The sequence below is a fragment of the Anastrepha obliqua genome, chromosome 2 (assembly GCF_027943255.1).
Source record: "Anastrepha obliqua isolate idAnaObli1 chromosome 2, idAnaObli1_1.0, whole genome shotgun sequence".
NCBI lineage: Eukaryota > Metazoa > Arthropoda > Insecta > Diptera > Tephritidae > Anastrepha > Anastrepha obliqua.
This window is the reverse complement of record NC_072893.1, coordinates 88886271-89134843: the sequence shown is the minus strand read 5'-3', so window position 1 is coordinate 89134843 and position 248573 is coordinate 88886271. Positions and strand designations below refer to the sequence as shown.

General features: G+C 36.1%; 2 protein-coding genes and 1 long non-coding RNA gene across 23 annotated transcripts; 1 reads left to right on the top strand and 2 right to left on the bottom strand.

The window, feature by feature from the left end:
• Nucleotides 1–32297: 32297 nt before the first annotated feature.
• LOC129239612 (protein retinal degeneration B) lies at nucleotides 32298–96722 on the bottom strand. 15 transcript variants are annotated; one of them, XM_054875254.1, is made up of 17 exons: nucleotides 96139–96722; nucleotides 50376–50662; nucleotides 50129–50273; nucleotides 49813–50004; nucleotides 49308–49730; nucleotides 48971–49236; nucleotides 45680–45709; nucleotides 45465–45540; nucleotides 45114–45404; nucleotides 44386–45042; nucleotides 44158–44325; nucleotides 43952–44089; nucleotides 43647–43795; nucleotides 41492–42310; nucleotides 41223–41395; nucleotides 36205–37047; nucleotides 32298–33386 (listed from the first exon to the last, which is right to left on the bottom strand). In XM_054875254.1, exons 2-16 carry the CDS (start codon nucleotides 50451–50453, stop codon nucleotides 36975–36977), a joined length of 3678 nt encoding a protein of 1225 aa, XP_054731229.1. In that variant the 5' UTR covers nucleotides 50454–50662; nucleotides 96139–96722; the 3' UTR covers nucleotides 32298–33386; nucleotides 36205–36974. The 15 variants fall into 15 exon arrangements, with proteins under 15 accessions (XP_054731229.1, XP_054731224.1, XP_054731227.1 ...); XM_054875249.1 differs by lacking the exon at nucleotides 45680–45709 and adding an exon at nucleotides 37636–38544; XM_054875252.1 differs by lacking the exon at nucleotides 45680–45709 and adding an exon at nucleotides 37636–38544 and having other exon boundaries at nucleotides 36205–36366.
• On the top strand, nucleotides 81415–100369 carry LOC129239614 (uncharacterized). Its single transcript, XR_008581866.1, has 2 exons — nucleotides 81415–81510; nucleotides 99204–100369. It is a non-coding gene; the product is annotated as an uncharacterized LOC129239614 (long non-coding RNA).
• A 1037-nt stretch (nucleotides 100370–101406) lies between these two features.
• Nucleotides 101407–233140, bottom strand: LOC129236788 (integrin alpha-PS2). 7 transcript variants are annotated; one of them, XM_054871015.1, is made up of 14 exons: nucleotides 233068–233140; nucleotides 209346–209802; nucleotides 167615–167739; nucleotides 152364–152461; nucleotides 137084–137210; nucleotides 123402–123463; nucleotides 120957–121005; nucleotides 114405–114479; nucleotides 107713–108101; nucleotides 106762–107645; nucleotides 106421–106664; nucleotides 106192–106361; nucleotides 104097–106119; nucleotides 101407–102752 (listed from the first exon to the last, which is right to left on the bottom strand). In XM_054871015.1, the coding sequence occupies exons 2-14, from the start codon at nucleotides 209639–209641 to the stop codon at nucleotides 102663–102665; spliced, it is 4632 nt and encodes a 1543-aa protein (XP_054726990.1). In that variant the 5' UTR covers nucleotides 209642–209802; nucleotides 233068–233140; the 3' UTR covers nucleotides 101407–102662. The 7 variants fall into 7 exon arrangements, with proteins under 7 accessions (XP_054726990.1, XP_054726993.1, XP_054726991.1 ...); XM_054871018.1 differs by having other exon boundaries at nucleotides 209346–209797; nucleotides 233068–233136; XM_054871016.1 differs by having other exon boundaries at nucleotides 233001–233133.
• Nucleotides 233141–248573: the final 15433 nt, after the last annotated feature.

Genomic DNA, 248573 nt, shown 5'->3' with positions numbered 1-248573 from the left:
CATGTTGATCGGTGCGCCAATTCCCAGTTAATAGCTTTAACTCGCCTTTTTAGCTCTGAATTTAGTGATCCGTATACCCTGAAGCTCTTGTATACGTCCCTAGTTCGATCCAAGCTTGAATTTGCTATTTTCATTTCGAGACCTTATTTTGATTGTCACATCATCTTCCTCCGATCTCTGAATTTTATGGACGCAATCCCATCGTATAGCGCCAGATGCAAGCTAATCAACTTGAAAGCATTAAACTCTGGGAGAACTACTCTCATTCTCTCTCATTTGTCTTTGGTATTTTAAGTAATAATTGATTGCCATTTTCTTCTGGGATGCATATATAATATTTTCACATTTCTCAACGCTGTCTTCGGAGTAATGAACTCTTTTTCTTGACAAGTTAGAAGTAGTTATGCTAAAAATGATCCAATTTATAGAACCTTAAGCCATTTGATTTCGTCTAAGTCTAAGTCGAATTTTATAATATTCTTAAAGAAATTTTACAACTAATTTGAATTAGATTTATTCAATGCGTAGAAGGAGAAGTTCTAAATTATGGAAACATAATTTTAGTGTTACATTACTAGTAACTACAAGCAGAAGGAACGGACAGCAATTTAATCTTATCTATATATATGTTCATATATCTAATTGGCGCTTACACTCTTTTAGGACGTTTGGCTGAGTTCCTCTTCCTATTTGTGGTGTGCGTGTTAATGTTGTTCCACAAATAGAAGGTACTACACTTTTAAGCCGACTCCGGACAGCAGATGTGTGGAGCTTTTTCAAGGCAAAAATGCAATTGGAGGTTTGCCAGCGCCTGCCGAAAGGCGACCGCTGTTAGAAACAACTTTTTCTATCAATTGGTGTTTTGTGTCCGCGGTTTCGAACCTGCACACATCCAACCTTAACAATATTTATGACTCTGTGGGTATATCACTTTCACCAAATTTAAATAATCTTGCTTCATTTAAAACAGAGATATAACGTTTTTTTATTTTTTTTTACATTTCTGTTTTATGGTAGGAACGCATTGTTATCGACCGATTTTGCCCAGTTTTAACATAAATTTACTTTGTTTTAAGCTAAGTGTGTTTGCAGAGTTTCGTAAATATATCTAGACTTTTTCTCGAGTTAGACCAAGTTGGGCGAGTGCTATTAAATCTTTATCCAAATAAAACACATTTGCCCAAAAGAGAGCGGAGCACAAATTCTCTAAAACTTCACGAAAGTACGCTATTTCTTACTTCAATATCAAATAAGTATTTATTTGGATTTGCAGGCATTTTTTCAAGCAACATAACTTCAGTTTGGATGCTCAAAATAACCCATCGTTTAACCCTTAGGCGCTTTACAGAACTCGTACTACTCATAGACGTAGTAACATTTTCATTAGTAACATTTATCACGCACGTGGCCAGGACAGCAGCCCTTGAGAAAATACACATAGATGACTATTATAGAGTATGGATCAAAATGGACCTACCTGGATGTTATTAATCCTCTATCTTCAAATGGCAGTATCAAGGATGTTAGATTAGCAAAAATCGAACAAAATTATGAGACTAACTTCAGGTGCCACGTTATCGGGGACTCAACAGTAGAATTATGCTTGCTTATTTCCCGCGTAATTTTATGCTCGTCCAAACAGTCGTTGTTCAGACGGCAGCGAAGCAGCATCAGTAATGTGTGCGTTGATTTTTCGTATATCACCAACATAATCTCAGATTTTGCCGGACTCTGTCGAAAACAAACCGCTATCATGACCCCGATTACACCAGCCAATCAACTGATTCCTTCAAAGTCGCTGAGAGCCGGTTAACGGTATGTTGCTCACATTTCTTTGTACATCGTGTGGCAGTATGAGTGACTTTAATTCCTATGCAGACTACCAAATACTTCCTGCTATGATTGTTTGACTATAAGAATGACATGTTTTGCATGTATTTCAAATGAGTTACATATGTATGTATACAAGTGTTGTTTCCAGTGATTAAATAGCAATATCCATATTATAGTATACCTGCGAAGTTTTACCAGTTAAATCAAATTTGTATGTATACCTAAGCAGATGATAAGCTATAAAGCACATGATATAATAGCACGGGTGAAATACCTTTCAGCTTTCATGCATTAAAGCCTACATACCAACAGCGCAGATACTAGAGTCTGCACATATAAAATAGTCGAGAGTAAATAGTTGGCCTCCTTTCAAATCGTATAAATTATCTATATACATTAGGGTATCCCTTACATGACAAAAAAACATTTTTTTTTTCTAATTTCGAAATGTATACCCTCTACATTTTTTACTAATGCTATAAAATGCTCAAATATAGAATTTAATCTTTCTAGCATAATTGCAACGAGTGCCAACCGAGCTTCAAAGTTTTGTAAATATCATGTTTTGTCCTGATATTTCGGTATGCTATAAAATCACTATTAATGCAATAAATAAATTCATTGCGGATTTGCTAATAGGGAAATCATAGCTACTCAGACCAAGCGCATAACGAATGTAAACCGAGTCTCTAATGCTTAACTGGCATCGATCTAAAGCTGCAACTAGTGTTATAAGATTCTTTCTACCTTTCCTCTTCTTCCAGTGTCGCGGTCTAAATCTTTCTTTTTTTCCGCCAATTTTTGTCTTCACCACCTCAGCATCTAGGGCGACTTGGCTTTCTCTGTTTCATTAAAAGTAATTTATCTTCCTCTATTTTCATTCGCTCAAACGCATCAGCATGTGCAATACCAAACCAATTATCAAGATCAATTTTGAAATTGTTCTCACGGCTCTTCAACATAACCTGAGTTTTCTCACAATTTGTTTGTAACTCTCTCCAATCATATTATAAATCAACAAGTTTCTTTACGCGGTTGGGAAATGTCCTTGTTGGAATTCTTGCTTTTTCCCAACATATGATGCACTCACTCCCTGATCTCAAGATTTGCACTTTCACTAACAATCGGTTTAACCTGACGAATATTGTAAAATATGTATGACTGAGAGAACTTGTTCGTTAGATGGTGATTCTGCACCATTTATTTGATAGCTAGACAATCCGATAAGGAAAATATTTTGTTTGTCACTCCGTTATGCCACCAACATGTTTACGCACTAAAGAAGGGAGTACTAATAATCTTAAAAATCACGTATGAAATGACAAATAAACACAGCGCAGTACTCATGCAACTAGACACGTTTTAATCGCACGTCGGCACGGGTTATCGTTTATAAATCGAGCGAACATTTTTTTCAGGATAATATACGGTTATTACGAAACTTTCAAGAAAGTATGCGTAAAAAAATATTGAACTTGAAATTTAAGGAACACCTTAATATACCTACATACATACAGACGACTTTAGTAAACTTTTGAAGTTGGTTTTTGCATTAATATTTTGAATAGTGCAGGTGCTTGTTGTATAGGGTTATTCAATAGGTGCGCTTCAACTTTTTTCCAATAGGGAGGGCGAACGACGCAATATTTTTTATTTTTCGCTTGTCATTTGTAAACTTCATTAGTGTACATTTCATCATGGAACGCTACACACTTGAGCAACGATTGCAAATCGTGCAAATTTTTTATGAAAATAATCGTTCTGTTGCTGCTACTTTAAGAGCATTACGGCCATTTTACGGTCCATTTAACAAGCCATCCCGTTCGACGATCGACCATTTGAAGCGACGTCGATTCGTAAATTGGGCTGAAGATCAACTCGAAAATGATCCAGATTTTTTCCAAAAAATCATCTTCAGTGATGAAGCTCACTTTTGGCTCAATGGCTTTGTCAACAAGCAAAATATGCATTACTGGGCAGAAAGCAATCCACACGTGATTCATGAGGCACCGTTGCATCCCGAAAAAATCAGTGTTTGGTGCGGTTTACATGCCGGCGGCGTAATTGGCCCATATTTTTTCGTTGACGAGAACGATCGCCACGTTACTGTGAATGGAAATCGATACCGCGACGTGATAAACGATTATTTTTGGCCGCAATTGAATGGTATGGACTTAGACGACATGTGGTTTCAACAGGACGGGGCCACAAGCCACACAGCACACGCTACAATTGATTTGTTGAAGAGTAAGTTCGATGAGCGCATTATTTCCAGAAATGGGCCGGTCGAATGGCCGCCGCGCTCGTGTGATTTGACGCCTCTAGACTATTTTCTTTGGGGTTATGTGAAGTCATTGGTCTACAGTAACAAGCCGGCGACGATTTGTGAGCTCAGAGCCAATATTGAACGCGAAATTGCTGGAATTTCGGCCGATTTATGCAAAAGAGTGGTCGAAAATTGGGTTCAACGATTGGACTTCGTAAAACGTACACGCGGTGGTCATGCAAAAGAAATCGAATTTCATTCTTAAATGTATATGTTTAAACTCGACAATAAAAAAAAAATTAGTTAAAAAAGTCAAACCGTTTGTGTTTTATTCAAAAAAGTTCAAAAGTTGAAGCGCTCTTACTGAAATACCCTATATATGTGCATATGTATGCATATTAATAATAATATTGAGGATATAAGTTTATTTTAGTAGATGCACGGAAGCAGAGAACGTTTACAATAGAGAAGGTGGAATGCCTGCACTAAAACTAATAATATTAAAGACCTATTGGACTTCATTTAAAATAATTTGTTTTTAGTACGGCAAATGTCGGTAGAGAATTTTAGGAGGGACATTTGAAGAGTCGTGGAACACTAAAAACTACTAATTGTCCGTGTTAAATCTTTTTTATTTTTCGACATAGTCTTCTTTTAGGCTTATACACTTCGTCCAGCAATGTTCTAGCTAGTTGATCCCTTCCGAATAATAGGATTTGCCCAAGTCTGAAAAATAGCCATTCGTTTCTGCAATAACTGCAATTAATGAAATATTTTTCCTGACAGCCATTTCTTTAAATTGGAGAACAAATAGCAGTCCCATGGATCCGAGGTGGCGAAGTGTGGGGAATAGGGGAGATGTAAAACGAGTTTCCATTAATTTTGCGACCACAACTGCTGAGGTGTGAGCCGATGCGTTGTCGTAATGAAAAAGGAAAATCACTCGACACAAACGAATGCCAAACACAAAGAAATATACCGATTTGGCTGAAACTTGGCGTGGGTTCTTCCAAGAGATGCTATTAATTAAACATAACCTCGATATGCGCTTGTACTGTCATCTCTCTAACCTTGCACGCACTTTCAAAAGACCCTCGTAGTACAGTAATTTCACCTTTGCTGCAAGTCATGCCGCTTAAATGCCATAAAAACTCACGAAACTGGCTCAGAAGCAAGAAAATGGGGGTGGCACACAAACATAACTAGCTGAACTCTAAAGTAAAAGGAGCTCAGAAAAACATACCTCAAGATAGACATATAATCACTCAGAGTTTATTTGATACAGATACGATTTTTTTGTAAAGTGTTCTACATTTCCTAATATTTCGCGAAAATGGAAATACAGAGTATGCATAAATCTTATTTATTTTGCTTTATTTCATTTCTCAACATAATATATTATAATATGCAAAAAGGTTTCCACTCATTTCATTGTAATGCAGAAGACAAAATACACACAGAGAATTCACGCCGCAGCTTAAATGATGCAGTTAAAAAGGAGCAACTACTTTTTTTAAATTTTTAAAATTTTAAGGTCTTTAATACTTTTTAGGGTATCCTTTATTATCAGAAACAACTTGAAGTCTACATGGAATGGCGTACAGCAATTTTTTGTGTGTATTCTGGACTAATTTGGTTCCACTCTTCAAGTATCGCTTTTTTAAGGGATGTCATATTTGTTGTGGATGTCATATTTTCTTATGCAAGTATGTGTCCTCAAAACCGACCACAAGTTTTCGATGACTTTCAAATCCGGTGATTGTGTAGGAGTTTCAACAATGTGGAGACATTTACATATTATATTATATTAACCATGTTGGTATTATTTGTGAATTATGCTTAAGGTCGTTATCTTGATAAAAGCGACATTCATCTTCAACACTTTGCAAAAAAATCGTATCTGTATCATATCAGTTGTGATTTTTTTTCGAATTGAGCAATTCGTAAACTCCCAATAGAGTTTATTTGACCGAGCGTTCATAAGAGAATTTGAGTCATCGATTTGCCACCAGGAGGCAGCACTCGCCACAGGTTATGGTTTGGTCTGCTGTAACCGCAGATTGGCGTGGTTTTCATCGAGTCTGGCGTCAAGGTAAATGCGAAATATTATCGGGGAAGTATTTTGGAGGTTGCTTTGAAGCCATGCGAAGAAAAACATTTCGGTGGCAGATCATGGACATTTCAACAGGACTCAGCACCGTCTCACAAAGCTCGAGTAAACCAAGGCTAAAAAACAACATTCCGAACATCATAACGTCCACATAATTGCTCTAAAATTCTCCAGACGCGAATCCGTTGGATTATTCTCTTGGGCCATTTTGGAGAGCAAAGGGCGAACTAAAAGATTCACCAGTCTCGAGGCGCTGAAAAAAGCCATTGTCCGCGAATGGGCCAAAATACCTGCAAGTCACAATCGGGTAGCGTGCGATTCGGCCATAGTCAAGGCAAAATGTGGTCATATCGACAAAAAGAAACTTGATTCTTAATTTTGTATTATTTTCACACATTTTATACTCTGAATTGAATAAAAGTAATTTTCCAAACTAAATTTATGGCCTTTTCAATTGGTTACACTTCGAGTGCCGGAACTGTAATTGAAGAAGGGGCCGGTATCACCAAGTGTCTTGTGTTATGAGATTAAACTGGTCACTACGACATGATCGACTTTTAAATATTACCGTACTAACATAATTGAACCAATGTCAAATTTTTTTTCGAATATGCTCAGGTGCTGCTTTTTAAGCGAAAGCATCTTGGTATTATCCACGTTTGAGTGAATGCAACAGCAACTTGCAGTAAAGCTTCTAGGTGAATTTCCAACAATAGCGGATGACCCGACGTAATTGTTTAGCTTCGTTTTTTAATTTTCTCTATACAAACAACCTTTTTTCTTTTTATAGTCTACTTTATTATCTCATTTGTTTACATTAAACTAACCCAACTTTTATTTTTTGCATACAAAAGCTGATTATTTTAACATTATCTTCCTTTTCTATTCTCTATTTGGGAGATATACCTAATTTGCAATTACGACACTGCACAGTTGCGCTCATTTTTAACTGCAATATGCGCAAGCTTGTATTCTTTCATTCTTGAATTTTATTAAAGATTTATATCAGTTACTTAAATTTGAATTCATAACTTCGAGTTTACAACAAAAGGTAAATTATTATACAAGGTACAGAACAGAAATTTGGCGCCCATCTCGATCTGCCAATGTGGAGAGAATTCAGAACGTGTGACCACCGTTAACCAGTGCTCAGCGATTTTGAAGAAATCAATTGATTTGTTGACGTAACAGAGGATGTGACAGCGGATTGCTTACGCTTATTGTGTTGGCGAAATAAACGAAATAATCAAATTACTTCTTTGCAGTCTGAAGAACCACTGATTGGAAGAGTCTGTGAATACGGGTGGAATGTGGAGCACAATTCTGCTACCAAATCTTCTATGACGTGTTAATTTTGTTTCGGAAGGCCAAACCTTGTAATCTCTTATCTATTATTATTTTGGTATCACCAATTGCACCAGTGTGACGTAACACACGAAGCAATTCTGTCAAATTTACATATAGCAATTTATTCTGTTAAGCGTGCAACTTTTACCTCTTACATTCTTATTCACATCTTCGTTATTCTGCACCATCTGTTCTATCTTTCATAAAATTATCCCCTCGAATATGGTCCCTATGCATAGGCAAAACACATAGGCCAGCCAAAGCATATTTTTATTTGGATACCATTTAGTAACACTACGTTTAAATTTAAATTTAAATTAGCTAAATTTATTTATATCTTGTTTATTGGTGTAATTAATTATCAAACTGCTTAATCTTTAGTTAAATACTACACAGTAATAGCTAAGGTTTTGTCCTACTTGGAAATAAATACAGCGCACGCGCATTTCTTTCCCGGAGTTTAAATATGTATTTTCGTACAGTGAACTCTGTATAAAACGAACTTGTGAGGCAGCATCATACTTACCCGTAGATTAGATTATATTCGACTTGTGGGGGGTTGGACAAGTTCAAGCACTCAGTCAGGAAGACCATTGTGCTATAGCCGGAGCGATTACAGTGGAAGCAATAGAGATACAGAATATATATTATATGTATGGATAGACTGAAAAATTGGTTTGAGGTCACTCTTCGGAGAATCTTTTGAATACACTGATGAAAAGAAAATAATATTATTTTGCAGAAATACATATACTACTGTGGGCAAAAAGTAAGGTGAATTTGGTTGTAAAATGAAAAATCTTTATTTATTCTTGTAAATCAATTTCATCCCCTTCAAAATAATCCCCTCTCGATGAGATACACTAATGCCAACGATTTTTCCAATCCCCGAAACATGCCAAATAGTCCATTTCCGGTATAGCCATCAGCACCTTCTTCGATTCAGCTTTTATCTCCTCAATCGACTCGAAACGCGTTCCCCGGAGTGGTCTCTTGAGTTTTGGGAATAGCCAGAAGTCACACGGAGCCAAATCAGGCAAATACGGTGGTTGCGGAACGATATGCGTGGAATTTTTGGCGAAATGGTCACGAAGAACGAGTGCAGTGTGAGACGGTGCATTATCGTGATGCAAAAACCAAGAGTTGTTGGCCCATAATTCTGGTCTTTTTAGACGAATTGCTTTACGTAAACGACGTATAACGCTCAAATAATATTCCTTATTAACAGTTTGGCCAGGTGGAAGGAATTCATAGTGCACCACACCACGAAAATCGAAATCATCATGACCTTTATTTTTGAACGACTTTGACGTGCTCTTTTCGGTCTGGCCTCGCCTTTAGCACGATATTCGCTTGATTGGTCGGTTGTTTCAGGGTCGTAAGCATAAATCCAAGTCTCATCTCCCGTAATGATGCATTTGAGCTTGTCCTGATAGTCTGAAAGCATTGTTTCACACACATCAACGCGACGACTTTTTTCCCAAGAAATTAAGAGTTTTCGGTACCAAACGAGATCTGATTTTTTCTAGGCCCAAATGGTCTTTCAAAATGGTTTTCACAGATCCTTCTGATATTCCGATCATATCAGTAAGGTCTTTAACAGTCAACCGACGATTTTTGAGCACTAACTCCTTCACTTTATTGACGTGTTGGTCATATGTTGACGTCGATGGTCGTCCGGAGCGCTCCAAGTCATCAACACGTTCTCGACCCTCTTTGAAGTCTTTGTACCACTTATAAACATTTTTCTGCGACATGGTCGAATCACCAAATGCCTTCTGCAACATGCTAAACGTTTCCGCAGCCGAGATTTCATTCCGCAAACAAAATTTGATGGCACTTCTCTGCTCAATCAAATCAGTCATTGTAAAAATCGAAAAATGCACTCTTGGTCGTTTGGTAAACACAAGCGTAAATATATTACTGATAATGACATTCACATGAAAGTTGGTCCAGGTGTTATTAACAGTGCTGCCAACTCACGAAAAAAATAATTACAGCGAAATTTTAATCCCGTGAAGTTTGACAAATAAATTCACCCTACTTTTTGCCCACAGTAGTATAGTATACTCAAATATTTTTATATGTAAGTGCTGTATATATCTTGGGGTTGCCTTGTCAAAATGAGAGTTTTTGTATTGTTGAAACTACGGCACACTATTTTGCGATTTCGTAACTGCTAACTACCTCGTAGCTATTTGAATGTATTGCACATCATAAATTTATATTTCTCTTTTAAGCATTTAGTCTCGTCTTTACCGGGTGAACTGTTTTTAATTTAGCTATATACTCTGAATTCTGCATGATTGCTTCCAATGATCGTCATTAAGTTGATACCGTCTATACTGACTCCCCTAAAACTTTTGACAAAGTAAGTTATTCCATTTTATTATACAAATTTTCATTCAACATTTTTTCTTAGCTCTCTTCTTGTAAGTACGTAGCGCTTTTCGATAACACTTCGTCCCTTCCTTTTTAAGATCGGTCATTAAATCAATCGTCATTTCTGAATTTTGAGCACCTAAGTCTTTCAGATGATGATGTCGACAATGTTATCTTGAGCTCAAAACTTTCCTCAAAGACTGATGTTGATGGGCTCTCTGTCATTTTTCCAGAGAAATACCCGGCAGTTATTTATTCTCCAAAAATAATCTTAAATAAGTGAATATTTTCTGGAATGTCCATCGATGACTGGGAATACAAGTATATTCCCAATTTCTAAAAGCACTATCATTCGGCGGCCGCCGTAGCCGAATGGGTTGGTGCGTGACTGCCATTCGGAATTCACAGAGAGAACGTCGGTTCGAATCTCGGTGAAAGATCAAAATTAAGAAAAAGTTTTTTCTAATAGCGGTCGCCCCTCGGCAGGCAATGGCAAACCTCCGAGTGTATTTCTGCCATGAAAAAGCTCCCCAAAAATATCTGCCGTTCGGAGTCGGCTTGAAACTGTAGGTCCCTCCATTTGTAAAACAACATCAAGACCCATGCCACAAAGAAGAGGAGGTGTAAGCGCCAATTATATATATAAGTTTATTAGTTTGGGGAAAATAAATCCATTTGCGACATTATCGACATTTTCTTTAACATCAAACATGCCTGAAAGGAGTCGAAGAAACCAAAGTTGTACGTAATTAGCTGTTATAGTATTATCACCATAAACACCATGTCCTATCTCAGCGGTTGGCATGCATAGTTAGTATTATTCAGTAGCATGAGTTACGTAACCAAGAATAACTGGACAATTTTTTAGCGTGAAGCTTTTGGGTCGAACGAATCTCGTCATAATTCCATAATGTAAATAAAACGACGGGTTTTTGTACTACTTGTATTAATAATTACACTACATTTAATACTGCGGGTTCCATACTACTCATGCCTACTTCAAAATTGGTCACGTAGAAGTGAAGGGTGCTTCTGAGTAATATAAAAATCCTTGAACTCCGCATTCTCTATAATCCAGCTCAAAACTCTAAGTTGCTTTAATTGTGTCATATAATTATTATAATTATGTTTCATGTAAATAAAAAAGTAAAAATAAACTTTATTTAAGGTGAGTTATATACTCAAAGTCGTGGTCCCAAATTTTCTACAACAAAAGGTATGCTATAAAAAATAAATTTAAAAACAAAAAAATGTTTAGCAATAAAACTTGAGATAATCGAATTTTTTAAAATTACACAATGGCATACCTCAAGGTTCCCCACTTTCAGTAATTTTGTTCATCATAGCTTTCAATGAAATTACTTCCTTAATTACCCCACTCCCATCTATTAGTCATTTTGTTTACGCTGATGATCTGGTAATTTTCTCTGACCTAAACGATCTTTCCCAGATAAAAACTCATTTTCTAAAGATTTCAAGTCAGATCTCTGAATGGTCTAAATCATCAGGAGCTAGCATTGCTTTGGACAAGTGCGCAACATTCCACATCTGCCGTAAACATGAGTGTATCTTCCCTTCCCTTTCCATTTCTAACACTATCAACTATCACTTTGATCAATAAAATGCTAAATACAAATAAGAAAAAAGAATTTATTGTACTAACTACTTAACTACACTAATAAACCCACAATAGTCTCCTCATAATGCTGCATTAACAAAATATTTTATATAGAAATTTTGCAATGAAGTGTTAAACTTTTCGACAATAGGGCTGGCATGTTGCTAAAAGCCAAACCGATATAAGGTAAACCCCATTTTACTTAATCCATTTCAAGTTAGAGTTGAATATACGCAGCGCTTGAAGTAGTCACGCTAATGTGTTAGATTGGGGAATAAGTTCGTAGCGTTTTTGCCAAAGACTTTTATTTAAGCAAAAAACAATAATTATATCAATAAAGTAATCAATTATATATTCACCGTTGCTGTTTATAACCTCTTCCCACCGCTCGCCTGAGATGCTGAGAAGCAATTCGAAGGCGGCTTTCTTTGTTTTTTTGTTGAGCTTGTGAGGCACCCAAGCTCAAAATTTTTCGGTAAACCCCATTGAATGGAGGTGATGGAGAATCGCTTTATGATCGCAGTTCATTTTTCCGCCAATTCACGACCGGTTTGGCGTTCGTTCTCCTTCAAAAGTGATTTGAGACGTTCTTCATCGAATTCAGAAGGCCTTCTGCTGTGGGACTTGTCATCGACGTCAAAGTCGCCTTTTTTAACTTTGCAAACTATTTCCGTGCTATAGACTTCCCTATGACACCTTCTTCATACACGCCGCAAATGTTCCGGGCTGCTTCGGCAGCTTTTTGACCTGTCGGTAGTGTCGATTTTTGCCTCCTTGGTATTCCATTTATAAGGCTAAAAACTAATAAAAAATTAAATAACTCTAATATAAAATCAACATAGTTTTGTACAGCAGAAACAGTTGTATCGAATGAATGCTTACCCTTTTGCCAAACTGCAAACAAATTGTTGTCAAATAGAAGTAAATATAAAAACGCTATGAACAAAGCGTTGCAAATTTCAAATGCATGATTAACATAAATAATCTAGTATGCACATAAATACAAGGTGGCACAAAATTAATCACCCTATTGGACGATTTATAATTTTTGCCAATGGCGTCGTAAGTCAGTCATATTTGACACTTGTTATTAAGACAGCTGTAGTATACAAGCAAACAAGTAATGGAGCCGTAAAGATCAAAATAAAGTCTTCAAAATTACTATTTTTTATTTAGTAAAAAAAAGGTCAGCCACACTATGTGCGCATAATTTGAAGTGAAGCTTCTTAATTTCTGGATTAAATTTAAATATTTTAATGAGGATTGAAATTATTTCTTATAAAATTACATACAATAATAGTAGATATTATTATTCATTTATTTCTGAAATTTGTACATTAGTCGGTGCTTCAATAGCCTGTACATTTTATATTGATGGTGTAATAGCAGCAGTGGATACAATCGGTTTGTGGTAACTGAAATAGGATATACGAGTATATGTTCTTGACTCGATTGTGTCGCTATAGCGAGAAGATACGGCATCTATCATTGTTCCTGATTTTGTTGTTGAAATATAGCGATCATTACTCATTTGTAAATTCAGTTGATGCTCTAAAAATTCTATTAATTTCATGGAAGTGTCTGATGCAAAATTTACATTGAAATCTCCAGTTAATATGAGAGGTTTCAGATCGTCGCGTTGAGGAAGAAGTTTACCACCATCACGAGTGTATCTTAATAACAAAGCATGTAAAAATGCGATAATGTCGTTGATATGTGAATTCGGAGTTATGTAGACACCCACAATTACTATGTTTTGTCCATTTATCGCACGGCACACAGAAATACAAATATCACCGACAGCTTCTGCTATAGCTGCATTTGATGTTTAATGTACAGCGGTAAATCGTAAGTGTGGTGTGAGGACATTCACGGTATCATTGTTGTGGTTTTTGTTGTTGTTGTTGTTGTTGTTGTTGAGGTGGTTGAGCATTTCTGAGCTGAATATGCTCCTAATTAGTTACCAGCACCGTTTTACTACCACTGTCTCGTGTGATGATGATGATGTTTTTTTTTTTTTTTTCCAAGTCAAATCCATTTAGTGAGGTCCAAGTATAGCAGCAAATCCTTTATCTCGATGTCTGAGATCTCCTTAATTTGCTGTAGGAAAGGCTTACCGAAGGATCGGAGTCGTGCCCTGGCTAGTCCCGGACATTCACATAAATAGTGGAAAAGACTTTCCTTCGCCCCTTCCGCTTGACAGCTTCTACAGATAGCATTGAATGGTAGATTGAGTCTAGCTGCATGATCTCCTACTTTCCAATGTCCTGTAAGGGTTGCAGTGATGCGTGAAATGTTTGGCCGAGAACATCCTAGCAGGTCATTCGTCCTTTGGATTTTGTATGACGGCCATGTGTTTTTTGTTGTAATACATGTAGGTATTTGCTTCCATCTTCTTTCGGCTAAAGCATGATAGTGTGAAGCAATGGATGCTTATAGTGTGTTCAGTGGGGTGGAGACTGCCACCGCCTCTGCTATGTCTAGTGTCGAGCCCTTTCTTGCTAGCTCATCCGCTATCTCATTGCCCCGTATGTTCCTATGACCGGGAACCCATATCAGGGTAATTTCAAGCCAATGGCTGAGCAGTTTCAGCTCCTCTCTACACTGTAGGACCAGTTTGGATGAAATGTAGTTGGAGTCTAAGGCCTTAATAGCTGCTTGACTGTCTGAGAAGATAGCTATTCTTGCACCAACTTCTTTGTAGAGTTCTAGGGATTTGCATGCTTCTTTGATCGCTTAGAGTTCTGCCTGGAACACGGTGGCATAATCAGGAAGACGAATTGATTGAGATAGGTTGAGTGGCTCCGAATGGAAGCCAGCTCCCACACCACAGTTCTCACCACGGTATAAATTTCGATGTCGTATCTTCCAATCACCTCTCCTTTGCTCCACTCGGCTCTCGTACCGTAAAGCCTTTCTTGAAGTTTAGGTCGGAGATTGTGTAGTCTGATCCGTTTTTGAGCAGCGGGGCTCCCTGTAGGAGGATCTTACTGTGACCGTACGACCTTGTTGTCCAGCTTCCTATGTCTCTGAGTCTCACCGCGCTGCAAGTAGCTATTGTTTTAATGTGTAAATCTAATGGCAATAGATGTGTTAGTACATTGAGCGCTTCAGTAGGACTGGTGCTAAGCGCTCCTGTTGTTAAGATGCACGCTGTTCTTTGTATCTTGTTCAGCTTAGTTTTGTTGTATTTCCTTTTTGTTGCAGGCCACCAAACCAGTGCCGCATATGTTAGTATTGGCCTTACAATGGCTGTGTAGGACCAGTTGGATAATTTTGGTTGGAGACCCCATTTTTTTCCCAACATTCTCTTACATGTGTAAAGTGCTATATTTGCTTTCTTTACCCTGTACTCTACGTTGGACTTCCAGCTGAGTTTGGGGTCCAGGATAACCCCTAGGTATTTGGCCTGTTTGGTTAGCGTGAGGCTGACGCCGTTTAGTTTTGGGAGATTAAAGTTTGGTACCTTGGTTTTCTTGGTGAATAGCATCAGTTCAGTTTTTCTCGGGTTTACACTTAAACCACAGTCCGTGGCCCAATTGCTGAGTAATACCAGAGCTCCTTCCATAATCTCACTGATTGTGGTTGGAAACATTCCTGAAACCATAAGCACTATGTCGTCCGCGTACGCCACCACTTTAATTCCCTTTCGGTTAAATTTGGTGAGGATGTTGTTGGCGACTAGTAACCACAGCAGAGGGGATAAGACCCCTCCCTGAGGGGTTCCCCTGTTGATAGAGCGTTTTATCGTGCTGCTGCCTACCTCACCGATGATTATTCTAACTTTGAGCATGTTCTCTATCCATTCGTTGAGACCTATGTCTATGCCTAACATGTTAAGAGCCTCAATTATGGATCTTGTGGTGACATTGTTGAAGGCCCTCTCTATGTCGAGAAAAGCGACTAGTGAGTATTGCTTGTATTCTATGCTCCTCTCAATCGCACTTACAACCTCATGAAGAGCTGTCTCTGTGGACTTTCCTTTGAGATAGGCATGTTGAGATGGTGAGATCGTTGAGTCTGTAATCTTTTCCCTGAGATGTACATCCAACAATCGCTCGAGAGTTTTGAGGATGAAGGAGGATAGGCTGATAGGTCTGAAATCTTTCGCTGTATCATGACCGCGTCTACCAGCTTTAGGGATAAAGATTACCTTAACCCTCCTCCAACTTTTTGGTATGTGCCCCAGCATAAGGCTTTTCCTGAAAAAGACCTCCAGCCAGGGAATCGTCGTTTCTCGAGTGTTCCACAGCATGGCTGGGAATATCCCGTCTGCGCCGGCTGCCTTATATGGTTCAAAGTTTTTTATCTACCATTGTTGTGGTAGATAGCAACTCCTCCGGTTCGAACATTACTTCTTTTACACCGGATGATGCAGTTAAAATTCGGTAAACTGATTTCCTCGTCTTCACGCAACCAAGTCTCATGAAAAACTACCACATTGCATTTTTCCATAACTGGATTCAATACGTCAGTAGCATGAGCAAGTAGACTTTGACAATTAAAAGAGTATAGTATATCAACAATCTTTCTCTTTGTTGTATAAATTGAAACATTTGTTGATCAAGAGTTTCCAAACAATTCATCGACAGTCTTAGAAAAACTGCTTGCAATGTTGTCAATGTTATTGATGGCCTCCGGCCATGGTAGAATTTCAAATTATCATTGTGTGTAATTATAAACAATCCATGAATGGAAGTAACACGTGATAGTGCGACATACACTAGCGATTGTGACTGCTTTTTATCGTACATATTCATAAACTATTTCAGAATATGTACCGACCTGAGATTTGGGTATGGTACTGACACATGCACAAACTACAGGAAAATGCCGTAAGCTTATAGGTACATTTCGTGACGGTTTTTCGTAACGCTAGCTCGTGTGTCTCGGCCTTGAAATTATACTCTGACGCGCGTGAAGAAGTTTCAATTAAAAAAGTTGTTCAAAAACAAAATTGATTTTTAATTTTGCGCCAACTTGTATATATAATATTACATAAGGTATGAAATTTTTTAGATGGCTTTAGTAAGTATACATAAAAAAAAAAAAAAGTAAGTATACATAGTGCTGCAAAAAAAAGGTTGATGGTTGATGAAGCCAGTTGTACGTTACAGCATTCCTAAAATATAGATAAACAACTAAGGAAGGTCCGAACCGAACTTTACATACCCGCGGACATTTTAATAAAACGTAAATTGGGATGGCTGTTAATTTTCAACCAAACAACGGAAATTTAGTCTTCACATAAATAAAAGTGGGCAAGGCTTTATTCGTTCTGAATGAGTTGGGGAACAAGGCGAGGGGGTTCAATAAGTACGCGTGTTAGAAATGAAGATACCATTTTTTCAAAATTGTTTGTTTATTTTTCAGCATAGTCCCTTTTAGAAAGATATACTTCTCTCAACGCTCCGGCCATGTAAGATTTGCCGAACTCTCCAAAATACGCCTTACAGCGAACGCTTCAAAACGCCAAGATAGAAAATTGCATCAACGGTTTAGCCCATTGGCATGAACTCCTTGTGTATATTTCCCTTGAAATCGTAAAACAAATGAGCATCGACTTTATTTTTGACTTCTCCAAACGCGATTTTTTGGGTGGTGGCTCGTCTGGGGTCTTCCATTCGGCACTTTGTCGCTTAGTTTCAGGTTCATGATGGAAACACCACGTTTCATTACCAGTTACAATGTGGTAAAGAAAGTTCTCGTCGGCGGTACTCTTTAATGAGATCTTTCGAATGTTGAATTCTGGCAATTTTTGGTCCTCAGTTAACTTGTGCGGAATGAAACGTGCACAAACCTTTTGTAAGCCCAAATGATCAGTTAAAATGCGATTAATCGATGTTTTGGAGATATTCAACTCCGATTCCATGAATTTTATCGATGATTTCGTTTCATTTTTGATAAATTTACGAACAATTTCGATGGAGTTTTCGGTGTTTATTGATTTTGGGCCCGTATGTTCATTGTCATTTATGTTCTCACAACCATCTCTGAAAACGTGTAGATCACTCATGAACTCTGGCACGAGATAGACAATCATTGCCGTAAACTTTTTTCATCAATTCAAATGTTTCGGTAAATGTTTTACCGATTTTAAAACCAAATTTGATATTAGCTCTTTGTTCGAAACTCGTTTTTGTACTGATGTCACACACATATAGTACTGGTACATTAGACGTAATAACTTCGTTTCCACTGAAGCGAATGTCACTAAACTTCCACTGGAAGTCAGCTAGGGATGTAACTTCCAACGCGCTAGCTCATTAAAAAGATGGCGCCATCAAAAACATTTTTATGACGCCCGCCTTGTTGATTTGGGACTTTCTTTGTAGACAGCTGCAGACTCGTAACAGATAAGAAAGAGGGCGTGTACAGGCCAAAAAAATTCTATTCACCCAAAACAATTGTTTTTGTATCTAGCAAAAACGTTATTTGAAATCAAAATTTATTTTAATTAATTTTGCCTCACCTTACTCTCCGAAATTTTTTACCGCAAAGTTCAAAGAACTTCCGCAAGCTATTTTTCAGTTGCTTACTTTTCTTGCCGTGTCTGAAGCCACCTTTATTCCAAAACCATATAATAAAAGTACTGATTCAGTTTATTTTGATTTATTGTATTTTTTTACCACAAATATCCGTTTACAATGTAAATTTTACATACACAATAGTTAACAAAAAGACAAACATTGTTTCCAAGTAATACAATTTCAGTTTTTAATAATAAGCGTTTAATTCTAATTACAAACGTACAATACCCAATGCTGGTTGATTGGTTTTCAAACCGAAAGTAGTTCGGGCAGCAATGCCACAAATTCGAAATAGGTGTACGAGTACATATAGTAAATTAACTAACAGCTCAACACTTTTAAAATTTTAACATTGAACCGTTTCATTTATGTAACTATGCTCATACAAATATCGCACACTGCGTTTTTATTAAATATTATTAGATTTATTTTTCTCTTCTGTTCTTTGAATGCTTCCACCTTTATTTATATACATATCTTTATGTATGTATGTATGTGTTTTATATATATTTTCATTTGTTTCACCTTTCTTCTTATTTTAAAATATTCACCTGAACCTCTGTTTTTCTTGCAAAGAGTATATTTTCATGAAAATATATATGTATGTATGTATGTGGTATGTCTGTAGGCTATGCATATGAATATAATTTTCGCACCTACACTACCATTCATGGTTGTTTGGATTGTTGTAAGTGTATTTTGTATGTATGTAAATATTCACTTGTATAATTTTTGTAGATGTTCAACAGTTTTTTTTTTGTTTTTGTTTTTTTGTAATCATAACAATTTGTTGTAGCTTGGCTTTTATTTTATTTGTATATTTAGTTTTGTTCAAACTTTAATTTTTTATTTTAAAAATTTTTGCAACATCAAATCAAGCCTATTGAGAGAAACTGTAAGCTGCTCTTGGCTCAATAGCTGCAAACAACAACAATTCAAAGTGCCTTACAAAATATTATATCAATTAGGTTAGGTATTGATTTTGCTCATTGAAAGTTGTGAATGCAATTACATTAGGGCGGGTCAATTTGAGCTTAAAAACAATCGGCTTAGTTTCGGCGACTGAATTATTGTACTGATAATTTGAAACAAAAAATTCGTGGAAAGCCTAGCTCTAAAATGGACTTCGAGCCTTCCTGATCATCAACAATTTTTGTAGAAAATAAATATAGGCAGCTGGTAGAACAAATTGATTTTTTGTTGCTTATTTTGTTCAAAACCGTTTGCTAGAGAGCATAAAATTGTAAAGTTTACTCAATTTGTCTATTTTTAAAGTCATAAAACCGATCTTCCAAAACTTAGATATAAAATTATTTATTGCATTTGTTTTATTTCAAATTAATAAAAAAAGATTATATAGGAAACATAAAAGTATTTGATAATAAAAAAATTTAGCAGGAAAGGTTCAATAAGGAAATGAGTTTATATTTATAATTCATTATATTTTTCATTATATACCCTGCGACAAAAAAAAAAATTTCGAAAATTTTCGAAAACTTTCGAAAAATGTTTGAAAAATATTTCGAAAAATTTTCGAAAAATATTTTTGCTCAGACTAAATCAATTAGAAAAAACTGCGTACTCTGAATTTTGGAATGAGCCTTGCAATCTGGACCTTATTTTTCATAGGTTCAACTACTATGTATGTACGTAGTTAAGATTTTTCTATTCGAAGAAAGAGATTTGTATTTTTTATTTTTCTATTTCATTCGAAAGAAGATTTAGAAGACTTGGGCGATTTAGAAGACTTAGCTGATTTTAGTTATATGTATTATTATCATTCCATACTCCTTTAGGAGCTTTCTAAATATTTCAATTTCTAGACATTGTCTAATCTTGTGTATAGTCCTTTGCTAAGTTATCAATGGTCTACCTCTTCTTCTCGTTCCTTGCGGGTTCCAAGGCATGCTTTGTTTCCTCATAAGACTTTCGCAGAGTATGCCCTATCCATCCATATTTTATTTTCTTTATTTCACTATTGAAGCTATTTTGGTGTGTAATTCTTCAGAGCTCCTCGTTTGTTATAACTTTTGGCCACCATATCTTACGCAGACACCTGTTTATAAACGCTTGCAGCCTTGCGTTCGTTGTCGAAGTTACCTAGCAAATTTCGGATCCGCACAGCAGCACAGACTTAACTAAGATTTAAAAATTTTAGCTTTTGTGTTGAAGCGCCATATATTTCGAACTCCCATGTATATAAAGTGTTGATAAATTTTAAGGAATGTCGCGCGTGAAGGTAAAATATAAGGAAAATTTAAATTTTTCTAATTTCTTACATTTTGAATACCGTTTTCAAGGTACTATTTTTTTACCAGAGTGTATAAACGCGAATAAACTACTTTTAATTATATTTCCAACTGATTTCCTATTTTCACTAAAATACATTGAAACTCGGAGAAGGTATGATATACCCTTTTTCTTCAACATGAGTGCGTATCAGACTAAAATGTACCACAAAAATATTTGTAATAAGATTCTACTATAAGTCACTAAAGACTAAAATTCAACTTAGCGTTAGAAAAGAGTCAAAACGGAATATCTGTTGAAGGGACAATTTCCTTAGAGACTGAACAGGTCATCTATTGGGGAATTATGCGGTTAAAATCTTTCCCAAAAATGCTCCCTTTTTTTTTAAATAGAGCACTTATTCAGTAGCTAAACTGCGAGGTTCACATGGTTTCCATTGCCCATTGGCAGAAGCGCGTTGCTTTTTGTGTTGTAGAGTGTAATTAAACAATTCGAAATACTATTAAAGATAATATTACATTAGTTGTTATGTCTTCTATATTTAAATGAACTGCCATTTCGTCATTTTATGATGCATAGGAAAATCGAAAACAAGTGGGCCATGGACCTCAACTGGCACCTTAGCCCCATAGGTGGTTTCATGTGAGAAAGTGCAGGTTGTAGCTGATGTTACGCTCTCTAGCAGAGGTTTTGGAGTAAAACAAATATCAAAAATTAATTGATTGATTAATTGAAAGAAGATTTAACAAAAATTTTTTCCGATAACAAAAAAAAAAGGACCAAAATTTTCTTTAAAAAACAAATTAACAAAGTTTTCTTAAAACAAAAACAAAAAAACCAATTATTTTACAAAATTTAACAAAAAAACAAAATTGTTTAGGGGTTAATAACTAAAATTAAAAATAAGGAGACTTGAAATCCATTTTGGCGGTACGATTCCATGGACTTTTTTGTTCGGAATTGCCAGTAGAATATTTCATTCGCCGAAACAAAGTAGAGAAAACATTTGTCACGCCCTAATACACTTGCATGTACGTATGAATATTAGAGCGGGCCTATTTTGTATATATGGCGTAAAATTTTTTGATACAATGTTCTAAAAAAAGTGCTTAAAAACCAATATTGTTAAAAGTTCGATTTCAAGCACGCGGTTTTACTTACTTAAGTACTTTTGAAAAGTCACGAACAAGTGGAAAAAACAGTTTAAAGTGACTGAATTAGAACAAAAAGATTAATTTGTTCATATTTTTTCATTCAGTTAAAGAGATGTAAAAGAAGCATTCAGCTACAGAGTAATAAATGCTTTCAGCCTACTCACGATTTCTGTTTTTTGCTCTTCCCGTATTGTGAATTTCGATCGAAAATCTACTTACGAATGTATGGAATTTTCTTATTGAAAGCATTTGTTTTTCTCACGAGATGCACGTTTATTTATACCTACTTTTAACCATAATTCTGGCGTAAGTTTTTCACATTGCCTAGTGTTTTTTTCAGGAGGATGAGTAGAAAAAATATGCACAAACTATTTCACGCGTAAAACTTATGATTGGGTTGCTTGTAAATTCGTGCTCGTTATCATCTTTAGAAAATAGACTCGTCTATAGAAAATTCGTCTATGGAGAATTAAATACGAGTATGTAATTCCAGCAGAATTTTTATAAAAAGTCAATGCTTTTATCTAAGAATCTATTTGTTGTCAATGTTTGATTATGCCGCTTTGAATTGGTTTGCAAAAATGTTTTCTCTTTTTTTTTTTTTTGGATACAATTTTTGTGTTTGATAAAAAATCACGGCAAATCTATACAAGGTGGTATTGTTTGCCAGCTGATTGGCGTTTTAAAGTAGGAGTGTTGGTATCTTCCTCAGATTTTTTCCTCCAGATAATAGCGAAAAAATTTGGCAATTATTCACCCACAATGTACAGAATGCAGGGGTGCGGGTCAAGGCGAATTGAATACAGAAGATGACGTCTTCCCAGAACCAATAATTTATTTTTCGCGATTTTGGCAAGTGTGATGTCAGGCACCATAATAGTACAAAAGAAATAAACAAAAAAAAAAAACAAAAGGAGGAGAAATTACATGTTTCTGAAAATTGAATGAGTGTTCAGTTCACAATTAAGTAGCTCCCCTTCCTCGTGTTTAGACATTCTCGTAGCTTGGCGTTACAGCAAATTCGGAAGATGCAAACCGTTATTCTATCATTCGTGATTGCGGCCAATATTAGACCATTAAGCGGCACTCAACTGATTTGCTGACGTAACCAGCAAACTGAGTAAAAACGTAAGTAAGTAAAAACTGAGATTGTGTTGGTGATACACGAAAAAAATCCACGCACCCAATCCTGCCATCTGAACAAAAACTGTTTGTACAAGTGCGTGAATACGTGTGACATGTACGAGCTGCATTCTGCCGCCAAGTCCCCGATGTTGTGGTAGCCGAAGTTACTCTCACAGCAAAGTTGTGATTATCAAACCTGGTAATCTATCATCCTTGCCACCTTGTATAGATTCGCTTAAAAAAACATATTTCAGCAAAATAATCCGAATGTTCTGTGGCTTTCTGGTTTTCACAATACCTGCAGAAAATCCTTTCGAAGCAGGTTTAAAACCAAGTAAAAAGTGAGTAAATTACATATTTGAAAAATGATTACATGCCCTGATTTCTGGATTTACGATTTTGCAAAATACTCTACCGCGAAATTGTCATTTTCATCAAAATTTCTTTTGTGAGGGTATTTTACTACAAAGTTCTGTAGATTTATTTTCTGTTAAAATATTTTTTTGAATGCAAATTGATACATTCTCGTAGTGCATGCAATGGTTGGGCACAGCATTCTTGGTTCATACAATTCCTTCACATTTGTGTTACTAATTAATAGTGCCGATTTTGTGTGGATAAAAAGTTACTGAGTTGACTTTTTAAAACCCACAGTTTTAAGAGTCTTAGCCTACTTTCAGATGGAGTAGCAATACTCTGAATGTTGTTTTCTTTCATTTTCACTTGAATACTTAAAATACTTTTTTAGCGCAAAGCTCATTTAGTTTTACTAGAGTATGGAAGCTATTTAAAAGTATTTATTTTCCATTTAGCGCTTTTGAGATTATTTTTTGCATCTACATATGTATTTTTATACTGAATCGTTATTTTTCTTCATGACCTTCATGAAGAAATGAAATGACCAGTTTCCATGCTAAGCGTAAGAGTATAAATTATCTTCTTTATTCAGATATTCAAGAGCGGGTAAAATTTGTGGAGAAAATTGTGACAGGGTTACGCAGGCCCGACGAGGGGGGGGGGGGGGGGGGGGGGTGGGAGGTGATCGGGTACTTTTTACCCCGGGCCCGGAGTTCTCAGAGGGGCCCGGACTCGAGATTATACGTATTTAAATGAATTAGACATTATTGGAAAGGGCCCGCATTTGCATTTTTCCCCCCGGGGCCCGGATATGCTCTCTACGGCCCTGGGGTTACGAATAAGTTCTCGATATATGTACATAATTTTATAATCGATACTCTGAAAAGAAAAAAAAAATGTCTGTGGTATCGGAAACTCCACCCTCACCATAATATAGAGTTATATACATATGTTAACATATCAAATAAATAAGAATTATATCTATTAAAAAAATTATATATGTACATTAGGGTACTGCCTAAAACAGTTTCGGCTTTCCCGCCAGAATATTTAAAATACTCATTACTTAAAATAAATCAGCTAAATCTTAGCCGAACTAGACTTCTAAGGTATCTTTAGAGAAGGGTTTTCGCGCTCTTTTTCTTTAAACTTATAATCCAAAAACGATCATAAATAGCATTAAGCATTCCGTTATGTTGATTCCGTTAATGCAATTTTTTAAGAGACAGATTTTTATGCAGAATTTTTAAGCTTAAATTTAAAAAATAAATCGAAGCTGATTTGTTTGGAAAACATATTTTTAAAGACTACTTAGTTTTTATAAAAGATTCGGTTTTCGGAAGAAAGCGTAAACTGTCAAATCAGTCATAACTCACATAAATGTTAATATTTTTTCGAAATATTTTGGCATAAGTCTTAAGTTGTAATGAGTCTTAATAGTTCGGATGGAAACACAGTACCGATTTTTTTGTTTTGTATGGAGAGTTATGCACTCTAGTGTACATATATCGTAAGATTTATAGACTGGCTACTTCCTTAATTTCCACGCCATGTACCTATTTTTTCATAAACCTTTTATAATTTTTTTAACATATTATTATTGTAAATATATTAACAAAAAAAAAAAAAAATCACGTGAAAAAGAAATAACTTTCATACAAATCTGCCTTTGCGGTTCAATATCTAAAAAATACCGCACAAAAAAATTAGCCACATGAAAAATATATTTTTGTTTGAAGCACCTAACTCGTGCCAACTCAATACAGTCATAAAATAAATATATTTTAAATAAACTATGAAAAACAAATACATATGCACGCGCTCACACATTTATTAAGGCAGCGATCAAAACAGAACAATATAATATTTTCTCTGTTCCACAGTAACGGAGGGCGGAAACAAAACCTTAGTTACGAGAATGTTAGCCGACGAGAACTTTAAATAGACGGTTGGTTTTGGGCTCGATTGGTTGACGTCTTAAAGACAGCTTTTTTTTTTGGAGTCGACTAGTTGTCAATCAAATATTAAACAATTTTTATATAGTAGTTACACTGTACCCCACTTCTCTGCTTGCTAGAGCATGCCGCTGTTCTCCAAGCAAAAAATGTTAAGTGAAAGAAACAAGAATTTAGCGATGATCAAACGACTTTACTAACTTCCGTTTATTCGGAAGCACCATTAGCCTCTTTCTCTTACTTTCAACTCTCTTGTTCAAACACCAAACACATCGGGCAACTGCGTTGCTTGCAAGTATTTTCATTTTCAGTATACAGCAAACTATAACACTGAGAAAAAGGAGAACACAAAGTGTGTTGGCCGAGCACGAGCGTCTCGGTTCCTCGCAATAATGATAGAAACAAGATTGCGTACATCAGAGAGTGCGTGACGCTTTTTAATTCAAAGCTACCGAAACTGTTAGTGAACAAAAATGTATTATTAAAAAAAAAAAGATTAAATATGGTCACTCTGAGAAGATTTTAGTACTAATGAAAATTTGTTGATTCTTATAAAATTTTATAGTTTGAAAGTGGAAATTTTATTTTTTGCTCCTTTTAAGGTAATGCAAGAATATTAAATTTTCTTTCTCAGCTCTTCTTAACATTGAAAACGTTTTTACACATTTTAAAAAGCGTTTGAATTCACTGAACGCGAATGAAAACCATAGAGGTGTAATCGTTTCTTCCGGTCCTCAATCCTTAGTGGCATCGGGAGGTGTATTCATAGTAAGGTTTGACTGTTGGAAGAGAAGATCACCGCAATCGCGGGCAATGTGACCAGATGTAAAGTAATGTAAAAGTAAAACTAAATAAAACTGAGTGAATTATTGAACTAATTTTTAAAAATTTATATTTTACAAAATTCTTAACATTACTTTTAATTAGAACAGACTAGAAAAATGTCATGAAGAAAGAACTAAACCTCCGCGGCCAAATAACAAAAAAATGATAAATCAAGTTACGAAAATGGTAATATTGCCATACTGGTGCTAATATGACGCCATTCATTGTCAAATTCACTTAGAACAAAGTAATGATAGCGCGATAGGCGCCATCTCATTACTCTTTCCATCATGGAACTTCAGTCAGCAATCTATCACTAAAAATGGAAGGAGGTTCAATACTACAGCTTCAGAGCGAATCTTCAAAGGACGTTTGCAATGCTCTCTAGTCTCTCAGCTGCATTCAACTCTTATTCCGGCTTGAGAGAAACACTATGGACTTTCAAATGGAGGTGTTCACCATAACTATGTAACAGTTACAGAGAGGGTGAACGAGAAGTAAAGAGTTTTATTGTTGGTGCTGTCCCAATGCAGGCTGTGCTTGCTTGGCTTCGATAACTGCCAAAAATGAATAGAACAATTCTAAATTACATGAAATGAGAAATTATTACTTCCCCTTTTTGCTGAATTTTCTAATATAAAATATACCATCAATACACCATTGAAAATACATATAATAAAATTCTGACGCACAAAAAAAATATACGCTTTTGGAGTTTGTATCATAAAAGTTTAATGAATGCAAAATTTGGGAAAAATTTTATGAAATAAAGAGTAAAGTTTTACTATTTATTGCAGCGGTTACTGCAAATTCTTCTTTAAAAAGAGGTCAAGGCAAAGGTCTCGAAAATCTGTTAAAAAGGAAGCCCGTCTATTAAAAGGTAAGATATTTAGAAAAAATCAAATATAATACGCGGTATTATTTTGTTCACACTCAAGTTAGCGTTAAACAATTTTTCAACTGTCAAAGGATTGCGCTAACAAGCAACAACATGCAGTAAAAGCCCACGAACTTTTTTAGGCCTATTTTTCAAAATATTTCCAGCCTTTTAGGTTTGTCGCATCATAAAATATGATAATATTTTTGAAATATTCTTTATGCAAAAGATATATATATGTAGGTATGTACATATGTAAGTATTCGTGAATAAATCTTTCCGAATTTTTTTTCAGAAAGTGGTAAAATATTTATGCAGAAATCCTTTAGAATTTTCGTCAATCGCGCATATTTCACGCAGACTCGAACCTACGTACTTCCGAATGATAGTCGCGCACCAATCCATTCGGCATACGTCTACGATACTCTTAAAAATATTCTCGGGAAAATTGGTTTGCAGTAAATCAATTAAAACCTATCTTTAGGTAGGTGACATATTCAAGGAGAAACATATTCAAATTGCCGAATTTGATCTGAAAAGCTGACAAACTAACAAAGATAGACTTGGTAAAAATATTCGCTATACGTCAGTTAACTGTGCGGAGTACTTTAGCTGTGCACAAGGCGCTTAGTAGCTTTCTATTGCCACAAAAACATTCCTATGGGCTAAAATATTTCTTCAGCCCTAAAATTTACTTACTATAGTCACAATTACGCTGCTGTTTTGTTTAGGCTAATATGAAAAATTACGATTAGAATGACTTAAATGTTGATGACATATTCAAACAAGTTCTCTCCGCAGAAGTAATCAAGAGCAAAAATAGAATAGGAATCAATTCATACAGATACTCAGGACTCCAGCAAATACACTTAATCAATTTGGGATAACTTTTTTTTTACTAGCCTATCCCAACCAAGACACAGGCTGTGTTTCTTCTCGGTCCAAATCTGAGTGGGTATCATTGGTTTTTGGAGCTTTTTCATAAAGGAAAAACACATGTTGATTTGAGATGTTTTTAAAGCGGCGACTAACTGATGTGTCACTCTGAAGTGTTCTTGTATGAAAGCCCGCCACAAACGGGAATTTTTTCACCTTCTTAACTGAAAAACTAAGTTATCGGTTATTGAAAGAAAACTATGACAACGGTTGGGTTTCTAACGCGCAACTGTGGTGCCACTTGTGAGTGGTTACTTAGTGGCTACCTGGTAACGCATTCTTTTTAGTTTCTGATTAAATCGGTGGCAGATGCAGGCATATTTCATATATATATAAGTGCAAATATGTACATTAGGGTGGGTAAATTTTTATGGAATAAGAAGTTTATGTATTTATTATTTTTTTTTTATATATTTTTTTTATTTATTCATTTATGACATTGTTCCTGACGTATTCGGATTCTACATGAAATTCTAAGAAAAAAAAAAAATCAATTAGCGCATAGTTCTAAAGTCAATTTCAAGCCACCCAAATGTTAAAAGATGATATCTTTAATTAATATGAAAATTGAGAAGCAGGTATGGCAAAGAAGAAAGAAAGAAACAAAAAAGCATTTAAAACTAAATATAATAAAAATATTTTATTTTTTATATAATTATATAGTATAATTATAAAAAATAAAATACGTTGTTAATTGTAAAAAAATATGATTATAAAGAAAAATATTATAAAATAAATTTTTTAAATATTGCAAAATTTAATTGACTTAAGTTTTTTTTCAAATTTGGTTTGATCTAAAGAATTATAGTTTGATTTACATCTAAAAGAATTATAGCAATCACTTTTCCTATTATAATATTAAAAAATTGCATTTAATTTGCTTTGTAGCGCCAGCAAAATTTAGAAATTGTGGGTCTATAAACTTTAGCTCGACCTTAGATATATGCTCAAGTGACCTTGTTATTCTTAATTTGAATGTAGAATTTGAATCTGATAGGAACGATGTCGAAAAAATTGGCCCGACCTTATGTACACCCAACGACAAAAAAGTTTTTACTCAATCTCTTTAAATCGGTTTCGCGAAGCATCATAATTGTGACAAGACATGTTAAATCATTATGGAAATATACTGTCCGGTATATATTGTTAATATGGTTAACAAATTTATTCAGTTAAAAAAAAAGTTTAAAATATAAAAATTTCAATACGAATTGCGCAATCATCAGACATTGCAGATTAATCCAAAAGTCTGTGGCCCTCTCGACCAAATGCGCAATGATGCCACCTTTCCAAAATAATGCGACTGAAAGAAAAATATCTCGTATTATATTATATAAGTAGGAATTCGTTATCTCGCTCTGAAACCAAATCATAAAAAAATGAAGAAATTGGCAGTCATAAACGTAAAACGAACGCGATTTGAAAGAAGCCTCTAACGCAATGAGATGGAAACTATTTAAAGTGCTTTTATATCTATAACGAAATGGCAGAGCGAGGAGATAAAACATCAACAACAGAAATTTAGCATCCGAAGTGAAATGGTCTTGAAAGAAATACACCTAAATTAAAGACATCTGCCACGAAACCAATGCATGCAAAAAATCAGCCTATTATAGTGTCAGCAGCTAATTGAAAAGCAGGTGCTTGGGAAAAGGCCATCTTCTCAGCTGAATCTAAATTGAATTTGTTTTGCTCGCATGGCCCACTGCGTGTGAGGCGGAAAGACGGTAAACGATACAGTCCTAGAAAGACTCTCAACACTATTAAGCACTCGGCACTTGACAAATGTCATTATTCTGTATTACAAAATTCTGTGAATTGCAAAAAAATTCTGCTTTTTAAAATTCTGCTTTTTTCAAAATTCTGCATGTTTAATGCGAAAAATTCTGCTTTATTCAAGTTTTGTGATTTTCGTCATACAAGAAGATAGTCAAAGTTCTCATCTCCAGGTAATATTTGATTGCAAACATATGTACATACCAATGTATAACTGTTATCAACTATAATTAATGTAGGTATGTACATATGTACGAGGGGATTCTGCTGTTTCCGTGGCGCCGCAATCTTATGGCGGATTCTTATAGAACTCGACAAAAGAAAACGAAATGAAGGAGTAAAATTTTTTGATATCTCGCTTAGTTTTCGAGATATTGAATAAAAAAAAGGCTGGAAGGCCTCAATGGTTTTAATACGGAAAGGAGTTCTACGTAAAAATACTTTGGATTGCGTAGCCGGAGTTGGACTGATGAGGGTTATTTTTTTGAAGCGCGGCCGAAGGCCGCCCCCGCGAAAAGGAGTTCTACGCAAAAATACGGTGGATTCTATCGAAACTGAAGAAACAATTATTATTATTATTCTTTATTTAATATCTCGAATAATAATAAAAAATAATAATAATAATAAATTAAATAATTACATTACCTCTTTAACATTGTTAACATTATATTTTAATACAGAATTTTGTAATACAGAATTTTGAAAGCAGAATTTTAGAAAGCAGAATTTTAAAAAAGCAGAATTTTAAAAAGCAGGCTTTTAAAAAGCAGAATTTTGTTTTTAGAATTTTGTACATACAGAATTTCGACACCAACCCATCGAATAATTTTCGTGATGTTTTCTGTAAATGTCGTAACGTACATTGGCATACTTATTGATGGTGTGTGGTGCCTACGGTAGAGGAGATTCTCGCAGATTGCGATTATGCCACATTTTAGAACGATTCGGTCCTTACAATCGATCCAGGATTGTGAATATTTTTTAGAACTCTGGCAATTTTAATTATCTTAATTAAAAATGCTTTTTATTTTATATCTTCTAAGTTCAAAATCACAGGAAACCTTGCGCATAAAATATCTTTCTTAGCACAAAAGAGCTTAGACCTGTAAAATTGTGGTGTTGGGCTGCGCTTCTTCTTTGCGGTGTTATTTCTCAAGTGGAGGGACCTAAAATTTTACGCTGCCTTCGAACGGCAGATCTATTTGTATGAGGAGCTTTTTTTGACAGAAATACAATAAATAGGAGGTTTGTCTTTGCCTGTCGAAGTATGATCGCAATTAGAAGGTCTATTCTATCATTTCGTGTTCCATGCCCACACTGGGCTTCTAACCCAGGTACTAGCGGGCGCGTTATAGATAATAATAATGGCCTACAACATCAAAGGCTCTAAAAGATGCTATTCTGGTGGTGTGGTAAAATCAGGTTGGCCAAGCAAAATTAACAAAATTAAACGAGTCAATGCTCAAACGAATAGGAGCTCTTATAAAAGCCAAAGGAAGCGGCGGGCTCTGTTGAGTTTTATTTGACTTTAACATGAATTTAATTTTACCTGTTTTTTAATTTTCAATATCATATACATATAATAAATATATAAGTAATAATTAATAAGATATAAACATTTTCATTAAAAGAAAACGAGTATTTAATACTAAATCTTGATGTAAGTTGTAATACGGCTTTTCATAATTTCTTTAGTCTTTTTGTTTAGTCATTTCAATAAAAATAAATAATTCAATATAAAGTGAAGAAATTACTTCAAATTTAACATTTTAATACTAAACTTTCATAAACATTCATAACACATAATATAAAATGTTTCTTATAATTTGATATTTTGACTGTACAACTTGACATGTTCCTATAATTCAAGAGTAAACTTTTTTTGTCGTTGGCTGTGTGTATGGAACGTTTCTTCGTTATTTCTATTCAACAGCGATGCTTTCACATTCTCACACACATTGGCAATGCCCTGCACCCCGCTCGATTTTTCAGTGCAAAGCTGCACTTAGTGGTGCCATAATCGTAGCCACAGCAATCAGCTGTTCTGATCAAACATATTGGCATCACTGTAAATGGTTATAGATGCCGCACCATAGCGCCATAGCCGTAACCGTAGCAGTATGCATTTATTGTATTTTGAGTTTTCGCCGTAAGCGTAAGCAGCTGTGAAATACTTGACATTTGTTCTGATAACTGCGTTAAAAATTTAAATATTAGAAATGAACGATGAAAAATTAATTGACTTAGCGGAAAATTATCCGTATTTTTATTACAAAATGCAAATGTTGTCATTAATTCTACTTCAATATCAGCTATTTATGGTTAACGCATGGCTAATCGACACAGGCTGTAATGTTGCGGCTATGGTTTTATAACTACACTACCACTAATAGCGGCATAATGCATAGCAGTACTGGTTCGCTTGCATCCCGTGCATCACAATGCAAGTGGAAGAGCAAAATCACCACATTGCCATATTGAGCGCGTACATAGAGGGAAGGCAGTCACAAAACTAAAGAAGATTTTTTTATGCTGTGAAATTCTGAGCGCAACAAAAATGACCGGACGATGAAGTAATCTATCAAAAGAGGTGAGCTATGAAGAAAATGCTGCTTCTGTATTCTCCGCTTCTTAACTTTCATTTCATTGCCTTCTATTTTGAGTATTTTATCTATGAGAAATACTTTTGAAATTTCAATTGCTGCATGGAGCATTTCGATAACCCCGGCAATTGTCCAATAACTGTAAATGCATCATTCAATAGTTGCGCATTATAAACCCAATCAATAATACATACATATATACTTTAGTAAGTAAATACCATATATGGATCTTTACCGCAGAACTGCTTTGTAAATAGTTTGTTAGTGAAAATTATTTTCTTCTATATAGTCTACTTTTAGGCAGCTTAAAAATTCACCTGAGAACTAATATCATAACAATAGAAATCACTAAATTTTGTTCGTTAAAATGACCAAGCATGATTTATTTTTTTCACTTGACTAACACTTATTGCTAAAAATCTACGCACAACAAATTTTTCTAAACTCTTTTGTTTTAACATACACATAAATGCAAAATGCTTCTCGAACGTTATCACGATGAAAGAGAGATCTAATATTTAGTAGTATTAATATTTACTGTCCATAAAGTATTTATGTTTTTTTGAAAATTTAATTGCATTTGTATTTCTTTATACGTTTGCTTAAAAAAGCGTCATTGTTTTACAATTTTAGCAAAATAGCCATTTTTTTTTAATTTTTTACCTACATATGAGCTGCTGGTAGTTTTCAGAAAAATTGAAGTTTCCAAACACATTTTAAGCATTTCAAAATTTTTACATTACATTTGTGTTGATGCTTTACTTAAATTATTTATAATAAATTGTTTTTGTGGAACAGATTTTGTTGTAAAATTAGGTTTTAATCGCTTTTAGATTGTTTATGCTTTTGATTTTATTTAGCTTAGTTTGCTTCACAGTTTTAGATATTTAGATTTATTTATTTAATTTGTTCGATATTCCAATTATATAATTATATATGTATGTAAGTATGTATGTAGTTAGATAGCTTGAGTAACTCTGTTTATTCTCTAGTAAATACAATTTGAACTTTGTTCTTTGTCATATGCTTTAGATGTATGTATGTATGAGTGTATATATATATATTACAAGAAGGTATGCATGTGTTTTGGTTTTAGAACAATATTCTACATACATACATGTGTATATATAAATATGTTTTGTATGTATGTATGTATGTATGTTTGCATTCACACACGTAGTAATTTTTAGTTAATTTATTTTTAAAATTTATATCTTTCATTTCTCAAAAATACTTTCTGAAGCATTATAGCTGTATATAGATATTTTTTTTGTTTTTGCTTTGTTCTTTCTGTTTTAATTTTTGTTCACATTTTCTTAAATCCATTTAACACATATTTATTATTTAGGTAGATTGAAACACCATCATACAACAGGAGGAAACAGTCTTTCTAGCCAGGTACCTATAAGATGCAAATACAAAGTAGTCTTTCAATGCATTTTCTGAAATAAAATAATTTTTGTTTTCTGTTATTGAAAATGATTTTTTGGTTTTTTGTTTTTGAAAATAGACTTAAAAAAATTACGTCTTCTGAAACTTAATTATAGTTTTATGTGCTAATTGCACGACGGAGGAGTAAAATGTTGCAATTATCGTCAATGCAGTTAACTTCAAAAATCGCAAGTTTTCCTATAAGAATATTTGAAATCCGAGTATGCTTTTACACCTGCGTACATAAATTGCGTTAAATAACTAAAGTGAAGGGATATATTGGCAAGTTTTGGCAATTCAGTTGTTTTTACTTATATTTCAAAAAAAAAATTATGAAAATATAGTTTATTTTCCTACAAACGCCACACATATCCAAGTTTTAAACTAAGCGCAAATTAAAAAAAAAAAATAGGAACACTTTCATCAAAATTTCATACTTTTCAATCAGAACTTTTAGTACGAAGCTAAATAGAGGGTTTGATTGAAATGTAATGAGCCAAGCGATTAACTGGTGGGGGAAAATGATCGTTGGACCTTCCCCTTCCACTAGAAACTGGTTCCAGTTCGCTGGCAACAGCGGTGCAGTCAACATCGCTCCGCGCGTGAAAGCTGTTTTAAAAGTGTGTTAGGATTTTGCAGTGGCGAAAATGCAGCGATCGTTGGAGCAACGTTACTCGATCAAATTTTGCGTAAAGCTAAACAAGACGAGTACCGAAACCATTGGGCTACTCAAGGAGGCTTACGGGGACCAATCTCAGTCCAGTGCCCAGGTAAAACGGTGGCACAAGTCGTTCAAGGAAGGCCGGGGGGACGACATTACGACAATGCGTCGGCGCACATCGCCTTCCTCTGCACCTCTGCATTGGCCAAGATGGGGGTTCCGGTACTTCCCCACTCTCCCTACAGCCTAGACCTTTCCCCTCCGGACTTCTTCTTGTTCCCGCGCCTGAAAAGAAAGCTGAAGGGGAGGCATTTCGACTCCATCGAGGCGATCCAAAAAACTGTGACAGCCGAAATGAAAAGCAGAGCCCTCTCTTGAGGCACGAAAAAAGGCTCTATCAATTATTCATCCTCCCGATCTTACTGTATGGCGCTGAGTTCTGGACATTGACGAACCCCGATATTGCGTGAATGATGCATACCGAATGACATGGAGCTACGAGCTCTACCAGACGTCAACGTAGTAAAGCGCATTAAAATTCAGCAGCTGCGCTGGCTAGGTCACGTTGAGCGAATGGACAACAACTCTCCGGCAAAGAAGGCGCTCTTTTCGAAATCTACTGGTGGAACTCACAAAATGTACTGATGGAACTTGCCAAGATCGACCATCGGTTGTAGTTGTCAGCTTAGGAACGAACGAAACCCTACATGTATTTGATTTTAATGATATATTTCGTTATAGCCCTAATGGACTCAGAAGATTGTCGTTGCCTATCCATAATCGATTGCTATTAGAACAAACTTTTTCCAGGTTTTAGAATTTTTATATTCACTAGTTCTGGCTCATATCTTTGGACCGATATATCACTTGACTATCTATAATATATATATAGATATATATATATATTTCCTGATTGGTGTAGAAGACTTGCTCTTTAAGTTTACACTACCGTACTGAATTTTACAAACAGTGTTCAAAAGTTTTTCGGTTTCAATTTCCCTTCAGCACAATGACAGTTTTGTATGCAAACACAAGTTTAGTGGTAATGAATTTTTAAAAATGGAACCTTAGGTAGCTACGAGAAAATGGGAAAACTGAGTATAGCGGAAGTGTGAAATTTAACAGAACTCACTCAAGAAATCGGTTTAAAAAGGCTTCTGAAATTTGTTTTTTAGTTCTTAAAGAATAAGGCTTTTTTATCGATTTTAAAAGAAATCTTCATCGACGAATTTCAATTTTTCCTATGAGAAATTTAGCATACAAATTTGCCACACCAATTTTAATAATAATAAACTGCAATATAAAGAGCAGCAGTGTTCGTAGAATCGAAGATTATCGTTTAGGGTTAGTTGTTGTTTTTCTAGTAACACAAATATTCTCCATACATTTTCAGAGAATGCTGCTGAAATGACAGTCCTTGGCCGGAGAAAAAACTGACTCATTGCGGTAGAACCGACTATTATGGGAACTTTCTACTTTGGGGTTTGTCTATATTATTACATAACCTCTATTAGCCGATGCTCTTGCCATATTGTACATAAGTAATCTATCTATCTAACGACGCGTTTGGCTTCTTTACTAACATTAATGACTACCTTTCAGTAGAGTTAGTACTTCGATTTCTATCCACTACAAATTAGTTTGGAGTAAAACTACTATCAGTACTAGTAAGCAAACTAACCCATTTGGTGCAGTGTGGCAGTAAATTGCGTATCGCTATATTACGCTTAAAAAATTAAGTAACAATCCGAGTATAAACAACAGGTGGCGCAAAATTAATCACCCTATCGGAAGATTTACAATTTTTGCAAAAGGCGTCACATGTTAATCATATCTGACACTTTTGAGCTGGACAGCTGCTGTATATAAACAGACAAGCAATGGAGCGCGTAAAGATCAAAATAAAGGTTTCCATCATTTAAAATTATGATTTTTTTATTTAGTAAAAAAGTGAGCTTCAAGCTCCAAATAAAGAATTGCTTCACTCAAAATCACTTGTTTTTTATTTAATAAAAAACTGAGCTGCAAGGTCCAATTAAAGATTTGGGGTTTATTTAGTAAGAAATTTACTCAGGAACAAAATTGGATGATTAATTTTGCGCCACCTTGTATATATCTGCAACATATTTTATATAATTTTTTTTTCGCTTAGTAGGTATGATACTTACCACGTGACACTTTAGGCGTGATTTGCGTAAATATTATTTGCATTCGTTTCTCTTTAGTTCTAATGCAGCACTAACTAGTCGCAAATGAATCGGTTAGTACATACATACGTATATGGAACGCTGCTTTGCCGCTTCATCCTAATTAAACTCTAACTTCTGCCACTAAGTAAATGTTTTTATTTTTATTTCTTCGTAAATACTATATGCAGTATATGAGTAGATAGTTATGCTGCAGTTTTTGGAGATTTATTATTTGTGGTTTCTGTTTTATTTTTGAACCGCTGGTTTTCAACAAATATTCAGCGCGTTCTAAGTGATCACTAAGCATAATGCTGGAGCGCGCTGACTACATGCAAGTACATAACTAAGCTCTTTAAGGGATGTGGAAGTTATGAGTTTCATAATGTCTAAGCTAAATGCCGCTTAAGCGTTGTGGACAAATGTGACGGATGGGCGGACAAAGGAGGCGTCGGCGATGAGCGTGCAACTGCAAGAGGCTACGGACGAGCGCATTGTTGACATTTTACTTTTCTTTATTTATTTTTTGTTTTAGTTAGCTGCCAGAATTGTTGGACGTTATGTGATATAAACTATTTTATTTTCAATTACGTACTGATTTTCAAGTAGCTTTGTTCATCTTTGTTTCATTTATGTATTAGCTTTGTTCATCTCTGTTCAAATGTTGCAGTGAATTTCCAAGCTGCATTCCAAAGCTATGATTTTCTTGTCGAAATCCTTTGCTATTCTCAGTGCTGTGTTTCCTTTTTGATTTAGTGAAGACTTAAATAGGTTTTGCGCTTCAGGTAGCCACTGCGAACGGGCGAAGATAGTCCAGTTTCGTTGCTGTTGTTGTTATTTAATTTTGATTGTTGTGGCGTTGTTGGATAGTTGTTACACATAAACAGAGAGAGACATAGTGGATTTGGTGTGATGATGGATGCAGGAGAGATAGCAGTTACATATTTGCATATGCAGAGTGATGTTTAGGAAGATAGTACACAAACAAAAAACAAAAACACAAAATTGATGAGTATAAAAGCTAATTGATGAAATTCATGTAAATTTATTGCTAGACGTTTGTAATTGCACAAAAATATGTAAATGTATGTTAAATGCCAATCAGAAAGAATAAAAGTGACCAGATTGACAAAAATATTTTCCTATTACACAACACTTATTAATTTCACTAATTTGAGGTTGCAAATTCGTATGATGATTTGTGTTTTTTGTGTTGATAATTTCAATTTCTTTGATTTCAGGTTTATTCTATGCATTTAATTTTTTAAATATTTTTTTATACATATTTTAGAAATATTTTTAGCTTAAATCATGATATTATTTAATTGGTTACTTAAAATTTTTGTTTAATTGTTTTTTTTATGAACTGAAAAATTGTCAGCTTTAGAAGCGTAAATATGTGCTAAACTTTACCATTTTATTGTTTGATTTATTAGCTTGTTTGTTGTTGTTGCTTTGATTGTTTTTTTGCGTTTTTTGGTTGCGATTCGCAAACATGTTGTTGGTGGATACGAGACAAAGGTGTGACATTCGCAATTTACATTAAAGCATCCGGTTGCTCATGCAGCCTAAATACACAAGAAATGGCACAAAATATGGTTGGTGGGGGTGGTAGTGGTGTACATGTTGATGGGCATGGCAAGATATGAAGTGTGGGAAATAATTTTTTTTTTATAAAAATAACGGCATATTTTCGATTATTTGTGAAAAAAAAATTGTTACAAAAAATTAGAATCGTAATTAATGGAGATAACGGTGTTGGTGATGGGCATTGGATGTCGGTTGGTGGTTGTGGTTGTGGAAGCGTTTTCAGTGTCCATATAAAGACGTTTAAATCAGGTAAACGTAAATCAATGGCAAGAAATGAAATACAAAGAGAAACAATATAAAAGGAAAAATATCATAAATTCAAATTCCATAACATTTTTTCACTTGCATTGGTTAGTTATTAGTACGTACATATGTACATATATGTATACATGAATAAATATGTACATCCATAAATAAGGCTAAAGCTAAGTGTTATTGTACAATAGCTACTAAGATGTGTATGTGTGTGTGTATTTTCGCCAAATATGTGACTGCATACATTTATTCGTACAAAAAACAACAATCTATGTATGTGTGTGTAATATAATTTGAAATAAACCAATTAAATAAATTCGCTGCAATTCGCTTACTTAGTGGCTAAATATGTGCATATGTTAATGTATTCACATAAACGGCTCTCTGCTACATACATACATATGCATGTATAGGCATGTTAGTAGGTAAACATTTATGTATTAGTTTCATTCGTCTAGGGTTTTTTCATATGCGTTGCTGTTTAAATACAAAAAAATTAAAAAAAGGAAACGAATAAAATTTTAATTTTATATAAATTTTTCACAGATAAAAAATAAACATAAAAATCATCAACTAATGAATTTTTTGTGAATGTTTCAATAACATAAAAATGCACAAAGAACGCAAACAAAAACACAACGCAATTCAACAAACAGACACACAATACATTTACATGTTTACATACATACCTATGCACATATACACGTACTTAGAGAGAAAAGTGATGCGACGTGTATTGTTTTGGGCATGATCACAAAGAAAATTCTGTTTTGGCCTGCTCAACATTTCAATATAGAAAATATCGAAACATATGTACTCGTACATCAATTAATTGCCATTCAACAGGGCGTATGAGCAAAATGTGCGATCAGTTCATAATACTAAATAATTTTCAATTCAACACTTTCACCTTTTATCGCTAACCTTTCGTTCATCATTGAAATGGTTAAAAAAAGTTTTAAGTTATCTGCGAAGAGCGAGAAATTTTAAAAGTAAAACCATTTGCTTTTATCATTGATAAAAATGGCAAAAGGAAATGGCCCTGAGATGTGCCCTTGGCGGATATCTGAAGTAGCAACAAAGTGGTTTGACAAAACTATGGCTTAAGCCATTGCAGAAAGGTGGAGTGAAAGCCCAAGCAAGCTAACTTCTGTACTAGAGTCTCGTGCAACACTTTGTCAAATACCTTAGGAAAGTCAGTGTAAATACATTCAACTTTGAGTCCTTTGGAAAACGATGGCATACAGAATTTAATAAAAACAACAAGATTAGTAGGTGTAGAGCGGCCAGTTACAAAACCATGTTGGTTTAGGTTGATATATTTCATAAAATACAAGGGTTTTCCACAAAAACTTTGTTTTTCGATACAATATAAAACAAAGAATTTACATGAAAATTATAAAAAGAATTTCTAAGTCATTTTTTGGCAAAATGGCGGGTCTATTTCGTTAGTCGCTGGTTTTGAGTTTTAAAGCTGCAATCGGTTCAATTGGCTCCGTATAGATGCTATCTTTGACATAGTCCTACAAAAATATAATCCAGTGATGTTAAATCACATGATCGGGCTGGTCAATTAACAGCTGAATTTCGTGAAATTATGTCATCAGAGATTTGGTTAGTCAAAATTCATTGTTTCGATGGCTGTGTGGAACCGTCTTGTTGAAACCACTTGTCAGTAGTAGGTCAAAATTCAGTTGTTAACATCTTTTGATAGCGTAATCTATTGACCGTAACCATATTTACAATCGGTCAGTTGCCCAGTGAATAGAATATTACACTGGCTGACTGTCAGAACTTCAGTTCGAAGTATGAAATCTCAACTGAGCGAGACTGCAAAATTATTTTTGATTTTTCTCATTATTTCATTGAATATTAAATTTTTTCTACGAAATTTTCTTTTAATTTATACATTCGAGCTACTTAGTACACGAACCAGCGTCTGACAACTTTGAATTGTCGGGCTTAGCCAAACGAAATTAACCGTTCCGAAAGAATTCTTGTATTTCGGGGCATTTCATTAGGCGTATCTGAAGGACAATTGAGAAATTCTGTTATATAAAACATATTGTGGAAGAAAATAAGTGGCGTAAAACAATGCCAGAGAAGAAGAACTTGTAAGTGTTGGAGAACTGATAGCCTTAACGTTGCAAATTAATGCCAGTGGAGCAAGAGACGAACTTTTGGTTGTTATTGTAACAACATAAAAACTCCAAATAAATGTTCGTTCCGATAACTTCGAAGTAATAATCGTGAGAAGCACTTCACTTGGAAAAGAAAAGCCAACAAAACCGATCCGCCAAGGCTGTAACAACGTATTGCGCTATAAATGTTTTCGAGTCTTCCATTAATTAAATAAATAATTACAACAAATTTTGTCAATTGATTGATGTTAATAAATAAATCCATAAAAAATTTCATTAAAATATAGCCTTGTCATTGTAACACTTTACTCATTTCTCAAATTTACTAACTACATCCGTCAAAAACTCTTAATGGGATTTTATAACGCTTTCAATTTTGTCATAGTAGTATGTCTATTGGATTCTAGAGCATTTATCTCCAACACACTCTTTTGGGAAAAATTTTCCAATGGATCGTTAAACTTTAAACGCATCTATTTATCTTCAGTTACTCAAAGGAGCGTATGAACCCCAAGTAATCCAAAAGCCGACAGTATAGCGCAATGGTAAACGGAGGCATTAAAAATGATAGTGAACGTGAATTACACTCATAAAATCTTCTCTCAAAAGTATTTCAAAAAAGTGTATTCCTATCACCCGCAGCCATGGGATGGTCAGCAACAGCGATAAGTCTTTTGAAAGTTTCACCGATCCTCTTTTATTTCCTTTGTAAATTAGCAAAGCCATTTTTAAGCGATAAAATGTGAAAACGTTGTTTGTACATACAAACAAAAAATTGTTAGTTTTCAAGGAAAATAGGCATATCCAAAACGACTCATTTCATTGTGATCACCCAAAACGAAAACTAAAAACAACAACATAAATATTACTAACTAAAGCCTCTCTAATCCAAGTCTGCTGATATGTTCACAAATATAAAATATTTTACAACCATTATAATATAAATACGAGTATTCACTAGGACAGTACGACATTTAGATAAAGAACAACTCCACATACTACACAGCCACATACCTTCTGCGCCGAGGATTCGACGCTTGTCCGGGTAAATTGAAGCAGCCGCGCGGTATAACCATGCGTGCATTACCCTTAGCGGGACGTGAGCCACCTACCACCTGCAGACCAGCTAGATGGGCCGCGTAACCATCGCTCAGCACCGTGGCATTTGATTGTAATTTTTTGCTAACCTAAATGATACGATAAAAACAAAAATCGAAGTAAAATGGAAAATATAAAATGGATCACCACCAAATACTCAACTCGTTTCACTTCTATGTACTTACCTTGCCCACAATAAATATCTGTTCCGGTCGCAAACCAACATTCGCATACACAGTTATATCTTTGCTGCTACCATAAGCAGCCACAATTGAGATTCCATGATTCTGCACTAAATTATTCAAGTAAGCCGTCTTGTGCCCGAGTGGATCAGTAAGTAATCCATCGGCGAATGAGATTAGCCCGTGCGGAAAGTTGTGCTGGCTCAACCAGGACACCACACGTTGCTGTTGCATATCCGGCCGTCCGGTGATATAGATCAGCAAGTAGCCCAACTCCTGCCAATGGCGACAGACATCTACAGCTCCGGCGCGTACTTTTGGATCCCGCCCCGTCACCGACATAGACGCCGTAAAGGAACCATCTATACTAAAGACTACACATTCAGTCATCGGCGGTACTATGGCTACATAGCAGTCGACCGATGTATGATCACCACGCACAATCATTTTAACAGGATAGATACCATAACCCAGGGATACTTGCTCTGGGATATTATATGAGATGCGACCATTCTTATCGGTCAGTTCGGTGGCAAGGAAGGTCCATTCGCCGGCTGGCGGATCTTTCATTAAATGTATATCAACCTTTTCGCCATGTAAAGTGATCATGTCTAAAGGGCCGTACATGAAACGAGCGTTGAGACGCTGTTCCCGTCCCTCCAACACAATAACATCGTTGGCGCGATGATTGGCAGCTACATTTTTCAGTTTTACCGAAGTGCGCTTTTTCATCCATTTCTCACGCGGCTGACTTGGATGGAAGGTGACCGTTTCTTTGTCATCGGCTGAGCCGACAAATGGAATGCCATCGAATTTGCCAATCTGAAAGAAATAAATCATACATTTGCTAGTTCTTGAATGAATGGATGAGCTAAACCAGTTGTTAAAATGTTTTTCGTGGGCGTAATTCATTCACAGTTCTCAATTGGGTTATGAAATGTGTAATACGCGTGATAGTGGTTTTTGAACAATAGCAAAATACCACTTGGCTATCCGTCAGTCTTAATGATCAGAGGGGGTACCGATATCCCTTAAACATGCAGAGCTTTCTAGACCGTTCTGAATACAAACTAAACTGTCCATGGAAATCGATGAAATTTGTTCATAAATAAGAGATCAACCCATATATTTTTGAAAGGTTCATATGCAAATGGAGGGATTCAATTCTTTTATGTCGCCTGCAAACGGCAAAGTTCGTTTTTAGGAAGCTTTTTTATGACTGAAATGCACTCAAAGATTTGTCATTGTTTACTGAGGTTCGTCCGTCATTAAAAAAAATATGTTTTTGATTTTTTGGTCTAAAAGTTAACTGAGAATTGGTTTTTTAGCTATACTTAAACGAACTTACGTACAAATTAACGAAGCGCGCTTTTATTTAAGCAGATAAAAAAGCGAGAACAATTAATGTGGAACAGATTATTTACTGCGAAAGTATTTTATATGGGCCTCCGTTTTATGAAGTTAGAAAACTTATTGGAGTCGAAAAAATAATTACGGAGTTAACGGAGAAAGGAATCAATTTATTTAAAAAGAAGCGGTTGCCGAATTATTGTATACTCGTATTGCTTATTCGCTAGATAAGCAGGCAGAAATGACCACAAGCTCTTCTTTTATGCAATGTGAGAAATGTATGGCGATTTCAATTAACAATTAATCCCGTTCGATAAAAATATATCTTAATTTTACTTAGGGAATTATAGTAAATTGAAAACTTTGAAGTTGTGTCTCTCGACGGTCTCGTTTTTTGCATTATCAAATGCAAACAGTAAATATTGGAATGCCATTAATGGATGCTAGAGTTAAGGTTATCAAACTTGATTTTTCATTCCTTCAGTCAAATACTGAAAAAATGTTTGGTCCTACGTACGACTTGATTAGATATGTAAAAATATGACACAATTTTTAGGAACAGGAATAGAAGATGAGAACAGTTAAAGGGAACCCAAAATTTATTACAAAAACATTTTATATCGATCCCCATTTTAAAGTTAAAAAATAGACTGGCATTGAAAAACGAACTTCGAAGCAAAGTTGATCAGAAACTAGGATGGGAACAGTTTAAACAACAGTTTTCCTATCCTCGGGTAGAAAAAGGTAGTGAAATGACATTGTGCAACAAATAACTTGATAAATTTCAAAAGGAGCACTCAACACTTACCTGTCGCAAAACAAATGCAATTACATCTGCGCTCTCCCAGTAACTGGCATGGAATAGATGTGGCAAGGCGTGAGCTGGAAAATTACTCAAGCCCTCAGGACAATACAAGGCATAATCTAAACGTTTTGTGCCCCACCATTTCATTTGTACTAAAAAGAATAATAAAAACGGCGTGCAATTAATATCAGCGTTGTGTGACTGCGTGCAAGCTTAAAAATATTCTATACATAGCCAGTAACATTTTGGTTGGTGCTACTTTTTGGGTTTAAACGGTTTTGAAGTTTCTAATTTTGCTAGCAACTTACGTGAGTGGATTGTACTTAGCGATACATTTTCAATTAAGCCTGAAATAGTACTTTGCATTGAGGCATCCGATAGACGTCTACCACCCAGAATATTGTTAGCATCACTAAAGTGTTGTGGATTTGATTGGATGACTTCCACTGCAGAAAAGAAGTTTAGAAGAAATTTACAAAATTAATCCCCAACATCATCACATCTTAAATCTTACAAAGGTGATATGGCTGCCCATTGCCCAATGGATACTTGGCATATCGCGGCACATTTACCGGTGACAGCATGGAAAACCTGGCGCTGAGCAATGGCTCCAGACGGGAAGCAATTGGATCGGTAGGATGGAATAAATTATACACCTGATTACAGTTTGGGCGAGCCAGCGCTATGCAAAAATCGATACTTTCAGTGAGAATACTTCATTAGTTAGTTCTTGGTCACTTACCTGCCTTGGCATCGTGCAGCTTACGTGATGCCAATACAATGGAAAGCGGTGAACCGAACATGAAGAAGTCACCCACTTCAAAGTCCAACTTATTACCACGTGAATCACTCGATGATGAGCGCCGACGACGCGGGGAAGGTGCTACCAATAGCCGCTTGGCATCCAAATCCGAATCATTGAAACGTTCATCATCGTCCGTGCGCGACGAGCGACTGCCACCACCATCCATACCATTGCTACGACACAACGCCTCATAGGCCAACAGCGAACCCATAGAATCACCCAGCATTACCACCTGACCGGCGAAACCGTGACCCTCTTCGGTTTTGAGAAATTCATGGTAGACAATATTTGCTGCAGTCACTGTCTTATTAACGGTATCCTGAAACTCTGGTGAGGCAACCGATAGCAGCGGTATTGCGCCAATCGGTACATCAGCAATATTTGGTATATCCGCAGCCGATGGCGACGCATCGAACGAGTATGGACTGAGACTAGAGAGTATGCCCAGTGCGTCGGTACAAATGGAGGGGCATGGTACCATTTTAATTGTGACATGACTCAACAGACTGGGGTAGTGCTGACGCATAACACCCTCAAAGGCGCCACGAAATGTGGTAATGTCTGACTTCTTAGCGGTCAGCTCGCTAGTGGCGTCTACAAATCAAAATTAAATAAGTACAGGATTAAGTGTATTAATTTTCATGCTTGTGCTTGTGCTTGTTTACCTAAAACGCTGCCCGCATGTACTACAAGTATAAGTATGGTGGTGGGACAGGATGGCGTGCTTGGCGAGCCAGGCGGCGACGTATCATGGCTGCGATCTATGCTGGCTGAAGAGCGCAGTTGTCGCTTAGTGCCACGCTCGGATGCGACACGCATTAGGAAGTCTTGATTGAAAATACTGTCTTCTTGACTGTCTTTGTAGGCGGCACCACTGCCCGGTGGCGGACTATCGTCGCCCTCGCCGAGCAACTCAAGTGAACTCCATTTAGCGAGGGAGTTGGTCTCATTAGTATCTGAAAAGAATGTTATAAGAGAGGGTGTGAAACAAAAGAGAAACCAATACCAATACATACCAACGCAATCGAAAAATTCTTCGTCGGAGTTGGATTTAGTGTCCACTTCGAGACGCTCCATGCGCCAATTTGCAACCTGAAAGTGGAATTTCTTAGTGTTTTTGCTGCGAGTTTTTTTATTTGGCTTAGGAGAGGAGATTTCTATACATAATCCAAAATAAAGCCAACAAACTAAATACATATATACATACATTTATATGGTATACAAAACTTACGTTTTTATGATGAACATTCTTAGCATGCGGCTTTAAGTAGATTTTGGTTTTTGTGAAATATTAAATAAAACAATTAAAATAAGTAACAGTAAGATAGATAAATACAAAGTTTGAATTTAATAAAGAAAAGGTACCTAAATATCTTGAAAGCGATCAATTAAGAAAGGCTACATTTGCCTATTTTGTTCGACAAATCCGGTATATTACTTTTTTATATGCTGGTATAGTTGTGTATCATGTGCGAGAAACATCAACACAAATAAATTCATAGAAATGCTTAGGATTTATCCTTGCCGTTATCATTTAACCCCCCTTGCAGAAACTTTGTCGACCTTTCAGAGCAGGAGATGTTGAGCACTTTCTCTGTAAATGTCCGGATTTGGCAGCTAGACGATTAAGGTCACTGGGTGCTCCAGGGGTAGTGCACCAACCTAAATCCCATCAATCTTCTCCCTAACAGCTCTGGCTGGCTGTAGATATCTTCTTGTTGGAGGTATCTTAATCCTATCAAAACGGCGCTTTAGTGTTACTTGGGGAGTGTCAGAGTGGTACTTCAACCATTTTCCCTACCTACCTATCCTTGAAAAGGTTTATAATTTTAAAAAATCTTGAGTCTGCGAACAAGCAAACTATGTTGTCATTGAAAATGATTTTGCATGCTATTAGACCATAAAATTAAAAGGACAAAAAAATTGAACTTGCTTTTTTTTAATAGGAAAGGCGTTCCAATATTTTTTCCGTAACAGTTGGCGTAATTTTAACCGGCGGGACTTGAGTCGTCAAAAATTTTATACTGAACACATAGACTTTGCCTATTAGTCTTTCCAAGTCAGAGTTCTGTTGAAAATATTTCCTAGGTTTCTTGCAGTATCCACAAATTTTATAACGGAATTGATCAGCTTCACTTAACTAAATTTATTTTTGTAAATAACGCTGTGCTGCGATTTAAATGGATTTAAGAGCAACCCATTATGGTTTGAATCTCCGTGCATGAAACAGCAATTGACAGAAAAAGTTTTTTTCTAATAGCGGACGCCCTTCGGCAGCCAATGGCAAATATCCAATTGTATTTCTGCTTTGAAAAAGCTGCTAATAAAAAACCGTTCGTCGTTCGGAGTCGGCTTAAACTTCCTTCATTAGTGGAACAACATCAAGACGGAGGAAAAGCTCGCGCAAAATATTTATTTCATTATCGGAGGCCTACCAATTAACGTTTTCTAAGTCGGTATTGAGGTATTAATACATTTATTGGCAGACACAAAAGGACAACTATATATATATATATTATAATTGGCGCGTACACCCTTTTTGGGTGTTTGGCCGAGCTCCTCCTCCTATTTGTGGTGTGCGTCTTGATGTTGTTCCACATATGGAGGGACCTGCAGTTTCAAGCCGACTCCGAACGGCAAATATTATTATGAGGAGCTTTTTCATGGCAGAAATACTTTCGAAGATTTGCCATTGCCTGCCGAGGGCCGGCCGCTATTTGAAAAATGTTTTTCTTAATTTTGGTGTTTCACCGAGATTCGAACCGACGTTCTCACCAACCCATTCGGCTACGGCGGCAACCCATTCGGACAACTAGCATTCTAAAAATTTAACCATGGAGAGGGAACACAATGAGGTATAGGCAAAAAACTGGATTAGATGTGACTGGCGCATACTGCTTACGTACAATCATTGAGGTATGGTTTTATTAAACTCAATGCTGGCACTGAAAAGTAGACTAATTTTTTAAGTTTTTAGCCAAGTAATCCGTGCTCAACAGTGCCGAAAACATTGGAATAGTCCAGAAGTGTTAGAGAGGTTACAAGGTTTGTTGTCAGTATTAAGTCTGATATCATCTGAAACCTTAATAAGCGCCGTAGCGAAAGACTTTATCTGAGAATGCATTATCCATTGGAGCGCTTTTGTCTGGAAAGGTAATATAATGATAGGTCTATATTCTACATTAGAATTTCTTAACTGGATTCAACTCAGCAACCTTAGAACAGTTGGAAAAGATTGACGTGATCAATATGGTAAAGCATAAGTAACCTTCATTACTAGGAAACTTGGACAGAATGAAAACATGGCTGCACAAAATCGACTGGGGGTATCACATAATAACTTTTGTCGAAGCTGTCGAGATAGTAAAGAGGAGGAAACCGTGTGCACCTCTTGTGTGCTTGCATTGCTCTATACAGAAAAAGGCTTTCTACGCTCTGATTCACCTTTCGTAACGGCATTCTAGAAATCTTACAAATAGAGTTGCCGAAGTTAAGAAAGATGAACATTTTCAATGTGTCATTTATATAAAAAATGCCCAAGAGAGTGTTGCTAGTTTGAGTTATATGATAAACTCGATTCAATGACTTTCGTCCTCTAACTTTAACCGCATGAAATGACAGCTGCGATTATCTGGCATAAACAATATACAGTAATATACTAACAAGCGTGATAAGTTCTGGCGTGAGTTTGGGACCTCAAGTAAGCAAAAGTTCTTCGATACCACTTTAAAAGGAATGACGTGGACTGGGGCGGCTTAAGATTACACTCAAGTTACCTCACTTGACATAATCGAACGCATTCGCTTCTTCAGCGGTTGAATCTCTATACTAAGACAGAATGCTGACTATGTATGGAGGGATGATGAGACATCTTATTTGAATTCTCATTCTTGGTTGAGCTTAGATGAAATATCTTTTAAGAAAAATGTTGCCGATCTGACGATTAGGACTGATACTTTCAAAGATCTCTTAGCCTTTGATGAGTTGTCTGCTATGAATGCAAGCCTTCGGATGCAAAAAATATTCCAGCTGTGCAGTCTTCCTTTAGTACTCAATTTTTTTCAATTTAACAGACCTTTTCCGCACTTTGACTATGATACCATCGATGCCAACAATCCCAAGTAAGCCCCTTATATATCTGCTACAGCTTAAACAAATTGGGAATCTCTCAAAAATTAAAAGATATTTTTTTAAGAAAATACTTAACAAACAACTTAGACAAATTTTCAAACTACATCTCGCAATCTTACACATTTCTGATATTACGTCTGTCTATAATTTTCCGTATTTGCGATTTCATCGCATTGCCGTTCCGAAAACTTAATGCCTTCGAGTGTCGTCGTTATTAACGACTTTCAAGATATTCCAAGGATCTTTCTGACAATTAAAGCATACAACAAAGATTCAGCCACATAAAAACATATATGAACATTCACATTTATAAAAATCTTATAAGTTTCCAACACCAAAACGAAGAAACCAAAAAGAGAAATGATTAATTTGTCAATAAATTTCAACAAACCTGCAAATCGAAGCTATGCGCCGATCCAACTGGTGAGTGCAGTGCACCTTTCGAGCCGAATTTCGACTTAGTCAGTTGAATGCTCTGCGAACGTGAACGTGCACTCACTTCCTGTGCCGCTTCCTCCTCTTCATCCTCATCTGAAGTGCCCTCAGTGCTTGGCGGCTCTTGGGTTACAATCGGTGGCGGCGCACCACCAGACTTCCGACGTTCACTGCCTGTACTGCTAGTAATGGGTCTACCGTGCAAGTCTGCCACGCTGTCTGCTAAAAGCAAATGTGAGCAATGCCCAAATAGTTTTTAAAATCGTATTTTTGTATATATCTGTGCAACACACCATCTTCCGCATCACTCTCGCTTTCTTCGCCACCGCCCATCTTCTTCGCCAACGCAAGCTGCGTTTGACGCTCAATCTCACGTATATCTTCAATTGTCAAACCGTACCACTCATCTTGCCATGCCCATGCCTGTCGATGTGCACGCAACATAGTTTTCCGCAATGCTACATCGTGTATGAACTTCTCGAGCTTGGTTTGCATACCCCAGTAACGGAATTCGACACGACAGATTTTGTATGCGCACATAAGCGACATATTTCGTGCAGTCGGTTGCTTCTTGCCTTTCACCTCGCGCCAATACTCTTCCAGCCATTCATCAACCAATGGTCCGCGACCAGTTTTCTCAGATACAAATAGTTTAGGATCCTCTTCCCTCACATAATCACCGCCATAGAGTTGATCTTTGACGATATCAATGACATCTACATGTAAAGGATAAGAGCAAAAAGGGAATGTGGAATGGTAGTGAAGGATGCAAATATATAAAGATTTACGGTGACTCACCCACAATGCGATTTCTCAGATCGCTGCCGCTCAACTTGAATACATTGTCCTGATAACCGTTATCTGGGAAGTAATAAGTTTCAATATCGAGTGAGAATTTCTCCACAAAGGGGCAGGTGTAGCGCGTGCGTGTGTATGGATAAGCGTTCCACGCCTCCTCCTCCACCGTCAAAGCGCTCTTTGGCAATAAACCTGAGTGACAACAATAATTTAATAATTAAGAATGCAAACAACAACAGCAGTAAGTATTCATTAGCAACGCTCATTAAATTTAATTGAGTAGATACTTAGTTCGCTTAATTGCCATTTAACTCACTTTTTATCCAACCGGGCAAATGGCTGCCAACATGATAGATTTTCTTTGTATACTGGCCATTCCCTCCGGGCCCGTCTTTGTAGGGTTCATTAATGATAATTTCCACACCACTGCCCTCGCCATGACTTTCTTCGCGACTCTTTTTCTGCACAAAGAGAGGGAGAAAAAAAGCAATTTGATGAAATGATTTGTATTTACTTTGCTTTGATTGCAACGCCACTGTTGGTGGCCATAAGGCGCCACTTACCGCTATCATATACAGCTGAGCGATGCGATACTCCTCGACCGTGAGCGGTAAGGGTATACGGTATTCTTTTATCAACATTTTGCTGCGCTGCAAATGCTCGTTGTGTTTCAAGGGATGAGCTCATATAACGGGAAATATTCTAGTTCAGTTACATTGACTAAATTAATTTCTTTGTTGCTATGGTTGCATTTTATTGCCAATGCAACTTAATTGAAAAATTTTTATTGCATGTCTGTACGCCTGAATGTAGGCTCATATTTAATTTTCAAATCAGCTGAAGTAGAATTCTGTGAATGACAAGCAATTTATACTATTCGTTAGTTGGATTTAAAACTTATGTCTTTATAAACTAAATTAGATACGAGTTTGAGTTTACTTATACATACATACATACACTGCATTAAAACACCAAAGTACTAGGATTCAGAGCAAAGTTTTGACTACTTATTTAAAAAAAAAATTTTTCTTATAGCTCAAAGTTTCAAATTTGTACAAAATATAAAAAAATTTAACACATTTTCAGCAAACATTTCAAAATTTTTAATAACAACCTCTATAAAATTATGGACAAGCAGTTTTATAGAGAATTAAATTCTGATATACAAAAATTCTGATAATACCTATAACAGAATGGATGTGTGAAGTGGCTTAAAAATTTGTGAGTTTTTTTGCCGCGGTATTGTGTTATTTCTACATATAAAAATAATTTCGAGCATTCGTTTCAGAATATCTGTACATAAAAATCAACGAAAGTTTTGATCGAACTGAGTATATTGTTGTTGTGACGTAGATGCGTAAAAAGTGTTTTTCCACCTTTTATTGATAGCAAAAGGGTTTCCCCATTTAATGTGCGTATTTTGGCCTTTGAACCACGAAATCTGGCTCGCATAAAAACTGACTGATGAAAACTGCAGTCATATAAAGAAGAGAATTAATATCTAGGTAAGTGGATCATCTGGGACTGAGCGTACTAAGAGCCTAGCCCACTTATAACCCACGCATTTGACGGTGGTTATGTGAGCCTATACCGGCTGAATGTTCACTCGTTTCCTTCGCAAGTGCTCCGTTATGTCTTGAGCCCCAAATAAAAAAAAAACTTCGTTATGCTTACCAACATAATTAAGTCGTAATTAGTGATTTGCATTGTCGAACCCCTTTTTTTTGAGCTTGAAATAGGGAGACTCTCAGCTCCTCGCTTGTAAAACGTAGATTGATTGTACTAGTGAATCAAGAAAAAAGCCAAATGTCGCAAGGAAAGATCTCTTCTGATTAACCATTTGGTAAGCGAATTTTTCACTTTATTAATTGAAAGTCGATCCCACCCATAGGTGGCATAGAATTATAGAATTGTAGATTCGTACATGCACTGCTAAAGTTTAGTGGACTTATGCTCAACTAAATATTTCCTAAACACTTTGTATCGTAAGAAATCTGAACTATGCTTCCTTTCAGTATGCTGTCCCGCACAAGCTTATCCTTATATATAGTAAGGAGAACAAGATTAATGGTTGGATTAGCGAATAGGCCATTCTCACTTCGCACAGTGTCAATCACTTAGTAAATGTTTGCGCTTTTCATCCATTAAGAACAACAAGGAGAAAATCAATTACTAGGCAATGGAGTACTAAAAGAAGAAAACACTCGATCCTAAGCACTCGGCCTGAAGCCAAATCCGGTTGACAAGTGAGCGATTTCATATAAAGTAAACCAAGTATTATGAACACGGTCTTAAATTTTTCTGAATTTTGAGTTATTTGCAAGCTAGAGTTTAAAGTTAAGCAAGCTTAAAGTTTAAAAATTTTGAGATTTATTTAATGTTGAAAATTTTTATACGCAGTTTTTTAAAGGCAAATATCTTGAGCCTTTTTTAACATTTTTACAATTCTTTTTAGTTTTTTAGGTTAAAATATAATTTTTAAAATACATTTTGTATGCAATTCATTTTCATTTATATTTCATAACATTGATCAAAAAAAATTTTTTTGTCATGTTTGAAAAGCCATCCAATCAGATGTTTTCTTATTGATTTTCATTAATAGCTGAGACTATGCTAAGTTGGCGCTCAAATTTTTATAATGGGATTCTCATAACTTTTCGATTTGTTTAGCCGAAACCAGAGATTACACAAATCAAAGGTTCCCCAAGCACCGCTCATCCATTTCCGGTATGAAGAAATCAGTTATCACGGTCCTGCAGCGTTCATTCGTAACAGTGACTGTTTTGCGATGGCGTCAAAAAAAAAAAAAAGAATACGGCCCAATCAGTTCCGCGAAAACGCCGCACAGCACAGTGGCTTTGAGTGAATGGAATATCCCTTCGTGCATTCCTCGCAGATTTTCAGTAGCCCACAAATGAAGCTTTTGCTTATTGACGTAACCTCTTAAGTGGAAATGCGCCTCGACGCTCATGATGATTTTCGACACGGAATCGTCCTCTTCGTTGTTGAGATTGAAGATGGCTCGACAGTAATTCACATACGACTGACGGTAATAATACGCTCACACATAAGTAGATTATCTATATACTTTTTCGTGCTTAACTCCCAATCCGTAATTAAAAAGCGAGATTACCCATACAAAATTTCTCTCCCGAAATCTGAGGTTATAAAAAATTCCTGCATTATTACCATACTTTTTCACATACAACCATGTGTTTTCTGTGATAATTATTTTTACGAATGTAAAGAGAAACGTCAAAGTAAAAACTAAATAAAATAGATGCCGGCAAAGAAAACAGGCTTGTAGACATAATTCTAATAAAATTATTGTTAGGTATTATTAACTATGCATTAATATATTATAAAAGAAAAAAGTGTGTGTCCATAAACGCTTTGTCCTCTTATTACTTATTATAAAATGTAATATTGAATTTCGAATGCGTATTGCTGCTATATTTTTTGAAACCTCAGTAAACGTCGTTTACGGATTTCCTCCAACTGTTTCCTACTAGTAGCGCAACTATTGCGCAACTAAATGTGCTATTCCTTCTCTTTGTCTTTTCTTTATATCGGTAATAATAATTAAACCAAACAAAAACTCCAAAATATTCCACCAATGCAATTTCTATGAAGAAAACCCTTTCAAAGCAGTGTGAGCAGTTGATTGTCAATTTTGGAGGTAATCTGATATATGTGAACGGGTGGAATAATTTTGAGGATTTATTGCTAGTTACTGCATATGTGAACGTCCTTTAAGCAGGCATTAACTGATACACAGTTTGCATTTTGTACGGGAACATGAGAAAGTCTTTCAGCAAAATTTGTTCGATGATGTCCAATTGCGTGTCACTAATTAAATCAATAATTATTGTAAAAAAAAAGACCTTTATTAAAACGGAGTAAATTGTTCGAATTTGATGACAATGGTATACAAATTCCCTCAACCTAGGTATGTGAAATTCAAAATTGTTTGCATTTCAGATGATGAAAAGGGTTCGAGTATTTAAGTTTCTCCTAAAGATGATACACAAAATCATCGATGGAAGTTGAAACTTGACTTAACAAAGAGTTTAAAAAAACTGACATATTATTCAATACCCTAAAGTAATTAGCCGCACTATATATGGATGCGTGGCATCACAGCATCACACACAACTATGCGGGCTGGTAGAAATCTGGATTGCCATTGGCATTTAGCAGTCATTAGTGCTGAGTCAGTCGAGCTATCAAACTTAAATAAATAAAATATGGTGCCTCTGTGCCCAACAAAATATCGGCAACTACATAATAAACAACCCGTATCTCTAGTCTACCTCACATTCTCCACTCTTTACCACCGGACACCATCTAATCGAGGTAAAGAAATATTATGAGAAAATATTCTCAATTTTAAGGCACAGGAAAGCCTTTTAATATTATTCCTTATTTAACAAAATTTAAAAAATTGGCAATAAAAAATTAATTTACTGTTGAATATTTGTTGCATATTTTTTTAGAATTACTTAATGCTCAGTAGTTTGTTAAATGTGTGTACTTAGATGAAATATTGCTTTCAGTTAAAAGCCGAAATGTGCTGCCAAAATTTTTTGGCAACTCACATCACTAATCACTGGAAAGCACAAAAAAAAACAAATATAACAAAAAAACGCATATAAAAAAATATAAACAATACTAGTACAACAATGTCGCTAATGTGCCGTAACTAATAATGCTTTGCAAGCAATGAAGCAAATAATTCATACATAAACCCAAGCGTGTATACATACTCATGTATACGAAATGCAGGTAAATAAAATTTTAATTGGGGGAATTGATGGTTTTCCCAGATACCTGAAAGATATACATGCATACATATGTACGTGTCCATAAACACCGATTCGGGAAAAAATCAGAAAAACACGTTCAAATGGTGTGTTATTTGAAATACTTAAATATATAAGCGTCTACGGTTGTGTTTTGCACTTTCTTCATTTTTGTTTACTCTGCTGCTTTTGATTGCAAAAACTATGCAATCTACAAGTTGTAAAAAAATTTTATAACATACAATTTAAAAGCTTATATTTTTTATGGGTTCACTTGAAAATTGCTCGATTAAAAAATTAAAAAAAAATGTACACATCTTATATATAAAATAAAGTCAACTTTTTGTGTGTGTTCGCTAACCGGCCGTGTCTTTACACCGAATTAAACCAAACTTACACACTTTGTTAAGTGGATATTGAAGATGGTTTACCTATAGTTTGGATGCCTATTGGTGGATAGGGCTCGAGATATAGGTCAAAACGTGGACCCGGGTAACCTTCGGATGTGTATGTACTATATTTGTATCAAACGGAAGCTGTTGGTGAATGCTTTAGTTCAGAGTATTTTTCATGCCGCTCCGTGACTAGGGTCTCGAGATAGAGACCAAAACGTGGACCCTAGAATGTGTTTGTACAATATGGATATCAAATTGAAGCTGTTAGTACAGAGTATTTTTCATGCCGCTCCGTGACTGGGGTCTCGAGACATAGGTCAAAACGTGGACCCGGGTAACGTTTGGTTGTGTATGTACAATATGGATATCAAATGAAAGCTGTTCATAAGTGCTTTAATATGGGGTAATTTTCATACCTACCTTCCTTTCTGGTAGAATTTTCGGGCGGAATAAAAGTCAGTAGACAAAAAATAAAATTGAACTTAGTCAATCGGCTTATATCAATAAAGTCTTGGAAAAATTTGGCATGAATGGTTGTAATCCAGTTAATACTCCACTTTCAAGTAAATTGGACTATGAAAGTTTAAATTCAGGTGAAATATATAAAGTTGGAATTTGTTGGAATACAAAGAAACAAAACTCGATTGCGGCATCGTCGACTGAAGCTGAGCACACTAAAATAGAATAGATATGGTTTAGAACAGAAAAGATATGGTTTTCATATTATTTATTTCTTTATTCTTTACTCAAGCGCTTTGGCATAAACAATATTTTTTGTTTTTCTATTTGTTTTTGAGTAAATATAAAATATAAATTGAAAATCAGGAAAAAAGAAGATTGTTTTTAAATTTCAAATCAACGCAAATGAATAACTAAGAAACAATCGTCTTTTTTCCTGATCATCCATGAATTTTTCGTGTGCCCAGCGAAGCGGGCCGGGTTTGCTAGTATTAGATAAATTTACATTCATATAGTTTGCGGCACTTAAAAAATCCGAATACCGCTACTAAAAAATTATTGCATTCTTTGGTAGCCAAATCTGCGTGGGTTTGCATGTACGCTTGCGTCACTTATGTATAATTATGTGCTTTGCAATCCACATAAATATACTCGAGGGTAGTATTAGCATAATTAATTAATTAGATTAGCTGGTAAACAATATACTTTTACATTATTATTAAATCGCATGCCACAGACCACAACCGCTACTGACGAAGATACCACAAAAAATCATACGCAATACAATAAACGAGGAATGTGTAAATGTATGTATATATAATATTATATATACCTAGCGATATTCGTTTTCCAAAGTATCGAAAAGTTGGGTATATTTTATGACTTCCACCCAAATATTTTGGTTCAACACGTCTTTTGTAGCCTCTCAATGTCTTGTTTTTCATTCATAATTTGTAGCAAAATCTTTTTTTTTTTCGAATAATATCTGTGAATTGTAAGATTTTTATAAAAATCTGCCGACATTTTGAAATAACCAGAATTTTAGTGATTTTTATATTTATACCAAATTGTGTAACTCGGTTGGAAGAAATGCAATGAAAAAATACCAACCCCTTTCTCTAAGAATTAAAATGCCTAATAAGGTGCCTGTACAAACACCCTGTAGTGAAACCTAAGTCACTTGTTTGAAAAGACTGGTTAACTACAACCTTGGACTGGTTACTGAACTGAATTCTGAGTCGGCAGAAAAGAAGCAGATCGCCTTACTAATACGAAGCTTTAAGATATGAAGAATATAGGCCTCTTCTCTTCGCCAAGCATTAGCAAGTGGCGAATGGGTGAAGCAACTGCCACAAATGAACATATGTCGGCAGCGCGAGAAGAGAACTGCCTTATATTACGTGTGTTGGTAAGGCAGAGCCGCCTAATGAGCTATAGCCATACTCGCTAGCGGCGAATCTTACTCGATAACTTTGTTGTTGCTTTCGCATGCAAAGTTTTCGTCAAGTTAATCGAGCATAGAGATAGCGAGCGGGGAAATGGTGAATAGAAGAGGCCTGATATTACCCGCAATATCTTAACAATATTCACAAATGACTGGTAATCCCATCAAACAAAGTAAAGGTTCCATATAAAAAAAAACGCTAAACAAATTACAAAGAAATATTCACTATTCAGCTCTCCAGAAATGTCCTTGCTATTCTACTACTTTTTTCCCACAAGAATTCCAAACAGATTTTAATGGGATAGTTAAGGATCAGGGCCAGTGGCTAGTGGCCTACTGGCTCTAGGCTAAATAATAGGGTTGGCAGCGGCATCAGTGCTGTAGCTGAACCAAAGATTATGCCTACCTGACTACTGCAGTCTTTTTTAGACTGAGTTCATAGCTTTAAACTGAGTTGATAGTTATAAAAGAGACTATATTGAGGGTAAGGAACTCGTCCGGGGTAACAAAATCAGAAATAATCGATAAATTGCTTGAGAGAAAATGCCAATATTACATCGAAATGTTTTAAGAAAATGGTCAGATCCAGAAGAGTGGACTACATATTCATAATCTACAATCTGAAGTTAAGATGCGCCTTGGGGGGGTTTTTTTTGGATCAATACCCCTATTGCCTGTAATCATCTCTCTAAAAATACCTTATTTGGCATGAATTAAAAGCTCTTCCGATATAATTCACATAACTTCATTGTTATGTTTACATCCACTTATCAGTGATATGAATTACAAAAGGCTGTGCTGCCAAACTAACGATGAAAACCAAAATGAACAGAACGAATCATAAATTGAACTAGACACATATAAAGATCTCATCATTGTAGTTGCACTTGGATACGGAATTTTTATCTGTATTCCGATTATTGATCAGCTTATTGAAACATAGCTATTGAGACGACACATGATAAAAAATATAGCGCAAAATTATTGAACAACGTCTTAGAAGCAACAATCTTATGTTACAATGTTCCCACAATACTTGATTGGTTCTACATTTCCGGTACCACCCGGATATATGTTCAGCAAAGAACTAGCATTTCAGTAGCAATCTCTAAAAAAATATATAGAGATAATTTGCTGCATGCCTCAAGGGTTCATTGAATTAACCGATGACAGTTCACTTTTGCAAATCTCAAACGATCCTATGCACCTATAATATACAAAAGTTTTTCTAATGAGATATTTGCCATTTCGACACAGCATTTCTCTGCTCGCTAAAGAATTCCGCTGCTCGCCAAGTAGAAAATTTATATGTGGAAGCAACGACAATTTAGCGATGCCCGAGCCATTTTCTTTATAGCCGTTTACCAAATAAACTATGAGCACAAGTAGGGATATTTTTTTTTATTTAAGTGTGTTGCTTTGAAAAGCAATGGAACTACATAACAGAGTGACTAACATGTAGTGAGGAGCACGACACTTTATAATTGGGCACCTTCAACCTATTTCACATACTTTCAGGCGGAACGCTTTGAAAAGCAATAGCAATAACAGTTTATCAAAATGAAAGCAGTGCTGCCAAATCATATGCAACGTTACATTCAAGGGACATGTTTTGTTTAAGCCGGTACTCGCTAGGTGTTGGTGAATCGAAAGCAGCCACTATTAACGGGTGGCGCTATAATTTTATAAATTTCGTAAAAGAAGAGCAGGCGGTAATATTTGTATACTTAACTTAAAACGTCCTTTTTCTATTATAACACTCTTTTAGCAAACGTGGGAAATACCATATGTTAGAAACTACTTATTTTACGCTTAAGTATTTTATTTTTATCTTGCTCATGCGGCGTTACCTTGCTTGAACTTTCGTAATTTTTCACGTTTGTGTAAATGTAACTTGATCAATTCATTGCGATTCCATATACCTCCTTTTCTAAATCCATACAAAATATCTATAAAACAAATAAAATTAAAATTTTCTATGACGTTGTCACGTTAAACTATCGTCAGTTAACCGACTTTACAGACAACCTATTTTTTTTTTTTAATTAGCCAGTTTCGGTCTAGCTGTGCTGGATACAACTGCATAGGAAAATATAAATGTATTGAGTAAGATACACAGATTAGTAGAAAAACAATTGAATAGAAGCGTTTGAGTTGCGAAAAGTCAATATGATTGAGCAAACTTAATTTCAGAGGTTTGTTTAAATTTTTTTGCTTTATACCACTTTTTTCGTATTTTCATTCACATTTTATATTAACCTCACCTAACTTTTCAGTGCTCTTGGAATATCATTTTAATCTGCATAATAATGTGTAATAAACAATTTAAAGCTAGCACAAAATGAGCCAATCGCCATAAAAGTGGAACACTGAAACCATTTGCTGACGAGTGATGCCGTTGCAAAATTGGCTCGTTTAACGTTAGCCTGAGGGCAGTCCGATTTACTGCAGGGTATGCACGAGTATATTAAAAACATTGCTGTGTGGAACGGAAAACTTAGTGTAAAGTAGAAAAATAGCAAAGACGGAAGCGTATAAATGAGCGGTGACTTCCCCCAGTCGCATTATACGCGACGTCATTTATTTGTTTACAAAGCCACACATGTATGTTTATATTTAACTATGTCAGGCTTAGTATAGACTTAAGAGCAAACATATAGAGCATATGTACACATGTATGTGTGTAATCTGCAGCTATTTCAAATTTCTTCATGCACCTGTCTTTTAAATGACTGTGTGCTCGCACACACACAGTATTTCCATGTAGAGATGTATGCACGTTTTGCGCATTTGTTTCAAATTCAGTGTCATATTTCCGAGAAGGACCACTTCAGCACAAAGCTTATTCATTTAAGCACGTTCTTTGAACATCAAGCACATTATAGCACAATTACTTAACCCAGTTGAGGAACATACGAACAAGTAAGAAAAAGATGGAATCTTAACTTACTAAACTTTCGCTACTGCCAAGCCATTGAATACCTTCCCCGAGTTATAGGACTTTGATCAATGCTATTAAAAAGTGTATTTTTTAAATAGGACTTGAAATCTTGTGCTAGTGTAACTATGAGCATGCATAGCTAATCTATGTACAATAGTTCCGGTATGACACTGCGTATAAGTATTTTCTACTAGCGTTGCATGGGTTTTTCGAATGAGGTGAAACCTTATGTGAAGTCATTGTAGAAAATACATACCTGGGATCAAATATTTCAACACATTACGTTTTGGAAATAAAATAGGGCAAAGTATGTTTGTATTTTGTGAATAAATGTACAGCTACTCGATAACGTACCACAAACTTCGTTATGACCACAAATTGAATTATCAATCTTCTTTGCTCTTTATTAAAATTAAATATGTTTAAAACATTGTTTAAGTTAAGCTATTCACTTAAGCTATTAGTTTTGAAAAAAAAAGGAAGTTTTCAGAAAAGGTTATATAATTTATTGTACTAAGTTGAAATATTTTGAAATGATGGTGATTGGGGTCACTATCTTCACCTGGTTTATAAGCACGAATGAGTGCATATATCATTGCGCCTCTCCGAGGCCCATGACGTCGGTATAGAAAATAAACAACAAGTGAAAACTGCTCAACACAAACACTTTTAGTCCTTCTATTTGCTTGCAATAGTGGCAGTGGCATTCTGATTTGTTTACAACATTGTAATAAATTAATTAAATAAATGTTTCACCCTTAAAACATTGTCGGCCATCTGCTCGAGCTTAAGTTAAATGGCTTATCTCAGAACTCTAACTACATCCTTGCCACGGTTTTTATATTATCCTGCTCTCACAATTTAGCACCCGGCACTTAATTTTTATTAATTTTAATTTAAATGAATTAATGAATGAAAATGAGGCTTGCGCATCAAACTCACCGTCCTTTGTGTCCTCTACGCATCACAGTACCTTATCCAAATCCGGTTCTCTTAATCAACTTAAGATAGGGCTGGTTCGGGCTGAGCGTATGTGCCTTTCTTCCGATCGTTTTCGGCTGATATATCTAATCCTTAATCACGCTATATCATCACATTCGAGAAAAAAGTGTGTTGGAGCTATTTATATAATGCTATTCACTATTATTTACTATTAAAAATCACAATATTCACTTAGACATTCACAGAATATTTACAAACAAGTAACTTGTAAACAAAGGTTTGTTTATATTCTCTCACTCAAGTCTCATTTTTTTTTAATTGTTTAATTAATATTATTTTATTTTTTCCTTATTTTTTAATTTCTTTTTTTTTTTTGTTTATAATTTTTTATATATTTTTATTAATTTACTCGCTTTTTTATTATATTTATTTTATTTTTTTATGTTAATTTTTTTATTTTTGTTAATTTTATTTTTTGTATTTGTATTTTTTTTTTTTAATTTTGTTAATTTTAACTTCATGTTTGCTTTTATATTAATTTTATTTATATATTTTTGATAATTATTTAGTTGGTTTATTTTATATTTTTCTTAATTCTCTCAATTTATTTTTTAATTTCTTTCGATTTTTATGTTTTTTGAATACCTGCTTTAATTATTTTTATTATATATAGATTTTTTTATTATATTTATTTTATTTTTTTATATTAACTTTTTTTATTTATTTATTTTTTTTACTTTTGTTAAATTTGGCTTATTGTTGTTTGGTTGGTTGGTTGGTTTAAGGGTGACCCCGCATCGGAGTACCACATAGACCGCAAGTTGGGTCCGTTGTGTTGCCCTAGAGCTCATTATGTTATATGATTTCCCCACCTAACCGAGATTTTTATTGTAGATTTTGGTCAAAGATATTAATTCGTTTCGAGAATTTGATGAGAGATTCGATTTTCAGGTTCAAGAGTACTGAAAGATTGTCAATTGTTGGAGAGCCTAGAAGAGCGAGTCGACTTCTGGCTAGACCGGGACAACTGCACAGCAAATGCCTGCTCGATACTTCCTCACCTTCGTCCCCGCAGTATCTGCACAGGTCGTTTTGAGGAACCCCGAGCTCACGTGCGTGAGTGCCTAAAAGGCAGTGGTCGGTGATAAGAGATATTATATGCCTTAGTTCGTGTTTCGAAAGACTTATAAGGGTTTTTGTCTGTTTCAGATTATCGGATGGCCAGATTTGTCTGGTCGTAACGCAAGTAATTTCCAATCGCCACCTCCGATCAGCAATGCTGTGAAATTCTCGATCAATGAGCATTTTACATGTTGAAAGCGGAATGTGAATTGTGGGTAAATTACTAACATTTGATTGCGCAGCTCCAGCTCTTGCGAGCTCATCAGCTTTACAGCTACCTTCGAATCCACTGTGACCCGGTATCCAGATAACTTGGACAGAATTCTGAACACTTATCTCGTAAAGAGATCAGAGACAGCATCGAACCACATCTGAGTGGGTGTAAGAGGAGCTGAGTGCTCGAACGGCCGCTTGACTGTCGGTGAAAAAGCGGATATCCCCTAGTGATATTATATTTTCTAAGAGAGTTTTCGTAGCATACCAGATAGCGCATACTTCCGCTTGGAATACACTACAGTAGTCGGGTAATCTAAATGATAGATTGATGTGAGGGGAATTGGAAAGGATTCCAAATCCCACTTTGCCGTCTTGTTTTGAACCATCTGTATGTATAATCAGAGAGCCATCGATTTCGGTAAGATTTGTCTTCCATTCTTCCCTAGTTGGGAGTGAACAGGAGAATAACAAGGGTGGTGATGGAAGACTTACATGATAGTCTATGTCGGAAACAAGTGAAGCAACGTATTTAGAGCCTTAGTAGGTGTTGTACTTAAGCATCCTATTATCAAGAGGCAGGCTGTTCTTTGAACTCGATCAATTGTGGCTACTCTACACCGTTTTTCGAGTGCTGTCCACCATACAACCACACCGTAGAAGAGTATCGGTTTGATGATCGAGGTATATATCTAATAAATGATCCGAGGTGAAAACCCCCAGGTTTTTCCTATAGCTTTCTTACAAGTATAAAGAGCTATGAAAGCTTTTTTACATCTGTTTTCGATGTTCAATTTCCAACTCAACTTCCTATCTAGAATAACTTCTAGATATTTAGCTGAATCAGATAGAAGTAATGATTCCCCTTTTAAACTTATTGTTTGCAGTGGAGGAGATTGTTGGTTCCCATTGAAAAGAACAAGATCTGTCTTTGCTGGATTCGCATGTAGTCCGCATTCGGTGCACCATTTTGACAGAATATTGATTGAGCGTTGCATGAGCTCAGTGAGGGTATTCAGGTGTTTGCCTGACACGCAGAGAGCAATATCATCTGCATAGGCTACAACCTTGCAGCCTGCTTTTTCGAGATTTCGAAGCAAACTGTTTACAGCGAGATTCCAGAGAAGGGGTGAAAGTACTCCGCCTTGAGGATTGCCTCATGCGGCTTAACCCAAGCTCTGAAGTGATTATTCTATTTTGGAGCATTTGTTCGATCATCTTTCGGATAGAGTAATTAATACCCAATTTGGCAATTTCAGACAAAATAGCGTTGGGTTCAATATTATTAAAAGTACCTTCTATGTCCATAAATGCGACAAGAGAGTACTCCTTATTGTGAAGGGAAGTTTCCACTGTTTGCACCAGTGAATGAAGTGCCGTTTCAGTCGATTTCCCTTTAGTGTAGGCATATTGTGTCTCAGAGATCAACTTAGTATCAAGTTGGGTTTTGATTTGCTCATCTAAGACTTTTTCAAAAGCCTTTAAGCAAAAAGAGGTTAGGCTAATGGGCCTGAAATCGTTTGGTTTGCAGTGTGAAGGCTTCCCCGGTTTCGGAATGAATACTACCTTCGATTTCTTCCAAATTGTCGGAAGGTAAGAGAGATTTAAACACTTACTAAAGGTCCTTGTTAACCAAGGCAGTAGAATTTCCATTCCTTCTTGAAGTTCTGCTGGAATGATGTTGTCAGGACCTGGTGATTTAAATTTTTTAAAACTTAGTATTGCTGTAGATATGCTATTAGAGCTGATTAGATCTGATCTATTCCCATAATTACTCTGAAGAGTGTTGGGAAGTGCAGGTAAGTTGGCAACACAGCCTGGAAAGTGAGATTCTAGAAGTATTCTAAGAGTGTGGTCAGTTGAAGTAGTCCAAGTTCCATCTTGAGTCATGATAAAACTGGGAGAGACTGGGTTTGATGCAAGAATCTTGCGTAGTCTGCTTACTTCTGAAGTGTTCTCTAATTCTTGAGTGTATGATCGCCAAGATGTGCGTTTTGCACTTCTGACAGCTTTCTTAAAGTCTTTGAGACATTGTCGATATTCTTCCCATTCGTCTGTTATTTTAGATTGGTTAAAGAGTTTCCGAGTTCGATTGCGAAGTTCTGAGATTTCTGGAGTCCACCAAAAAGGTTTATGCTTACCTCCTGTTTTTGTCAGGGGGCAAGATTGTCGTGCTGCGCTTTGACACGTCTTTGTTATCATGTTGACAGCGTTTTCGATATCGTTTTTATTTACCATTTCAAACTGCCTGATATCAGGAAGTCCATTGGCAAGATGTTCTTTATATTTGATCCAATTCATACGTTTTTTGTTAAGGTACTTCATGGGTTTTGCCGTTTCGGCTTTTAAAGTGAATGTAATATAATGGCGGTCGGAAAAAGAGTGCTGTTTATCAACGCTCCAGTCCAGCACCAGTTATGTCATGATTCGCTAGCAAGAGTAATATCGAGTACCTCTCTTCTAGACGAGTTAAGAAACGTAGTGACATCACCTCTATTACATATATCAAGCTTATTCGCTGGAATATAATCAAAGAGTTGCTCACCTCGTGTGTTGTTGTTTGTACTGCCCCAAACAATATTATGTGCATTAGTGTCTGCTCCAATAATGATGCGTTTCTGGTTCAGATGCGCCGTATTGACGAGCCTTCTCACTGCTTCAGGAGGAGGCGCCTCCTCTGCGTCGTAAGGCAGGGCCGTGGACAGCTTCAACCTCTATGGCAGTGGTGTCAGCATTGCTAAAGGGAAGAAGAAAAGCATTAATATGTTTTCGAATGAGAATACAAGAGCGCGATTTAACGTTAGCCTCACCTTGAAACAAGGTGTAGCGCCTATCTTTCAGGCCGCATATCTTGTCGTTTGATATCCAAGGTTCTTGGATGAGAATGATGTATTCTCTGAGGCCAGAGGGACGAAGAATGAGGGCTGCTGAGGCAGCCTTAGAGTAGTGCAGATTAATCTGCAGCACTTTTAGACGAACATTCAATGACTGTGGCGTTCGCGTCATCAGCGCTATCTAAAAGTCTATCCTCGTCCTCGAGTTGAATTAAAAAAGGGTCCACAAGTTCGCTGTTCGATTCCGAGTCGGACTCAATCGTCGAAGCTTGTGAGAGAGGCTTATCGACATCCATCTCGAGGGCCGCCGTACTCTCTTCGCTGGGTGCGAGGAGATTTTTTCGGCTGATAGGTCCAGATGGTAGTGGTGTTGAACCCGAAAGCCACAATCCCCTTGCAGTCGTCCAGTGCTTTAACGCTTTCCTGGTCCAGGAGCAGCGTGACATGTCTGAAGTTTCCTGAAGGCTCTTCCACCTTAACTACCCTCCAGTTTTTGGTGGGTAGGTTCGGGTTTCCGATTTTCAGTAGCTGCAGAATGGTTTCCGGATCGGATGGCTCTAGAGGTATTCTTGCTCTGCCGCGTGGTTTGTTTGGTATTTCGCTCTTATTGACGAGCTGGAGATTCGCCCCGGGCCATACCTCGCCAAGTCGGTCGAGGGCCTTGCCGTACAGGCTGACAGAGCGGTGATCCGAGCACGCGATCAACTTGACCCTTGCCTGGAACCATCCCGCGTCAGAGCAGAAAGGAGGGGGTCCTGGGTTCTGCTTCAGAACGTCCAGGTAGCCCAACTGAAGTTTTCTCTCCACAATCTTCCAGTTTGATGGAGAGATGGAACCGTCAGGTTGGCTCTTATCCACCACCGCCATGACCAGACTCTCTCTGGCAACTTCGCAGAACTTGCGTAATTTGACCTCAGAGGAAGTTTTATGCTTCTTGGGGTCGTTGGAACTGGGAGGATCCTCTGAAGACCGCTGCCGCTTAGCTGCACTCGGTTTTGCTTTGGACGCCTCATACTTCCGAAGGAGTTCCCGGGCCCAATCGAGAGTTGAATTTTGTTGGTCCGACAGCTCCTCCTCAGGGGTTTTGCCGAGCTTTTCCATAAGGAAAGTGGCGCGTCTTCGATCTCTATATCGACGGAGATGAGGAGGGACAGGTTTTTTGGAAACTTCTGTCCGAGTTGTTTCCCCAGTTTCTGGCAAAACAGCTTTGGTGATTGATTGATTCTCCGTAGCCGAGCCGGCTTTGGGGGAAGTAGAAGCCACAAGAGAATGCGGTGGTGTCTCTTTGATGGTTTTGCTCTTAATGAGCACTTTCGCCACCGAAGGGGTGGTTTTTGACCCCGCCATGAGTTTGGTGGAGCGAAGAGGGCTTCCGCGTCGGGAAGGAATTTGTTGTTTTTGTTGTGTTGTTTGTTTTTTGTTTGTTGTTTTATTCATTATTTTGCGGTGCGGTCACTCAGCTGACGAGTCAGCAGTCGTAACCTGAGGATATTAGTAGGGAAATAATGGGGTTCGCCACGCCAGAGCCCTATGCCGTGGTAAGTCGAATTGAAACTGGGGTGCGACAGGTGCCCCAGAGTCCGCATACTAGCGACTTAGCTCACCCTAAGCCATGCATCCCTCGGCGTGTGCTGTTCCACCTTGGATTGGTAGCCTTTGATATAAGGAAGTGGCCTTCTCCCCGTGAGTCCATGTTTATTCCATTCGTATTAGCAGAGACATGACCTACTAATACGAGTGGCTTCTCGCCATCCACCGAAGTGGATATGGGTCACTGCCAGCAATTATGGCAGTTACGGCACGCGTGCAGTAACACTGCACAGCATGTTGTTCCCCCTACCATAGTTGTTGGTTGACGAGAACTAGGCTGGTTCGCGAGTAGGCTTTTACCAAAGCTATGACCTACTTAACCACAGAAGATAACTGTGGCGTACCCTATCCACCACCTGGGACGCGCCGCAATAGGTGCCCAACCAAAGGGTTTTTTTTTATTTAATAAAAAGTTATTTAACAATAAAATTAGATTAATTGGAGTAATTTTGTAGCACCTTGTATATCGAAGGTAATAGTAAGGGCGCATGAACGAAATCAAAATAAAATAGGTATACACTTTAAAGCGGTAGTCTCACAATTTAACAGCTACATTTTGTATAAGCACCCAGGCAAATTTGCATACATTTAAAATCCGAAAACTCCTTGCCAAAACTAGTATGAATTTATCGATTTTACAGCACACATCAGAAGTTTAAACTTATATTCACATATGCACGTACATATGTAAATACTTCATACGTTATAATGTTATGTATAATTGCACACTTATACAAATACGCCTGCAGTTGTTAGACACACATCAGGAGCATCAAAATTACTTTTTTTTTGTGAATATGTAAATTAGAACGTACCCAGCTATTGACTATGAATACCTATGCCAAAGCTTTTGAGGTATGACTATAATCCACTTACGTACCTACTTGCATACACACACACATGCCTACCATATTTCAAATGTGCGTGTATTACTTGGCACTATCCGATTTAGTTTGACATGTGACACACGCAATTGCATAAGCACAGCCTGAAATATGACGGTGGCATGTGGAAAATAGTGGCGTGCATGAGTTTGAGAGGCAAGTGGTTGTATGTAGTTGCTGCTTTCTGGCATGCAAGTATGTCAAATATATTTCAAATGCTAACCACAAAAACCAAATAGTGTTCTTTTATTTACATATATCGACGTTAGGGGCAAACCAGCTAAGGGTTGTTTGTTGTGTGTTTTTTGAAAGTTTGTGTGTTTCCTGCCTGCCAGTAGCTTTGAATTTCTATCTCTGCTGGTAAGTGCATACATGCATCTTAGTGGAAATCAATATTTAATGAGGTCGCAAGACCATAAACAAATTAAATGCAATAAGTGACTAAAAAGGTAACAGATTGCTTAAATATATACGTATGTGGTAGTGTGTCGCATGGCGATATGTATGTATGTATGCGTGCATGCATGTATGCATGTGCTTGTTTGAGTGCCCGTAGCGCTTATTTTTGTATGCAAGTGAGGTGCTAACATACACATACACAAATCCCAACATTAAACGAGCGCCTGCAGACAATTTTGCTCACTTCGCCAGAAAGGCCGGGCTGGGCTGGGCTGGGCTGTGTTGAGCTGTGCTTTTCTATCTTATAATAATAAGCGCATACGGGCGTGAAAGTGACAATGTGACATTCTTTAGTCTAGTTGCATCCATTCTTTAATATTTAAGCATGTGTGTCTGAATGTGTGTGTGTTCGTTTTACATATAATATAAGCGCTTATGAACATAAGTATCAACTAAACAATGCAGCTGCCACCAGGCTTGTCAAATTGTAATATTTGCGAGTATAAATGTGCATACCAGTTAATGGCTCTTATTGTATGTGCTTAAGGCATTAGGGTGGCGCACCTTAGTAGAGATCAAAACTGAATTTCTCTAGTTAGCAAAATGCTAGTGATTGTACTAAAAGGATGTGCTGTATGTGCCTGTAAGGTGTATACTTATGAAATGAGACTTTTTTCAATTTCCAACGTTTATTAACAAAAACTGGTTACAACTTTAATCTTCAAAATAATAGCCATCGCTAGCGACACATTTTTACCATCTCTCAGGCGATTTGTGGATGCCGCGCCAAAAAAATATGCCGTATTTGGCCGCAAACCAATAATCCAGCCATTTTTTGGCTTCTTCGTGAGAATTGAAGCGCTGCTCGGAAAGTGCGTAGCCCATCGATGCAAACAAATGATAATCGGAAGATGCTAAGTCTGGTGAGTAAGCCGCATGCACCAGCGGTTCCCAATCGTACGTCTCCACCAATTCCCGGGTCGCTCTTGTTCGATGTGGCGGTGCATTGTCATCAAGAAAAATTAGTTTGTTACGCCGATCGGCATATTCTGGGCGTTTTCGGTGTATAGCGCTGTTCAAATAGGCCAATTGTCGTTGGTAGCGTGCACCGTCAACTGTTTCACCTGGTTTTAATACCTCGTACCAAATCATACCACGCTGATCCCAGAAAACACACAGCATTGCCTTACGGCCGAAGCGATTTGGTTTGGCCGTTGTTTTTGGCTTGTGGCCGGGCGGACCATACGATCGTTTACGCTTGGGATTGGAGAAATACACCCATTTTTCATCACCCGTAACGAATCGATGCAAAAAATACTTCCTTTTGAACCGCGAGAGCACCATTGCACAAATGGGTTTTCGATGTCCGCAAATCGTAGTTCAATATTTTTAAGAGCGACAAAAATGCATTGTTGTATGAAAAGTAACAAACATCGAACTGAATATTGTTGACAGGTGACAGACGAAAAAACGTGACGTTTGGGAAGGTTTAAAAATACTCCTAGCGACATCTATGGACTTGAAAGTCTCACTTCATAGGTATATACCGTATATGTACATTCACCGATTCTTTCGATGAGCCGAAATTTTATTCCAAGTGTATGTGACTTCGAAGTTCTCCGATTAATTGGATTGAACATATTTCATACTTAAATATATAATATTATAAATATTATAAATATAATCTTTGCGTACCAGGAATAGCCGACAATGAAACCGCCCATGCTTCGACTAACTAATCAAATCTTGCTACTCAGCCGCACACTAAGAAATTGAATTGAATTGATCGGCTCATTTCTTAAAAAACATAACAATTCACCCACGAGACCAAATCTTTCCAACACCGATCTCTATCGACAGCACTGTATAACACTCCTCAAAATGAGGAGACCAAAGCTTTGTATAGTGATATTCGAAACTGAAGGTAGGTCAATAGGAAGATTTTTTTAGAAACACAAACGCAATAAATATTCTAAAAATATATGCTGTATGGAGTCATAAGAAAAATCTATTTTTAAGTTAATTAACATGATTTTTCCAAAAAAAGTAAGTTATCTTCGTCTGATAAACAGGAATCCAAATTTATATTGAGATTTATCGAAAAAATTCCAAGCGCCAATGATCGGTTGTAACCCAAACTACGAAACGTTTGATAGATTGAGAAGATATCTTATCAGTCTCCGGCTCACCTTTGGTCAGAGAAGCTCTGTAGCCTTTCATGTCAGTGCTTCTGAGCGATCTTGAAGCTGATACCACCAAGATCATCAGGTTCACAATGGAGAGAGAAGCTTAGACGTATATCGTCATAGCGAGATATTGGGATATGACCGAGCGTAAGCCTATGGTCTGCTATTTTGCTAAGCGATTGCACAAATTTACACTATAAAACATTTATTGAAATTTATTTAAGAAAATTGTCGACCTTTAAGAACAACATATCGCAAAATTCGTCACATTTTTGACGGAAATAATCATCCGAGTGCATCGAAAATTCAAAGGTTGATGAAAAGATTTTACAAAACTGATTCTGTCGAGAATAGAAAAATGAATGCCATACCAAAATCTGGACATTCTGTAGCACAAGGTATTGCTAAACAACCTTCAATATCGATATCTCGACGTTCTCAACAATCAGACATTTACGAATGGACTGTGTGATGAGTTTTTTCGTGCTCATGATGGGCATTTAAATTACATACGTATGCCATTTTTCACATATAATTGCTAAGAGTCGTATTTTGAAAAGAAATAGTGAAACCTGAAAGAATCTAAATTTTTACATGCGTTATTTTAAAACAACATCTAGGTGCGTCTTTTGAAAGACCTTTATTTATCCCCATACACTACTAAATACACAATCTCCATTTCCTTCGATAACACTGTACGACAAAACCAAAGTTTTTCCAAAATAACAAGGTTTCGTCAATGGATTGGAATGTTACGTTGCAAGTTTACGCATGAGTTTTTTTAGGGGGTCAAAGTGTCCGCCGTTTGCACGGTAAATCGGCATAGGAAGCTACGCGAACCTTACATTTAAGATATGTTATCCAATATGTTCAACAGTTCTATGGAAAAGAACAGTGAGCTTTTTTATGGAACATTTAACCCTCTAGTAAATGTGGTCCTTGTTATCTCTTTATCTCTTATTTCTAGCGAAGTCGTCTGCAAGACGCCAAATTGTTCTAGTACACTTAGACATAGGTTTTGTAAATTCTCCCCGGAGTGAGTTCTACTACCTACTTCCTTGTTTAATTTAGTACCCTCTGTAGAGATACTCGTAGCAGTACACCCTTTTCTAAGTGGTATTCAGAATTTCCGCATTCTGGAATCCAAGGTCTAAAATCGCTCTGCATTAAATGTAGTTGCCAAACTGAAAAAAAAAAATTAATAGATGTGTGATTGTTCAATAAAACGTGAATAATATTTACCGAAGCACTGAAGGCCCTAGTAGCCAGTGTGATAATTAAGCTGGAGCTATATTGTATAGGGGATATAAATATTAATAATAATATTTACTAGAGAAATTGTATGACCTAATTGCTCAGTCTGACCAAATTAGCTATTAGCGAAGCTCTAATAACTACACCGCGTTACACACATTCTGTCTTATGAACCAAATATACTTTTTCGGAAAGGGGATACAAAATAAAAATACACGTGTATCGGCGATTTTCATGTACACGTCACAATTTTTTTTGTTTGTATTTTATAACTTTAAACGAGCAATTCTTGTATGCATATCTGTATAGCCACACGATCTCAGGATTAGCTTAACGGATTTGAATGAAATTGGGCACACAGATAGTGTATCATATTTCTAGACTTTTCACCTAGGTGTTGCCACTGACAATGCTTCACAGGGTTGCCACCTGTTCGAAATTAAAAAAAAAATTGCATGAGATATGCCGATGTGGGTATCACTCCGCATTACAATAGAGATATAAAACCCCGAATTATATTAAATTTAAAAATTGTTACATTAAAAATTTTAATGCTTTTAAAGAAACTTAAGGCTTTTATTTTAGCGTTTGTAAGCATTTGTGTCAGTATCGCGACAAATAGACCAACAGTATTCGCCAAGCATATGCGTAATGTCTTGTCCTTTAAAGCGTTTTTCAATAGCCGCGATGTCCTGATGGAACCTTTCGCCATGTTCATCGCTACAAGCTCCTAAATCACCAGGGAAACAATTTAAATGATTGTGAAAAAAATGGATCTTTAGCGACATTAATATGCCCATTTCGCCATATGCCGAAATCATTTCTGCAACAATATTTTTATAATTGTCAGCTCGTTTGTTGCCAAGAAACTGCTCAATAACGGCAACTGTGCCTTTCCATGCACGTGGTTCGATAGCATTCAATTTTGATGAAAAACTTGAAACTTGCAACTATTTTTTTTATCTGCGGACCACTGAAAACACCTTAAATTATACACATCATTAAAAAAATAAAATTACTAAAAGCCTTCGTAAAAAAAATGCCTCCATGAATCTTTGCGCCGCTCAGTTTTGGAAAAATATTGCGCAAACTTGCAATCGCCTCGCCCTCACGATCCAGTTTTTTAACAAAATTTGATACGACACCGAGCTTAATGTGTAGTGATGGCAAAACGATTTGAGATGGCTGCACTAATGGTAGATTTTCTATACTTTCTACGCCTATTTTGTGGCATGTTCGCGGCTTCCACTTAAATTCAATGTAATGCTGATCTCTTTTGCGACCTTCCCATGTACACAAAAGGCACTGATGGGTTGGAAATCCACGCTTAACACCCATGATTACAATTAATTTTACATAATAAAAACATTTCCACGAGTCTGCCTGCAGAAATTCAGCGCGATTGGATCACGGAAAAAGGGTTAAAAATTGATCCAAAGTTTTTAACACAGGCGGACTACGAGCTATATATTATATTTTATACATAAAAAAAAATTCTGACGTGTACATGAAAATCGCCGATACACGTTTATTTTTATTTTTTCTCCCCTTTCCGAAAAAGTATATTTGGTTCATAGGACAGAAAAAAAGTTCGTTTTTGTAACGCAGTGCTATCAATCAGTTGATTATCGATAAATTCTATAAAACGCTCCAATCATGTAATCTGTACATATCTGTAGTGACAGATTTTGATAAGCGAGTGATTCGCTAGAAAGGACAGAAATTAGAGATCAGTAGCGAACTTTCTTGGTATTTTATGACGACTGCAGATTTTCAGAGCTCAATATACCCTAGGTTCCGTTAAATTTCCTGCGAAACGATGTAGTGGACAAGGTGCATGTGATAATATATTTCTATTACAGAGGATGAAGACAAAAAGATGTTGAAGGGGATAAAAAAAAGTTGTTAAACTGGAAAAGGTGAGACGAGTAAAAAATGGCAGGTACCGCGGCGCAACCATAAGCACCACACCCAGTATTTGGCGACATATCTCTTCAGCTGATCGAAGTGTCAATGTTTGGTCCTCAAATTGTGTTTGCATGCAGACAACTAAAATTTCGATATCCATCGTTTCTTGGTGCATTAGTTTGAGTTTTAAACAGCCGTCGGATGTTTATGATTAAACGGGTGCTAAATTGTTGTTAATGTTGTAGCAGTTTATCAAGCCCTACTTAGTGCGGGGAAACCACCAGTCGTCATCATCAGTCTCATCAAACCGTTGGCCCCAGAAACATGCTATTTTGACGGAGTTGGACTAGAGAGCATTTGAATTATGGTTACTCTCATGCGGGATACCTTCATATGCTGGATGAAGCCATGGCAGCTAGTGCTTCTCTACTTTTTGTTATCATTTTAGTTCTAATAAGTTGTAACTGGGTCAAAGTAGCTAAAGTCCCACCAGGCAGCTGAAGTTCTTCGTCTATAACAGGTGCTGGTTGGACTTCGATGACGACATTCGGGGAGCGGCAGTTCATGAAGATGTGGAAGGGCTCCCGGCGAATGTCGTTAATGGCTTGTCTGTATGTATCATCGGCTTTTAAATGACTGGTTGTCCACATCCTCCCAGATTGTAAATAGGGTCGCCGTGGATTTAATGATTGAAAGTTGAAGTTGTAGAGTTTGGTGTAAAGTATAAAGAGACGTTCATCTTTGAACACAAGCGATGGATATCATTGCTGCCTGGTGTTTGGTACTATATTGTTTTGGAGTCCTACTTTATCTTTTGGTGGTAGTTGAATTCCTTCTTCTAGATCAATTTCAGCTCCTTTCTGGTGTTTAAATTGCTAAACTGCGCTCACTTGCTCATCACTTCCCGCCGTTGGCTCCCTTGGATTGCACAGAAATATTTATCCACCGAACTGTTCGCCAGGACTCTTTCCTTTTTCAACACTGTCCCCCCTTCAAGTGTAACATTAACATGTGAGCTTATTGGCATAGCAGCGGGTAACGGAAGTAGAAGACCTAAAATTTCCTGAAGGTTAAGTGCACACTACAAAGATGGGTAAGCTTAGTATGCCTGTGCTTTTGTACTTTGCTCGCTGTGACGTTGATAGAATGCTCATAAAAATTTTCATTCACTTGCGATACGCTAGATTGTATTTTATACTTTACATTTTCATTTTCACATTGTTGCCATTTAAGTTGATATTTGCATAATTCCAACTTGTCCTGCATTTTTTTTCATTTTCTAATACCCTAAGGCCTTTTTTACGGTAATCACGCAAAACTTTTGGATATCACTTGCAATGCTTGCTTGCCCAAATTCCGTGGTTTGTAACCGCATAGCACTGAGCAAACAAACAAAACCCTAAGGCTCTTGACTATACTATGTAAGTATGTGTGTATATGTGCCACCTGTGTAACCACTTAACGCTTTCAAATACACCCCCGTTAGTATTTCGTTGTACGCCTTCAATCGCCCGCACCTGGCTTTGTGCCCACGAAGGTGGCGGTAGCGCCTATTTCTGGCTACGCTGGAGGGGTTTTCAATACACGCAGCAACTAAAAATAAAATTGTCGCCGCACAAATGCTTATGGGACTTTGGGGAATGTTATAAAGATGACAAGCATAAAGCGGTGCTCGACATGCGTTCGCTTATCGAATGTGCGGGCAGTAAATCGCAAGTTTGGTATTAAATACCAATAAAAACACAATACCGCTCGTGACAAATGATAGCAAATCAACCAGTTTTGGCTATTTGTATTTTATTTATATATATTTTTTAATGTTAATTTTTTTTATAAAAGTACATATCGCTCACTGTCTAATAAAAACCACACAAATTCAAATTTCGAACTTAATGCAAAAATAAGAAAAATCCATAACATTTTCTCACAATTCCACCCGTTTTATTTAGAATTTCGAGATAGGTTTTTGGTACGCAGTTTTATATTTTTTTAAATTTTAGTGCAATAAAGTGCAAATTTCAAGTTGCTAAAAATTTCGGTTGATTTTTTATAATTTTTTTTTTCATGATGAAGTTGCGCATTTTCTTCACATAACGACATTTTTTTATATGATGGAAAATGCTCAAAAAATTTTCAGAAATTAAGGTGACTTTTTGGTAACCTCAAACTTACGTTTTATTGTACTACAAGTAAATAGACTATAAAACTGTAAAATTTTAAAATTTTTATGTTAAAATTTTTAAAAATATCAAATATGGTTAATTATTAAAGATTTGAAAAAATATTAAATATTGTTAATTATTAAAAATTTGAAAAATATTTAAAAATATTAAATATTATTAATTAACAAAATTTTTTAAAAATTATTAAATTTTTGTACAACTTAAATTCGAATTCTTTACAAAATTTATATCCTTGATTTATGACAGTTTTGTTATATGATGAACTATATTTTTAAAAAATAATTGACAAAAAAAAATTTGATGTGAAAAATATTGCGAATATTGTAAAAAGATACTGACTTATTTAGGTGAACATAAGTATACATACATACATACACATATACGAGTGTGATTTTCAAAAGCGTATGTCAACACTTTGGATTTCTAGATCTTTTATGACAATTAATAAAAAATCAATTGAATGGAGAACCCCTCCCATGGGAAGCTGGTTAAAAATAGGAATGTAATATAAAAACACAGGAAAAAAGAAACGAATTTAAAGAAGATCTACCATCAACAGAATTCCATTCAAATGCCAAAATTTCTGTTCAAAAGCAGTTTTATCTCAAGCCACACACCTCTCTCTGCTACATTCATTCCTTCTCCTACACAAAACTTGCGTTTTAACTACGTCTTTAAATTCCTCGCTGCTTCTACTGGCGCTGCTGGTGTTGTTGTTCCCCTTATGCGTGGGCGCAAAATCCTTCCTTACGTATGCTGCAAAAATGTGAAGGACATTTTGCATATTCACTCTCAGTTTGTTATTGACAATTTATTCACATTTCTCTTTATTTGATAATTTCATTGCATTTTTATCTTTTTTTTTTGTTTTTTTGCTATTTATTATTTTTCTCACACTTATTTTGTTTTTTTTTTCACACTTTTGATTATTTTCGCACTGCGCCTATAAACACAAAATATTCGCAGAATATACAAGTGAGAATATAGGTACGCACTATTTCTTACTTATTATTTCGTTTATTTAGCTATTGACAGCCGATTTCTGTTTTTTGTTAATTTTTATCATTCACTACGGCACAAAACTTTTGTATCTCTTGCAATTCCCAAAGTGGCACAAATGACCCAAAGCCCCAAAGTGTTGTCTAACAGCTTGGCATTTTGGTGGATTCGAATATGCAGGCCCACACACCCATACACACACACACGCACACGCACACTGGCAACACACGAACGCACCTCGATAGCAAGCGCTCCACTGGCAACTAAATACTCAACAACTTCTGCTGTTGAAAAGTCCATCGACTGGATTGCGACCGATTCTGCTGGCAACTGCTTGCTTTTGGCTGAGTGTTGTTTGCTTTTAATCTTTTCGGCATTGGCTGTAGAAGCTTTTCTCAGCAAACATAAAGGGATGCCAATGGCTGAGGAATTCTTGTTGACAAAGGGAACTTTTCCGTAGAAGAATCATATGTGGGGGAAAATCTGACTTACAAGTTAAATACTTCAAGTTTTTTAAATTAAATTAAATTAAATTAAATGTTTATAATTTATACTTGATTAACTAATTACATTGCCCGTGTGTTGGAAGAATGTCATAACTCAAAAAATCAAAGAATTACTATGCCTCCCTAAGTACAAGTTGATACAAATTTCCATCTAATGAGTTACTGTCATGCATTTTTTACACAGCAATAAAGAAGACCTGGTAGGTATTTCTGCATACGTATTTGTTCATTTTTTATTATGACAATCTTGCTGGCAAAAACAATGCTCTTCAAAAGCGAGCGCTAAACAAATTTTCCCAATTATTTCCCAACTCTCAAATCTTGTACGCGACGTCAATGAGAAAACCTCGTGCATTAAGTAAGCATTCGCCTTAATTCATCAGCCTTTACCGCTGTATGTTGGCCTAGCTGATGGTAAGTCTTTACTATGATTTAACTTCGAAGATTAGTGGCGGCAACACTTGGTCGGGGAAAACCCGAGACATTTCAGTAACGAAGAACTGGATGTCCAAAAATAGTCACGAAATTTTCATCGCCTTTTCAGAATTGAACAATCATTTATGAAAATAGGTATGTAAGAAAGATTTCATGTCGAGTGATTCAAGTATTTTAAACATTGCCTTAGATTTTTCTGATGATTGATTTATTCGTATAATAAGAAGTAAACTGAAAAAATATTGAGCATAAAATTAATAATTTTGAGATTTGTTCACTGTTAGTAAGCATCGAATTTTTTAAAGTTAAATATCTTTGTTGGAATATTTAAACGAAAATTTCATATTTATTATCTGTATTGTATTGTATTTTTTTTTTTATTTGAGCCATTTTCGAAAATGCACGTCTCAATTTTTTTTTTTTTCATTAGCAGCAAGAAACCAATGCAAAATACCGTGTGGCTGGTTACTAATAACTTTAGAGCCACTTTTTATGCTTCACTGGAATAGTATTTTGCATTTAAATATACCTCGAAAAGTTAACAAAATATAAAAAATATGAGAGCGACATTTTGTTCATTTGCGAGAATGGTGTTTTTGTAGCCATTTTTATTTTTACAGAAAATCTCTCTTGTTCAATCTAGGCAAATCGTTTGTTGAAATTTTGAACAAGAATCTTGTTTTCCAAAAAAAAAAAACAAAAAAATGTTTAAATTTTTTATTCTATGAGAGAAGAGCAAACGCATATCCAGCCGATTTTTTGAAAAAAAGGCACAATCACGCCTCCAGACCACATAGCACCCCAAACAGTGTTGCACGTTGCATTCAAAGACTTCTCAGCTTTCGCTCTTGGATTTCTAGAAGCCCGACTGCGGCAATTTAACATGTTGACGCATCCAGACAAATGGAAAGGCTACGTCTGAAAAAATGATTTTTTCACAAAAAATCAGCGGGTTGTGGTTAAATGAATTGAACGAATGTGCAGCGAAGTCAATAATCGCTCAACTTAAGTTTTTGTACCGGTTACACCTTGTTAAGCTTCAAAGTCAAATCCTTGCGCAAAAGTCCTCATGTGGTTCTTGTGGGTATCTCCAGTTGCTTTGAACCTTGGAAATCATTAACTAATTCTAATTTTTGTGGTACAAATGTACCGGCCAGTGCCCTAAAGGATTAAAAGACTGACACCTGGACGATTGCGTTTGAAATCGATTTTGGCGCATTTTATGACCATCCTTGATATATGTAACACATTCCGAGGTTGTTTAACTATATTTATTCTAACTCATGTAACTTCCTTACAATGAGCAAAATTTTTATTAACATACCAGTTGGCAACCCTGCTAATGGCCGCGTCATTTGCGCAGGAGCAAACAATTTGCAATGAGAGTACATTTTTCCTGTATATATAAACGTCTGTTTCAAAGCTTTTGCAAGCTGTGCCAACTCTCTAACGCCATGAATATTTTGTATTTCCCCACTCACTGCTGTTTTTATTTTCTTTTTTTTTCACTTTTCATTTACTGATAGTAAACATAATTGGCGACTACGTCATTGATTGCCGTTTCAAAAGTTTGCATTTAAATACTTAACAACTTTGGCGAGTATTGAGCACAGCTATGACGTCACAGCACAGCGTCCTTTGCCTTTATCAGTGACGTCATTACAATTGCGGACGATAGCGAGCGTACTTTGTTGGCTTCGTCGTGTGCTGCTCGCCCTGCCTGGTACAGATGATGCTGAAGCACTGATAATCACTTCTAGCGTGTAAATGTATCAAAAGAAAGCGAGTGACAAGAAAATGGACAAAAGGGATTCAGTTGAAGCATTTTTACTCATTTGGCCGTGAGAAAAAGTCAACAGAATCTACGACAATTTGCGCCTTCAGTTGTTGAGAGCGAGCGGGGAAACGATAATAATGCAGAAAGAGGCAGGATGAAACGTCAACTGTTACCTAAATGAGCGGGCGACCTACGTAGATGTTATTTTAGTAATCATTTATTTTTTCCGCGCCTGGAATAACGCAATTAGGTGTTGCAAAGGCATGTGGTGAAAGCAATTCTGCAATTACAGCGCGAGTAAATATTAAGATTAAATGTTTATTGCAGTTCTCTTTATTTGAAAGCTTCGAAGAAATTGAAAAAATAACGGGATATTTTATTGCAATTTTTATATACGAAAAGTCTGCAAAAGTTGGTGCTGCCTTTATCTGAAAAACAAAAATGCAAATAACTGATGATTCTGCAGTTGCTATAAATATTTATAACGGCATTAGGGTTGTCAACTTTTGCAGCAGATTTGGAATCAATCCACGCTCAATGCAAGTAAATATTCAACCGCTCCCAAATGATGCTACCGGAGCTAACAACTTTTTTGTATAACTAAAATTTTCCTTATATTCCAAAACTATATGAAAACTTTTATTTTGCTTTCACTTTCTTGCTAAATTTTTGAAGTAAAGCATTTAAAATTGAATGCTAATGTAAGCGCATAATAACACTGCCCAACAGTGGTTACTCGACACGAAAAAACGCTAATGATTATAAAAGTTAATGTCTCCCAGACCAACTTTGTTTACGCCAGTGCTGGCCCAGAGTGACGTATTTTCTTTCATGGGTGGTTAAAGTTGTCACATTTTAGCCGAGAATGCAATTAATTTATCGAAATTTTCATGCATAAAACGTCTTCAAATTAAATTTCTATCCTTTAAATTGTAGAATAGAATTTAATGAGGAATTTGTTTTAGTAGATTTTAACCTTCTAACTTCTGTTTAAATAGGCATTTTTAAGCCGCTCACATAACACCTAATAAAAGATTATTAAAAAGAGCTGTTGGAGGGTTAATATATTTCACAATAATTTTAGCAGATATTTTTACGGGTCGCGTGGGCTGAGATAAGTGCGTACCAAAGCTTAGTTCAAGCTAATGTTTACACACTTGGAACGTATTTTTATATGCTTTTATAAAAATATTAATTAGCTTTGATAAATCGGTTTTCTATAAATATCTCAACTAAAATGCCATCTTCCATTTTTTCAATACATTCATATAAATAAAGATAAAATATAAATAGAGACCTTCCATCAAAATGATTTTTCAGAGTATCTTTTTAAGTACTTTATAAATATTCGTAATATCTCGATCACAGCGCCGCCTAGCAGATCCAAACTCTTAGACCCACCCAGCTGTACTCAAAGCAACTCACTTAAATTTCATCGTAATCGACAGAAAGGTTTAGGAGTTTATAAATAACAAAATAAATCCACAAACTTTTATTTTGATCATTATTGATTTTCCGCTAATTTTTATAAGTATATAAGACCAGCAAATACCGGCCACGCGCTCATCTGCTGTTAGGGTAAGGTATTTTTTCGAACGCCCTAAGATATACTATATATAAGTATTTTTTGTTTTTGCACTTCAGTAAACATGAATAAATCTTTTGAAACTAGACAGCAAGCGAAAAACACGAGTTTTCGAGGTTTAATCCATAAACTTGTAATGATTGCTTTTATATTTTGTTTATTGTTATAGAGAAAACAAGACGAGCAGGAAACTACCCGTGGCGCTTCATTTCAAATGCCGTTTTGATGGCGATCATCATTAAGAATTTTCGCTTCGATAAATTTGGGCAACATTTTTTTATATCAAATCTATTTCCTTTACATAAACGAGGTGGACTTATGTTGGGGAGAAGAACTATGTATTTACATGTGTATCATATAAGCGCACAAATTTTGAGTGGTATTCCTCGTAATTCTAAGGAATTCAAAAATTCGACAGGATAGTTAATATAAAAATTTCATGATCAGTCATAGCAGTATCCACCGAATTGTACATATTTATTAGGGATGCCAATTTTAATATATATTTTAAATCCCGCGATTTTAAGCAAATAATTACTTTGTACTAGTGATGTCAATTTCAATGTCTTTTTAAGTCCCGAAAATTTCGAGATTTTACTCAAGCAATCGAGTGGTGCTTATTTGTTGAGGATGACTATTTGAATGTCCTTTTTTGAGTCCTGAAAATAATTACAAATCGAAAAAATTATACATCTCTTGCATTTATGTATGTTTTTATGTATATATTTACAGTACGTTTTGCAGGTTTTGGAGTACAAAGTTTGGCTATTCGAAAAAAATCAGGCACATCGTGAGCTTTGGATATACGAAAGTTGTGTGTAAAAAGGAAATTAATAAAAGGTACCTAAAAGAAATCTCGTTACTGAAGGCGGATTATGATCATGATTAAATATTAAAAAATATTATTTTATATTTTATACATTCTGAATAAGAATCAAATCGGGCTGTAAATAAAATTTTTGCAAATCTGGGACTCTGGCACCACCTAGCGGGCTCAAACAAACTTTTCATATCATAACTTGGGTCAACTATAAAATGCACCAAAATATGTATCACCAAACCCGATCAGTGATTTTGGAGCCCATACGAAACACACAAATACACAAACATAGAAACGTACATCCCCTTTTATACATATATAAAAGCAGATTATTATTGGCGCGTGCATCCTTTAATAGGTACTTGACCGTTTTTTTCCTCCAAGTTGTGGTGTGCGTACAGGGAAGGGCTGCAGTTTAACGCCAGCACCGTGCAGCTGATAGTTCGTAGCCATTGCGACGCAGCAATACACTCGGTGCTTTACCATTGCCTGCTACGAACCGATTGGCATTAGAATAAATAAAACTTTAGAATAAACAAAACTATATATCCGAGGGAATTTTTTTAAGAGCTTTAGAACTTAAAATTTTAATGCCAAGCAGAAATATTGTTGGAATGATTTTTTTTTAAATAAAATTAATAAATAAATATATAACATAAATAAATAAAAATTAATTTTATAATCTGGTTGAGAATTGCATGGCATTTACTATATATAGTAATCTTCATTTCAAAAATGTTTGCTAGACCTGCTCCGTTTATAAGAGTCATCACTTGTTTTACGTTTCAAGGACCAACAGTAATCAGCAAGCATGTTGATGGAGTTCTTCCCTTGAAAACGTTTTTCGATGACTCCTATCTCCTGGTGAAATCTTTCACCCTGTTCATCGCTCATCTGGCCCAGGTTTTCCGGGAAAAAATTCAAATGTGAGTGCAGAAAGTATATCTTGATGGACATATTGCATTCCATTTTTTCGTACGCACTCAAAAACTCTTTGACGACTTCAACATAATCAGAGCTCTTTTTATTTCCAAGGAACTTCTCAGACAATGATTTAAAACTTTCCCATGCCCATCTTTCCACTGCACTGAGCTTACTCGTAAATTTCTCATCTCCCATGAGTTTTCGAATCTGAGGATCCCTAAAATTGTGATGACTCTTATAAACGGAGCAGGTCTAGCAAACATTTTTGAAATGAAGATTAGTTTTTCCCGACATCTTTTAAAATTTTAAACCTGTACTGTTTCGTACTGATGATGTGTTTATACTGACACTTGCTATAAAATTAGTAAAAAAAATAAAATCTTAAAACTCGCACAACTCGCACAACTCTATGAATTTTAATTCAATTACAGTCAAATATAGCTCATTCGACGCAGAATTAAATTCACTTTAACAGTAGTCTACTAAAAAACATCCTCAATATCGGATAATATCGCAAAAATTATGTCAAAGTTGAAAAAATAGAGAAAAAATAAAAAAATTCCGAATACTTCCGTCTACAGTGTCGTCAGTTGTCATTTCAGAAAAAATGTCAACACACTGTCAAAAAGGCTTGTTTTTGTTCTTTCGAAATAAAAAAACAAATTCGAAATCGAATGGAAATTGGCGAAGTTTGGAGGGATTGTTCACATCAACCTACTGAAAAACGGTTTTATGGCCATAAAATGAGATTTTGGGGGTGTATTGGAAATTTCTCCTATACCATTTTTTTTTAGTTTTTCTATAGCCACAAATCGTGCTAGGTCTCCATAAAAGTATATTTAATTTTTTTTTTTGTCACACCGTGTCATTTTACTTTTTCTCGATATGTCCACCTTTTGCCTTGACTATGGCCTTGAGATGGTCTAGAAACTAATCACAAGCGGCCCGAATGTGACTTCCAGGCATTTTAGCACACTCCCGAACAATGGCTTTTTTTAGCGTCTCGAGACTGGTGAATCTTTGAGTTCGGACCTTGCTCACCAAAACGACGCAAAGAGAATAATCCATCGCTCTCGCGTCTGATGACTTTGAGAGCCATTGTGTGGACGTTATGAAGTTCAGAACGCTGTTTTTCGGCCATTCTTGGTTCACTCGAGCTTTGTGAGACGGTGCCGAGTACTGTTGAAACGTCCATGGTCTGCCACCGAAATGTTTGTCTGCCCACGGCTACTTTCCCGATAATATTTCGCATTTACCTTGACGCCAAGCTTGATGAAAACGGCCGCCCATGGCGGGTGCTGCCTCCTGGTGGCCAATCGATGACTCAAATTCTCGTATGAACGGTCGGACAAATAAATCCTATCGTTTTGGGAGTTTACGAATTGCTCAATTTGAAAAAGTCTGACTTGTTACTGCTTTGGTGTGAGATCATGCGTCTTTTGGATTTTGTAAGGCTTGACTTTGAGATCATTTTTCAGTATGTGGCGGATGCTACGGTCAGATATTTTCAATTCTCTCGTCATTTGATTGGCACTTCGTCGGGGATTTCGCTCAAGTCGCTTCTTAATTTTTTGAACCATGTCACGTGACGTTGCAGTCTTTTGATTACCACCTCCATGACTTTTTGCGATGCTACCAATATCGTTGTAACGAGTAATGGTGCGATAAACAAAAACTTTATTTACTTTAAGGTGCTCGAGCTCACGAACAATCGCTGGTTGTGATTTTCCAGCAAAATATACGTTTGAAATCCATTACTGGTTTTCTTTTTTCGCGTTTACTCGGCAAAATGCTTTCGGGCGCTTGTAAATAATACTCTGGACTGTCATTTAGCTAACTAAAAGACAGTACGAGCGGTCTGAAGTTGGTTACACTTCGAGTGCCGAACCCTGTAATCTGATGTTTCAAGCCGTCGCTGAGTTTCGAATCAGTTCCCTCCGGGTGATAATCCCGCATCAGCCACGGCGGCAGCCAAGTAAACTTAGTAGCTATTTATTTGTACGGCCTCTTCGTCTTCGCATTTATCACTGGAGTCGCCACTAAATAGTACAAGTAATTGTTCGCACTCTATCTGAAGTGTACCCTCAGCTTCTGTTGCCCGATTTTTATATCTGAATTTTCCGTTGCAGTTGTCATAAATAAATCCCGGGTAAAATTCCTACCAGCTTTTCAAGCATTTCACACTCATATTTTTCTATTTATCTTTTTTCTAAAATATAAAAACTTTTTACAAATGAATCATCGGCACTAAAAAATAACGACCAAAGTACGTCAAATAAAAAACAAAAACATTTAAATATAATCTCTACTTATCAGTAAATTACTTTAAATCAGTCAATTATTATTAGATTGCAGTCAATGTTCCATTTTAGTTTGGAATTGACGCAGGGTAGAACGTACATATGTATGTATGTACAATTAAGATTAAACATGTGAGTTCAATTCAATGATCAGAAAATTTTATGTTTTTTGTTTTCTTGCAATTGTAAGGCCATCTATTTATTATCTTGAAAATTTCAAAACATTTCAACCTACTGAAATGCTTGTCTGTCTACGCGTTCACTGCAATTCCTTTGAATTTCACTGCAAACAATCACAATCGATTTAATGCAACAGGAAATATAGATATGCATATATATACATACGTTCATATAGACATACATACAAATAGACTTTTTCATTTTCCGCAGCAGTATAAATGGCGCCAATATGAAAAGGCAACGGAAAAAGGGCATAAAAAGTATGAAATAGAAAATCGTTTCACAGTTTTATTCAACGTGCAAAGTGCAAACGTACTCTATTTACTGTTAAATGTTTGTTTTTATTTCACCTCTGACATTTGAAGTGCGCATGTTTTTTTTTTTTTCAAAGCAAGAACAATGCCTGTCTGGATTCAATGCGATTTCAACGAGAGATATCAGATCAGTATGTTGAGGCAAAATGAAGTGTGGAAAACAATTTTTTAAAGATACACAATTTCAATAAATTAATAATATATCTGACTCCAATTCACCACATAAGATATGTATGTGCATACATACGTATATCGAGGTGGTCGACAAATAGTTTAAGTATTAAATATTTATTACGACCACCCCAGAATTCTGCTTTATTGGAAATCAGTTTTTTTTTTTTGGAAATCAGTTGATATTAAATTGCCGCAGTGCATAAATGGACAACTTTGGAGGTTTGGAATAGCAATTATGAAACAACTTTAAGGGCTAAGATAATAAATATTTATGTACTAAGTCTTTTGTTCGATCTCGCTAGTAAAGTGTGATTTTTTAAGAGCTATAGGAAAGTTTTTCAAAAAAGCACGTAAAATTCAAAAAAATGCATGAAATTTTTATCCATATATTTTTTATGTCCATATAATTTAATGCTTGAAGATTATTTCATGCAAATGTTGACCGCGATTGCGCTTCAAATGATCCATCCGCTTAGTCCAATTTTGGCATAAACTTTCCAATGTTTCGGCCGGTATATCACATATAAATGCTTTAATGTTGTCTTCCAATGCGTTATTTGAAGCAGGCTTGTCTTAATAGACATGAGCTTTAAGATAGCCCCACAAAAAATAATCTAAAGGCGTTATATCGCACGATCTGGGCGGCCAATTGACAGGTCCCGAACGTGAAATAAAATTTTCACCGAACTCGCCTCTCAACAAGTCCATTATTACGCGTGCTGTGTGGCATGTGGCACCGTCTTGCTGAAACCAGCTGAAGCCACATATCGTCCACATCCATATCTTCCAATTCGAGCCATAAAAAGTTCGTTATCATCTCACGATAGCGAACACTATTCACAGTAACTGCCTGACCGGCCTCATTTTGGAAAAAATACGGCCCAATGATACCGCCGGCCTATAAACCGCACCAAACAGTCACTCTTTGTGGGTGCATTGGTTTTTCGGCAATCAATCACTCTTAGATTATCATTCGCCCAAATGCGGCAATTCTGCTTATTGACGAATGCACTGAGGTGAAAATGTGGCTCATTACTGGAATGGAAGAAGCGCGCGATAAATTTTCTTAACAGAAGACGGATTTTTATAATAAAATTCAATGATTTGCAAGCGTTGTTCGTTTGTAAGACGATTCACGGTTAAATTATAGACCAAACTGAAGATGTTTGACAGTGACACAAAACGCAGAACGTGCGTCAGCTGTTTACACCAACTGTTTAAAAAGATAATAGCTAAAAAATCACCCGTTATATGTATAAGTACATGCACACATGTTCAAAGTATTAAGTCCACGACACATTCCGACTGTAAACAATCACAAACTATTAACTGTCACCTAAGATAGTTTGCTCTCTTTCTCGGCTCATACAACCGCAACTAGGCCCGGGAGGGTGGGATACGGTACACTAGACAGCCTTAGTTTACTGGGGCGGCAGTCTTTGGTCGGGAAAAACCCGATTCATTCCGGTAACGTAGAATCGGCTGCCATGAGAATGACAACTAAGTCCTTAAATCGCTAGCCCGTAGTACTTCGAGCAAAGAGAAGGAAATGTTGCTCACGACATTTAGCCCTCTGCGGTCGCATTAAATTTGGACATGGGTGTCGTACTGGTCGGAATTAATTTGCATTCAAAGAACCGTGATAGGTAGCTTGTAAGATTATGTAGGATTAACAAGATTTATTAATTCTATAAATAAATAAAGTACAAAACTAGTATTTTTCCTAGCTGTGGTGGCTGAGAGTAGACATACGACAAGAAATGTAAAAAAGGCATATGACCGCAAAGGGTTAAACCATTTGACCCACCGGTTCAGATTATGCAGGGCCCATTTGGTCGCCTGACACTAGTGATACGCAAAGGAAGACGCTCCAAAACAATCACGTGATATTTCCTCGATAACATCTCCATAGTTCCTTAAATAGAATAAGCTCAGCAAGCAATTCTCTCTTGGCTGCTAGCGCAAGAACTACACCTGCATGCGCTTACTTGAGGCTGATCCACCTCTCAGAGCCTTCAGGGGGCATCTCTTCAACTACATTTAATAGTATATAGACAGGCCTTAAACCACATTTATTGCAAATCTCTTACCAACTTATTAACTTCGGAGCCCAACCACCATCCATAGCAAACGAAGTTATTCAGCTGTCTCACATGCCTTCACATAACACCCAACTTCTTTTTGAACCCACCCAGTCGAAACGGAATGTTTCTTGGGATTACCGTTAAATGATATAGGCAATGACTACTGGTGACTACCCCGTACCAGCAGGAATTGATGAATTGCTACAACAACAACAACAACATACACAGATACAATAGATCAACTCAGGTCGCAGTGCGTAATGGCCTTTTCGTAATACATACATACATACATATTACGAAGGCCCAAATTTTTATATTTCTTCTCCAAGCTTTAGCAGCCAGCTCATTCTAGGAGTACATGTACTAAATTGCAACGCAGAGATTAAACTGCGTCTTGCTGTTTATTTAAAAAATTCAACGGAAAGTCGCTTATGGGAACAAGTGATTCTCTAGACTTAATGTTGCTTAATTGAAAAGAAAAGCTACCTCTATACAGACAAAAACCACTCGTTATAAAACCTTACAAATAAGCTTCGTCAACATCAGATTAGGCGGCCTTTGAGATGTTTAATTTGGAGGTTATCATTACATAACACATGGCCGGAAAAGTCCCGGGCCTAACAGAGAAAACACGTTTCTTTTGTAGAACGATTTATCTTTTGCCCCAAAATAGGCCTCAGTTTGAGCGATAACCTCTTCATTCAAACGAAAATTTCTACCGGTAGATATATGAGCAATTTGAAGTTCAATTCATGTAATTTTGCCATGATTTTGATTGTCTTGTGACACGGTACGTCGTCTTGATGAATAAAACAGTGAGCAAACGCGGCGCCCACTTAGAACAGAACTTTCTCTTAGTCAAATGTTCATGCAATATAAAGTCAACACGTTCTTTTGATATCTTTATGACGGCAGACGCAACTTTACTTTTTGAGCATTTCCAACGATTTTGTGCACTTTTTTGATGTTTTCTGGTGTTACCGCTTCATTTGGGTGTCCACTGCGTTGTGCATCATTGGTGTCTCTACGACCTCGCTTGAAGTCAGCATACCATCATTTTATTGTTGTTTCTGATGGAGCAGAGTCCCCATAACACTTTTCAAGCCATTGCTTCGCTTGAACGGTATTAATACACACAATTCTTTTTGATCCATTGTTTTGGAAATAACAAAGGTAGCGTCACTATAGCACAATAACTCACGAACTACTGAATAGAATATCATCAGCATTTTAATAGCTGTCTTTCTAAGGTTAATACTAACTGAAAAGAGGTGAATGCAATAAAATTAGTGCCAAATATGTGTTAGCCCCGGGGCTTTTCAGCCCGTGTGTTATTTGTTTATTTTGCACTGAAACAGAGGTTCTAAAAGTATATATATTAACTGGCACAGGTTTTTCAAGTTCTAGCGAATACGGTGTAGTCACAGGTCGTCATCGTCCATCTCATCTAATGGTAAGCCCAAAAATGATGCTGTTTCGCCGGGGTGGGTCCAAAGAGAGTGGGTGCAATATATTGGGCAACATTTGGTTTTAGTGCCTGAATGGCATATTTGAATATGACTAAATGAATATTTAGAGACTGAAAGTTGACAAATTACTTAAACCCTCTCCTTGAGACAAATTTATAATTGGTTATAGGTACTAGCTCACTATCTTGATATCGGTTGAGACAATACATTTTTTAATTAAAATAAGTTATTATAAATATTTTTTATATGTATTACGAGTAAACTTGGACTTAATTCATTTTATTGTTTTTTGATACGAGCATAATTTCAGAAAAAAAATTCATTAATGCAAATCTCTGAAACAGAATATACAAACATTATTACCATTTAGTGAACTATGAACCTCTATTAATCAAGCGCACATATTTTTTATTCATATTAAACAATAATATTTATTGTATTATACTTCGATGATTTTTTTTCTGTTATTGAGGCGATGATCTAACCATAGACTATGCCCACAAGTTCCGTTGAAAAAAGATAGTTTCCTGTGTCGATGTCCAGGGCTGTAGTAAAGTGACTCAAGCAACTGAGGTTACTAGAGAGTGACCGAACTTCGAACTCGGTTTCGCTCGTGTTCGGCTACAAAAGTTCAGTTGGGTTTAATTTTGGCTGCGGCAGAAAAAAAGCAGAGTTTTGGCTTACCATATCTTTACACTTTTTTTGGTGTGATAGCTCACATTTTTTGTTGAAAATATTGCTTTTAAGTAGAAGGGGCCTCGTAGACAACAAGGTGGTTAGTGCGTCCATTCCGCACTACCAATTGGTACCATAAATGCCTTAAGCATTTTTGGTGCGCTGATCAACGCATTTGATCCGCTGTGCTTTTAAGCACCTTACCCCACGGTGCAGCTACCTACGGGCCGACGTCGGCAGGTACCGATGTACGTTTTTCACACAAAACATTGTTTTAGCAACCAACATCAACAACAACATTCTCTTTCCCACAACAATCGGTTCGACGTTACCGGAACGACCTGGATTTATGTGCGGCCAATGGCTGCCACTCTAGTAACTTTTCCCTTACATGTATGAAGAATGTTTATGCTGCTACAACAACAAAAACAACAATAACAATAGCATTCGTGATATATAGCTTCAAATGCTCCAAAAACTAGTCAACAATTGATGAAACAGACGCGCCTCAAATGGTCTCTGAGGCCATACGCCGGAAATCAGTTTTCGATCACTAATTTTATAAAACTCTCACTTGTGTTTTTAATTAAATTTATAAGCCCATATTTTTTAACAGACTCTACAATTGTACGAGCATGCAAACAAAGCAGACAGAGGTTCAGGGAACATATTTATTGAGGTCGATCAAAGATCAAAATATTTACTCGTTTAGCGCAATCAACTGCTAATCATCGCTGCTTGATAAATCCATAGTAGTAGATTTGTGTGTAGCCAACGCTGGCCAAAGGGGATAGACGTAGGAGTACAGTAGCCAGTCACTTATGGGAACTAATGCCTTTTCATGGATTATAATCCATGAATAATTATTCATACGCTGGAGATTTAACAATAAACAAACAAAACAACTAAACATGAAATGCTGGGTGATTTAGGTGATTTAGTTTATTTATATTAAACTACAGCATTTCCCGAACACAGCACATTATCAAACAATTTGTTTTTTTTTTTTGTTTTTAATAAAAAACGGCGAAACTTCAGCAGCGCATACAGTAATGATGGGCGTCGCTTGCACTTAATTTTCACTCCCTGTGCAGACGATGTTTACATCTTCCTTGGGTTCAACTCTTAATACTACAATTTTGTATGACATAAAATCATACATTGAAATCTGCCATGAACTACGAGTTCGGAGGAGAAAGAAAAAAGTAAATTTGTGACCGTGACGACACGCTTTTAACGCCAAGGCTGTCGTTGTGAAATGTTATTCAGTGCAACTGAATTTTGAAAAAATTTGAAAAATTGTTTGAAAAAGAAATAAATATGATTTTCATGATAGAAAGTGATTTACAAACAGAACGGGTCTATTTTTTAATGCGGAACATGTAAAAGAAATATGGATTGTAAACGCAGAGGAGGCCTTCTCCTTCTTTCTCTCTGCTACCACCAGCTGGTACCGCATCGAATACTTTCAAAACCGGAACGTTTGTATCCATTCGGACGACATGACCTATCCAGCAGGGTCGCTGAATCTTTATTCGCTATGTCTATGTCGTCGTAAAACTCATATAGCTCATCGTTCCATCGCCTGCGATATTCGTCGTTGCCAACGTGCAAAGGTCCAAAAATCTTACGCAGAATCTTTCTCTCGAACACTCCAAGCGTCGCTTCATCGGATGTTGTCATTGTATACGCCTCTGCGCCATACGTTACGACGGGCATGATGGGAGCCTTGTAGAGTGTTAGCTTTGCTCGAGAGAGGACTTTACTACTCAATTGCCTACTTAGTCCAAAGTAGCACTTGTTGGCAAGATAGATTCTACGTTACATTTCAAGTCTGACATTGTTATCGAACGAAGTTTTTTACAACCTTACAAATTATAACTGTCAACAGTGACGTTGATGCCGATACGCGAGTGCGCCTCGTTTTGTCCTCGTCCATCACCAGGCCCATTCGCTTTGCTTCTTTATATACTTTGAAAAGGGTAGAACTAACAGTGTGGTTATTAAGACCGACGACCTCAATATCTTATAAAAAATTAGGCCTGAGCGATTAAGTTCTGCGGCTCGCACGATCCTCTCCAATATCAGCTTAAAGAAGTCACACGACTGCGAATCACCCTGTCTGAGACCTCGTTTGGGGTGTTGAGCAACGTCATCTTGCATAGCCGTATTAGTTTTGTGGGGATACCAAATTCAGACAACGCGGCATACAGGTAACTCCTTTTCGTACTGTCGAATGCAGTTTTGAAGTCGACGAAAATATGGTGTGCGCCGATTCTCCTTTTCCAAGACATAGCGTATTGTGAATATCTGGTCGACGGTGGACTTTCCAGGTCTAAAGCCATACTGATAAGGTCCAATCAGTTGGTTGATGGTGGGCTTCAATAACCTTTGGTTCACTAACCTTTGAGATGGCGCTGGAAAAATAATTTACATTCAGTCATGAAGAAAACGTAAACTTTAAAGAAATCTGAGTTTCGTTTCGTATATAAGTATTCCACATATTTGTCGAGATTTTTGCAAGGGAAAAATTGTTGCGTAAAAGTGGTATGGTGTACTCAAAGAAAGAGCGAGCGCATTTTGGACGAATGGCAAGCTGTGTTCACATTTCTTACGGTAAATGGCGAGTGCTATCGAGCTATGCTGGCTGGTTGGATTTGGTTCCAAGAAGACTTACCACACAACGCGATTAGCAATTGATTTATAAGACTGATCGAATAAGCCAGGTGACTCGTAACCGCGTTAGACTTACATTTGCCGGATATCATATTTAAAAAAATAAATACCTTGAAATTATCTACCAGATGGCAATAAAAAAAAATCATTCCAATATTATTTCTGTTTTGTGTTATCTTTGTAAAAAAACACCCTTTACATACATCAGTTGATATTACGTTTAAAATTTTATAACTAATTAAGTCAATTTGAGTTCAAATGGTAGTTTTCAAATAAATTTCTCGTTCGTTGCCGTAGTTTCGTAATTGAAAATTTTTATTGAACGGATTGCTGAGAAAACAAAAGTCAGTGAGCACTTTTAAGTGAGGAACAATTTATCGTCACGGCCCTAAATTTTAAAGAAGCCTAAAGGAAGCAACGCAATGACTACCCTATACAATTATGTCCGTGAAATATTAAACAACCATCCCTATAGGCCGAGTGAAGTAGTTCTAGATTTATATTATATATATTTTCAAGAATGGAAAATGAGCTGCTAGAAAAAAATTGCCGGTGATAATCAAATGAAGTCGGCAATTTCCGCCTTTTTCCGCCTATTTGAAGGTTTTTTTATAATACTTTTTTTATTTAATTTATAATTAAAATTTGTGGGCGATAGGTGTATAATCAATGCATTGGGATTGATGGAGAACATATTAAATTGGAAAAATAAAATAATATTTAATTTTTTTCTAAGAACTCTTTTATTTCTGCGCGTAATTCAGCTATAAGAGCTACAGATTGCTACAGAGGGCTACTTGAGTTTTCTGTATAATGTCGTGTCCCTTTCATATTTGCGTAAGGGAATAATAATTTTGTTTTGTTGTTTTAAATTGATTTAATAATAATGTTCAGATAACAGATGGAAGCTCTTGTACAAAGTTTGCTTATGATATCTTTATTCGCCTGTATGGATGTTCATATATTTGAGTATTGAGTGTGTTCATAATCGAGCGATTACTATGCTTACATTCCTACATAGGCAGGCAGACTTTAAGTTACATACATATGTATTTGTGTGAAAACTGTGAGCATTTAGAAAAATATTTTGATAGATCCCGTAAGCTTCTACTTATAAAGGGTATTCTGATTTCTAACAAATTCAATTTTTTTTTATAAAAAGTAAAGTTGCGATGTTTGTATATATAATGAGCTAAATATCTGACTAAACAAAATTAATTTATTGCGGTATAAAACATTTATTACATATTAAAAAAAAATTCTACCTTTACGCCTAATTATTGCATTGTAACCGAATTGTTTAAGTTTCGTGTAGTTCGTGTGAAGATCACGGTTGCACTATAAAGATAACCTTGCGCCAGTCGCGAATTTAACAGTGTAGGTGAGTTTAAAAAGTATTTGTAGGTGTGTATGTACGGATTTACGTATATACATATATATATATATAGGCATTTAGCAAGACAACAGCACACATAATTTACGATATGCTCTTCAGCTCCACTGTTGCTCCACTTTACTTCATACATATGAAGATGCAGGCGAAGAAGTAAAAATTGTAGAGAGCGCAAATGAGAGAGCGCCCATAAAGCCGCTTGTCAAATGTTTGTGCGCCACATGCAAGCTGGATAGCGCTTGCAAAGGGAATGCCTCTCATTTTACATGCGAGAGATGCATGTAGCGATTTTAATTCAAATGCGCGGCAGGTAACCAGACGACATCAAAACAAATAAAACACAAATATTTTTATATTTATCATCCAAACAAATAAAGCACAAATATTTTTATACATATTTATGATTAAAAATGAATGTCGAATACCTGCATACATATTTATATACATATGTATGATATTGTACATATATAAAAATAATAGGAGAATATGTTAATAAACTCTTTGTTCCCTGATTTATTCATTTCACATTTTATCAATCTCTTGTTTATATTCAGAATTTATATAAGGCGAATCAATTTTTTTTTCGTTTATGTCTATTATTTACTCCATATAAATGCATATACGTATGCAAATAACGAGAATTGCTTGAGTTATGGCTCGCAGTTAAGCTTTTTCTTCTTTAGCATTTTTTGTTTAGAATTTTGTGTTTTGCTATCGCCCAGTTTACGGCAACTTAGGTTCATTCCGCTTTGAACTCTTCCAAACCTTATTACTCATATATACATTAAATTGGTCTGTAAATCATCAACGGTCATAAAGAAATTTGCACTTGATAAGAAAGGGTAAGAAAATACGTTCTCGTTATTTCTTTCACGCAAACAAAAGATTAATGTTGTTAGCTCTTAAAACACATATTTAATTGCTCTTGTATATGAAGACAAAAATTCCAGAATGCATTTGAGCTGTAATTATTATGCCCTGAAAGTGAGATATTTTTAGTTATCGATTTCTGGAGATATGAAAAGTGGTTGGCTATCAAACGCGTCAAATATTAGAAAGCAAATATAAAGTATTGTATTTCATGGCATGAGAAAAATATACAAAGTTTATACATACATATGTATGTATGTATATATTAGGATGAATCGGTAAGAGTGAGCTTCTTGTGCTCATTAGGCACCACTTTTGATTCAAAACACTTATTGGAAAGTATTATGGAGGCTCTCCACCATCGACTGAAATTATCAATCACAGGTTTACATTTCGTATGGGGTCGTAGTGCGGACGTATTAGCTCAAATAACCCCGACATTCTGGTCGCCCGACCGTAGCGACTTCACCAGAAAAGTTCGATAAAATCGACAATATGATATTGGGCGATTGACGAATGAAGTTGTAGGTATTTGAAGAGATTCAGAGCTTTTCAAGCAAATCAGTGGGTTCAGTTTTCCATAAGTATTATATTTGGAATCAAAATGCTATTAGCAAGATTAGTGCCACGTTTGAATACAATTGACAATAATGGGAGATTAAAACCATCCGAAGTACTTTGCGCTATAAAAAAGTGTACATTGCTTTGACCGCTAAGTAAGAAAAGCCCCGGGCCTAACAAAGAAAACACGTTTTTTGTTGAAATTTAGCTTTATTTATCAACGTAATTTCCATCAAGAACAACACAATCATTCCCTCTAACATTTCAATACTGATTTTGTAGAACGATGTATCTTTTGCCTCAAAAAAGGCCTCAGTTTGAGCGATAGCCTCTTCATTCGAGCGAAATTTCTTACAGGCAAACATTTTCAAATATGGCGAATACGTATGTGGGAGCAATTTGTAGTTCAATTCATGTATAAGTAGTTTTGCAATATTTCCGTAGAGGGAAATAATGTATTTAGGTGTATAATCTATGTTATATTATAGATGAAATGCTCTAAAGTTTTATTCTGCCTTCTAACACCTCATTACTTTTATGGACGGCTACCTCGCCCCAATAAAAACGAATACTATTACTACTATACCAAAATATTGTTTTATATTGTTATACTAGTTTGCTGAATATTTTCAAACTTGAATGCAATATGTACATAGTTTGAGGGTAAAGCAAGAAATTTTTCGATGAGTTTAAACTTTTAATAATTCCTAGACGGAACCTTTTTTATGTCATCTTTGATATTTATAGTCAACAACGCGTTAAAATTGTTTAAACATATTATGAAAATGCTTGATCTCATCCACAATCCTATAGTTTACAAAAATAAATGGCATCTGGTCATCTTAGTCTCAGGTGAAACACGCTCAACACAACAAACATCTGCAAAACACCTAACACGATTGCGAGTTAACGGAGTGTAAATTGTATTAAACTTTTCACAACTTTTTGCACACTTTTTTCTTTTAAAAAATTCATTTAAAAAATAGCATATCTTTGTTAAAATAAAAAACATAAAGTTTATCACTTACGAAGTAGTACAACGTTACCGCTACACAAGCGAATAATCGATTTACAACAGCTAGATGACAGCAACAGATACACAGCCACAGACATAGCAGCTGCTACTGCTTTTCCTATTATCTTCGTGTGCCCAGGCAATTTCACAGTGGCAGACAGATAGCAATGTGTTAGAAAAACTTTCAGCACCACAAATTTCCACTTAATCAAACCATTTAATAGACAAATTCACTAAATTGAATGCATCAAATGCGTTAGACCAACCACTTGGTGAGGTTTTCACAGCACTCACACGGCGATGGTAAGAAAAGCGAAAAATTTGTAAACAATTTTATTGAATAACACGGGCATTGTACAGGCATTCTCACATAATTAGATTTAAGCGCTGCATTTGTTTTTTCTGTTGCTAGAAAACTTTATGTAACATACGATTACATAAACCACAAGTCACAAAACAATTTAAATAACTAATTTACTACTTGTACATACATATACATGTATGTATTAGCATTTTTCCTGCGCTCCCCTTTTTGCAATATTGTAGTCGCGCACTTGAAAGCGTTGTGCTTTCTCAAATATCAACCGCCCCTGGCAAGGTTCGTACGCAAACTGATGGTTGTTGGTAAGCTCCAGTGGAGCACATTCAGCTGACACGTTTGTGGAGAGTGGCTGCTAATCTGCCCAAGTACGGCCCGCTTGGGTGTGTGGAACGCATTTGGCCATGTGGATACTAAATGGAAATATGCAATCTATTTGGTCACTTCTCTAAACAATGAGCTGGGAGAGAAGAGGTTAAAAAGAGAGAATGCGTGAAAGCGGAAAGTGGCGGGCTGAAATTGGTGTTTAGCAAGTTGCAAGATGCGAAGTGTTTATCAACAAACGTTTCTGACAAGAATGTTGTTTTTTATAACAACTACAACAACGGTTTACTGCATTTTCGCAATTAAACAATTTTCTGGGTTAAGAAATTTTTTTAGGTGCCGATGGATAGGAATGGAAAAGTCAAAATTTGTTCCAAATTGGAGATAGGCGAGTTTTTTTAAATCAAATTTAATTAATTTTTTATCAATCTATATATATAAATGTGAAAATCTGTCCCTATGTTCGCTTATAACTCGAGAATGGCTGAACGGATTTATCTTATCTTGGTCTTGAATTATTCGTGGAGGTCTTGGGAAGGTTCTAAAGGTGAGAAAAATTCGAATAATTGCCGGGAAAATGGTCAAAACGTGGACCCGGGTAACCTTTGGTTGTGTATGTACAATATGGGTATCAAATGAAAGCTGTTGATAAGTGCTTTGATACGGGGTAATTTTCATACCTATTGATGACTAGGGTCTCGAAATATATGCCAAAACGTGGACCCGTCGTGTCTTTAAACCGAATTAAACCAAACTTACACACATTGTTAAGGAGGTATTGAAGATGGTTTCCGTATAGTTTGGATACCTATTGGTAGATACGGTCTCGAGATATAGGTCAAAACGTGGACCCGGGTAACCTGGGGATGTGTATGTACAATATGGGTATCAAATGGAAGCTGTTGGTGAATGCTTTAGTTCAGAGTATTTCCATCCGCTCCGTGACTAGGGTCTCGAGATAGAGACCAAAACGTGGACCCTAGAATATGTTTGTACAATATGGATATCAAATGGAAGCTGTTGATAAGTGCTTTGATACGGGGTAATTTTCATACCTATTGATGACTAGGGTCTCGAAATATATGCCAAAACGTGGACCCGTCGTGTCTTTAAACCGAATTAAACCAAACTTACACACATTGTTAAGGAGGTATTGAAGATGGTTTCCGTATAGTTGGGATACCTATTGGTAGATACCGTCTCGAGATATAGGTCAAAACGTGGACCCGGGTAACCTGGGGATGTGTATGTACAATATGGGTATAAAATGGAAGCTGTTGGTGAATGCTTTAGTTCAGAGTATTTTTCATGCCGCTCCGTGACTAGGGTCTCGAGATAGAGACCAAAACGTGGAGCCTAGAATGTGTATGTACAATATGGGTATCAAATGGAAGCTGTTGATGAATGCTTTAGTTCAGAGTATTTTTCATGCCGCTCCGTGACTAGGGTCTCGAGATAGAGACCAAAACGTGGGGCCTAGAATGTGTATGTACAATATGGGTATCAAATGGAAGCTGTTGGTGAATGCTTTAGTTCAGAGTATTTTTCATGCCGCTCCGTGACTAGGGTCTCGAGATAGAGACCAAAACGTGGAGCCTAGAATGTGTATGTACAATATGGATATCAAATGGAAGCTGTTGGTGAATGCTTTAGTTCAGAGTATTTTTCATGCCGCTCCATGACTAGGGTCTCGAGATAGAGACCAAAACGTGGAGCCTAGAATGTGTATGTACAATATGGGTATCAAATGGAAGCTGTTGGTGAATGCTTTAGTTCTGAGTATTTTTCATGCCGCTCCGTGACTGGGATCTCGAGATATAGGTCAAAACGTGGACCCGGGTAACCTTTGGTTGTGTATGTACAATATTGGCATCAAATGAAGACGTTCTAATACCGAGAATTCCAATGATTCCACCTGAATTGCCATTTGAATTCAAGCGTTTGCAACTACCCATTCGCTTAACATTTGCAATAACTATCAATAAATCACAAGGGCGAACTTTAGAAATATGCGGGATGAATTTAGAAGAACCAGTATTCACCCATGGTCAACTAAACGTTGGCTGTTCACGTGTTGGGAAGCCAACAGCATTATATATATTATTTACTCAAAAACAAATAGAAAAACAAAAAATATTGTGTATGCCAAAGCGCTGGAATAAAGAATAAAGAAATAAATAATATGAAAACCATATCTTTTCTGTTCTAAACCATATCTATTCTATTTTAATGTGCCCAGCGAAGCGGGCGGGGTTTGCTAGTTTCAAAATAAAACAAAGTGTAGTGCCTATTGTAGCATTAATTGTAGCTCTTAAAGATGTTTCGAAGCATTATTTACAAGCCACGATTGCTTATTTATGCTGCATCGTGCAGATCTGTAGCAGTAATTATTTGCGATATGTTATTTTTTTCAGACATTTTAATTTCTATTACAGGCTTTGGAGAATTTAGTCATGGGGCGATACTCAGTTGACCAATGCATAAAAGTGAGCCAATGGTCGTTCTGCAAGAATGGCATTTATCATGTGCATTTTCACCTAAACGGATACGCTAACAAAGCCAAACTGCCGCACTCCTTCAAAAAACAGCTGTGCACCCAGGACGAGGCACTGAAGGAGTCATCGGAAAGTACTTCTTCGAAATTGATACCGTTAACGCTATTTCGGTGATATGACAACAAACTTTTGAGGACCTGAATTAGAATAAAACGATTCCACTTGATATACAGCAAATGAAGCAATGACTCTCTTGCGAACAAAGGGCCCGAAACAACGGAAACAAATGGCCGGCGAAATCTTGCGGCTTGTCACCGCTGGACTTCTTTCTCTGGGACTATTTCAAAAGTATAGTCAATGCCAATGAAGCCCGAGGCGATTCCAGAGCTAAAGAACGAATGAATAATATGCGAGGGTCGTTTGAAAAATCCTAACTAAAAACTACTTAATTTTGTCGGGTATACCTTTTTTTATTTTTCCTTACAGTTCCCTTTTAGGCTTATACACTTCGTCCAACGCTGTTCTAGTATGTTGACCCCTTCCGAATAATAGGATTTGTCCAAGTCTACAAAATAGCCATTCGTTTCTGCAATCACCTCTTCGTTTGAATAAAAAATTTTCCCCTCCAACCAATTCTTCAAATTGGGGAACAAATAGTAGTCCGAGTAATCCGAAGGAGCTAAATCTAAAGAATAGGGGGGATATGAAACGAGTTGGAATTCTAGTTTCATTAATTTTTCGACCACAACGTTGAGACGTGAGCCGGTGCATTGTCGTGATTGAAAAGGAAAATCCATCGACTTCCTCGATTCAAACGAATGACAAACACAAAGAAATGGAACACTTGGTGTGTGTTCTTCCAAGAGATACTACTAACTAATTATAACCTCGATACGTGCCAGTAGTGTCAACTTTGCACGCACTTTTCAAACAACCCTCGTATTTCGCAGCGCAATTTAAAAGGAGGAAGAAAATTAAGTTAAGTTAAGATTTATTGTTTTTATAGAAAACTTAAGCTCAACTGAAACCAAGCTTGGTCAGATGTCGGTTAGTTTTTAGAGTTTAGTTGAAATACAAAACGAAATCAGTTCTATGAGGCAAACTAATTGGCAAAATACAAGTTAATATTTCAAACCTTGCCACTGAAAATGGGCAGCTCCAAAGAAATATTTTAACTATAAGAGGATTTTTAATAATTTTTTTTCAGTATTTGTAAATTATAACGAGGTATATTCGCCCTTTTTACGATTGTTTTTTTTTTTTTTTTGTGAACAATGTGCCACTAATTTATTTAGGAACAAACACTGGCCTTGCTTGGTCGTAATACAAAATTGCCAGAAACAAAGCTAGCACCATTGCAAGACAAGCGAAGTGGTTTTACTGTAATTCCAACTTAATTCAAAGGATTTATGGCGCAACCTGAAAAGCCTCAATATTTAAAGTCACAACAGACTTCTAACTGGGAACTTCTCATAGCAAATTGACACAAAAAGAAAACGTTCAATTTAATGGGGCAACTGAAACAGAAGCTTCAAAATCCGCTATGAGCGCCAAGTCTAATGTTATTGAAGAAGATGGGATATCCACGTGATGTCATTTATTCTAAGTACACTCGCACAACTTTGAGTTTCCCAGTGAAGTGGAAAAAGGCTGTGGTTTTACCTGTCACCAAAAAGAAATATCGCCACCGAACGTTATGATTATCGGCCTATTAGCATTTCGCCCAGCTTTTGAAAAGTAGGTGAGTCCTTGATGACAGCGCGTAAATAAACGGCGTCGCGGGCATTTAACAGTTTTCAATAAATCACATTTTCTCATTTCGGATACTTACTTATTTACTATAAGTGACACCATTTAACTGCACAAAGAAAAATATGTTTCTTTTATTACACAAAAATAGTTTTATTGGTTTAACTTTAACATTTAATCTTTTTTTATGTAAAATAAACTCACACTGTATTTTTATTACACTTAAAATTAAAATATCTGCAATTGATAAGTACAGTTAATAAATTAATAAAGCCAGCCTGTTTAGTGCTGAGAGTTAAATAAACATAAAAAGTGTAAGCAAAAATATTTTATTTTTTATAAAAAATTTAATTTTTTTATATAACCATGCAAACCATAAAATTAAATTAAACTGTTAAAATCGCTCATTTTTTTATTGCATTAAATATGAGAGTTTTAATCTACATTTCATTATGTAAGGTAAATGTATTTCTTCTCACTAACGGTAAATAGTTTAAGCAAGAGATTCGGTAGATCTTATAAGAGAAAGCAGATTTTTTGCTTATATTCCTAACAATTTAATTTCCTTCGAATTATTTATTATTGTATTTTTAAAACAAAGGCAGTGCTTTAAATTGAAGCCAAATAACAGTATATTTATACAGCTTTCCTTTGTATTTACACATAGCGAAAAGGGTTAGTTCACATAAAAATTAAATTACTTTGTTAATATACTTTTTCTCTTCAAGTTCGTATTCCTATCGTATTTTCGATTCTGATCATTTATTTATTATTACTATTATTTTTTTCTAGTTGTAGTGCAATTGAGTTAAACTTACTTTTTAACATTATTATACAAGCACACGCACACGCACACATACAGGCACTCACATACGCGCAAATGTACACATTCACAACTTAATATTTATTGTTGTTTTTGTTTTCTTGATATTTAACATTAGTAAAATTAATATTAGCACTTTTCGCTTTCATAACGGCATTAAATAGTTATTTTTGTTTAATAAATTCTTTTTATCATATACAAGGCAACATTAGAGTGTTTCGATATTACTTATTTAATTTAACAGGCTTTGTTTTTTTAATTAGTAATATGTATATATTATTTACAGTTTATTAAAAGCTTCGATAAAAATGTTAAAAGCACATTTTTGTCGTTACTGCGCTCTCTTCTCCTCAATTCGAAATCCATTTGGTCTACTTTTTCTCAGCTTGAAGAGAGCGCAACAGTGAATTTCGTGACTAGCAAAGATAGTAAATTATTTATAAAATATTTTATAATTAATTGTAAAAAATTAAAAAGAAGACGCTGTTACACTTTGTTTTTTTTTTTTAATATTTATGTAGAAACTTATTACTTTAGAAGCCAAATATTTTACTCCATTTTGCTTCGTTTTGGTTAGTTACTGCACATGATGAGTAGATCGCAGCTGCAGAAATATGTCATTACATCGTTCAAGCACCATCGATTTCGTCGTAAAGTACTCGTTTCGCGATTATTAGCGGCAGTGAGCCAGCCTACGTTTACGCTTACAACAAAAAGTAATCTCAATACAAAGCCTGCCTTGAAAAGTCTACAAGAATCAGAATGATATGTACGAGTATGCGTTGAGATTTGGTGGGGATTCGCGGCTGAGAGACCACAGATAGTGCTCACAGGTGCTCGTCGCCATGGTAGCCATTTCGCAATGGCTGTCGCTCCATAGAGTGATCGCGTGGACGATTGCGATTAAAGAAGCCACACTGCAAAATATTTGGAGAAAGAGAAAAAACCCATTAGTGGTGAAGAAGACGAATTAAATGGAGTGAATTGAAAAATGTGAGGTTATAATTAATAATAGGAATAAAGCGAATGAAATCAAAGAAAAGCAAGTTGAATAAAATGAAATTAAATTAAATAAAAATAAATTTCAAAACTGTTGTAAGCAAATGGTATGCAATGAAATGAAATTAAGTGTAACATTTGAGATGAAAGTTAAAAATGGAATAAAGAGAAATGAATGAAACAAAAAGTAATTTAATTTAAATAAACTTGAATTAAATTATATCAAGTGAAATAAATCAGCAAAAATAAGACAATTTAGTGCATAATATTACAAAAACCACATAGTATAAGTAGACATAACATATATTAACATAACAAAACATAGCATAACATGAAAAAGCATAACATAACTTAACAAAACAAAATAAAAATAAAATTCAAAAATGTCTAAAACAAATGGTATGCAATTAAATGAAATTAAGTGTAACATTTGAGACGAAAGGCAAAAATTGAATAAATTAAATGAAATCAAACAAAAATAAGTTAAATTAAATTGAACTAAATTAAGTAATGTAAAGTAATCAATAACAATAACAAAACATAACAAAATACAACATAACATAACAGGACATAAAACAACATAGCATAACATAACAACACATACTATAACAAAATACAACATAACATAAGTTCACATAACATAACAGGACATAAAACAACATAGCATAACATAACATAACAAAGCATAATAAAACAGAATTAGTAAAATAAAAATAAATTTCAAAAATGTCTAAAGCAAATGAAATTAAGTGTACCATTTGAGATGAAAGTTAAAAATGGCATAAAGCGAATTGAATGGAGCAAAAAATAATTTGAATTAAATTATATTAAGTGAAAACAATAATAAGACAATTGATTGCATACTATAACAAAATACAACATAATAGAAGTTCCCATAACATAACATAGCACAACAGGACATAAAACAACATAACATAACATAAAATAGAATTAGAAACATAAAAATAAAATTTAAAAATGAGTATCACAAAAGGTATGCAGTAAAATGAAATTAAGTGCAACATTTGAAATGTGAAGTAATAATGGAAAGCGAAAAAAATTGAATTAAATTAAATAATTCATAACTAATAACATTACTAGAATATTAACAAAATACGACATAAGAAAACATAACAGACGGCCACGCAATATAACAAAAATAAATTAATTTAATTAAAATAAAACTCAATAAATAATTAAGAAACAAATGCTAGTGCACTTAATTATTTCCATCAGAAAAACATCGTCAGCACGCCACCCACCTTATATAGCAAATAAACCAGCAATAGCAGAATGAGTGCACCTGCACACGCCGCCAGCACCACCACCCACAGTGGTACCACATCTGGTACTGGAATTGGCTCTGGCACCGCTTTGTAGAAAATTTCATGTGTTTTTATGATGGGTACTTTTGGTTCGCCAATATATGGCAGTCGTGTCACATTCGATGCTGCCATAGTAGATACATTTAGCGGCAAATTACCGGCCAATTTCTCCATTGTCTTAGCCACCGTACGCATGCGTATGGCCACCCAAACACCATCGTCCTTGGCAAGATTCTTTGCTACACAACGCAACGTCTGGCATTTTGCCGCCTTGCAAGGGGAAACCCAATCGATTTGGGTCAACTCCTCAGCTTCGGCATTTTCGCCTTCGCGTAGCTGAGAGCTCGATGAGAATGAAGAATGTGATGATGAGGAAGATGATGACGATGCCTTATGACCAGCTTGCTGCTGGCCACCTTCCTCTTTATAGTAGCTATTAGCGCTGCTGGAGGATGATTGATGGTAGGTGCGGCCATCTTTCTGAGCCTGCGATAATTGTTCACTTCCTCGGAAAGACTGTTGTTGTACACCTTGCTGCTGAATACCATCCTCATCGTAGTAGTCTTCATTTTCCATGCCGTAATAGGGTTTATTGCCAGCCGGCGAACGCACGCGACGTGTGTAGGATTGCTGATAGCCATAGGAAGCGCCGGTATTGCCGCCATATTGTCCATCATGTTGACGCAATTCGTTATCTACGTTATCACGGTTGATAGTGCCCAAATCCAGCATACCTGCCTGGAAGCCCTGTCCGCCTGAAGCAGCTTTGTCAAAATTACTACCACCAACTACACCACCAAAGTTATCGTAATTGTTGTTGGTATTGTAGTTGGATGATGATGCAATTGAACCGCGACGTGCATCGTATGGTTGATACGACTTTTGTTGGTATTGTTGTTGTTGCTGTTGTTGGTGCTGCTGCTGCTGCTGCTGCTGCTCATGGGGACGATAGGCACCACCCGAAGAGCCAATGTAATTCGAGTACATGGGTGGCTGTTGTTGAGCACTACCACCAGCACCAGCCATTTGTATGTGTCCACGCGTGCTCTGCACACCTTCATAGTTGCCATGTCCGCCATCACGAGCGAAACTGCCGGATTGTTGATAATTGGCCGAGTGTTGGCGTTGGTTTTGATTCAATGGTTGCGAGTAATATTGTCCGGCTTGATCCAGATCAGTTGAGTATTCTGTGCTGCTCTCTACAACATGTGGACGACCGCTGGCATCGTAGCTAGTCGTGGTATTCTTGGTACGTACTATGACCATAGGTCCACGACCACCAGCACCACTACTACCAGCACCACTGCCACCAGAGGATGATGATGATGAGGAAGACCAGTGGTAGTTGCCACCTGTACCAGTGCCAACACCACCGCTACCACCAAAGTTAGCTTGTGAGCTCGATACAGCTGCTTCGTGTGCACGTTGAATATGTGTGGCCGACGCATCGCCAGGCCCTTCCTGCTCATCCTCCTTCTCTAGACGTCTCTTCTCTTCGAGTGTCAATTCTTTGGTGCCACGCCCTATGGTCACAGCTGTACCAGCAGCGCTACTGCCATCAGACTTTTCCACACCACTGTAAGTTACTGAGCCACTACCGCTGCTGCTACTGATACTACTGGCGCTTTCGGTGGTGAAAATCACCCCACGTTCTCTAAGATACGATTTGTACATCAAATTGTTATCTAATTTCAATCTGAGCGGATTGACTGCGAGATGTGGATCGCAAACAATATTGCCGTGCGTCTCTGGTTGGTTGAGAACATACATCAACAAATCACCGCCCACGGTCTCATTGGGGTAATGTATGAGAATGACAGCCTCTTCAATATATGAAGGTCCGTTGTTCCGTATATTATACAGATGAACCACCTGTGGACCCAAATCTTCTTCTTTTGTAGCATTTTCTACAGCTAAGTAATCGGAGGCTTTGTACAACTGGAAGTCTGGTAGAGAAGCGCTGAAGAGGAAGAGTGGCGAGAGTGTAAAGTTAATATAATACAAATTGAAAAACTCTTGTATATTGACTTACCCTTCAATAGCCAAATCGGTCTCTACCCATATGTCGACATTCTTGATTACCACATTATCTCGACGGTTGCCATCAATCTCAGAATTAGTGGAGTTGGCTTCCATATAGAAGTGGTAGCTCGGTGACATGCCGAGTCGCTGCGACGGCAACATGATCACATTGAACTTCGCCTGCAAGAGGGAATGTTTTATTTACCAGAGTATTGAGAATAAATCGCCACTTAACTCACAAATTTCTGTCCCGGTAGCGGGTTTCCAAGATCGCATTTCAGAGTATAGTTGTTCGCTTCCGATGGCGCAGAACATGTAATGGGGGTATCAACTTTTTCGACCAGGTTTTCAATTTTAATAAAGTCCAAATCTTTTGGCATCTCCATGTAAAAAGCTGATTCGAAAGCATCTTCATTACGATTCGTCACGGTCACCTCAACGACCAATGGCTTGCGTGAGCCATGCAAATACTTGTCGACAGTGCTGTCGAGGATAAATAAAGCAAGAATTATTGGAAATACGAAAACATAATTACGCATGAGACCACTGCTGCGCTCTAGTGCACTACTCGCATACTTACACAATGTCAAGTTGTAGATCGGGTATACAGATGTTATCAAGCCCACAATTCTTTTGTATATTGATGGCGTCGCGCAAAATGATCTCACGATTCTGATCAATAACCGGTTCGAGTGTGTCACGCTTACGTCTAATCACCGGTGCCATGCGTTGTCTGCTACGCAAATCGTAACGCATTTCCACCTCCAGTGGTGTTAGCTTATCTTGCAGATTGTCTAGCAGATATACTGTTTCATTACGGCAATAAGTTTTGCCATATTGTAAACTGATCGAAAGATTGCGTATATTTTTGCCTTCATCGAGCAGGAAGAACATGCGTGGCTTCTTTGGTTTTTTCGCATCCAATACCCAGGACACATCAAATTCCAAGCTGCCCGGCAAATATTCGCCGGTATAGCTCCAACAGGTCATAATTTCGGTACATGCAACACGTTTGCCATCACGCACCGTCTGACATTTGCGATCATCCAAACTGATCAGCTTCGATTGATTCACAAATGAGGTCATGGCATTCACTGCTGCAACGGGACGTGACTTGAAGATGAACACTTGATCGGATGCATAAGCGCCTACAGCTAAGTCGGGATATGTATTGCCATCCATGTCGAGACCCCCAGAGAGCGCAAAGCCGAAAGTGCGTGGATATGGTGCACCCTCAACAATATCTTCAGCTTTGATGATCTGTGATGGCTTCAGCAGCGGACCAGCAGGCGAACCATGAAAGATGTAAACAATACCACGACCATCGGGACCATCGTAGGGCGCACCCACCGCAAAATCACCATAACCATCACGATTGATATCACCGAGTGTGGTGAGAGCCAAGCCGAAACGTCCCTTAGTATTGTAGCCTTCACGGATATGCTCGATTGGCCAACGCTCACCCTACAGACAACAAAATAAATATTTTATGAGATTGCGGAAATGCGCCAATTTTTCTTATACTTCTTACGCTTTCCTTCTGCAGCAGTATATACACACGACCCACGTCGTACTTGCCCTCCACATTGCCCGGTTCGCTGAACATTGGCGCGCCAATGATCAAATCATCCAAACCATTACCATCCACATCGCATGTGGCTAACGCATAGCCGAAATATTCGCCTATCTGATGGCCAGTGAAATTGAAAATATTTGTCATATTCCAGTGATTGACCACGATTTTGCCGAGTAAGCCGGCACCGCGTGGCATGCCAATGGCAATATCTTCGACACGATCACCATCGAAATCGCCCGTGATCATTGAGTAGCCCAAATAGGAGTCATCATCCTGTGAGCTACTCTCGGCAGTTGAGTAGACTTGATTTTCCGGGCGCGTGACATCATATGAATAAGTCTGACCTGTTGAGGGTTTGATTAGAAAAAAAACAAGAATTTTTTTAGTCATTTGGATTTAGAGATTTTTGAAATAGTGGTATGGCTTATGTACATTTTTTCTTATTGTATTATTTTTTGTTTCTAAGTTTTCAAGGCGGTTAGTAGAAGCGTTCAATTGCAGATGAAGTTGGTAGAATTGAATATTCAAGTATGTATGTATGTTGTGTTTAGATGCATGCCACTTTGGTTAGTTGAACGAGAGCCAAAGTTGATTGGAAGTTAGAAGAATGTATATGGTCACAAGCAATAAGCGCCTAAGGCGAAACCATGAAAGCAAATATTTAATAAAAATGAGGTTCTATCTGTAAAACACTTTGTTAAGTCGACTTAAGCGGTTATTGCTTTTCACCACATATACGTGAGTTACAGTCACCAACTAGTTTGATGTACTTAGACATTACTATTATATTAAGTAAAACGAAATATTGTATGATATATAATACTATATGTACTAGGTTTTATGAAAATTAAAAATAAACATTTTTGATGTTCTGATGTTCGTAAAAATAATTAGTACTAATACCTTCTGCATATTATGAATAAGTGATTTGATTTGGCAAATATTAGTTAGTGGTCCAGCTACACTAAACAATTTAATAGGACTATGAATAAGTTCGTGCGGTTTTTTTTCGAAATTTGAAACTTTATTGACGTAAAATGGTTACAAATTTAATATTCAAAGTATTGTCCATCGCTTACTACTACTTTTTCCCATCTTTCTGGCAATTCACGGATTCCCTTTGTGAAAAATTCGGTCGGTTTTGCCGCAATCCACGAATCGATCCATTTTTTGACTTCATCGTAATTACGGAAGTGCTGGTCATCCAGGCCATGTTGCATCGATCGGAAGAGATAGTAATCGGATGGCGCAAGGTCTGGACTATACGGCGGGTGGGGTAGGACATCCCATTTGAGCGTTTCTAAGTATGTTTTCACCACTTGTGCAACATGTGGCCGAGCATTGTCATGTTGCAAAATAACTTTGTCGTGTCTATCGGCGTATTGCGGCCGTTTTTCTCGCAGTGCTCGGCTCAAACGCATCAATTGTCGTCGGTAGACATCCCCCGTAATCGTTTCATTCGGTTTCAGTAGCTCATAATACACAACACCCAGCTGGTCCCACCAGATACACAGCATAACCTTCAGGCCATGAATATTCTGCGCCGACGTCGATGTTGAAGCATGGCCAGGGTATCCATACGTTGCCCGACGTTTTGGATTGTCGTAATGGACCCACTTTTCATCGCCAGTCACAATTCGATGCAAAAAACTCTTTCTTTTGTGCCGTTGAAGCAGTTGTTCGCATGCCATAAAACGGTGTTCAACGTCTCTTGGCTTCAATTCATACGGCACCCAATGGCCTACCTTTCGGATCATTCCCATGGCTTTTAAACGTTTGGAAATGGTTGATTGATCAACTCCCAAAGTTTTTGCAACCTCTTCTTGCGTTTGAGCCGGATCTTGATCGAGCAATTCCTCCAATTCGGTATCCATGAACTTTGGCGGCGCACCCTCGCGTTCTTCGTCTTCCAAGCCAAAATCACCACTTTAAAAGCGTGCAAACCACTTCTGGCACATTCGCTCAGCTAGAGCATGCTCACCATAAACTTCCACCAAGATACGATGACTTTCGGCTGCTTTTTTCTTCATATTAAAATAATGAAGAAGAATTCCCCGCAAAAACACATTATTTGGCACGAAATTCGACATTTTCAAGTGTGGTAAAAATATTGTTGTTTACGCTTCAAATAAAAAACTTATACTGACGTTTGTGCCTTACGACAGTAGCTCTCCAATGAATGTTTGGAAATGTGGATCGATGGAATAATAATCAAGTTACGCCATCTGTTGTAAAACCGCACGAACTTATTCATAGTCCTATTACTTTAAGCTAATATTGTCCTTATATATAAAAAGATTGCAATTAAAAGACTTTCGCAGAAGAAACGAGTAAAAAAGTTTTTTTAGCCATAAAAACTGCTGAAAATTTTTCTGAAATTCTGAATTTAAATAAACATCTGAGTCTAATTGAAAAACTTCTGCACCGATTTCCATTGCGTTCGTTTCAGGATGATTCCTGAATCCCCCGATTGAGTTGTATCACTCCAGTGAGTGACTTTCGAATGCCAGGTAGATGGTGGTCGAAAAGTTTTTAAATTTTCTTCGTCGTTTCTCTTCGAAGAATTAGTTGATCAAATTTTGAATTCACGATTTTTCGCTGAATGCTTCCTACTTCAGAGTATCAATTTTGTATGCAAACTATTCTGCAAATTATTACGAAAACTAGTAAGTATACCAATTAAACGATACAATTTAAATGAAAGTAGTAGCCCATGGACGAATTGCGGACTCAAAAAAAAGTTTCATAAGAAGGAAAAAATTTACAAAATGCGGACTAAAACAAAAAATTTAAACTTTCTTATTCATTATATTTCGTTCTCGACAAGGTCCTCTCTATTCCTGCTAAAATTTTTTATTATTCTTCTTAAATTACTTTTCACGACGCTTGGCCTTAAATGCTGCATAAAACTAATGCACGGCATTTTTTGTACGAAGAAAATGCGAAACATAGTCAGAGAAAAAAAAAATAGCACAAATCAACGAAAAGTTTGAACGACTTCAAACTTGAACTTTATTATACTAAAATTTAATGGGTATTAAAACTGATTGCCCAAATAAAAAAAAAGTGGAAATTTTGATGAAAATTTGTCGAAGTTTTGTATATATTGAAGAAAATTTGAAACTTGGATTACTAAGGCCTTTGTTATAGAATGAATTAAAATTTCTTAAAAGAATAATTCACATTAGAAAATAAAGAAGTAAGTAGTCAAAACTTATCAATATGTGGTGCCCTTATAATGATTTCGGGGGCTGTAGTATTGAGACTATGGATCCTTGCGTAGGCAGCTGGAACCCAGAAAAAGTTGACTTGAATATAACAGCAGTGGAAGCAAGTTATTCTGATAAATTTAAAAGAAAAGTTGAAAGTTGTTAAGCCGCATGGAAGGCTGTAAACTTCGATTGGCATATTATCACCTTCAATATATATACATACTTCATTGCTAGCCCTGCCACTTTCTTAGGAAAATCCTTTGCGATTAAGCTACATTTATACTACGAGGGCGGGTCAATAAGTCCGTGACTTTTTGTATTTCTGACCTCTTTACTGAAAAAAAAATTACTGCTCCTGTCAACAGGCATCTGTCAGTTGACTCCTGTCAAAATTTGAACGTGGTGCGTCAGTTAGTTTGTGTTTAAGTGGGTTTCTAAGGGTGAAACGGCTTAATAAGCACACAAAATACAGTTTTTTCCATTTTCTCCTCAAATTACTAAGTAGTGTGATTAAGGTAGCTGTAAAACACAAACTAAACTGACGCAGCTCGTTCAAATTTTGACAGGAGTCAACTGACAGATGCCTGTTGACAGGAGCAGTAAAGAGGTCAGAAATACAAAAAGTCACGGACTTGTTGGCCCGCCCTCGTATACAAGCCCTGGTAAAGTAAACCGAACAATGAGGATGTGGAGTTGGAGTCAATTCACAAAACTGGTTCTAGGAAAAAACTTTAATTTTAAAGAATTGTGAAATAAAGTGTATTTAAAAAAATAATATTAAACTCCGGCTGATGCTTTCAAGTGCAATAGCTCATGCCACCTCTTGTGGCTAATTAACTGTCACGATCATTAACAAAAGGACTAACTTTAGGTCCTTCAGTACCTACAACCAATTTTATGTGACCAAAATGCAGCACGAGACGCGTTTGGAAAGATTGGAAAGTCAGCTATTACAGAAGAATATTTGACTGCAAACTTAAGAGGCAAACAAAACATCTCCATCTAAATGTATTAATAGAAAGATTTTAACTCAAGATTGAATATGACTTCTGAAAAAGTCGGCAGGAATGAAAAAGAACTAGAAACCTTGAGACACTTGTTCTATGAAAGCCCCACAATCTAGGGTTAGTGTATGCTTTTAACTTATCGCGTCCACAGCAGCCTAGCCGAACTTAACCCTCTTTATATTGAGAGAAATATTTCTCTGTTGTATAAGCTCGAAGTTCAGGCTTTGAGTAGAAATGGCTATAAAGTAATAAAACCATCTGTCTCAGCCTTAATGGAATTAAATGTAGACTACTCGATGAGAGATGACCAGAGCAATTAATATTTGTTCAAGGCCTATCTGGGTGGTTTGATGGTGATGATGATTAATTGCGATCACGTCGATTACTAGACGATAGGGCCTGGGTTGTTTAGAAAACTTAAATAAACTACTTTGGCCATAAGAGCTAAACTAGTCGTAATCCAGAAAATTGAGTTTTACTGAAAAAAATTATATTCTTTCTCGGAGAAAATAATATTTATGATTGAACTGATCACAGGGTTGCTTTCTAAGTCATTCTGTCTGGCAGAAGTCAACATTAATATTTTTTCTCATATACCAAGGCCTTTTTTTAAAACCTAGTAAAAAACAGTGTAATTTTCATTCCAGCGTTATATCGATCTCGCTTTTCCCCATCAAAAAAGCGATACTATCTGCTCTAAATAAATGATTGACGATGCCATACTTGAAGGTTTCTATTAAACTGATGCATTTTTTTTTTAACTGCTTATTTTTAGATCTCGACGCTTAAAAAACTCCTATCTCTCTTGACCCACCGTCGAAACAAAATTGATCAGTACGTCATCAGTACGTACTGCTCTGTTCATTCCACTTGGAGGAGAGGAGGGTAGGCGTTGTGTTAATAATAACCTGCACTTGTCGCTTGAAATAACACCTGTCAGTATGGTTTTTTTTACGAAGAAATACCCAAGAACTTCTGAACTCTGCGGGAAGTTCTAACAATGACGCTGCTCTTTGTGGAGTTACAAATCAGCATTAACTCATACTCTAAAATCTTTATTGTAAATTTTTGAGGTATCTAACTCCATGCATGAGCCCTCCACAGTAACATAACTAAGAACCCGATTATTTCCTAGTATAATATTTACCCAAAGAACTCAAAGCTTCTTATTTCGGACTGCGGTTCTACCAGAGTTCGATTGAGTGGTGCTTGATTCGCTTCAAATCGATTCTAAATTTATTTTTACTTTAGTGAGGATCTACAAGGTGCCACAAAATTAATCATCCACTTTTGTTTTTGGATAGCTTTTTTACTAAATAAAAAAATGATTTTGAGGGATGGAAGTCTTTATTTTGGCCTGCGTGCGCTCCATTGGTTGTCTGTTTGTCTACTGCAGCTGTCTAGTTCACAAGTGTTAAATACTATTTGATTGACGTACGACGCCGTTTGCAAAAATTATAAACCTGCCGATGGGATGATTAATTTTGCGCCACTTTGTATTAAAAGCCTAGATCTAATCAATTGCATTGTTGGGTGGATAGCCAAAAGTAATGAAACCGTAATAAATACCCAGCCATTTATTTGAGCCTTTTTTAAAACGCAAATATACGGGAAGAAATTTCATATAAATAAATTAAATTTACGTATGGTATGTTTTTCAAAAATGAGAATGCGTCTGTGCAATGCGATGATTATGGTCCAATATGTCATGAGAACGTTTTCCATACCATGAACCGTTGCAAAAATGTTCTGTAAGCTTTCACCTATCGTGCGAAACTGAAACACTGATTTGTACACAAAAGTTCTGCCAACTCTTAAACTACAAACACCAAATTCCAAACTAAATAAAGTAATAAATTTTTGAAACATTTTTTGTTTTTATTTTTTTTTTTTCTTTAGTTTATGTAGAAGCACTTAAACCGAAAATTATGACTAAGTAATAAATTTAGAATTTTGAGTTAGTATCGAAACCGACAACCAACAACAATATGGAGCCACAGAACCCTTGCGTTCAAATTACTAAATACATATGTATGCATGTATGTATGTATGTATGTATGTAGGTAGTAAATGATTACACGGCAGACGAAAAGACAATTACAGCAGCAGCGGCAACAACAAAGAAGCAGTGCGCGACATTCCACAGCGATTTTATTGCAAATTACAAAAGCCCATTTACATATTTACTTGTACCGCATTTATACAAGATTTTGTAAGTTTATATGTAGGTATGTTTGAATGTATGGTAAGTTCATTTTAAGTATTATCCAAAACAAAGCAACAAAAGTTTAAAAGAAGCAAATGCCATTTAATTAACCAAATATTATTTGTGAATAGAATGTTTTTTCGCTTGTAATTTATTTTAGTGTTTTTATTACGATTGTTTTTTAAATTGGTTTTGAATTTTTACGATTTTTAATTTCTTTACCTCCGGTGCCGAAGGGCTGATAAAAAGGCGGCTTATATGGGAAGGTTGCATCTGGTGATATTGAGTAGGCTTGTCCTGTTTTTGGAATGATTTTTTTGTTATGTTTTTATTTGTTTTATAATTTTTGTTGGGGCCGCCAAAACAGAATTCGACGAGTTTGATTAGTTTTCAAAATAATTGGTCGCATTTGGGGTTGTTTTAATATTTTAATTAATTATTTTTATTTGAATGGTTTTTATTTAGTTGGTTCATTAAGTTGATTGGTTGATTGAGTATAGCACAACAACAAAACAACAACAATTCGCAACAGAATGACAGTATGAAGTTATAGTTTTATATAAATAATTTTTGTTTATATATTTTTTTTTGTTTTTGATTATTTGATTTTTGAAGAAAAAGTGCAGAACCGAGCAGTAAACGAGAAGAAAAACAAATAACAGCAATAAAATAAATTAATAAATACTGTAAAAATATGACAAAAAGTACACTTAGGAACAACTTATTTAGTAGAAAATATTTGCAAGAATAAACGGCGTGGCAGGACTTGAGAGCAGGGTGTAATAATATCTGAGTGACCTGCTTTTCTTTTTTTTTTTAATTCTTTTTAAACCTGTAACTGCGCCATCGTACTTTGCAAATATTTGTATAGGGTGGACCATAGACTGGTTTGTTTTTTAACATTTTATACATAAGAGATGGTAAGTATTCTGTTTAATTGTGTAATAAGGCGTGGTTCAATAGAGACTTAATAATTTTGTATTTAAATATTAACATTTCTCTAAATTTTTTTAGCGGCTTACAACGTCAAAACGTCACTCTAGGCTTCCTTGTTTACCATGTCGAAATTTACGACTGCGCACAGTTTGGTAATTATTAAAATCTACTATCGTAACTTTGATGCACTGGGCGTGTTCGATACTTCGAGCTAACATAATCCAGTTGAAGTATAAAATATTGCAGTTTTACTGCAAATTAAGCTAAATCAATTGATTCCACGACTTTACAAGTAGGTCATGGGAAACACGAAGTCCAAATTGAGACGAATTTTACGAAAGGTCTTGGCCATCACTCTTAAATTGCAAATTAAGCCAAAACAGCTCAATTTAGCATTTCAAGTACTAAAACTTCTTTAAAGACTTTAACTTAATTTAAATGTAGGCCATCCTGCCAGACCAATATGCCTCACATTTCAATGGGGCAATTGCGCGAAAATAACATTGTTTAAACGTATAAATTGTTTCTGGACTATTGGCATACCATTTATTTGTAAAAGCCCCCCGGAAGAAAAGATACAACGATCTTAAGCCACAGCTCTGAGAAGGCCACCTTAAATCATGGTACGCCATCTTACTCAAACCAAAGAACGTCCAAGTTCTTATTTTGAATTTTCACACATGAAAATTGGACAATTATGGCCACAAAATAAGGGGCAATAACGCTACCATTCGAAATTCAGACCAAACTGTCACTCTATGTAAAATCACTGGCTTCTCGACAATCACGTGCGAGTTTTTCGTTACACTTGGCGCGTAGCACTTTTGGCAAAATTGCCAAATTTTGTTTAAATTATTCTAAACTGGTAACCTTTGTTTATAGATTTTGGCATTCTAGCGACCAAAAGAAAAAATAAAACACATTGCTCTTATTGTTTTTGTCCTACTTCTACGACCTATTCAATATGCTTTGATAGCAATCCTTGCCAAAAAATGTGAACATTTGAAAAATATATTTTTCATAACAATTCTTGAGAATTATGTGAAAAAAATCTTTTTCAAACTTTCCTAGCCACTTTAGTTTTTGAATTTTTTTTTTTTCAAATTTTTGTTCTTCTTTTGATGGCGACAACGGCCTTTATTGCAATTTTTTTTAAGCATAAATCCGATGAAAATCTTCTAGACGAAAAGTAAGAAAGAATTTTACATTTTTGGGAAAGGATTATGAAAATAAAATATTATGAAATTCTCTTATTCTTCTTTCATATGATATCACATGCCCTTATCATAAGTTTTTATAGAATTAGGATAATTTTTATGCTGGGTGCTAATCGAAATTTAAAAAAAAAACTGTGTTATAAAAATAAATCAGCCGATGGCCCACCCTTCAATGGCTTATATTCGAAGTAAATATTAATAAAATAATTAAAGTTAATACAATAAGTCTAAGGGCCGTTTTCTCAATTGAACTCTAACTTTACAGGCGACATTTTTTGTGCCATTTAAACGCATTTTCGGTTTTTCAAGCGCTTATTAAACTTTTCTTGATTATTTAAAGGATTATTCAAAATTTTGTAGCTAAGCTCCTTTCTTTCTTTCTTTTAGAGCAAACCACTGTTAGTCCATTTGAGTTCTAATTGGATTTTTAAAATAAATTACTCTTGCGTTGCCGTTGTTTCGAAATTTAATCATTTTATTTGACTGGTTGATGAGAAAACGAAAAAGATCAAAGAGAACTTTAAACTAAGCAGCAATTTATCGTATCGGTTAGAAAGGCATAACCTATTGGTAAGGTGAGAAAACGACCCTTACATTATAATTTTTAACACCGAGAATATATTTAAGAAGTGATTAGTGAGAAAAAAGTAAAAAAAATATTTAAAAAGATTATGTACAAATTCTATTATAACTTGAATATTATCAACAATATTATTTGTTTTTATACCTATCGTAATACTAGAGACTTTTAATACATATCTGTGGACTTTTAACAAAACTATTAAAATTGACTTGGTAATATTTGGGTATTTTTTACATTTAAACTTTGAACAATGATGAGAGCTGTATCTTTATAATACATCTTAAAATAATTAACTAACAAATTTGCAATTTTTCTTATAAAACCTTCAATGATTGTTGTTTTAGCAAAAGTCCATAAATTTGTGCTACTATGTAAGCCAGTGCTTAGGTAAACTGATTAGAAATAAGCCTAGCTTATTGCTGCTTAAGATAGTTTTTATAACACCCAATCTTAAATAACCACTTATTTACACAAAAATTTTTTTAGCTTATGAAATAGTAACAAAATATTCTAAAGCTTTTTTCAGTGTTTTCAATCAACTGTTCGATTACGATTTTTGTATAAAGCTTGACAAGCGCTTTCCGTACGTGCCTCACTAAAATTTCAATTAAAAAAGTGTAAGCAACTCCTTTAAGCTTTTTTCAGTTCCACTCTTTCGAGCTTGGTTGATTATTGCCAAAGAGGAGATTGTACATTCAATTAGTTAGTTTCAGGTTTTAATTGATAATTCATCGTTCTAGTTGAACAGAACTCATTTTTCTAATTATTCTTCATGGGCGCTCACACAGCTTATTGTTCCAAGGTTTGCGACATTTGTCATTGTCGTCACGCGAACGTCCTTAAATCTTTTTTAGGAGATTTCTATCAAAGCCTCCAAGGTTCGTTAGTTAGCATTTTTTAGCAAGAGAGATTCGCCATTGGCTTTCAACGCTGGCTAATTAGTATCAGCGCGATATTGGAATTCTTGATTTCTTCCACTAGTTTCACAGGCGACTTTATTAACATATCTGAGACTCAGTGCTTTTTGTAAAAGCCAGTTTTATTTATATATATTTTTTCTTGATTCCGCCATCGAAGTTTAGGAGAAGGATAGTAAAGTAATGTAAATACGCTCTTAGAATTCCCAGGTACATAGGTTCAATAGAGATTGCAAGACAAAATTTTGCCAACATTCTCTGATTTTGTTCAAGTTAATATTAATTCCTTTTACTTTAGCTTTCCACAGCTGAACGCTTTTCCGATATCCAGTGATTCAAAAAGTCATTTACGTTTGTTAATTGATTGCAAGACCTCGTCTACTTCTGGATCTCAATTATTTTATCCAATTTCATATGACCCATTAACTTCACTTCACATTCGTTCAAATGCCTCCTCATAATGAATAACGATATATTATGACACTGACTTAAACAGTTGAACAGATAATGGCAAGGTATAACTATGAATTATCGTCTGGTGAAGCCAATCTCAGTTCAGTTCCAAATTCTTGTGTCTTGCGCGGAGCTAATAAGGCACTAATAAGACACGTTAGCTCACTGGCTTTTCCTCTCGAAAACGGAGTTTAAGTTACCATAGCCAACGTTTGACATCAACGGCAACAATTTAATGCACACAAAACGCACATTTTTCTTAGCAACTGAGCGGCCGCCGCAGCCGAATGGGTCGGTGCGTGACTACCATTCTGAAGTGCACGGTAGATTCGAATCTCCCAGCATCAAACACCAAATGATCGAAAACGTTTTTTCGAACAGCGTTCGTCCCTTGGCAGGCAATGGTAAGCCTCTGAGTGGGTTTCTGCCAAAAATAGGAAGAGGCGCGCTCGGTCAAACACCCAATAAAGGGTGTGTGCTAAGAGTCATTTTTGATCTACGGTATAATGGTCATTGTTTTTCCAAAGCTTTTGCTTCGTTTTTAGGTGTTTGTTTTTGCTGCTCGTATTTTACAGAAGCTTTTCAGATCTGATTTCCATACTTTGCAAGTTTTATTTTGTGATTTCGAAAGCTTGATTTATTACCGTTATCTATAGTAACTTGTATAACCGCTTTAAAACTTGCGCTAGTTTTACTAAGCTGATTCTGGTGCTTTTGCTTGCAACAGTTGATATCAGTGCTTTCATTCAACTTTTACGTGAAGTTTGTTGATGATTCTCAGCACTCACTTTAATGCTTTCGCTGTAGATTATTTTATTATAGTCAGATTATTTTATTATAGTTCCCAAATGTTGTTTATAGGTTTTTTTAGATTATTAACTGCTGATTCAGTGCTTCCAGTGATATTTGAAATGATTTCCTTTATGGTTTCGAAAGCTTTTTGTCGGTGATTTCACCGAAGTTAATTTAACTTTAAAAGACGGTTAATAATCGAGAACAATAGATTACCAGGTTTAGCCTTCTGAAGCAAAATAGTGAGAGTGAGTTCGACTGCCACGTCATTGGAGATTCGACAGCAGAATTGCTCATTTAACACGTAAAACACCGTTTTCCTTCATAATCGCTCAGCTTCGGTGAAAGATCTGATGTTGCTCACCCCTCTGTATCTTCAACATCGTTTAATGATGATCAAAAAGCTCTCAATTTTTTTTCAAAGCTGCTCTAAACAATCGGATGCACATATCTTAGTATTTCGTTGATAATTTTCACATTGATAGTTCCATAATTTGAAATACGTATAGTGCAATTTCGACAAGTTTAAGTCGATTTTCAGTAGAACCTTCAACGAATGCACCATTATGTTGTCTCCACATGAAGATGCCTCTTTTTCGGAGTTTTTACAACCACTGTTCCAAAACCCTTTCATCTTAAAATTGCTATGTCCGTTAAAATATTCAAAAACAACTCCTTCAACGGCTTTACAAGCACACTCAAGCATTGCATTGGGATATCTTACGAAAAAAAAAAAAACACACAAATAAAACGATTTATTTCCGCTTTAAGTATAGCATCTGGGTATCTTTTTTTCATCTTTTTTTTTACCATTCGAATAGCACCAAACAGATTTCTTGCTGTGTACCCCAAATATACTTACACCTAAATATGTACGAGTATGTTCATCTATGCTTATATTAGGCGATATTTTGTTCCTGTTGTGGCACGACAATATGACAAAGATAAAAACACCAACAACAATAAATGCGCATGCATTACTAATACAGCAGGATCACGATAATCGCGTTTTATGCCACAAATTATGCTTCAACGTGATACTGCATATAACATATTCGTACACATACATACAAATATGGCCAGAAAAAAATAATACCAAAATAAAAAAAGTATTTTTTTACTTCTCAACGGACGCATGCGTTCTTAGATCCGTTGGCTACATCTAGGCATACAAATACATAGATTCATACATTTACAGCGTTACGTAGAAATGTACGTATGTTTGTATATACACAGGCCATACCTGGTTGCGTTTAGTTCTCACAAGCATTCGCAATAAATACTTAAAATTATTCCCTACTGCACAAAATATGTGAAGAAGTAACAACTACTAATAAACATTTGAAGGTAAGACTAAGATTTAAAAAAAAATTGTTTATTAATATTTAAATAGCCCGCTATTCTACTTATAATACCTACATATGTATATGTTTGTATGCATGTGTGTTTACTAAATATGAATTTAAATTATATTTGTCAGTTGTAGTATTGTGTGGGTCGGCTTGGAGTTGTATTTAGATGTAATTTTGTTGGAGTTGGGTTTTTATGGTAAATATTTAGCAAATTCAAAATTAAACTTTCTAAATATTTTAAAGCTGAACTGCTCTTTAATTGGTAGTTTTTAACATACTAGCAAATATTTTTATTACATATGATAAGATATAATTAATTTAAAAATATTTGTGTGGGGAAATATTGAGCATTCCACATTAAGTTAAATTTTGCGCAGAGGACACTCAACGCTTAACAACAATGAAAAAGGGATATAATTTACTTTAGATTCATACATTAAGAATAATCATTAATTCAAATTTACTACTTGAAATCTTTCACGTAAATAAAATATATTGTCGAGCATTATTAACAAATTTCTTACCTTGCCAATACCAGCTGCCTGGAGCACCGATATATAAACGTTCACCGCGCTGAAATGAAAAATGACTTAATTATTATGGAGACTTAATTATCTCGTAAACTAGAGACCGAGTGAACTTCGACTTCCGCCCCATGGGTAGGTAAGTAGGTTAAATGGCAAGAGTATATACATATATATATATATATAATTGGCGCGTACTCCCTTTTTGGGTGTTTGGCCGAGCTCCTCCTCCTATTTGTAGTGTGCGTCTTGATGTTTTCAAGCCGACTCCGAACGGCAAATATTTTTGATGAGGAGCTTTTTCATAGCAGGAATACACTCGGAGGTTTGCCTGCCGAGGGGCGACCGCTATTAGAAAAAACTTTTTCTTCATTTCGGCCTTTCACCGCGATTTGAACCTACGTTCTCTCTCTGAATTCCGAATGGTAGTCACGCACCAACCCATTCGCTACGACGGCCGCCTATACTTCACAGGATCATTTCTGTAGTCAGTCTTCACTTGCTTTCAATACAAATGGCAAGAGTACCATCATTTAAAATAGAAGTAGAGTGTCGTTTTGATACCATAATGTAGACCACTACCTGCGAGAAATTTCAAAAACTTAAAGGAAAAGAAACCATCTACAACCATCTAGTGATGTTGATGTAGTGGAGGAGAGAAAAAGGGTCTGGGCTGGAGAGCTGCCTCAGGCTATCCCCGAAAGGTACCCAAAGGAACCTAAAGCGCCTAGCTACCAGACCCCGACATTTGCAAAAAAATTTTCAACTTGCCACCTATATCTATAAAGTGTTGAAGCAAGTACATCCTGATGCCGGTATTTCATCCAAGGCCATGAGCATTATGAATACTTTTGTGAATTACATCTTTGAACGTATCGCTGCGGAAGTGTCGCATCACCAGTCGCGAAATTCAAACTGCTGTACGTTTACTTTTGCCCGGTGAATTGGCCAAACATGCCGTCAGTCAAGGTACTAAAGCTGTGACCAAATATACCAGTTCCAAATAATTTTTCCAACTGAACTAATGGTATATAAATATATTAACAAAACATGAGTTCCGATCACCCAGTGACCGGTGACTACCGCTATGAGTTTGTTATTGAGTGGAGTGGGATCCCCAGCACTTTAAACGCCATGCTTCTGTCGTACTGAGGCCAAAGTGTTTTTGAGACAACACACGATAAGATACAACTCCATCTGTCTCGCGCTTTTTTAAGAAAGAAATTGTGCAGTTTTTCTTTAGCAACGGCCAAAGAGAAATGTCTGAGATGGGGATAACTGAAACCGGTTATGTCGACCCTTTCTCTGCAATCTGTAAACAATTCGATTTTCCTCAATGTTCTTAAGCCCTGGAACCCAGATAAGATAAATGTTTCTTGCACATTCAAGACGTTTACGGCAGTTTAAACGAGTGAAATATTAGTTGATCTAGAGAAAACCCCTGCCCATCTTGGATCGCTAAGTGAAAACAGAGGTGCGTATGTCCGTGCAGACTCTTCCCTCCTTCCAACCTGCTTAGAAAGATAGACCTAGCACAAGCTTCAAACCCCTATAGGATATTGCCTCCAGATGCGAATTTCCTTCAACCTAATAGCGCTCTGAGCGGCAATTGATTGAACTTGAAGATCAACAGGAAGTAAGTACCCCAGTGATGCCGATGTATGCAGTTTTCCGCACTCTCTCTAGTTTAGTAGTGTTATAACCCTTTCGAAGAGATACCCACCAAACTAGGCATGCACATGTCAAAATTGACAGAGCCGCAAGCTCTACATCCAGGAACATAGATTTACAGAAGTAGAAAGCTATAATGGCCTTCTTAACTCTATTTTCGATGTGCAGCGTCCAAGTATTACACAAAGATACCTGACTTCCGACTAGAGCGTAAGAATCTGGTTGTTTAATCTAGGAATTCTAAAAGGTGGAGTTTGTATTTTCTGGTGAATAGCATCAACTCCGTTTTGTCAGATTTGAGTGCAGCCATTACTCTTTCCAAAATTTCAGCCATCCCCGTTTAAACGAGTTAGAACTTCGTCAATAACTACTAGCCAAACAAGAGACGAGAGGATACCACCCTGGGGTTTACGCCTATGTACGAATCTAGTGAATCTGCGCCTTCTATGTCTTTAAAGGCCGCCAAAGTGAATTGTTTCCTTTCTAGAAATTTATCCACAGTCCCTACTACTTCATGCAAGGCTGTTTGCAATTAATATTTAATTTAATTAATTTTAGAAAGAGACATATAATTATATATAGGGATCATGAGGTTTGCATCCTTTAAAGTTTTCAATTCCAGCTTATTTTGCGATAATTAGAAAAATTTCATGATAGACGGTAACCGACTCGAACATTTCCCGCTTGCTCAATTTTGCCCAATTTTTTTCTGCAGTTAGCAGTTAGAACGTTATTTATTTGAAAGTAAAAACGTATTAAAGATTAAATACTTACAGAGCTTGCTGCCGCACTAAAGCCAGCCTGGCAAGAGCCTTGCCGATGATAGCCCCAGTTATCTGAAATGAGTAGAAGGGAAATTTGTTGTTAGTACATGCGGAAATTTATTTTCAGTTTAAAGATTCAAATATAAATAAAATGTAATATAGACACGCATTAGCTAAATCTTAATCTACTAGATCTGAGTTGCGCCAGAATCAAATAACTGTCCCTTACGACATCAACTGCCGATATCTCATCCGGAATTCTATTGCATTCTCGCACATACCCATGCATGCCTGCAAATATGGTGGAAATCACGAAAATATTTTTCATGAACCAAAAGCCAACGAATTGCATAAAAGAGTTGCTGAGATGCCTAATAACCAAATAAGGATAATTATTCCTTGCGGAATTGAATGCTGACAAGCTGACAGGCAGCAAGCAGCAGGCAGCAGAAAGGCGAGCAGCAAAGCTAGAACCAATAAAATGCTTTTTCACAGGTACTTATGCGCATATACGTAGGCATGCAGACATGCATACAAACGTGCGTGAATACGTATGCAACCAATCGTTTTAGGTGGAGGCGTTCGAGGTGAAGGTGAATGCAGCGATTACGATTGCAAAGGTTTTGCAACACCTAAACACAATTGCAGCAGCATTGCATGCGCAGCAACGGAACGGTAACAATCGCTACAGTAACAACAATGACAGCCAACAAAAGGCAAAAAGTCAATAACAACAATAGCGGAATTGGCAACAGCAGCATTTGTGGCAGGCAGTGGCAATGATCGTGCGTCACTTTTTATTTGCTCCATTTGCCTTGGTTCTTGTTATTGTTGCACGCGCTGTTTAGCAGTCAGAATATTTGCTGGTTTGTACTCATACTCGCCATTGTGTGCTATTGTACATTGTGCCACACCGCGTGCGCGCCTGTGCGAAAGATCAAATTAAACGATAACAATTTGTCGCCGAAGTGTTTCAATTTAAACGTTGCGAAGCTAAGGTATGGCGTGCCTCAAAGCAGCGTCCAATGGTGTATTGTGCGCACATACTCGTATGGTGGAAAAAAAAAATCACAACGCTTTTTTTTGCTAGCGTGCCAAGGAGTGCCTCTTTAAGGAGCAAACCTACTATGCGCCCCTTCCCCTCTACTCCTTTGCTCCTCACTTGGTTGGCTTTCCTTTGCCTTGACTTTGTTTGTTCTGCCGCTTTGGTTGTTTGTGGCTACTGATGACTTTAGCGTTATTATTGTTTTTGTTGCCTGGTGCTTCTGTACGACTCGCATTGTGAACATGGCCGGCGACAAACGTCGCGGTTGAATGTTTGTGCACGTGGTACATGGTGTGGACTGTGGTAACCTGGACGCGAAGGCATTCTTTCTCCTGTTCTGTGTAATGTTCACTTTAAATGCGAGAGTGTTCGCACACACACGCACTGCTTAAGCTATTATTTTAGCTGCGGTTGGTTCTTTATTATTTTGCTTTTGCTGCAACGCATCTAACTTTCCACCATTCAAGAAGGTAATTCAAGTAATTCTCATAATAAAATCGCCCCCGTGTAGAATTTCAATTAGCTTTGTCGAGCATTTCGTTTCATTTGCTTGTTTTTTTCTTGGTTCAACATTTTAAGTTTCAGTGTTGTTGTCGCAGTTGTTTAGTTGTTGTCACTGTACTATAATTTGTAATTTGTTGCTGTTGCAGTTGTTGTTGTTTGTGATTTTTTGTGTAGGCTTTTTCTTGGCTTTAAAAATTCTTTGTAACTATTAGTATGGCATTTGGTGCGTTAAGTTGGTATTTATTGCCCTGAGAAACGTCGGAATGTATACTAAGTCCAATGTTGGTCGAACTCAGATGATGTGATGCATCCTCCACACAGCTGATGTTGGTGATTGGCCACTTTTGGTGCGTGTAATTGATGTGGAGTACAGTGAAAGTAATTTTGCGTAATTTTTTAAATCAATTCGCTCCACAACAATAAGTAAACCATCTTCCTTTGATTCATCTAGGGAAGCAAACCTTATTTCAGGCGGAGGTTTTTATAAAAGAAATTTTTGATCTTCAATGACAGCATAAAATTACAAGGCCAGTGTTCATATATTGTCAAATGTGCGAGCTGCTTTAGAGATCTCAGAGTCATAAAAAGCATAAATGAAACTTTTTGGCGGCTGCAAATCTCATCTGAAACGATGGGAATCCCATAATATATTAACATTTTGATGGGTCCCGGGGCATGAGGGGCTTGAAAACAATGAGTGGGCTAACGGTCTCGCAAAACTTTGAACTCAACGACGTCTACGTGGTTTAGAGCCTCTCTGCGGAATGTTCAGGGGTTATTTTGCAGAGCTATAAGGTAGGGGAGAGAGAAACTTCAAAAACTGGGAAAAGGCAAACAAAGAAGTGCATGCCTCCAGCATAGGTGCTCACTGAGCGACTTCTAGAACTTAACTAGACATACTCGTCATACGGTAGTGTGCCGCAGTTTATGATATAATCAGTGTTAGATATGGCTTGCGGACAACAGATTTTGTGGTTTCAAGTCAATCTTGTGAGAAATCTAGAAAACATACTTTTCACACCAATAGTTGGGGAAATACATAAAAGAACTAAAAGTGACTGCAGGCCTTTCATACCAGATTCTTTCGAAAAATGTCGTGGCTTAAAGTCAATATATTGGCAATATTTTCTGTGCGGTAATTTTCTTTGTTGTCCGGATGAAAATGCAATCCGATCTGCTTTAAAATATAAACTGATTAAGCAACTACTAGAGTCGTCCGCCTTCCCTTCAAATACTGAGTCAAATTGGGCTCTTAATGTTTAAATGTTGGCTTGAGATGCTTGCTCTCGGGCACAGTAGCTACAAATGAACGTTCGCGACATGACACTCGCTCATTGTCCGTTGAAAAGGAGGAAAGGTGCAACTAGTTACAAAAAACATGCACTCCTCTTCATCAGAAAAATACTTGAGTGATGTGCAACATTTTTTTCACAATTTTTTTTTTAATTTTAAACTATACATACGCGATGGCTTTATCGTATAAAATATGGAGTATACGAAACTTCCGCAACATTAGTTTTTAAACATATTAAAATTTTTGTAATATTTTTTTTCAAATTTTTTGTTATAATTTCATAAATAAATTCGATGAGTAACGTTCACGGATTAAAAAACTTAAGAAAAAAAACGGAAAAATGTATTAGTCCAAGTCGCCACATTTTGCATGATACTAAAAAATAAAAAATACACATATACATATTTACATATTCATACATGTAAAAATTTATACTCTCCAGTTTCACTACTTTTATTCAAAATATGGCTCTTAACGGTTTTATGTGAAAAATTATTTCATTTAAATATCCACCAAGAGCACGTGGACATATAAAATCCGCCAAAGAGTAGATTCATGAATGCGTAATTATTGAGAACGTCAAGATATCAGCAACACCTTGCGCTACAGCAGCAATATTCTCAACAGAACGTCCAGTTTTTGGTCAGTCAGTCCTTTTTCTATCCCCGAAAGAACCAATTTCTTCAGATTTTTTCGTCAACCTTTGAATTGTCCACTCTTTCGGATGATTTTTTTCAGCAAAAAATCACTTAATATCCGATATGTTGCTCTTAAGGAAAGACCATTTTCAAAATCAGTTGCAATAATTTTAACGCGTTGTTCTGTCGTGTAAAATTTGATATCTGTCTACTATACAAATATCACCGATGTCATAAAAAAGGCTCCGTATAGGAATTATTCACTACCGACATCTATAAATCACTTTGGAAAGACCCTTTATTACATACATATAATAAAAATTTTAATTTGGAGAAGTGCGTCTTATCCCATATGTTATAATATATATAAAAAAAAAATTAAAAAAAAAACAGAAAAAGATACACACACAGTGACAGATGGCAGTATGTCATTCTCTAAAATGTCGATGTTTTGCCCAGAAGCCAACAACTGGCAGTATCACCCCGAGATGCATATCACCTTACTTGACTTTCACCAATATTAGGTAATAAGAACTTACTCAAAATATTAAAAACAATATTAAATTGTGAGAAATATTTCTAAAATTAATGTATAAATGTGTGTTATAAAATATTAATTTGTTATTTGATTCATTAAACACGGCGACCATCAGAGTTGTCTTTTAGTAACTCTCTATTTTAAACAAAATTTTCAGGATTTCATTCAAAGCAGAAAAGAACTCTCAGAGTCAAATTAGCACTTGATACAGGAATAAACCTGGTTTTGAACAAGCCTGTACACACTTTTTTCCGGTGTATTGCAACAAAAATGTGTAATGTAGTTTGAATTGACTTCTTATTGCCGTTGTAGTGATTTTAAAGTAACTGCGTTCAATTCTAAACAATTATCTTATATACGTATGTGTGCATATGCAAATCTGGTGCAAAAATGAGTCAAAATAAAATGAAAATTAAAGAAGACTAAACGAAATTTTTTCGTTTGTTTAATTAAAAAAAGTTTTTCGTTTTATTAAATTATTAGCCATTAACCCTAATCCCATATCGATAGGTCGTTCGTGACCGGCCAATTCGTTGAAAAATCATGAATTTTTTATGAAACTACTGCACGGTGCATATTTCATACCATTCGTTATGATAAGATATTGTTTAAATAAAAAGTGTTGCAAAGTAGAAATAAGTGCCGGACGCGAGCGACCCATCGACATAGGAGTGACAAATGAAACGACATGGGACTAGGGTTAAGAATTATTATCACACTAAGAAATTTTGTATTTTTTGCAATATCATTTAGCTTGCATAGCATTTGGCCATTGAATCATGCAATTTGAATATATACTCTAGTGACATAGTTTACCATTCCTCTTGCACTCCTTCCCAAAGTTGATTTAGTCCATGATTAGGCCCAACTAATTCCAATTGGATTTCAGTTCATGACTGCAAATTATTCAATTATTTTTGCAATTTTCTAGGGCCCACTACCATGTTGAAATATGACTTCGCGAAGGTACTCGCCAATTTTTTTATTAACGAGGGTTTACCAATAATACTTCTTCCGCATTAGCCCATCTATTTTAATAAATTGGACTACTTCGTTCTGGATAATATAGGGTGGGCCATGTAAATTTGCTTTTTGAATCGGCCATAAAAAAACTAATCAATATTTTTTCAAACTTTTTTTTTTATTTTGAAGATTGAACATTGTCATTTATGTATGAAAAATAATATCGTTCAAATGACTGCCACGACTGGCATTACAGTAGGCCATTCGATCAACCCAATTTTTAAGCACATTTTCGATTGTTTGGGCGCCAATTTCATGAATGGCAACTTCGATTTCGTGTTTTAAGGCATCAATCGTCTCTGGATGGTTTACATGGCATTTGTCCTTAACGGCTCCCTACAAAAAATAGTCCAACGGGCTTAAATCACAGCTCTGAGGCGGCCAATTGATATCGGAATTTTGGCTGATTATTCGGTTTTCGAAAACGGTAGTCAAAAGTTCGAGTGTGACTTTGGCAGTGTGACAAGTTGCACCGTCCTGTTGAAACCAAATGTCGTCCATGTCATCCTCTTCAATTTTTGAAAACAAAAACTCGTTGCGCATGTCACGGTAACGCTCGCCATTTACTGTAACCGCGGAAGAAGAAGAAGACTCACCACTTTGGAAATAGGTTTTCAATATTTCCCAATTTTGTTCAAGCGTATGGCGTACCATTTCGTAAATGTCAAACTTTTAAGTAAATTATGAACACATTTGACATGTCATTTGTGTTATCATTCTCAAAAAAAGGTGGTTCAAAAAGCAAACGCTATATGGCCCACCCTGTATACCTAAAATAGTTAATTCTAGTATATCGGTGAGGTCCAGGGGGCCCGAAAAAGGTTTTGTTGTGTAGTAGGTAATTTTAGTGGTTTTTGTTTGTTTGTGGTAAATAAATGGTTAATTAACAACTAAAATTATTCACTGTAGGTTGGGATAGGTTGCCTAAAGATATTACCATATTATCTAAATGCCAGAAACAAAACTTGATTTGCGTAAAAATATTACAAAAAATTGCAACTTTCCGTATTCCAACCGCAAGTCGACTGAGCATCGTACTTTTTCAAAAATTAATGCCGTTCTCTTGGATAATTTTGGTGCAAATTTGGATTTCTCTTCCTCACAAAAGTTTTCAACTGAAGGATATATCTTCTTTAGTTTTATATTCAAATTAATATCATTGAGTGAGTTTAAGTATTTAAAACTATTTTGTGAAAGTTTAATTATTTGAAACTTTAATGACCTTTAAAAAATTAAATTGATGAGAAAAGCAAAATGCAGCATTACTATATGAAATCTACAGTTTCACGTGCTTATCAAATTTTTTTTGTATTACTTTTACTGTCACTGTGTATTAACGTAAATCGTTGCGTGACTGAAAACCATTTCCGAAACCATTTCCATTAAGGACTGTTCAAGAACTGGAAAACTCGTCGGCTCAAGTGTATTTTGTGGAAGGGGGATTACTTCAAACGAAAGGGAAAGATTCAAGGGAGTACATAAATAAAAAAAAAAATTATAAACAAAATTACCTTTTTATTTAATTACACTAGTGGATAGACAAAAGATTTAAAAATATCACTGCATCTAAAAAGTAATTAAACTATTAAACTCAACTCATATTTCAATTAAGTCGCGTTCGGACCTATGATAAACCACAAAATAAAGTGCAAATTAATTTGCGTTTAACCAGTAAAAGCCGCACACTTAACCAGTCAGAAATTGACTGCAAAAAAGGAAGTCACAATCATAAGCCGCTCAAAAGAAAATTAAATATTGTATATTTTGTATATTGATACCATTGCAGGCCCTCACCCTCACGAAATTACATGAATTATTGTGTAGCGCCAGAAATGTAAACATATTAACGAAATACTTGCATACACATACATATATACATTTTACTTGCACACTCTCAAGCAACAAACTGAATGAACCACAGGGAATCCCTTCAAATTTCATATGGAATATCGACAGCAAACGGAAGACAAAAAATATGTAATCAAATACTTTGTAAGTGTCAAATATCGAAATTCTAAAAATACACAAATCGACGTGTTAAAGCTAAGTGTAGAGGCGCTGCTACCGAAATACCCAAATCACAGAAGTGATTAAGTGTGTGTGGATAGGTTTAACCCTACAAGTGCCGTCGGAAGTTGTGAAGTTGATAGAAGCATTTACATACTTGGGTAGATATCAGATATGCACATGTGTTTCTAGCACTTCGTTAACGTAGAATATTCTCAAGAAACTAGCCAACGCATATACATATAATGTTACAGAGTCGTGCGTGTAACGGAAATAACGAAATTTGTTAAATATTTTATCTTAGATTAGAGACAGCAACATTGCTTTTGTCAGTTGTCAGACATATGAGCCGTGAGTAAGTAACGCGTCTAGTTACCAATTTAAAAATAGATTGAAGCATGGATGTGCGCATAAATCATACAAAAATATGTGTATATGAAGGTGCACGCGCAGCCTAGGTAAGACTGGCACTTTTATGAGTAAAGTTCAATATACTTGTACTTTTTCATCGAAAAGTAACTCAATAGATCAACCTAACAGAGAAATCCTCCAATTTTTGTTTTATGTTATTTCGGCGCTCCTTTTACAGACAATTCGAATCTCTTCTAATTAGTACAATGCATGAAATTTTAAGATATGTAAAATTGCGCGTGACCGTCCTCCGGTAGATCTCGGGTTTAAAGTCTTCCCGAGGCATGACACATCAGAGTATGTGAGTGTTTATCAGAAGTGCTTCGAGGATAGGAAGAAGCATGGCACAAATGTATCTGAGGGGGCTTACTTGGAAGCGATCAAAATAGATATTGATAAATAAATAAAAAAAATTTTTTTCGAAAATTAAAAAGTCCCCTTTTTGAACACACTTCGCATAAAAAACTGTCTCTAATAGCGGTCAACTCTCTTTTTGCCATGAAAAATCTTTTCATAAAAACTATTAACAGTACGAAATCGGCATAGACAGTAGATTCCTCTTTTGGCCATTTGTAAGTACCAACAGGTACGAATAATACGAAAGATTGTTGTTTCTGCATGTATACAAATCTACATGTATGTATACACATACATATATAAAACAAAAGAAAATTTATTCGAAAGAACATCACTCAAAAACTACTGCCACAATTTTTATATTTTCAACCGTTGGAACTATTGGTCGCAGATAGTTTGTGTGTAACTTATTTTTACATAGTGTTGCCACTTGTTTCTATTTTATTAAAAAAAAAAAGTGATTTATTAAAAACTAGCTGTACTCGGCGCGCGTTGCTACGCCAACAACTAAAATAAATTTAAGAAAAATAAATTTAAAGAAAAATCAGTACACAAATATTCAGTTCATTCTAAACCATTTTATTGATTTTGTTTATTTCGAAAAAATAGGTTGAACGGGGCAGAAGTTGTTAATCTGCAGCGCCACCTGGTGGCGAGTGGCAGCAATGATTGGTGCGCGACCACCATTCGAAAGTGCGTTGGCTCAAATCTTCGTGCATGAAACTTCAAAATGACAGAAAACGTTTTTTCTAATAGCGGTCGCCCCTCGGCAGGCAATGGCAAACCTCCGAGTGTATTTCTGCCATGTAAAAGCTCCTAATGAAAAACCATTTGCCGTTCGCAATCGGCTTGAAACTGTTAGTCCCTCGATTTGTACATCAAGATGTACACCAGAAATAGGAAGAGGAGCTAGGCCAAACACCCAAAAAGGGTGTAAGCGCCAATTATATAGACAAGGCAATTATGTATATCAAGACAAATATTTTCTCGAAAATCTATTTCAAAAGCAATTTTTAAAGAGTTGCCACCTGAATTTTAATTCAAAAATACAAACTCATTACGAATTTCACTTGAATAGGAAGATATAGGAAACAAATGAAGGAATTAAAAATAAATTATTTTTATTTAGTGTTGCCACATGTTTTTTGCAAAATAGCCACTTAAGATACATTTAATTTGAAAACTAATATATGGATGTCGGATAAAGGATATTTAAAAAGCGCTTTAACAAAATATTCTTTAGCCGATGTTGCCATCTTTAGAAATTGGGAAATTCATTAAAAAAAGATGTATCTGTGTATTTCAATTCAAAATACATACAAACATGCATACATCAATTTAAGAAAAAGCTTAGTTTTATTCCAACAATATTTTTAAACAGTGTTGCCATCTGATTTTAAAGAAAATATTTAAATGAAAAACAAAAATTAATAACAGATTAGGACATATCAAATAAAATGTGTTCGAAAGAATGAACCAAGTTTTAAATGAAATTGTTTCTGTATAGCGTTGCCACTTAGCTCTTAATGGTAAATAGCAGTTCTAGACAAATTGAGTTCAAGGATGTGGCTATCGCACAAATTATTATTGAGAACGTTTTATTTAAAAAGGATTTTTAATGGCGTTGCCACATATTTTTTTAATTAAAAAAGTATTCAGATTGCCTTATAATATAAAGCATGTGCAACTACTTTTTTAAGCTGCTTAAATGAAAGCCACTACCGATTTGAAAAATAATAATAATAAAAAATAATATTTTTGAAGCAACTATGTATTTTCAAAAAATACTATTTTGAGTGGCTGTGGTGAAGGAGAGTCTGCTTTGATGTTCTGAATTCCAACTATCCCAACAAATTACCAATTAAAATTCAAACGACTTCAATTTCCGATAAATTTTTCAACGTTTCTGTGTTTTCCAATAAGAAATACTAAGGACAAACCTGGAAAAAAAACAAGTTTTGATCTGCGTACTATTGGTGGTATTTCTACCACCATCAATATACATACATACGTTGGTTATTCTCGAGTAAGTAGCTCAAATGATTTATACATTTGGGCTACCTATAATAATATTAACTAAAATGTTGTGCACAGAGAAGCACTAAATACATTTGGATTTATAGTTACAAAATTTGGAATAAAAAACTGTCAACTCAAAACCGAAATGGTTTACCTTTCTATTCCAAAAATTTAATGGTGGTAAGTGTAAATATTATATAAATGTAAATTATTATCCAGAAAACTAATTTGAACTCCAAGAAAATTGGTGTTGGCTATCCACCATCGTTAAGGATTTAAGACTGCCAAGTATTTCCCTACACAAATGCTTTTACGGAGATGTATACGATGCTTGTAGAGGAGATGTATACGGAATGCAAATCCGAACTTAAATTCGAATGTATACACCTTCAAGCAGGCTTAGTAGTAGTTGATTATGCAACCGAGGAAGGTGCCAACTGGTTGCGTGAAAAGGCGTCAAAACTGTCCGGCTGCAAAGATCCAGAGTTAGGCAGATGTGACAAGGACAATATACCAGATGTGCACCTGATGAATGTGTACCTACCACGAGCAATTGACATTGAAACAAAGAGGTTTCTTTAGCTCATCATCACCCAGAACAGGCAATTGCGTACACACCTATGTGGAGTACTCTCCAGCAAGAAGCTGAAAACTGGAAAACTATTCACAATAGGCATCGACGACCAGTAAATAAAAGCAATCAAGAGAGCAACTGAGATTCAGCACGATTCCCGTCCACTTGCACAAAGGACGCAGTAATAGAGAAGCTGTGACTGAAGTGATATCGGGGGTAAAAGCATACGCAGAAGTTGCGGATAGCTCAGCTAAAGTAACAGGTGGCATTGGAGCCGACGTCAATACTGCGATCGAAGTACCAGATGGCGCATAGGCAAAGATAGTTAAAGAAGCGGCTGAAAGCGGCAGGAGGACATTCGTGACTTTGAAAGTGAGCTCGTTGCCAAACCTGATACATAAGCGGGGTAAATACCCGCGTCAACATATTTTTTTTTTTAATTTATTAAATAGAAATTGGGAACAGAGAAATACTCATAATAATGTATATAGATTTTTGGCGTGTCTGTAAATATCTCCCTAGCTTAAAATGTTGCAGCACATAAATAGCTTTCCAACCACATTTTGCAATTTTGTATATTTGAAGAAGCCCATAAAATTGTATGCAAATTGCTTCGTCGCGGTTTGACCTCAAGACTGGTGGAAACTTTAGAATAAATATGTCTTTTTTACACTTTTTCATTCATACGAAAACCAAAAGCCATGCTCAATGTGAAGTGCCATAACAAATGTAGAAAGCATTTTAAATACATTCGACTTTAATGGTTTTATTCTTAAATTCAGTACAAACACGTGCACTTATATGTCGTTCAAAATATTTGTAGCAATGACAGCCGTAGTATAAATGTAAAATTAGCGAACGATGTACCTATTTTTGCACGAACACCGCTATGGAGTTGTCAAACGTTTGCCCAGAAACTCCTTCACTGATACACAATTAAAGCGGCGACTATCGACTCGAGGAAACAATGCTGAACTCATTTGTCTGAGCACAGGGCTCTTAACGGAGACCAACTTGGGGTTCCCACATGGACAAAACTATGAACAAGTAAAACCACACGGGGCGGAAAACTTTTTGGGAGAGCAAATATTCGGAATAAAAGTTGGCAGATTTCGTGATTGAAAACTATACAAAACACTGGCATACTTTGGCTAAATGAAGTGTACAGCTTAACATGTCTCTCGGGCACGGAATCGATGCGAGCTGAGCCATCTGCACATCTTTCTAGAAATAGCAGTTGCCACCAGGTAACTCAACTACGAGTGCCTTACAACGAATGTCTAAAGGTATTCTGAGATGCGATAATAGGTCCCCGATAAAGTTTTTTGATAATAGAAATACCATGAACTGCTTTGGTAGAGGTGACTTATGTTTGCTCAATGGTTACGGCATTTCTATAGTGACTGGATGTCGTCTACTAGAACGAATAAAAATATTTTAGGAATGCGCGGTCCCTGCTACGGCTAAGGTTGATATTTTTTATGTACTAGCGACTATCAGAACTATTGGCCTTCGTTAAGGAGTTTGAAAGGCTATTGGACACGTACAAGCAAACAGACACGGAAGCAAACGACTTTGCAGATGGATGTATCTTATATTACCCTATTATTCTTCATTTATGAAAATGCAAGCACTCGTGCACTGTACCCGGTGGTCTAGAAATTTCAAAAAATCGTTTTTTTTCGATATTTCGAAAGCATAGTATCTTAAAAATATACCGTGAAATTTTCATGCGGAAATTCTCGATATTATATTGTAGTTTCTACAGCCCATTAACTAGGTAGAGAGCGGTCCGCGGGCTCCTGTACCTCAAACTTTAAACTCATTTATCTCTAAACAACTTTTTTGGCCTGGTGTTGTCAAAAAACACTATTCAACCGAATCGTCTGAAATTTTAATATGTTGTTCACACCATCAAGGGCTATCGTCCGTACTACAACCATATTATTATTTCAGCTATTTCGATTTTTTTGGATTAAAAAACTGAAATAAACCGAGTTTTATAGTGTCGAATTCAAAAACGCGTCATTTTGTAAATTTTTTTTTATTCTAGTACATAAGGACAGTCATACTAATTAACAGTTTTTTTGATTTTTGTGTTTCAGATAAATAGAAGAGCCATAATGGATAACACCGTCTAGGTCCAATTTCTAGGGAAAGTCCACTTTAGCGCCATTTTTTAAATTATTAAAATTAAAAAAAAAAAGTTCTTTTTTGTATGAAAAAGTAGTTAAATAAAAAGACTGAAAGATTTAAATATCGTTTTTCATTTTTTTATTGTAAAAAATAATTTCTGAAAATACCCCAAATTTTCGAGCTCTAGACCACCGAGACCCCCTAATACCTAAAAAAAAGTCAAGGAGTATGATAAATCTAGAGAAAGAGAAATACCACACCTCCACGTTAACTCCTCTTCGAACTGCCCTAATTCTTTTAAAATCCTATGAAATTTGTCGAGAGATGAGAATGTAGCTGATCCATTCTCAGTACATCTGACCCTTCGCTTTCTCAGTATTATAAAAGGTGGACATAATACACATACTCGTACGGCGAGATAGATGCGGTGATGCTTATTGTAGCCATATAATCGTATTGGATCCACGGGTTGTAACTCGAGATCAATCCAACAAGCAATCGTCGTAGCTAATTCCTCTTGGGTTTGATAAAAAATTTCACTCTGTATGGCTTAAAAAACCCTCAGCTGTGCCTTTTGTACTTGAGGCTCCTGATTCACTTAACTGCTTTTGTAATACCTAGATTGGTAATTGACTCAGGTATCATTAACTACATATCCACAATTCACAATGAACGTCATAGTGTCAGAACCCCTTAAACCCACATAAATTCAAGTTTGTTTCTCTTCGTGACAGAATTTAGCGTCAGCTTATGTTACTACAGCAGTTTTAAGGAGGTACGCTGACAAACTGACAAGAAAACTGGTAATTACGAAAAATTCTCCGTATGGAACCAACCTGCCAAATTGCTTGGTAATTTAGGGCAAAATCTCTTTTTACTCTCAGCACAAAGTCATTCATATACTCAACACCACACTGCTTACTGGTTATTGCTTGATTATCCTCCAAGCAACCAGATTGGGCATTTCTATAAAAGTTTCCACGATGTGAAGGACTTCACAACAACTTCTCTGCCACATTCAGAATTACCAGAAAGGAATTCTTCTACTGCTTAAGCAGTCATGCAGCTTAAATTAAATTAAATAATCTATCTGAAGCTCGAAATAATTTTAATCAAATATTTACATAGACATGTACATATACTCACTTGTGCGACAGGGCGAGACTTCATTGAAATGCGTAAAATTCCTTGATGTAAAGCACGTACCGACTGGGTCATAACGCAATGATTTATTTGGTGTCATTGTGTGGAAGACATAGCGTGGAGCACAGGCCTGCATGAAGAATAAAATCAAAAGTTAAGCATCGTTCATACGAAAATAAAGCAAAAAACAAATATCCATGAGAATATTAAATTTTATTTCCATACATAAATTGTCATTGTAATAATTTAAATAAAATGTGAAAATATTAGTTAGAATGCGCAAAGTGCCAGAGGACAGTTTCGTTGAGCCAAGAACATTGACGTCAACGTATGTGGGTATTATTCAATGCGATGCCTGGAAGCTATTCAATGCAATTTTTCAACTTTTCCAAGATCTGCTATGAGTATTTGATTTTTCTTTGTCATAGATTCCTACTAAATCTTCACTCGGCACTCGGCAACGGGCTTGCTGCGTGTGTGCACAAAATTGTTTGCGTGTTTGTTTATGTGCATATCGGGCGAATGCAATTACTTTTACAAATTTATACAATACTTATACCAAATGCAGTTGAAATGCACAAACGCTTCAGCTACGCATCCGCGCCTTATATGGGCCAAACGAAAAATGATCGAAAATAAAAAGAAAGCAGACAAACAGATTTGAACAAAAGGCCTACAGAAAAGCTTAAGCACTTATGTGTGCACACATGCGCGCACTACTGCATGAATAACGGTAGGGGGCGCTGACGGGCAGAAGGGGTACCTATGCGCCCCAGCAGTCGCGCGCTTGGACGAACTTTGAGCAGCACACGTGAGAAGCGTTTTGCGGTTTTATTGTTTACCACTCACTTTGCACCGACGAGGCGGTCTGCTGTTGTCTCTTGGCTACGTACATATTTAGGTATTACCTTGGCAGTTGGCAGTCTGGTCTGTCCACTGCATTTTGTTGTACCCTGCTTTGTTGTATTCGTGTAGCACTTTTTACCGAATTTTAAGCACTTCATGTCTGAAAATATTTGGCAAAGCTCTTTCTTGTTTGCCTCCCTGCAAACTTAACACTGCCTTGAAGCTGACAGTCTGGACTTATTTTTTTGCTCTTCTTGTTGTTTGTACGGTGAAGTACTGGTGTGCATTGCCGTCATGTTAAGCGCACATTGAATGCATTAAAGCGCAAGCAACAATTTCTTACCAAAAAAAAAACAATAACAGAAATAGAACAGTCTGCTGAAAAGACGTTGATCGGTGAACAATAGTGTTGATGGGCGTACAGTGTGTCGGTGTTTGAAGTATGGGTAACAGAAGGTTGATTAAATCTAAAGTTTGCCAATTTTTCCTTGATTTATGAAAATTAGCTTGGAATAGTTTTCGCTATTTTAGGAAATGCTGACTGCAGGAGTATACAAATTTTTCCAGCACAATCCTTTCTCAGTGGATAATAAACTTATAAAGGGCTAAATATTTTGACCATTGTCGTAAATTTTTCTGAAAATTGGTTCATTTATAGGCTTGAGTATAATAAGAAATAAACTGGTAAAATTAAAAAAAATATAATTTTGAGATTTATTCAATACTAGCTTGAACCCGCGGCCCCGCTCGCGTAGGAGTAGTTTCGAGGGATTTAGGATGTGTAGGTATATAAAAGAATTACAAACAATAATTTCATAGAAAATAGTTTTTTATTAATACCCAAAATATTACAATATCCGGCATCCGTTGCTATGCCTCGTTGAATAAAATCAAAACAACCAAAATTATTTTTATTAATTTTCTATCTTAAACCGTTTTTGAACTTTGCATTTGGGTCATAGTTGAACAGCTTATGCGGATTATGAAGTCTAGAGTGTGCTATAAATAGTGGGAAATAGGAAAAACTAAGATTTTTTAGATTAAATTTAAGCAAATATTCGATTATTAGTGACGAATGAGAGTGGTGGCGCGGCCTGAGAGGTGTGGGAAGGGAGTTCCATCATAAAAACATGCCTTGGGTGAAAATATGAATGTATAAAAATGTTTACGTCACTTGGTGTTGTCGTTTCGTAGTGATGTGTGGACAACGTACAGATATTCACCTTTATAGTATAGATTGAAAATTTTGGTATATATTTTAAGAAAGTGAAATATCTTTGTTATTATATTTACACGATTTAAAAAATTAAGAACAAATTAAGATTTTTGAAATTTTATACTTTATTACAATATATAAAAGTTAATACATAAATATGATGAAATACTTTTTAAATAAATTAAGATTTTTAGATTAAGGCACGTCTTCTGAGGTTTTTTATCTTATTTTTTCATTAATATCCGAGACTATACTCAATAGTACTAGAAAGTCTCATAGTAGAATTCCCACAGCTTTTAGAGTTATATTCAAAAAAAACAGTGAACCAATTTAATTTTATTTTAAAATTTTAGCAGTTTACTTCTTCTTATTTTATATATACCCACGCCTACAAATAAACAAATTTTCAGAAAATTGCATGGCAATGTTCTAAATACTTGGATGGCTTAGCATGGAATCGCTCTATATTAAAGCTCTTGCACTCGATCACTAAGTAATGAAGATTTTCGTTAGTTATGGACTTGTACCTAATGTACACTAATGCCCGAATTCTGTAAGCAGTCTCAAGTCACTAAATGAGACTTTTCGTGGTGAAATTTGATTTTGAGACTAGTTGCAATTCAGTAAGCAATCTCACGTCATTAGTCTCAAAAAAAGTCACTAATTAGTGATCTACTTCTGAGCACAACGAAAAATATGGAAGAGGAATTAATTATTTTATATACAATATATTGCAAAAAAAGCGCGAAAATGAAGCGAAGTAATATGTTTTGGGTAAAAATTTCTTAAGAACATGAATAATTGTGTATTTATTGACGTTTTAGAAATAGGCGTAGACGGATTCCGGCAAGTTTACGCAGCACGGAAGACCCATTCTTTCTGGAAGAAGACGTTTTCAGGAGGTTTTTTAGATTCTCGAAATCCTTCTGCTGGGAACTTATTCAAGATCTCAAACCACTTGACAACTTTGAGCGGAATTCCCAACTCGTTCATTTCAACGGAATGTATATAGAGATGCAATTCAACATTTATCGATTATTAATTTTGTTTGTCTCAATTGAATTGTTGATAAACCGATTCAGGTAAAAGGTTTATAAAACAGAAATTAAAAACGTTATTTTGTATGAGCTTAGTAATATTCATATTCTTTATGTTTTTGATGAAGAATTTCGCTTGATAAATGAGTTTAAAAAATTGCATTACATATGGAATCGATAAGTGAATTTTTGCTCAATTTTTGACTATCTCTAGCCGATACGTGCCCTCAGCTGACTGTCTCTATTTATTTTCACCATGATATTTGGTGAAATTCTTGTGACTTTCCCTTACTGAATAGCAAAATCGTCTCAAGTCACAAAAAGAGTCACTAATTTATAATCTCAATTTTAGTGACTTGAGATGAGATTCGCTTACATTGGTGAATTCAAAAAAAATTAAATTTACGTGTTGCAAATTCCATAGAAGGAAGAAATGTATGTTCTTAGTCCGATGTAATTTATAAAAGACTAAAAAGTCTAACAGATACATCCTCATTTCTTAAATAAATAAATAAAAAATTGAAGATATTTTCAATGCTGCTGCGATAAGTTTTCATACACACCTCCATTTTTTTTTTTTTTTTTGGTTTTGGTTTTACTTAGAATTTCCAATTTTTAATAATAAAAAGTAGGTTTCTCGCATTTGTCAGACATTTTGCTAATTCGTTGTAATAATTTCGATTTTTGTTACATTTCTAAGCGGATCCCAAAGAAAAGATTACACGTTTTATTACAAAAATTAGTGGATTACTTTTCTTGTAATTTTAAAGTTATCTCATCACTTTAAACCGATATTTATTAAGCCACAGGTTAACTCACACACTTGAGTTAAAGTTTAATTCAGGTTAACTCGCCACTATGTAAACGGCCCTAAGTGTTAAATCTAGTAACGAAATATTAAGTTAATTTTAATTTTTGGAGCTTTCCATGTGTCCCCTCAATTCAAAACACTGTGCCACCATTGCCGGCTACTCTCAAATATGTTTTTTATTGTAGATCACTAAGCTATGAGAATAAGTTGTTTGCAGGACACCACATATCTGCGCTTCTAAAGATCAGAATTATAAAAAGATATAAGAAATAAAGAAAACACAGGCACAAAAGATAGGTAAAGTTATTTGCGCTTTGCTAAAACCTTTTCTTCTTTTCAGCATCTTTTTTTATGTCCACGAAGCTTAAGTCATATTGACCATTTGTGGCATGAAAAGGTTAAGACAGCAGGGCAGATATGTATGTATATATGTATTTAAATGCCGCACTTAAATGTAGTGTATTATATTTACGTGATTACATACAGACATACAGCTGCGGTAAAAAATATAACACCAACAAAGTGCTAACTATTTTGCTTATACAAATTTTGCTATTTAACAATTCTTCAAAATTTTACGGATACTATTAATATTACACAAGTATTTCGTAATATATGAGTTCGGACGAAATGGATCTTTATATACCTCCTGTACGTTTTAACTTCAAATGACACGTATTTGTGCAGTTCAAGTCAAATGCAATGTGTGTACCAAATTTGGTAGAGTTCTCTCAAATTTTTCCAGGAATAGTGTTGTTCGATGCCGATATATCATACACTCGATATCTGAACTCGTTAAAAGTATGGAAAACATGTATTGATGATATGAAAGTATCGAGGAGAAGTACTTGATATTTATTTGTGTCGAACTCAGTCTAAAATTCACACATAGATATTTTTTGTCCATTTTTACACGCCAGACCTCGGTGGTGCTCTCAGAAGTCGTAAGTCATCGCCATATCCTATTTCGACTCATTACTGCTTGAATCTGCTAATCTTTCGGGTTGCTTTAGCATAGACAATGGAGTTCCTGATTTAAATAGGATCCAAAGTCATAGCTATAGCAAAAGTACTACGGAACTCTGTTTGGCCAAATCGTTTTTCTAGCTCCGATGCACAAGTGCTCAGCACTTCAACAAAGTATCGAGTATTTACTCGTAGTTACTCATATCGAAAGAATACTAACCATGAATTTCTAAGAAAAGTTTGGCTTCCTTGATGGTATGTTTGGTAAATTGTTCTGCTGCACCACTCTTAGCGACGGCACTTCCTGATTTACTTATTGAAGTGTTTTGCTTTCCAATATAGTTAAAACGTATAGAGGAAAGGCGTGCACACAAACGTACCTAAAATTCCTTGCTTAGTTAGTCTTTTGAGTGTACTTACAATAGTATTTTCTACGAGCATAGCACGAACATGACCGTAGAGCTATTTCTATTATCTCCACTGTATATGTGCAGTTGGCGGTTGTCAGCTAGCTATTGTTAGCAGACCAGCAAAAAAAGAACACCTACTACTCGGCCTCAAGTAAGTAAAAAAAAAGCTCAGTACTAAAGATGAAAACTTACGAGTTCATAACAATGTGGACAGCGGCGCAACCGCAAAGGAGCATGAACGCCAGCAAGCATCTAAAATGTGCGCATGTACGCGGCAAGCAGCAAGCGTGGCCGTCAGCCAGTCCCCAGAAAAGGCAACGCGAGTCGAGTTGAAGATATATTATACCGATTTGACCAATGGATTAAATAGGTATGTATTCGAGAGATAAAGTAAAACCTTCAAAGCAAATAAAACAATAAAATAGTAATAATAACTGAAGAGACAATCGCAATAAAAATCAGCATAATTCGACGGTGATGTTTGCGATTGTGTTGTTGGGAGATTACTTCTTCCTTCGTTTGCATTTATTTATGAATTTTATTTTATTCCTTTATTCATTTTGCGAACGATTAAATATGAAACGTCAACAGTGGGAATCGTGATTTTTTGACTATTCAATGGAACAATGCACAATATTGAGTGGATTAAAAATAGATTGTTGTTAAATAACATACATATATGTACGAGTATGTATACACATTGTTGCAAAGGTACTTTATGGTATCGTTTGGATCCTACGTATCAGTTTAGGGCATGTGTACCTTTGGGATCAAGGTCCGAGCACACACTCGCTTTGATTGACTTTGATTTTCTATATCGAGGGGACTATTGCTGAAGATGTTTGTGTTGTGATAGATTTGTGAGTAAAATTGCGATAGGGCACACACAGTTATGAAAGTGAGATATATTAAACAACGTACATGATCGTCTCGTCTGGGCCATGATCGTCGCCTCGAATCTCACCATGTTTGAATTTTGGTATCAGTCGCGCCTCACCCTTATACGCCAATCAAATATAAACCGATATTTTTTATGAGGAGCTTTTTCATGGCGGAAATGCACTCGGAGGTTTGCCATTGTCTGCCGAAAGCTGCAACAAGAGCTGCCAAAGTAAGCGGCATGTTAAGTAAGCTCATGGCAAACCTTGGAGGTCCGACACAGAACAGGCGAAAACTTTTAATGCTCACGACGAACTCGATTCTTTTATAAGGATTCGAAATATGGGCAGATTCGCTAAGGGTACAATGCTGGCGGAAAACTCTGCAATCTGTGCAACGCACCTGCGCTCTCAGAGTGGGTTCGTCATACAGAACAGTATCTGAAGCAGCGGTTTTAGTTATCACCGGAACCATCCCTATAGATATTCTAGCACAAGAGCGCAAGGAGGTGGGAGGCAACAACCACAGGAATTCCAGTTCCACGCTTCTCCGATATTAGAGTTCAAACGCTCACACTTTGGCAGGCAAGATGGAACTCTGAATGGTACGGTAGATGGACCCGATCTAAAAAAGTGGGTAGAAAGAAAGCTCGGCGAGGTTAACGATTACCTCACATAGTTTTTGTCCGGAAATGGATCCTTTCGCAAGTATTTGTGGCGAATGGGAAAAGTGAGCCTACCAAACTGCATATGATGATGCGGAGCACACCTTCTTTAAATGCGAGAGGTGGAACATAGAGAGAACAGGTCTGCAACGAACTATATAAATGATGATAGACGAAGAAAAATGGAAGGCTGTCGCAAATTTCGTGGAGGATATTATCCGAAAAAAGAAGCGTGAAATGGAAAGTTGTGCTGAAGAGCATTGATCATAGGTTTCTCAAAACAGGCGACTCTGGACGTAGGGTGAGTAAGTAAGTGCCCTTCTTAGGACGCCGTCTTGGCCCTCTAGCTCGAAGCAATGCGGAAGCAGTCCCGGGGTGGAGGAAAAAATCGAAAAGAAGAGGAGGGATATTTTTAATGGAATCACCACAAACTATATGGTGCGAAGGCATTTTTAACCCAACCTCACCGCCCAAAAAAAATATTGCCTGCCGAGGGGCGACCGCTATTAGAAATAACTTTTTCTTTATTTTGTTCTTCCACCGAGATTCGAACCTACGTTCTCTCGGAATTCCGAATGGTAGTCATGCACCAACTCATTCGGCTATGGCGGCTGCCTCTATTTTCATACTTATTACATAATAAAGGCATATATTTGCCTTGTAAGTAGTAAAAATAAATGTCTACCCTCCTCTCTAGAACATCTGCTGAATTATTAAAATGAAAAGAAATTATATTATATGGGTAAGTCGCCTAGATGGATACTATGGATGGATACTAATTTTGTCAATAGATCTTAATTTTTCGCTTTTAAACTGGAATATTTCGATAATGTCAAGTGTTGGTGCTATTCCGAGGTCAGAATCGACTCTAGCATGTCAAGTACATTGGAAAGTGTAACCTGGTTTTTATTTCAAAATTTGTGTCGGCATGTGTAATCGAAGGTATAGAGTATTAAACAATCCATCATCAAAAAGTTGACAAATCTCTCGCTAGTTATAGGATGGTATAGGATGGTTGCCAATTACAATTCTGTTCTTAGTCCTTCTAGTGATGTCTGACGCCATCTGACATTTCCATTGGCAAATGTGACATATTTTACCATAAAAAACATTCAGAACATTTCAATGTGTGATCCGTATTATTATTGTTTGCAGTAGCTTTAAAAACTCATCTCGCCTAAAAACTGGAAGTAAAACGTAAACATTTTTGTGTGAATACCGCGATTAACTTAAATACTTATACGGCGAGAAAGCACCATAAAAAATGATACAATTAATCTTCTCGTAGCCGCTCTGCGCTCACTGACGAAAAGTGACACTGACAGTGTGTCGCGTTCCTCGCAATTTAAAAAGCGCCCTTGAAATGCGATTGGGCAAAGTGCTTCGAAAATTCGTTCAAATGAATGAAAAAGCGTACTGATCATCTTGGAGAATATTTTGAAAAACAACAAACCCGTTTTAACCACCAATGTTCATTTTTCCTTTGTTAGAGATATATGTAAATAGCAACCTTCGTAAATAATTATATTGCCTTGATTAGGATAAAGCAACGGACCACTTTTCGTTAACGTTTCGCAATTCATCACCAATTTGGCGACAGAGCGTTAATGTTGCATATTTTTAGAAGTAATTGTTACTAAAGGGTGATTTTTTAGCTATTATCTTTTTAAACAGTTGGTTTTTTGTTTTGTTTTACTGTCAAACATCTTCAGTTTGGTCTATAATTTAACCGTGAATCGTCTTACAAACGAACAACGCTTGCAAATCATTGAATTTTATTATAAAAATGCGTGTTCTGTTAAGAAAGTTTATCGCGCACTTCTTCCATTTTATGGTCAGTTTAATCGATCGACTGAAGCGGCTGTTCGAGCTATTGTGACTAAATTCAGAACCAAATTTACATTATTGGACATCAAACCACCAACACGCTTACGTAGAGTGCGAACTCAAGAAAATATCGCAGCTGTATCGGCCAGTGTTAATGATGACCATCAGTTATCGATTCGTCGCCGTTCGCAGCAATTGGGCCTCTGTTACTCAAAAACGCGGAAAATTAGAATTTTTGGTGAATGGGCTCTAGGAAAGTTGGCCGAAGATCCACTTTTTTATCGAAAATTGTGTTCAGCGACGAAGCTCATTTTTGGATCAATGGGTACGTAAATAAGCAGAATTGTCGATTTGGGAGTGAAGATCAGCCAGAAGAATTGCAAGAGCTACCAATGTATCCAGAAAAAGTCACATTTTGGTGCGGTTTATGGGCTGGAGGTATCATTGGACCGTACTTCTTCAAAGATGCTGCGAATCGTAACGTAACTGTGAATGGTGAGCGCTACTGTGAAATGATATCCAACTTTTTTTTGCCCAAAATGCAAGAGCTTGACTTGCATGACATGTGGTTTCAGCAAGACGGTGCCACATGTCACACAGCACGCGTAATAATGGACTTGTTGAGAGGTGAGTTCGGTGAACATTTTATTTCACGTTCGGGACCTGTCAATTGGCCACCCAGATCGTGCGATATAACGCCTTTAGATTATTTTTTGTGGGGCTATGTTAAAGCTCATGTCTATTCAGACAAGCCTGCTTCAATTAACGCATTGGAAAGAGTATGCCAAAATTGGACTAAACGGATGGACCATTTGAAGTGCAGTCGCGGTCAACATTTGCATGAAATAATCTTCAAACATTAAACTATATGGACTGTACTATCGATTTAAATAAAAATTTCATACATTTTTCTGAATTTTACGTGTGTTTTTTTTTTTAAACTTTCCTATAGCTCCTAAAAAATCACCCCTTTTCAAATAAATTTATAATAATATTAATTCTACTCTTTTACTGCCTACAGCTGCTTTTTATACTTTTATACTATACACATTTACATCAACAGCCTTTCATGATAACCTATTTAGACTATCATAGATTTTCAATTTATGTATGTAATGGAAAACTTCTAATTTTAAATGTTCTAATTAATAGGAACAGTCTTTGAAATTCATTTAAATTCAATTTAAATGCCACATATACCAAAGACCCGTTTAGCTTTAATCACATACTTGCGCATTCAGTTACTATGAGCCTGACCTAAATAGTGCATCCACATTGACTTTCGAGTCATAAAGTTAAAATGGTGACCCTGCTGCAAAAATGTTGCAACAAAACTGCGAAACTGACCTAGAGTCATCAAATGACTAAATGAACAAATATTATGAGGCATGGATGGAGCTCCTGCACTTACCAAACGTACGTATGCCCCACATACCCCAACGTAAGGTATGCACGAGTGTACTGAAGTTAGTGCCAACCATAAACTTCAACAAAATTGAATCGATTTCGCGCTGTCAATAAATTTTTGAAGGCCACATATCGCGGAACACTCCCTTCTGCAGCGTGGACACATTCACAGCCACAGGCAATGGACAGACATCGTCGGGGTAGCATTAAAAGCGCGCAATGCGGCAGGTCATCATCACCTGACACAGCAAGTCGCTTGCTTCCTCATAGCGTGAGTCGGAAACATGAACACGCGCGGCAAATTCTTACCGCATCATGCAAGAAGGGACGCACAGGGTGGCTATCTTATAAAAATGCCACTAAAATCAAAGTTAATTGGTGATTACACGGAGAATGAATTAAACTGGAGAATTTAATAGTTACCCATACACTCACATTGCGCACTCAACGCGCCCATTTCAAAGAGGTCAATTCACTACAAGGCGCCAATAAATTTTTGACTCACACATAAATAAGCTCGCCGTTGATGGCTATACCTACAATTAAAAAGCGTTTAAGCTTTAATGCCAGGGATTGGGTAGAAAGAAAAATGTTGAATGTGTGAGAAGTTAAGAAATCAAGAAATCAATGCGGCAATTGGCGCACCTTAATCTGACGCGAGTCATCTACTAAACGTCAATTGTGTGCCTTAATTTGTGGCTTTTCCACCCGAGGCCACCACTAAGATTACGGTAAGACAAACAAACAAAGACAACAAATACAACAATAAAAGTCACTATTAAAATAAAAGAAGCAATGAAAACGGTAACAAATACATGCATGTGGAAAATTGAAAAATTTGAAATGCAAACGCATGGAGCTGAATTGAAAATCTGAAATCGTATATCGGTAAATTTAGAGCGCAGCCAATGTGGCCATTGTGGCAAATGTGGTAAGTGAGCGTTGATTAGGTAAGTCTTGTTGTGGCAGTTGAAAAACACAGAAAGGATTTTAAAAAGCACATAGAACTGAAACCGCGATTGAGTTGGGATATGCTTGTATCTATGTATATAAGTAGTACAGGTGGGTCTGTCCATATACAAGGTGAAGCAAAATTAGGCTTTCAATTTTCTTTTTGAATAACTTTTACTAAACCAAAAAACATAAAAGGTTTTGAGGGATGGGAATTTTATTTTGATCTTCACGCGCTCTATTGCTTATCTCTTTGCCCACAGCTGTTTAGTTTACAAGTTATAATCGTTAAAATTATATTTTGGAAAGAATGTTTTACAACAACGTGGGAGAATAGGAAAAACTACACTCTTTAAGAAAGTCTTGCTTCAAAGCTCAACAGATTTGTGTGTCGCTCTATGAGCTTCAAGTGACTTTAGCACTTCGAATTTCATTATGAACTATCTTCATCTTTGAGCCAAAGGAAAACATGGCAGTTTTAGAAGAGAACCGTAATATGGTTTGTAATGAAATTCATTTAAATACTGGAAGACTCGATTTGTATTTACGGCCCATCCATTTAGTTTTAAATAGATACAGCTAGAAGTTGGATGAAATAAGGAATAATAAAAATATTCTAAAGATATGACGTGCCTTTTCTTTTGTGCGTAACTTTCATTCAGCCGCGAAACACAGACTAAAAAAGTTGATTCCAATATTAGTCTCTCCTCTGCGATCTTCACATCACTGTCATAGAAAAAATCGCCGTTCTTTTAATTTTTTTATCTCGCGTATAGTAAAAGCTCAGTCAGACTGAATTTAACCTAACTTTCAGGTTAACTCAACTTTATTAATAATCAAATTAAAAAAAATGTATACAAAAATTTCGTTTTAGGAAATATTACCTTGAAAATCCGTTATTTTTGCGTAACATTTTTGCGCAGATGGTGTAAACTGTTTATGGTCGATCTTTAGCTCCTGGGTGATACTATATATATATATAATTGGCGCGTACACCCTTTTTGGGTGTTTGGCCGAGCTCCTCCTCGTATTTGTGGTGTGCGTCTTGATGTTGTTCCACAAAGGGAGGGACCTACAGTTTCAAGCCGACTCCGAACGACAGATATTTTTATGAGGAGCTTTTTCATGGCAGAAATACACTCGGAGGTTTGCCATTGCCTGCCGAGGGGCGAGCGCTATTAGAAAAATGTTTTCCTTAATTTTGGTGTTTCACCGAGATTCGAACCGACGTTCTCTCTGTGAATTGCGAATGGTAGTCAGGCACCAACCCATTCGGCTACGGTGGCCTGGGCGATACTACGTCTACTAAAATACCGGCCAACATCGATTTTTTCTGTAATTTTATCGACATTTTCTTTAATACCAAAAATGCGGAATCAACGAAACCAAAATTGGGCGTAATTCCTTGTATGTTATCTGTTACAGTATCGGCACCACAATCACCATTCACAATTTCAGCGGTCCGACTTGAATTTTCGCCTTTATCAAAGAAAACCTGTGAAATATACCGAATTTAGAGCTGGATGCCCCACAATGGTTCAATAAACTAAAAGCAATGAGAGGATCGTGCGAACAGTTAATTTTTTTATTTATTTATAAGCCGCTCAAAATATGTAAGAAGGCATATTTTTCCCTTGAACAGAATGGCATCTACGAAAATAAATGTGAAAAAAGTAAAACAAATTTAAATTATTTTATTTTATTTAGGTTTTTTTTATATAAAAACATATAATATTTAATATATAATTTATTTTATTTTTATTTAATTTTTTTGATTATTTTTAGTTTTTGTTCATTCAGTTTTAATTAATTTTATGAATAATATTTATTTTACTTCTGTTTTTTGTTTTGATTTCTGCTTTGGCAAAAAAACAAAAAAATAAATGTGCAGTGTGCTAGAATTATGAGTTATCATATTTTATTTACTTACATTTCTTGTTTTAATTTATTTCATTTTGTTTTACTTTAGTTTATTTTAATTCATTTTTTTAAGTTTTTTTTTTTTTGATAATTTATAATTTATTTATTTTTTGTTCATTTTATTTTATTTACAATAGTTTTATTTAATTTTATGAATTCTTTATATTTTATTTTATTTAATTTTTTTTTTTTGCTTTGTTTTGTCTTCTGCTTTTGCAAAAAACATAATGAAAAAATATGCAGTGTGCTGGAAAATTATTGGATATTTTACGTTTTGAATTATGAGTTATTTTATTTCATTTCCTTTGTTTTAATTTATTACATTTTAATTTACTTTATTTCAATTGCATTTATTTTACTCAATTTTTTTTTTATATAATTCATAATTTATTTTTTTACTATTTTTATTTAGTTTTATCTAACTTTATGAGTTTTATCCATTTTATTTGATTTTATTTTATTTTTGGTTTTGTAGTGACTTCCGCTTTGACAAAAAAATAATGAAGTATGCAGTGTGCTAAGAAATTATTGGGTTCAGTTGAATTATGAATTACTTTATTTTATTTCTTTGGTTTTAATTTATTTCATTTTATTTTACTTAATAATTCATAATTTATTTATCTTTACTTTTATTTTTTTACCATTTTTAGTTTATTTTATTTAGTTTTTTTTCATTTTGTGTATTTAATTGACAGAAAAATAGAATTATGAAAAATGTTGTATACTAGAATTATGAGCTATTTTGTTTTGTTTAATATTATTTTTTAGCTTTATTTAATTTTGTGAGTTTTATCAACTTTATTTGACAGAAAAATAGAATTATGAAATAGGCTGTATGCTAGAATGATGAACTATATTTTTTTATTTAATATTATTTTTTTTAATTTTATGAATTTTATCTATTTTATTTCATTTTAATATATTTTTTGTTTTGTTTTGACTTCTGTTTTAACCAAATAATGAAGTATTAGTGTGCTAGAATTATCAGCTATTTTATTCTATTCAAATTTCGCTTTTAATTTACTTAATTTTATCTCACTTTATTTTATTTTAATTACCTTTTTTCATAATTTATAATTAATTTTTTATTTTATTTTATTTTATTATTTCCATATCATAATAATTCATTTTACTTTACTTTACTTTATTTCATTTTTTTTTTGCTTACTTTGATACACGTATGCCTTATTGAATTTTTTTCCTTTCGAAGTTTTTGAAAATTAAATTTTCTCACGAAGATTTCAGAAAGCATTCTTCTGAAATCCTTTTACTATATGGAACTTTTTCTCCCTGTACACATTTTTTCCAGTTTTAAAACTCACTTTTCATTCTGACACTAGCCCACCTACGGGATTTTTACTAATACTACATGTAAACAAACATTAAACGAAATCTAAAGGTATGTAAATATGCATATCATGTCGGCCGCCCGCGCTAAGTGGCTTCCGCGATCTACTCTCGCTCGCATACTCATATATGTATGCACTCATACACACATACACATATACGTTGATTCGTGCATGTTATTCGCCCACCCACTTGCCACAGGTTGATTGGCTTTACGTCGTGGCGCCCACTTGTTCCCGTTCAATGGCCAACTGCTTAGGACTTGACGTGATTTTCATGTTTCACTTTAATATTTTACGTTTAAGCTGTCGCCAAAACCAACATCACAACGATTTTTTTGTTTATTGACAGCGATGATAATGGCCAACATCTACGCTAGCAGCAAGCAAATGCACACACGTACCTACACGCATACATGCATACATAAGCAGTAAATGAACACATTAGCACACACGTCACACAGCGTCCACAAATTATCGAAACTAGTTCAGTAGTTTGATGTTGGGCAGTTATTCGGCGTTCACGAACGCAGATTATACACACATGGGTATATGTATAAGTACGTATGTATGTGTGTATGTTCAAATACCAGTACGATATGTAATATATATGTAGATATTAAATGGCTTTGGTATGACTAATCTTTACCAACCTAATACAACTGTCAGCGCTTTTGTCTGCCACGAATCGCTTACACTGCTGCCCGTTTTGAGCCCAGGCGTTTTAGCCTCTTTCCTATTAAAACTTAAATTGCAATCATGAAACGTAAAGCGAAATAAAGCAAATAATGTCGTTAAAATTCGACTTTATTTGTCAATGCCGTAAACCCAATTTTCGCTCGCGTACAAGGTTTTTCTTTCGGCTTACAAATTAGCAAACGAGTTGTGTGTTTCCGTTGATGTTTTAGTTGGCTTTATATTTGACATTTTCGCGCTTTGCACTTTCTTTTTAAATATTATAAATTTTGTATTTTATTATTATATACGTCTAACTTTTACTCACCACAATCAAGTCGTTGTCACGACTGGTGGACACTGTAGCACCGAGCCACTGGTACGACTTTCGTTCGATAACGTCGCCATAGGTGTTCCGATGATTTCCTGTAAGATATGCAAATAGGATTAGAGATAAAATTTAACATTTTTTCTTAATTACACTTTAAATTACATTGAAAGCGCAAGCGCAATTAAGCTTCAAATCACAAATGTATGTATACAATTCAAAATATGTTTGTATGTGAAAAATAAATACATTTTTGTGAATTGCAAATGGATTATTTACAAATGCATTTTGGAAGTGAAAATTGACTGCAAATAAATTTGTTGTAGATTTTTTTTTGTGTTTTTACTACTAAGCGTGTTTGTGTGCGTATTCTTTTATGTACAATTATATGGATTTGATGGGCATTGAGTAGCCCGAGGTATCACTTATACAGGTTTTTGTACAAAAGGCTCTCGAAATTGTTAATTTTTTTTTTTTGTTATTGTCATTCTCCAAGTAAACATCTTTGTGCAACTTAAGCATTATGGACTTTAGCTCAAACTGAGCAAATTTTTTTAGCAAAAGATGAGTTTTGAATGCAAGATTTGAATAAAAGTTGCCTGAATTCGCTCTTCAAACATTTCTCTAAGTAAATTCGCACTCAGTCTTTGAGATTAAGCGCTTCTTCCAGTTGATGTCTATGGCAATTCTCAGTCCAGCTGAATAAAATCTAACCTAAGAAGAAGCCTTCGATAGTAAGTAACTATGGTGAATTACCGCAGCCAATGGCTCAATACCAAGAATGCTATTGAGTGCCCTATTAGTCTCTATAACCAAACAATACCAATTCGAAAGCAGCTATCGAGGATAGCAGAATCCTGAACAAGCTAGCTTTTCAATGTGCCTCAAAGGTGTAATGACACAATCCTCAAAAGTGCGCTGCGGATAAAGTCACGAGGAAAGCGCAAAAACATCATTTATATTGAAATACAATTTTCAGTCTAAAACCCGTATTGAGACATACCCTCTTATGAGCGAAACATAATGAAGAAGAATTGTACAATATCGAGAATGTCTTGTGAGAAGTATGACCGAAAGACGTTCCTGAATTCGTTGAAGAGTTTAAATTGGGCATGAATGACTGTTATCCACTTGAAAAACTCAGTCTCTTATCAAGAAAACATTTGTTCCTGGTTTCAGGTTTTGATCCAAGATTCATTCAATGAAGCGGCTAAAACAGTTTATCTTTGCTTTCGACATTTGCGATAGGGAATTTACGTTGTCAGTTACAATTGCATCGAGCGAACGATCATTTTTTACTTTAGGAAGATTCAAAATCTATCCACGCAATAGGACTGAAGAAGAGCGATTGAAAGGACTGGCGTTATTCAATACTCATATAGATTGAGGAATTTAGCAGTGGTAAAGTATTGGCTATTCTAGCAAAGAAAAAAGGAGAATGCACATGATACTCTAAATACATACGGTTTGTTAAAGGCGTGTCATTTTGCTTGTGTAAATGTACATTAAAAACAATTTCACTACAAATTAAAAATATTTGCACACACGTAGATTTCAAGTAATTCAAAATTTCCATAACCTATAAATCCAAGTTTCAAGCTTAAAACCAATTTTCATCAAAACTTCAAACTTTTTAATCAGAATTTTTCGTTCAGTTTATAGCCCATTGTACTGTGGTAAGAAAAATGGAAGCTTGAAGTAGCTCACAAATTGCTTCGATTTTTAACATTTTTTTTTTTTTTGCTGGCGGTCTTGTGCATTTTCTCCATATAACAATTCCTGCACATTTTTTTTTTGTGAATTTTGTTAATATAATTGTTTAGTCTTGAAACCTGGATTTTGTACACATGGGTTTGGTAGAGGAGTATGAACAATATTTTTGTAAAAAATTATTAAAATAAATATTTGTACCCAGAGTCAGTAATGTGTAACCCAAAGACAGCCTTTAATGAAATGAAGTCAAAATCATATTTTCACGGCGAAAATTGGCAATAATCGTCAACAAGTTGCTGTGTTTTAGTTAATCAACGCGCTGAATGTACTTTATGTCGGCCTTAAGCTGCAATTAGTGGTGCCGCAACCATAACGCCATAGCCATAACCATAACCATAGGCTCAACATTACAGCATGTCATGCAATAATTGTAAACAGCTGATATTGACGTAGAATTAATGACAATATTTGCAGTTTTTCATAAAAACACGGATAATTTACCACTAAGTCATTTAATTTTTCGTCGTACATTTCTAATATTCAAATTTTGATCGCAAATATCAAAACAAATGTGAAGTATTCCACATCTACTTACAGTTACGGGGAAAACCCAAAACCCAACAGATACGTACGGCTACGGTTATGCCTTGGCTATTCCCTGAATTGTAATTTTAGAACGCACAGCATCAAAAGCTTGTCCGAGCTAAATTTCTTGCTATTGTAGCTAAAAGTTCATAACTTTCACATTTGTGTTTACATTTTTTATTTGGATTCGAGTTCTGAAAAATTTTCCCATTTGGTTATGTAGTGTGTGTTTAAAAAATATGCAGAAGAAGTGAATTAGGGAAACTGCAAATATTTGAAAATAATACTGAATATATAGATTTTTAATAGAGTAACCATGGATCCAGGATTCGAATTTTTTTCGGACCCGAAAATTCGGCATTTTTATTTGCCTAAAATCCGCAAATTTTCGGGATTTGTAATTTCCTATAAAGCATATGAAATGGAAGAATTTCCTTATATAGCAAAAAAGGCAGCATTGACCAACTTTTTAGTAAATTCAAATATGTCTGAACGTTTTTACTTCACTTTGCTTTTTAATATAAAAAATCATACATACGAATGTATGCAAAAAGTTACACTGACTTTCTTAACCTTTTTTAACATGGCTAATGTTAATACTTTCCGCTTATTCCGCTGAAATTGTGCGACTTTAAGAATTTTTTTTAATTTTTTAATTTTGTTCATCAATCTTTTTCCGATGCACCTTAAATTACTATATCAGATATGTACTCGCCAAGTATCATTAAATGCGTACACATTTAACTATTGCCTTTCGTTTCCTTTTTTAATGAAATAAATTTAATTTAAAACAAAAAAGAGTACTTAAAACCCATTTATTTATTATATGGTAGCAGGTTTTTCAAATGGCATATATGAAATTTCTTCGAATTAATTTGGTGCAAAATAATGAATATCTAAATTTCAGAATTAATCCTGATAATAATGTAATCCTGAAAATCTCGAGATCATACAAATCGAAAAAGTGTACGTCTCTAATGTGTATACAAAGCTTCTTGTGTACAAATGTAAAAATTAAATGCTTTTCAACAGAAAAATTTTGAATTTCAATAAATATTTGCAAATAAGTGTATAAAATTTGTGAGTGCAAAAGTGCAAATAAATTTGTATAATTACTTGTATAGTGCAAAACACCGAAAAAAGCAACACACAGTCGCTAGACACTTATGTGCATACACAGGTATCTCCACTAGCATTACCTTTCAAGCGTATGAAGCATTTACTTAATCCCTCTATTTTATTTTTAATCGTATATTTCGTAGACAGGAAGGAAGAGAAAAATTTATCAGCAGTCATTAAAGGCAATAAAATCAGCGGAACTCAAAACAAAAGCAAAAACCAATACGAGTAAAGTTTTGCACACTTCGTTCAAAGACTTTTTTACATTTGCTGCACAGCGTTTGCGCATTTCCTTTCCGATTCGGCGACATCACGCAAAATTGACACAATCAAAAAGTGGTTGCGAATAAAGCAGTAGCTGGTGCGACTGTCAGTTTCGTCACCACTGTTCCTCTTCTTTGAGTTTTTTTTCACAGATTTTGCAATGCAAACGGCAAACGGCGATCGACGCGTGCGATTAACTATGCAATGCACGTAGTTTGCGTCACTGTCAACATGGTGTGTACACCTAATGCTCAGCCACTCAGCCATCGAATCAGTCACTCAGGTACTGTGAGCTATTTGGGTACCGGCAGCGTCTGTCCGCCAACGACCGCTTGGCGGCAATGCGACGGCAGTTTGACGTTAACGCATGCGCTCGCCCATTCATCAACCGCTGCGCCGCCCAACCTTGGCTGTGCAAAGGAGGAAGGCGCAGTTCTTGCATTAGCGCAAGTATATAAATTTATGTTTCTATATTTATAAGTTACTGTAAATATTTATGCATACACATACACTTGTGTATGTGTGATCTTTTTTTTTTGTTGCACGTAAGTGCTGACATTGAACGGCAATATATTGCACATTAAGCACTTAAGAAAAACAAAAACAACTACAAACGACCAAGTACGCGTAGCTGATGATACAGATGCAACTGAAAGTGAATTAGCGCACAACACTTAGTGCCATTGCATCAGCTACTTAAGTCAAAAGCCTCAAGCCGCCGCCCCACCAAACAAAAGGCCAACGACTATTCGACCGCATCAGCTGATGTGCACTCAAGAATTTCATTAACACTTCGTCAGCTTACTCGCTATCCAGGAGGCAAGCAAAAGTCAGCAATCCGCCAACCAACCAGCCAGTTAGACAGAGCATCCGCCGGGAAAAATGTGCACATCTGTCGTGCTATGCTCCGCGCCGTCTGTCTCCCACTTTGCTTGACTCGCGGCACCAGGCACTGCACTTGAAGACAGTTTGCTGGCTGGCAGTCTGTTGGTTAGGTTAGGGGAGCAGGGGTGGCCCATCGTGTGTGAATTGCATGTGCAGTTGAGTGCAGCTAATAAACATGAATTTGCATTTTTATGGCGCTTTTAGTTGTATGGCGGATTGGCTTGCTGCCTTGCGCCGATTACGCGCTGATTGCGGTACAAAGTTATAGTAATGAACCGCAAGCGAAAAAATAGGAAAGGAAGAGGCACATACAAAGCATAAAGAAAATTCTAAAATCCGCAACAATAAAAAACGGGTAATAATAAAAGAAAAAAGGGAAAAGTTACAACTGCTTGCCGATCGTTTGTAGTCGCGCTGAAAAATGTGTAATCTGCAGATGAATGGACTGCACGCGATTCGATGGATGTTAACGAAGCAAATGAGCACTGTAAATACGCGGCATAGTTACAGGCGGCCGCAGTCAAATTTGCATGCGCACGCTGCACAGTGAAGCATCTTACTCATTCGTAGCAATCAATTTGATAACTTTTCTCTGAAGCATAATATGAAATGTCTCGATCGAGCGGGTCCGTAATTAAAGAGATATTTCTAGAACCTCCTTACAGCCGTCAATCAGATTCCATTCGCTATTCCAAACAGTTGTATCTACGTATAATAGAGATTACCCTTCTGGCTCTACTTCTGTCCGTATCGTCTTTTTCGTAGCGAAATATCTTTAACGTAGAATAATTATTTGGGTTAATTTTAAACTCTCGCTTCACTTACCCTGAGCGATTCCATGTCAAGTGATCTAAGTATTTTGGACATTGCCGTAATTTTTCTGAAAGTTGGTTTAACTATAAACTTGAATATAATAAACTTTTCAAAAAAAATATTGATTTTAAAATTTATTCATTGAGATTTATTCAAGCCAATTTTTTTCATTTTTTTTCTCCAGTTCTTTTTGACATTTAAAAAAAAATTTTAGGATAAAGAAGAACTTAATTTTTTTCTGGTTAAAAATTTTTGGGATTTTTTTATTGTAATTTTAGAAAAAAACACCAGGCCTACAAATAAATCAATTTTCAGAAAAATGTTCATACGTCAATGATTGTTTGTATTTTTTTATTCTAGGTTCTTTATTACCCTAAAACCATTTTCTAAGAGGGCAAATGTACCTATACACATATTTATCTAAACCCCTGAGCAGTGCCGCAAAATCCCAAAGTGTAATTACAGTGATGCTCATTAAGGCGATTAAGGAACGTCTTGACACTTTAGTGAACTCAAATTGTGTTAAATCGTCTATTATTAACTAAGGCTTGAAAGTGTGAAAAAGAAGAGTTCCCAGTCTTAAATGAGAAATAAAAGAACCCCATTGGAATTGGTTTTTGAAGCCTAGGTTTTCCAGTTCAATGCTGGACGATTTAATATAACTGAAAATTGATGCTCGCCTTCTCTTATCCGGCTCCTTAGTACCTTAATTACTATTTGCAGAGCTCAAAAAGGTGAATATATCGATCTGCAGTGAGGCTATTTATTTTAGTAGGAATAGGTGAATCTTATTTATTAGATTACAATGATAGATTACAAGATTGCGACATCCGTGAAAGTGTTTCCGGTTGCAACATAACAATTGAATAAACAGGAAAGAAAACGGAGTTGTAGGGAATACTCGCAGTCATACAATAACAAAACAAACGAATATAAGGATTATATTATTGCATTAGCAATTCAGCAAAAGATTACACCTAGCATATATATTAGGGTGGGTCGATGTAAAAATCGCTCATTGCTCTGTGAAAATCGTATTCTAGGGATCAAAATAAGAATTCTGATGTCCCCCAATTTGGGTCGAACGAAAAATCCCACTTTGAGCCATTTAGAGTTCTCCAATCGAGTCCAAATGTATGACCGACCACCACTAACTTTGGACGGCCGATCCACCCATGCCAGTGGCACACCCCCTGGAACTCCCCTGGGGGGTTCCCCATACAATCATTTCAAAATATCACCATTTTTGGCCTTTACATGAGAAAAGAAACTAAAAAGTTCGACCCAAATTGGGGGACATCAGAATTCGTTTTAGAGATATGGTTCCTTCGGCAAAGTTTCTTATTTTGATCCCTAGAATATGATTTTCACAGAGCAATGGGCGATTTTTTTGCCTCCCCACAAAAGACACTAAAAGTTCGACCCAAATTGGGGGGTATCAGATTTCGTTTTAGAGGTATGGTTCCTTCGGCAAAGTTTCTTATTTTGATCCCTAGAATATGATTTTCACAGAGCAATGGGCGATTTTTTTGCCTCCCCACAAATCGACCCGGCCTAATATATATATTAAAAAATATGTTTACTACGAATTTTTTATGTCTTGAAGAAACAAGTGCTTGTACTGGAATCAATGTTCCAAATTCGAGATGAATAATGTGACATTGAAATGAGCCACATTGGAATCGATAATCTTGTCTTGCGCCTATCACTACTCAATATCCATATTTAGATAGTCCCTGACTTTTGAGTCCACTTAATTCCACCTCAAAACTTCTACCACTGTACGCATCACATTGCCTCAATGAATGTCGATTTCCCAGACCGCAATGCTGTGATTCGCAGCGCATCGACACGTCTTCTGATCGCACGTTCCAACCCAGCCAAGCTTCCGTCTGTATGTTTGTCCGTCCGCACGAATACAAAGTGTTGAAATTAAATTCTATTTTGCTCGTTAAGCTGGCATTGTAGGGGCAATGGTTCGGCTCTGTTTGCTGCACTTCAACAGACAGCCATAACTCCCATAGTAAAATCAACGCAACAAAACCAAGTCTGCAAACACCGAGAACGTATCGGCGTGCCGTGGACGTGTATCGACAAGATGTTCTGCATAAATTTTCTACGCACTTTATGCGAAAACTATGCAAATGCGTGCACACGCTCCGCTCCGTCTTGTTACTATGGGTTTTTAATGTTGTTTTTTTCGATTTTTTTTTTTTTTGTTTAATTTTTTATTTTTCTTGTGGCGGCACCCGCTTCTCTGAATGGCGGTGCACATGCAGCCAACCAGCAATTGCTGCATTGCCACAAAGCGTATAATTTTATTTGCGCATCCGCTGCGCTATTTTGACGGCTGTTTGCGCGATGGCAACAGCCGCACCTCGGCCACAAATTAGCGGTAGCGTTGCGGTGGTAACGGCAGCTGCTCTGCTGTTGTTGGGGTGTTATAAATTTAACAGGGGTGTGGAGAGGCGAAGTAGAAGTTTTGGCAAGCAGTAAATAGTAGCAAACAGTCGCAGCCATTTGTTGCTCCTGCCGCCGTATGTTGTTGGCTTCTGGCTGCTGCCAGTCCATTAATGGCAATGTGCAACAAATCAGCGCGCAGCAATTTCGCTGACTACTCGGATGTGCATTTATTTATGATTTGCAGTTGTTTGCAAGTGAAAAATTTATATGCACACACATACAAATGCAATCGTATGGACTGGTGTGCATACGGCAAACTGGACACAACGAATGGACTGTTGAAGCTGCTTTCAACAGCAACCAGTCGTTACGCCCAAGCAGCAGGGTCGCCGGCCACCAACCGCAGCCGCTGCAAAATGTGTGAAATGTGTCGATACTCGTAAGATCGTTGAGATACGCTTTATTGGCATTTTACCTTTAGATATCGGAAATATGTATGTATGTAAGTAGATAAGTAAGCAGCCTGTTTGTGTGGGCACTGAACGGCATCGTGGGCAGTGCACACGGCACGCGGTTCCGCTGCGTCGCTTTAATGCCGTGTGGGCTGTTATGGATTTTACTCTCTGATTATTTTTATGATTGTAGAAATAACATAAATCAGTTGCCACCACTGATGGCATCCATGGCTGTGTGTGCGTGCGTGTGTGAGTGTCTCTATCGCCCTGACACTAAGTGAGCGGCCCAGATCATGACCGTAGCAAATGAAGATGAAAGCTTTCAATTTCAATTTCTACCTTTCAGATTTTTCAGTTTTTATTTTTATTACGTTTTTTGTTGCCTCATTGTAAAATTTATTTATTTTTGTTTGCTTTTACCAACATTTCTTACTACCGCTTCTATCAAAAATATGCACGAATGGGGTCGCCAACTTCCCACTATGCCATCATGCATCACCCCACTGCCAATGAAAGATGAAGATGTCTTTACCACCGTCACGTAGTAAGGTGGCGTGAAAATGTAAATTATATGATTTTATTCTTAGCCTACGCCGATGATGGCGAGCAATAAATGATTCACAAATATATGTATGTATGTATGTACGATGTATTCTGCTCTGTAAAGAATAGACTTGATGCGCTTTCATGTCAAATTCCATGGCCGGTGGTGCAATGTGGCGTGTGTGGCATGCAACCAAATCACTTTGCGGCGTCAGCTAATTATACGCTTCGAGACAGAAATGAAAAAAGAAAAACAAAAACAAAAAACTGATGATGGCATGAAAATGACAAAGACATTACTCTGTGTTCTTCAAACGCATTAGAAATGCGCCAATTGGGACGGTTAGACATGCTGTTATTATATTCCAGCATCAAATTAGCTTTTGTGTGACTACATAATTGGGTTACATAAATTAAATGAAAAATTACATATTTATTTCTATTCATCAAAGGCAAGACATTTATGTGAGCGCTTTAAAGACATCTTTTTACTCCTTAAAGTATTTTGTAATTCTTGTAATATTTTGTATAAAAAATTCACACTCTTTATTTGCTCAGTTTGCTGTTGTTGTATATTTTTGTGCTTAGTTTTTAGTGATCATTTTTGTCAGTATCAGATATAAAAAATTATACAACATACATTTCTAAAGAGTATCAAACACAAAGCAGACACTCGATGGAGGAATAAAGGTGCAATCAGACATGGCAAGTAAGGTGTCATCTGTTGCACCGGAGCTTTTCCGACTACTTCAGGCCCGGCACTAGATGCTCTGATTGGTTTACCACCACTTGATGCTTTCATCCGAGGAGAAGCCTTGAAGGCCATCTGCAGACTGAAACACAGTGGGAACTGGTACGGCCCTTGTCCGGCATTGGCACACAGAGAAGGCATGGACATCGATCCAACGATTCTCTCCATGCCCCTTGACTCCATGCCATCAAGGGTCGTACTTGAAAAGAGATACAGTGTAGTGCTACCAGAGGCTCAGTTGTGGGGAGACTCAGAAAATGAGCCCGGCAAACACCGTTTTCGCATTTTTACGGATGGCTCCAGGACCGAGCACGGCTCCGGCTCTGGGGTCTACGTGGAATCCAGCGGGACAAAACTGCACTTTGCTCTGGGAATGCATGCATCTGTGTTTCAAGCGGAGGTGTATGCAGTTCAAGAAGCGATGAACTTTGTTGTGGAAAAACGATGGAGAGGCAGATCCATATGTGTCTGCAGCGATAGCCAAGCAGCGCTTATGGCCTTAGACAGCCCTCAAACCACATCAGGGGTAGTGAAGTCCTGTAAATCCAGGCTGAACTATGTCGGCAGACATAAAAGCCTGATACTAACATGGGTCCCGGGACACGTGGGTATCGCGGGTAACGAGACCTCTGACTCCTCCAACTTCTTTGGCCCAGAACCCGCTTTGCCACTCCCCTCTGCGGCCATCACGGCCACGTTTAGCAAATGGGTAACTACTACCCACAAGCGAGCTTGGCAGGCTGAGAGAGGCTGCAGATGGACAAAACTGATGTTACCGGTCATGTCCGATCGACTGCCGCAAACCCTACTGTCATTAAGCAGAGGGGAGTGCAGACAGCTGGTTGGACTGATGACGGGCTACTTTCTGTGGGCAAAGCACATGGAAAGGTTGGGCATCTCAGACAGTGTACTCTGCCCAGCTTGTGAAGAGAAGGATAAGACAGCGGACCACTTCCTGTGTGTCTGCCCCGCCTTCGCTCGAATCAGGTTTGAGGTCTTTGGCACTGATGTGTTAAGAAGCGACCATCTTGGCTCCTTGGCACCACAAGATCTACTCAGATTTCTTCGGAGATCGGGTAGATTTTAAAGAAAATTAAAAGGGAATCCGAGTGTAGTACTATGGACTCAATTAATGTCTGAGTGCTGGACTTGCTAGTTGCTTTCTCAAACCAATCGCTCAATGAGAATCTGCTTTTATGAAATGATAGGAATTATCAGAAAGCGAAACGATTTGGACAGGGACTTTGAACTTGGTACCCTGACACTGGCAAGTTTTCCTCTTTCTAGGGCGTACTGTACTATTCGCGAGTTACGTGCGACAGTTTTGCTGAATTACAGTGAGAAACGAGAGCTAAAATAAAAATATATTACTCAAACACATGCACTCATATTTCTTTTAAGCCAGGTTTTCATTGTTTGCACTGAAAAATATGCAACATCAACTGACGAACTATGCAAAGTACTTTAACATCAGTGACGCTCCTCTTTCTACTGCGTCATTGGCCACAAACGCACACGAGCATGAACTTTAAGATCCGTCGCTGTTCTTTAAAAATAAAATTGGACTATTTTCCATCGAAATTAAAAAATTTATTATATCTGAAGACTTCTCAAGAAATTTTGCAAGTGAATAACGATTCCCCGAAAAAATCAGGCTTAAAAAATCTTTTTGCAGTGCTTACTGTATAAGGAATAAAATTAACGATGACTAAAAATGTTGAATTCATGTTTTATTTAAAAAAAAATTAATTAAATATTACACCTCTGAAAGCACGAACTTTAAAAATAAACATTCTATGCATAAAATGTGTCAGTCTGACAGGAAATGTAATTCAAAAAACTATTTAGCAGCCAAGTTAGGGACAGAAACGTCTTGCAGTGGAAGTGTGAAAAAATCTCTCCAATTGCAACGCGGTGCAATGCACAGTAAATTTATAAACAAAAAATTGTTTAGCATAGACAGTTTCAGTAACAAAATTTCAACGACCGGATGTGATATTAAAATATACCGGAAAGACTCGTCCAATCGACTAAAGCGGCAGAAAAATATGTGATGCAAATACTGAGTAAGCGACCAATAAAAACAAGACCTCAGATTTAATGTGCAGACCTCAGAGTTAATTTGCACAGTTTGTTGTACTTAGGTATGCATATAATTTTTTATGTATTATTATTTTTTTTTTGTAGTTATGGCTGAAAAATTCTCAAATACAAATAGTTGTAGCTTGATTTTGCTCACATTACGGTTGTATGTGGCAGCGTGAATGAAGAATGATGAGAGAAGTCCATTTAGCCATTTATGTCCGTCTGTCCGTCCGTCCGTGGCCACTATAAGTCGAGCAAAAATTTGCCCCCTCAGTCTACATCATCAGGACTACAAGATATAACTCTCATTGCCTATGAGTTTTTTTTAAGCAAAAACAGCCACGCGCAATTTAATTTTACTAAAATGTGCGCAAGTTCGATTCGAGCCAAATTTAACCTTTCTTTATAATTTTTGTAGCGTTTCAACTAAAATTGTCAAGCTTGTAGGTGAACATTTCTACTGAGAAGTCCATTGGGGCTATAAAGTTAATTGCTAATAAAAAAAGTTTTTACTTGATTTAATCTAAATATTATAAACACTTTCGTAAAGAACTGACAGAAAAGGGTTTACTCAGTTGCCATGATTAGAAAAATTTCAATTATCGAGCTAAAAACTGAAAGTCTTTTATAGTACTCCCTCTTTAATATTTTCATCACATGAAAGTAGGGATTGTATTCCTATTTTCTTATCATCCTCTGGCGATTACTATAATCCTAAGCATTTGTAAATCGTAGTCTTTATCGTCCAGCTCTGTACGCTGCCGTGAAATATTCTTCCGTTTCGCATAACACAGTGGCTGTCAGAAATTAACTACCCAGCCAATATGTCCCTTACATCCTCAACCCCTTATGTGCATCTTTCAGTTTTCATATTTTAACATCTGTAATTTTCGTGTCTTTATTGAGTAATTCTTTTTCTACACTTTTGTAATAAAGCAATTACACTTTCTCATGGGTTTAACTGGTGTCACTTTTATTATGTGAGAATTCTAAAATTCTTTTCCTTCCCATCCTTAAGTCATTTAAGAAATAATATCTTTTTGTAAAAAAAAAAAAATATTTATTAAAAATTTTTTATGAATTTTTTTTTTTATTTTCTTTTTCATTTTTATAGCTTTTTTAATTTATATATAATAATTTTTTTTAATATTTAAATATTTATCTAATTTTCTTCTTTTCTTTTATTTAAGAAAAAAACTGTTTTTCCTGTTTTCATAAGTTTGAGCATTTGACATAAAACGTTTTTTGTGAGTAAAAGCATTATTATAAATATTTGTAATTTAGCGCTTGATTTTCCAAAAAAAACAGCAAAATGCTATTTTTCATTGCTTTTTAAAATTTTCATCAAGAATTGTTAATATTTTTTAGAAGAAAAAAAAACGACAGTCCTTGAATGGATTTTATCTGAGGTTTTGAAACCACTTTTTCATTTGCTTTGCAATCAAAGGCTGATGAGTTATCGATGAACGAAGATAAAATGATTCTTTTTGCTTCAAAACCCGATATTTTTAGCAAGAAGTAGTCGTATCCGAGGCTTATAAAAAACCAAATGGAAGTAAGTTATCTGGCTCTTACAAAAGCTTTGTCGAAAAGTATTCCCAAGTACGTGAGCCCAACATACAAGCCAAAGGCGAAACAAAAGTTGATTTGCTCACACCACTTTTTATGCTTCCATGATAACCGTTGTTTGGAAATCTTTGTCATCAAAATGTCTCAAAACTAGAGTCTAAAAGCTTCACACTTATTTTTTTACAAGTCCCGCGACTATTTTTAACTGAGATATACATATGTATATGTATAATCGCTCAAAACTTGAAAATTTTTTTCATCCCTTAATTTTTGCCACTGAATTATTTGAAGAATGAAAAATAAGTAAAAACCGAACATATCTTTAATTTATTACAATATAAAGGAGCCTAATTGATGTCGAAAGCCCCCGTCAAATTTAGGTATATGGCATAAAACATAGCGGTCACCGTAGACGACTGTGTTGGTGCATAACTATCATTCGGAAGTCCACTGATTCGAAACCCCGGGAACGAATCACAAATTGATTCCGATTGTATTTCTGCTATGAAAAAGCTCTTCACCAAAAAACCATCTCCAGTTTGAAGTCGGCTTAAAACTACAAGTCCTTCTATTAGTGGAACAACATCAAGGCGCACACAAAAAATAGGCGGGGGACCTTAGCTAAACTCCCAAACGTGGTGTTAGCGCCAATTATTTATGTGCATGGCATACAATTTCCCGAGCTCCTGTTCAAAAAGCAAATAGCGCTTCTTATTTTTCTACTAACTATACAATATCGCTATTGGAAACTTTTCACAAGTAATTTTTATTTTCTATAGGGTCTAAGAATATTATGTATGGTTAAACTGCTCTGTTTTGCACCAAGTTAGCATGAAGACACTTTTAGGCCGTAAGCATTTTGCGATATTTTTGTCAAGATTTGAACTCTCGTTCAAGCACCTTTAATATATCGGACTCCCTTTCAACGCTCTGAAAACGATTCGATATATCCTCACTCAATATATGAATACTCCAATGGAATTTATATATAAATTCTTTCTGTAGCAGGAAATTGAAAACTAATTATATAAGGAATTTCTTCATTCAGGGAAAATATGTCACGTAACGTAAGTAAGCCCCGTCTTGAATGGTTGTATTATTTATGCACGTAGAAGAAAAAGACTCTTTTTAATGCCACAATTATGACAAATCAAAACAGGAAAATAATCGAAATTTTTATTTAATTTGCTTCACATTGAGGATGTATGACTGTCACGCACATTTGAAGAATTGTAATGTTTCAGAGTTTTGTGCCACTCGAAACTACTCCAATTTTAGCTCATTAATTTAGTATGGCTTGAACGTGGAGAAAAATAATAATTGTTTTTCGCTACGACGGTTATTGAAAATTAAGGACTTATATAATGTAAAAGCCCACTTGGACAAATAATCAAATTCATCTATAGGGATACCATGCAGCTGACAACAGGGTGAAGAACAATCAAAAGGCAAGAAGGAGGAGATGATTTTGGATTAGCGCCCCCGTCTACCAGTAACTATAAAGATCTCGCGACTTTGCACGTTTGTGTACTAACTCAGTACTCGCTGAGTTGACGCGAATCACATCTTTCTAGGAGCAGACCACAGATTCTCAAGGGAACCCCAATTCGCTAATTTCACGAGGAAACCATCTTGAAAGTCGGCTATATGGATAGCTCATCAGCCCAGCAGTTTCCCCATCAATAGATTTATTTACGCTGCTAATTATTTGAAATATTCTAGTTAAACGCTTTATAATCAGAAATCGATAAGTAACTGATTTTTAATATTAAAAATATCGAATATCCGCTTTTGCATTTGCGGGATTTACATACTTCCAGTATTTTTATTTGCAGCAGTAAATCGTATTCTTATTCCCAAAGCCATAAAAAAAGAAATCAATACCTACTATAATCAGCATTTTAAAATCTTTTTTTCAACTTTCAAGCAATTCACATTGAATAAAGTATTTTTTTCATTTACTTGTGAAATTCTACACTCCTCGTATAGTTATATTTTCCGCCTCTTTTTCACTAATTTTTTTATTTATATATTTTTTTCGGCTTCTTCACCGGTCACTCACTTACCTGAAGAATCAAATTTCACCAAATTGCAGTCACCGTCAATCATACCACACTTGAAGACGGCACCCGCCTCTACCACACCCTGTTGGTATGAAGAGGTATCGAATTTAGGAGCGCCAACAATTAACCTGCAACGAAAAATAATTAAGAAAATAATAAAATTAAAATGTTGTTGAATTAAATGGCACACAAGGCCACCTTAAAATGCTTGGTCAAGTTTAAATAATTATTTCTGGCGGCCTTAAAGTTATTGACCTTAACTAATATTATAAGTTAAATTTATTGTAGTTCATTTGATATGAATAAGAAGTTGTTTGGTTCTCAGAAAACACCTAGAATGGGAACAAAAATATTATTAAATAATCTATAAAATGTTACTAATGAGGGTTGTGTAATACTACGACAAATGGTTCAATCTCTTTCCTTATTAAGATTATTAGAGTCAAAAGCATCCGACATGTTTTGCTTGTATTTGCTTTAATAATAAGCTTATAAATGCATTTTTCAGACTCTTAAGTGGATTACAGAAGCATTCGGATGGGCTAAGTCTGGTTGAACTTTCGAAAAGAAAACAAATTTAAAAAAACTGCTTATTTTAAAGCAGTTGCCACTTGCCATCGAAGACGGATAAACTTTGTATTACTATACGAGAAACTATTTATTTAATATACTGATTGACTCAACACAGAAGAATAGAGAAGAATCAGCGGGCCTACGTGCTGACTAGAAATCCTCCAGGACTGCCAAAATCATGCCTCTCTCATATAATGCAAAAAACTGTCTGTTAAGAGTAATTTATAGAGTATGAGAGTGTTTTATACCCTCTCACGCTATAAAAATAGGACTTATGCTGCGTTAATCATGCCTTGCTTGTAACGAATGCAATATTAAAGGTACGATCCCCCATTCTTCAAATCGCGACTAAATTGTCTTAGCTCTGATTTCCTGCACTTAGTGAATTATATCGAAGATCGAAATACCAGCAATCTAATAAAGTTTGTTAAACCGTGCATCAAGAGTAAAATCTATAGCCCATACATACATTTCTCTTGTGCCCACTTCTGGTCCATAGTAGATCATTCTTGATCAGCCTATCTCGAAAGCCAGTACATAAAATTGAAATGTGTGTGGTATAAGTGTTTAGGTCAGATTAGGAAAACTAAAATTCGTTTACCTTTTTTGACTTCTGAAACCTCATTAGTTTTTTCGTGCATTCATATTCAAAAGTGCTCCCACAATTTGTATTATTTCTTATTATATATTGTTCTAATTCCGTCTGCAGCTGAAGATTTATATTTTGTTTCCAGATTAGCAGAGGAATTGGAATGGTGTCAAGTACCGTCCAACTGTTTTCTGCCACACGTGTCGTTGAAGATGTCTGATGTCGACTAATTTGCGCCTTTTGGTGAACCTATTGGGGAGGACTTTTTGAAAAGTTAAGAAAAGTTCGGTTTTTATTCGTAGTAAAAAAAAAATCTGAAAAAGTGTAAAACCCTGCCACTCCAAAAACGTTCCTTGAATAAATCTTTCTAGCATCAAAATTTGTAAAAAAGCTAAACACTTTTTAACCATGGAAAACAAAAATTGATCAGATAGCCAGCGAAAATTCCAAGTCATTCCATATGTTTTGTAATAAATAATAGTCATAATTCCATTTGTTTTTTTTTTTTGTTTTTTCTTCTAATTGTTAAATGGTTATTAATTTTTGGCAGTCATATTGAAAGTCAACTGATTTATTCTTCTTTCTTGGGTTATGCAGCTCAGTATTCCGATCGAGTCCGATGGGAAAGATCCAGCTCAGTTTGGGTGTGGGTAGGTTAGATTAGATTAGATTAGATTTGTGGGGGGCTGGATAAGTCCAAGCACTCAGTCAGTAGGCCATTGTACTACACCCGGATAGAAATCAGTAGAAAGAATAGATATAGGAAAGATAAAAGGTGGATGGTAAAAAGGGATAAATTAGTTTGAGGTCACTCTTCCACATATCTCTTGGATTCATTAATGAATTTTAAGAGATACGGAAGAGTATGAACTTTGTCCATACTCAGTGTATCGCAACCCAATATCCTAAGTCTGATTCTGGCAAATGCAGGACAGCTACAGAGAAAATGCTCTGCAGTGTCGTCATTCTGAAGACAGGATAGGCATATCGGGTTGTCTACGACCCCCATGGTAGCCATATGCTGACCACAGACGTTGTGCCCTGTGATTACACCCACCAGTACTCTCAGGTCCTTCCTGCTGAGTTTGCCAATTATCAGCTAACTCGTTCCCTGCAATATCACAATGTCCAGGCACCCAATTAAGACTAACTTTGTTGTGTTTTGCAACACTGTTCAGTTTTGTCTTACATTCACCGACTAACTTCGAAGAGCAGCGTGGGTTAGCAAGGGCTTTCAGTGCAGCTTGACTGTCACTACAAATTCCAATACTGTTGCCCCGCCACTTTTTTCACTGGTGGGTAGGACTGATATAAAACTTTGCTGTTTCAGACATGGCAACATTGAAGATGCCACATTAATAGACGATAGAAATTCGACTGAAAGAATTTAGCCAGGGCAGCTTGGTGCGAGTGAGTACTTTAAGCTCATTTGACCGATTTTCGTATTTTTCACATATTTAAAAAGGTTAACGCTTCCGTAATTTTGTGAATATAAATAACACACACATCTGCTTATAAGTCAGTGATACCAAACTAATGATGAAAAACAAAACGAACAGAATGGATCATAAATGTAATCAATATTACATCGCTGTTGTTGCAATTATGGGCAAAATTGTTATGCGGATCCCGATCATTGGCCATTAGAACGCAGCTGAAGATGTCAATACAGGAGCTCACTCTATGTCCCATGTGGCATATTAGGATAGTAGAATAACAAATGTGAAATATAGACTAAAAAGTAGAACTTAAACTAGACATTATTATTAGAAGGCCATTACGCACTGCGACCAGAGCTGATCTATTGTGAAACTAAACTAGACATAAATACTTTTACTTATGTGTAATTCAGCATCTTTTTTTGTTAATTATGATACTTAAAAATTGTCCATGATTCATTGGCCTGGATTCATAGCCCGCAAACTTTTGGTCCCATTGAATTTTAGCTACCTGTAGCCATTCTCTCAATAAAAGGAAAAACACCAGATTTCCTTTTGGTATATGGGCGATTCCATGTCAAGTGACCCAAATAGTTTGGACATTGTTGTAAATATATATTTTTTAATTGGTATATTTGCAGGCAAGAGTTAAATAAAAACTAAACTCTAACATTAAACCAAAAAAATTTAATAATTTTGCGATTTATTCAATACTGAAAATTTTATTATGGATACGTTTAAAGTAAACTGTTTACTGTCCTTTTAAAATGTTTCTTTTTAAATTTTTTAGAATTATACTACATATATACATATATTTAAAAAAAATTTTTGGAATGAAATTTTATGTTTTTGTGGAATATTTGTTTTTTCGTCATTTTGATTAAGATTTTAGATTTTTTACACTTTATCCTTATTTTCCATTTAAAGCAGAGTCTATACTCAGTAATCCCAGAAACTTGTACAGTGGGATTCCCATAATATTTCGAGATATATCCAAATACGTACAGCGAACCTAGTTTACTAAGCAAAATATTTTATTTATAAAGTGTATTTTTTTTATTTTGAAAGTCGTGTATGCAAAGTTGTATAATAAATGTTTTCGAAGTATTGCAAGACAGTATACATAGATGGTTGATAATAATTTTTCAGAATTAAGTTATGACAACTTTATTTTTGCAAAATTTGACTAGATGGCAAAAAATGCATTCACATACAAACTAAGCATTGCATATTCCAGGCACATTTGATCAAAAGCAAAACTTACTTTCAATACGCTTAAGTTCAATCAACGAAAGGCTGTGGTTTTCGCAATGGACGCTCTGGACACCCCGGGCAGACACGCACAAACAATTGGCGTTGACGTTTTCAATTGGACGGGAGTAATTCATCAGACGCACTTAAATGCTTCCTCAGCTGTCACAAACAGTTGCCGCCAATACACAAAGCAAACGAGGGGAGCAAGCTCAAGGAGGTATGGGCGGGTAAAGTCGGCGGAAGCCAAAAAGGGCAGAATGTACAGATCAACGCTAGGGTATGCACACACTCACATGCATACAAATACTGTGCAGTTTTTGAGTATGCCATTGCATGAAATCGTGATTAGAGTTGCAAACGCCCTCATCTGGATACTTAACAACAACAAAAACTATGTTATTGTATTATTTTCGGCTATACTGTGTATTGCAAGAGCGCAGCGTGTTGACTGCTGCATGCTGCTTACTGCCGCTTTTCACTTCCGCATTCACTTGATGTGGATATACGTATGTACTTATGTACTATACATACGAGCACACATGTCCGCGCTGTCAATAAATGAGTGAGTGAGTAAATGAATGACTGGCTGATTAAATGAATGAACGAATAGTAGCATAAAACGCTTTCAATTAAAAATGTGAAATGTTTGCCTTGCAGCCTCCCAGGGGAAGAAAAAAATCATAATTTATTTTTTTCATTTGGAAGGGCTGATTCCAGTTTGGCCTTTTGGGTATTTATTTAATCATAAGTCAATATATGTATTGTGGATTATGTTAATTCATCACAAAGTTAGACGAAATGAGACGCAGCCGGCATGGGCTTGTTTCCAATGTCAAGGACACTGACAAACTGACCCGGCAATGTGTGTACTCGTTTGTATGCATGTAACTCTATTGCAGTCTAGTGGCTGACTGGCAATCACGTCTGGGGATGATTGCATCTTAAAAGTGACGTGTATTCAAAATTAGCTGCTTGTATCATATTTATAATGAAGCAAGAAATTGGTTGTTGATTTGTTCGTGATGCCACACTTTTTGATTCGCTCTGCTGTTGACCTCGAATAGTTAAATGAGAGTGTTGTGCGCGATATACCAGTAGGCAGTTGGGGGTGGTAATTGCAGCTGTCACTGCAGATTCGTTGTTTGGTAATTTTGCCGAAAACGAGAATGAGTCAGGAAGGAAGTTTAATAAATTAAAGGCGTTTGGGCTTATGTTTTACTATATGGAATTTTATTTTATTTCACCTTTTTATTTTAATTAAATAATTAATTTTAAGTTATTTTACGGTATTTTATACTACTTCATTTTATTTTACTTTACTTCGTTTAATTTAATTTTACTTTACTTAATTTTATTGCACTTCATTTTATTTTATTATTATTTATTTTATTTTATTTTATTCCAAATTAATTCTTTTTTTATTGTTTGCTTTTTGTCACTTTATTTTATTTTTATATGTTTTGTTTTATTTTATTCCAATCTTTTTTTTTTTTTAATTTTTTTTGTCTTGTTTTATTTTACTTCTTCAATTAATTTTTTTTTATTTCACTTTATTTTATTTTCATATGATTTGTTTTATGTTATTCCAAATTTATTTTCTTTTACTGTTGTTTTTTATCTTGTTTTATTTTACTTCTTCACATCGTTTTATTCAATACACTTAATTTTTTGTTTTATTTTATTCCAAATTTAGATTATTTATTTATTTTTTTTATTTTACTTCATTTATTTTTTATCTTGCTTTATTTAATTTCTTTACTCTATTTTATTCATTTTAATTATTTATGTTATTCCTTAATTTTAATTTATTTTTTCCAATTTATTGTATTTTCATTATTGTATATTATATTTTATTGTAATGAATTTTATTCTATTTCACTTTATTTTATTTTTTTATTAATTTTTTATATATGATTTTATGTTATTTGGTTTTGATTTATTTTGGTTGGTTGGTTTAAGGGTGACCCCGCATCGGAGTGCCACATAGACCGCAAGTTGGGTCCGTTGTGTTGCCCTAGAGCTCATTATATTGTATGATTTCCCCACCTAACCGAGATTTTTATTATAGATTTTGGTCAAAGATATTAATTCGTTTCGAGAATTTGATGGAAGATTCGATTTTCAGGTCCGAGAGTACTGAAAGATTGTCAATTGTTGGAGAGCCTAGAAGAGCGAGTCGACTTCTGGCTAGACCGGGACAACTGCACAGCAAATGCCTGCTCGATACTTCCTCATCTTCGTCCTCGCAGTATCTGCAAAGGTCATTTTGAGGAACCCCGAGCCGAAGTGCGTGAGTGCCCAAAAGGCAGTGGCCGGTGATAAGAGATATTATATGCCTTAGTTCGTGTTTCGAAAGACTTATAAGGGTTTTTGTCTGTTTCAGATTGTAGGATGGCCAGATTTGTCTGGTAGTAACGCAAGTAGTTTCCACTCGCCACCTCCGATCAGCAATGCTGTGAAATTCTGGATCAATGATCATTTTACATGTTGAGAGCGGAATAGGGATTGTGGGTAAGTTACTAACATTTGATTGCGCAGCTCCAGCTCTTGCGAGCTCATCAGCTTTGCAGTTACCTTCGAATCCACTGTGACCCGGTATCCAGATAACTTGGACAGAATTTAAGAGATAAGAGACAGGATTGAACAACATCTGAGTGGGTATAAGAGAAGCTGAGTGCTTGAACAGCCGCTTGACTGTCAGTGAAAAAGCGGATATCCTCTAGTGATATTCTCTTTTCTAAGATAGTTTTCGCAGCATGCCAGATAGCGCATACTTCCGCTTGGAATACACTACAGTAGTCGGGTAATCTAAAAGATTTATGTGAAGGGAATTGGAAAAGATTCCAAATCCCACTTTACCGTCTTGTTTTGAACCATCTGTATATATCATCAGAGGGCCATGGATTTCGGTAAGATTTGTCTTCCATTCTTCCCTAGTTGGGCAGATCGATAGGGAACAAGTGAAGCAACGTAGAGCCTTAGTAGGTGGTGTACTTAAGCATCCTGTTATCAGGAGGCAGGCTGTTCTTTGGACTCGATCAATTGTGGTTACTCTATTGATTTATTTTATTATTATATAATACATTGTGTTTTATATGATTTTTAGAGCTCATTTTATTTTACTCATTTCACTTTCTTTTTGTTTTGTAGGTTATTGATTAATTTTCATTATTATTTTTATATTTTTTCATTTCATCTTTTATTTTATTTTATTGTAGGGTATTTTATTTTTTTTTTCCACATATTTTATTTGATTTGATTTATTTCGTTTAATTTTATTTCTTTATTTTGTTTTATTTTATTTTACTTTAGTTTATTTAATTTAATTATTATTAATTAAATAATTTTGTTTTCTAATTAATTTTTTTTATTTTTTTGTTACATTTTATTGTAATGTGTTTTATTTTATTTTATATTATTTTATTTTATTTAGTTTATTTTATTACATTTCTTTTTTTATTGTAATTTCTTTCTACTTTATTTTATTTTATCCTTTAATTACATTTTATTTCATTGTAATGTATTTTATTTAATATCACTGTATTTTGTTTTACTTTAATTTATTTTATTTTATTTTATTTTAGCCACTTTATTTTGTTTGATTTTATTTCTTTATTTCATTTTAAAAAATATTTTCTTTTATTTTATTTCATGTAATTTACTTTATTTTCCTATTTCTCGCGCAAATCTAAAATTGTTTGAAATCCAGATGAATCACAAAATTTAATTGATCGAACATGTTGATGCTTACGCCATCCCTCAATCCACCGATTTCACTCATTCCATCATGGCACCTATTGACTCATCAATTGTCGTTTGTTGCTTGTGAAAAAGAGCGTGAAAACAAAAAAATTTTGGCGGTGCGCCCATTATATTGTTTTCTCGTATTGTTTTTTTGTGCGTTTTTCGGCTTTTAGTTTTTTTTTGTTTAGTTGTAGGTATTTATGTATGCGTAAATAAGATTTGGCAACAAGTGTCTAAAAATACTATATGCAATCCTAATCTTCAGTTTTCGCTTATTATTTATTTTCGTGCTTTTATTTTTTTTTTTTTTGTCACAAAGCCAATTTCCTAGCTTTGATCGGTATAAAGAAATCTCTATATCCAAAATTTGCGTATAGTTTTGGGTATCGATTTTTGAATTTAGTGCTATTTTTGTGCTTGTCGATCATAGTGTTGTTGCTTGACAGCTGTTGCATGTGAATATTGAAATTTGGAAGTGAAGAATTACGCATAGAAATTATGAAAACCCAATTCACAAATTGGGGTAATTTCTCCTTGAATTCTTTTTTTGGGGTCTTTTTTGAGATAAAAGGTATATGACGAGAACAATTTCTAAACTAACAGACGATATTCAATGCAACAAAGTTGATATAGAGCTGGTACCATGACTAAATTTAATCGAAAATTTCGCAAAAACAACAATCTAACGAGTCGATCATTTATATTCCATACATAATCTCCATGTCTATACTTTAATTTACAATAAAAGCAACAGAACTTTTCATATAAATACCGATTTTTTTTTCAAAATGATTGGTCACTGCATAGTTGGGGCACTGTATTTTATATTTTCTTGAAATCTTCAAATTACCTTGAAAATCATATTGGTTATCAGCTGTCAACAAGCGTGAGGTATTCATGAGTTGTGTTTGGCGATTTGGCTGAGTAGCGCTTATTAGGAATTCGATACCGAAAGAAAGGGCACAAATAACTTGCAAACGATATTCAGTCACCATTTCCATATGCTGCTGTCATAATGACAGCTGTTCAAGATATATGTATGTAGATTTGTACATATTTGCATATTAGTCATGGCCATATGGCATATAGCAGTATAGATACAATTGTATCTAATATATTTTTAGCATTTTTGTTTATCGAACTTGACGTAATTATTCAGCTCATTTGGTTTATCTCATTTGATTTTCTTGGTAGCGAGCAATGATTCGTTAATGATCTCATATATGTACGTATGTAGATGCAAAAGTAGTAGATATGAAGTCATTAGATGGTGAAGTTGTGACTGCCCACAGGCAATAAATAATGAATAATAAAGAAGTGTTTAAATTTACAAACATACAGTTTATGAAAAAGGGCGATATATGTAATACACATACAGTGGCGGCAAAGTGTATTATGTACATACACATCAACGGCAACGGTTCTGTTCCGCTGTTAATTTTACATTTTTAAATGGATTTGAAAGTTGGCAGGCAAAAGAAATATTATTGCAAAAAAAGCACTTTTTAGTAATTGATTTTAATCAACACTTTTACTCGTATGCTTCAGAGTAAATACATTTTTCTATGGTCAGTGGCTGAAGTGTTCACTTACACTTGAGTACTTTTGTACTTACACCTAATAAATTAGCAGGTGTTTTTCAAATGTAAAAAGGCTTTCCATATAGAAAAACAGTAATTATTACCAGCTATTTGTAATTAAGATTTAATTATAATAATTATAGGCAATTTTTAATGATTTGGGAAATAAATTCAACATTACTCTGTATGACTTTAAGATGGACCACAATATTCACTACACAATTCGGTATTGCTGTAGTGAGTTTGTTTATAAATTGAAATCTGTTTATGTTAAAATCCAAGTGAGGGGCTTTCTAGATGTTAGGATCTATCATGTTCTTGAGAACTAAGATATTCAATCTTATAAGCCTGTAAGTACTGATATTTTCATACCCGAACTAAAAGAAGCCAATATGGAAACCGCGATATGCTGCATAACGTGTAACACAATGAGAATATTACAGGGACGCATCTTAAAAATAGGCCTCAAGACCATGCGAAGACCACCTAACACCACTTAAAACATTAAACAACTAAACATTCCCAGAGTTTTTATTGATATTCAGCGGCCGCCATAACCAATTGCGGTATAAATGAATTTTTGTTGGCCCATGCTCGACGGCTAGTGTGAGCATGCGACATCAAATGAGAGAAAACATTTTTCTGATAGCGCTTGCCTCTATGCAGGCAATTGCAAGCTTCCGACTGTGTCTCTGGCAAGTGAAACCTTCTCATAAAAACCATCTGCCGTACAGAGCCGGCATAAAATGGTAGATCCCTACTTTTTTAGAATATCAAGAAACACATCGCAAATTGAAAGAGACACTATACTAGCACCCCCAAAGGATATGCCTACATATGCGTCAGCTGCGTTGAACTTTCTAATTGCACTTTCTTCGACCATTGAGGCTTGTATAAATACTTGTATAACTGTAGCGTTGCTTTCGTTTCGCTTTTACATCGCTTTGACAGTTGACTATACATAAGTACATTTTTCTATATGAACACCTAGCAAAATTTACACCAAAATTAGCAACGCCAACGCCAAAGCAAATAGGTGAGAAACTCTTATTTTTTCGCGTGCATGTGTAATTAGCAGATTTTCCAAAATTGTAAACGCAAGTGAAATTCAAATAAATACCTTCTACTCAAATATGAACGAGACGGTATCAATAAAACGGTCCGCGGATGACATATGGCAAAAACAAATTTTTTTGTTTTTTGGTAGGACTGTTATAAGCTTACATGGCAAATTTCAGCGTGAAATGTCACATAGTTTGTTTTCTGTGCTACTGTAAACAAGTCAAGCTCGAGTGTGTTCTTCGAATTCTCTTTTATGACTTCAATTGTCTCAAAATGTTTTCCAATAATAATAATATTTTATAATAATAATAATAATTTAATAATAATAGCTTTGAAAAATATATTTTAATACTCCGAAAAAAAACTAAAGTACCACAACATTTGAACCAGTTTTGATTACTTTCCTTTAGTTTTTTGTTCTTTCGATCTTCAATTCATTTTGTATAAAAACTAGCAAACCCGGCCCGCTTCGCTGGGCACACTAAAATAGAATAGATATGGTTTAGAACAGAAAAGATATGGTTTTCATATTATTTATTTCTTTATTCTCATATTGTTTATTTCTTTATTCAATACCACGTTTTGGTCTCTATCTCGAGACCCTAGTCACGAAGGTTACCTGAGTCCACGTTTTAACCTATATCTCGAGACCCTAGTCACGGAGCGGCATGAAAAATACTCTGTACTAAAGCATTCACCAACAGCTTTCATTTGATACCCATATTGTACATACACGTCCGAAGGTTACCCGGGTCCACGTTTTGACCTATATCTCGAGACCCTATATACCAATAGGTATCCAAACTATACGGAAACCATCTGCAATTCCTCCTTAACAATGTGTGTAAGTTTGGTTTAATTCGGTGCAAAGACACGGCGGGTCCACGTTTTGGCATATATTTCCAGACCCTAGTCATCAATAGGTATGAAAATTACCCCGTATTAAAGCACTTATCAACAGCTTTCATTTGATACCCATATTGTACATACACAGCCAAAGGTTACCCGGGTCCACGCTTTGACCTATATCTCGAGACCCCAGTCACGGAGCGGCATGAAAAATACTCTGTACTAAAACATTCACCAACAGCTTCAATTTGATATCCATATTGTAGAAACACATTCTAGGGTCCACGTTTTGGTCTGTATCTCGAGACCCTAGTCACAGAGCGGTATGAAAAATACTCTGAACTAAAGCATTCACCAACAGCTTCCATTTGATACCCATATTGTACATACACATCCGAAGGTTACCCGGGTCCACGTTTTGACCTATATCTCGAGCCCTATCCACCAATAGGCATCCAAACTATACGTAAACCATCTTCAATACCTATTTAACAATGTGTGTAAGTTTGGTTTAATTCGGTGCAAAGACATGGCCGGTTAGCGAACACACACAAAAAGTTGACTTTATTTTAATATAAGATATAGTTTTACAACAACTATGATATAAATCAAAGTTTCAAACTTCGTACAAATTCTATAAAAATTCCATAAAATTTCATCAAATTTCCAAACAATTTGGTCTGCATTTTCACAAACGCACAATATTTTTTATATGGAGAAAATGGGCAACACCGCCAGAGAAAAAAACAATCACAATTTAACCAGAATCTTTTCAAATATCTTGGCGATTATTTCCTTGAAGACAAAGTAAATTAACAAAATTTATCACTGGAGGGACTAGTTACCTTCTTAATATCACAATGGGCCTTAGGGCCACCGAGTGTCTTGTCTTAGACAAGTAACCTGGCTAACCTAATCTAACCTTAACGATAATTTTGAGTCACTTCAAACTTGCACTTTGTTATACTAAAATTTCAAACTGCGTACCCAATTTTTTTCTTTTTTTTTCTTATTAGAAATTGTGAAACTTTTATGAAAACTTGAAAATGAAACTTGAAATGAAAATTAAAAAAAATTAAAGAAAAATAATAAAAAATTGGACAAAATATTTTGGTACTCTAGTTGTTCTCGGGCCGTATATTTTCCCTTTTTTTAGAGCGCTTAAAAAAGGTTTTGCGTTCACAATGATGGAGCAGCTAAGGGTTTACAAAATACTCTCGCTAAAATCTCTTGACACTCATTATTAGTGTTACTTTATTCCTAATGTCCAAATAAAGGTGCTGTGGATATAATATAATTTCTATAGGTTTCCCGTTTAGTTAGTGTGCTGCTTTATTGCTTACTGCACCCAAAGATGTAAATGTGACCTTCAAAAGGTGAATATTTCGTCGCCTGCACAAGGGAAGTCCAAGAGAAAGAAGGTGGACTTCAGCTGAACCTCGCCTAGTTTATTTCAGCGCAAAAAACAAACTTTTGCGAGTTTTTCATTGGGGAAATCATTTTTCTAAAACAAGCAGATACCAAGTGGAATTTCGCCAGTCTCTGCGAGGATAAATTTCAGTAATCGAGAACTACATTTTCGAAGACTTGTTCATGGCTATGAGACGAGTCACATATGGACTTATAAGGGAGTACATAGAGCGGCTAGGCATCATCCAGAATTAGTTTTTTAGAAGCTGTCATGGCAAAGCAGAACCAAAAATCGTTTGGCATTTACTCGTAGACTGTGATTCTTCTGCACTATGAAGGAGAGGAAAAACAGCATTGAAAACAGTGTTCATAAGTGAAAGTAACAACATAAAACAAGCTGTTCAACCTGTACGTATGTATGCTAATGGAGTTGTCAATATCCATCTCCTCCAAATCATGAAAGAGATTTTCTTTGTTTGCAGTTTTGTTTGTAACGACATTATTCACTGATTTACTTCTGACACCTTTTTGTATGCTTTCTTGGTTAAACTCCACGCTTCCAGATAATGACTATTTAAATAAACTATTAACACCAAACCCTTTTACTTGTCGCATGAAGCGTACAAAAAAAATTGTATGTTTTTGTCACCTTCAATAATATAGCATTTTTAAGGCACATATCCGTGCCTCCGTGTTAGGGATGCGAGTCCCGGAATCCCGATGTCTTTCAGATCCCGTTAATTCCAGTATTTAAAGCAGCAGCGGGAGATGTTGCTAAGTTTCGGCTTTTTATTAATTGTATATTTAATTTTTATTTTCTATTTTTAAATATTGGTTTATACTACAACAAAAACTATGTACCTCAAAATTTCGTATTTCGTATTTTCAAACTTTTTAATCAGAATTTTAAAAAATTTTCCCGTATACCGTCTTATAGCCCATTGAATTTTGGTCTAATCAAGTCCGAAATTGAAGAGACTTAAAAATCACGTTGATTTTGGACTATTTTTTTCCTATGAACTTTTATGCATGTAAAAATATTACGAAATATGGAAAAAAATTCATAATACCGGTTCAAAAAACAATTATGAAAAATCTACGTGCATCTTAAGCCACTTTCCTGCATTTATCGATTCTCTCAGGTATGACAAAAAATCAAATTATAAAGCGCGCTGATACTCTTAACTAAGATCCCTAACCCCTACATGCCTCAGAGTATTGAAAGAAGAGAGATGAAATTTGAGTTGATGGTAGTATAAGGTGATCAATTAAGAGGAGTTTTTTTCATTTGCGTTTTTTTTACAGATCGCGCGCGAGTTGTGGCAAACTGTCATCGTGGATTTGTTGAACAGCGTTTGGCATTTCATCATGGAAAGACTCACACCGCAACAACGTCTACAAATTGTTCAACTGTATTATGAAAATCAGCGTTCTGTTGCCATACAGCTCGTGAAACAATGACTTTATTGAGAAGTCATTTCGGAGAGCAGCTGATTTCACGTTTAGGACCTGTGAGTTGGCCACCAAGATCTTGTGATATCACACCTTTGGACTTTTTTCTTTGGGGATTCGTGAAGTCCAAGGTCTATGCTGATAAACCAGCTACGATTGAAGCTCTGGAAGCCAACATTACGCGTGTTATTCACGACATACCAGTCGAAATGCTCGAACGAGTGATTGAAAATTGGACCTTCAGAATGGACCACCTTAAGCGTAGTTGCGGCCAACATTTGAATGAAGTCATATTCAAAAAGTAAATATCAAAGAATGTCCTTTCAAATGATAAATAAAGGTTTTGAACATAATTTACATTTTTGTTTTTTTTTTTTAACTATTGAAAAAAGCACCTCATGATTGATCACCCTATACATATAATAATTCACAAAATCTATTTTTGTTAAAGGATTTGGATGAGAATTGTCAGAGATTTTTAAAGACAAAACCTTTAACGGACATTTTTGAGGCGTTTTAACACAGGATAACTAAAACAAGTCCATTTGTGGAACAACTTTAAGACGCACACCACAAATGGGAGGAGGAGCTCGGCCAAACACCCAAGAAGGGTGTACGCGCCAATTATATATATATAACTAAAACAAAAAAGTTCTAAGATTATATGTATGTACGTTCCTCTCTCGTTTGGTACTCAAATTCCCGTGCCTTGTTCAATTTTAGATTTATGAAATTTGTTTGGAAACCTCTATTCTTGTTGAAATTAAAAAAATCTTCAGATGTTCTACAAAAAAACTAAAAACGCAAATTTATTTATTTATTTATATTTCTTTGATGACATTTATAAGAAGAATTTATTATTATTTTGTTTGATGACATTTGTAAGAAGAACTAAAAAACTACTATAAAATCTCTCTGCACATACATATTCGGAGCATAGAGCTAGGAGCATATAACATATTTGGTGTTAGTTAGATATTTTTTATGATATATTCCTTTAGCTGAATACATTTATTAGAACTCAATAGAAAAAAAAAATATTTTTGCAATAAAAGACTCTAAGGCCACACAGTTTTAGATGGAAAAACAAGGCTGTTATTGATGGGTACTAGATTTGCACTTCGGCTAAGGCTGTACTCGTATCCTTGATGAAAACATCTTTTTTGCACATGGGTGCTGATTTCTTGGCGAAAAATAACTTTGTTTTTTAAAACTAAAACTTTACTATCGTGATATTTAGTTTCAGAACAAGCAATCTGCATCTGTTTATAGACAATTCGTCATAAGCAATTCGATCTATGCAACATGACGCCTGCATACCTACATACCTATACATATATAATATTATAGTCTACATATTAAGGGTGGTTAACTTTTAAGGGCCGATATTGAATGTAAACCACACCTAAACGTCAAGTTTTTTTCTGCATTTCATTAGACATTTTTCAATTTCAGACTAACTCAATTTGAATCATGGAAAGATACACAATCGATCAATGCGTTAAAGTTATTCAGACTTATTATGAAAACGGGCGTTCAAATCAAAATGCATATAGCACACTTCGCCTTCAGTGATGAGGCACATTTTCACCTCAGTGGATTCGTCAATAAGCAGAATTGCCACATTTGGGCGAATGATAATCCAAGAGTGATTGTCGAAAAACCAATGCACCCACAAAGAGTGACTGTTTGGCGCGGTTTATGGGCCGGCGGCATCATTGGGCCGTATTTTTTCCAAAATGAGGTCGGTCAGGCAGTTACTGTGAATAGTGTTCGCTATCGTGAGATGATAACGAACTTTTTATGGCCCGAATCGGAAGATATGGATGTGGACGATATGTGGTTTCAACAAGACGGTGCCACTTGTCACACAGCTAACGAAACAATGGCTCTTTTGCGCGAAAAATTTGATGGCCGAATAACCTCACGTCGCGGCGATGTCAATTGGCCGCCAAGATTATGTGATTAGACACCGTTGGACTTCTTACTTTGGGATTAGTTGAAAGAAAAGGTGTGCTTCGATAAGGCAGCAACAATTCAAGAGCTAAAAGATGACATAACTCGGCACATTAACGGCATAGAACCTCCATTATGCCTCAGCGTCATCGAAAATTTGGACCATCGGATGGAAGTGTGCCGCCGAGGCCACGGCGGCTATTTGGCCAATATTTTATTCTTTATATAATTGAGCCATACCAATATTATCATAATAAAGAGAAATGACAATAATGAAAAAAAAAAAATAATTGTATTTTATTCAAAATCAACACCGGCCATTGAAACTTAACCAACCTTTATATGCAGGCCAACACATTTATAAAATATTTATTCAATGAGGACTCATTTCGCCCCTAGATGGCATAACCAAAACCATTAACACATACTAATTAAAAAATTCTAAGTTGTTCTCAGTGTTCTTTCAGTCATTTTACCGTCGACCCAATAGATAGTTTTTAGTCCATTGAATTTTCGTATAATAATGTGCAAGTTTGAAGTAATTCAAAAATCAAGACCCGACACCATCATCAGAACAAATCAATGACATTTTTAAACGATTTCACACTTGCACTTTATTGTATTAAAATTCAATGGCCTACTCGAAATTCTTCTACAATTTCGATTTCATAAAAGGGTAAGGCTTTCTCAAGTGGGCCACAAAATTACCAAAGTGAATATTTTGCGATGAAATTCAGCCAGCACTGAGTTCTATCATCCAGAAGCACACTCAGAAAATTTTGTTGCAAAATTCTAAATAGTTTTTTTTTATTAACTATCGAATTTTTTTGCAGCGATTGAATAATTATCACATTTCTCGTAAAGTAAGTATCCCATTACAACGATTTTTCAACTGCAGATTGATAAAGGATGATATTTTCCAAATACGTTATTTTTGTTCCGAAACTTGATTACTATATTTTCCTAAAGAAATTGTTACAATTAAATTAGTAAACAAATAAATGCTCAAAACTTGTCAATAAGTCCCTGTGCTGTAGTTATTTAATGCACTGAATGTACATTAGGGTGGTCCTTAAAAATTCAAATGATTTTTTCAGCCTCACACCATCAATCGGTTATACCAGACCGTTTAAATTTGTATACCAATTGGAGACGGTCAAGGCATGTCGCACAGAGGCAAAATTCTGATTACCCCATGAAAATCCAAAAAATTGAAATATTTTGTTTAATCTAAATATTTATTCTAATCTTAATTAATATAATATGCGGCGACCGCCGTAACCGAATGGGTTGGTGCGTGATTACCATTCGAAACTCACAGAGAGAACGTTGGTTCGAATCTCGGTGAAACACCAAAATTAAGAAAAACATTTTTCTAATAGTGGTCGCTCCTCGGCAGGCAATGGCAAACCTCCGAGTGTAATTCTGTCATGAAAAAGCTCCTCACAAAAAATATCTGCCGTTCGGAGTCGGCTTGAAACTGTAGGTCCCTCCATTTGTGGAACAACATCAAGACGCACACCACAAATAGGAGGAGGAGCTCGGCCAAATACCCAAAAAGGGTGTACGCGCCAATTATATACATATACTATATATGATAGTAAGAAATGCAATCTAAAGTTGAAAGTATTGTTTAGCTGAGGGAGACCAGAAGACAAGGTTTAAAGTTGACATCGAGTTACCGGTAGAAGGGATTACTTTTTGTTAGAAGTCGTTATCGAGTTCAATAAAACTAAGAAGAAAAACGCACGAAAAAATTGCGGGCTTTTATTTATTGTATTTGGCATTGGCTGATTGGATAGCTTGAGTAAACATCTTTAATTTCAAACGTAGCTTAAGTTAAGTCCAGGTATTGAGTAATTATAATAAATAATATGAGAACCAATTTCACTTAGCCCTTTAGCTTCCTCCAAAAAAGCAAAAGCCATGAAATAAGTGTTGTTTTAAACGCTTCCCATTCAATGCACATAGTTTTTAATTAATTATTTTTTTCTATGTACACTCAGCTACTGCATGAAAATCACAAAACAATGCACACTCACAAACTATTTATTTGTTTCCGTTTCCATTATTATCATCAATACCAACTAAATTACCTGCAACTATCGAATTTACGTTGTTTTGTGATTTGAAAATAATTAAGTTGTAAAATGCGACGCCTACAACACCACCTTCGCTATTCAATGAACGTGTTCGTAGTTTTAACAACATCCATCCAATATCAATCAAAATCCATCAATAAGGCGGACAATGGTAGCAAATCTATAGAATTCCCTATGCATTCTTATATAGCAGTAGGTGGCAACCCAGTAGGAAATGATAATGCCATGTGTTGTTGTAGCAAAAAATGTTACGCATCCTGCTTTGAACAATTTAGATCAAACTTCTCCTTAAATTTGTATTGCTCGTTAGTTTTTCTTTTTTGTAAATGGTATGTAGGACCAACAGAGAGGCTTTGTAAGACCAGAACCATACGCCGGTGGTGTTAGAAGCCATATTTTAGAGCTGGTCTGACCTCAACAGAGATCGAATTCAGCTCTTGAAAAAAGAAAGCCTTGAATTTAGGAAAAGGGTCAAATCAAATATGAAAGATTTCATACAAAAAACAATAACGGATACATTTTAGTGAACTCATCAAGATACAGTCCTTTAATTAATAAACCCTTAAAGTTTCACCTTTGAATTTTCGTTCATTAAAAGTCTATTATCGTTATTTTACCATTCTAACATTTTAGTCTCAAATGACATCCCCGACTTGGATTGTTGACCTGTATCGATATAAATATTCAATCTACTTTTCTTTGAACTTCGGTTTTTATACAAACTCGGTATACAAAATCGTAAAACAAAGACAAATTTTGTAAGTTCAAACAACGATTTTAGTGCGAAAATTTTAGCGACGGCAGAAAACAACTCTGCCTTATGGTATTAAATAAATATTTCTCTAGGCGCGTTCATGTAACAGTCTGTGTAAACGCTTTAATAGAAGCATTACCGAATCGATCTTACATAAAAATGTTATTATAGACTCTAATTTCCACCTTAAGTTTAGAACGAATTTGGAAATGATATAAACTAACTTCCCTTAAGTCAGATACCTGAAAATTATGTATGGCTCAGATCTCGTTGAGTGTGCAATAGAAAATAGAAATGAGTGCGGTAGGCAGCGTTGGGTCGCAACATTTCAAGGATTGTTTTAATGATGCGATTTGGCTCATTCAAAATAAAAAAATGTATGATATAAAAAGTAAATACATCCGCCGAACTAATGAACTCTAATTTCGATCAAAATGGTAATGGTTTACAATTTTTCTAGTTTACGCACGATTAAATGGAAAGAAATTTAAATTTGTCAAATGTTGCCGTTATACCGAATCTCATCAAAACGATTCTCACACATACTAATTGAAATTGAATGTAAACGAAAATAAGTCCTGCAAGACAGCTGAGTATCAAACAAGTGTTTGTTTTTTCAATATGAAAAAGTGCTTAGCAAAGTACTCATTTTTGCTTAAACCACGGGAAAAATTTGTGAAATGTAGGTGAAAAATATACCTGGATTGCTCTAAAACGGCAAAGCAAGTAATCAGTTTTATGCTTGTAATGTAATACTGCTGACTAGAAATCTACTCATTGCTGTCATCCCAATCACTTCAGTATCCAAAGTGCTCAGGAATATGTTATACCTAATCTAAGAAATTTATGTAACTTGGAGTTGTGCTGAGAGCGCAAAGAGATACATCAGTTGCCATACAAGAAAGGATAAAAGCTGGAAATAAATCTTACTTCGCGCATACAAATCTGATGAAGTTAAGACTAATTTCCAGAAACCTAAAGCTTCGAGTTTATAAAACCGTTATACGACCTACACTCACATACGACTGCGAAGTCTGGGTGCTGAAATCAAATCAAGTCAATCAATTAATTTGTTTCGAAAGAAAGATTATCAGAAACATATGTATATGGAGCCCTGTACGACTTGAAGATGATACCTATAGCAATTGGTACAATGACGAGTTAGACACAGAGGTGCAAATGTTATCAGATACGTTAAAGCGCAAAGAATTCGATGGCACAGTCTTATTCTGCGAATGAGAAACAATAGAACTGTAAAGAAGATCTTCGAAGCAAATCCACAAGACGACAGAAGAAGAGATGGCGAGAAGAAAAAGATGGCAAGATAACATAGGAGCGGACATATGTAAGAACTATAGGCATATCTGATGTCAAAAGAAAAGCTAAAGAGCGAGTGACGTGGTGGCGAATTGTAATGAAAGCAATGGTTACCCCCAAGAATGATAGAAAGAAGATTGCGCCCATCAGAGCGTACGTGACGTCACGTTTGCTGAGTTGTGCAGTATTGCCAACCATTTGCTCTTCACAATAAATTTAGTGCTTTTTTACACCCAAAATGCAAAAATTTTTAAGTTTCGTGTTTGTTTCTTTTTTTTAATTTAAAGCTCCCGAAACTTTAAGTTAAAAAACAAACTATATTATTAAACAAAAAAAGGTTAAAAAAGGTCACTCTGAGAAGATTTTAGTGTTAATGAAAATTTTTTTACTCTTATAAAATTTGATAATTTGAAAGTGCAAATTTAATTTTTGGCTCTATTTAAGGTTATGCAAAAATATTAAATGCCCCTCTCTCAACTCTTCTTAAGATTGAAAACCTTTTTACACATTTTAAAAAGACTTTGAATTTATTGAATGCGAATTAAAACCATAGAGGTGTAATCGTTTCTTCCGGTCATCAATCCTTAGTGAGACATAGGACATTAAGAGTTATATTCATTGTAAAAATAAACAAGAAAATACCAGAAAATACTAAAGAAACCATACTGACATTTTTACAAAAAGAGTACCTTATCTAGTTACATAACTTCAAATATAACAAAAAAGTCGTTCCCTTAACAAAAGAGTCTCGCTTAACAAAAAAACCTCATAAATTAAATTGTACATAACATAAGCATAACACATTTATTTAAAAAAAACGCACATTTTAAAGACAATTTGTCACACATACAAAGTTCTTCAAGTGTAATTAAGTAATTAACAAGTAAGTGATTCAATAAAAATTTGTTGGGTTATTTTCTTTGAATGGGCATTTTAGTACGTTTTTATATCCAAAGCTAGGCAACACTGCAGTAGTGAGAGAGAGATTTGACTGCCGAAAGCAGAAGTACACCAACAACACCTGCAATCGCGGGCAATGCCACCAGATGTGAAAAGAAGTAAAGCTAAATAAAACTGAGTGAATTATTTAAATAATTATTAAAAAATGTATATTTTACAAAATTATAAACATGACATTTTAATTAGAACAGCTAGAAAAATGTCATGAAGCAAGAACTAAAACGCCGAGACTAAATAACAAAAAAAAAATGCTAAATCAAGTTACGAAAATAGTAATCTGGCCATACTGGAGCTAAAATCACGTACCTAGTTGTCAAATTCGCTGAGCGCAAAGTAACGGGACCCCGATAGGCGCCATCTCATTATTCTTTCCATCATGGGTTACCCCGAACTGTGATGCCATGGTGATGATAAAGATGAATCTAAAGCAATTCTAAACAAGAGAATTTATTAAACTTCCACATTCTTAAAAGAGCAAAGTTACCGCATTTGACTGAAAGTTTGCCATTTTTTCAGATTTTGAATCATTCGTGTTTTCTTTAACATCATTAAAACCACTATTAATCATAATGATTTTTTTTACTTTCATATATGGTATAGTTTTTTCTCATAATACCACCAGAGTTTCTTTAGTAAACCAAATATCCTACTCATACCCACTCAAGTATTCCTGCAAGGCCTCTTCTAATTGTGAATTTCTATTCTTATGCTACATTTTGTTCATCACACAGAAAACGTCATTGCATACTAAGGTATTACATGTGCATTTTATGAATGTATAAATACATATACCATCCCTATCGCCACCGCCTTCGCCAGCACCACCAACCGTGAACCGCTCCAGTAGTTGTGGCCGCTTTGTAGTGCTCGTGTGGTATCGCTTGTTCACCAACCGGAACGCGAGGGACGCACCAGCATTTAAAATTTTAAATATGCCCAACGGACCCAGACGGTCCCTATCGCACAGACAGCCATTATTCTAATGTAGTGATCCCTTACATGTGCTCGACATCCGTTCGTAAATATGTATAATAAATGCGCCATGAATGGCAGAACTCAACACCAGAAAAGCAGATATTTGAAAAACTAAAAACTAATGAAAGAAAGGGAAACTCATTACACAAAATAACTATGAAAAACATTTGACTAAATTTTGAGAACATTTTACGAGCGAAAGGATGTAAAAGTATGGGCCAGAGTATACGCACACATTCATGTATGTGTGTATGTGCATACCCACATATGGGGATATGTAAAAGATATTTTGTATGGCGTATGCATGCATGTTCAACTACTATATATATGTGTAAGTGTAGGTGCGCATGATCGCTGGTAATGTTTAATTTCAAATACTCCTACTTATTTGGTGTACCAGTAGCCTGTATTGAAACACAAAACTAGTCCGAAAAAATACTTGTTAGCAACTAGTGTTTCCTAACTGAAATCGAACTAATCCGAAAAATACCTGCGCCAACATTAACAAATTTAATAAAAATATGGAAAGAATTATCTATTATACTTTAAGTCTTTTATTTTTGATAGTACATAATGAAAAATGCTTTTATTTAACCTTTGGAATGGCATACGTTTTGAAATATTTATGATTTTAAATGAAAAATGTTAGGTTGTCATGCTGTGTATAATATATATAAAAAGGTTTTTATTGTCTATTCCTGAACTTTTTTTCCTTTTATTTACACTTTTTAATCTCAAATTAGTGGTTTCGGTCCATAATTGGACTAGGCTATTTTGAACTAGTTTCAGACTGGTACACTTCTGATCTAAATCTGACAATTGATATCTCGTAGAACATAGCCATGTAAAAAATACCAGTTCCTTGTTTAGAAAAACAGTTGCCTAACTAGTGGGGTCTGCGTCTCATCAGGACTAGCCCACAACTATTACATTTGACTACAGGAAAATTACCGGCATGTAACATGTATACGTACTTACTACATAAATGAATTGGTGCTAAAAAATAATTGTGTGAGTAAGAGGTTACAACGTAAAATCTGTGAATGATACAAAGTTCAAAAGAAACTCGACCACAGCAAAATGCTGATAATGGAAATGTCAAGGGAAGTGCAAACGAATATGTAGGTATTTATGTAAGTTAAGAACTTGAAAAATACAAGCCCTAAAAAAATGTTTGTTGTCGGTCCAACTGACCGCACTTTATTCACTCACAGTTCTTAAGTCAAAAAGCCGCTTAAACAAGTAAACTACTTAATTTATATTAATAAAAATAGTGGCGTGACTTAATTCTAGGAACTTAAATAAGCAATTTTATAATACTTGCATTATAAGCTTATTGCAGAAATCAGTATGAAATTTGAATAAGCAATTTAATTAAAAAGAATAAATGAAAAATATAAGAAGCAAAGAGTTTGTTAAGGGGGGAAGCTGGTCTAGAATTTTGAAAAAATCGAAAAATTTTTTTTGTCTTAAAAGGTGCTTTAGGGTCTTAGAAATAATATACCAAATGAGGGATGCCAGCAAAAATGTCTAAATGCCCAAATTTTTCATTCGACGGCAGTGCCTCGCAGGTATGCCCCGAACGCTACTTACAACTTTAAACGCGTTTTTCTCGAAATCACTTTTTTTAAACTGGCCGAAGACATAACTCGAACAAATCTTTACCGATTCTTACGAAATTTTGACAATACATTCGAAATACCTTTCTCCGGAGACGTACGTAGGATTTTTTATTTATATTACATAGTTTTTTTTTAATCAACAATTTTATGTCGTTCTTTATAGTGAAAATTGTAACTTTTTGTTCAAACGTGCACCATTTCGCGAAAAAACAAAATATCGAAAAAATCCTACGTACGTCTCTTTCTGTTGTTATATAGAAACTAAAAAAATTTTATTTTTTGATCCAGGACAAAAATTAAGGAGTTTACGTCTTCGGCAATGGACCCACTAGAAAAAAAGGCGCCTTAGGAGAACTGCTGGACAGCGGCCATTTTGAAATTAATTCAGACGAAAAATTTTGTATTTGTACCATGAAAGCTATATTATTAAACCTATTTCACAGATTTTCGATTGATTCCTTTGTTGAGTCAAAATAAATTCATAAAATATGCCCATTTTTTGCGCTCTAGACCAGCTTCCCCCCTTAACTTGGTTTGGCTTACCTTGTACGTGTGTTTATGTATTTGTGTGTTTAGAAAATTAGAATGCTTTTTAAACTTCACGAGCACCATTCTTTTACATTTTCTACTCTGAAGTGTCAAATAAAAAAAAAATCGTGGACAAATCTGAAACTCTTAGAGGAAAGCAAAATTTCTTAGAGTAAAACCACCTGCTCTATAGAAATTAAAAAGATCCTCCTAAACTGTTTGATATTAAATGGAATTCTTGGCAGATTGACTGTTCATCGTATGATTTCTTTCATTTGATGTTGAACAGATTTGTTCAAACTACAACACAGAATCCTTCAACATTTATTTTCTGTAATAGCGCACGTTGGCTCAAGGCTGTACTCGCCTTGATATTACACACAGGCGTCAATAATCAAAGATTTTTAATACGCTGATATTCAGAGAAAAATTAATAGATCGAATTTGATCTCTCGTCCAAGTGGACTCTCTCATGGCCAAACTTATAAGCTACCTATTAGAAGACTTTAAATGCATTTACTCATTAAATTCAAAACAATTTTTTTTTAATATTATAACAGGTGGCGCTAAAGTAATCCTCCTATCAGATAATGCTATAAATTTTGCGATTGGCCCCTAATGTCAGTTCTGTTTTGACATTTGTGTAGTAAACACATGTGAAATACACGTTAATAAACAATGTTACGCTACACTGCTCTAGAACGCGGAATATTGCTGACTATTTATTTGACCAATAATCGGTCGGTGACTTTGGCACAACGTGAATTTCGTCGCAGATTTCCTCGCCGTCCAACGCCTACTGGTGAAACACTGCGACGTTTAGCCGCTCGCCTCGAAGAGACTGGCACAACACGAGATGCTGTCAGGCGTGGCAGACCCCGGAGTAGCCGTTCTTCAGAGAATATTGCTGCTGTAGCCGAGGATGTCATGGAAGCGCCGTCGACATCGACCAGACGACGTGCCACGCAAATGGGTATCAGTCGACGGTCTTTACAGCGAATTTTGGTACATGATTTGAAGATGTTTCCGTACAAAGTCCAGACGGTGCATCAGCTGTTAGCTGCTGGCCGCCAATCGCGTCTAACATACGCTCAAGCCATCCTTAATCACCACCAAGAGGAAGATGATTTTTCATCAAAAATAATCATGAGTGATGAGGCCCATTTCCACCTTAGCGGGTACGTAAATAAGCAAAATTTACGTTTCTGGGGCACTGAAAATCCGCGTGTAACCCACGAAGAGCCATTACACCCGCTCAAAGTCACTGTATGGTGTGCTGTTTTCGTTGGAGGAGTCATCGGACCTTTTTTCTTCGAAGACGTCGCGGGCCAAACGATTACTGTGAATGGTGAGCGCTACAGAGCAATGATCAACGAGTTCTTTTTGCCGCAACTTGATGAATTGGGATTGGAAAACATGTGGTTCCAACAGGACGGTTCAACGGCACACACTGCACGTGCCACAACCGATATGCTGAAGGTTGCATTTCCCGGGCAATCAACTGTGGCGGCGGCCATTTACATGACATCATATTCTCGACTTGATGTAAAAAAAATTAAAAGACCAAATAAAAATAATCCACAAGAAGAATCAAAGTGTTTCATTTTTTTTTTAAATTACAGCCAAAAAACATCGCAAGGTTACTTTTGCGCCACCTTGTATTTTGATGCCATTTTTAGGCATTTAGTTTTTACTATTTCAGCCAGCAAATTAGCTCATTATAAAAAAAATTATTTTGTAAACATGTTGAAATGTAAGTTAAGCCGAATAAATGACTGGTCACACTAAGCGGATCTGCTCTCTGATGTCTTTCTGCTAGCGTACTTCCTGAACATACAACTTTACGTTACAGCATCGCTAACAGTTGCAGTGCAAGTGTGCGCTAACTGCAGTAAGAGCGATTATTGGATAAGTAGTTAACAGCGCAGAGAGAGTAAGAGCGAAGTTAAACTCAGTCCAATTAGAATTAAGCTAATTGGAATTATGTTATAAGCAGACCAATTCGGATCAAACTTCGGTTGCTAAAGTTACGCTAAATCATGTTTACAACTTGTAAAATATAATTATAGAAATATTGGGAGGTTGAATTAGTTTTAAAGGTTTTTTTCGAAGATTTGGGGCTTTATTGTGAAAAAACGGTACAAAATATTTTATTCGAAGTATTGGCCATCGCTAGCTACAACTTTCGCCCATCTTTCGGGCAATTTCCGGATGTCGTTTCTCCAAAATTCTGGCCGCTGCTTGGCTATCCATGACTCAACCCATATTTTGGTAGCCTCGTACGAGGAGAACCGCTGGTCCGCCAAATCGAGACTCATATGCCGGAACAAATGATAATCGGAGGGAGCTATGTCTGGACTATACGGCGGGTGGGGTAACACTTCCCAGCCAAGCGTTACAAGGTATTTTTTGACAGGTTGAGCAACATGCGGCCGAGCGTTGTCATGTTGCAAAATAACCTTGTCGTGCCTTTTTACCGTTTCCGGCCGTTTTTCTTTCAACGCCCGGCTTAAACGCATCAATTGCAGTCGGTAACGATCCCCCGTGATTGTTTCGCCCGGTTGGAGCAGCTCAAAATATACGACGCCGACCTGATCCCACCAAATGCAGAGCATGATTTTCTTGCCGTGAATATTCTGCTTGGCCGTCGACGTTGATGCGTGGCCGGGCAAACCCCATGATTTTTTTGCGTTTTGGGTTATCGTAGTGGATTCATTTTTCGTCGCCAGTCACCACGCGATGCAAAAAACCCTTCCGATTTTGTCGCTCGATCAGCAATTCGCACGTAAAAAATCGCCGTTCGACGTCGCGCAGCTTCAACTCGTACGGGACCCAATGTCCTTGCTTTTGGATCATTCCCATCGCTTTTAGACGCATGCAAACGGTTGATTTATCAACGCCCAATGATTCAGCAAGCTCTTTTTGGGTTTGGCACGAGTCCTCGTTTACCAATTCCCCCAATTCCGCGTCCTCGAACTTTTTGGGCTGGCCAAGACGCTCCTAGTCTTCGGTGTGAAAATCACCACTTTTGAATCGTCGAAACCAGTACTCACATGTTGAAATCGACGGAGTATGGTCTGGGTAGGCCTCCTGCAGCAATTCACGGGCTTGGGCTGTATTTTTTTTCAAATTGAAGCAAAAAAGTAAAGCTTCCCGCAAATTGCGTTTCGACGGCACGAAAGTTGACATACTCGGAGCACGAAAACACTGCGTTGTTTATACTTCAGCGAAATGACAGATACTGATAAACAAAGCCTAGGGATGAGGCTTTGTCATGAATATATATTCAGTATTGCCAACGCGATAAAGTGATAAATAGCGCCATCTGTGTGTCACCTTTAAAACTAATTCAACCTCCTAATAAAAATCCTTTGAATTTGTATAAGCTGTTAAGTATTTTTATTAGCCGCTAGAAAGAAAAATTTGCATTATTAAAAAAATCCAAAGGCCAGAAATTGAATGCAGGCTTAAAAATTGTTAAATGGTCTTTAAGTCGACCTTGTACCAACGCATTGCCGTACTGGATCTACATACATATCTACGTGCATATGCTCACATATGCATGTATGTATGTATATACGTGAAAAGTTAATACAATCATATTAGACTATGCAGAGCACGTTCTCCGCACTCTGATATACTAGCATGGAAAAAACTACACCAAAAAAAATAAAACACTAGGAAAATAAGGCACACATGTGTGCGCTTGCAAGCGCCGAAAAGTGCAATGTAATTAAATTTTACGACTTGTACGAGTGCACGAGTACCCAGTCCTCATATGTGCACGCATGCGCTAAAGGCAATTCAAACCCATGTATCTTCTTATATTCATTCACAACTCACGCCCATATGTTTGGCAGGCCCTGCACACCAACGCCACATTACCAATGCGAAAGACTAGCACTAAAATTCAAATGCAATTTTCCCTATTGTCTTTCAAGTACTCCCCGTATCTATATTCATCCATACATATGTATGAATGTGTGTGTGTTATAGTACTGTACTATGAACTGCAATTGGAAAATGTTGACTTTACTTGCAGGCGTTTCTGAGTGGCCTGAAACATTTCTTACTGTAATGCTTATGAATTTGTATGCCTATAGGCATGTATGTAGCTGTGTACTCATGTGTGCGTGCATTTCCTTGACATTCAATGTCATTGTTGTGTTGACGTTAAGCGCAGCAAGCGTTTGAGTGTTGTCGCTGCTAGCTGTTGACTGTTCACCATTTACTGTAAGTTGCATGGTTACGCTGACTGGCTGTCAGTTTGACTCTCTGTATGTCTGTCTGTCTGCCAAGTTGTCGATATGCAGGGCTTTCTATTGCATTGAATTTCACCTACAACACCTTTTTTCTATTTTCATTTTCGACATTTAGCCACTTCCGCATGCGCTTTAACAATAGTATTCCAGAAAGGAATAAAAGTGCTATACTAAATGGGCATTCAGCTGGTACTCGTACGAGTATAACTAATGTGGCTCACCGGTGGTGCTAGTGGTGAACCTCATGGCGCATTGTAGTGCCCTGGTCAGCGCCATGCGTGAGTAAATACACACTAATATGGGCATGGTAAAAGTACTTACACAAGTACAATATATGTGCGTGTGTTTGTATGTAAAAGGTAATACTACTTTAATGGTAGGCACGTCCCATAGATGTTGTCTCTCGCCTTGCAAGCTGATAATATCTATTGGCATACAGAATTGATATTAGATTGTATTGCGGTTGCGGCAGCGAAGGTGTTTTCTAATTTCACACGCACACGCACGCACGCTTAGGTACATATGAATTTCGGTAATTGTCGATAAATATCAGCAGCGTTCTTTCCCTTGCGGTTAGTTTTCTATTTATTATTTTGCTTTGTTTTTCTCTTCGAAAAACATTTATGGCTCTACCTGCATAATATCAGCCATCAAAGTTATGCACATCTCATTGACAATTCACAAAAGCAACCGCAGATATGTATACATGGGTACCAAATAATAGATTTAGATGTACAAATTTTTGTACAAATGCATTTTATTGTTTTCTGCAGCATATAAATACTTCCATATGTATGCGTGCGGCATTTTTTTATGCATTTGATCGTTGGTGTAATTTCTGCAGTTGCATGACCACAAATGGCTCGTATCCGTTACGTCGGCAAGAATCGCATGTGCCTTTACTTATACATATATTTACTTTGTAGTTGGCATACAAATGGCAACTGGCAACACTGTAACAAGTATCTTATTGCGTATTTGCAACCAGCCTTCACTGTACGCGATTCATCGAGTCAAAAAGTCTGTCCGCGGTAATTTGCTAGTCGCTGACAAAAAAGGTAAACGCATCATCAGCATCAGCAACAGCCAACATACGTTATCGCCACTGCGTTAAGTCAAAGTGTCAGTTGATATGTGCAACAAGCTTATACAAAATGTAAGACGCCAGTAATATTATTGACAATGGCAACATGTTGCACTTGCAGGACACTGTGGGACTGAGTCTTTAGCTCTTTACTTTAAACTGTCTTATAACTCATTTCGCTTTCTAAACTGGCTATTAAAGATGGATTTGCTAGTTCCAAAACTATATCAAAGTAGGTGTTTTTATACTAAGCACCACTTTTTTATGTTACCTATAAAGTGGGCTTTATTAATCAAGATGATACACTATTCCTAGTTTTTAAAGTGACCTTTAATTGAACTTTTTTCATTTTCTAAACTGCCTGCTCAATCCGAAAGAGTGGCTGTTTGGCTCAACTATTTTCAAAGCTTGTAATGCGGGTGAGCAGGAGCAATTACTATTTACATAGCCTTGAGTCATTTTACTTCAATTTAAAGTTAACTAACAATTAACTAACCTATGGTTAAGGTTTAGTCAGAACGAAAATACGTTTATCAACATGCAGAGAAAAAGGGTTTTAAATTTTTATTAGGACAATGTTAATTTTTGAATGCCTAAATTGAGTAGAACTCGGGAGTGCGTAGGTTCGAGTATCCGTGCACGAACCTCAAATAATAGAAACAGTTTTTTCTAAAAGCGGTCGCCCCTACGAGTGTATTCTGCCACGAAAAAACTCCTCATAAAAAAACCATTTGCCGTTCGAAGTCGGCTTAAACTGTAGGTCCCTCCATTTGAGGAACAACTTCAAAGCGCACACCACAAATAGGAGGAGGAGCTCTGCAAAACATCTACATACAATACCCAGTCAAACGGCGTACACTTCTGACGCGCCAATTATTTTTTTGTTATTTAAATTGACATACACCCTCGATTGGGTGCCTGACGGAACTCCTCCTGCTATTTGAGCGTGCGTCTTGATGTTGTTCCACAAATGGAGCAACCTACAGTTTTAAGCCGACTTCGAACAGGAAATAGTGTTTTATGAGGAGCTTCTTTCGTGCCAGATTTGCCATTGCCTGCCGAAAAGCGAACGCTATTAGAAACAACTTTCTCTATCAGTAGGTGCTTCGTGCCCGAATAGTAGTCACGCACCAACCCATTCGGTTACGGTGGCGGTTGGTTTAAGTTAAATGTTCTCCGAAGATGGCCCGTTTGATCGAAAAATCGAAATCGTCCTTTGCAGAGAAAAATAGAGCGCAAAGGACAGGAGATAAGACACGTGGAAATGGAAGTGGAAGTGGAAATTGTTAACCTTTTAAGCTCCATTGACCACCTCCGGTATACACTTGACCAGAAAGATCTTACGATTTTGCAATTTTTACGTACTTGCCTGACATTTTCCACAATGCCCCTGTGAACAGGTACTCTGATGAGCCTAATATTAAAGAATTCGGACTCGGAAGGAAAGACTAGCATAATTTCAAGCACACTATCATCGACCCCAGGGCCTTAATTGCCGCTTGAATGTCAGAGTGGATATTAACTTCTTTGATTGAGGCTACATTAGCTTGAAAAACATTGCAGTGGTTCATTAGTCTCAACTTGAGCTTGATGGAGAGCCCTTCACAAAATAATCCCCCATCAACCCTCCCACTCAACTTCGAGCCATCCGTTAATAGGTTCACCAGACTCAGCGTCCAAATACTGTCCCGCAGCCACTCTGTCAGACTTCCAAAGAAGTGTATAGACAACGATGCCGCGTTCTAGCAAGAGCGGGAGAAAAGGTCCAACACTCCACTTTCTTCGAGTTCCTGCAGCTGCGGCAGAAGTCATAAGAGAAAAGTCCTATACGCTTCCCATGTGTTCCAAATAGGCAGTGCTCGATGATGATGCCAACTACTGCACTAATGGAAGGTCTGTCGAGATACAAGACGGACCTAGATCGGGTTTTTATCCCTTCAAGGCCAAACCTGTTTAGGTATCACACACGTTGGCACAGTGATCTATCTATTGTTAGCCTGTTCGGCGAAAACCGACCTAATCCAGGGTTTATACGTAGATATATAATGGGCACTTATACCCTTTGTTGAGTATTTGGCTGAGCTCCTCTTCCTATTTGTGATACACGTGTTGATGTTTTCTCGTAAACGGAGGGACCTACAGTTATTTGCCACCTCCGAACGGCTGATATTTATGAGAAGTTTTTTGAAATACACTCAGAGGTATACCATTGCCTACCGAGAGGTGCCCGCTATTAAAAAAATATATTTCTATGCCGGAGCTTCGAGCCCGGGCATTAACGAATAGTAGACTCACACCTACCTATTCAGCTACGGCGGCCGTCAGAGATTGCTTACGGATGAAGGTATGTTTACAGACTGGGCACAGTTATTTGATTTAAGAGATTAACGATGGTATACTCGTAATTAATGATAGGATACCCCTCATTTTTTATTCAGCTGATGCATTTTTTTGCAACTGAAAATTATAAGATCTCGGCGTTTAACAAACCACAATCTTGCTTGGTCCAACACAAACAACACAGTGGTCCGTAAATCACGCGGCTCTGACCAGTCAGTTGGATGGATGGAGGACAATCATGGCGTTTGTTACCATCCCGAGAACTTCAATGAACTTTGAACAATTCGCTTAATTTTTTTTTTTTGGTGGTATTGTAAGGCGTATTTTGACGTATGTACAAATTGCCGCTTTTATCTAGATTTCTAGCTGGAATTTAATATTTATATACTCTGCTATGCAAAGAACAATATTTAATTTTCAAAGCTGAAAACCACTTATATATTAAACCTGAACAAATACATTTTCTAGGCAACCAACTAATTTACGTCACTTTTGCATAAAATGATTATTTTAAAGAGAAAAGAACTCGAAAACCGACTAGCATTAGTGACAATGACTGGAAGAAACTCGATGTTCACGTTTGGAATATTGTGTGTGTGAAAGTGTAGCCAGAATAGAATGACGAGGGTAGGGCACCTACAGATGTAAAAAATTTAGTGCTCCTTTTTTGTTTAAAACGTCTTGAATTTGCTCAATAAACTTGCTTTCTTACTTGTTTGTGAAAGCTGAATGTCAAAAAAATGGGAAAGTTTGATTGCCATTTGTTTTCAAATTTAAATTAAACAAGCGCCTTTGGTCGTCGATTAAAAATTATTTATTTGCAAAAGGTAAATCAAATTCTAGCAAAAAATTGCTTCATCATTTATTTGTTTACACATTTCACGGTGACGCGACATTGTTGCCCACAACTACAAACGCCAAACCAACACATTGCCAATCAACTATGTTAGTACGTTAGTGATTTACCCATTCAACGCATTACACAACACACAGCGAATGTGTTTATTGATTCTTTGTATATTTGCAAACAAAGCCATGAAAGCCCATGATTACCGATCACGGATCGATTGAAAGATTTGTCAAAGCGAAGGCAGGCGCATAAAGCGCTCAACTCGCGTGGAGGCATCAGCAAGCAACAAAAGAATTACCACTGCTAAGCAATCATGTTGCTGTTGCATTTATGTGTAGCGTTCGCTTCAGCGGCGCAGCTGTTGCTTATTGTTGAAGTAATGCCACTGAGGACTGACTACTCGTACAATCTTTCCTTGCTGGTTGTATACAATGTGGGCTTTGGCTGCTTAAGGAAACTTGGGCGCATACGAATGACGTGCGGCCGGATCGCCCGACAATGCGGATTTCAGGCTGTTACAAGAAATGTCAAATGGCCGTGGATCGCCCGCAAATGGCAACTAGACGCGACGGCGATGACACCAAATGCTAGCAAATTCCAAGAGCAGCAAGTGGCGTGTAACCGCACGTGTGCGTCTGTGTGTGAATATGGCTTAATCGCGGACGACTGGTTGTGAAAGCCAAAATAAAAGTTATGGAGTTAAGTCTAGAGATGTATTTTCTATGGTACAAACGGGCATTGCTTGAGCAATTTTATGGTCACAACAACTGCGAATTGGGTGAGTTACTTTTGCGCTATGTGTTCTCGCTGCCTTTTTTGATTTGGCCGGCGGCATGCCCCAAATTCAAGCGAATTGTAACTGCATTACACTGAACTCAACTTTACTTTACTGAATTGAACTATTTAACCTTAAAAGTATCTGATTTGTATTATTGTTGATTGTTTTGGCCTTTCTTTTCTGCCTTGTTTTTTGTTTTTTGTTTTTTCTTTTTTTTTTGCTTTCTTCTTTGTAGTGCGAAATATTACTTTTGTGGAATCGCCATTAAATTGCCATTATCCACGAGCTGCATATTTATTGTTGCAGAACCACATTTGGATGCTGCTTGAATGGACACAATTAGAAATTCCATTCTACTTTTTCCTTTAGTTTCTTCTGATTAAGTAACTCGACAGATCGTAGCCTGCCTTCGAATTCACTGGTAAGTGAATATCACTTTTCCGATTATTTATGAAATTTTAGATGGAAATGCTCAGGCGCTTAGCACATTCAACTTGCGATAAGAGTATCTCTTTGTGTTGTAACATAATGTTTATTAATAGTAGCTGGCTAAATAACAATATACATTAGGGCGGGTCGATTGTTTCTTCCTATTGAATAATTAAATAAATAAATATTTCGGCGGCCGCGGTGGGCGAATGGATAGGCGCGTGATTAGTATTTTGTTGTATCCAGGTTCGAAAACCCGGGAAGAAGCACCAAATTAAAAAAAGGGTTTTTCTAATAATGGTTTTTCTTCGACAGAGAAGGGCGATCTGCCGAGTGTATTTCTCCCAAGAAAAAATATGAAAACTCCGTAAACAAAGCATACAGAAAAAACTTGGATTTCAATCTTAATAAAGTGAATTATTTCTTTTTAATAACACTGTACAACAAAAGTAAACTTTTTCCAAAGCAAAAAGGTTCTTGTAATGAATTCTGGTAGAAAGGACAACATTTTTCGTTTTGACTTATTTCTGACGTTGAAGTTGCATTTTGAGATTTGGTGTGCTAAAAGATTTATAATAGATTTCTATAACAAATGTTTTGTGGTATATTTTAATCCGCTATATGTATTTCTGACCCTTTCCACAAAAATATGAAAAATACACACCTATTAGGGAGTTAGGGGCTAAAATGTTCCACAAATATGTATCACATATTTTTGTTTGACCTCTTTTTTTTTGTTTATTTTTTTGTTTGGACAGTGCCATTACACGTGACAAAAATGGCATAAAGCCAATCTTGAAAAACATCGCAAAAGCTGCAGTAAATTGTCCTGCATGAAAGAGGTATTTGAATATTTTTTAACCGTTTCAAATATTATTTTAGTTAAGTTTATTGTAATAATAATCCCTTATTCGGCTAATATCACCATAACATTCACCTCAAGAAATTTTCTTAAAGAAACTTAGAAGGGAACGAAAGCTATAAACAAAGCTTACTCGGTTACTAACACACGAATTACGGATGTAATAGCACTACTAAGTCCCTTTACCAGCACTTTTTCTTTAGACTTTTCAGCTAATTGAGAGCCGGATCAGGGGCACATTAGACAAACAAGACGATCCCGGGCAGCAATACGCGTCTTTCAAATGAGAGTATTTACTAACGGGTAATAATCGAATGCAAATACCATTACTTTGTTTGCCTACAGCCCATTGGAAGATGGTAGTGCCCAAATTGGTGAAATGACACATTATTAAGAAATTTTAGGATCAACTGGTGTTATTAGAATAAACTCCCTCTCTTTTTCTCTCTTTTCTAAGCTTGTTTCGAGCAAAGCAATATTGGAGGTAGTAAAACAGCTGATGGAACTGTAAAGCACAAAGGGTAGGTAACAATGTTGATTAAAAGGGAAAATGAGCGTAACTTTGCCGTGACGTAATTTTAGAAAAGGTAAGTGAAAAAACTAAGAGAGGGAGAGAGAGAGGTCAAAATGGCTAAGTCTTATAAACAAACAAACAAAAACCGAAAAGTTAAGTTCGATTAATGTAAGCAAGGAAGTGAATAGAAAGCAAACAATTAAACAAAACTCCAACATGGCGTCAGCTCAACAGCTGACTCTGTCAAATTGACTGAATGTCAAGTGGTAATGCGATAGACGCAACCTTCTGTACTATCTCAACACTGACCAACTTCTATAAACCTCGTGTTTTGATCTACAAATGCTGAGGAGAATTGTTGATATCCCAGAGCAATTAACCCATTCTTAATAGGTTGGCTCCCGTGATGGTCTAGAGTCGTTCAGCGTGTGGAGCGGCACTTTATTGTTCTACTTTCTACTTTCTCAAGTCAACCGTTTTATTTTCTGTAGGTTATGTTGTTTCCCATAGATCCCCCCAAATTACTGTGCGGTTTCGACAAGGTTGATAAAACGAGTACAAATAACCCCTATCTTACTTAGAAGTGTCCAGCAAGTATTCTTTCAGTATCACCAATGCTTGAACTATAACGTATACAGTAAAAGTATACCTTGCGAATAGCTCTCAGAAGCAGCCATCTCTTTTAACCGCACGAATATTCAATTTTTTGTTACGTTATGGTAACCAATATCTATACCACAAGCGGATGTCTCGTAAAGTTGGACAAAAGCACTGAAACTGTAAGGGCCCATCTAAGTGCGCTTTCATTTCGCAACTCCCCATCCCCCAATTGTTCAAAAGTATTGAACAATTTTTATAAAAATTCCCTTTAGAGATACATTGCTCCTTCTGGAGCCCGCCTAGTTATCTTCATTAAGAGGTGGTTAAACAAGTAATACTAACCAATTCATAAAGTTTTCGAAGTCTCAGACCTGTTTATCTGCGAAACATTTAATAAAAAGTCTGGTAATTTTCCTAACTTTAGGAAAATACTTCAACTTCACTTTTCAGACGTGCATTAAAAATTACATAAAATAATATTTCCAACAAATACGAGTACATAGCACTCGTAACACAACGGAGAGAAGTCTAAGTGAGATCTTTTACAGATCAGCCAGCACTATCTCACCTAACCTTTGGAAAATGCGTACAAAGGACGAAAACCAAAGAAGATATAGGAAAGGGGTTACACTTTCAGTTTCACTTTTCAATTCTGCGGTTTTGCATTATTTTTCGCTGTTACTCGCTATTTTGGAGCAAACAAAAATGTTGCTATATGTAGCATTAATTTTTACTTTTCAAACAGAATTATTTTTACTTATATTAATAATAATATAAAAAAAATCTTACGCGCGAATTTGACGGCTGAATGGCTTGTTTTTTCTATATTCATTTTGCTCTCATACAAATGCACCCACCCTAATGTGGATACTATGCAAATGCTGTCGAGCCAAGAAAGTCCCCTTGGAGGGTAGATTGTTTGTGTGCGGGCGGAACGTGCTTTCATTGTCATTGTTGTCAACTAAAATCGTATTAGAATGCGTCAAGCGCAGAAAGCCGCACAAAAAGATAGCACTTCAGCAAAACAATTAAAATCATTTTAGTTAGTTTAAGTGATTTCCACTTAGCGCGATAGCGGCGAGGGAAATGGCAGTGGCGTTCAAGAACAACACGAAGGCTGTTAATGTGGTTAGTGGAGGAAAAAGATTAGCTCCTATTTCTTGTGCCTGATAAGTCAGGCATTTCTGGTATCTCTATGTAACAACTCAGAAGCTGATGAATTTCACTGAAAGTGGTAGATTTCGTGAATATATCCGCTTTGTAATCGCACGAATGTGTTAATTAGATAGCCAAGTGATTCACGTATATTTCTGTTCAGCATTTTTTCACTACTAAAGCCCTACTGCATTCCTATCACACGGACACGAACCGCCCAAGCGAGCATCCTACTTTTACGAGTATTTATGGAATGTAGCTGTTGTGGGCGCATCTAAATTACGAGTATCACACACACACACCCATGTGCCCATGCAGTTTCTCAACGTAAGTATAAACATATTCGTTGTTTTTTTCTTTTTTGCGGTAATAAGCAAATGTGCCTTTGGGTTTTTAGTTTTTGTTTTTACTCTCTGTTTACTATTTACTTGTATATTGTTGTAGCAAGCAAAATGGAAATTGCTTTTATTTAGTGGGTAAAATGCACTGACCGTGCCCTGCACAAAAGAAATAACAGAAATTTATTTACTTTTCCAAAGGGAAAATATGCAATTAAAAGCTTTTAGCGTGCATTTTTCAGTTGTATTTCAGTATTCTTCTTTAGTTTGTGCATGTGGAACATGTGTTGATTGAGAGAGATGTGTAATTTACCTATTTACAAAGAAATGTAAACAAAAATATTTTTATACCAAAAAATTAGGGGCATAATTAACAATGAACTGACATATATGTATGTAAATGTATGTATATTTGTATACACATACATACTTTTGCATCAGTGGAGAATTAGCTTTTAGTCGGGAGAAGTTGCTTTCTAATAGATATACCTATATACATATGTATGTACATATATACACGTATTTTAAATTCACTCCAAAATTCCTTAATATAAAAATGAAGCTCAAACTTTCTCTTTTTCACCCACTGACATTACTTTTTTTTTCGCAAAAGATATTGTACAACACAAAAAAAAAACAAATTTCGGACATTAGATTTGGTAGAAAAGAATGTATGTATATCGGCGACTTGAAAGTCTACGTCAGAACTTTATTTTAGGAGGGATCGACATTTTTCTCCTTTTGCACATTCCTATGGTACATCGACATAACAAACCACAAGGTCTAATAACGGATGCTGGATTTGAAAGTTTGCGTTACTTTATTTGCGCATTCTCATGGTAAATCGGCATAAGAAACTATGTGATCCTTATGGTGTGTAGATATAGGCATTATGCCTTCAGCAGTTTTATATAAAAAATAACAAGCAACATTTTTGTGGAACATTTTAATTCTCTAACACCTCAATAGAAGGGCATTTTCTGTCTCTTTTGCGGGAAAGGGCCAAACATATACATAACAGCGGGGTATAGTGGGTTAAAGTGAACCACAAAAATATTTGTCAGAAATTTCTACTATAAGTCCCTTAATACATCAAAGCTCAAAAGTTCATACTTTTGAATTTCCGTACCATCCAATTTTTACAAAAAAAAATATCAAACCTTAATAGCCAATTCTTTTACCCATTTTCAATTACTCTCTCCACTTTAAAATGAATACCTCGTTATGAAGCATCCGTAACTCAATTAAAAATTTCATTCATAAACAAGCTTCAATTTCAATACTTGCGCACTACTGCCTAGGAATCGAACACTTCGAAAACTTGAGCTGGCTAGCAGCTCTGATAGAAGCTACATATGAGCAAAATAAGAGCGAAGGTCATGCATAGGCCTACGGAAAGGCGTTATTGCTCTAAATCGTAAATTTTCCCATCAATACAAAATAGGAGTGTGAACCGAGTGCCAGCAAGTACGGTGTGAAAGAACAAAAATATGCACATTAATGAATGTTGGCACTTCTCAAGCGATTTATAAAATACTCGTATATGTATGTATATAATAGTGGCATCTCTCATAAAACTGCAATAAATCGCAAATTTAAACCAATTTGCTAGAGAGGCAGCTGCACACACACACACATGGACGTATCAGATTCTGACTTTCAATTTTTCATTTTGATATTTTGTTTTATTTCTTTTCTTCAACACTACAAAATAATCAACGCAGATTGAGGTATTGTCTCTTATGTATGTACGCATTTAATATATATACTCAGGCATTCAAAATAGTTAATTTACAATGCCTACACGCATTCATTATCTCTAATACTCCTATGTCTATATGATATGTAGGAATAATCTTAAAATGCAGTACTATCGGCTCAAATAGCTTGCAGTGAGAACATCGTCAGCATCCAGCTTCGCTTATCGTATATGTAACTGCATACATCCGAATATAATTCCATACATACAAACGCATGCGTGATTATTTCTCAACAGAGTCGAGGCGGCTGTGATGTGACACAGTCGAAAGGTTATCACTCCCCAGCCTGTGAATATTGTTTGGTTAGATCTAAATATTATATGTACATGCATGTGTATATATAATATGTTTGTGTGCATGCGCTTTTATGCATGCGTATATAATAATGTATGAAGTTATCTGTTGCATGCAAAACGTGAAGGCGGGATTTTAAAAGACCGAGGCGGTATTTTTATTATTTGTTTTGGGTTTTAAGTGATTTGCTAATCTTTGAAAGACGTTTTATCAAAATATTTGTAAAAAGCCGCATAAGTTTGAAATGTTTCCAAGAAATTAACCCTAAGGTTGTTTACATATTTGTTTCAACGGTCTTACAAGCTTAACCAAGACATTGCAAAGATACCTCTTAACTTGGTTGGAAAGGTAAACAACTCGCAACCAGTCAGCACTAATATCCGACAGAAACACTAAAAGGTGATCAGATTGGAGATACTTCTTCCAATAGTGCTTTTTTTTTGTTGACAAAATTGGCGTATTTGGGCTAGATAGCAACCCGAATCATTTAAGAACAGTCATTACATCCATTCAAAACAACCGTTTGGAGCGGCCTATGAGCTGGAGGAATCATCAGCCCATATTTCTTAAAAGACGAGGCTGGTGCCAACGTAACAGTGAATGGCGAAAGCTATCGCGTCATGATAAACTTCTTTTTGATGCCGGAAATTGAAGCCTGTGTTCTCCACGATATTGGGTTCCAACAAGACGACGCTACTTGCCATACAGTCCGTGAAACAATGGATTTACTGCGTCGTCGTTTCGGTGAGCAATTTATCTCTCGTCTCGAACCAGTGGATTACCCCTCAAGATCGTGTGATATAACACCATTGGACTTTTATTTGTGATTGTATGTAAATGCTAAGTGCATAAATCAGCCTCGATTGAGGCATTGGAAGCCAACATTATTAAAGTTATTCACCGACCGAAGTCATCCAGCGAGTCCTTAAAAATTGGTGTTTACGGATGGCCGAATTACGACGCCAACATTTGAAAGGAATTACCTTTAAAAAATAAATGTCATGAATGAAGATTGCACAATCAATTCGAATTTTCGTTATTTTATTTCAATTTAAAATCCGATACTGTAAATTGATCACCCTTTAGAAGGAGTCTTTATAGCGTAGCTAAACCGTATTTGAGACCTCAAAGTCAGAATTAAATCAATATAATGAAACTGAGAATCGTATGAGGGTGTTGGCAATAGTATTTATCTAATATAATAGTGATCCTGAGCTATAGGGTATGTGAGATAGGTACTATGAAGGAAGATAAGTATTTATCCTTGCTCGCAATACATTTGTTGAGACTCGTTTTGCGCCTTCGCGCTCTCTTGCAAATTAATGCCACAGACGTTTAATGAACCTCATAAATGTATGGATGTACTGTCTGAGCTCAGGCTGTCATCCAATCAAGTAGATCCTTCTAACCCTCTCCAAACAGGATAGTGCAAAAATAATGTTCATTACTTCGTCGTCAGGATAGGTGACGCAAAAATCATTTGCCGGTAAAACCATTATATTGGCACATTTCGCACTGAGTGGTTTCCAGTGCTAATTAAAGTCCCATGATGAAAAAACAGACAAGTAAATAAGAGAGACAGATCTTCTCTGATTGATCTGTCCTTCGGTAGGTAATGACAAACCTCCGAGTGAATTTCTGCCATGAAAAATCTCCTCATAAAAAACCATTTGCCATTCGGAGGCGATCCTGCATTTGTGGAACAACATCAAGATGCACACCATAAATTGGAGGAGGAGCTTGGCTAACACCCAATTAAGGGTGTAAACGCCAATTATCATCCCACAGCTACAGAATGTTCATCAGCTGTCATAGGGCTGGATCTCGTTTGGAACTTTTAATTGGCTTAAGCGTCCCCAAAATAGAAAAACCATTGGCACGTAGGTCACAGAAAATCATTAAATTCTTGAAAAGTTGCTGTAAAGAAAATTTATTTTTGAACAGAAATCTTTACAACACTTGCAGGTCATAAAAACTTGGCACGTAAAGCAAAATCTACCAACGGTACATGTACATATGATCTGGAATACTGTCAAATAAATTAAGCGCTCATAAAAAATGGAAATGCTGCATATTTCACAGCTCTTTTGTCGGTTAATGTCATAATAAAAATGTATTCTTTTAACTAAATGAATTATGGCGATAAAAAGTGCATTCAATGCAGACTCTGTTACTAAGGAAAATATGGTTAATTTTAATATCTTGTTTTTTCAACTTCATTTTTAGTTTTTTTGTCGCCATACTTCCGCGCTTTATTTTAGTAAATGTGTGCATGTTTGTATGTTTGCATGTGTGTACTTACGAATTCGATTGTGCATATCCGCTGCGCCCCTTATGTAAGGCGATGCTGAAGCCAAACATTGTATTCGGTTCACGCACGTGCCTTATGTAGCTGGGCAGATCAATGTTATAGCCATGACTGCTGGTCGTCAGCATTAACAGCAGCAGCAGCAGTAACGGCAGCATCGGCAGTCGCGTATAATGTGTTTTACTGCTATTAATGCTATCGTTGCGTGCGTGGGTGATGGCTATGGTGGAGACGACTGTGTTGGGCGGCAAACACCGCTCTTTTTGCCGCTTCGTTGTACTCAGTTGCATTTTGTTGGCAGTCGAAGACTTGTTGTTTTTTATATTCGATTTTTTTAGCACTCTAACACTATAGGTAGTGTATTTTTTTCAGGGGAAGTTTCAAACAATTTTATTTGGTGTCATTAGCGTCGATTTACATATATCAGCATAATGTCGTTAAAAAAGCTGCACTATGGGGAGATTGAAAGCAAAATGGATTAGGAAAAATAGGTATGTATAATTTTTTTTTTCATTTCAATAAATAACTATACTGCACTTTTATATTTTTTGTTTAATTTGAACACCTTTCGAATTTGTTAGGGAAATTCATGAGAGTGCTTAAATATAAGAGACGGTAATCGGCTTTTATCGGTTTTAATAGAGATTATAACACTTTATTGTGGTGTTTATTTCATCAGAAACGACTGTCTTATTGTTTGACTTCCTAACAATTTTTGGATTACCATGGCACTTCACTAAATATCACTTCATTTGGTTTATTTGCTGAAAGATGTGTAGTTAAAATAAGCTAAAGGCCTTGGTGTCGCGCGCTGAATTAATATTTGTATTATTATAATTGTTATTATATATATATATTTTTTTTTCAATAAAAAATAAATAAGTTTTTTTCTTTTTAATTTTATTTAAATACTTCCAGCTACATTTCCAGTTTTAATCGTAGATTCCATAATTTTTAATTTAAATCAGTCTAGTTTCCTTCCATTTGACTTCGTTAAATTTTTAATTTCACTTAGGGTTTTTTATTTATTTCTTTTTAATGTATTTAATCTGACCCCAAATTTGTTAATAATTATTACCATAAAACGGTGTCCTCACTTTTCAAATTTCCCAATTTATTAGAATCTTCCAATAGACACTTTAATAGGTGGTGAAATTTCATAAACTCAGAAAATGCCAACACTTCCCCGCGATCGAAGGTCAAAATTCACTTAGCAGGAAATAAAATTGTAATCCATGGCAACACACCAAAGATTCAAATTTAAAAAAAATTCTAAAAAAAACAAAATGCAAGTTTTAAATTGCTTGAAATGCTCTTTGATTTTTGATAGTTTGTTTCGCTGAGGTATGGAGACATTTTCTTCCAAATAAAAGACTTCTGACTTCTGTCCTCTAAGTGATCTTAAACCTTTGAGAATGTACAATTTCTTTATAATTCTGCGGACTTGTTTCTTTATAATTTCTTTATAATTCCCGACTTCTGCACTATTTGTTGGAAAACTTACGATCTACCTTAAGATAATTTTGTGATATTTCATAAAATTGGTATAGTCAATTTGAAATCAAAAGTGCAAAAACCTAAAATCGTACTTTCGTAAGTATGTATAATACTCGTACGCGGTTATATTATTTTAGAAACCCCATAAACAGACGTGCGTTTATTTTACAACGGCGCTAAACTGTCGCGATTTTAACCTTGACGAATAATGAATTCAGCCCACAAACCAAAATACTTAAACAAACAATACAACAACCGTTAAAAATTATAAATCAAACATTGAGCGAGAAATACATTAAATACAATACAATACACAATAAGATCGCAAAAAAAAAATCAGAAAAAGAATAAATGTCTTAAAGTTTTCATTTCAATATCCAGTTTTTCTAGTCAACCTGTCATTGTTGTTTTCTGCAATTGTCGCAATGGCACAGAACAGCAAAAAATATTGCTGACGTAACACTGACTGTCAGAAAGATGAACAAGTAGGCGAAAAGATATAAGCACACACACATATATATAAGCAAGAGTTTGTGTAGAATGAGAAAAGCAATAACAAAGAAATGAAGCAGAAAACAAGATCAAGAAGCCAATTTATTAAGCAAAAGCACACAAAAAAATATTAAAAAACCGCATACTGATCAAAACCTAAAAGTTCGCACATACCTACATACATATGTATGTATATGTGTAAAGTGGGTAATTTTTTGGTCGATAGAATTTTTAACAGAGATATCTATTAAAACAAATATTGGAGTGCGTGTTTCATGACTAGCGCGCTTTGTTGAACTCGGCCAAAATCGCGTAAGCGGTTATCGCGCCGATTAAGAGGAAGAAGAAGAGAAGCCAGTTGTGAGAGGAAAATTATCATATGAACATTGGCGCTCGAAAAAAATTTGTTAAGTCGTAGATATTTATATCAAAAATTCACGTGCTGTGTTTCAAGTTGACAGAGCATTTCTCCTACTTAGGGGTGCGCCTAACCGCCCATCTGAGTAATTTGCAAGCAATAAAATGGAAAGATTATATCAGCTTTTACTTTTCCGTAGCTTATATGGCCGAAATTCAAATTCGCTGATTCGTCCCCTGTGTACTACCCAACTTTGAGGAGAAACCCAGTTGTTGCAGGAATTGAGACAGTTAAGCCGTTGTTTGCATCGTATGTTCGGTTAATGCGCTGAAAGCGCACTGTTAGCTGGCAACGACTCTCATTGCGCAAAATTGTTGTATTTGAAGTGAGAACAATTCTCCCGAGACACCATTACGAATACATTTCGAAAAAGTCACTGTTCGGTATGATTTCCATGCCGGAGACATCACTCTTGTTTACCTTATCAAAGCTAACACTTCATTGGTCAGCGCTGGTGGCAAATCTTTCGCGATCTTTTAGTTCTTTACGTCTAGGGCTGCTTTTAAATCTTGCATTGACGCTCTGTACTGTTAGTTTATATTGCCCTTTAATGGGAAATGTTATTAACATTTACATTAGGAGTAAGTAAAATTTTATACCTCTACTCTGTAAAATATACCGGTCATATCATAAACTAAATGAAATGTACTCGTATAACTACTTTTAAATCTTATCTATAAGTATCATCTTCATTCTGTACTCTGCAAGGTTCTGTGTCCACAGATTTAATACAATTAAATGGAATCTCTGCAAGTCTCATAATGGGATTCTCATAACTTTTGAAGTTATATATTATTAAAAAAAATTCAATTATTTTAAAAAGTAAATTTCATGCTAAAAAAGAAAATAGTAAAATTTAAAAAAATATAAAAATGTTCAAAAGAATCGAAGATATTATACAATACAATACACAATAAGATCGCAAAAAAAAAATCAGAAAAAGAATAAATGTCTTAAAGTTTTCATTTCAATATCCAGTTTTTCTAGTCAACCTGTCATTGTTGTTTTCTGCAATTGTCGCAATGGCACAGAACAGCAAAAAATATTGCTGACGTAACACTGACTGTCAGAAAGATGAACAAGTAGGCGAAAAGATATAAGCACACACACATATATATAAGCAAGAGTTTGTGTAGAATGAGAAAAGCAATAACAAAGAAATGAAGCAGAAAACAAGATCAAGAAGCCAATTTATTAAGCAAAAGCACACAAAAAAATATTAAAAAACCGCATACTGATCAAAACCTAAAAGTTCGCACATACCTACATACATATGTATGTATATGTGTAAAGTGGGTAATTTTTTGGTCGATAGAATTTTTAACAGAGATATCTATTAAAACAAATATTGGAGTGCGTGTTTCATGACTAGCGCGCTTTGTTGAACTCGGCCAAAATCGCGTAAGCGGTTATCGCGCCGATTAAGAGGAAGAAGAAGAGAAGCCAGTTGTGAGAGGAAAATTATCATATGAACATTGGCGCTCGAAAAAAATTTGTTAAGTCGTAGATATTTATATCAAAAATTCACGTGCTGTGTTTCAAGTTGACAGAGCATTTCTCCTACTTAGGGGTGCGCCTAACCGCCCATCTGAGTAATTTGCAAGCAATAAAATGGAAAGATTATATCAGCTTTTACTTTTCCGTAGCTTATATGGCCGAAATTCAAATTCGCTGATTCGTCCCCTGTGTACTACCCAACTTTGAGGAGAAACCCAGTTGTTGCAGGAATTGAGACAGTTAAGCCGTTGTTTGCATCGTATGTTCGGTTAATGCGCTGAAAGCGCACTGTTAGCTGGCAACGACTCTCATTGCGCAAAATTGTTGTATTTGAAGTGAGAACAATTCTCCCGAGACACCATTACGAATACATTTCGAAAAAGTCACTGTTCGGTATGATTTCCATGCCGGAGACATCACTCTTGTTTACCTTATCAAAGCTAACACTTCATTGGTCAGCGCTGGTGGCAAATCTTTCGCGATCTTTTAGTTCTTTACGTCTAGGGCTGCTTTTAAATCTTGCATTGACGCTCTGTACTGTTAGTTTATATTGCCCTTTAATGGGAAATGTTATTAACATTTACATTAGGAGTAAGTAAAATTTTATACCTCTACTCTGTAAAATATACCGGTCATATCATAAACTAAATGAAATGTACTCGTATAACTACTTTTAAATCTTATCTATAAGTATCATCTTCATTCTGTACTCTGCAAGGTTCTGTGTCCACAGATTTAATACAATTAAATGGAATCTCTGCAAGTCTCATAATGGGATTCTCATAACTTTTGAAGTTATATATTATTAAAAAAAATTCAATTATTTTAAAAAGTAAATTTCATGCTAAAAAAGAAAATAGTAAAATTTAAAAAAATATAAAAATGTTCAAAAGAATCGAAGATATTTCACCTCAAAAAACTCTGTACCTCAAATTTCAGCATTTAAGAAATCTCAAAATTACTAAATTTTTTCATAATTGTTTCGGTTTACTTCTTATTATATTATATATACTATACTCACGCCTACAAATAAACCAAATTTTAGAAAAAATTACGAAAATGTCCAAAATATTTACTTCTTCCACATGACATGCAATCGCTCACCTATGACGAAACACCCATTGCTTACATACAAACTCGTAAATGCTTTATTTTTTATTTTCGCTACATTTTTGGAAAACAATGCTGCGTGTTCGCTACACAAGTCTAATAAAAAAAGAAAACAATTTAAATTACAATAACATTCGATTAATGCTGCGAAAAGCAAAAATGTTGCCTCTAGCTGAGCAGCGAAATTGTTGAAGGGTAGCAGTGAGAAGTGAGCTGAATTAATTTTCAATGCCAAGACATAAAAATACACAACAAGAATATGTGTACGAGTACTATGCATATGTTTGCGCGTATTCTGTATAAAACATAGCTACATGCGTATGTATGCGTGTGTGTACCAAACTATAACAAATGCCTGCCATCATTAGAAATGTTGGGCAACATATATATGTTGCCAAATACTTAAGAAATTTGTTATCTCCCTTTTTATAGTTATTTTAATGCTGTTGTCGCGCTGCTGCGGAAGTGTTCAATAAAAAGAAACTTAACACATTTCTTTTGAGACACTCTTTTGTACATAACTACACACTCAAATATATTAGCTTGCCGCTCTTTAATTTTCTTTATGTATGTTTTTAAAGCTAACTATTATACTAATTGAACTGAAGAAGGGTTTGAAGTGCAGTTTACATGCACACACACAGTCAGATTTTTAACTGCAAGCACGAGCAGTTACATATAAACATTCAAGCATAAATATGGCATACACTGACATATAAATATACACATAGACACAGTCTTGGCAAAAACTTAAGCATCACCTCAGAATATTTTTTATAAAGGGCAATATTTTTTTTATTCATATGTGGCCGCCGTAGCCGAATGGGTTGGTACGTGACCACCATTCGGAATTCAGAGAGAACGTAGGTGCGAATCTCCGTGAAACACCAAAATAAAGAAAAACAATTTTCTAATAGCGGGCGCCCCTCGGCAGGCAATGGCAAGTCTCCGAGTGTATTTCTACCATGAAAAAGCTGCTCATAAAAAAGCATTTGCCGTTCGGAATCGGCTTAAAATTGTAGACAATTTATCATGATTTTAAAGTTTTTCAGGGCAAGCCACACATCTCCCGAACATCCTCGAACAAGAAGGTCAATTAAAATGATACTTGAAACTCTTAAGTCAAGAAAAAAATATTTTAAATTTAGAATTTATTTATAACGAATGATAGAAATAACAGCAGAAACTGTAGAAATGAGTGAAAGACAGTGGGTTGCTTATAACGAACCTGATTTAAATCCTACAAAATCCTCACTTCAGCAACATTTTCCGAATATGTAGGTATAGGGAATGTTTTATAATGTTACAACAACAACAATAACAGCAACAGTAGGTATAAGCCGAGTAAATTAGTCGAAATTCAGCAAAAACCAAACTTGTCATACTTGCAAATAACAGAAAACACGAAAATTTAAAATGTGCTCTACTGTACTTTGTTTTGACAAGAGATTGGCCAAGTTCATAAGATTAAGGAAGAAGGGAGAAGTTATAAGTCGTACATCATGCATTTGGGTATATTAAAAAGTATGGAGATGGAATGAAAAGGGACTCAAAACACACTCCTTAAGTGTGTCTGGCATAGGCGCAGAGCAATAGCAACAAAATTCTTGGCAGGCCTTTTCAATACCCGGAACTTAATTCTAATAAGAACGTCAGGGATATATGTAGTTAACATGAAAATCTACAAAGAAAATTTTAAAACTAAAGAATCCGGCAAATGTATGTATAGTATAATTTGTGATTAATAACACAGTGCAACAAAATAAAAAACCAACAGGTGGAAGCCACAGTCGGTGTCAAACTGTGATAAGTCAAAACTTAGAGTCAAAACACGAATATGAATGCTAAATATCTATTTTATCCATAAAGTTTTACTTATAAAACAAAAACTATAAAGAAGATGTGCAAGTTCTGTTGCTCAAATTAAAGGTAAAGATACAAACAATATTTTAAAATAAGATTTATAAGCATTTACAAAAGTTTTGAATAATTTCAGGTATGGGTTTTGCCATAATATCTCAGATTTTTATATAAAATGAGAGATTTAAGTTTTGAGGTGGCATAAAATAAAAAAAAATTATTGCTATTTTTATTATTTCTATAAACTTTTTCTTCATAACCTGTCAGGAAATTTCTATGACACCCCGGATTCAATTTTTTTTTATTTATTGCACTGTGTGCTTTAATACATTACTGTATATGTACTTCAAAAATGTATGTCATCCAAAATATTAGGATCGCTGCTAAGGACTGAAGTCGCAAACTTCTGTTTGTCATAAAAAAAAAAAACGATTCCAGAGCTGAAACAGAACACTGGCATCGGGATTGCTCCACTCAATGCGAAATGTGTGAGCGATTTCTGGAAAATTTTAATTCTCGTATGACAGCCTGTAGACGTGCTAATTTGGTGGATATTTAAATGTCAGTTTTTACATACCATACTTTGAATAAAAATAATGGAACCTAAAATAATCTAATCTTTTACATGTTTTATTTTAAAGCAACATTTATGCGTGTCTTTGAAATACCTTTTATAATTTTTCCCTTTAAAACTTCATGTTAAATAAAAAGTTCATGTTGATTATGATTTCTTAGTTAAGTTTAAAAAAGAAAACCAAACAAAAAAATACTGCATGAAAAAATGTTCCAAGTGCTTAATTATTCAACAATACTGTATTTGTGCTTATGTATGAATGTAGGGACTGTCCCACTGGCTTGGATTTCAACGAGTGCTTTTGGAGGTTTACGAGTCGCCACAAGTGGCACAATGTCACTAATTGCATTTACTTCGAACTTCAAAACTGATATTTGAAGGAAGGTACAAATGCATGAAATTAAGAAATGAGTTGCAAGCAGGCGGGCACGAAAACAAAATAAGCTTGGCAATTGTCAGTCTGATAGGCGGTGAAAAATGAGGTGCTAAATGTGTGGCGTGAACAAAGCGAGAATTGTGTTAATAAATTAGCTACTAAATTGACTGGCGCGCAAGCTAATATTCATATTTAGACAAAACTAAGTGCAATGAAAAAGTACAGTAAGTATTATTAGTGCCTACTATTTTAAGTTGGTGAGAGGCATAGGCCATAAAGAGTGCTGGTAGTTTTAGTTTTGCAACACTTAGGGGGTTTACTTATGTTTAGGGAGCTTAAAGATGTTTGCAAGGTACGCTAACATCTCGGACTACCATTTTTGTATAATTTTAAGTTAAACAGTTTAGCAGAAAGCTCAGGGGTGGAGCCCAAGTAGTATATTTCACAAAGGCGTTGAGCGTATTGCAGAGAAGCGCTAGATATATGTGAATACAGTAAGTTTTTCGATGCTCGAATGAATGAACTGACTGTCAAAATTCTTATGGGCTATACGAAAATATATTGACATGTTTTCAGAACGATTCATCTTAGCGCTTGGACCACTTTTCGCAGTTAAACCACTGCAGGAATATAAAAAAGTTTTTTTTGTTTGCTTTCAAATGATTAAGGTGTAAAATTATTTTGAATTTCGGCACCTCCTCTCAGTCCGAGGCGTGCCGTATCGAAAACTTTAAACGCATTTTTCTCGAGGCTAAATTTTCCAAGCTGAGAACAGATTTTGAAATTTTAACTTTATATTTACAATTCCATTCTGAATGGAAATACAGTTGAATTTTTTCGTTATAAAGGGTATTTCAAAAGACGCGCATAGGTTGCTTTAAAAAAAAACAAGTAAAAATTTAAAAATTATATTATTTCAGCTTTCACTACTTTTATTCAAAGTATGGTTCTTTGCAATAATATGTGAAAACTGACATAATTTAAATGACCACCAGCTCCGGAATCGTTTTTTTTTTTGTGGAGTTTTTGAAAAGTGAAATTTATGTGAAATAAATTGTTTATCCACCGTATACCAAAAATTGCAGCCGTAGTTGGCAATACCACGCGCATTTCAATACAAGATTTTTTTCGAAAAAATGCCTTTATGTATATTACCTTAAAAAAAATTTATATACAATTTATGGCATGTACAATAAAGAGTACTCTTCAGCATTTTGAATTATTTCATTATCCTGCTGGAAAAATGTCTAAAATATTCTTATGTTTTTTTTAGCCTACAGTAGCCAAACCAATTTAGCGTGTACATACATATGTACTATATATCGTATATTTATATGTGTCTGATTACCCAACAACTACAATATATTGGCGCTAATCATACAGAATAACGTTTCAACCATCGCCGAGGTGCGTACCATTAACAAAATCAGGGGAAAATTGCATGGATACGTTTCCAAAATTTGGAGATCAGCTGCGCATATTGCAATTAATGAATTAAGGAGAATCAGAACAGCCCAGCTAGACAGTCCGAAGTGACAAATGAGCAACTACGCAGTCGACTTTCATAAAAAAAATGAATCGCTCAAATACTGTTACAAGCTACATACATATAGGGTGATCAATTAAGAGGAGTTTTTTTCATTTGCGTTTTTTTTTACAGATCGCGCGCGAGTTGTGGCAAACTGTCATCGTGGATTTGTTGAACAGCGTTTGGCATTTCATCATGGAAAGACTCACACCGCAACAACGTCTACAAATTGTTCAACTGTATTATGAAAATCAGCGTTCTGTTGCCATACAGCTCGTGAAACAATGACTTTATTGAGAAGTCATTTCGGAGAGCAGCTGATTTCACGTTTAGGACCTGTGAGTTGGCCACCAAGATCTTGTGATATCACACCTTTGGACTTTTTTCTTTGGGGATTCGTGAAGTCCAAGGTCTATGCTGATAAACCAGCTACGATTGAAGCTCTGGAAGCCAACATTACGACATACCAGTCGAAATGCTCGAACGAGTGATTGAAAATTGGACCTTCAGAATGGACCACCTTAAGCGTAGTTGCGGCCAACATTTGAATGAAGTCATATTCAAAAAGTAAATGTCAAAGAATGTCCTTTCAAATGATAAATAAAGGTTTTGAACATAATTTACATTTTTGTTTTTTTTTTAACTATTGAAAAAAGCACCTCATGATTGATCACCCTATACATTGCCATACATTGGCCAAAAATATTCTAATCTAATTAAAATCTTCCATATATGTACATATATACATATGTTTGAAATTCGAGACAGATAAATACGTGGATGATTGTACAACATCATTAAAGGCGTTTCTAGAAATACTCTATGGTACATATAACGTAATTCTACATATACGAGTATGTACCTCTCAAGGTCCAGAATGTTAATTATTTCAATGTACAAGCATAACTACTATGTGGGATCCCACTTCTCTGGACGTATACACATACCTACTTATATTTTTCCAATAGGGGAGAAAAGTTATAAAAAATGTTTATGTGGGTTTGAGGTATATACATATGCATATATGTAAGCATTAAAATATTTTAGGTTTCACTAACTTAGTCAACTGACCGTCTAAATGCTTAAATAGCAAAGCAATCGACTTATATCCATACTAAATATAATACTAATACATACATATATGGGCACACATTCATGCATGCGCATTGAACATAACTGACCTCACGATCGCTTTCTAATTGTACTGCACGCCTTTGCATTGAACTTTCATTTTTTACTCTTTAAAGCTTTGTGCCTTTTTAGACAAAAATATGCACAATTTCTAAAATTCGTCCAGCACTTAAATACAAAACTGTCAGTGGATCGTCTTATAGCAGTTATGTACCGTATATATTTATCTAATAATAACAACAGCAAGTCTACTCTTATGTTCGGAGATGTATGAGTATCTCTCTGCTATAACTCGCGATTTGTTTTTTACATGTGTCTCTATGCATGTTACGTTGATTGCTCATTGAGGTGAGGGTTGAGTAGTTCAGCATGTTGTTATTGCTATTGTTGGCAATTTGAGTGTTTGCGACGACTGAGATATTGGCACACAAATAGTTGCCAACTAGTCAAGTGAGAAAAACATTTGTTATGTTCTGAATATTTTTGAGCAGCGACAATAATAAAAAAATGCTCTTAAACAGAAGGTCAACATAACCAAAGAATGTACCTATAACCATAAAAAGTTAAGATAAGAAAACTATGTGACAAGGAAAGAAGAATTGCTTACCTTTGCACAAACTCGCAGTTGCTAATTGCTAATGATCTTTTTTCTGCTAACTTCTAGCAAAATTAAAATTTTTACAGCCTACATGTTTATTTCATGTTTTCTTTTTTTTTAATAAACAAAGAGATAAGATATGCTTGAATTTTCTGTCACAGCATTAAAAACCATGCAGGAGAATGTTAGAAATAATCTTGGAGGAGGGTAAAGTTAAGAGTCATACTAGTAGCTATCGGTTAATTTAGAAAAGATGTTGAGATGTTTTAGGAAACTAATTCATTTAATTAAAGTAGAAGCTAAACGGTCCCAACCGCAGATCAACCAATAATTCGTATGAAACAATGCCATGTAAGAGATGCAAGTATTTTAACATAAGCGTAATTTCTTTTTAATTTTTCTGAAAATTCGTTTATTTGTGATTGAGTTTAATAAAAAAAGAACTAAAAGCAATATTTAAAAAATAATAATTAATTTTGATATTTATTCAATGTTGAAAGTTTTGGCATAGCGTTGTTAAAGGAGAAATATATTCGGTTCGTTTTAGATAACATATACAATTTTTTGGTTTTTTTTTATGATAAAATGAACTTTAAAAAACATTTTTTTTCGGAATAAAATTTATTGATTTGCCAAAAATATTCGGAAAAAATATTAGAAAAATGTTTGTTTTTCTAGTGCTTAAGTGAAGCTATGAAAGAGAAAGTGTCTTAAAGGATCCAAAAGAACGTTCCAGCCATGTTTCAAAAAATTAATCCTACGCAAGGTGATGATAACCAAATATACAATACATATATGAAATAAAGTATTTATACGAAATAAAATGTTTTACAGCATCACTCTCTTTATTTAATAGGCACACCTCGTAAATGAAAAGCAAATTTTGAAAAATATTAATTAACCTCTACTCTCTAGAAACCTGAATACGATTAAAATCTTTGTAAATGTGCAATATGCATGTTTGTAAGTACTAGTGAAACATTTACCGGTTTGCATGCCTGAGGAAAAAATCAATTAATATTATTATTACGCCGCAGTAATCATTGAAAACATTTTATTTATCACTTTTACTAACAATATCTAAGAGAATAATTCCTAAGCAGTAATAATATTATTAGTGATATTTTGAAATTATATTTTATGTGTATAGATATACTTATGCATGCATATTAGAAATAATACAGCCAAAACAAGTCTCAGCGATTTTTGTAGCGGCTTTCGAGTTAAGAAAAACGCAGGGCATACTATACAAACGTCCGATACGAAGAACGCACTCGAATGAATATAATTAATTCAAACTCTGGAAATCTAAGCTTCATTAGAATTGCTAACTAAAAGACCCAAAATATGCGAAAGGTTCGGAGATGAATAGGTATAGAAGACTATTTTCTTGAAATAACGGGCATGTTTTGAGTGATCGACTGTTAGAGTAGTGCCAAAAAGGCTTTAACAAAATTACAGGCACTTAAAACCTTTTTGTTCGCTTTGACACTTGTTAATGAAGTGAGAAAGCATAGTATGGGGTCATCGTTATGGAGAGAGTTAAACGCTCCTTAGACACCTGAAGAACAAGTTTTTTCTATTAGCGGTCGCCCTTATAAAAAATATCTGCCGTTCGGAGTCGGTCCCTCCGTTTGTGGAACAACATAAAGACGCATACCACAAAGCGCCAATTATATACATATTTTTATTTCTTTCACTTTTAGAAACTTCAAGTTTTTGCCTCTTTCAGGTTCACGTAAAACTGTTGAGTAAATCGTGATGGATAATTTGGCTGAATACCATGTCTATTATTATTTCAACACTCTGTTATTTGGAGAACAAAGAATTAATTAAGTAAGAGGAAAGGGGGCGTGGCTTTTATCCGATCTCTATAGTATTCATGTCGAATCTAAAAGAGGTCCAGGGAAATACGTTAACTAAGTTTGGACGAGTTACCAATATTCATTCAAATATATAGCGTTTTTCAATAGGTGCGCTTCAACTTTTTTCCGATAGGGAGGGCGAACGACGCAATATTTTTTATTTTTCGCTTGTCATTTGTAAACTTCATTAGTATACATTTCATAATGCAACGCTACACACTTGAGCAACGATTGCAAATCGTGCAAATTTTTTATGAAAATAATCGTTCTGTTGCTGCTACTTGATCCAGATTTTTTCCAAAAAATCATCTTCAGTGATGAAGCTCACTTTTGGCTCAATGGCTTTGTCAACAAGCAAAATATGCGTTACTGGGCAGAAAGCAATCCACACGTGATTCATGAGGCACCGTTGCATCCCGAAAAAATCACTGTTTGGTGCGGTTTACATGCCGGCGGCGTAATTGGCCCATATTTTTTCGTTGACGAGAACGATCGCCACGTTACTGTGAATGGAAATCGATACCGCGACATGATAAACGATTATTTTTGGCCGCAATTGAATGGTATGGACTTAGACGACATGTGGTTTCAACAGGACGGGGCCACAAGCCACACAGCACGCGCTACAATTGATTTGTTGAAGACTAAGTTTGATGAGCGCATTATTTCCAGAAATGGACCGGTCGAATGGCCGCCGCGCTCGTGTGATTTGACGCCTCTAGACTATTTTCTTTGGGGTTATGTGAAGTCATTGGTCTACAGTAACAAGCCGGCGACGATTTGTGAGCTCAGAGCCAATATTGAACGCGAAATTGCTGGAATTTCGGCCGATTTATGCAAAAGAGTGGTCATGCACGCGGTGGTCATGCAAAAGAAATCGAATTTTATACTTAAATGTACATGTTCAAACTCGATAATAAAAAAAAAATTAGTTAAAAAAGTCAAACCCTTTGTGTTTTATTCAAAAAAAAAATTGAAGCGCTCTTACTGAAAAACGCTTTATTAATTTTTACACGAGTTATTGGTTTCTTGGACAGACGGGCGGACATACATGCTGTTCCATACATCCGCTGTGTTGAAATTGTTTTCAGAGGAACTGTTGTATCTCCAGAAGCAGTTGCATCTCTAAATTATTGTTTGTTCATATTTTTATAAGGAGAGCTTCCATATTTTTCAGTAACGAACTCATCCTACAAGAGGACGGACTGTCAATAGATTCATGAATTAAGAACTAGAACAGCGTAATTCACAAAAGAAATAAAGAGAACAAACATCCTATAAGTTGTTTATCACCTGTTTAGGAAACAATAATGCCTACGGCGATTTAAATGCACCCTATACCTTACACCCAATCCTTGTACAGAGCATAAAGATTAAACTAGTCTAGTTTTCCATAACTTAACATAACCTTTTTTTTTGGGTAAGCGATCTGCCACAATTCAACTTACGAACCTGTTCGATTTTTATGTAAGATACGGTCCTACTTAAATTAAAAGCGGCAAGAGAATCAGAATTATCATATATTCCTTGTAACCTTCTACGATTGCCAATTTCTTATGGTAAGCTACGTTGAGGTACAAAAAAATAATTCTGAACTAACAGGGCCTGGAGGTATGAAAATTTATTGTTATTATTGCATATTTAATTCATCGCAAATGTCCATTTTATTTTTTCAATTCATTCAACTATTCATCCTGTCTAAATAAACGTGACTACTGGCAATGTTCGTTGCCATCAAGAATTCCAGCCGGGAATGTGTTGTTTATGCAAATATATTAAAGTATGTATGTGCATACTCATATGTAGAATTTGCAATTACGCGTATTCTGTGATCTCAACTAAGGCAAACTGAGTTCAGTGCGAGATTGTTGCGCCTCCTTCGTGCGGCAATTGATTGCAATCAACTCTAAGGTGCGAAGGTGTTGCGGCATTTCAATTACGCAGATACATATTTGCATACATATTTATGTGTAGCAGAATACTGCAGCTTTGCTGAGACGGGCGTACAAACTCTCGCTGAATGTAGTTATTTGCACTCTCGCCGAATATATTTGCATGTCAATGTGCATTATGCTATTTTGAATATTCGCTAATGCTTCTCAATACACGCATATGCAAATTTATATATTCATATCTATCTATATATGTATGAATGTAGGTGCGAATGTTTGCGCATGTGCCTCAAAGTCAATGAAAATGTGTGTATGTACAAACAAGCAGTGCGTTTGCAGTGATCGCCTTATTTATGTTTCTCTATTTGCATTTACATGGATATGTACAAAATGTGCGTGTGCATGTATTTGTTTGCATATTCGTTGAGTGTCACGAGCGTAGGTGTTGAATTTGTTTGTTTGCTTAAAAAAAGCGCCATCCGACCTTCAATCGAATGTTGTGAATGAAAACATTCTCAAATCAACCAGGTGTCGTTGTGTGTGTGTATGTGCGCGTGCTTGTCAAAACGAGGAGTGGAAGTTTTGTGAATAGCTACAACTGCATACATGCATACAAATGTATTTGTTTACTTACGAGTATTGTTTATAGCTGTTTGCATACAAACACTTGTCAAACACTTGACGACTTCAACAAATTGCAAGTTAATTGTATGAATGAGTTCGATTTTATTGAAGAACTATTACAAAGCAATTAAACAGTAGATTGCATTTATTTATGTACATATATGTACATATGTATTTTTCGTTAGTATATTATTCATATATCCATTCCCCATTTTTCATTTCCATTAAACATTTTTTATTATTTCCTTTTCACTAATTCCCATCGATTCGTTATGACCTAGAAAATCTCCTATACAACCTATTTTCGTGCTGCTTTCTGGGCTAAATGAAATCAAATTATTTTAGCAGCTAACGAACTTGCCACAATATGGAGAATTGCACCATTTTTATTGCGTGTGCACTTTCACCATCACCAATACGACTACGAGAGATCAGGCAAGACGTGTCGAATGATTGGCACATGGAATATACGGAAATTTTTTTATTACTAATTTAAGTTTAATTATTCAATTCAGCGATCGCTTGAAGGAAAATGATCATAAAAACAGAAAACAACTAAATTGACCATTTAGAAATACTTAAATCATACACATCTACATAAATAGAAATATGTACATACATATGTACGTATTTATGCGCAATAGCCGTGCGCTCTGCCAGAAGGCGCTCAGTTAAGAACGAACGTGCTCAGCAACATAGAAATACACCCATACATGCATCCACATGCTTGGGAGACACATACACGCACACAAGCACGAACATATTTGCTTGGATATGGAAGTGAAGCAAGCAAATAGCACACCATATGGCCAGCAAAGCGCCTACTATTTTTTAAGCAACTCACAACATTAATTTATACACAAACAATAATAAAGTCAATCCTATATTTGAAATAAATTAATATGCTAGGCATGAAGGCGAAAGACACTGGCACTGCTGCACACACTCAAACACAACCGATACATGAAACAAATAAATTAAATCTAAGAATTTGTAGGGATATGTACGTGTGTTGGTAGGTATGTAGCCAGTTTTGTGGGCGTAAATATCATTTTATATAAGCAAAAATGCGAAATATTGCATGCGTATAATATTTAGGCTGCTTCATTTTAAATTTTTATTGCATGTACGAGTATGATCACATGCGGGGAGTGAGAAACCGTTATATTCAAATCAAATCAATATGAGAAGGCAATGTATTATAGCACGATGTAGAGTAAAAGACGGCATACGTAACAGGCAGCAAAATAAAACTCATTAATTAAATGACGGGTGCTCCATTCAAACCGATTACTTAAGAGAGCAGAGAAAGCCTGTACATGTTCATGCTGCTAGGTCCAGGGAAACTATGGTCGATATGGACCAAAACTACTTACAGGATTTAGTTGTCATAGCATTTGAAGCCATGAATTATGCATTAAGCCGAACATTCGTAAAATGGATCTATTTGGTGATTTTTATATTCTGTGAACGGACTCTTATTGAGCTTCAATTTTGTTACATTTGAGTAGCTGGTAAACCAAGAGTGATCTTTTAACGCCCAATGTATGCATCACGAGCGGCTATTTAGAGTCCGTTTTGTGTTTTGGGCGGACGTCGCAATTATAAAGTACTTCTTCGAGAATGCAGCCGGCAATGCAGTACTCATCATCATCAACAGTGTTTGCTACCGTGTGATGAGAAACCCTTTTTCTGTGTACTTAGCCAATGTTACCAGATTCACAGTTTTAATTGTAAATTACAGTTTTTTATTTTTATTTTTAATTATTAGGTGCGCAACTAAGTTCCCGCTGTTTGTCAATAGATGCCGCCAGCAGTGTGTGCTACTCGATTCTAACATAACCTAAACGTCATAAACCAAGCTTAGACATATGGTAAACAAACTGCTTCGGCACATAAGTGATTAGGTTTTGGTATCATATACTTTTGGTTTTGTGAAAAGGTCTGATTTTGTGCCGAATAATCGTCATTTGCGGGAAGTGTTGATTTTCCTCTTTCATTCGAAATAAACGGTAGCTAAAGCGTATTGAGAGCTATAAAAAGTTTATGGAAATGCTGCTTTAAGTAAAACAACGTGCCAAGGTTGGTTCCGTCGCTTTAAAGATGGTGATTTTAATGTTGATGACCGTCCGTGTGAAAGAAGGCCAAAAACCTTTGAAGGCGCTGAAATGGAGGCATTGCTCAATGTGGATCCGTGTCAAACGCAAGAAGAGCTTGTTTCAGTATTAGGAGTTACCCGCCAATCTATTTCCAAGCGATTGCATGCTCTAGCTGTCCAGCAGTTCCATTCATATGAAGACATCAAAAAATAGCTTGATCCTCAAAAGATGAACAGTTTTACCGCGACGCTACCAGAAAGATGGGAAAAAGTAGTAGCCAGCGATGGGCAATACTTTCAATGATTCACTTGTAACCATTTTTTCAGAATAAAGTTGTATTTTCATCAAAAAAAAAAACAACGAAAACTTAGTTGCGCGCCTAATATTATAAAAAAATCCAAATAAATTTCAATAAAAATTCATCAAATATAAAATAAAAGTTCCAGAATTCTCAGGTATTTTGGTAATAAAAGGTTCTTAAAAAATGCTTCGGATTGTACTAATTTTCAGATATCGAATGACATGTATACCAAAATTACCAAAGCTATTTACGAAGAAAAAAAAAATGAATTTCTTGTGATTTAATTTAAATATTTCAGTGAATAAAGACTGTTTCTGTTAAGCACAAGGTGGCACAAACTTAATCATCCAATTTTGTTTTTGAATAACTTTTTTATCATATAAAATATAATAATTTTAGGTGACCCTGCGCTCCGTTGCTTCTTTGTTTGCATACTGCAGCTGACTGACGTAAGACTCCATTTGCAAAAATTATAAATCTTCTAAAAGGGTGATTAATTTTGGGCCACCTTGTATAAATAAAACTGTTTAAGTTATTTTATTTTAAATGAATCGTTTTTCTATTATTTTAAATTAATCGTTTTTCTATCATTTATTAATGTTTAATAAAATTGAAAGGCTTTAATTTCCTAAAAACACAATTTTTTTATCGAATTTTTTTTTTGAAATTTACGGCTTAAAAAAACCCCCGGCAACACTGAGCAAATGAAGCAACGGAATTATTAAATACAAAATTTTAAGGCAGAGTTATTTAGCGGTGCGGCGATTTAGATTGGCCACCAAAAGCTGCGATTTGATGCTGTTAAATTTCTTTCTTGCTGGAGTTTATACAAGAAAAAATACCTGCAAATATGTCACAAGCAATTCTTGAACGAAAAGCCGGAAATCGATGATCGATCCATTGATGAACTTGAAAAAAGTCCCAGAAAGTCATTGAAAATTGTGGAAAATGGGTCAAATAGTGATATCAGTCACGAGGTGGTTATTTATGAGGATTTGTATTCCAGCAACCACTTAAACACCAAATTTCTATTGCATAAAATTAAAAAAAGCGATCCTATTCGGCGATCGGCATTCATTAATAAATTCAAGCTCAGCTTGTTTATTGTTTACCCAAAAGTATGTATGTATGTACGTTTAAAAGGTGCAAATTCCATATACATATTTGAGAGTATATGTACGTATGTGTGTATATTTAGAGTTCATGCTCGCTGTGCAAGGTTAAGCAAAAATGGACAAAATTAAATATAAACTCGGTGAAATATGTAGATGCTCGCACATATTACGCGTACATGAGGAGTTTACTACGAAAAAGACATATGTCGTATTGTGTTAAAATCCAGATTTATAAAGGTTTGTATTTGGAGATGCATAGAATAAAAACTAATTTATATTTTTTTCATATATTCTGATTTAAAAAAAGCCTTTTAAATATATAAAAATCACCAGCCATTTTATGATAATTGAAATAGGTGATCCCTCAATCTGTGCTAATTATCACCGAGCTAGTATTCTCAATTCTTCTCAAATTCTCGAATTCTTCTCAAAATTACTTATAACGTACTGCATGCAAGTGCAATGCACTTGTTGGACCTCACCAGTGTGGTTTTAAATCTGGTAAATCTTCTAATGGCCAGATATTTACTGTTTTCAAACTTTTTTTAAGCTCTCTCTCTTAGCATCAGGCGAACACTTAGCGCGTTAGCCTCATTCATTTATTTTGAAACCAACACAAACAGTGATAATAATATCACCCTTGAAATCCATTCAATACTCTATTTTCTCAATAAATGCTACCTTGAACTGAGTGCGCACTTAAGCATTTGCGCTCTCTCTCGACGAACATAAATTACGTTATAAATCCCCCATTATGTCTATCCTATTGTACTTAGGTATACCTCAGATACAGCATCCGATGAGGCGTCTCTTGGAGTGTTCGAGAGAAAGATTTTGCAAAAGATTTATGGGCGGCGATTAAACCTTGAGCTTTACGAAGGTAACAGCGCAATCAATTAACACTCAAAAGCTCTGCGAGTTATGCTCGCTGGCAATGTCATCTACATGAAGGGACTGAGTACAGAAGGACTTGGCTGGTATTTGTAAAATAACCCATTTAGACTTCATCATTTGTTTGTGTTTTTGGAAACAGTAGTCTGTTATAAATATTCCAGTGAATTCTAGCTAAATCCACGAAACAAATCCAAAACATTTTTGTTTGCTGCAGTACTTGGAAAAGCACCACGGTAAAGGAATCTGTTGATGCTTCTGAATAGTATTTTGCTCTCGTTCTTTTTGGTGGCAGACCTACATAGCGTAAGAAATTCCACTGTTTCATCGAACTTAGATTTATTTTTAGTTACTTTATTCGTTTATTGCCTGTATAAGTTTGCCTATTTTGAAATAGAAGTGTTGAAGTGAAGTCGTTTTTATACGCTGCGAAAGTCAAGTAATTAAATGTTATTACTCGTAGAATTGTTTACTGCAGATATGTGTGTATGTATATTATGTATATGAAAGACGACATATATTTCTTGTGTCATATTATGGTTTAAATCGCTTTCAAAATAAATATTCTGCTCATTCAGTAAAGTATCAAAAGTGCGATAGATAAAAATTTCAATAAGCAATCGCGTAAGCTGTTTTCATTAATGAAAATATATCAAAGAATCGTAACTATTTAATGATTTACTAATTTCTTTTGGACAAGTTGCTCATGTCAGGACAACATTCAAAATAAACGGTTGAAATATACATAAGTAATATATGAAATATGTAAACATAAATTCATTAAAAAAAAGATCTTTGAAAAGAAACCCGATTTGCTCAAGTGATTATTGATGGTCATTCTCCGAAAATATTTAATGTTTGCATTCTATGCGCTCCCAAACTAAAATCTGTTATACTCTCATCGGCTTTAATTTAACATCCGTCTGCTGCATATTACCCTCAATCTGCACCTTCAATAGAATATCTGTTATTTTTCTTTCTTCGGTTTATTCCGTTTTCTCATGTGGGTCTTAAAATTGTTTATATATGCGAAATTGCATCAGGCAAGCACCAGTTCGTTGAGCGCTTATGCAAAAACCCTCACATTAAGTCGTTAAACTGCGAAATCACAGCCCATTTTAGGGGAGCTCTGTTAAGATGAGCAGAGGTGCTTTAACAATTGAAATTCACGTCATTCTCTGTTCATTACTTGACGTAACATTTCAGTTTTGAAGATCTTTTTAACATAACTCATGGAAGATGTACAAGTATGTGTGATTTAGAAAGAGTTTGTGATGAAGTATTTTTCACTGATTTTGCAGAAATTTTTTCCACGCTCACATGTTGAAATTCATAAATGTAGGTGTCCTTCGTCACTTCTTCCATAAAAGAACAGAGGTTCGATTTAAACGTTTATTTTTGTCAAAACACACCTCCGACTTAAAATGTATATTTTAAATTTCATTCGATTTAAAAATTCTATTAGACGAAATTAAATGTTCAGTTATCCCTTGGTTCGAATCTTCATGCATAAAACTCCAAATGATAGAAAAAATTGTTTCTAATAGCGGTCGCCCTCGGCAGACAATGCCAAACCTCCGAGTATATTTCTGCCATGGAAAAGCTCCTCATAAAAAATATCTGCCGTTCGGAGGACTTAAAACTGTACATGCCACAAATAGGAGGAGGAGCTCGGCCAAACACCCAAAAAGGGTGTAAGCGCCAATTATATATATATTATATGTATATATTTACATATAAATATATCGTCCGCAATCGTTTTGAATAAACACCGTGATCATATTGGACTATCACTACGGACTTAAGTCGTAGCAGGAGTCTATGCGGTCGCCAGGAAAAATGTTCGCTATTTTTTTAATCACAAAAGACATGTTGTTGTTGTTGTAGCAGCATAAACATTCCCCACCCATATATATGGGGAATCCTGCTGAAGTGACAGTCCTTGCCAGGATATAAATCCCGGTCGTTCCGGTAACGTAGAACCGACTGTCGTGGGAACGATCACAGAAAACATCGGCTCGCTTTTTAGAAAAACTATCGCGAAGTTGGAAAAAGGGCGAGCTGAGCTTGACATTTTTTTCTTCTGCAAAAAATGACAAGATTCGTGCGCTAGTTAACCTACACAAGTGTGGCTTCGAGAACTTAAACACCCTCCCTATGCTGTACACCTGGATCGTTTAGATCATTATTTAGGAAATGGAAAAAACAACGATTTTCGAATAAAACAAATTTTCTGAAGTTGATGCATTAAAGTCGCCTATATCTGTTTATTTTCAAGGTCTGACAGAATATTTGGTTTGCGGCTATACATAAAAATATATTTTATAGAAGTTTTGATGAGGACGTAAGGTCCAAACAATTATATATCGAAGGGAAATAATAATATCATATTTAATTTCACCCCCTCGCTCTGCGTTCCACGAACTTTTTGACCTTAACTCATATTTAGTTAATGTATTTAATTTTTTTGTTCTTCAAATACTTTAATCCACAAAATCAGTGTACTTATTTATGACCTACTTTCTCACCAAGTTGGCTTATGTGTGTATGTACAGATGTACCATATATTTCAATTCAGTGTCATGAGTCAAAAATTATTATGTAAATGAATGTTTTCTTGCCAAAATTCATTAAAAAATTAAAAAATAAATAATATAAAAAACTAACCCTAGGAACCAACACATCACACAGCACACACCTATGGGTGTATGTATGTAGTATATACCTACAATGTATACAACGCAAAGGAAACACATCGCACGATTTCAAAAAAACCGCAAAAACGAAAAATTTTCGTTTCGAAGTGAATCTTTTAATGAAAAACATTTAAACAAGCGGCTAAAAATAGACACATTCGTACGTAGGCAAATAAGAATTAGTCAGCGACGAGGTAACAGAAGGCAAAAGAACAAATTGCAGATAGTGTAGATAGCTATAGCTAAGTATGTACGTAGATATGTAGCATCCGATCTGTAGCCTACACACAAATATGTATTCTATATGTTTGTATAGGCGCTGTGTATGTGTAAGTATGTAGTGAGCAGCGGGGCGAACTGCACCGATCTAAAGCTGACACCCATAAGACGAGATGAGGTCAGACGTGCTGATTTTGCTAAATTATTTGCACTTTTGTAAAACTTTATTTAATTTATGTACTTATGTACGTATATACACGTATTTTTTTATTTTTTAAAATGAATGTTTGCACTTTCTTTCGCACGAAATTGGCTTAGTAAACACTTTTAAAAAATATTTTTCATGATTTCATACATCTCCGTTATGCTCATAGCTATTTTTAAAAATATTGTATGGCTATCTGGCTTATCTTCTTTAGTTGTATTTTTTGGTTTTTGAATATCTTTTTGATTTATCTGCATATTTCATCACATTTATTTTGGGTAATTCACTGTACTTAACGGTGTTTAATGCACATTATTTACACATCTGTGATGCAGGGCGGCATGTGTACGCCTATAAACATACACCTATGTATATATGTATATGTGCGTATGTAAGAATATTGTATTAAAAGAAAAATTCTCGATTTAAAAATAAGTTTCCGAAACGACACTGCACGAACCGCTCCAGCACAGCACTGCACAGATATTTTCAAACTTTTTCGAAAAATCTTTCCTTCTCAGCATTCTATGTACCTTTGGCGCGTCAGTCGCGTGTGCCACTGATTTTTAATTTATATGCAGGTTTCTAAGTGTATATGTATATATTTCCATATATTATACATTTGCATGTGAAGGTTAAAATTATACTTTTAAGTTCTCACTCGTCTACACCAGCCACATTATGTATTATATTTGTAGTACCTACTAAATAAATATTCGAAAACTAACTTCTTCGTATTGTGCGCGCTTTCGAGCGTTTCCTATTTGCTTTAATGATCAGACCGACCGTTGTGAGACTTCAACACCAACTGAAACATTCTCCAATCGGGCATAAACTTGGAAGCAACTGCCATCGTTTGCTGCCCACGTCGCCGTAGACGCTGTCGCACTCATTCACTCAAACACATAAACACACGTACTTGCATGCATATACCTGTGCGCGTATTGGTCACTGCTGCGCAGCGCAGTGCTTGTTTAGTACCACAGACTATGGTTGTTATTGGCGCTGCTACTGCTGCTGCTGCTGTTGACGTTGCCGCGGACAGATTGTTGCTCACTGTGGCCCTTATTGAAGTGATTCTCGTGCTTGTGTTGGCTGGTGGTGGTGGTTGCTGACTTTTTGGCTAGCGTTGGTGGCACAGCTGTTGGTGCTGTTGCTGTTGTTGCTTTTGTTGTTTGTGTTGGTGGTGGTGATTGCTGCTGCATTTGCTGTTTACCAGTAAATATAGTAAATATAAACCACTAAAGAAATTGCAACAGTTAGTAAAATGATTCTGTGACAGTCTGTCTATCGATCTCTGTGATTAACGGAACTGAATCAGATTAATGCAATAAATCATACAAATGATGTTATGATAATTAAAAAAGCTTACATTACTGTAGAATGAGAGTTTTAGAAATTAAGCATTGGTTGGACTTTTCCCAGTAGAACTGGGGTTATTGTTCGAATATTCACGGCGTAGCACCTTGAGAGTATGCAATTACGGCCAATTACTCCCTAACCCCGATGGAACGACTAATATAATACTATTAATAGTGATGAACTACATATTATTTTATCAATGACGAAGTGCTACTAGTACTACAACACGGGGGAGTGAGAGTGCTCTTGGAAGAACTACTTAAATCTCATAAATGGACAAAAAAGCACTACTCCCACTACTTACTTTCTTGCCATGCGAAAATGGGTTACAATTTTAAAGAATTTTTTTGTTGATTTTTTTTTAACTTTTAATCATTTAAAAAGCACCGATTCCAGCGAAATGTCTAATTTACCAAATATACGCGCCAAGATGTCTAAAACTTATTTGCAAAATCAAAAGCCTATGCTCGTCTTACTATTTGTTTAATGAAATATTTATTTTTATACTAATTTTATTTTAAATGATTCGAAATATGTTTTCTTATTCATAAAATGATCATATTTGGAATATAAAATACACCTCTTAATGAAGAACAAGTAATTGCAATAAATAAATCATCATCGTCGGTTCGTGTTTCTTCCGCTGGATCATAGGGCCTCCATCTGGTTTTGTTTTTCGCAAGAAGCTTGATTTCGTTCCAAGTTTTTCATTACGTTTCAACTTCCTCCTGCAACGTTCCCCTTCAAGATATTTTTGGCCTGCCAACCTTGCGAACGCCTTGTGGACTCCAATCTAGTTCTTGTCGACAGATTTCATTTGCGTCTTTGCGAAGTGTATGCTCAAGCCACCTCCACTTTCGTAGTTTCGCCATGTTAGCTACCGGCTAAATATTGCATCTCTCGTATAGATCGTCGTTACTTATGATGTTGGGCCACCAGATCTTCAATATCCTGCGTAAACATCTGTTCACACAGCTTTGAAGTTCGTTTTCAATCCAGTTGTTTGTGATAGTACATTTGACTTAAAAATCCATAATTTTGTGTATACGCCAAGGATGCTCGACGACCAAATAGATCGGGCTGTGCATGCGCGCCGTTCGCTTTATTTATATTGGTACTAACCACGAGTTTCGCACTATCTTCAGCCCCAATGACAAAAGTGTCAACGTTCTCAATTTGATCACCATTTAAGACGAACGAACAATTAAAAATAACAAAGGAGACAATAGGCAGCCTTGCCGTACGCCAGTACGAGGAATGCTTTCCGACAGATTCTTCTTTTTAATTGGTGCGAAAACAAAGCGCGCCAGTCGTTTCTTTCTCGTGCCAACCGGCGCCAGTTGAAAATGCCAAGTGAAGTCAAGTTCTTCTCCACCTGATCTTTCCAACGCAGAGGAGGCCTTCCTCTTCCTTTGCTACCACCAGCTGGTACCGCATCGAATACTTTCAGAACCGGAACGTTTGTATCCATTTACTGGCTGCACCATGTCTATGCTCTTCTAAAGCTAATAAAGCGTATTGTTCCATCGTCTGCGATACTCGCAGGCGCCAACCTGCTAGGGACCAAAAATTGTCCGGAGACTCTATCTCTCAAACCATCCAAGAGAGAATTTCTGTTGAATTTCAAGGATGACTTTATTATCGGTAGTAATGTTGATTCCTAAATAAACGGAGTCACTGACTGCTTCAAAATCATAACTGTCAAAAATGATATATGCCGATATGCAAAGCACCGACTGTTTGTTTGATGATACGAGGTACTCCGTCTTTATTTAAATATATTTAGTCTTGAATGCAGAATTTGCTTTATTAAGCTTCAAATTGTTTGGTATTTACCCGACTGCTGTATAATATGTTACTTTGATACTATAGATATTTGCTTACACTCCCTCTCTATTCCGCCAACGTTCAATGAGAATCTGATCGTAATTTAGTATGGCAAGCCTTTTTCTCTAGCGGGTCACCTTCCTTTTGGTGGAGATTCCATGGCTTTGTTTGTTTTTGAGTGCTTATTCTTTCATGTAGTTCGCCAAGAATGCTATTACCGTATTAACTAAAAATTTAAGCTTATGAAATCAAGTAGAAAAGTTGTGCACACACCTAAATACCGATTTAATGTATTCCATATTTTTAGCGTTAGTAAATAAATTCGTTACGGGAAAATTTTTTTGTTGTAGGGTAAGGCTTTCTCAAGTGGGCCACAAAATTACCAAAGTGAATATTTTGCGATGAAATTCAGCCAGCACTGAGTTCTATCATCCAGAAGCACACTCAGAAAATTTTGTTGCAAAATTCTAAATAGTTTTTTTTATTGTATTAACTATCGAAGTTTTTTGCAGCGATTGAATAATTATCACATTTCTCGTAAAGTAAGTATCCGATTACAACGATTTTTCAACTGCAGATTGATAAAGGATGATATTTTCCAAATACGTTATTTTTGTTCCGAAACTCGATGTTTTGTTGTTGTAAAAAAATTTTTTTAATAAACAATTTAAAATTTAACTAATTTCTGCGCCTCTGGGATGAAAATTTTTTAAGGATATTTACGTAATAAACATCTGTGCATTTATGTATGAAAGAAAATGCATGCAATTCGAAAAGGATTGATTACAATTAATTTTTTTGTGGCAGGATGCGCGCTCCGACTTGCGCCGAGATGCGAACTCGGGCGCTCCCGCTACGCGCGCGAACATGCAAACGGCGGCTCGCGGGCGGTTTGCGAAAAACCGTGTTTTGGACACGTCTTAACGCGATATGCTTCCGGAAGATCAGTTTTGCCGACTTTGCCATTACTGGTGTTTAGTTGTTTTTAAAGATTGACCATATAGATAATTTACGTATGACAGCATTTGCGCTTTGACTGACGCGGAAATGCGTAATGATAATTAAATCAAATGTAATAAGCCGCCATGCAAGGTTTCATATATACTTCTTTATTACTCACGTTTATGTTTACATATCAGATCTATACATTGTAAGTTAAGTCAGCAAATGCCCTTAAACGTTCTCGACGAAAAACAACAACAATTCACGGACGGACACAAAAAGTGAAGCAGATATAGAAAGTTATACAGATATTGCATATTCATTTGTTATTTCGAGAAAAAATTAAAATCATTCACGCTTTGACTGCGGAAATGTTATGTTCCAATGCTTCAGAAATTATCACAAAATTCTTATGCTGTTGTAATGCACAACGTAAGGATGTATTGTTGCCTGCGTTTTCTGATTGCACAAAATTTTGAACACGATATGCGTAATTTTCGGAGAAATCAAATTCTTTTTAATTTCGATCAAATTCTTTTTAATTTCGACGAGATACTGTACTTGTGATTTCGCGAGAAAATCATGTTTTAAAATGGCAAGCAAATCTTGACTCAGGATTTGAACGAATTCTGTAACGGGTTCGTTTTTTACTTGCAAAGTACATCTGTAAACAAAGTGTGTGATTAATTAATTAATTAATTTATCATTAATGTTATATCATATTTATACTGTATACAGGTAAACAAAAAATTTGGAAGTCAATTAATATTTAAGTGCATGGAGGTATAATTCAAACTATATAAATTGTTTAATTTTGTAAACACGATTATGATTTTGTTTTCCGAAAGGGTTACAACAACGATTTGGATGTGGCATTATATTAGTCTATACTTAGTTTTATACACATTAACGTACGTGATTTACATAATATCAAATTTTTTATTATCATCGAAATCCCCACCATTATTCAATCGCTGCAAAAAAACTTCGATAGTTAATAAAAAAAAAACTATTTAGAATTTTGCAACACAATTTTCTGTGTGTACTTCTGGATAATAGAACTCAGTGCTGGCTGAATTTCATCGCAAAATATTCACTTTGGTAATTTTGTGGCCCACTTGAGAAAGCCTTACCCTGTATCATTTATTCAATATCATTTTGCAATCTTTGCAAAACTTCAATGCACTATTGCCAACACTTCACCTTATTTTAAGGTGCCCTTGGAGTTGTCAAACTGAGTGGCCTTCAGTAAGGTCACCGAAGCTATAGGGTGTTTTTTTAGAGGTTAGGTTTTCAAGATGAAATAAAACGTATATAATTTAATGTTATGGCCAAGAATTTAGCTTTATTATAAAGATAAGGGTTTGCCATTATGTTTTAAAAATGATTTCGGGCAAGTGGCCGCCGCGGCTGGCTCGAATAAATTCCAGCCGAGAGGCCCAATTTTCGACCACTTTTTGCAGCAATTGGGGCCGTATGTCAGCAATAACGCGCCGAATATTCTCTTCCAAGACGTCAATCGTCTCGGGCTTATCTGCGTAGACAAGCGACTTCACATAGCCCCACAAGAAATAGTCCAGCGGTGTTATATCGCACGATCTTGGAGGCCACGCCACAGGTCCACGGCGCGAGATAATGCGCTCACCAAAAGTTTCCTTCAATAAATCGATTGTTGCGTTGGCTGTATGGCATGTAGCGTCGTCTTGTTGGAACCAAAGGTCGTCCACATCAACATCGTCCAATTCAGGCATTAACATTATGGCCGGCTTCATTTTTAAAGAAATATGGACCAATGATTCCCTCTGCCCATAGAGCACACCAAACAGTGACTTTTTGAGGATGTAACGGCGTCTCAGCAATGGCTTGTGGATTATGTTCACTCCAAATGTGACAATTTTGCTTATTGACATACCCATTCAACCAAAAATGAGCTTCATCGCTGAACAAAATTTTCTTGTGAAAATCGGGATCTGTGGCCATCTCGTTTTGGGCCCATTCACCGAACGTGCGACGCGCTTGATGGTCGTTCGTCTATTCATTATGAAATGGCAAACCAAACTGAGCATAAATCAAGTAACAGCTGTCAAAAAGACCATCTACGAAAAAAGTAGTGCCAACTTGAAAACCTAACCTATCTAAAAAAACACCCTTCACTTTTACTACCACGAGTCTCCTATGCCCCGCTCCTTTCATTATTATTTCGGTCCTTGGGATAAAAAGAAAGTCCGGTAGGGCACCTCGGGTAGCATTTCCACACATATTTCAGTCAGCAACTCGCAGACAATGAGCGTAGTGTGGCCTTACACGTTGTCATGATGCAATATCCAATTGTCGCGAACTTCTTTTCGGGTGAGTCGAGCTGTGTTGCACACCAATTTAAGCAATTGACTAAAAAACTCCTTGCTGACAGTTTGTTTTTATGTAAAGAATGCATTGTAGACTACATCTTTCGCACCTTCGTCTATTTATTGTTGGACGTTTGTGAAGTAGATATCTTTGTGTGGATATCACTGCCTTAAAAACTGCCGGTAAGTGGCCGATCCGGTATCGTTTCGAAAGTTAGATCCTCCACAACTTCGCCACGTAAAGCTACGATCAGCCAGCCGGTCGTCGCTGCCAAATAAAAAAAGCATTCAGAGAACTTTTAGGACAGACCTTATACCTCTTAATTTAACATTGAGATATTTAGGGAAAATGCTGAACTTATACGTATTTGTATGAAAAAGGTCGATCTGTTGTTGTTGTCGTAGCAGCATAAACATTCCCCATACTTTTTGTACATACGGGGAATGCTGCTGGAGTGACAGTCCTTGGCCGGATATAAATCCGGGTCGTTTCGGTAACGTCTGTCGTGGAATCGAAAAAAAAAAAACTGTCGCTCTCAAATGGCTTGGTATCTACATATATATGTAAGTATAGAATATATTTTAACGTAAAAAGAGTGAAAAAGTGAGCTGCAGCAACTTGCTTATGAAATGGGTTCACCATCCCACAATCCACCTATACATGTTTACTCCATATGTATGTATTTATATATATACAAATATCTATTTACGTTTGTATGTAGATGTGTGTCAAATAAATTCTGTGCAGATGTTGCAAGACCATATAAACGCAATTATCTACTCCTCAATGGAGCAACAAACACTAAAAAATACAATAAATGCTGAGCGGCACATAAAATACTGCAACTGGCTATAAATCTATAAATTCTCCAGTCGAAAACGTTGTTACTCACCTTACAATCAAAGAGATGGTAGCGATGAGATCGTTCAATGCACAAGTGTGTATGTATGTATGAATGAGTAGTACGCGCTGCAACCTCCCAAACACTGCCGCCTCATTCATGTATTACAAATTGATCAGTTTGATTCAGTTTTTTTCTTTTGATCAGTGAGACGATTGCGATTAGAGTGTTGAGTGAGCATATACGGATGATCTACTCATGCGAGCGAGTGATCTTGGCGGCGGCGATTAATGAATGCTTAGCAGCAATAGAGAAATAGTCGCTTATACGCTAAAGTTACTACTGATCAATGAAGCTTTTTTGAATTAGAGCACATACACATGCACAAATATACAGAGAAAAAAGATACGAATTGCAAAATTGCAAGCAATTATTAGAATGCAGGCTCACATATACACATGCGCATACAAACATATGTGCTTTTGAGGGTGGTTCAATAAGTCCCTGAATATTGGAATAGCTGGTACGAGAAGGTGGCGTAAAATTAATCACCTCATCTGAAGATACATAATGTTTGCAAATGACGTCGTACGTCAATCATTTTCGACACTTGTGAACTAGAAAACTACCGTGGGCAAACAGATAAGCAATGGAGCGCGTAAAGATCAAAATAAAAATTTCCATCCCTCAAAATTATTTTCTTTTTATTTAGTAAAAAAGAAGTTATTCAAAAACAAAATTAGGTGATTAATTTTGCGCCACTTTATGCAATTCAAATCCAAAACATTGCTTGTCGAGAAGCCTTTTTCAAAAGAACGCACACGAATTCTTTGACTGATCTGCCAAATAGTTTTGTGTGACAGTTGTTTGAAACCGATGAGCGCTGTATGTAAAAAGTGGATTATTTGGCTCATGAAACACTATTTTTCGTGCTAAAATCCCGACAAGCAAATTAAAAAAAATCTGCCGATATTCTTCACCAGCGATCGGACCTATCCATCACTGGTTTACTCAGTTTCGATGCGGTTGTAACGGATTCATAACGCACACCGAACATTCTGGCAGTCAAATTGAGTTCAACACACCGGAACTAAACTATAAAAGCTGCGGGATCATGAAGGGACTACAGGCTCATCAATAGGTAATCCAATTTTTTTCAAATACTGAGCCAGTGGACTGAACGTGATAAACGGAAGCCCAAGGCGACCAACACCGATCGACAAAGTCAGTACCCAATAAAGGGTGTAACATCGCAAGTTTTAACGCACGGTGACTATTTGCTGTTATAATTATGAGAAAATAGCTGAGCGATAAAATATTATATTGGGGACGCATGAGGAGGAAATCGTTGCAAAAAAGGCCTGCTTTGGAGGACATGAAAAATCGTATTATTAGAGATCATCAAAGAATTGTAGAAAGGCTGGCTGAAAAGCATCGAGTTAAAAGAAGATTATGTTCAAAAATAAAATGTAATTTTTCTTTGTCGAATAGACTGTTCCTCACTTCAGTTTTCAGTAACGTATTTATGCACCCTCGTACATACATATGTTTTATATGAAATTTATATTTTTGCATTACTTGCCCGCCTACTACTTTGTGGAGCGCAAAGATCGATCAAAATTCTGATGAACAATAAATGGAATTATGCACTATACGAGTATATGTATGTATGTATACACATATATATGTGCATGCGTACATTGAAAATTTTACTTTCGTTAGGTTTGGCATAAAGACACTATTATATAGCTAAGTAAACCAAGTCAACAAGCTATGCATGTATGTATGTATGTGTGTATGTATGTATGTATGTATGTATGTATGAATGTGTATATGTATGTATGTATGTATTCATGTATGTATGTATGTGTGCATGTATGTATGAAATAGCAGCTATTCCAACGCCACCAACTTAATTACGCTCAAATGCAAATACACTACATGGATCCATACACACCTACATATGTTTTTATGGGCGTATATACTTACAAACGTAATAAACAAGCGGCGTTGTCTCTTGACGCTTTTGCCTCTAACTCGCAAGATTTGCCGCCAAATGTACGCTAAATGCTGTTACGCCAGACAATGATGCCGTCATTTTTAAGGCATTTCTCAGTGTTTTCTTTCGCAGCCAATCAACTAACAAACATCTAAGCAGATATTCTCAAATATTGCCTCAAAGCAAAGCAGAAAAATACTACAAACTTTTGTGACTTGATTAGAACTTGTTTGCGTATTCTTGGCGTTTTGTTTTAGCTTCACGTTCAGTCAGTTTGTACGTAGCAAACAGGTACAAAATACAAATAAAGGGTTTTTCAATAAGGGCGGGTAGATGTTGCTGTGTGGCACGTAGCGGCGTCCTGCTGGAACCACATGTCATCTAGGTCCATATGGTTCAATATGGGCCATAAGAAATTGGTTATCGTCGTTGTGTAGCGCTCGCTGTTGACGGTGACCGCCTCACCAACGTCGTTTTCAAAAAAGTACGGACCAATGACGCCGCCGGCCCAAAATCCACACCAAACGGTAACTTTTTGAGGATTCATTATCACCTGGTGAACCTCGTGTGGATAAAGAGGCAAAGCGAATGGGTTTGGTGGTGAGCGAGGACAAAACGAAGTACCTCCTGTGTTCAAACAAACAGTCGGCGCACTCGCGTATCGGCACCCACGTCACTGTTGACAGTTATAATTTCGAGGTTGTAAAAGACTTCGTTTATTTAGGAACCAGCATTAACACCGATAACAATATCAGCCTTGAAATCCAACGTAGAATCTCTCTTGCCAACAAGTGCTACTTTGGACTAAGTAGGCAATTGAGCAGTAAAGTCCTCTCTCGACGAACAAAACTAACACTCTACAAGACTCGCATCATGCCCGTCTTAACGTATGGCGCAGAATCTTGGACGATGCCAACAACCGATGAAGCGACGCTTGGAGTGTTCGAGAGAAAGATTCTGCGTAAGATTTTTGGACCTTTGCACGTTGGCAACGGCGAATATCGTAGACGATGGAACGATGAGCTGTATGAGCTTTACGACGACATAGACATAGCGCAGCGAATAAAGATCCAGCGGCTTCGTTGGCTGGGTCATGTCGTCCGAATGGATACAAACGCTCCAGCTTTGAAAGTATTCGATGCGGTACCAGCTGGTGGTTGCAGAGGAAGAGGAAGGCCTCCTCTGCGTTGGAAAGATCAGGTGGAGAAGGACTTGGCTTCACTTGGTGTGTCCAATTGGCGCCGGTTAGCACGAGAAAGAAACGACTGGCGCGCTTTGTTAAACTCGGCCAAAATCGCGTAAGCGGTTATCGCGCCAATTAAGAAGAAGAAGAAGAACCTCGTGTGGATTGGTGTCGTCCCATATACGGCAATTTTGTTTGTTAACACAGCCATTCATCCAAAAATGCGCCTCGTCACTAAAGATGATTTTTCGCCCAAAACTGGGGTTCTCTTCCAAACGATTCGAAGCCCAGTGAGCGAAAAACAGCGTTGTCTATGGTCATCAACTTTGAGCTCCTGGGTCAGTTGGATCTTGTACGGGTGTAGGCCTAAGTCCCGACGCAAAATTCGCCAAGTTGAAGTCTGCGAAAGGCCAAGTTCTTGTGCACGGCGAGGAATAGACTGCATCGGGTTCTGCTGTGCACTTTCACGGACCGCAGCAATGTTCTCAGTTCATCTTGCGTTCCTTGAACGTACGGATCTTGGCTGATTGTGTACTGATCCGGTCGTCTCAAATTTGGCCACCAAACGTTGAAGAGTCGACTTTGAAGGGCCACCACGTCTACCGAAAAATGGGCGCAATGCGCGCAACGTTTGAGTTAATGAACACTCCTTTTGATAATAAAGTTTTATCATTTGAACGTGCTGTTCAATCGTGTAACTTGCCATGATAATTTGGCATAAACAACTGAATAATAAACAAAAGATTTGACAGATGTCACCAAAACAAAATGGCTGCCACAGGGCGCCAAAATTGACCCGCGCCAATTGAAAACCCCTTTACATAAACGCGGATTTCATAAACATTCAAAAATAGTGGAGAAATGGAAAGGTAGTTTATCTGAGTCTTCTTATAAACTCACTGATTTTATTATATTCCAAATAAAAAGGCTTTGCAATTTCTGTCATACAAGTACTTTACCCAAAAATGCACAATTTGCAGTACGAGGGCAGTCTAAAAACGTTCGTAACTTGAAACAATAGTGGCAACACTCGTCAACCAAAGTTTGGAGAAAGTGTTTGCGCATAGTTTAAAAGTATGTGGATTTCTTACACTCCTACTATAGGAAATCTTCAAGATGAAATCAACAAAAACTTCCATTATGTATTTCCCTGCTTCCAGCATCATTTGGATCTTAAACACGAGTACAAGATCATGATCTCCTTTGGTAGGCATCTAATGTTCTGACAGTCAATCTGCCATAAAATCTCTACAGTTCTATAATAATTCCAAAGTATAGGAATAAGTTTCCGTCCTTTCTTAGCCAAAGTTACGAATTATTTAAATAATTACGATAATTAATATGTGATATTATCTGAAGTATTATTATTATTATTATTATTATTATAAGGCCATTACGCACTGAGACCAGAGCTGATCTATTGTGAATGGCCTATTTTTTGTAACCCTAGTGTTTTAGGTTTTTTTTTTAATTTTAGCACAATTTTGGTTTTGTTGTTCCAAAGATTGCATGGAGATACTACGATACCACCAAGGTGATGAAGTCTCTGTCTGCCTAACGCCGGACATTCACAAAACACATGATCTGAGCTTTCTATGTCCATTTCGCGAAAGCGGCAGACATTGGTCTCAAATAGACCAATATTATTTAGATGATACCTTAGGCTGCAGCGACCTGTAAGATATCCTGTTAAAAGACGCAGATCTACTCTACTTAGTGAGAGAAGCTTGTCAGACATTCCTTTGTTGGGACTTAGGAATAGTTTGGCTGGACGATGACCGGCACAGTTTAGCCAGTGTGCAGCAAATTTTCTTTCTTCCCATTTCCTAAGGAATTCATTAATGTGGCCTTTTGTGAGTCCACAGAAAGGTTCAGGACCAGTAAGTTGCATATTTGCTCCTTGTTGTGCAAGGTCATCGGCCATTTCATTTCCCTCATGTCCTTCATGTCCCGGAATCCAGCCTAGTGTTACTATGTTGAGGTTTCCTAACGTGTTGAGAAGGTTTAGGCAATCATTTACCAATTTAGAGGTGATAGTTGTTGATAGAAGGGCTTTTAGAGACGCTTGGCTATCTGAAAGTATGTAGATGTGAGTACCTCTCATTTTCCTGCTAAGGCATTCTCTCACACATATTTGAATGGCATGTATTTCATGCCTGGAATATTGTTGGATAGAGTCCCATCTGAAGTATGTGCCATTGAAAGCTACAACTTTACTCCATCTTTCAGGCAGTGTACGGATTCCTCTGACGAAAAATTCGAGTTCTTTTGACTTGAGCCAGTTTGCGATGTTCTCCTAAATAATGAACCGCTCTCCAATACGGGCTGACTGCATTGATTGGAACAGATGGTCATCCGAAGCTGCAATGTCTGGGGAATACGCGGATAGGACAAGATTTCCTAATTCAGTCCCTCTAAATATTTCTGGACCGATTTAGCAACGTGTGGCCTGGCGTTGTCATGCAGCAAAATCAGTTTGTCTATGTCATGTCTACCGTCTCATTCCGGCCGCTTTTCTTTGAGATCTCGATTCAAACGCATTAGCTGCAGTGGTAACGATCGCCAGTGATGGTTTCAGGTGTTTTAAGGAGTTCCTAATAGCTGACACCCTTCTGATCCCACCAGATGCACAACATAACCTTTGAAGCATGCATTTTTTTCGCTGTTGATGGACCTGGTTCCTGGCAGCCTCCAACATTTTCGACGCTTAGGGTTATCATAGTAGATTAATTTTTCATTGCCAGTGACGATGCGATGCAGAAATCCTTTTCTGCTGTTCAAGAAGTATCTCACACATCACCAAACGTCTATCGATATCCCACTCCTTCAATTGATGTGGCACCCGGCTACCTGCTTTCTGGACCATTACCGACGGTTGATCTATCAGCATCCAACTTTTTGAGTTTGACATGCGTCTTCATCCAATAATTGTTGTAGTTGAGTATCTTCGAATTTTTTCGGTGCCCCTTCGCGATCTTTATCACTCTCGTCGTAATCGCCACTTTGCCACTTTGGAAGCGTCGAAATCACTCTTTACAAGTTGTATTTAATGAAGCGTGATTACCGCAAATATTAATCAATATACGACACGTTTCAGCTGCACGTTTCTTTAAAAGGTAATATTGAAGCATGACTTCCCGCAAATGCTGTTTTTTCGGGACGAACGTAAACATTTTTGACGCCAGATAAAAACGAATGTCAACTACTGCGATCGAGACCTCACATATTCACCTACAATTCACCAATATATTACTAGAGCGAACACAAAAATAGTATCAGCAGCGACACCTCTTTTACGAGAGGCCATACCTAACAGCCCACCTGTGGGGCTGTTTAGTTGTCTTTGTCAGTGGAGCTGTCCTGTCTAGCTTTGAAGAAGTGAACACAAAATTAGGTCCCTTATCAATCTAGACTAGCCTGTCATTAGTATAGTGGTAGGCATCATCACGCAGCACTTCCTATGGGAACACATAGGTATGCTTGGTTTGCCTCTAATTACGCATGTAGTAGCTGAAGAAGCGAAGAGGAAATGGAGAGTCCTAAACACTTTGTCTGTCACTATCTCCCGACATCGCTGTCTAAACTCTTATGACTTATCTGATAGACTTGAAATCTGCATCCATTTACAATAGCATCATCCCAAACATGCGATATCAAAATGGTCACCCAGGTCTAAGTGGCTCTCTTTACACTCTCCTAAAGAGCGGCAATCATCGTAACCTAACCTCACTTTGGTAGGCACGTTGATTAGAACTGAGTGGCCTAACGTACTTTTCTTCCTTATGTTCTACGGCATTAAAGACTTTAAGCTAATTGCCTAGCCATAATCATGTTTTGCCGGTTCAGGAATGAAAACCACCATAACTTTACGCCAAAGAAAGGTAGTACAGCCAAAAGACATACAAACCATGTAGCTTCTAACAAGTGCTTTAATCAGCTTACATATCTGACACTCTTCAGCAATTTAAGTTATGTACACATCAGCTGCTCCGGTGCTTGCAATCGTTGAAAGTGGCAGGTGAGAAATTCAAAATGTTTCACAGATTCTGATGTAACGTAACAAATAAGATCTCCAAGCGCGGAAACTGCCTCCATTTTTCCATCTACCAGGGAAATTGGCACCCAGGAGAGTATTGTAAGCACATACAATCATATAAGGCTTCGAATGGAGTTAGTCAGAGTAGACTAGTATTTTTCCAGTACCTTACATAATCTCAGTCACTTAAAGGTCTCATAACTTCTTGGTTGTTATACTACTGTGGGCAAAAAGTAAGGTGACGTTCGACGTTCAGCGAGAATCATATCGTGGACTTTTTGAATGATTTCCTGCCAGGCGTTCTGGTGGCTCCTCCTCACAAACGGATGTTCGCCCACGGTTAAGTTCGTTGAACCAATATATAACTGTGGTCATAGATGGCGAAGCGTCCCAATAGGCAGCATCCAATTTTGCTTCAATCTCCTCGCATTTTTTCCCTTCCAAAAACAAAAAGCGAATTACGGAACGATACTGCTCTTCCATCTTAGCGAAAATCACGGAACATGTCTTACTCGAATAGCTGTCAAATCCAAACTAACCTATCAATCAGTCTGAAATTTATTTTGCCGTCGTTTGATAGATGCTAATACCAAATTCTCTCAGGAATGCCATCTGTCATCAAAAGCGGGTACTTATTGAACCGCCCTGGTATATACAGTCTGTGCGCTCCAACACCACAATCCGTTTTTGAAGCATCTGTGTTGACTGTAAAGTCTAGTAAAAGACCCTTACTCCTTTCCTGCCGGGAAGGAAAGAGATTTGCCGCTCTCTTGTTGGGACGATGTATATAAATATAATATTTGAATATATGAAACTCCGATTTGTTCAGCCATAAAGTGTTTGTTAAGATCAAATCAAACACCTCTTGGCTTTGGTTGGAGACAAAAGTCGGTTTATTATTAACAACTTGTATCGCCAGATTGGGGAGCAGAATGAAGTCCAGTTACCTCATCCCGCGAGAATGAAGTCCAGTTACCTCATTCAGCCTATGGCCATTGAATTCCGCATAGTGAACAAAACCTGTTATCTCTTTCGATAGTGCGAAATGCAAGTTGGTCTACAAAATAAATTGTTTTCGGTATATTATTGGTTTATTCGAAAGAGTAAACATTCCCATTATTTATGGAACACGATTTTTTTCATGTGACTGCCTCGAGTGACTTTGCAGTAGCGCCTCCTATTACCCCAGTTTTACAATACTTTGATGATGGTTTTTGACTCTATCACACGAATGACTTGATTAATATTGGCCTTAAGGGCCTGAATGGTTAATGAATTGTTCGCATAATATTGGTCCGGACAGATGGCTGATAACACGATTACCGCAAAAGTTCAGTCGTGGCATAGGCTGTGTGGCATGAGGTGCTATCCTGCTGAAACCAAAAACCATTCAAGTCCATGTCTTCAATATTTGCCCACAAAAAATCGGCATGAAGAGGCATGAACTCTATACTGCTCACCGTTGATCGAAATTGTGTGTTTCCAACAGCATTTTCAGAGAAAATTCCATCGCTCCGGTTTGCTTGTCAACAAAGCTGCGAAATGAAAATTGGCTTCGTCAGAAAAGATGATGTCTTAGTTATTTTCAATAAATAAACGCACACAACATGGACGTTGTACAAGCGTAAACCGGTTTTTTGCTCAGCTGAGAGAAGACTGGCACTGGCACACTGACTGACGTCATCCTGGAAACACGTC

Coding starts and splice junctions, on each gene's coding strand:
- LOC129239612 (XM_054875254.1), bottom strand. CDS start 50,453: ATGTTGATAAAAGAATACCGTATACCCTTACCGCTCACGGTCGAGGAG. Junction 50,274..50,375: donor CTCAGCTGTATATGATAGCG/GTAAGTGGCGCC, acceptor CTCTTTGTGCAG/AAAAAGAGTCGCGAAGAAAG. Junction 45,541..45,679: donor AGAATGTTCATCATAAAAAC/GTAAGTTTTGTA, acceptor TTCCACTTTCAG/GTTGCAAATTGGCGCATGGA.
- LOC129236788 (XM_054871015.1), bottom strand. CDS start 209,641: ATGCAACTGAGTACAACGAAGCGGCAAAAAGAGCGGTGTTTGCCGCCC. Junction 152,462..167,614: donor GGTGAAATTTGATTCTTCAG/GTAAGTGAGTGA, acceptor CATATCTTACAG/GAAATCATCGGAACACCTAT. Junction 108,102..114,404: donor TCAGCCCTTCGGCACCGGAG/GTAAAGAAATTA, acceptor AACCCTCAACAG/GTCAGACTTATTCATATGAT.